General features: G+C 38.0%; 8 protein-coding genes, 5 long non-coding RNA genes and 3 pseudogenes across 33 annotated transcripts; 9 read left to right on the top strand and 7 right to left on the bottom strand.

Annotated features, from left to right (window-relative positions):
- The first annotated feature begins 16,972 nt into the window (after positions 1-16,972).
- LOC139778930 (uncharacterized) lies at positions 16,973-18,608 on the top strand (annotated as a pseudogene).
- Positions 18,609-19,932: 1,324 nt separating this feature from the next.
- LOC139778915 (uncharacterized) lies at positions 19,933-20,754 on the top strand (annotated as a pseudogene).
- A 41,665-nt stretch (positions 20,755-62,419) lies between these two features.
- On the top strand, positions 62,420-64,940 carry LOC139778928 (uncharacterized). The gene is made up of 2 exons (XR_011719734.1): positions 62,420-62,531; positions 63,778-64,940. It is a non-coding gene; the product is annotated as an uncharacterized lncRNA (long non-coding RNA).
- LOC139778929 (uncharacterized) lies at positions 62,868-65,356 on the bottom strand. Its single transcript, XR_011719735.1, has 2 exons — positions 64,997-65,356; positions 62,868-63,333 (listed from the first exon to the last, which is right to left on the bottom strand). It is a non-coding gene; the product is annotated as an uncharacterized lncRNA (long non-coding RNA).
- Positions 65,357-66,304: 948 nt separating this feature from the next.
- Positions 66,305-78,141, top strand: LOC139778918 (uncharacterized). Of its 3 annotated transcripts, none has more exons than XM_071717057.1 (6): positions 66,455-66,591; positions 69,386-69,464; positions 69,606-69,636; positions 75,371-75,701; positions 75,915-76,475; positions 76,551-78,141. In XM_071717057.1, exons 4-6 carry the CDS (start codon positions 75,491-75,493, stop codon positions 77,249-77,251), a joined length of 1,473 nt encoding a protein of 490 aa, XP_071573158.1. In that variant the 5' UTR covers positions 66,455-66,591; positions 69,386-69,464; positions 69,606-69,636; positions 75,371-75,490; the 3' UTR covers positions 77,252-78,141. The 3 variants fall into 3 exon arrangements, with proteins under 3 accessions (XP_071573156.1, XP_071573158.1, XP_071573157.1); XM_071717056.1 differs by having other exon boundaries at positions 66,458-66,591; positions 69,323-69,464; XM_071717055.1 differs by lacking the exons at positions 69,386-69,464; positions 69,606-69,636 and having other exon boundaries at positions 66,305-66,591.
- Positions 66,598-192,505, top strand: LOC139778921 (FAD synthase). Of its 13 annotated transcripts, XM_071717061.1 has the most exons (9): positions 114,969-115,143; positions 115,434-115,577; positions 116,101-116,168; positions 117,501-117,616; positions 118,586-118,766; positions 147,792-148,038; positions 181,633-182,071; positions 186,881-187,022; positions 187,088-187,372. In XM_071717061.1, exons 5-9 carry the CDS (start codon positions 118,608-118,610, stop codon positions 187,187-187,189), a joined length of 1,089 nt encoding a protein of 362 aa, XP_071573162.1. In that variant the 5' UTR covers positions 114,969-115,143; positions 115,434-115,577; positions 116,101-116,168; positions 117,501-117,616; positions 118,586-118,607; the 3' UTR covers positions 187,190-187,372. The 13 variants fall into 13 exon arrangements, 7 of the variants coding, with proteins under 7 accessions (XP_071573165.1, XP_071573162.1, XP_071573161.1 ...); XM_071717060.1 differs by lacking the exon at positions 115,434-115,577 and having other exon boundaries at positions 114,970-115,143; XM_071717065.1 differs by lacking the exons at positions 115,434-115,577; positions 116,101-116,168; positions 187,088-187,372 and adding an exon at positions 192,479-192,505 and having other exon boundaries at positions 114,973-115,143.
- On the top strand, positions 86,917-106,027 carry LOC139778920 (brefeldin A-inhibited guanine nucleotide-exchange protein 2-like; annotated as a pseudogene).
- Positions 106,497-108,511, bottom strand: LOC139778927 (uncharacterized). Its single transcript, XR_011719733.1, has 2 exons — positions 107,218-108,511; positions 106,497-107,123 (listed from the first exon to the last, which is right to left on the bottom strand). It is a non-coding gene; the product is annotated as an uncharacterized lncRNA (long non-coding RNA).
- On the bottom strand, positions 109,729-111,665 carry LOC139778925 (probable ATP-dependent RNA helicase DHX37). Of its 2 annotated transcripts, none has more exons than XM_071717069.1 (5): positions 111,263-111,665; positions 110,985-111,186; positions 110,710-110,921; positions 110,533-110,630; positions 109,729-109,881 (listed from the first exon to the last, which is right to left on the bottom strand). In XM_071717069.1, the coding sequence occupies exons 3-5, from the start codon at positions 110,910-110,912 to the stop codon at positions 109,802-109,804; spliced, it is 381 nt and encodes a 126-aa protein (XP_071573170.1). In that variant the 5' UTR covers positions 110,913-110,921; positions 110,985-111,186; positions 111,263-111,665; the 3' UTR covers positions 109,729-109,801. The 2 variants fall into 2 exon arrangements, with proteins under 2 accessions (XP_071573170.1, XP_071573172.1); XM_071717071.1 differs by having other exon boundaries at positions 109,729-109,866.
- LOC139778924 (putative ATP-dependent RNA helicase rha-2) lies at positions 111,981-114,548 on the top strand. 2 transcript variants are annotated; one of them, XM_071717068.1, is made up of 5 exons: positions 111,981-112,313; positions 112,390-112,591; positions 112,655-112,866; positions 112,946-113,043; positions 113,704-114,548. In XM_071717068.1, exons 3-5 carry the CDS (start codon positions 112,664-112,666, stop codon positions 113,766-113,768), a joined length of 366 nt encoding a protein of 121 aa, XP_071573169.1. In that variant the 5' UTR covers positions 111,981-112,313; positions 112,390-112,591; positions 112,655-112,663; the 3' UTR covers positions 113,769-114,548. The 2 variants fall into 2 exon arrangements, with proteins under 2 accessions (XP_071573169.1, XP_071573168.1); XM_071717067.1 differs by having other exon boundaries at positions 113,689-114,548.
- On the bottom strand, positions 113,050-113,795 carry LOC139778926 (uncharacterized). The gene is made up of 2 exons (XR_011719732.1): positions 113,709-113,795; positions 113,050-113,542 (listed from the first exon to the last, which is right to left on the bottom strand). It is a non-coding gene; the product is annotated as an uncharacterized lncRNA (long non-coding RNA).
- LOC139778923 (jerky protein homolog-like) lies at positions 189,543-191,595 on the top strand. Its single transcript, XM_071717066.1, has 2 exons — positions 189,543-190,125; positions 190,233-191,595. The coding sequence occupies exons 1-2, from the start codon at positions 190,086-190,088 to the stop codon at positions 190,973-190,975; spliced, it is 783 nt and encodes a 260-aa protein (XP_071573167.1). The 5' UTR covers positions 189,543-190,085; the 3' UTR covers positions 190,976-191,595.
- Positions 192,506-201,964: 9,459 nt separating the features above from the next.
- On the bottom strand, positions 201,965-222,235 carry LOC139778932 (uncharacterized). The gene is made up of 10 exons (XM_071717074.1): positions 221,886-222,235; positions 206,442-206,682; positions 206,095-206,253; positions 204,493-204,606; positions 204,041-204,397; positions 203,850-203,918; positions 203,697-203,765; positions 203,380-203,612; positions 203,055-203,214; positions 201,965-202,960 (listed from the first exon to the last, which is right to left on the bottom strand). Exons 2-10 carry the CDS (start codon positions 206,665-206,667, stop codon positions 202,830-202,832), a joined length of 1,518 nt encoding a protein of 505 aa, XP_071573175.1. The 5' UTR covers positions 206,668-206,682; positions 221,886-222,235; the 3' UTR covers positions 201,965-202,829.
- On the bottom strand, positions 206,696-209,002 carry LOC139778931 (uncharacterized). Its single transcript, XM_071717072.1, has 2 exons — positions 208,966-209,002; positions 206,696-208,059 (listed from the first exon to the last, which is right to left on the bottom strand). Exons 1-2 carry the CDS (start codon positions 208,980-208,982, stop codon positions 206,907-206,909), a joined length of 1,170 nt encoding a protein of 389 aa, XP_071573173.1. The 5' UTR covers positions 208,983-209,002; the 3' UTR covers positions 206,696-206,906.
- LOC139778914 (uncharacterized) lies at positions 216,466-216,984 on the top strand. The gene has a single exon (XM_071717054.1). It carries the CDS (start codon positions 216,466-216,468, stop codon positions 216,982-216,984), a length of 519 nt encoding a protein of 172 aa, XP_071573155.1.
- A 2,659-nt stretch (positions 222,236-224,894) lies between the features above and the next one.
- LOC139778933 (uncharacterized) lies at positions 224,895-227,402 on the bottom strand. Of its 5 annotated transcripts, none has more exons than XR_011719739.1 (4): positions 227,333-227,402; positions 226,607-226,753; positions 226,336-226,553; positions 224,895-226,153 (listed from the first exon to the last, which is right to left on the bottom strand). It is a non-coding gene; the product is annotated as an uncharacterized lncRNA (long non-coding RNA). The 5 variants fall into 5 exon arrangements; XR_011719736.1 differs by having other exon boundaries at positions 226,336-226,544; XR_011719737.1 differs by having other exon boundaries at positions 226,336-226,535.
- Between the last annotated feature and the right edge of the window lie 7,598 nt (positions 227,403-235,000).

Below are 235,000 nucleotides of genomic sequence, written 5' to 3'. Positions count from 1 at the left end.
CGAATAAAATTTATGATTTAGATGAAATGGAAATTATAAATCAAAACTATAATGTAATAATTATTTTGAAGATAACAAACCGTTTTTTTAATTGCACGTTGAGTACCATCCAGCTGTTGTGATTTAGTAATTTCAGCTATTGATAGTACCTCAGAACTACCTGATAAATTTTTATCTGAAATCTGATATTCATAATTTATGCGAATGTATTAATACATACTGATAAAGATTTAAGTATAACATAAAAAGAAATACTTTAATTTGATCAATATCTTAATAAGTTTTTTTTAATTAAAAAAATAATGGATACTAAACAGATGTCAGTGCCGATTGTTCGCGATCATATTGACTTTGTGGTGACAATTGTGTAGAAAGTGAAGACTCTCTAGATTCTGTGCTCTGAGTTTGAAGTGGTGTTAAATTCTGTCTCTCACACTCGTTCTCATTTTCAAATGTCTACAAAAATAAATAAGAGAAAGTTATTTTTGTTTTGCATAATCTTTAAAAATAAAGCCCGGGATAAAGTTCCGAAAAGCTCATACCTCCGATCGTTCTGAAATTTTGTATACTATTATATTTTGATATGCTAATTATGAATATGTCAATGAAAATTGGCGCAAAGGTCATTTTCTAGGTAAAAATAAAAAAAGAAATTTTTTGCATATTTTTTAATTATCTAAATAAATATACATTTTAGAACAAAAAGTTTCAAATAAAAATTGTATATCTTGTAGATTAGTGACGCGCTTTAAAAGTATTTAAGTGTTTAAAGCGCGTCACCTAACCTATGTAGATTAGTGACGCGCTTTAAAAGTATTTAAATGTTTAAAGCGCGTTTTTTCTCGTTAAGATTTATTCAAGTATTTCTGAATAATATGAAACAAACCTAGGAGTGTAGGCTTCGCCCCCCCCCCCGCACCCCTCATGCACCTGGCGGTGTGGGTTGGGTTGATGGGTGGGCAGGGGGGGCTTCGCCCCCCCCGCACCCCCCCATGGACACGCCTTCGGCGTGCCCGTTTAGGAAATTTATTTCGCTTTAAGCGTGAGCGGGGGGGCTTCGCCCCCCCCTGCACCCCCCCCGTGCCTTAATAACTTTTTTTTATCTCGTTTTTTCTTACATTAAATTTTTCTCGTTAAGTACTGCTTTTACAGTAAAGCGTATAGAATATAAAAGTTGCGTTTTTAAGAGATATACAATTTTTATTTGAAACTTTTTGTTCTAAAATGTATATTTATTTAGATAATTAAAAAATATGCAAAAAAAATTTTTTTTAAATTTTTACCTAGAAAATGACCTTTACGCCAATTTTCATTGACATATTCATAATTAGCATATCAAAATGTAATAGTATACAAAATTTCAGAACGATCAGAGGTATGGGCTTTTCGGAACTACAGCCAAAGCCCGTTTTTGCATTAAAATAAAGAATTATATTAAAATAACAAAAAAGTAAAATACCGTATCGCCATGTATTACATCTATTGTTTTAGTTAGCCCCACAGATAAAAACGACGAATATGTATCTGAGAAAGTACTATTAGCAATTTTGTTACAGTCAGCATGTGATTGAGATGCAACAGTTGAATCGATCCTCTTGCACTCATTGATCTGTGTATTTTAAGTGAAATAAATATAAATATTTATTACATTAATACAACTATAACAATTAAATTGAAATTCAGATACCTAAAATATTGAAATTATAATTTTTAGACAAAACAATACGCAATTTTTTAACTTTAGTTATTTAAATTTTGTTTGTACTGTCAGAAATTATCTCTATAAATAATAAAGTTTACCCTAATGTATAGAACGACAACGTTACTTGACTTACCAGACGATATTTGAATTATCAGAATAGAAATAATGCGTTTTACAAAAAGGAATTAAACAATACTTTGATTTTAATAATTTCAACAATACAAATTCGGATACCTCTTTCTGATTACACAGGCACACGAAAAAAAAAGGTCTTGTCCACCAGACGAGACAAACATTTCTATACATTTTTGGGGTCGCTGAATTCGAATCCGGAGTCGGTTTAACTCGGTCAGATCGCATTTTGTTCCTAACCTCAAAAAAGTGATTGAAAAACCGAAAACTGACCCCGATATGTCGGAGAAAATTTACTTTTATCTTTCCCTGTGATATCTCGTTCTTTTATTCTCGAAGGACCTACGAAGGGGGTTCCTCTTACGTTTGACCTTTTTTTGAGCATCTTTTCTTTTCAATGTCCAACAGTAATCTGCCAACATATTTACATCCCATTTTCCCTGATACCTACGTTCCATTTCCTGTATGTCTTGATGGAATCTTTCTCCCTGCTTCTCACTGTAATCTCCCAAATTCATTGGGAAGTAATCTATGTGAGAATCTAAGAAATGTAACTTCAGGTTTATCAAACAACCCAGCTTTCCAAAGTTTGTCACCAGACCAGCAACTATTTCCTTGAAGTTTTCACTTTTATGGTTACCGAGAAAGTTTTCCACGACATTTTTAAAACTTGTCCACGCAGCTTTTTCTTTGTTGTTCATGACTTTGATGAAATTTTGATCGTTTAACATTTTGCGGATTTGTGGGCCATCAAAAACACCCTCATTTAGTTTGGCGTCTGAAATATTTCTAAATTTTTCCTGTAAATATTCGAAACATTTGCCTTCTTTGTTGAGAGCCTTAACAAATTGCTTCATAAGACCCAATTTAATGTGTAGAGGAGGTAGAAGTACTCTGTCTGGATTGACTAACGGCGTTTGCTTAATATTCTTCAAACCTGGCTTAAATGAAATTCTCGTAAACCATTATTTTTGAATATAGTGATTCTTTCTATCCCTACTATCCCACAAACACAAGAAACATGGATTTTTTGTAAAACCCGATTGTTGCCTTAATATCAGACTTAGAATTTTCAAGTCTCCGCAAATTTTCCAACCGAATTCTGAATACTTGATCTTATTCAAAACAAATTCGACATTTTGGTAAGTCTCCTTGAGCACAGTTGAATGAGCTATCGGTATAGGAGCGAACTTATTCGTGTTGTGAAGTAATACTCCCTTAAGACTTCTTTTGGAAGAATCAATGAAAAGTCTCCACTCCTCATCCTTGTAAACACCTGGTTTAAGTTCATCCATTAATCCTTGCACGTCGTTACAATACACAAGCGAAGGGTCGTCTATTTTCGTGAAGTATTTTCTCAATTTTTCTTCTCTGTTTCGGAAACATTCAACTTTAATACCTTTTGCCAGGTAGTTTTTCTTTTTCATGAACGACGCAAGAAGTTCTGCACCATCTTTTGGTAGCCCGAGATCTCTCACCAAGTCATTCAGTTCCTCCTGCGATGTAACTTGAGGAACTTTATTCTTGCCTCCACTTGGGATGTAATCGTCATTATTTTCGTAAAGCTCTGATCCATCACTATATTCATCGGAATCATTTTCTTCTTTGGATTCAATTTTTTTCTTTAATTTATCTATTCTATTGGAATCGCTTTCTTTTGGATCATTTTTTTTCTCAAAATTATCAGAATTCCTCTCATTGCTGCACGATACTTCTGGTTTTTCTACTGTTTTGACATTGATATAAACAAAGCTTTGCTTATTTTTTCTGTTGAAACCTTTGACGTTATTCATACAAAAGTAACAATCCTTTTGATGCAATGGCTTTTTCCACAACGTAGGTTTGTTATATTTCATGTCCTTAGAATTTCTAGTTGAATCCCAACGATTCAACATCTTAGAATAAGCTGCATATATTTTGTGTGGAACCCATTTCTTATCCGTTATTTCAAGATCAAAACATTCCTGATATATTTTTTTAATCTTCTCAGAAATGATTCTTCGATCTGCTGGGGGCTGGTATTTGCTACATATGTGGCAAAAAGCATCAGTGTCCTTGTTGCATGTATGTAAAAATTTTTTGTTTGAAGGTGCCATGTGTGTTAAGAAAAACCCGCGCGTGAGGGATCCTGGTCCGACCGCAGGTAAGTCCACCGTCCCAGGGGTGACAACTCTCATACCTCCCTAGGCCTAAGTATGAGAGCTTTCCGACATTGACGAGGACTATGTCAACTCGTCGTCGGACACACTACGGCTTCATCCTTACACCCTCACGCCCACCTGCAAGGCAGCGCGCCTTCGCTGGCATCGTTACCTCAACAAACCTGAGAACGAATCATTCTACACATCCCCTTTCGGGGCAGTTGTCATCGTTACAGTATCTGTCAAGGCAGCAGGATTTTATGCTAAAAAAATGACTAACAAGTTCTATGTACCCAACGCTGAATACAACAAATTTATATCAGGGTCAGTTTTCGGTTTTTTCAATCACTTTTTTGAGGTTAGAAACAAAATGCGATCTGACCGAGTCAAACCGACTCCGGATTCGGATTTAGCGACCCCAAAAACGTATAGAAATGTTTGTCTCGTCTGGTGGACAAGACCTTTTTTTTTTTTTCGTGTGCCTGTGTTATTATCATCTCCATATTCAGACATCACGTATTTGTTCATTTCACACACCTATATTATAACAAACGTGACATAAAAAGAAAAGCTACGACTGGTATTTATAGTCTAATCTAATAAGACTGATATACCAATGAATGGACATCATTACATTCACTGAATTCTGTCCGTTCACTGGTCGGTTTACCTTAGTATTTTTTCTGAAAGTTACCTTATTAGGTTTATTGGCACTATGTCCACCGATAGCCTGGAAGGCAACGGCACGAGAGCTGGCGCACTACGATGCAGCACAATGCTCGGAAGGCAACGCCCGAGAGCGTGCACATTACGACGCAGCACAATGTCCGCCGATAGCTCGGAAGGCAACGGCACGAGAGCGTGCACACTACGACGCAGCACAGCACAATGTTCGCCGATAGCTCGGAAGGCAACTTAGGCAACGGCACGAGAGCGGACTACAACGCGAGCACAATGTCTTCCGTATACGCGTTACGCGTCTAACGTTCACGTATATGCTTCTATCTGACTTCGACTGCCGCGTTTAACTGTTCGATAAGATCGTTCAGGCTCGACAAGATCTTGCAAGCAACGCTTATTCCTTTCCCCTTCTCCTCGAATTTTTAACAATGAGTTACCGAATTTGAAATGTTTACATGATTTTCATGTAATTTTTACTATGGCAACACTGCTTTTTATTATATGAATAAAGTAATTTTTGTTTTAAAGTGGAAAGTCCACTTGAAAACGCTGTTTTAAAGTGGAAAGTTAATTTTTACTATGGTGTACAGGAAAAATTTATTTGATGCATATTTTTTACTTCTCTTTGTAATTTTAACTTTTATCCAGCAGTTTTTGCTTTGAGACATAAAAATTTTTACTATGAGAAAGCGTAAAAATTGCGTTGCTTTATTGTTTTTAAAACAATGGCCATAGCATTTAAACTTATAATTCCTTGATGGTCCGCAGTTAGTGTGATAGCATAGTAATATTTAATATAAAATTTTATCCGTGAAGCTATGCCGTTCCTTGGCCGAGAATTGTAAAAAACCGGGGCATTTAGCCAACTGCTGCTCTTTGCATTTGAGACACGCGGCGTTTTGAGCGACGAGCGAAGTAGTCGACGCGGCTTTCTTTGTCGAATTTTGCGATTTCGATTTGTTCGGTTTAGCCGACGAATCGGATACAGACGCGAGCACCGCACAGTATCCCGATAGATACTTTGTCAAGTGCTCATATCGTGGCGATTCCACCGACGTGTGTTGATTCGAATTTCTCCCGTAACGTGGGAGTGAGCTTTTCCAACAAATGATTAAACAGTATGAAATTTCATGACTCTACCGGATAGTCCATCATCTTCAAGGCTTGCGTGTTTTCATTAAACATGTCCAATAATGCGCGGAGGGATTCGGCTGAGTCCGCGATCAAGGGCTTGGCGTGCACGAACGAACGCCGCCAATATTGCGTAGCTAATTTACGTTTATTTTGATGTCGCGACAGCAGCGCATCATACGCTATCACATAATTTTCCGCGGTCAACGGCAAATTCTTTACGACGCCGAGAGCCTCCCCCGATAATGAAGCCAACAGATACTGAAACTTCTCGATGGCGGAGACGCTATCGTTTTCGTGGATCGCCGTGTTAAATAACGCAATGAAGGATGGCCATAGGGCGAGATCACCCGCAAACTAAGAAAAAGCGATCTTCGGTAATCGAATAGCCGAGCGAGGCGCGGGTTGCGAAGCGGTCGCCCTCTCAGCGCGAGTTAAACTTCCGTACCGTTCTATTACGGCGAAGCGCATCCTATCAAATTTATTACGAATCGCATCTTCGGTAGCGAATTCGTCATCCGTGGCCTCTTGAATGATTTTGAGGTGTGTCCCTTCGAATTTCTCGACTAATTTGAGTACCGTCGGATAACGAACTAGAAAATCCGGTCTAAGCGCCACATTGTCTACCGCGATCAAGGAATACTGGTCCCCCAAGGAATACTCCCTCATACGACGAAGGCACAGCTCGCGTCACGATCTATATCCTTTCGACATGTCGAAGGGCGATAGAAGTCAGGATATGGCAGCAAGTAATAATATAAGAATGTGTATATACACGCGCGCAAATATGCGAGCTAACGACAATTTTAATTGCCTCACCTCGAAACGCCGAGGCAAACAACCAAAAAAGGGCGAAACACCGCGCCGCTCGCTAAGGTCGGGAGGGGCGGACGAGAGAGATCACGCGTGGCGAATCTCGTGGAGTGACGGCTGGTCTAGTGGGTAGAGCGCCAGATTCGTAATCCGGAGAATCGGGTTCGAATCCCGCTAGGCCACTGACAATTCTCAGCAAAAACGCTGCCTCCCCCCATCTATCGAAGAGAGGTATTTCTAGATGGAAAAACTGGGCTCCGTCTTTTGGAAGAGACGTTAAACCGTTGGTCCAAAGGAAATGGTAATGGTAATGGATGAGTTGGATAGGGTTGGGTACGTCCCTTTAATTGGATAGGGTTGGGTACGTCTCTTCAAAAAACGCCACAAGATACTAGATTGTAAACCTTACGGGGATATGCAATAAAATAATAGTTTACGAGAGTGCGAATCTCGTATATTTTTATTTTTTGTTACATTTGGAAATTTCTTTATGCTAATTATAAATTATGTACTTTGCACGTTTGTCATACAGTTATAAAAGTCTTTCGATAAATTAATTTTTTAATATACCTATGTTACACAGTTTATTATTTTTTAGGAGCTTTGAGGAGGAGTGTTATGATTTCTAATCATGAAAATTAAAACTTAAAAAAGGGTTAAAGAAAAGCGATGTTTTTCACGATATTTTAAAGTCAGCATGCATTCTTCGAATAAAATAAAGAAATGAACCAAATCATTCCGAATCATTCAGGATGTAGGTAAACATTTTCCGCGTGTCACTTAACGTCCCATCCTAATCTATTTGGCCGAATTTATTTAAAGTTATTGGCAAACATTTGGGGTGTGCGAGTGAGTTTCTCCACTGCGGTGCCAACATTAAAGCATCGTTCAATTCGTCGATTTGGATTTTCCCTCTTTTCAGTTTTTCCCGAAAGTTTTTTCAGTTTTGAATTTCTTCTTCCGTCAAAAAGTCTCTCCCTTCTTCGACCATCTCGTCCAATTCAATCAGCAAAGTAATTTTCTTAATCTTGTTATTTAAGATCTTCAGTCGAATAAACATTTTGACATTTTGAGCTAATTTGCCCACGTATAAAATATGATGAATACGATTCTTTTCTTTATTCATCTCTTCCAAATTTTGTATGATTTCATCCTTTTTTTTTAGTTATTTTTTCCAAATTTTGTATGATTTCATAATTGTTTTTAGTTATCTTTTCCAAATTTTGTATGATTTCATCCTTTTTTTATAATTAATTGCATATTGCGTATCATTTCAAACCGCAGTCTCCTGCTGTGCAGCATCCTCATGAGACCTCCTTCCGCATCCTATAAATAAAAAAATATTTTAGAAAACATTAGAATAAATACTGCTCGGAACTGATTTTTTTGCTCTACAGAAGCATCTAAAGTTTCAAGATTATTCCTCGTTGTAATGTCCAGACGGACAAGGCGATTATCTACGATTAATTTTACTGAGACGAGCGAAAGGTTGGTGGTATTATCTAAACGCGAAGAGAGAGAAAAGATGATCCGGCTCGAAGGACCAATGCTCGGGGGGGGGTGTAAAGCGCTCCCCGGATTCGCGAATGTTCTATGCGTTATACTCGAAGGACCAGAGGGGTAGTCCCCTCGCGATGTTCTAACGAAATGTAAACGAGTAAAGCGCAAAAGCAAGCGACTCACCTGATCGTTGCCCGGCGCCCTCCTGGCCGTCGATCTCGTCCTTCTCTCTGGCGAGCGAGCCCTCCGTGGTAGCGGGAGGAGCAGAGCAGGCAGGCAAGGATGGAGCGTGCAAATCAAGCAGGCAGTGGTTGAGCGTGAGCAAGCAGGCAGGCAAGAAAAGCAAGCTATTGCACTCGTCGACCACTGTCAACTCTCGAAACTCTCGCGCCATTTCTTGTTGTAGACATCGTGCGACATCCGAAAGTTTTTGAAGCTCCAACTCGGTCGAACATTGACAAAATTTTGATAACCTGTAGCTGAGGTATAAAAGAAAACAGAATAACACTGTCAGCACGGTACAGCTTATTATTATTAATAATCTCAATTTTGGGTTGTATGAAACGATAGTTCGTTTCCGTTTGGGCCCCTCCATTTCTCCCTTTGTAAAGGTCTGGAACAATTCTGATTGCGTTTTAATCCAGCGATATCCTCTGCAAAATAACAATATTGAACGAATTTAACGAGATATAGCAAGGTTGAATGGAATTCGATTTGATCTACAACGAGAGTTCTATTGAACGAATTTGATTTGGGTCTATTAATAAAGCGTAGACAATAAGCGAATACTTTGACGAGTTTATCCAACGACGAGAAGCGATCGAGAAGCGAATCAACAATAGTAGCAGGGTTTACGACATCGGCAGGATTTATGGAGACAAAGGCGTCTGAGTCTGAGTCTGAATATTAGCGTCTGAGTCTGTATTATTTTCAAACTTCTGTTTGAATTGGGTTTGTTGCGATCCGTCGCACCCCCACTTCGATTAACTCTAATGAACTGCATTCATTTTTACTCAGAGTTTCTACTACTTCTTGCAAATAAATGAGTAATCTTGCGGCAGTATGATCCATTAAATCTTGCAAATTTACTTCAGCCAAAGTATCCGTCATTGTGTATGACTCAGCTTTTTTGCACTAAGCTGTAACATGGGAACAGTTTTTTGTCGCTCGTGGTGATGATTTCGTACTGTCTTCTGGACAAACCTGCTTGTACATATATAGAAAGAGCTTTCAATGGAGACAGAGGTTCTCTTTTTTCTTTTAGACTGTCTGAGTAGGCTTTTCTATATTTCTGCGCTCTTCCAGGAGATACAGTAATTTCTCGGAGAACATTTGAAGCATTAGCCTTGCCAGATGCTCGTAGTTTTATCTGACAAGGGAACGGTCGAAAGTGTCCCTCACCGATTTGAATGGGCTTTGGATATGTTGTAGAGCATCAAAAAATATTAGACTCGTATTTTTTTTAGCTGTTTATCTCAACGTTTAGGGGTTGAAACAACCCCTCGAATATAACGGATTTTATAGTTTTTAGCGAATATCTTCGAAAATATCTTCTAGCGAATATCTTCGAAAATAATTTAATTGCATATGAAAAAAAGTTTTCTACAAAAAGTTTATGGTTTTTTGTGCTCTTTACAATGGTGTAATCACATTTTTCAAATATGTCAAATTTTTTAATTTAACCCCACACCCACCTATTATTTTTGCAAAATATAACAATTTTTCCAACGCAAAAATTTAAGAGCGTCGAATGCCAAATACATTCATGTATATTTTTATTATGATACCATTATTCGATTTTTGGGAAGACGAGATGATATGTAGTATAGGCGTCGCGCTGTAGGTAGGTGTTGCGTTATTTTTGTTTAGTTGCGTTGTACGCTTAAAAATTTCCATTTGTGCATATTTTCTCATACTACAATATATACTACATACTACGACATAATATGCGATGAAAGTTCAAGCAGAGGAAAAGATATCACGTCATCCGGAGTTCAAATGGCGTGTGCGCAAAACAGTGTTAAATACGCGTCGAAGTAAATCAACAACCAAAGTTCACGCATTTGAATATCATTTGCTCGTGTCATAATTCCGGAAAGCAAGCATTTCAGATCTTAAGTTTGAAGTGTAGAGAACTGTGTGTTGTACGCTGTCGTTTTGTGAACATGTAAATGCATTTTTAATGTTAACTTTTATTGGTTTTGGTTTTGGTTATTGGATATTGAATATTTAATATAATTTTTTATTCAGCTCTTACTCAATTCTTTGGCAGTTTTGCCAGTGACTATATAATCTCCGCCAATAACGACCCGGTCACTCGAAGCGCATTTCGCCGTTTCGCAATGATCTTGAGTCTAATCCAAATCTCCCGATACTTAATTCCATTGATTACGCGATCCCACACGACGGGAGCGTAATCGCACACGATCTCCACGCACTGGATCCATGCGCCAGATCTCGCCTACGACCCACGAAATGAAATGCACGCGTGACTCTAATTACGCGGTGCTCGTTCTAATCACGCGTTGCTCTAAGCGCGCGGTGACTCTATTTACGCGGTATTCTACGCGCGCGTAGACTCCAATTACGCGTTATTCTAAGCGCTCGTTGACTGTCGGCGGCCGGGCGCGAGTCCCCGAGACGTCGGATGACGGGAAGTCGACTTCCTGCCATGACGGAAAGTCGACTTTTAATCGGCGGTTTTTGAGACATTCGCCGACTTCAAGTCGACTTCAAGTCGACTTTCGTCCTTAAAAAAGTCGACTTCTCTGCCAAGTCAGTTTCGGTAGAAGTCGACTTCAAGTCGACTTAAAGTCGACTTTTTGCTCTTAGGGATATATAGTATATTGATTATTTATTAAAAATGTAATTTTACATAAAATATTTTTGCGATATTAATAAACTCAATAATATGTACGTATACTGTATATATACGTGCACGGTGCAATATTAAAATTTAATTGCGTATTTTTGGTTAATTAATGCTTTTATTAATTATCCATTTGACTCGCGTACCCTAGTGTAAGTAGTACGTGTCACATGATATCGGACCGAAGATGCATCTTCGAATATTTCGTCGTTATTAACGGAACGTGATAGACACGGGATGATGGATTGATTTCGGGACGACTGGCGTCACAACTCATTTAGTCATTTAATTAGTAAGCAAAATTTGCATCAACACTGTATTTATTCTTTGTAATAACATTTAACCATCGCGTGGATTCGGCATTAGGCCCGGTCTACAATCAGTCGTATGTCGGAGTCGGAAGACGCAACGTAGCCGATGGTCCAATGAGGAAAATTTGTTTTCGAAAAAGAAATTCTTTCATTGGACCATCGGCTACGTTCCGACATCCGACTCCGACATACGACTGCATGATTGTAGAACCAGCCTTGGCACATCATTGACGATTTATTAATTAAAACGCATATTTCGCATAATTTATCCGGCCGAAAATGTATCGCGCGAATATTCAACAAAATGATTACATTTTTCAATATTGAAGTATTGCGGATATCAAAACCTACAATTTCAACATGCATATATTTAATTTGCCGCATCCCGTATCATAATGCGAAAGAGCGACCGGGCCGCTATATGTATAAGGCAATTAAGCGTATAGCATTTATTGCTAGAATAAAAAATGTATGAACGCGAATATAAGAACGGAACGCGCGTAGTGATGCCGCTCTTGGCGCGAAAAGTTTCCCGCGCGGGGGATGACGGCGCGGCGCGCGCGTCTCCGCAAGCTCGCACGACAGTGCCGCTCTTCTGGCCCGGCGGGACCACGCTGGGCCCGCGCTTGCGCGCCGGGGTTGCAAGCCTTGTATCCTGCTGCGCCCTATGCGAGCGCTGCGCCCGACCTGGGCGCCCCTCGCGCCTGCCTCCACCCTACGGCGGTGGTTTTAAATCCGCTCAAGAGTCCGGCTGTCCAGGCCGCGACTCAAGGACCGGTTATTCAACGGCCAGGCTGGACGGGGGTGGTTTGGTTCCTCGACGGGGACCTTCGTCGGGGCGTCCCCCTTTCCGGGTCCTCCGTGTTCGGGCTGTGACACGGCATTACGAGCCGAGCGTTTGCCTTGCGAGGCGCTCTGCTTTACCGGCTGTGGGCCCCAGCGTGACCTGCCCGCCGGCCGTCCCTCCGCAGCAAGCCTCTACTTGCAAATCCCACGGTGCGGCTCCAGTCGTTACAATAATCCGTGGCCGCCTGCTCTGCACTTCCTCACGCAATCTGTAAGTCTCGCAGAACTAATAAATATAATTAGACCTAATCTTAAACGCCAACGCCTCGCCCCTCTCGGGTAGAGGCACCACTTTTGACGCCTCCCTCGGCTGAGCTACCATCCGGACAGGGGATGTGACTTTGTCATGTCAAATCCTATAGCAAATGGTGCTGCAAATGCAACTGTTACTGGCAATAGTGCTACAACACTAGTGAACAACACTAGTGAAATTTCCAAAGATGTGATAGAAGTCAGTTCTACGCTAAGAAGTGTTACGTCTAAAGTCAAACAGTGTTTAAAACTCAAGAGGAAAATTCCTGTAAAACATATAGATTTTGGATTATGTCCTTCGCCTACACATACTTCTACGCAAATGGAAAATGTTAATATATTGTAAGATAAAGTTAACATAAGTTATTTTTCACCAATAAAAATGCATAACAAGACCAATATTCAAATTAAAACATTCATTAAAGCTTGAAATGAAGATCAATTATTAATGAATAATTTTTTGGTGTATTAAATTCTCTAAAATGTTTAAAACTTTTATTTCGTGCCTCTTGAGCCTCCTCAGATAAATCTCCTATTGGACTTATAATGATTCTATAATATTTTTTCTATGAATTAAAATTTCATGACCTGATGCTGGTATATAATATCAATCTTACAGTTCAACATACAGTTTTGCTGTCTCTGAAGCATTTGTCAAATTTATCTGCATCAATTTTTTTTTCACAAGCAAGTGTGCTCGGGGGGCGGTAGAGCGATCCCCGGATTGGCGATTGAACGTGACTCGAAGGACCAGCGGGGGTGTGTCTCGGTCCCCGCAACGCGAATGAACGATAAAATACGTGCAGCGAGTAGTATGCAAGCAAAAGCGACTCACCGTTTCGTTGCCCGGTGCCCTCTCGGGTGTGTACTCGAGTCGTCCGTCTCCTGTAGGCTGGCAAACCCTCCGTGATAGCGGGAAGATGTACGGCAGGCAAGGGTAGAAACAGGCGGCAGGCAAGAAAGGCACGCAGAAGAGGCAGGCAAGCAAAATGCACATAACAGTGGCAAGCAGAGCGAGGCACGGCACGCGGTGTTCGGTGAATCGGTTCCAGTACAGACTCGATCACGTCCAAAAGTGTGTTGACTCGACGACTTCCGAAGGGAGAGTGGTGTTGATCGGACGACTTCCGAAGGGAGAGTGTTGCTTGAACGACTTCCGAAGGGAGAGTGTTTGCTCGCGGCGTGCTCCTGTTGAGAACCGGCGCGAGCGAGTATTTGTTCCAATAATTGGGGATGCCACCCGCGGGCGGGCAGCACGAGTCGGGTAAGTCGCGCGAATATTGACTTAGATCGCGATCCACTAACGTTTCGCGCGAGTCACCAACGCGGGATCTATTTATCGACGGCGCGACTTTACCGTCGAATCACGAACACGACAAATTACTGTAACGCGAATGATCGCTAATGCTATTGCGGACGAATTAACGATTAACACTAATATGTACATGTACAGCTATGTACAGGGGGCGAGCGCCAAACAAAGTGTTTGGTGAATTATACTGAATTTTCTAATCAAATTTTCGTCAATACTTGTTATGTTCGAGGTAGTTTTAGGCTCTCTAAAGAATCTTCTGGCAGTGTTCCCATTATTACTTGTTCCAGTTCTTTGCTTTGGAACATCTACATACATAGCTATTTTTTTTCTAAATTGTTCCTGAATTCCAATTTTAGTTTTTTTCATTACTGCTTCATCTTCATTATTTCTAGCTGACCATTTGCGAAAATGTAAATGATATTAGAAGTAGGCCAGTCAGTAAAGACACTAAAATTCGAAAATTTAACTTTAATTACAAAAGTTGTCAAACTGTGATGGAATATTGGTGTACGGTGGGGTGTCAGTTCCCCGAAGGCGAGATTGTCTAAATTGCTCGAAGGACCATAGGGGGGTAATTAAAATCCCCTCACGACTAAGTTTTATAAAGCAAAGTAGCGAAGATGCGCATGCAACGGCCTAACTTTATTGATCGAACGCGGACTAGTTCGCCGGATCAGGAGTTCGATAGAAGGCCCAGAGACAATAATCAGCTTATGCACGCTATAACGTTTATTCAGTAGGTGATATATACAATGCGGTAAGATCGGTAGTGCGGGTGCACTCGGCGCGAATATACAATGCGGTAGATTACGGATTACGGGAACGCGGGTTTACGAATACAGAAACGCGGTATGTACAATGATCGGTAGTGTGGGTGCACTCGGCGCGGTATTACGGGATAACGGGTCGCGGTATTTACAACGAGGGTGCATGTGCACTCGGCGCGGTACTACAGACTAACGGATCGCGGTATTTACCCCGAGAGTGCATGTGCGTTCGGCGCGGTCTTACCGAATTACAGAAGAACGGATCGCGGTATTTACGATGATCGTGCGGGTGCACTCGGCGCGGGATTTACGGACGGCTGAATCGCGGTATCTCCGGAGAAACGATAGCGCGGTGCATTTACCGTGTCGGGTATTCTACCGGCGGGAATACGCGGTGCCTCGAAGGCATGAATCTAGGATTCGGAGCCCGGGGCTGCGGTGGTGAGAGTACTCGCTACGAGGCCGAGCGTGCTCGACCCCGCGGGACCGTGGCCGTCGGGGGTTACGTTGGCGGGACGCCAGGGACACCTGAGAGTACTCGGTCGAGGCGCAGAGCTCTGAACCCCGTTGGTGTGTCGCCCTAGGATATTCGTTAGGTGAGGTTGTAACCGTACGGAGGAGTGACTTCCCCCGTTATATCAATTTAATGTTCACCGACACGGTCGCCACTCGATTTTGACCGAGAAACCGAGAAAGGTTTGTAAGGTAAGTGAATAATTTTCCAACCTTTCGATGCCCCGCTGATTCCTCTTTCCCTTTTTTGTTTCAGGTCACCTTGTTTCGCCGCCGGATCTAGGACCGCCGCTGGTTCCGGGACTTCGGACCTCTGGACTGCATGTCTCTGGACCGCCGCTGGACCGCCTCTGGATCTCCCCGAACGGGCGTAGGACCGCCAACAGGTAAGTATCAGGATCAGGTAGGTATATCGACGAGGTAATTAGACCGCACACGAGTGAATTTAATGAATAGGTAAAATATTATTTATTTTACTACGTTTCAGATCATATAAATTTCGAACTCGAGGGTCTTGAGGCTTAACGCGCCTACCGCGGGATGTTCAACGCCGAGTACAAGTATTCGCTACGAATCGACCGTACTTTTTCAAGCTTCGACGAAGAATCCTCGAACGATCGCCTTCGCTCCGGCTCCCGACTTCGGAGCCGGTACCCCACTCCTGCGTGGATACGCCCATTTACTGCCACCTGCCGCGAGATGATCACTCGTTCGCGTGTGGCGTTCGTCGCTTTCGCATTTCTGAGTCATTGTTCGATACTCCAGGTGTTGCCGCGGACAAAAGGTCCCTTTGTCTCGCTTGACTTGTTATTCGCACACTTTCGCGAATCAACAACTTTTCAAACATGGGTTTGCGTATACCTTCTAGAACATTCTCGTCCTATTCTACGCGGTGTTTCATCTCCCGCCATCCTTAATTATTCTTAAGTTAATACAACATTATCTCGTTGGATGCTCCTACGGGAAATGAGACTCCGCGTGTACACGATTGATTCGCCCGATTAACGCATGAACATCTTTTGGTTTAGTGACGCGCTTGGGTCATTCTTGGACCTCCGGCTCGCGACGTGGTATCACGAAATGTCGCTTATGCTAATTACATGTGATTCACTTGATCATGGCTTGACTTGTCCGTTGCCCTTAATTATTATCACATCTTACATATCGTCTAAACTCTCGCGGTTTGCCAATTTCGCCACCCATGACTCCTTTCGTGATGGCCCATCCGGTATATATATACGCCGTGTCCGTATGTTCGCGTCCCGCCCGTGGATCGTGATTCCGTCAGTTACGCGTCCGGCCCGCTGACCGCTTGTCATTCCTCGTTGACCTTGATGCCCCCAACACGTTCGCGCCCTTGATCCGCCGATCGGACCATTAGTTGGCCGAATTCGCTGACCACGTCACGTGGTACCTACATTTCGGCACCTACGCGTACGGCTCGCGATTTATCGATGGTTTCGCCTTGGCCTTGATCCCCGCAACGCGTTCGCATGAATTGTTTGCCGGTCGGGTAGGTAGTTCGCCCAGATCGCTTACCATGCCCCATGGTAACCCCGTTTTGGACCCCACGCGTCCGGTCTGCTAACCGTCGTCGGCATTGCGTTGGCCGCAGTGCCTTTAGCGTTTTCGCTTTGATAACTCGCCGATCGAACCGGTGGTTTATCCAATGCGCCGACCCGCGTTCCCAAACGTCCCCAAAATAATATAATGAGGATAGGTATACGATAGATATACTTTCCTTTCCCCAGCGAATAATATAAAAAGGAGCCTTTCCCCAGCGAATAATATAACGAGGAGAGAGCGTTAAAAAAATAAAATTATTCATCTATAGATAACAAATAAAACTATATATATACTCGTGTGTCGTGTGTCAGTGTGTCATAGTGTCAGAATTTAAAAATAAAATTTTCATCTCTATATGACAAATAAAAAATATATATTTCCAAACTATATATACTCGTGTGTCAGTGTGTCAGAGAGTCAGAATTTAAGAAATTTAATAAATGAGAAATACACGACACACTGACACACTGACACATGACACACGAGTATATATAGTTTGGAAATAAAGTTTAGATTACAGAATACGTGTGTCATGTGTCAGTGTGTCAGAGAGTCAGAATAAAAGAAATTTAATAAATGAGAAATATAGGATGACGTAATCACACGACACACTGACACATGACACACGAGTATATATAGTTTGGAAATAAAGTTTAGATTATAGAATAGGTGTGTCGTGTGTCAGTGTGTCAGAGAGTCAGAATTTAAGAAATGAGATAAATGAGAAATACACGACACACTGACACATGACACACGAGAGTACATAGTTTGGAAATAAAGTTTAGATTATGGAATACGTGTGTCGTGTGTCACAGAGTGTCATTTTTCTTCGTACTTGGTACAATTAAGTGTGTATATGTGTGTGTATACACGAATATACACGAATGAATGAAAATACTAAGCAAGATGGGACCATATTTAAAAAAATCAAATTGGCGAGCCTCACTTCTAGAGGAGCGTTTGATTATTACACTCGGGTAATTGTATAAATAAATTCAATTCCGAACCTTGTTATTGATATTCTATATTACAAGATGGATAGATGGATGGATAATAAAAAAAATAAAAAAAGTCCTTTTTCTTGAAATAAAGTTTCTTGCAATAGGTGACCAAATGACATCAATAGCATTAGCATATCGCATTGGATTGTCAACTGCTCATTCCATAGTTGAGGAAACATGCGAAATAATTTCAAACGTACTTGGAGTACCGAGTATCTTAATCCGCCAACGTTGAACGAGTGGAAAAATATAAGCGCAGGCTTTTGGCAACGGTGGAATTTTTCATATACAATTGGTGCAATGGGAAAGCACATCCAGATACAAGCACCACCAAAATCTGGGAGCTTTAATTTTAATTATAAAAAAGACTTTTAGCCTAGTACTCGTGGTTATATGTGATGTAGAGTTAAAGTTGACTGTAGTTGACGTAGGTGCTTTTGGGGCAGTGATTGTGATGCTGGTGTTGCATCTAAATCAGTATTTGGAAAAGCATTGTATAATCGTGCACTTGGTATATCGCATGAAACAAGGAAATTACCTGGATGTGATGTGGAATTGCCCTATTTTGTCGTTGGTGATAAGGCTTTTCAGTTGCATAAAAATGTTACGCGTCCCTATTCCGGTCGATACTTGAGCGATAACAACAAGTATATTTAATTATCGTTTATCACGCGCGATACGTACAATCGAATGGTATTCTAGTATCGAGATGGCGAGTACTTGGTCGCCCAATTTGTGCTCATCCATCAACCATTGATCGATATGTTTTAGCATGCGTAAATTTACACAATTTTTTAACGACTGAAAACGCCAAAAAATCATCGCGCGAACAAACATTTCGCCCCCATGACGAAAAGGAAGGAATAGAACGTCCAAGGCTTCGCAGTGCACATGGGGCAACTCGCAAAGCATACGAGCAAAGGGACATTTTAACTGAATATTTACTATCGTCCGCGGGTGTAAAGTTTATTTTTGTATGAAAAGTAGAAAAATATACACATCTAGGTGCCGAATTACATGTATAATTAATGTAAAACAAGTGGCGATAATACATATAATTTGTAATCACTTTTACTTTGGTTTTGATTGTAATGAAATGTAAAAATTTCATTACATTTGAACAAAATAATATTCGTTATCGTAGAACGCGTTAATACGTCTTAAAGTTATAAAAAAAAGTTTATTTTCAAGCAAACGAAAATTTTATGCTCTATTTATTTGTAATGGAAAATAAATCCACATTGGAAAGAAAAAGATGTACTCTCGACTAGCGCGGCCAATTGAGCTATGACGGAACAAACCTAATGTGGTTTTAACATGTTGAAAGATGTAATAAAAAAAATTTACTTAAAAACTCGAATAAAATCTTAATAATCTTTCCTTTTAATTGTCTCTTCCGTGGTTATTTTATTTTACGTAATCGATGTGCAATTGTGCTACCAAAAACATTATCTTGGTTCATTTTTTGTTTACCTGAGAAAATGTTGAGACACGTAACGGATGATAAATTCATAAACGATTTTTCAACTTTTGCCGCTTCTTGAATAATTGTATTTTTTGCTTTTTTTTTATTTCCTGGCATAGTTTTTACGCATGGTTGCGCTAGTGATGAAATTTCTTGATTATGCAACGTCTCGTCCGGATAGATATATGTGTAGTGCGCCCCCTGCGCAGTTACCAACGGGCGATTTTTAAGACTCTTAAAACGCGCGTTTTTCTCGGTCCGCGCGCGAGTCGAGCGTCCCTTCCCCGCCGTAGCGCTTCATTGTTTTTCCTGTTTTGCGATTATCAACAGCGTGATTATTATCCTTGCTAGATTTCCGTCATTTATCGAGTATAAATGGGCAAATCTACGCGTAAATCAAGGAAGAGGAACAAGTCATCGTCGTCCAGGCATCGTGATCGCATCGAGGGTCTAGAAAACACAAGTTGTCGCAGCTGATGGAGGTATTATCGAGGAGAGAGGTTAGATATCCACATGTCGCCTCTTTATCGCCGACCGTGTCCTCTGCTCTCGCATGTTACACTGACCGAGAGTCGGATGCGGAGAGAGAAATTCTGACGACATCGTTAGAGAGGACAGCCCTGGTCGAGCGAGATTTGCCTCTTAGGCGGCAGAAATGGTAAGTCCCGCTAGACAGGTTAGGCCAAGGGATCCGCACGTTACAGGTGTGTACGTTCATCCCAGTTCTGTGGTACAGAGACAGAGGAGTCGACGCAACCTTTTCCGATTAATCGGAATACCTTTTCTTCGGCTGTAGCGGTGGTAAATAACCATTCGGTTGATGGCTTGTGCCCACGTTCCCTCCCGAGCTAGACAATAGTTTTGGCGGAGCCCGCTGCAGCTGAGAATTCGGCGGATACCCAAACTAGAGAGTTTTTTCGCTGCCGTATGTCAAACAGCAGATATTCCCGGAACGATCTTGCCGTTCGGCAGTGGCGTGAGCTGGTTCGGAAGAGCCTTCCCACGGATTAGCGAGAAGCTCTACTTAAAGAAGCACTCTTTCCTCGGAGGAATTAACCTTCGTCGAGGCTCTCAAGCTAAACCCAGAGTTCAAATCGGCTTAAAAAAATAGGGCTATAGGCAAGAGAGATGAGTACTGTTGCATCAACCAGGATCAGGTCGGCTTCGCCCTCCTTGCTTTCGGAGAGGCATTGTCGGACCTTGTCAGACGAGAGACGCAAAGGTCCCTCATCGTCTCGAGGTTTGTGCCGCAGTCGGTAAACTCAACAAGGGAGTAAAGAATATAGCAGATTTATACTATCGCCGTCCCTTGTCTAGACGGGCTCGTATCAAGCCGGCCTTTAATACTTTGGCCAAGACTACAACCGATACCGTTTCGGCAGATAATTTATTAATTAGTAATTCTTTCGGTAAGTAAATTAAGAACAGTCTCGACGAAAAGTCTTCCAAGGACATTGTCGATGCGTCCTTGACGCTCTCGAAGGAGACTCGGCAGCGAAACGAGTACCCACGAGCAGCAGCAGTAGCCAGTTGTCATACCGCTACAGGTCCCGCAGAAGGCGTTGGAATAAAATCAGGTAACCAGAGCCGGCAGACTATCCGGCTTATTGATCCAAATGGACGGAAAATACATCCGATCCAGTGAATCTTCGAGCGGTTACAGATTTAAAGTTACCCTTTAAGCACCATCTACCTCATTGGGAGTTTGAACCCTCCATTCATTTATCAGACAAGGAGATGCAAAGTACCATATGAGTCGATATAAGGCCTAAATTTGAGTTTAAGGAAAACAATTTTTTATGGATATAATTTAGAATCTTGTATAATTACTAGTTTTATTATGTAACTTTTCATTCGATCGTGTAACAATTCATCTACCGATAAATGTAAACGGTTCAAGATTTGACTTTAGTTGACATTTGTACGAGAGAAATGTCGCGACGTTGCATCTCTTTGATGTAAACAGCCATCATGCCAGTGCCAACGGCACGGCGTTGCCACATATTCACGTCGCGTACAGCTGATTGAAAGGCCGTCGAGAAACGCGACAATTTATCAACTTTGTTTGAATTTTTGGCCTCGTTGCGAGTCAACGTCGTTTTGCCTTATACCCAACGAGTGCTAGAATGACGGAGCAGATATCCTGGTTGCCGATGGTCACGCTTATCGTCTACATTACCACGTACAGCGTAGGCTGGGGTCTGATTCCGTGGGCATCGATGGGTGAGATGTTCGCTTCGAACATCAAGGCTAGAGCTTCTACTATAACTGTTTTTCTCTAGCAAAGTTTTGAGCTTTATCATAGCCAAGTTCTCCATCGATCTTGAAGAAACGTTCAATGGCAAGTACGTCATCTTGTGGATATCCGGAGATTTCTGCATCATTGGTATCTTTTTCACGGTATTACTGTTGCCCGAAACAAAAGGCAAGACTCTTTAGCAGATCCAAGATGAACTCAATGGAGCGTTGTCTTCAACTATAAACGTCGAAAATAGGACAAAGAAGTGAAGAGAGAACGCTCACGTTCCATCATCCTGACGAATGGTATATGTTGTATACCCGATGAATTCGCGAGACACTTTGAAGGATTAGATATTTGTAAAAAAAAGAGTAGGGTAGAGTTTTATAACACATCTAGGGATTTGCTATCGTTATACACCGTAGAAGAATCAAGCAGAGTACCAGAAATGCGGATAACACGTGTGCCTATACCACTGCCAAATTTATACAGATGTAATCATATCTAAATATAGGTAAAAAAGGAATGTTTTCGATGAGCTTGGACCACTGTTTAGTCTTTTGTTACTGATATTGGTTTAATCACAAAAAAAATACGGAAAACGGATCAATTAACGAACAATGGTTCGATGATTTAAACAAAGTAAACGATAAATGAAAATTTAGAAAGAGTAAAACAAAGATTCTATTCCATCTTTGTTTAGAACCAAAAATATTTTTTTTCCAAAAACCTTTTTACAATGACTAATACGGTTCATAGCAATTATATAATGCAACTATATATAATGCAAGTCATACCATGCATATTTATAAATATCCTTGCGATATTTCGTTACGTATTATTGTACGCACATACATGTAAATTTCGTTTTCTAGCGTAAAAAGAAGATGTGCCGGTAAACGTTACTACGTTTTCAAGCAAGTTCCTATTTGATCCGTTATTAGGAAACGTGGAGCAACAATAAGACTCTTTTGCTTGTATTTATCAAGAATTAGTATCGCGTGTGTTGGACGTGGAGTGTAAAAGTTAAGTAAAAAACAAAAAGATCAATTTTGCGACGTATTTTTTATTCACGGATTAGAGACCAGTCATATTGTAATACGGTAAAAAAAAAAAAAAAGAAAAGTAATTATCAACAACGACGACAAAGATATCGAAATTTAAAAAAATGTCGTTTAAATTTTATATCTTTAAAAGGCCAATAAATTGACGAAATTACGTGCAAAAAGAGAAATGGAGAGGGAGAAATATTAAGTAACTTTATTACGACTAATATTTTTTAACAAAATATTTAACCATCTAGAGAAGACGATCAATGTTATTTTCAGTTTTTTGAACTTATTTCTTTACAAATAGTGAGCGAAATCCTCGAAAAATGTGTGTTTCCGGTACAATTTCCCGTAAAACCCATGTTAAAAATGCCAACTTTGAGATTTAATATCTCAACAACTCTAGACGTCAAATCACCTTAACGAACGGAAAAGTGTGTTTTCTCCTTACACACCCCATCATTTCTCAGGGTTCATATTTGGCTCTATTTATTTTTCAGTTTCTATTCCTCCAGAAAAAAAGGGAAAAATTGACTAGATTAACTCTGAACGTATCGCCTAGCCTTTTTTCTGCTTTCTGCGGAAGAAATAGGCTCACACCCGTTGATGATAAGAATTTTTCCAAGAGGTGGCGGCGCTGAGAAACCACAGCGTTCTAGATACATTTTTTATTTGGGATTCCGGCGCAGGTAATCACTTATTGATCTACTTTATACCCCCACGAGGATCTCTCGCTGCAAGTCCCCTCTAGAAAGTTGGTGACGCTTCTCGCGCTCACAATTGCTCGATGGGTTGCAAACGCTAGTAGCTATATAACTTTCAAACTTTCTTGGTCATCAAAATTCCAGCCAGTCTCTTGAGACTTGCAAGATTGGAAGACCGCGATCCTTGCTCTTATTTAAACCTTTTGCGGACCAAACTATTCTTAAAATACCGGTTAACATATTGATCTTCTCTGTATTGCCCGGTGCATGATTGGGATTCTGTATCGCAAACAGGATCTCGGGTGCAAATCTGGGCTTTTAAATATCTACACATATATCCATCCGGACGAGACGTTGCATAATTATAGTAGAACCTCATACGAGGTAAATTGGTTCAACTTTTAAATTATGCAACGTCTCGTCCGGATGGATAGTCCCACCCTCCCATTCTCCAATTTCAGATTTGCAGCTTTAAAAGTATGAAGCGCTACGGCGGGGAAGGGACGCTCGACTCGCGCGCGGACCGAGAAAAACGCGCGTTTTAAGGGGATGCTAAAGCCGTTCAAATTACCGACAATTACAGTCAAAGCTCTAATTTTGAAACGGCTTTACGGATCGCAAAATCCTTTTACAGGAGTAAAGTATAGGTACTAATGAAGGGTGGGATTGTAAAATAATTAGTAATAATTGAAAAAAATGTAAAAATGCTGTTACCTCATAACCTTATTTTCTAATATAAACAGTTGTATAAGTAATATGTACGAAATGAAATGATCCCACCCTTCGGAAGACGTGCACAAACAATAACGTACCTTTGAAATTGAGATAGAAAGCCTGGAATAAAAATGAGAGCTTCGAAGAAATCGTGTATATTTTTCACAAAAATATTCACGCAGAGCAGCAATCGTGTCACAACAGTAGTTCACGGATCTTGCGAGAGATGGCGCGATGGCGCACGCAGCTGTGGGCAGTTTCGGGGTTGGCTACATTGTCTGGTTCCTACACAGCAATCGAACCAGGACAGATATATGATACAGATATCTCGTTAGACATTTTTACATTTGTTTCAATTATTACTAATTATTTTATAATCCCACCCTTCATTAGTACCTAAACTTTACTCCTGTAAAAGGATTTTGCGATCTATAAAGCCGTTTCAAAGAACGAGCTTTGGCAGGTATGTCGTAACAGATGCCTCGTTAGACAAGAACAGATATCTCTCGTATTATTGGCCGCGTTCAGCAGACACAACTGTTGAGTTCGTCTTATAACACTCTGCGTGGATTGGTTGGTTCTAAAAGTAAGAGCCAATCACGTTCGATTGCTACTCAGCGGCTTGGTCTGCTGAACGCGCCCATTTCTTTCTCTCCTATGTATGTAATTTACATGCACCCATTTATTCCTCTTTCTCTCTCTCTCCCCCTCTCTCTCTTAGTATACTGGATAGCGTATTAATATGGTAAAATCAGGATTTTTTGGAAGTGTGGTGTTAGGATTGTAGGGTATATTTGAAGAAAAAAATATCCAATACTCACCAATCATTTTATCCAACTTACGTTTGGCAGTAAAAAGTGGTTCGTTGAAATGGAAAATTTTTATCCGCGCTTCGATCGCCTCTTTCGTGCATCGAAGAATAGTTTTCGGCCAAAACGCCCGCATCGAATTTATACATACAATTTTACGTATTCCAGCCGGCACCCTGACCGCCCAGTGTTTTACATTCTGTGTAAACGCCGTCTCTCTCTCCATGGTGTGGAGAATGGTCTCCGGGACCCAATTGCGAAAGGGTATATCGTCGAGAACGATTCATCCGTGTGTCCCTGTTTGAATCTTTTCCAATCTTCCTTGTCCCGTACGATGATCGGGCGCTCAAAGTGCGCGAGCGCGAACTGTGTTTTGCCGATTCTAGTCTGTGAATAAAAAAAAAAAAAAAACGTACACGTGTGTATATATATATATATTTTTTGCGATATTTATACGAGACAAAAAATCAACGCGCGCGCGCGCGCGCGAGACTTACCGGCCCGACGAAAACGAGCGTTTTATTGTCAGAAAAATCTTTTAACGGCTCCGTAAAATCCTCCGGTGCGTACGAGCCTTTGTCTCCTTCGGCAAAATGGTTGGTGTAATAGGACGCGAGTTTTTTATCGTTCAATACGTAAAACGTCGTGTCCTTCATTTCAATCGTATGCATAGCTTTCTCGTACGATTCACATTCGCGGCACTCCAAAAGCATTTCGTTTCTTTTTTCATTTTTATTTCGTTCGAATTGCGGAGCGTCTCCGTAAACGTACAGTTGACCGTCCCGTTTTGTCTCGTCCGTGCAATATTTTATCATCCCCCCGGGGTCGTTGGTGATTTGTATATTAGGCCCGTCGGGCATCGATTTTTGCAAAGATGTAAGATAACGCGGGTTCTTGAAACCGAATACTAATTGCACGTGACGCATACCGCCGGCACTGCCCGTTTCTTCTTGGCCGCGCAGCCAAAGGGCGTCTCGTTTATATCGAGACAATTTCTCTTCTCGCTCCTCTTGCGTTTCGCCGGTTAGATATACGTTAAATGTTCGCGACCGTGCCGCCATTTCGCGATCGGCGGTCTCGGGATCACACGTATTTTTCGCAATTTCACTGTACGAGCTGGTAGTAGCACGCGCGCGCGCGATCCGGCGCGACCTTCTTCTCCTTCTTCTTCTTCTTCTTCTTCTTCGATATGGCCTTTGAGCGGTGCCGCTCTAATATGGCCAGGACGAACCAATAGTCTTATGAGCCGTGAGGCGTCTTTCTTCAATCGCACTGACGCGAGTATCATCCGACGCGACCGTCTATTCGCGCGACGAGCTATTGCGCGTTTTGGACGTTGGACGTTGAACGTGCCGAAGCGATATGCATACGTGCGTAGCAGCGAAACAAAGTCGACATTTTTTACGCTGCGTGGCGCTGAACGGGCGCCGCTATCGAAATTATCGTGTGGGGAGCGCGCGAGAGGCACCGCGCGATCCGTTTGCGGAAGGGGGGACCGTCCCCGCGCGACGGTACTTTTCGCTTCCAGGAGAGCGTGGCACACCATACCGCGATCGTATATTATCTGAAAGTTAAAACCAAACGCGCGTTGAAACTCAGGCGTAACTTGAAAAAAGTTGTCTAGCTTTACCGGGAAAAGACTCTTTTTACCATACAGAGGATCGCGCGCACGGTATGCGCAAATTCTTGGACATTTCGTACCATATATACATATAAATTGACCAACAACTTTACGCAACGATATACATTGGGATAAATAAATCAACTTACCATCAAACGGGGTTTCGTTCGAGTATCTCGGTACCAAACTCGGATTTCTCGTGGGTATAGAATCGAACGCGCAAAGCTGCGTCGGTCGTTGCGTATAGTTGCTGGCTTTTCAAAATAAGTAATGGATCATCCGAATAGAGTCCGGTCGATCCCGATCGTGGCCGGTGTGTGGTACGCCAAATCCTCTCTCCCCGGTCGTTGATCCAAATCCTTTAACGAATAAATAAAGTTTGAGAATTTTCTTCCATTTTTATCAAAAAAGAGAATATTATACAAGTATCGCGCAAAATTTTGCTTTCGCGTATCATTTTTTTTATCGTAAATCTCAAGTGTATAAAAGTAAATTAAACAATTAAAATTTAAAAAAATATATTTCAATCGGGCGCTCGTAGATCGCGCAAGTAGAAACGTTTGTGGAATATAATATTTACGGTATATAACTGTGTACGATTACTTATATCGTACGACCGAGTAATACTATCGTACGTTTGATATAAAATATTCCCGAATATCCCCCCCCCACCCACCCCCAAAATAATCCAGACGTAGCGAAGAACATGCACTGCTCATTTTGTAAAAAAACATTTGCATTTTGAGGATATTACGAAGGAAATAGCAAAAGGAGCAGGATCAATTTTTCAAGTCCAATGTAAAAATTGTCTTGAAAAAAAAAAACCGTTAAAAGTGTAAAAGAATACATAAATCCATCAACAAAAAGACGCCTTTTTACGATAAACCCTCCCTCTCCTTCCCTCTCCCTCCCTCTCCTTTCCTCCCTCCCTCTCCCTTCCTCTCCCTCCCTTTCCGTCCCTCTCCGTCCCTCTCCCTCCCTCTCCCTCCCTCTCCCTCCCTCCCTCCCTCCCTTCCTCCCTCCCTCTCCCTTCCTCTCCCTCCCTTTCCGTCCCTCTCCGTCCCTCTCCCTCCCTCTTCCTCCCTCCCTCCCTCCCTCCCTCCCGGGAGGAAGTAAACGGCGCGACAACAATTTTGTGGTGCAAAAATTTTTTTATATATTTAACGCAAAAATATTTTTTTAAGGTACATTGGTATATTTTAATTTTAAAATTATTTCGTAACGTCTTATAGATTTGAGAAATTTCCATTTCATTTTATTTTTATTTTACGTATCGTTTCTTTTTAATTTGCTTTAACGTATCGTTTAGTTGTAAATTTTTATTTCCTTTAATCGTAAAGATACATACGCTACCTTTAGACACATTCAAAGTTTTTATCTTCGATTATAACTCACCGCGCGCGTAGAATCGCGTATCGTACTTTTGATTATTAAAATATAAATTGGCAGCAAAACTATCGAGTAATCTGCTTCCTCGGAGACAACGTTACAGCGAATTTTTTAAATTTATTATTAATAAAACGTTTATCATACGAAAGAATACAACGAGGATCGTAAACACATTTATGTACACGGAGAAACGTTACATAGTTGCCAAGTAAAATTTACTAAAAAAGGTGAGCTAAACACTGGCTAAGCTGTATTTACCAACAGGGTTAGGTAAAAATTACCAAACGAATTGATAATTTTTACTTGATTAGTTGAGCTGCGGTAGTTGAGTAAATTCTACTCAACTGTACAAGTAGGATTTACAAATTTTGATACGGTAATATAATATTAAACTGTAATACTTGCAAATGATAATAATGTTTAAAAAAATTGATTTGTATGTTTATACGAGAAGAATATATTTTAAAAATTAAATATTATTTAGATACAATTATTAAAATAGGTAAATAGATTATTAAAAATTTGAATAACCAAATTAATGGCAATTTTTTCAAATAAAAATGTATTCAATTTTTATGTATGCTATAGTACATGTCTCGTGGCTACGTAGTAGTTTGATTTTTTTTTTGAATTAAAAGACAAGCACTCAATTGCGGCAAGTCTTTCAATTTTTTAACATTTCTTACATCGCCGTTAAACTAAACTATAAACGCAAAATAATGTTCGTCAAACGTGATCGCGGATACATTCGCTAAAAGAAATTAAACTTTTTTATCGGCATAGTAAATTGCGGTAATTTTACCAAAAATCGGCGTACCATCTTTTTGAAAACTTTGTACAACAACGCTATTTTGAGCATACATTATTCCATTCGTTTCTACATACTTTTTCCGTCGTATATTCACTTATTCGCAAACATGAGTAAAGTGTGCGACGACAACTTGCTTATTATCAAGTATTTCAGGTCCTGTATTTCTTTGTTTTTTTTTTGGTATCAATTGTAGCTAATAAATATGCAAGATTAAGCTGATTTTTTATTGCCATTGTTTTCAAAATATTCGTTAATGTCGTTACACTCTTTGTAGCTAATTTGTGATTTCTGCGTTTCGATTCATATCGCATTGACCAAAAATGAATTAATGGACCATTTTCTATAATAATTCGAGGGTAGGGTGTCGATGTTGTGATGTTTCGGTTTCAAATCACCGTACAATTTCCGTGTACGGTTCATGGTGTTTCTTGATGTGGTATTCTAATAAAGGAATACGATCACGGACGATTCTGGAACGAGTGACAATATCCACTATTCTTCTTAAGGATAAGTAAAGTTGCCAAGCTATATTATCTTCGGACACCGAGTCACCTCTGACCGGCTGACATTTTTAATTTCTCTTTTTCTTTCGTCACCTCGACCGAAATTACTGGTACTTAATTCCCTTGTTCTAAAATGCCGTAATTAAATAGCTCGATTCTGCTATTTAATACTCTTAAAGAAATAATTTTCTTCTCTTTGTTGAAAATAAAATCATTCGAGATATTTGAAGAGAGCGGTAACTAGCTACTCCCTCAAAAATATCGTGCATAATGTCAACACTGTTCTCCGTCGTGTGAAAACCATAAACTTCATTGAACACGCACGGATACTTATAGTGCCTGTAAGTGACACATTTTGTTTTTCTATTTGCTGTTTCCTATGCCGTAACTGTGGGATCTTTTAGATTTCAATTCTAATCGTCTTTTTTTAAACTCTGGCTTACTTGCTTTTTCTTTTTTTTCTTAATGATATTTTGGTTGAGCGTTCAACATATTTATTCGGTTGACTATTCCAGGGAAAATTAATCGCATCCATTGAACGCCGCGGGTAGTCTGTGCCATAATTTTTTTGAGCAACAATGCAAGCAAATCGATAGTCGGCGGATTCCTGAGGTGCTGTATGAAATCCGTTTTGGTGCCTTACTACACATTGAATTATTTAGACTTTTATTTGATTGGCTGCTAGCTGCTGCGGTAAATTTTTCTGCGTTATCTGCTAGTTTTGTAAATGTATTTTTCCAAGACCTCGAAAAGAGTCGCACATTTCAATCTAATACCAGTATAATTTTCATCAGCATTATTTTGGCACCATTGGGTACAATTTTCATGATAACCAAAAATATGATATGGGATGTTGGTTAAAGCAGCTTGAACTTTCGATATATTACCTTGATTCTGTTTGACCGCGTATGTGAAACATCGCTGAAGGTGTTTTGTAGTATCGTTGGATAATTCACCATCGGGATCTGAAACTTTACTATTATGAATTTCATGCAAAGTATTACCCACACCTTTTTTAGTGTGATTCATATCAGACTGCTAGACTATTTTGTAATTTATTGCATTTTGAATAGAAGCTATACGGCAACTGTCATTATCTCATATAAAAAACACCAACTTCAATATTAGCGGCTTTCAGAATATTGCTATTTGTAACTAATTGTACTGTACCATCAGCTTCCATAGCTTTCAAACTACTAAAACTATTCAACCTACAATCGTGTTTTTTTTTTCCATTAACAAGTCCTAAATCGCAAATTCTGCATTTTCCGTTTCCAGTGCAAAAATCAAGAATTTTTCCTGTTTTTAATTCTATAATTGCACAGTATCCATTTAAGCTATCATATGAATACCCGTTGCTTCGTTGACTCCATCCCATGTCATATGAGGCGAAAATTCCAACAATTCTTCCTTCTGGATTACTTTCTGATGGTTCCATGTTGAAAATTAAATAACCGTCTTGCAGTTTTTCAGGTCTGTAAAAAAATATATAATTGCCATACGAAAAAAGGAAAAAAACGATTAAAAAATCTGTGCAATGTTCGAATTTTAAATAAGTATTAAATTTATTTCTTTTTTGTGTAGAAAATTACAAAAGTACATAGGGGAGACCGGGGCTAAGCCGACACTATTTTTTCAAAGGCAATTTTTAATATTTAATTAAAATTTTTAGGCAAATTCAATGGTACATATTTAAAGAGTGTTTCTTCAGGTACAAAATTGATTCAGGAAGTTTTGCTGTACGTCGCTTTGTTTTGCCGCCAGGAAAGGAAAAGTGACGCGAAGACAAATTTTCGAATTGAAAAATGCCGGGGCAAACTCGACACCCCGCCGGGGCAAACTCAACACTTTGTCTGATCGACACAATTTGATCTGGAATTTATTTTTTACTGTCTAAAAATAAAAATACATTGTTTATTGTGTATTTAAAAAGTACAAAAATTCGGAATAAAGTAGCTAGAACAATCATTTAAAATAATGAAAACAAAAATTGTTGAAGTTTCAATTATCTTCATCTAAACTCATGTCTGAAAAACAATTAATGCAGGTAAACTCGCGATCGGACGTGCGCATACATTTGTCATGAGCCATACGGCTGCATGACAAGCATCGTTTGTTACTGGGAGCCGACGAAACGGCGTGGTGTTGACTTTGCCCCGGACGTCGTTTTTCACTTTTGTCACTTCAAAAACATGAAAATTTTGAAAATATGCAAAAACGATTATCGGATTCATATAGAGCATCAAATTTCCCATCAAAATCACTTACCGGTAGATTCGCAAGAGTAAAGCTCGATGAAAGAGTAGACATTTTCGAGAGATCAGAAAAATTACTTTTCACTATCAAAAACGCTTATGTCGCGTTAAAAATTACACTATAACTCAGAATGTTACCAAATTCCGTTGATAATACTGGCACATAAAGACGCATTTACAGTAGAAAAGGCAAGTTTCTACGATAGATTTAAATTGGCAAAAAGCCTAGTGTCAAGTTTGCCCCGTTGTCGGCTTAGCCCCGGTCTCCCCTATGCTATAAAATATGTAAAAGTAAAAAATATGTAATATATAAAAATTATTGATTACACAAATATTTATAGGCTTTTCCTATTTAATATTCAATTTATTAATTATGTATACAACCAGAGAGATCTCTCTGATACAACTATAAAAGTTAAACGCTATTCAATTAATCGCATAAAAATAATTTTAAAAATAGTTAATTATTTGATTACCGATATAAATTATACATAATTTGCAATTGATTAGATTGAACGCGATAAAATAGATGCTAAAAATTTTTACCAATTACGTTGTCGATGACGATAAAGTTATCAACATAAATCAGAACAATATTTATAGCGAATTTGATTGGACGCACCAGTGCGCACTCGGCGGCACATTAACGCCGTCGTACACAAATCCACTCAAGTGTATGTTTAATATAAATGGATCGAGTCACGAAATCCTCAATATTCTTTATTGTACTATATGGTAAAATATGTATTGGACATTTTATCAGTCGAAATATTTGCATTTTACTTTTAATATTAGAGATTAAACAACAGCTTTAACGTGCACTGAGTGCGCACTGGTGTGTCCAACCGATTTCACTATTAGTGAATTTAGTGTTGAGTTCACTTGTGTAATAATTAAATGCAAGGTAATGCAATAATCTAATAAACAATTGAAATTTTAATAGAATATAATTTGTAAAAAAATGTAAACTTTTACACTTTCAAACGGTAATGAGTTGTTGGTGATTATGTGATTGTACTGTAAGCCCGTTTTATTTTCTCATAATTTTTATGAGCATATACATTAAACTTGCAATAACTTTTTCAAATCTGTAATATTTTCTCATGTGAGCGTGCGTTGTGCTATCGATACAGTTGAAAATCTTGTTTAGCTGAGTCGGACCTGCTCCAGCATGTACAACTCTTAAAAAAGAGTATTATAAACAATGAGAAATAATATAAATAAACGTCTCAATATATTAAAAAAAGAAAAAAAAGCTTTTTTATTTTTTATGTATTTAACTATATATAAATAGTAAAAAAAATATATATATTTATTTATCTAATGCAGTTTTAGTGTTTATCGTAAAAAGGCGTCTTTTTGTTGATGGATTTATGTATTCTTTTACACTTTTAACGGTTTTTTTTTCCAAGACAATTTTTACATTGGACTTGAAAAATTGATCCTGCTCCTTTTGCTATTTCTTTCGTAATATCCTCAAAATGCAAACGTTTTTTTACAAAATGAGCAGTGCATGTCCTTTGCTACGTCTGGATTATTTTGGGGGTGGGTGGGGGGGGGGGAATATTCGGGAATATTTTATATCAAACGTACGATAGTATTACTCGGTCGTACGATATAAGTAATCGTACACAGTTATATACCGTAAATATTATATTCCACAAACGTTTCTACTTGCGCGATCTACGAGCGCCCGATTGAAATATATTTTTTTAAATTTTAATTGTTTAATTTACTTTTATACACTTGAGATTTACGATAAAAAAAATGATACGCGAAAGCAAAATTTTGCGCGATACTTGTATAATATTCTCTTTTTTGATAAAAATGGAAGAAAATTCTCAAACTTTATTTATTCGTTAAAGGATTTGGATCAACGACCGGGGAGAGAGGATTTGGCGTACCACACACCGGCCACGATCGGGATCGACCGGACTCTATTCGGATGATCCATTACTTATTTTGAAACGCCAGCAACTATACGCAACGACCGACGCAGCTTTGCGCGTTCGATTCTATACCCACGAGAAATCCGAGTTTGGTACCGAGATACTCGAACGAAACCCCGTTTGATGGTAAGTTGATTTATTTATCCCAATGTATATCGTTGCGTAAAGTTGTTGGTCAATTTATATGTATATATGGTACGAAATGTCCAAGAATTTGCGCATACCGTGCGCGCGATCCTCTGTATGGTAAAAAAGAGTCTTTTCCCGGTAAAGCTAGACAACTTTTTTCAAGTTACGCCTGAGTTTCAACGCGCGTTTGGTTTTGACTTTCAGATAATATACGATCGCGGTATGGTGTGCCACGCTCTCCTGGAAGCGAAAAGTACCGTCGCGCGGGGACGGTCCCCCCTTCCGCAAACGGATCGCGCGGTGCCTCTCGCGCGCTCCCCACACGATAATTTCGATAGCGGCGCCCGTTCAGCGCCACGCAGCGTAAAAAATGTCGACTTTGTTTCGCTGCTACGCACGTATGCATATCGCTTCGGCACGTTCAACGTCCAACGTCCAAAACGCGCAATAGCTCGTCGCGCGAATAGACGGTCGCGTCGGATGATACTCGCGTCAGTGCGATTGAAGAAAGACGCCTCACGGCTCATAAGACTATTGGTTCGTCCTGGCCATATTAGAGCGGCACCGCTCAAAGGCCACATCGAAGAAGAAGAAGAAGAAGAAGAAGAAGGAGAAGAAGGTCGCGCCGGATCGCGCGCGCGCGTGCTACTACCAGCTCGTACAGTGAAATTGCGAAAAATACGTGTGATCCCGAGACCGCCGATCGCGAAATGGCGGCACGGTCGCGAACATTTAACGTATATCTGACCGGCGAAACGCAAGAGGAGCGAGAAGAGAAATTGTCTCGATATAAACGAGACGCCCTTTGGCTGCGCGGCCAAGAAGAAACGGGCAGTGCCGGCGGTATGCGTCACGTGCAATTAGTATTCGGTTTCAAGAACCCGCGTTATCTTACATCTTTGCAAAAATCGATGCCCGACGGGCCTAATATACAAATCACCAACGACCCCGGGGGGATGATAAAATATTGCACGGACGAGACAAAACGGGACGGTCAACTGTACGTTTACGGAGACGCTCCGCAATTCGAACGAAATAAAAATGAAAAGAGAAACGAAATGCTTTTGGAGTGCCGCGAATGTGAATCGTACGAGAAAGCTATGCATACGATTGAAATGAAGGACACGACGTTTTACGTATTGAACGATAAAAAACTCGCGTCCTATTACACCAACCATTTTGCCGAAGGAGACAAAGGCTCGTACGCACCGGAGGATTTTACGGAGCCGTTAAAAGATTTTTCTGACAATAAAACGCTCGTTTTCGTCGGGCCGGTAAGTCTCGCGCGCGCGCGCGCGCGTTGATTTTTTGTCTCGTATAAATATCGCAAAAAAAAAATATATATATACACACGTGTACGTTTTTTTTTTTATTCACAGACTAGAATCGGCAAAACACAGTTCGCGCTCGCGCACTTTGAGCGCCCGATCATCGTACGGGACAAGGAAGATTGGAAAAGATTCAAACAGGGACACACGGATGAATCGTTCTCGACGATATACCCTTTCGCAATTGGGTCCCGGAGACCATTCTCCACACCATGGAGAGAGAGACGGCGTTTACACAGAATGTAAAACACTGGGCGGTCAGGGTGCCGGCTGGAATACGTAAAATTGAAAGACCTTCCCCCGAAACAGGCGCACGAAACTCGTTTTAGCTCCATCCTCGCGGCGCGGCGAGGCGGATCTCGCAGCGTTCCTTTCCACACAACAACCGTCCGGCACACACATTTCGTCCAGAAGTCACGTCGTGTCGTATTCGTTGTTCGGCGAGACGAGCGAGGTGGGCGAGAGAGAGAGAGAGAGAGAGAGAGAGAGAGAGAGAGAGAGAGAGAGGGAGAGAGGGAGAGAGGGAGAGAGGGAGAGAGAGAGAGAGAGAGAGAGAGAGAGAGCGAGAGAGAGCGAGAGAGAGCGAGAGAGAGCGAGAGAGAGCGAGAGAGAGCGAGAGAGAGCGAGAGAGCGAGAGAGCGAGAGAGCGAGAGAGCGAGAGAGCGAGAGAGCGAGAGAGCGAGAGAGCGAGAGAGCGAGAGCGAGAGAGCGAGAGAGCGAGAGAGCGAGAGAGCGAGAGAGCGAGAGAGCGAGAGAGGCGAGAGAGCGAGAGAGCGAGAGAGCGAGAGAGCGAGAGAGCGAGAGAGCGAGAGAGCGAGAGAGGAGAGAGCGAGAGAGCGAGAGAAGGAGCGAGAGAGCGAGAGAGCGAGAAGCGAGAGAGCGAGAGAGCGAGAGAGCGAGAGAGCGAGAGAGCGAGAGAGCGAGAGAGCGAGAGAGCGAGAGAGCGAGAGAGCGAGAGAGCGAGAGAGCGAGAGAGCGAGAGAGCGAGAGAGCGAGAGAGCGAGAGAGCGAGAGAGCGAGAGCGAGAGCGAGAGCGAGAGAGAGAGAGAGAGCGAGAGCGAGAGCAGGGGGCGCCGCCACAGAGCCGTTGGCGCCGCCACGGGCCCGTTGGCGCCAGTTTAAAAAGTCTTTTATACTCTAAACATTGTGAAGTTAGTTATGGCAAGCATTACTACATTTCTTCATCATCGAGAACGAGACGTGTAATATAATTACTCTTATACTACCTATTATTTACAGTTATATTCATATGGATGGACTAATCTTCATCACTATATTTTCATTGATAATAATAGGCGTGATGCCGTCTGTTTTAAATATATTTAAATATATTTAAATATATTTAAATATGTATAAAAAATATTTAAATATATTTAAAACAGACGGCATCACGCCTATTAGCAATGAAATATAGTAATGAAGATTAGTCCATCCATATGAACATACTATAAATAGTGTAAATAATAGTATGAGAGTGATTATGTGAACGAATGTGTAGGTGTACTTCATTATTTTGAGTGTATGTGTGTGTGTAGTGTATGTGTACGTGTATGTGTACTTCATTAATAAACATTTGATTTAATACGATTATAGTTTAGCCTTTTATAATTATTTCAATTTACTTTATTTTATTATTTTTTTAGTACCTGCCACCTATTTATTCAATATCGGGATTTAAAAAAACAAGAACATTTTTATTTTTTTTTATCAATGTTTCTGTTATCAGAAACCTTTCCCGAATTTTCCACAAATGTGTCTCAATGATATCTACAACATATTAAAATTTCATCAAAATCGGTTAAGCCGATCAAAAGATATGAATTATTTTTGAAATTTTTATTTTTATTTTTTACACCAAAACGGTTTAATATTATGGGCTAATATTTGACTAAATTGTAAGTGACACTGATAGCAATCAAAGGAAAAAAAATGAGCATGATCCGTGTGGGGGCACATTGATCCTTCTTATCCGGCTACGGCCTTTAGGTATGTTGTCATGGTTTTAATTCGATTATTCCGGCGTTTTTATATTTGTGATTCGAGGGTAGTGGGGAGACGTAGTGGACGAGTTGGCCGGAGTGGAGAGGAGTAAGAAAGGGTTTTGAGAGAAGGTAAAGAGTAAGGGAAGATGAAGTAGGGTGCGGAGCTTGTAAGGAGGTTCGGAGGAAGCCGTGAAAGTGGAGGAGAAGGCGAGGATAGCGTGGTTGAAGAGTAGTGATGAGAGAAAGTAAGGGAACGCTTGAGAGGTTAGGATGAGAAGCAGGAAGATAAGGGGCCAGGTTACACGATGAGGAAGCTGAGCGAGTTGGCAGCATGGAGTTTGATCGAGCGATCGGTCGACCTGTCGCGAGACAGGGATTGTCGATGGTGGCGCGGCAGGTGGCGAAACGGAGCAGGGAGTCATCGAGACGGGTCGATGGATCGAACGATCGAAGGGGCCGGCCATATAGGACAGGTGATAGAAGGAGAAGGAGAGAAAGCGACGAGGAAGGGAGTAGATTAAGGGTGAAGATGGACGAGGATAAATTGGTGGATACGAGGAGGGTAAGAGAGAGAGAGGAGAAGAAGGAGAAAGGAGAGGAGAGAGGAGGAAATGTAGGAGTTTGAAGGGGACGGAGGAGAGTCTCTCGGAAGGGTTAAAGGTAAAGGCGGAGGTGAAGAGGTAAGCGAGGAGAGAGGAGAACTGGAGGATTAGAAGGGGACGGAGGACGAGATTACGGAAAGGATGGAGGAGAGTCTGTTTGGAAGGGTTAAAGGTAAAGGCGGAGGTGAAAAATAGTGAAGGTGGAATAAGGAGGGAAGGCGGCGAGCGAGAGGATGGAAAGAGACGGAAGGAAAAGGGAAGAGCAGTGGCAGAAAGGAAGAAGTAAAGAGGTGGCTGAAGCAAGGGAGGCGGAGGAGACGGCCGGATGGAAGACGAAGGAAGGGAAATGAAATATAAGGTCGCAAGGGAAGATGAGTTATAACACAGTTTATTTTCAGAGAGAAGGTGGAATAAGGAGTGAAGGCGGCGAGCGAGAGGAGGGAGAGAGACGGAAGGAAAGGGGAAGAGCATTGGCAGAAAGAAGAGTAGCAAAGAGGTGGTTGAAGTAAGGGAGGCGGAAGGAGATGGACGGATGGAGACGAAGGGAGGTGAATGAAATGTAAGGTCGCAAAGGAGGGGAAAGGAATTGTAAGGTCGTGTGGAGAAGGAGATCACGAGAAGGATGGAGGAGAAACAGACGAGGACGAAGTTCAGGGAAGAAAGGAGGAGAGAAGGTAGAATAAAATAGAGAGGTGTGGTGAGCGTGAGGAGGGTGAGAGACGGAGGGAAAGGAGAGCAGTGGTGGATAGAAGGGAAGCGGAGAGGTGGCTGAGGGAAACGGACGAGGACAGGAACAGTTGAGACAGGAAGGAGGAAGGCGAAGGTACGCGGAAACCGGAGGAAGCAGAAGAAGATAACAGAGGGATGAAGGAAGAGGGGGGAGGGAGAGGGAAATAGAATGAATTGTAAGGTCGCATATGGCCAGGGCGTGTAAGGGAGTGATTTGTAAGAGGTTGGGTACGTTCCTCATAAAAAAAACGCCTTGTAAACCCTACGGGGATACACAATAAATCTACATACATATTTGTATTCAATTAGATTGTTTATTTTATTTATATTATTAAGAGATCTTTTAATGTTTTAGTATGCTAACTTAAACACGTTATTATGTTTTTTGATATTTATTTTCTTCTTTCATAGCAATCCGTTCCGAAGAAGACTATAAGTACAGTCGAAACTTTAACCGTGTGTATTGTTTGTTTAATAAATTGTTTTATTTTAATCCAATATCTCTCTTTTGGCGCTCGTGATTTGACCGTTTAAACATGCATAGCTAAAATTATAAACTTAATAAGAGTAAAAAGAATACTATAAACAACAATTTTTTTCTTGATAGTTAATATTTATTTAATTATTATTATGCATTTAAATATTAAATTTAAATATGCTATGCTAAAGTTAATGTTTTTAGGTAGGACTTTTTTCAGATAAAAAAGCGTATTGGCAAAAACAGGGATTGCTATTTATACATTATCCTTACAAATTTTAATTTTATGTTTATTATATTTATTTAATTATATTTGCAATTTTATATTTATAAATTTCATATATATATATATATATTGTAATGTAATTAAATAAATATTTATAAATGTAACGTAGCGCATCGTCGATTTGCCAACTCGAGACTTGGCAGTCGGCGAGGCACGAGACGCGATACCCGAAATGCGTGGCATCGTGGCAACGTCGCATAGCCGGCGCGTGCCAAAGCAGCTACGTCATAGCTCAAGAGAGAAGGAAACAGCCGAGACAGCAGATCGTATGTCTGTCCTTCTCTCCTCGCTCGAAGCTTGCCGAGCCGGCGGCCGGCCGAGCGCGGCCGCCGCGGCCAACATAAGGTTCCTATAAGGGAGTTGGGCAGATACCGTTGCCCGATTGTGATTGGCTCCGCCATTTTCCGGGTAACTTCCGATAGTTCCGGCAACACCGGCACAGCTTGGCAATATTGGCATAGCTATCATCGATGATCGACGCAATAACGTGATAAGTGCTGTATTATTCACATACGAAGAAAACTGTTTATATTGAAGGTAAATATTGTGTAATTGTAATATATAATTAAAGTGAAAGTGATGGAGTGCCCCGTATATAAAATACCTTGTGATTAATGTGAAAAATAGAAAATGCCGCATTGTGTAGCTTCTGGATGCTACAATTCGTCCAAAAAAGGCGCAGTAATGCATATCTTTCCACGAGATTTGCAACGTAAAGAAAATGGATAGAAAATGCTGGTGGACCTTCAGGATTCAAATACTGCAGAATTCCAAACGAAAATTCATATTTATGTGAGGTACGTTTTCTATTATGAGGAGTTGATTTATTAGCGATTTATTATTGTCCACAAGCATGAGGATTCTGACGACGTACAACGTAATATATTTCATTTTTAATATACTGTTCCATTTTATAGTTCCATTTCACGGTTGACATGTATGAGAAGGAACGTGTTGATGGCTGGAAAAAATTGAAATCATCTGCTGTTCCAACGGTTTTTGGAGAACTTGTAATTCAACAAATAAAAAAAATGTTGCAGATAAATAATATATCAATAATATTTGTTTTAATTAATTCGTCACATTCAATAATATTAACATTCATGGCTTATTTTTTTTTACATCAGTATATCATATACGACAGAAAGTAAGTCATATTTGCATAGTTTACGTTGTTTGTTTTGCTAAATATTGGTATTTATATTTTAGCGTTTATACCTGATACTACATCAGCTACAGAAATCATAGTAGCTTCTGAATTAACAGCTCAGGGAGATGAAGGATATGTTCCCAATATCGAAGCTGCTGCAGAAATTGAGATATCTAATCTAGTTCAGAGAGAGAAAGAATTTCTCTCCGATACTAAACCCACTAAAGAAATTGAAATCTAATCCGGTTGAGAGAGGGGAAGAATTTCTCTCCGATACTGAACCCACTAAAGAAATTAAGATATCTAATCCGATTCAGAGAGAAGAAGAATTTCTCTCCGATTTTGAACCCACTAAAGAAATTGTGGTATCTCATCCAGTTCAAGGAGACGAAGATTTTGTATCGGAATCTGCTTCAGAAATATCTCACCATATAGTCTCAGCTCCAGTGTGCTTGCAAGATTCTGATGTCTGTCGCAATAAAGATTTTTGTAATTCGGAATCCCTTGAATACTACAAACAACAAGCTCATAGATTTGGACAACTGTTTGAAAGAAGTGAACGAAGGAGAAGAATTATGAAGAAAAAGCATAAGCAAGCACAAATTCTATTCAAGAAGAAACGGAAGAGAAGTGCGATAGAATTGTATGTACAAGGCGTTGTTTCCGATATGGGCTCTTCAAATCAAGCCATGTGGCGAGCCTTTAGTATAAACGTTTCTAAACATTCTACAGTACAAAATAAGTGCGCGCATCCGGTTGATCCTAATAGACATCTTTTTTCTTTCATGACGTGTCATGCTTTAAAAAATTTTAAAGAAGGCATGTTAAATCATGTTACTATCATAATTCCTTCAAAATTCGTTGAAAAATATAATTTGCCCACGAACATTGCAAGTTCAAAACATTTTGAAGAAATACTACATGCACAAAGTAATTTTGACTTGAAGCTTGCACCAAAGTTACGCAAAGAATATTTAGAAACTTCGAACCATTTCTTAAAAATGAGGGTACCAAATGCATACGGCGTTTTCAATCTAGACACAAGTTCTGCTCTAAAATGTTTAGTTCCTATATTTAAAAAACCTGAATTAAAAACAACAGCTTACTTAGTCGAACAAGTTGCTAAATGGTTTCAAATAGTAAGTTCTAGAAGCCTTGCCTATGCAATCAATACACATAATGAAGAAAAATATATTGAAACGATTAATTTCCTATACGAGTTTTGTGAATTAATATCTTCATTGCAGTTTGGTAAAAAAGATGACTGGAAACCTTTTTAAAAAGGTATTATTATATCAACTATATCGTATATTGAAATAGCAACTTATTTAATTAATGAACGAGAATATAAATTTGTTTTTGGTGGTAGATTCACCCAAGATTGTATCAAAAACTTGTTTTCGACACTTCGAATAAAACATTCGACTTTAAATGCTCTCCAATTTAAAAACGATTTAAAATTAGTAACAACATCACAATACATGGCTAAGATAACGAGCAGTAATTACGATGAAGATGATCGTGAGTTTTTGCCAGATTTCTTTGACGTTATTCAAAATTTGCCAAAAAAGAACACTGAAAAAATAGTTGAAAATAATTGGCCTGTTTCTAATTCAATACAGGATATATAATTGAGTCATGTCGATTTAAATATACTACATAATATTTCCGGATATATCATTACAAGTATTGCAAACTGTCAACAGTTGTGTGAACTATGTTTGGAAAGTACGGGTAACTTTCAAACAAAACCAACTTATTACAACCACTTAACGTCTTTAAAAGCCTTTAAACAAGATACATTGTTCTTTGTAAACGAAAGAACGTTTTATTTCTTCGTTGAAATGGAAAAAATATTTAGATCATACGATAAGTCAGTTTTTGGAAGTTATACTAACTTGCGAGAATTTTTTACTAACAAATTTAAGGAAATACCATACACTATACCTGAATGTCATGATTTACGGAATAAAATTATAATTCGATATTTTCACGAATTAAAATTATGTCGAGACATAAAAATTGTATGAATTAAAATTATGTCGAGACATCATAAAAATTGTATGAATTAAAATTATGTCGAGACATTATAAAAATTTGATGAATTAAAATTATGTCAAGACATCATAAAATTGGATAAATTAAAATTATGTCAAGACATCATAAAAATTCGGATTTATTTTTACGTATCGACATAATTTTAATTCCAATTATTATTATGTCGCAACATAATTTTAATTCATCCAATTTTTATGATGTCTTGACATAATTTTAATTTATCCAATTTTTATAATGTCTCGACATAATTTTAATTCATACAATTTTTATGATGTCTCGACATAATTTTAATTCATACAATTTTTATGTCTCAACATAATTTTAATTCATACAATTTTTATGATGTCTCGACATAATTTTACTTCATCCAATTTTTATGTCTCGACATAATTTTAATTCATACAATTTTTATGATGTCGCAACATAATTTTAATTCCGGAGCTGGTGATTTTCATCCTACAATATTGGCAGTATAATTAGGGAAGGGAGGGGAAGGAGGAGGAGGAGGAAGAGAAGGAGGAGGAGCAGGAGGAGCAGGAGGAGGAGGAGAAGGAGGAGGAGGAGGAGGAGGAGGAGGAGCAGGAGAAAGAGGAGGCGGAGGAAAAGGAGGAGGAGGAGGAGGAGGAAGAGAAGGAGGAGGAAGAGAAGGAGGAGGGGGAGGAGGAGGAGGAGAAGGAGGAGAAGGAGAAGGAGGAAGAAGAAAAAAAAGGAGGAGGAGGAGGAGAAGGAGGAGGAAGAAGAGGAGGAGGAAGAGAAGGAGGAAGAGGAGGAGTGTATAGTATAGTACATGTGTATAGTAGGGGAGACCGGGGCCTAACCGTCGCCGGGGTTGAACCGTCAAATCAAATATCTCGGAACCTGTATATTGTGCGAACTCGCTATTAACATTGTAAACGCTGCTTATGGTACCCATGTGACCAACGGAGTTTCGGCAGGTTACCTGCCGTGTTATGATTTTTACGAGGGCAAACGTGTTTTCGGAAGGTGAAAGTAAAATTTTCTGCGCGTGGAAATTTTGTAATATCTGCAATAATATTTGCTCTCCAAATCTCAAGGTACGTGATTATAAAGAGTAATGCATGCTGAACACGAATCCAGTGTAGTTTTTTCATTATCGTTGATGTCTAATATTTCGTGGGCGATCAAACCTGAAACTTGTGTTTGGGGCTAATCCGTCAGTAAGCACCCGGGGCTTATCCGGCAGTCTCGTCACTGTGGCGCGCCGGGCGCACGACTTCGGCTCACGGCGATTTCAGGTTAGGTTTCCCTCGAGCGTGATTCTGTCTTCCCTTGCACGTGCGTCAGTTTGTATAGGAGGGAAATGGTACGCACGTATTGTCGCAAAACGGGTGTTTTGGCCGACCGAAAAGCTGGCGGACCGTTGTTTTCGAGATCGCTCGCGCTCACGGCACGTCGGCGAGGTACGGCGAGGCACGGCACGGCTCTGAGATCCCGCGATTTCCGCGCGAGAGTTGACATGCCGCGCGCGCGGTAGATCGTCCCGACTCCCGGCCGCGGTAAATCGTCGTTGTTGGTCGTTGTGTCAGTGACAGTCGCGCGTGCGACCACATCGTCCAACGTTCGCCGCATCGTCTCGGCGTCATTGTCGCCGCCGTTGTAGTGGTGGTGGTGCCGGTGGTGGTCATCGTCGTTGTCGTCGTCGTCGTCGTCGTCGTGGTGGTGGTCGTGGCCGTCGTCGTCGTCGTCGTCGTTGCTCCGTACAAAGCGACGTAAATCACAGAATCCCTGGGTCCTGACGGAGCGATTCCGACGACGTGTCGTCGTCGGCGCGTCGAGGAATCGGCGCGAGGACGCCGTCGATTCCCGTCGACAAGGAGCAACTCAATAAGGCAGTTCTTGCGGTGAGAAACTATAAAATAAAAAAAATGCCACACAAACAGAACCGCAGCCTTCGACGAGCAGTGGGCGTAAATCGAAATCAAGGAAGCAGCAGCGGTCGGATTCTGACGAAGACTTGGATAATACGTGCTGCGTGTGCTCAAAGAAGTTGACAATAAACAGAGCATATGGGAAACAGTGCATTGCGTGCGAGCGTAGGGCACACAACACATGCGTGCGCTTGTCAGGATCTGTATTCACGTGCCTAAAATGTTTTATGGAATAGGTAAAACAATTATTTTTTAATAAATTTTTATATTTTTCTCTTAAAAAACAATTATTAAAATGTATCCTATCATTTTTCAGGATTAGATGTATGTATATGTATTGAAAATGCAGTGTGACGGATAAACCCCGGGGGGTGACGGTTAAACCCCGGCATTTTTGAGATTTCAATTTTTCCACCGTTGTCGTTTTTGCTCTATACCGGTTAAACAAAGCGACGTAGATAAAAATTTCCTATATAAATTTTGTAGCTAAAGGTTCACTCTTTACAGTGGTATACCATAACTAAAATTATTTATTTTCTTGTTAAAAATCGGCACCGAAAAAAAACTGACGGTTAAGCCCCGGTCTCCCCTACATGTGTATAAACAGTACACAAATAGGCGGGTGAGGGGCTCCGCCGCAAACATCACGCGCATGCAAAAGTGTGCCAATTTAAAATATGATGACTGGTCAATCGTGCGGAATAACCAAGCGTCTTAATTCAAGCAGTTAGGTATAACGCTGGGAGTTTGTTTAGTTTTATTATGCGGGGGATGCCTTCCCCGCTAATTTGTGTACTGTTTATACACATGTACTATACTATACACTCCTCCTTCTCCTCCTTCTCTTTCTCCTCCTCCTTCTCCTGCTCCTTCTCCTCCTCCTCCTCCTGCTCCTTCTCCTCCTCCTCCTCCTTCTCCTCCCCTCCCCCTAATTATACTGCCAATATTGTGGGATAAAAATCACCAGCTGCGGAATTAAAATTATGTCGCGACATCATAAAAATTGTATGAATTAAAATTATATCGAGACATCATAAAAATTGTATAAATTAAAATTATGTCGAGACATCATAAAAATTGTGTGAATTAAAATTATGTCGAGACATCATAAAAATTGGATGAATTAAAATTATGTCGAGACATCATAAAAATTGCATGAATAAAAATTATGTTGAGACATCATAAAAATTGGATGAATTAAAATTATGTCGAGACTTCATAAAAATTGGATGAATTAAAATTATGTCGCGACATAATAATAATTGGAATTAAAATTATGTCGATACGTAAAAATAATTCCAAATTTTTATGATGTTTTGACATAATTTTAATTCATCCAATTTTTATGATGTCTTGACATAATTTTAATTCATACAATTTTTATAATGTCTCGACATAATTTTAATTCATACAATTTTTATGATGTCTCGACATAATTTTAATTCGTGAAATTAAAATTATGTCGGGACATAAAAATAATTCTGAATTTTTATTATGTCCTGACATAATTTTAATTTATCCAATTTTTATTATGTTTGACATAAATTTAATTCATTAGTAAGAATCACCATTTTTCTCAAGACAATTATTTTTTAAAACTTTTATATTGTGTAGAATATTATTTATGCTATTGAAAAGTAAAACGGTGTGCCATCTAATTTTTATCATGTACAGTCGTTCACGGAAAGGTTGCAACACTTTTTTTTATGATTTTTGGAACGCGCAGAAATTTGAGATCGCGATCCACCATCTCTGTATACACGTAGTGAACGGTTATGATAGCTGTCAAAGTGAACTATACAAGGTGGAGATTCACGAAATATATCTTGTGCGCCGCGCCGCGGAAAATCTTAAGATATCAACTGGATACTGTAATATCGGGGTTAGTATAAAAGAATAAGCTAAATAGACAATTTTATTTTATAAATCAATTTTTATTTTCAAGACATGTGTAACATTAAAAATTAATGTAATATAACATATTAGTATAATTATTTATAATAATTATATTAATTATTATAATAATTATAGATATTAATTATATTAATTATTTATAATAATTATATTAATATATTGTGTTTAATTTTAATTACATAATTAATCACATAATTAATTACATAATTAATAACATATTAATTTTAATACATAATATTAATACATAATTAATATAACAGTAAAATTAACCGGTGTCTGGATTAATGTTCGGCAAGCAGAGGACATCAGTCGATCGAAGACGCTGCCGTGGAAGACGTGGATGCTGAGACCGCGAAGCCACCTCACCGCTTCAAAGCCAATCCTTCTCGTCAAATAATAACGATGAATTAATCTTTCTAAAAAATTACAATTATAAAAATTAATTACTTGCAAATATTCAGTTTTAGTACAAAATCATCATTTTATTATAATTATATTAAGTTGAGAAGATAGATTTACTTACATAAAATTGCCAGATCGCTGATTACTATTGACTGTTCAGTAAGAACAGATCAATCGCAATCTGTTGTCCGCTGCAATCCAAAGCGAATCTCTTGTAGAAATTCGTTGTGGGATTAAGATGTGCACGTCTTTGTTCACTCTATTACTGGGATCTTCTCTCGGCTGCAGGGCTCCTGGACCGATATTAGGCAGGCATGTTTGGAAAACGGCGATACGTCCTCGGGTGCTGGAGAGGAGTTTCTGAGCAGTTTGAAGACCGGCACCAAGGGCGTTGTTATTATCAAAAGTGCCACAGAACTTGATGGGCAGCTAGGCGAGAAGGTCACGGAATCGGCAGGCCCAAAGATATTTCGGATGACTTTTGTCTTGTGCCATGTTCATTCAAGATTTTCATTCCTTCATTCGTTCATTCATTAACGAGAGTTCACGTTACAATCATTCAATGTCAAACATATTATTCATTTATTCATACATCATCTTGGTGAAAAAACTTCTCATATTTTCTCAGAAATTTTACAAGAATTGGGACTCATGAAAAATTCTGAAGAAGTATATGATATTTCTCAGATACTTTCAGAAATAATTGAAGATTTTTAGAATATTTCAATATTGAAATATTCTAAAAATCTTCAATTATTTCTGAAAGTATCTGAGAAATATCATATACTTCTTCAGAATTTTTCATGAGTCCCAATTCTTGTAAAATTTCTGAGAAAATATGAGAAGTTTTTTCACCAAGATGATGTATGAATAAATGAATAATATGTTTGACATTGAATGATTGTAACGTGAACAACTCTCGTTAATGAATGAACGAATGAAGGAATGAAAATCTTGAATGAACATGGCACAAGACAAAAGTCATCCGAAATATCTTTGGGCCTGCCGATTCCGTGACCTTCTCGCCTAGCTGCCCATCAAGTTCTGTGGCACTTTTGATAATAACAACGCCCTTGGTGCCGGTCTTCAAACTGCTCAGAAACTCCTCTCCAGCACCCGAGGACGTATCGCCGTTTTCCAAACATGCCTGCCTAATATCGGTCCAGGAGCCCTGCAGCCGAGAGAAGATCCCAGTAATAGAGTGAACAAAGACGTGCACATCTTAATCCCACAACGAATTTCTACAAGAGATTCGCTTTGGATTGCAGCGGACAACAGATTGCGATTGATCTGTTCTTACTGAACAGTCAATAGTAATCAGCGATCTGGCAATTTTATGTAAGTAAATCTATCTTCTCAACTTAATATAATTATAATAAAATGATGATTTTGTACTAAAACTGAATATTTGCAAGTAATTAATTTTTATAATTGTAATTTTTTAGAAAGATTAATTCATCGTTATTATTTGACGAGAAGGATTGGCTTTGAAGCGGTGAGGTGGCTTCGCGGTCTCAGCATCCACGTCTTCCACGGCAGCGTCTTCGATCGACTGATGTCCTCTGCTTGCCGAACATTAATCCAGACACCGGTTAATTTTACTGTTATATTAATTATGTATTAATATTATGTATTAAAATTAATATGTTATTAATTATGTAATTAATTATGTGATTAAAATTAATATAACATATAACACAATATATTAATATAATTATTATAAATAATTAATATAATTAATATAGGAGGGGAAAGAAAAAGCTTGAAAAAGAAAGTAGAAGAATTTGTGAAAGAACGGCTGGGAGTAGAGGCGAAGGTGGAAAGAGCAAGATTAGTAGGAGGAGGAAAAATAATACAGGCAAAAATAAAGGATCAAGAAAATAAAAGGAAAATAATGGAAAATAAAAGCCGACTGGGAAGAGAAAAAGTCTACATTGAAAATTGTTGAGACTTTTCTTATCACAAAGAACAAATATCGTTTATTTGAAACGGAGTCTATACATTAACGTCATTAGTCAGCGACTGCTCGTGTACGACTGAGTTCTGACTGTGTCGAGCTTATAATAATATTGTTCACGCATAGGACACGCTCACCTCGTGACAATACATACTGAGTGATGCTTCGAACTAGCCTATAGAAATTTGCTTTTCCTATTAGACTTACATTTAAATTCTTAACACTCTCCCTAAAAGCTAATTTTCTATGCAAACATTATCTTTGCTTATAATCCCTAACTTGCTGCGCAAAAACTCAAATCTTTTAACATTTAAAACTTTTGTGAAAATATCAGCTAACTGTTCTTCAGTTCTTACATAACATACATTTATCTCACCTCTTTCATAGAGATCTCGCACAAAATGATATTTCACATCAATATGTTTACTTCTTTGGTGAAACTCTGGATTCTTCACCAGTTTCAACGCACTTTGATTATCTATATATAATATATTCTCACTCACACTTACATCAAGTTCTCTTAATAATCTCATGACCCACACATTCTCTCTCGCTGCTGCTGCTGCACTTACGTATTCGGCTTCTGTTGTAGAAACAGCTACACATTGTTGTTTCTTACTTTGCCAGCTAATCGCAGCTCCGCCATATATACATACTACACCTGTTGTGGATTTTCGTGTTTCTTTATCACCTGCATAGTCGGCATCAGAAAAAGTTTTAAATTGATTATTTGCGCCATATACAATTCCGTAATTCGCAGTACCCTTAACATAACGAATTATTCGTTTAACTAAATTCCAATGTGCTTTTGTCGGATTATCTAACGCTCTTGATGCTACATTCAACGCAAACGCAATATCTGGTCTACTTACAACTTGCAAAAACATTAGATTGCCTACTGCTTCTCGGTAAGGCACACTGCTATCAGTGTCTTTGGATTCATATGCATCCCACTCATGCTCAATCGGGATTTTTACTTCTTTTGCATCACTCATATTGAATCGCTCTACAATTTTTCTCGCATATGTTTCTTGACTTACAAAGATCATATCATCACTTAATCTATAAATTTCCATTCCTACAAACATTCTTACATTTTCAAAAATTGTTACTTCAAATTTGTTGCTTAATTTACAAAGGAACTCATCAATCTCTTTTTCGCATGATCCTAACACTAAGCCATCATCTACCCATAAAGCTATTATCAAAATTTTACCGCGTTTCTTTCTATAGTACAAACATGGATCGGCTTTACTCTCCCTTAAATTGCAATCTTTTAGGAATTTCTCAAAAAGTTCGCCCCAGCATCTGGGTGCTTGTTTCAACCCATATATACTTTTTATTAACTTGCACACCTTACTTGTACCATTTCCAAAGCCTTCTGGCTGACTCATAAATATCTCTTCCTTTAAAGGACTGTACAAGAAAGCTGTCTTTACATCAAATTGTCGCATTTTTAGCTTGCTACTTGCCGCTACACTTAATATTGTTCGCAGTGTATCATATCGTACAACTGGACTAAAAGTTTCGATATAATCTATACCCTCGCGTTGTGAACACCCCTTTATTACTAATCTGGCTTTATATTTCACGTTTTCATCGCATTCTTTCTTTCTAAATACCCAACGATTTCCTAAAACCTTCGCATTCTTCGGTTTATCTACTAATTGCCAAGTATTATTATTTTTTAATGAGTTTAACTCGTCATTCATTGCAATAATCCAATTTTTAGACTCTTTTGAATTAATGGCTTCATTGTAATTTCTCGGAACTACTTCCGCAATATTGGCGCACGGACTGCCATACCAGCTTGGTTTTCTTACTTTCGTTCTATCACGTAGTGTTCGCGTTTTTTCATTGTTATCTTCTGTGTCGACCTGTAAATATTCCGCGTCGTCATAAATACTTTCTCGCGATACATTTAACGGTTCTCTCTTTGGACTTATAGTTTCAATTTCTCGCGATACATTTAACGGCTTTCTCTTTGGGCTCATAGTTTCAATTTCTATATACGCAGTTGAGTTTTTCATTCTTAAACTGAACATCTCTTGTAATTTTTACATCTTTCTTTTCTGGTACATATACTCTATAACCTTTCAAGTCTTCTAAATACCCTACTAAGTGACCTTTCATCGCTTTCCTATCTAGCTTTCGCCGTTTTTCTTTCGGTATATGTACAAAACATTCGGTGCCAAATACTTTAAAATATTTTACATCAATTGAGTTACCATGCCATAACTCATATGGAGTTTTATTTTCAACTTTAGTTGGGCCACTTCTATTTAATACATGAACTACATAGTTGATTGCCTCTGCCCACAAGAATTCAGGCATGTTATTTTGCGCATATAAAACCGATCGCGCTGCTTCCATAACAATTCTATTTTCCCTCTCAGCTATACCATTCTGTTCGGGTGTATACGGTACCGTTACAGTATGCTTTATTCCCCTTTTACTAAGAAATTCATTAACATCTTTGTCAATGTACTCACGACCACCGTCTGTAACTAATTCTTTAATATCGCGCCCAAATTGCGTTCTAATCTCATTACAGTAATGTTCTATTTTTAATTTTACTTCTGATTTATTTTTCAAGAAATACACGGTTCTATAACTCGTAAAATCATCTTTAAAAACGACATAATATCGTCTTTTACCAAGTGAATCTACACCCATAGGACCACACACATCCGAATAAATTTTTTCTCGTGGCTCTTTAGCCCTAGCAGTATTTTTACCAAACATTGTACGATGTTGCTTTCCATAAGCACATGCATCACAAAATTCATTATCTACTTCTACATTAATATTTAAATTCTTTAAAAAACTTTTTACGTGTTTTTTATTCTGATGTGCGAGCCTCTCATGCCATAATTGCAGGGTATCGACCGCGCTTGCCACATTCGCATTTTTTGGAAGAACTACTCGCATATCAATTCGATATAACTCTCCAATTTCTAAACCGGTTGCGACTATATTACCGTTTTTATAAAACGTACAAATTTTTCCTCTATTTGTCACGGCCATGTCAACGCCCTTTTTCGCGGTCATTTTTACAGAAAATAGATTTTGATTCAAACCCGGCGCATACAATACATCATATAATCGCGCATCATACCATCTTCCTTTCACACGCATCTGCACGTCGATGTTGCCTTTCCCAAGCGCTGACACGACTGCACCGTTGCCCACTCGAATCGTCGTCGGTGTTCCAAACTGCTTGTATTCAGTGAACCAGTCACCTCTGCTCGTCATGTGATCGGACGCACCTGAGTTGATCAGCCAATGCTCCTCACTGTATTTCTCGTCGACTCGTACCATGAACGCTTGCTTTTGCGGCTGCTTGTACTCCTTCTCTCTTCTTTCATTGTTACCTCTATACTCGCTCTTGCGATCTTCACTGGCGTAACAGTTTCTAGCTATGTGATTTTTGCCACCACATTTGAAACATCCAGGACAGTCTTTTTGCATATGATCCGGCTTTCCACAATTAAAACAGCCTCGCTTTTTGAACTTGCTGTCGTTATACCGTTTATCGTAATTATGTCGTTTATCGGAACTCATCTTCGCTCCTGGTTTATTTACTTTTGATTTAGAGAGCAATGCCTGCGTTTCGCTCTCCGACGTTGTCGCGCTCCTGTGTAGTCGTACCTCTTCGGTCATTAGCCTTGTCAGCAGATTGTCTATTGTCCTCTTCGCACCTGCTGTGCTTTCCCAAGCACTGTGGAAATGAGCGTACTCTTGAGGCAAGGTCGAAAGGATTCTAGATATCAACATTGAATCCGTTACATCGCTCCCTAGCGACTTTATTTTGCTGGCTATTTGCTGAACATTTGAAATGTTCGTTGCTACGTTTTCACTAACGTTCCACTGAAAATCGAAGAATTGCTTCTGTGTAAGCGACAAACTTTCCTCACTTTTCAGATCATAAATGCTGTGCAATTTCTTCCACATTTCCGCTGCATTCTTACATCCCATGATTAACTGCAACGGCTTACTTTCAATGGTCGTAACTATCAACTTTTTCGCAGCCTTATTGGCTTTATTCCATGCTGCCTTCTCGTCGTCCTTCACGGGAATAGGTACGGTCCCGTCGCACACTCCTAGGAGGTCTTCGCTGTCCAACAACGTTTCCACGACAAAACGCCACTGCTGCCAATTTTCTGCATCTCGCAGCTTTTCAATCTTGAATGCACCCGCATCCATCGTTGACGTCCTTGAGATTGACAGCCGATATACCCAGTATCACTCTAACTTCACTTGAGTAACTTATGCTTCTCTAATGCGTTATACTGGGCCCATAACCTGTTGAGACTTTTCTTATCACAAAGAACAAATATCGTTTATTTGAAACGGAGTCTATACATTAACGTCATTAGTCAGCGACTGCTCGTGTACGACTGAGTTCTGACTGTGTCGAGCTTATAATAATATTGTTCACGCATAGGACACGCTCACCTCGTGACAATACATACTGAGTGATGCTTCGAACTAGCCTATAGAAATTTGCTTTTCCTATTAGACTTACATTTAAATTCTTAACAAAAATGATAGAACGGTAAAGAAAAGGGAAATACAAAGGAAGATTGTGAAGATGGCAAAAGAACAGAGAGCGCAAGAAAAGGAAATGGTAATTAGATATTGGAAGTTAAAAATAGAAAATAAATGGTACAGATGGAATGAGGCAAAAGCAGAGCTATAATTGCAGACGTTTTTCCAATCGGAGGCCGGCAGAAAAGGCGAAGAGGATGGCATGAGAATGGAGTAGAGAAGGTCAAGAGGACACAGAATAAAAGCAATGAATACAAGAAGGATAAGAGGAAAATAAGTATAATGTTTTGGAATGTGGCTGGACTATCAAGGAAAGATAGAGATTTCTGGGACTACGTGAAAAAGTTTGACATAGTCAACCTCACAGAAACCTGGATAGAAGAGAAAGGGTAGAAGAAGATAGAGAATCTGCTGCCAACGGACTTTAACTGGGAAATACAATATGCAAAGAGAGATAAAAAGAAAGGCAGAGGATCTGGAGGTATGATAACCGGAATAAGGAAAGCAATCGAGAAAGAAAGTGTACAAAAGGACAGCCAAGGGATAATAAGCTGTGACGTGCAAATCGGGAAGGAAAAATGGAGGATTATATCAATATATAACAGAGAGGGAAAGAAAGCTCTCCTGGAAGAGATGGAGGAATTAATAGAAAAGGAAGGTCACAGGAAAACAATAATAGGAGGTGATTTCAACCCGAACAGCCGAAAAAGGCGAGATTTTGTGGAACGGAGAAGAAGAGGATAGAACAAGAAAGTCGAAGGATAAGACTGAAAACAGACAGGGAGTTGAACTTATAGAGACAGTAGAAAAAATGGGACTCGGATTACTGAATGAAAATATAGAAGGTGATGAGCAAGGAGAATGGACATTTGTAGGAACACTAGGAAGCTCGGAAATAGATTATGCAATCTGCAACGCAGAAGCTTGGGACGTAATAGATGAATTCAAGGTAGGAGAAAGGACCGAATCAGACCATATGCCGCTGGAATTAATACTACAGACAACCGCAGAAATGAAAATCGAACAAGAAACAGAGAAAAAGGAAGAGAGAGAGATAGAAGACTGGTCAGAAAAGGGAGTAACTTCTTACAAAGAAAACTTGGAGGAAAGAAAAGCGGAAAAGGAAGGTATTCAAGAGGAGTGGGATGAGTTGGTCGAGGAAGTTAGAAAAGCAGTGTGTAAAAGAGTCATCCGGATTAAAAAGCCCAAGATAGGAGAGAAGAAGTGGTGGGACAAAGAATGCAGAGAAAGCAAAAAAAGATTGAACCGAGTGTTAAGGCAAATGAAGAGAGGAGGAATTGAAAGAGGGAGATATACAGAAGAGAGACAAAAACACAACAAGTTGTGCGGAAAGAAACAGAGAGAAGAGAAGGAAAGAGAGCAGAAAAAAAGATAATGGAAATAACCAATGAAACGGAAATTTGGAAGTACATAAAGAAGGAGAGAGGAGGAAGAGAGAAGCCGGATAATAGCATCGGAGAAGATCAATGGAAAAGACACTTTATGGAATTACTAGAGGGAAGAGATACAAGAGAGGAAAACAAAGAACCAAAAGAGCAACAAGAGGAAGTATTAAAAGGAAGTATAGAGGAAAGTACCGATGATATAACGGAGGAGAAAGTAGGCAGAGCAATAGCGAGATTAAAGAAGAAGAAAGCAGCAGGAGAAGACGGTATAAAAAATGAAGCTTGGCTATATGCAAACAAAGAAACAAAAGGAAAATTAAGAGAAATTTTAAAAAAAATATGGCAAGGAGGAGAGATCCCAAGTGGATGGAAAGAGGGAAGAATATATCCAATACATAAAAAGGGTAGCAAAAAGGAAACAGGAAACTATCGAGGGATCTCACTTCTGGACACGGCATACAAAATATACGCGATAATTCTGGAAGGAAGGTTAAGAGAGGAATCAAGATGGCTTAAAATATTACCGGAAACACAAGCAGGTTTTAGAAAAGGAAGAAGCTGCATAGATAATATATACGCATTGAAAACAGCAGCGGAGAAGGTGCTAGCAAGAAAGAAGGGAAAGCTATATGTTTTCTTTGCAGATGTGAAGGCGGCTTTCGACAAGGTAGATAGGGAGCTGCTTTGGAAGAACATGAAAGAACAAGGAATTGATGAAAGACTAATAAAAAGGTTAAAAAAAATATATAAGGAGACTACGACTAGAGTGATAGCAGGGAACAAGGTAACGGAAAGATTCTGGACAGAGAGGGGACTAAGACAAGGCTGCCCCTTAAGCCCACTGCTCTTTATATTATATTTGGCAGATGTTGAGGAATTTCTGAAGAAGAGACAAGTTGGAGGAGTTGTAATCGGCAGAATGAAAATATTTACACTCGCATATGCAGACGACCTGGCAATGATGGCGGAGTCGGAGAAGGACATGAGGAGAATGTTGAAAACTCTGGAAAAATACCTCGAAGGAAAGAGATTAACCCTAAATGCGGGTAAGTCTAAGATACTAGTTTTCTGCAAAAAGGAAAGAAGTCAAGAAAGAAAGTGGAAATGGAAGAATGAAGAACTAGAAGAAGTAAGAGAATTTAAGTACTTGGGTTTCACGTTTAAGAAGAATAACAAGGACGATGCACATATAAGGGACGTAGTTAAAAGAGCAGCAGCAGCCATGGCACAGATATGGGGAATAGGAGAGAGGAAATTTGGAGGAGACTTTGACAGAAGAATTATGATGTTCAATGTTATGGTGAAAAGTATCATGTTGTACGGAGTAGAAGTATGGGGATGGAGAGAATGGAAAGAAGTCGAGGCACTACAAGAAAGGTACATAAGATGGATTCTCGGATTGGACAGGTGTACTCCAGGATACATAGTTAGAGAGGAGACAGCCATAGAGAAGATAAGCCTAGAAGCGGGAGGGAGAGCGATGAGGTACCAAGACAGAATAAAGAACGAGTCAGAGAACGTGATACTAAAAGAGTGCAGAAGAGAAATGGATAAGATAGAGTGGGAAAGTACAAACTGGGGCAAAAGTATGAAAGAACTATATGAAGCAGGAGGAACGAGCCGGTGGGAAAGAGAAGCTAAGGAAGGCAAGGGAATGAATACAGTGGAAGAATGGATGGAAAAGTATAGAGAAAAGCAGCTGGAGAAAAGGGAAAATAAAATAGAAGAGTCAGTCTCGGCGAAAGAATACAAAAAGTGGAGGGGAGCAGGAAGAGCGAAATACTTGGGCCAAAAAGGAAAAGGAAAAAGACTGAAGACCCTAGCCAGATTCAGATGCTGCAACGAATGGAGAGGAGATAAGTATTGGGAGGAGGACAGTAAAAGAGAATGTAGATTATGTGGAGAGAAAGAGGAAACCTGGAAACATATTCTTACGGAATGTATAGAAACCAAAGAAGTGGGTATGCCGGAATTAACAATAATGTCGGAAGGAGGAGAAGGAGTGGAATGGATGCTAAAAATCACCGGAATGAGGAGGGAGAGAGAACTGCAGTCGCACAAAGACCAGGCTCGTACAAATGGACACATGTAAAGGGTTGGGTACGTCCCTACAAAACGCCATGTATCCCAAGAAGGAAATCATTATCCAAATAAAAAAATATATATATTGTCACGACTTTTTCACTCCCGGAGCGGTCCGGGACGTGTGCCGGATCAAAAGGGGAAAGGAGAGCAGGATGGTAGGCCTCTCCGGTGATTCTCTCGCACCTCCGACACTCCACGAAACGATTTCTAATGTTGGGCGCCAGACGCGTAAATTCGCGTCCGCGAAATCGCGAGAAACCAAAAACGAGACGCAAAACGAAATAAGTCGGTGTGCGAGGGAATGGCTAGCTCGACCTAATAGCAGGGCGGGGTTGATGAAGGGCAGCGCGGTATTCGGCGGGGTGACGCAAAATAATCAAGATCACGAACTCAAGCGGTTAACAGATAAAAGATAACATTTATTCGGTAGAAATTTCTGGATGGAACAGTAAGTGCCAATGTGGCTTTCAAAACAAAAGCAAATAGCAGGTGGTAGATAACGCGGGCGTCAAATTTTGAATACAAAATGTGATAACGCGGACGCCAGAAATAAACGGAAAATTACGTTAACTCAGTAAACGCGCGGAAGGCGCAGCAAGAGAACGTGTGAGGAAAACTAAACTTACAAAATCATCGAGATCATATAATTTCACAGCTACTAATAGTAGAAAAGTTCGCGGACAAATAACATAGAATATCGGTACAAATTACGACTGACTACGACATAACGGAAATAAACGCGAAATAATAGCGCGAAATACCGCGAAATGATAATGCGCCACGCTTGGAGCGCGTGAACGCAAGTTCCCAAACCCGTGCAGGGATTCTGTCGCCATAAGGATCTTACTCTAACGCAAGTAATAATCTCAATCTAACGCAGGGAATAATCTTAAACTAACGCAAAGAGTAATCTTAAACTAACGCAAAGAATAATCTTAAACTAACGCAACGAACGCGACGCGAGTAATGTCCCAACGCAAGAAGGAACGAACGCAACATGTGATATCGCCAGGGATATCCTCACGCGAAGAATAAGGCGCCGGGGCGCTTGACGTAACGCGAAATACTAAACTAACGCGAGAAAATATACGGAATTACCGCGACCAATACTATAACTAACGCGAAATGACCGATTTATCCTAACGCAAGAAACTGAGAATACGCAAGTGATTCTGATCGAACGCAACACCCGCGATCGTCAGCAATCGTCCAACGCGAAAAATGATGCGCCGAGACACTCGGCCTAACGCGAAATACTCGAATTAACGCGAGAAAGATTACGGAATTACCGCGAGTAATAACGAGACGCAACCTTAGGTCGACGCGGATGGTATCTTAATAATTTAATCTTAAGGCGAACCACATCCTACCGCGAATAATATCTCAACGCAGCCGATATCGCGAGGATAGTCTAAATGCCCGAACGCGAATCGTAAGTAACGCAATTAAACCAACGCGAATATCCCTCTGACGCCATTAATATCGCGTGCAGAATCTACGATTCGACCGGGCGCAATACTACGCATAACGAGACACGCGGTCGTGAACGTGAAGGGCGCGAGAAATGGCGTATTCGCGATATCGAACGTCGTCATCGACGCGCCTACCGCGATCTCCGGAGGTTCGCAGATTTCGATCGCGATCCCACGGCCACGAGACCATTCCGGTGCCCCTCGCTCTCGCTATCGATCGCTAAATACGCCTTGTCGGCGAATACGCTAATTATCGCGAATTTTCCCGAGCGAGAGCGCGACCCGGGAAGCGGTGTCGTGGCTTTACATCAAACGTTACCGGGGCAACCTCACCGTAGGCAGATTCTCTCCCGAGGGTCTTCGCCGTCGTCCCAAGGGTCGTAAAGAGAGCAGCCGGACGTCGTACTCAGCTTCTAGGTGCGACTTAACGCGAACAGAATATCGCGACTTGATTGTGACGTGCGTCGGTTTGCGAGGACGATCCACGAATGCTCCCGAAATTTCGCTCGATGGCGGAATCGATAGCGCACCCCACCCCGGGCGTACGCGGCCCGCAACGTTGGAGCGCGGACCAATGAGGGGTGAGCTCGCAGGCTCGCGGCGGATTCGTGCGTAGGGCCGTGAATTACGGCTTTCCGCAAGGCGCTCAACGGCCCTTCGCTGGCGCGGCAATTTTTCCGGGATTCTTCCCGGCGGCGGACGGGACGTGTCTGCCTCCGTATTCCTCCTTTTCGGTTCGGGAATGGTGGCCACCTATCCCGGAATCCGGTCAGCAGTGTGAGGAGGGCAGATTAGCGGATTTAGCCCCGGCGTCCCGGGGCCCTGCCATTATGGGTCCGCCCGCCGCTGTGTTACGCGCCGCGCGCGTGTTTTCCTGCGCTCCGTCGCTCTCGGCGGCCCGCGAGTCGCTTCGATCCGCTTTCCGTCGTCCGGTCTCTCGCCGTTATCCTTCTCGTCGACTCCGCTTTCGCGTCCTCTGCATCCTCTCAGGAAACTCCGGTCTTCGGCTCGGTGAGGCGCCACGCAAATGATACAAAATAAAATAAAAGGGATCAGTAATTTGTAACGCAATTATAATATGCCCCTGGAGATCTCGCATCGATTCGTTGAACCGTCCTCGGGCGTGAAAAAGGTCGCGAAACCCGCGCCTTGTGACGGCGGCGGGGCGCTGCAACGATGCAGCGAAACTGCAACGTCACAATATATATATGGGCGCTACTACTTATGCTCGGTATTCTACCTTAATCCGCTACTGCTTATTCTAACTTAATCTGCTACTGGTGCGTGAGTAGGAGTTGGCCCAAGGTTAGTGAATCGCAGAGAGGATAGAAATGGAGACGACACTTTCAGATATATGTTTTACAACATTATATTTACACCTTATTTACATGTGTTTACGTGGAAATGTTTTGGCGAGTTTAACCTGCACTCCTCCTCTCTGTTTCGTCTGCACCGCTACATCGACCTTAATCCTCTCGGGGTTTGTCTGCGTGCCTACAGTCGAAGATACTGTGGCATCTCGTATCGGAGGAGCTTCATCCGTCTGGGTTGCGATATCGTGAGTCTGCTTCTCGTTGACTTTGGCAACCTCGCGCGTATTAGTCCTGGGACGCTTCGGGATGGTGAGAATCGGTACAGGTGAAACGGCCGAGGTACTTGTCACGCTAGTTACCTCGGATGAATAGGAAGATAAATTGTGGGTTTTTTTCCTCACAGTAATCGCCTGGAGGGGTATCGGCTGCGTCCGCCGACGTTTAGTGGGATCTTCATCCCTCTTCTTGGAGGTGAATTTTTCCTCAAATAACCGCGGCGTCTTGTCTTCTGTCGACTTGACGGTGGTAGCGTGGGAAGCCAGGATGGGCGACCACGCGTAGGGCGTCCGTGCGCCGTAGCAGTTCTAGGCTATCTGAATCGGCGACGCAGGTGATGGTGCGTCGAGAACAGCTTGTTGATGTTTGATCTGGGCGGCTGTGTGCCGTGAATTATATAACCGGCGTCTAGCGCCTCGGATTGGACGGCGACTCGCGCCTCTGATTGGCTGGCGGCTTGCGCCTCGTGCCAGGCGACCAAGCGCCTCTGATTGGCTGGCGGCTTGCGCCTCTTGCCAGGCGACCAAGCGCCTCTGATTGGCTGGCGGCTTGCGCCTCTTGCCAGGCGACCAAGCGCCTTTGATTGGCTGGCGGCTTGCGCCTCTTGCCAGGCGGTGTCTGTACGTTGAGTAAGGCAGCCAGCGATCGTGTGCTACTGCCGAGGGCGACTAGCGCCTTGAGCCGGTGAGCATTCACCCGCTGCTGCCGTAGGTGTCTAACGTCTGTCAGGCGACCAAGCGCCGTTGATTGGCTGGCGACTCGCGCCTTGTGCCAGGCGACTCGCGCCGAAGGTGGCTGGCGACTCGCGCCGAAGGTGGCTGGCGACTTGCGCCTTGTGCCAGGCGACTCGCGCCGAAGGTGGCTGGCGACTTGCGCCTCGTGCCAGGCGACTCGCGCCGAAGGTGGCTGGCGACTTGCGTCTCGTGCCAGGCGACTCGCGCCGAGTGGGTCTTCGAGCTTGGGAACTCTTACCCTAGGCGACTAGCGCCTAAAAATATCTGCCTTGGTCCCGTAGGGGGTCTCCCTTTATACTAGTCGGTGCGGAATTTTGACCGTGAGAGAATGCGCAGGCGATGCGACGCCTAGCGGCGTTGTCGCGAACTGCCGGTAATGCAGGCGCCGCGCGGGCGTGTATCATTGGTGGCGCATGCCGCCACAATATAATTAATATAATTATTATAATAATTAATATAATTATCAGGCGGCGCGTCGGAAAATGCGTCGCCACGAAAAAGGCCGGGATGGCTTCTCTCAGGTTTCTCTCTGCCTTAACTCTTATTGTAGGAACTCTATATTGCATTATCTTATCTTTATCGCTTATCAGGTGTAAAACAAAGATAGAATAAGCAAATATAGAGTTCCTTATAGGAACTCTAAGCAAATAGCGCTACCCAATCAGCAAAGAAATGTTTTTAAAAATATTTTTAAAAACATTTGGAAAACATTTTTAAAAACATTTTTAAAAATGTTAAAAATGATGGGTTAAGTTCGCTTTTTTTAATTAAAAAAACATTTATTTTAACATTTAAAAAAACATTTTTTTAACGTTTAAAAACGTTTATTTTAACGTTTAAGGAAGTGTTTTTTTAATGTTAAAAAAACGTTTATTTTAACGTTTAAAAAGACATTTTTTTAATGTTTGAAAATGTTTATTTTAACGTTTGAGAAAATGCTTTTTTAATGTTACAAAAACATCTATTTTAACGTGTTCTAAAATGTTTTTTAATCCAATATGGCGTCCCAAATGAGAATATCGGAAGGGCCCTGCTCGCTGGACCGGACTCCTCGCCTCAATCTTCCCTCTCGGACGCGAGCTGTCGCAGCTCTCCTTTTCCTGGCGGTGAGCTCTCCCTGGGAAGTCAAATCTCGCTCGGTTGGTCTCCAGAATACGTGCCGAATACTTAGCTCAATCACTTACGAAAAAAAAGAAAACGTACTCGTCTCGTCCGAAGAAACGCAGCAAGCGCGGCCATGACACCGAACGAGAGCGAGGAAGGAGATGGGGGCACTTAATTGAGAGTGGCGACTCACGCGTCGCGCCATCTGAATGAAACGATATAGCAAATAAATAATTAATGTAAAATAAATATTAAAATAATGTTAAATAAATGTTAAATAAATGTTTTTTCAAATCATTAGTGCAAATAAACAAGTAATGTAAAAATGAATATTAAATTAATGTCGAATAAATGTTTAATAAACGTTTTTTTAATTCATTATTGCAAATAAATAATTAATGTAAAATAAATATTACATTACTGTCGAATAAATGTTAAATAAACGATGTTTCAAATCATTATTGCAAATGAATAATTAATGTAAAATGAATATTAAATTAATGTCGAATAATCGTTACATAAACGTTTTTTTCAAATTATTACAGTAAATAAATAATTAATGTAAAATAAATATTAAAATAATGTCGAATAAATTTTAAATAAATGTTTTTTTAAATCATTATGCCAAATAAACAGTTAATGTAAAATAAATATTAAAATAATGTCGAATAGATGTTAAATAAATGTTTTTTCAATTCATTATTGCAAATAAATAATTAATGTAAAATAAATATTAACCCTCCCAAGGCCACATCTCTTTTTTTAATACGCCTCGACCACACTGGTTAGTCGACACCCAGATGGATTCAGTCTCATATCTCCAATTTAATTATGTACACGTAAAAAGTCATGAAACATCTTAAAAGGGTGTTGTTCAAATAAAATATGCAGAACCCGAAATATATATATGCTCGATGAATAATAATGTTGTAATTTTTGGTTGCAATAAGAAATACCCAGATAGCCAAATCTGTTCGAACAAATAATGCCAAATACTTGCTACAAATTTTGGTTTCAGAAATGGTACAAATTTGCATCAAAATTTGTTTTATCAAATGTTGTCGACAAACTGCTAGCAAATACGTATCAAAACATGCGTACACAATTGACGCCAAATTGATACCAAATATCGAGCAAAGCTTAGTAGTACCTGATAACAAATTGGCACCAAATTGCTGTTAAAGTTTGTTGACTATAATAAACCTAACGCCAAATTGATGCCAAATATTGAGCAAATTTTGGTAACAAAACTTAAGAACAAATTGACGCCAAATACCAAGCGATGTTTAGGGCGTTTCATTCAGATGGCGCGACACGTGAGTCGCCACTTTCAACGCGCCCCCACCTCCTTCCTCGCTCTTGTTCAGTGTCATGGCCGCTCTTGCTGCGTTTCTTCGGACGAGACGAGTACGTTTTCCTTCTTTCGTAACTGATTGAGCTAAGCGGCACGTATTCTGGAGACCAACCGAGCGAGATTCGACTTCCCAAGGAGAGCTCACCGCCAGGAAAAGGAGAGCTTGAGAGGGAGGATTGAGGCGAGGAGTCCGGTCCAGCGAGCAGGGCCCTTCCGATATTCTCATTTGGGACGCCATATTGAAAGATCGACATTGATCGTGGTAGTACAAGGGGCTCTGCAAGGTTAATTCTCGTCTTAAGATCTGGAATTGCTCTCATTCTTGTGGCTCTGGTTTATATTCTAGCCCTAGAATTGATCTCGTAGACAAAAGCAGAGGCCCCCCTCTCTTTTCTTTTCTTTTTTTTTCTTTTCTTTTCTTACTTTGATTTCAATCAGTAATCCAGACTCCTTAATTCCGCTCTGTAAGATCTGGTTAATTCTCGTCTTGAGATCTTGGAATTGCTCTCATTCTTGTGGGTCTGGTTTATATTCTAGCCCTAATGTAATTTTAATATATGCATTACAATTTTACACTGTCAAATAATAAATAATATCGTTTGATAATAATAACAACAGTATAGATAATAGTAACAATTTTATTACTTGACTTATTTCATTCTATTTTTGACAACTCGTATATACATTATTTGTGGCTAAGGTCTATACTATGTCATAGTGTAGATCTTAGCTACATTTCTGGCAAGTCAGTCCAAAGTATGCGGCTTTGTTCTCTATCCTTTTTATCTGTAGCAATTTTATTTCTTTTTATTTTTTAATTATTTTTTATGTATTATCTCTTATGTATCAGGTTTCTGAAGAAGACTAAGTATATAAAGTCGAAACGTAAAACGTTAATTGTATTTAAAATTTGTTTAATTAAACGAGATTTTGTTTTTAAATTTAAATTGATGACCTTTTTATAACTCGAGAAAATCAGCCAGCCTTCCATTCTATAAGTTTATTTTGTACTGTTAGTTTAATTAATTTAGTTATATTTTTTTCCATTAACATTCCATTTGTTATAGTGATTGTGCAGTAGAAAATCTGAAAAAATAAATGTTTTTAAAAAGTAAAGATAATATATATTTTGAAATCTATGTATTTTATGTAAACATAACATTTAAATTTATTTGCAGTTTATTTTAGAACATGCCAAAAAACACCGTTTCATAAGCTTTCTAAGAAAGTTAAAAGACAGAAAGTGAATGTTGAAGTTGTAGAAGAACTCAATTCAACAGATTCTTTAATTGAATTCGATCAGTCGCATATTCAGCAAGCACATGCTTCCGTTAAAAGCCAAAGTTCCGTAATACCAGATTTTCTTCATAATCAAAAAGAATCTGAACTTTCTCATTATTCTTAACTTTTTCATCATTCTGAACTTCCTCACCATTCTGAATTTTCTAATAATTCTGATCATTTTGAGTACTCTGAACACTTTGATTTCGAAAATAACGATAATTATAGAGATATATTTAACATTAACAGACACACCGGCAACAATAACGAGGCTCATTCAGATGACAACGATGATAATTCTGAAAACTGCGAGAATAGTGATGAGAATAAAAAATATTCGAAATGTTTCGTGAAAACAAGAGTTATAAAGAAGAGTTATAAGAGTATAAAGAGTTATACTCTTATAGTCTTAAAGAAGAGTTATAAGAGTATAAAAAACATGTAATATTATGTAATAAAATGTTTCATTCTACTTGCCGTTTGAATCTGATTAAGGCAAAATTGTAATATTAGTTTGAAATAGAAACAATTTAAAACAATTTAAAATACAAGGGAAATGCTTTAGTTTTATAACTATCATATTCTTGCAATATTAAAAATTTTACATATTCTTTCTTTGATTAAAATATTTCTCAAAATAATCTTGGAACTGTTGATGAAATATCGTGTATTTTTTTATCTGTAAAAGTTTAAAGTTTTGTTTGAATAGTTTAAAAGTTTTGTTTGAACGGTTTAAAAGTTTTGTTTGAACAGTTTTTTTCTGCTGTATATTAATTTCTATTACATCAAACACTACAAAATTCACTTCGGTTGCTTGCACCTAAATGATGTATATTATTCTTTTGTTATTTCTTTCTGACAACAGTACTGCATTATTCCATCGTAATCGACGAACTATGCACATTGTGAACATTTGTTTATTTCAATTTTGCATTCTTGCAAATAATAAATCGTGTTTCAAGTTTGAACTAGTTGTTTAAATATGCACGGTAGTTATTATTGTATGATTAAAGAAAGGAAAGTTAGTAGTATTAGGCTTATAAGAATATTGTTTTAGATGCATTTTCATAGAAATTATACTCGTGTTTTCAGTAAGATTCTATAAATCCTTCTTATACCGGCCAATGCATTATCTGCGCACGGAGTATGTGTTCCAGGCATTATATAAGATTCTCGAGTGTTTACAAATATTGTATGTGCTGTTGACAAAGTTAAATGTTTGCATATGTCAGTAAATTCACATTGTATAACATTTACTGTAATTAATATATAATTAATTACTTTATTGCCACCGTTAGATTTTATAAATGTCTTATAATGTTTTATAAATATAAAGATTTCTTTTAACATATGTAACATATGTATAAAATAATTTATTGTAAATCAATAACAAATTATATGCTTTTTTATAATTTAATGCTTTTAATTTTTCCTAAAAAAAAATATTTTAGTATTTATTAATGGCTACGTAACAAGGCTTGCTGCAATTTGGCGTCAAGCTGTGTCATCAAGATTTGCTCGGTATTTGGTGTCAATTTGGCGTCAAGTTCTTTCGTCAAGGTTTGCTCGCAATTTGGCACAAATTTGCTGTCGAGCTTTTGTTGGCAAGTCTTGTTCACAATATGGCGCAAATTTGCCGTTGAACTTTTGCTGCCCTGTTTTGCTCGATATTTGGCGTCAATTTGGTGTCAAGTCATGTACACAAGCTTTGCTAGCAAAACACAAGCGTATTGCAGACACAGATCGCACCGAATTTGTCGACAAGTTTTGCGCGTATTTGGTGTCAATTTGGTTACAATTTGCTGACAAATTGTTTACTGGGTATACACCGATCGAGATCACACCCCGGGTGGTCACAATTTAACCTATAATAATTTTCAAATGTTTACCAAACATATTTTCTGTACGCATCTTCGAGAGAAGGACTCAAACATAGGGATCCTAGGTGGAGGGGCATTGATTTATTAAAGCCTATCTTAAAAATATCGGGCCTGAATTTTTGTTTGGGTGGCCGACACCCACTCGAAGAATTAAAATAATGTCGAATAAATATTAAATAAATATTTTTTAAAATCATTATTGCAAATAAATGAGTAATGTAAAATAAATATTAAATTAATGTCGAATAAATATTAAGTAAATGTTTTTTTCAAATCATTATTGCAAGTGAATAAGTAATGTAAAATAAATATTAAATTAATGTCGAATAAATATTAAATAAATGTTTTTTCAAATCATTATTGCAAATAAATGAGTAATGTAAAATAATTATTAAATTAATGTCGAATAAATATTAAATAAATGTCCATTAAAATTATTATTGCAAATAAATAAGTAATGTAAAATAAATATTAAATTAATATCGAATAAATGTTAAATAAATGTTTTTTAAAATCATTATTGTAAATAAATTATTAATGTAAAAGAAATATTAAATAAACGTTAAATAAACGTTTAATAAATATTTTTTCTAAATCATTACTTCAAATAAATAATCAATGTGAAATAAATATTTAATAAACATTAAATAAATATTATTTTTACGATGGATTGTATAAATGTATAATTAATAAAAAATAAATATTAAAAACACATTTAAAAAACATTGTCTGCTGATTGGGTAATAGCGCGCTCCCCGAACGCAGCCAATCAGTCCTTCTCTGTGCTCATATAGTCAAAAATCAGTACATTTCGGAACGCACCTACAGTATGTACATACATACACGCATGAGAATCGAAAATTAATTTTTTTAACGTTGACAGCCTTGCATTCGGAGCTTCGAGCTTCCACTACATGAAGTCTCTAAGATCAATTCGGAGTTAGCCCAAGCTAACGCTTGTTATGCTGACAGCAATAATTATGATTTAGTTATGTTGTCATAGAAAGAGAGAAATAGTTACGTTACAAGAACGTGATATTCGTTTGACATGTCGATTGATCATAGTGGCAAAGGTTATACTCCTCTTCCACAAAGTATAAGCAATACCGATACCGAGGATGAGGAGGAACGTTTAACCCGACCTAACGATATTGTTTACAAGGTCGACAATACTACGATAGCGGTGAGACAGTATATATTACACGATAATTATTAGTGTATGTAAAATATAGTACGGAAATGCACAAGTTAATAAAATTGGTAATTATGAAGGAGAGGGACTTCCTCACCGATTTGGCTGAAACTTCACAATTTTGTGTATTTTGGTGCGTAAAACATGAATCTATAAGTTAAAATTGTTGCTCTCAATTAGGAAAAAAGTTATTAAGTACTAAAGTCGACAGTTACGTGGTTAGGATGTCTGTCATTTATTATACTTTGTATTTATAGACTTTTCAATATGCCAATTATTTTCTGCTTAAAAAAAAGCATAATAACTATTTCTATGATCCTTTTTAACCATTTAATTCAATATATTGTTGCGCTATATATATATGTATGACCCCAAGAAATTGAATATTTTTTAGAGAAGCTAATACCATTCTTTAAATTAAAGATTTTTTTGTAGGAATTACACATGAGAAATTAGAACTGATTTTATACATATACATATATACAGGGTAATTCAGGTTTTTTCCACCCAACTGTAGTGAAAATAAGAAAAAAAATGTTATATAAACATAGGCTTAGGGCCAAAGCACATAACATGGCATATAGCGATATACGACGGTCGTAGTCCCCGACCTGACAGATCAGGATACGCCAATGCTTGTGTGTTACTTACATCCACGACTACGACTGTCGTATGTGCTTTGGCCCTTACAAATACTTTATTAAAAAGTTATAACAAAAATAAAATGATAACGGACTTATTATTCTTATTATTAATACGGTCGTACTATATTCACCGTGTGAGCAATAGATAAAAATCGTGTAAACAGATAAAGGTCGTTCTTATGTTTACTGACAACGTTGAAGGTAATCATTAGGGCCCGGACGTTCGGATATGGAGCACAGGGACCGTATTCTCGAGCCTGCCCTAATGATTTTCGTATGCGACTTTTTATTTGAAAAGCATTGAATTTTACGTGCGAGTTTCATGAAAACGATTCGAGAATAGGGCTCCAGATCGAGAACCGTTGCGTATTAGTATTGATATCTATCAGTGAGTTGTACAACTTTGTGTCAAAATGCCACGATTCTTTTCGTATGAAGAATACGCAGATATGATTTACAACAATAGTAAATACAATAGATCGTCATTACACAGTAATAATCATTAGTAATAATAAAAATTTCATTTTTGTTATAACTTTTTAATAAAGCATTTGTAAGCCTATGTTTATATAACATTTTTTTCTTATTTCTACTTGTAAAACATACTAGCACAGTTTGGTGGAAAAAACCTGAACCACCCTGTATATATGTGTATCTGTGGTCTGTTTAAAAAGTAATGAGACTGAATTTTTTTCACAACAACTGGTAACATTGTAAAAAGCAGACTGCAGTAGATCGAGAGCTACATTTAGTTAAAATTTTAATTTGATAACATTAACATATGTGATTCTACAATCATTTATATAACTGGGTGACGCGTCATGAAAATGGAACACAAGAAAATCGAGCAGTGTTATACGAAGTTTGACATAGCAAATTCTGTGTCAAATTTCAGGATACCGTGATAGAAACATTTAAAAAGTTGACAGTGAGAATGATTGATAATCAATTAAATTAAATTTTAATTACTAAATTGTTTATGTCATTGGTGGTCCAGAACGGGATTCATCTTCACAATTTCACCGCCATAAAAATGCCTTGTACCCAGGCTAGAACTTGATCTTTGTGTCTGTTTCAACTTCTTAAATGTTTCCATCGCATTGTCCTGGAGTTTGACACAGAATATAGTCACATAATGCTGCTCGATTTTCTTGTGTTCCATTTTCATGACGCGTTATCCAAACATACAGTTATACAAATGATTGCAGAATCACATGTGTTAATGTTATCAAGTTAAAATTTTAACTGAAGGTAGAGTATGAATGTAGCTTTCGATCTACTGCAGTCTTGTTTTTACAGTGTTACTAGTTGTTGAGAAAAAAAAATCAGTCTTATTACTTTTTAAACAGACCACGTATATACATATATATATATATATATATATATATATAAAAAGGATCAATTAAATATAGAAATTATATGTACCTTTCTCTAAGATCTAAATAAATATAAATATCCAAGAATAAAGTACATCTATCCTTCTACCATTTGCATAAATATTTAACATAAAATATCTTAATGATTAAGTTTCAAGTTTGTTAAAGCTTAAATTTAATTTAAAAATAAGTTTTTATTATTTAAGATAACAATATAACAAAATAAATTTCTTAGATATTTGTAAAATTTTTCTTACAAAGCAATAAAGTACTGTGTCTATGTAATTTTAAAAAATTAATCATCCAGAAATTCACATAACTGCAATTAAAATTGGTACTATTATAACATGTTGCATATATCAAGCAGAGATTAACGTAAGATTTTTAATTTTAGCTTTCAGCATATTTAAAATTGTTACAGAAAATAGTTAAGTTATAGGAAATTAATATATGGATATCATAACAAATTTTAAAATTACTGACTGTTTGGTTTTAAAATATAATTAAGAAAAAATATATAATGCATGTGATAAACCTAAATTTTATAAATATGCATATCATTCTTCATATAAGTATAATATAGACAAACACAATCAAAATTCTTATTTGTACGTAGTTTCTAATTATAGAATTTAGATGTTCTATCGCTCTATAAATATCTTAAACGCTACGTAAAAATATGTATATTTTTCTGATAATAAGGATGTATTGGCCCTATCTTCAAAATGGTGCAAAGTTGATAAAAATTTGTGATTGTTCTGATAGTCCTGATGTGCTGCAAGAAAGTTGAAACAAATCCACTAAACGGTTGCTGAATTATAACAATTTTAAGGATGTATTAAAGGTATTTCAAATATATTCAGAAATAGCTGAAATTTTGAGATATTTCTTTTAAATTAAATTAAAAATATTCTGTAAGTGATTTACTAAAGATTTAAGAGTTATTTAAGTTTAAAGTTGATAAAATTAACATTATCCCTTATAGAGAATCGACATTTTTGCTGTAAATAAAAAAGGTGAGATATTTCTAAAACTTTTTTTATATGTAAAACATACATTATTGAGATTGTATTTTCAAAACTTTGTTAAATTTTTTTTATTTTTTAATTGTTTAAACAATACTAATTATTTAAATGACAAAAAACCATACTCAAACTGTTAATGGTAATCCTTTCTAACATATAAAAAATTTTGAATTCTTTGACATAAATGCAAAGTCTTCATTTTAGAAATTTTTTATTGAAAACTAACTTTTACAGGGATTGTATGGCTAATACATCCTTAAATTCAAACGTAAATTATTTGATTATATACTAATATGCATAATAACCCTATTATAAATATATTCTATTTTTTATTATAAATATATTTATATAACATTTGAAATATATTTATATAGACTATAATATTTAGTGAATATTGTATTTATAATATTTATTGTATTTATAATATTTATCTATTTATTGAATGCTTACCAAAATTGATATATATCATTTAGGTCAAAATATTGAGTAAATTATACAAATAAATATGTATCTATATAGATGATATTACTTAATATGACCCAGATAGCAAAGCGTGTCTGAGCAAAATCGCGCAAACCTGTGATTGCTTATGATGCTGGCAACTTGGCGTATATTTGCTTTAATTGATTTCGAGTAATTTAATATTTGAAGCAACACGCAGGCAACATTGGATATATGTATTGCCAGCAATTTGTCGGCAAGAGAACAGCATCAAATTTACTTCGCGTTGCTAGCAATATGACAGCATTGTGTGATCCTATGAATTATTACAGCAACATGACAGCTACAGCTCGAATTTTGAATCAGACAATTTTAGACCGCAGCATAAGTTGCCAACAAGTTGCTGGCAAGTTGCTATACAAAATTGTTATATCGTGAAGGCATCAACGTGCCGACAAATGCATACTCAGTTGCTACAATTCTGGTAGCAACACATACTATGTTGTCGGCAACATGCTAGCAACAATGCAGACACGTCCTAGATAGCCAAGCGTGATATAGCATATTGAGCAAACTAATGTATTGCATGTGTTGTTATATATTTGCTGTAAATTTGCTGACATCAAAATAGAACATCCTGGGAAAAAAAGATTATATATAAATATATATGACTATATATAATGCAATTATATATGAATTTTGTCTCTATATGATCATATATAATCATATATAATCATATATAATCATATATGTACATATTTAATGAGATTATATATATGTAAATATATATAATCATATATAGTCAATAAATATTAAAAAAGAATTCTGTTAACTTTGATTAAGGAATAAAGCATTAATTGATAAATTAAGTGTATATTTTTTCAAAAGCTAGAATCAAAAGTGAAATGATTTACATTAGGTATAACTTGGCGCTGCTTGGCGTGAGGCAGTGCCATATCCCGGGAAAAAAAGATTATATATAATTATATATAAATATATATGATTATATATGAATTTTGTCTCTATAGGATCATATATAATTATATATAATTATATATGATTATATATAATTATATATGAACATATATAATGATATTATATAATCATATAGGGTTATATATACTTCCAATCTTATATGGATCCATATATGAATGTATATATGATCTATTGTTCATGTCTAGTTATATTTGGAATTATATATGTCCATATATAATCATATATGGATCCATATATAATTTTATATATAGAGACAAAATTTATATATAATCATATATAATTATATATATTTATATATAATTATATATAATTATATATAATCTTTTTTTCCCGGGATGTCTCTTGATACTGTTCTTATACCACTATTTGTCAAATTTTAAATACGAGAAACAAATCTTATCGGATGCCATCTATCAGATAATCCGAATTTAAAGTTTATATATGATTATATATAATCATATATAATCTACATGGATAAATGCTTCTTATATATAATTTATATATAAATTATATGAACTCATATATAATCATGTCAAATTGTATATAAAACATTTTATATATTTCAATATATTTTAATCGCCTGTATAATTATATATAATCATATATAATTATACATGATATCATATATAAGTATGGAAATTTTACTTTTTATATATAAATTATATATAATCATATAGGATTATATATACTTCCATATGAATCTTATATGTATCCATACATGAGTGCATATATTATGATCTATTGTTCATATCTAGTTATATTTGGAATTATATATGCCCATATATAATGATATATGGACCCATATATAATTTTATAGAAAGTACCAAATTTCATATATAATCACATATAATCATACATATTTATATATAATTATATATAATCTTTTTTTCCCGGGACGTTACAAATACAGCTACATGACTGCTTATACATGCAATCAGTCGACGCAATTTTGAGACCAAACGGTCTACAATACTGTATGTTGCGTGCAACATGACAGCAATGAATGATTCGTCGTTCCATCTTGAGCATCATGACGCAAACATGATGGCAACAACAACACACACACACACACACACACACACACACACACACACACACACACACACACATATATATATATATATATATATATATATATATATAAAATATGATTTCCATCCGTTATTGCGTATATGACTTCAAGCGCTATGAAGTTTTTTAATTGTAGGTCGTTGCTAACAAAGTGTTGACAATATGAAATTGTCACACGTTTGTAAAGAATGTGCAAATATCAGATTCGATAGATAGCATCCGATGGGTTCTGTTTCTCGTATTTAAAATATGACGAACGATAATATATGAACGATATATAAATGACGGAACTGCACAACTAATATCAGTTGTATCGTGGAGTCCACTTTTATAATAAAGTGTGGCACACTTTTACAGTCAGTCAAGTAAGAGCGTGTTCGGCCTAATTTATAGAAAAATTGAGTTAGCAAAATTTTGAAATACATAGATACATTCTATTTGATTAGAGCTAAAATGCAATTACATTAATAATGTGTCCAGTCACCATCGTCGTCGATAATTGACTGACATCTCCGAAGCATATTTTGCACTACAGTCTGTCATTAAGAGCGTGGTCGCTACAACTCACAGTTAGTAAAAGTTGTACTCCTGATTCTTGCGTGAGTCGATAGAAGATACTTTTCTCCTTGATGCTTTGCGAAGAAAAACTCAGTTATCGTTAAAGTTTTGCCAGAGCAAAGCATAGGCGTCATGAGTGCCGCGTACGCGTCGCGCTTCGAAGCTGTGTTACGTGTTTAAACACAATCTGAATGCGGACAAAATGTTGGAAATCTATAAAAAGGCCTTGTTACTATCTGCCAACTCGTGATTTATAAAAAAAAATGAAGATTGGATCCTGCAGGAGGATAATGATCCGAAACACCGGAGCAGACTCTGTACTGAGTGGAAGGAGCAATCAGGCATCAATCAATTTGATTGGTCGTCACAATCGCCCGATGTAAATCCGATCGAAAATGTTTGGGTATATATTAAGCATAAGCTTCGTGGAAGACAAATATTCAGTTTAAAGCAATTATCTTGAGAGATTCGACGGATATGGAGATCCTTGCCGCAAAATATGCCTCGGAGATGTCAGTCAATTATCGACGACGATGGCGACTGGACACATTATTAATGTAATTGCATTTTAGCTCTAATCAAATAGAATGTATCTATGTATTTCAAAATTTTGCTGACTCAATTTTTCTATAAATTAGGCCAAACACGCTCTTACTTGACAGACTGTAGATTGATGTAACCCACTCGGCATGTAATATTTCAGAAACATTTCTACAAAATTCCATTTGAAATATTACACTTTTCATTAATATTTCAGAAATATTTCACGACCGTTTCTACATCATTTCGGCAATGTTTCAATGTCCGCAATTATTTCAAAGCAACTTTGCTGAAAGATTTCGGCAATATTTCGGTAATATACTGAAACATTTCTCAAATATATCTACGAAATATTGCAGAAACACTTCAGAGATATTTCAAATACATTTTACACTGAGAAAAATGTTTTGTATTAGCAAACAAAATTTTCTTACTGACGCAAAAGCTATTTGTTGATATGTGAAAAATGAAATATTTTATTACCGGAACAAAAAAAATATATTAAGCCGTATATGTGCGTATAGCCGCCGCGCGTTTGTCCGAAGAAATCCGCTCTCTCAGCCGCCATCCAAGTAGTATACCGGCGCCTTGTCGCTTGACATCGATGATCGAACAGGGTAGTGGTGATCCTCTGATTTTGACGCTTCTTTCTTTCTTATACTTGCTTATTTTGGTGAGCATAAAGCTATCGCATAACAATATTAACAATACAGATATACGAATAAATCTTTTTTGCCAGTCAGCGTCGAATATTATTTTATATTAAATATTATTAAATATTTTATATTTTATATTAAAAATGCCATATGACAAAATTTGGAATATCAGAAAATTCTTAATAAAAGAGAAAAAATGCAATAATTATATAATAATAAATTTAATTTTTTATAAGTTCTGAAGTCTGTCAACAACTTTTCGGAAATATTACAAATGCAATGTTGCATGTGAAACATTCAAAAATATAACGAGTGCAATGTAAACGTAATAATAGTTTTATCATGTATCAGAAATGTTTCTAAACCATTACATCTGCAATATTTCTTCTGCAATATTGTAGAAATTCACAGCCTGCAATTCAATTTTTTATTATCTACGCAATCTTTCAGAAATTTTTCAGAAATATTTTAAATGCAATGTTGCGTTTGATATGTTACAGAAATATTATTCGTGCAATGCAAACGTGCTATTACTTTTATAATGTTTCAGAAATATTTCTGAAATGTTGCATCTGCTACATTTTTTTGCAATATTACAGAAACTTACAAATATTGTAAACAATTTTCTGAAAGATTTCAGAAATATTGTTAATGCAATATTATAAAAAACATGATGCAGGTACATTTCTAAAATATTTCAGATGCATAGTTACAAATGAAATGTTAACGAAATATTTTTGCACCATTTCCGAATATTTCAATATTTCAGCAACATAACATGCCGAGTGGGAACCTTATATTAGTTAATGGTACCTTTATTTTTGAAGACTGATAATAATTAAATAAACACAATACATAAAATGTATATATTATATAACAAATCTGGTTTCTTAATTAATTATAATTTTGTATATAAATTTGATTTTCACAATCCTCTTATTAAAACGTCATTAAAAGGCTAAAAAGGTCATAAAGGTCACGTTTTTTAACGTCTTGAAATGTCGTCATCGGTCTGGGACTTATTCCTGTCATTTTTACGTCATTATTACATGATTATAAAAGGATAATTGACGTAACAATTGACCATAAACTGACGTGAAAATCACGTGACGCTGCTGCCTGGGAAGTTGCCCTCAAATTGCAATCAATATGCCGTTAATCGTGGATGACAACGAGTTGTCGTCAAGTTGCTGTCACAAATCATCTCTTCACGGATAATAAATCCGTGTGAACATGTTGCTCTCAATTTGCCGTGAAGAGAATTAGAATTCGTGTGAGTTCAACCCGACAGACATAATGCTGTCTCACCTTGTCCCTAGTTTGTCAAAATAGTTGCATCAACGATTGTTGCCAACATGACAGCAAACTTACAGCATTTGGCTATCTGGGGTTGCTATCTGGGGATTACTTATAAATATTTTTATATAAATTTTTATTTGATATCTAATTCTCTTTTGGTTCAGGAATTACATTCGAATCATGAAAATGGCACATTTTATCCACTGGACGAAACACATAATTTGGAGAATAACACAAGAAATAGACAAAACATAATCAAATATTATCAAGACAATGTTCCAATAATGGTAATTGAAGGAAACAAGCAAAATGATTTTTGGAAAAGAAAAGATATATCACCAATTAGGCTCTTCGGTTTATTTGTGTCGATATTATTATGCATTATTACGATAGTTATTTTTTTGTATGTATTACCTTGTGACAGTTCAATGGTTTGTTCGTCAATTATTGAATCACATTCGCCTATATCATGGGATAAAACTTTGCAAGATGTAGGTGAGTTTATTATTGTAAGCTATATTTTATTGCTATTTTTTATCTTTATTCCTTAATAGAGCAAATAAATGTAAAGATAAATAGATTATTTATTCTATGATATTTGCATTAATAATTAATAATTATTTGACTAAGTATTAAAGCTACTTTTTATACTTTAATAATAATGTAATTTTATTATATTAACTTTTATAATTTTTTTATTAAATACAGAAATATATGGGCCTATTACTGTAGTACCTGGATCTCCGTATAATTTAATATTTCTTCTTCATGGTGAACAATATAGAAAAAATGATATAAGAGATAAAATCATTCATCAAAGACAGATACCTCCAGAAGGAGGAGGTGTTATATCAATGCAAGGAAATAATGGATTACCATTATGGCTGGTTCCATTAAAACGATTACCTAGTATTATAGATTGTACTAGTATTGATATTGATCAATCTGGAAAACCGGATTGCATTGTCGCTGGTGAACAAGGTCTACTCATTAGCATAGAACCAATTGCTGGAACAATTCATTGGAGTTCCACGACTAACACAGTCTCTAAATTACCAGTTATTATACCAGATATTGATGCGGATAATATTGAAGATTTATTAAGTGTAGCAATAGACAATGCAAATGTATCATCTCTGGTTTTTTTATCTGGCAAAACTGGTCAATTATTGGAACGTTATTCAATTAATAATTGCATTTCTATTGATATATATAATCTTGTTTCTAATGGCAATATATCCTATAATTGTTATGATAACAATGCAAAACGTATGTTATTTAAATACTTTCCTATATTTTGTAAAATTTTTATTTATATTATTAAAAAGTGCTTGCTTGTTGCAGATGTGACAAGATTCATATCTTTGAAAGGATTATTTCATAAGTTAAATATAACGCAAATACGTAAGAAATTTTCCACAAAATCAGCAGCATTGCCACGATTATTTGAAATAATAAAATCATATGACGATGAATATAGTTGGAGGCCTACTCCTTATCACCATCTGACTATAGAAAATGAAGGAGTATGTCCAGGACAATTTTGCCGTACCAATATAAATCTAACTTTACAGAGATTAACAAACGAACCAATAACTATATGGGATTATGTGAGTTCGAACACATTTGCATCAAAGCCAGTGTTTTTGGTGACCTTGAGTAAACCTTACACTTCTGGATTTGCCATTAAGTTCTGGCAGTGGATGGATTTGCCGTTGGAGCACACAGAGAAAGCACCTGTTATGGAACAAATGCTTATAGAAAGAGTTCTTATAGTTTTTGCAAATTATACATATGTTCAAGCTCTTAATACTAGTCAATGCGATATAATACAATTGTGTCATAAACTTAACTGTCAACCAAATTTAAATTTGCGAAAACAATTTACTTCTATCAAAGTCAAGTACATCGATAACAATGAATTTCCAGAACTGATAAGTTATTGGTCTTCATACAGTACAGACTCAATGAAAGCATTAATATCGAAAGTACAAGTTATAAAAATGGATTCCATAATATCTGATTTAATACACGGAAGTGTTTAGTTTTATTGTAACATTTTCATATTTTATATTGAACATATAATTATACTTGCATTCTGTTACTTAATGATAGTTTGTTCTGTGATTGTAAATTAGATAAAATGTGTTTTTAAAAACGGATTATTAAATTAACTATTAATCAATTTATTCAAGAGACAAATTTTACTAATTTTTTCCTAATTTTTTAATATTATATTGATACACTTCTTTCATTAATTCTTCATTACGTAAATAGTTTCTAAAATTATATATTTTTTAACTGGAATCAAATTGTGAAAAACGACAATTATTCTTATATTTTATTATTCATTAACTGTTTTCTTCTCTGTATTTCTTAATTGTACTTTGAATAGTGCCTTTAATCAAACTATATAATTATTATCTATATATTTATCACTATATAAAATGCAAGAAAGTTTTGTGTTTTAAACAAATATGTTCTTTGGAAAATTTAAGAACGTTTTATTTAAAAAAATATCAATTTTAATAGGCTCTTACAGCAATGATATCATTTTACAAAGTTTAAATCAAGCATAAACATCAGTTAAATAAATAATATAATTGATGAAATAAATATTTCCTATATATATTACATAGTATTATGATTTAAATTGTTAAATTTAAATTTTTAATTGATCTGTAATCTAGTCATTGATATTATCTTAATTCTCTGTACTTTGAATTCAGTATTATTAACTAAGTTATTAACTAATTACCTAATAATTTCAAAAAGAAGTGACTGAATTTATGACAAAGCTGTTACAAACTGAAACAGTTATACTTAAAACAATTATGTACATGTGATATTTTAATAACTGTATCAAATGTATTATATTAGTAAAATATAATCACTGTGTATATGTTACATGCGAAATACAATATCATATTTTAAAGTGTTGAATAAATTAATTGAAGAAATTGTCCTCTAAGCTAAGACCCATCTTAAACAAAACCGTCTTATTCAACAAAGATCATTTTAAGATCGATATTATTTATAGATATAAATTAAGATAATCTTAACAAAAAAGTTTTTCTACAAGAAATTTTTATTTTATTTAAGACTGTCTTTGTAAAGATGAACTTAAGACAATACCTATTTTCATATTATTTCTATTAAAACAACTAATAAAAATTATTTTTTCTTAAAATTTTTAATTAAAATAAACGTTAAAGTTAATTATTTTAATTGTATGATAAAGAATATATATGATGTGTATGATTCAATATGTATGATAAAGAATAAATTTTTATCTTTATATATTCATTATAAATTAAATATTTAAAAATTATCAAAAACTAGCTGGTTACCCAGGACTTCGCCGGGGCGTCTTTTTTTTAAACGACTTTATTTGTGTTATTACATTTGTGTTCTAGCTAATCTTATCCATCAATATAAGATTCATATACACATATTTTCAATAACTTCCCACATCACCTATGAGGTACTATATATTATTAACACGTTTTTTTAGTGGTATCCCCAGTATTTTAAATTCTTTAAAAGAGTCGTACTTTTAGTGACTTTTCCTGTTCAGATTTTCCTATCAACCAAATCTTAAAGTATTATATATGAAATAGAGGTAGAAAAGACTGAAGAATATAATCGAATTATAAATAGCCCGATATCTCAAAATTGGCGGAATAAGTTAGAGCAACCACGGACATTTATCAAAAAATTCAAAAATTTATTTTAAAAAAGAACTCTTTTACCGATCCTCACCAAATTCAATAACAACCTTCCTTAAATGATACTCTATCCATCAAATAACTTATACATTTTTTAAGCAGAAATCGGTACCCCCTTCAACGATCCTCACCAAATTCAAAACAACCTTCCTTTAATGATACTCTATATAAGATGACATGTATAACTTATACACTTTTTAGGCAAAAATCGGCAACCCTTTCACCGATTCTCGCCAAATTCAATACCAACCTACCTTTAATGATACTCCATCCATAAAAAAAAATTTTGCTCGATATCTCAAAATTTGCGGAAATTAGAGCAATCACGTAGATTTTTTTAGACAGAAATCGGTAACCCCTTTATTATTAGCAATTTTTTGAATTTCTATTATATTCCTCAGTTTTTTCTACCCTTATTTCATATATAATACTTTAAGATTTGGTTGATTGGTTTTTAAAGTTAATAAACGTTCAAATATACACCACCCGTAAGAATTTTATATATTAGTACAGATTTTTAAAACATCTAAAAATAAATATTATACAATATTGAAAAGAAAAAATTTCTTAAAAATCAAGAGACACGGTAGTGTCTCGTGCCAGCGGCACGGGCAGCGAGACCGAAAGTATCTCTATACCTCAAGCATCGAGTTGAGTGAAGACACGATGGTCATATATAAAAACGGCTAAACGGATGAAATTTTTAATAGGCTTAATGGATTGCTTGGGGTCATATAATAAAAGTGTCATTATTTTTTTTCTACATCGAATATTAAGGGAGATTTTTTCATTTATATGCCGGGTGATTTAGATTTAAGAAACGTCGTCAACGTCGTTGTCCAGGTGTCCAGTTCGATAATCAACATTTCAATATTCGCGTACGCCTTCACACACTCCCAAGCATCCTTCACATTTTTACTGACCTACACCCACACCATTCACCTACCCCCCATCCTCCCCCACCCATCCCAAACATCTAAATATACCGCAACACGTTTCCATGTAATCTAACATACGCTTATCCACCAAAACACATCACCACCCACACCCATTCCCCCACCCCCACCCTCCAAAACACCTTAATAAAGCCGTGATCAGACTACGGATTGGGATTGAGATTGGATTGAAATTTGACCAATTAGAGCAAAGTTCACTAAACTTGAAGTTAGTTTTCTTTATTCTGATTGATTAAATTTCAATCCAATCTCAATCCCAATCCGTAGTCTGATCACGGCTTAATACACCTTACGTCCCAACATAGCCCAACACACCTTTACATACCTAAACACATTACCACCCCACCCCCACTCCCCCCCACCTCCATCTCTACTCTTTAAATACCACAATACATCCCGAACGTCCCAACATAGCCTGACACACCCAAATATATTACCACCCATTCTCATTTTTTCCATCTCTTCCTCCCAAAAACACCTCTTAGATAATAAAACTATGTGCAATGCTTATATTATAGAGCAAATATTTTATGATATACCTATATACCTATATAGGTAGCAGGATGACGTCTAAAGACGTCATCTTAACGACGTATTATTGACGTTAGAGACATCATTAAGACGTTATTAATACGTCATTTGATGTTACTCTGCTACCTGTGTACTACGTTTACGCGAGCGTTACTTCTGTAGTAACTTACGATAATTCCTTCGCGTAAACGGGATTTTCCTTCGCGTAAACGGGATTTTGTAGTAACTTACGATAATTTACTCCGCGTAAACGGGTAAATTATCATAAGTTACTACAGAAGTAACGCTCGCGTAAACGTAGTACTGTAGTTTGGGTACATATAAGGAATTACCAAAGTTCTTTACTCATTGGAGTATTGACTGATTTATAATAACGAAATAATAAGTTCCTTCAGTAACACCCCTTATGAAAAAGTAGTACTAGCAACCAGTACTCAGTACTGAGTGATCAGTACCTACTCGTAGTATTGAGAGTATTAGTATGTTAATACTCATGAATACTGCAGAATGGTCAGTACTGTGTCTGTCAGTGCTTACAGTACTGGCAGTACTACAAGCAATAATACTCATTAGTACTTCAAAGTATTGAAGTGGTCAGTACTTTATCAGATTAATATTCGGAGTACTATCATGATAGTACTGCCAGTACTGTAAGAACTAATAGGCACAGTACTGACCATTCTGCAATATTCTTGAGTATTAACATACTAATATACTGTCAATACTACGAGTACTGATCACTCAGTACTGAGTACTGATTGCTAGTACTACTTTTTCGTAACGTATCTTGGAAATACTAAATTAATAAAATACTAAATTAACACACTAAACTATCAATATGACGTTATTTTGATATTATCTTGACTTTTTGTTCTACTTGGATAGTACTGCGCAAGTACTGCACCTGTACCACACGTTAGTATCCCACGTATTCGATAAGTACTAAAAGAGTACTGGAGGGAGTACTGGTGGGAGTACTGGAGGGAGTACTGGGGGGAGTACTGGAGGGAGTACTGGGGGGAGTACTGGAGGGAGTACTGGGGGAGTGCTGGGCGGAGTACTGGAGAAAGTACTGGAGGGAGTACACTGGAGAAAGTACTGAAGGGAGTACTGGAGGGAGTACTAGAGGAAGTACTAAAGGGAGTACTGAATGAGTATTGGATGAGTACTGGGAAGGAGTACTGACGAAGTCAGTATGGTCGAATTTAGTAGTACTTTGAGTACTTATGTCTCCAGTACTTTCACCAATACTTTTTCCAGTATTAAAACCAGTACTACTTTTTCATAAGGGACGTTTCCAATATGATACCTTGAGCGTATAATTTGTGTTATATAGGTGTGCACTAATGGTTTATTAGCATTTAATTCCGTTCATTGTCCGTTCTTATTTCACAAGACCATCTTTATATATTATAACATCGATGTTATAACTTCGGCGTAAATCGGGCCGTGTAAACGTATAGTCATCAATGCCTTCCACCTGAAGTTAGCTGCGTTCTATACAATAACACATCACGCAATGTTATAACATATATTTTACGCAATAAGCTCCCCAAGTAGCAAGATGACGTCTAAAGACGTCTTAAGCTGCGTTTCGCTATTCACTCGCAGTACTGGCAGCACTGTAAATCCGTTCCAATATACGCGGCAGTAAGCTGTCAAAGCGTTTTCGTGTTCTTCTTCTTCTTCTAGTTATTGGCACAGCTATTTCCCTTTCGGTTCGCATCGGCCATTATTCAATTCGTCTATGAAACTGCGTAGTATGGTAGAAACTGGTGCGATTAAATTGTTCTTCAAACTCGGGAATGTGTATATGTTGTGTGCGTGCGTATAAATGTGTGTGTATATGTCCGCGGTGTCGGGAACTCGGGTTGATGCCGTAGGTTCGTTAAGCCCAAGGAACTGCGCGGATCACTTCCCCCTGCGGCCCGTTTTCGTGTTCATGTGACGTCATAGATTTTGTCGTCACTTCCTACTTTCATAACTGCGGCTCGCGAGGTGAGGCATTCGCAGTAAGAACATGGCGGCTATGGCGGCACCTTTGGAAGAATTGGTCCTTATGGACCTGGAAGGCAACAACGAGAAATATACAGTAATCGTTAGTCACGAAGATGCGGAAAAAGCCCGAAAAGGTTACTAAATTAATATAATTAATATAATAATAAATAATTTCGATATTTTCATAAATCTGAAAACTGATTCTTTTTTATATATTTAGAATAGGTGCTCCTATCGTCGAGTCACGCCGTGTCTAAGATAGGTTAAAATAGGTTATATTTCTTTCTTATACATAACAACAGTCGCAGTACTGCGGATATCGTTCCGTTATTGCAGCATTATATGCGGTAAAAGCAACAGAAGTAATTACGGAACGATCTTGCAGCTGTGCTCAATGACGTCACATCGTCAGTACTTACAGTGAATACAGAAACGCAGCCTATGACTAGACCCAGGTAGCAGAGTGACGTCAAATGACGTATTAATTCCATCTTAATGACGTCCTCTAACGTCATTAAGGCTGCGTTTCTGTATTCACTGTAAGTACTGACGATGTGACGTCATTGAGCACAGCTGCAAGATCGTTCCGTAATTACTTCTGTTGCTTTTACCGCATATAACGCTGCAATAACGGAACGATATCCGCAGTACTGCGACTGTTATGTATAAGAAAGAAATATAACCTATCTTAACCTATCTTCCCAGACAGCACACGGATATCCGATGGACATCCATAAGAACCCTTATGAAAAAGTAGTACTGGTTTTAATACTGGAAAAAGTATTGGTGAAAGTACTGGAGACATAAGTACTCAAAGTACTACTAAATTCGACCATACTGACTTCGTCAGTACTCCTTCCCAGTACTCATCCAATACTCATTCAGTACTCCCTTCAGTACTTCCTCTAGTGTACTCCCTCCAGTACTCCCTCCAGTACTTTCTCCAGTACTCCCTCCAGTACTCCCCCCAGTACTCCCTCCAGTACTCCCCCCAGTACTCCCTCCAGTAGGGGAGACCGGGGCCTAACCGTCGCCGGGGTTGAACCGTCAAATCAAATATCTCGGAACCTGTATATTGTGCGAACTCGCTATTAACATTGTAAACGCTGCTTATGGTACCCATGTGACCAACGGAGTTTCGGCAGGTTATCTGCCGTGTTATGATTTTTACGAGGGCAAACGTGTTTTCGGAAGGTAAAAGTAAAATTTTCTGCGCGTGGAAATTTTGTAATATCTGCAATAATATTTGCTCTTCAAATCTCAAAGTACGTGATTATAAAGAGTAATGCATGCTGAACACGAATCCAGTGTAGTTTTTTCATTATCGTTGATGTCTAATATTTCGTGGGCGATCAAACCTGAAACTTGTGCTTGGGGCTTATCCGTCAGTAAGCACCCGGGGTTTATCCGTCAGTCTCGTCACTGTGGCGCGCCGGGCGCACGACTTCGGCTCACGGCGATTTCAGGTTATGTTTCCCTCGAGCGTGATTCTGTCTTCCCTTGCACGTGCGTCAGTTTGTATAGGAGGGAAATGGTACGCACGTATCGTCGCAAAACGGGTGTTTTGGCCGACCGAAAAGATGGCGGACCGTTGTTTTCGAGATCGCTCGCGCTCACGGCACGTCGGCGAGGCACGGCACGGTTCTGAGATCCCGTGATTTCCGCGCGAGAGTTGACATGCCGCGCGCGTGGTAGATCGTCCCGACTCCCGGCCGCGGTAAATCGTCGTTGTTGGTCGTTGTGTCAGTGACAGTCGCGCGTGCGACCGCATCGTCCAGCGTTCGGCCCATCGTCTCGGCGTTATTGTCGCCGCCGTTGTAGTGGTGGTGGTGTCGGTGGTGGTCATCGTCGTCGTCGTCGTCGTCGTCGTCGTCGTCGTCGTCGTCGTCGTCGTCGTCGTCGTCGTCGTCGTCGTCGTGGTGGTGGTGGTCGTGGCCGTCGTCGTCGTCGTCGTCGTCGTCGTCCGTACAAAGCGACGTAAATCACAGAATCCCTGGGTCCTGACGGAGCGATTCCGACGACGTGTCGTCGTCGGCGCGTCGAGGAATCGGCGCGAGGACGCCGTCGATTCCCGTCGACAAGGAGCAACTCAAGAAGGCAGTTCTTGCGGTGAGAAAAGATAAAATAAAAAAAATGCCACACAAACAAAACCGCAGTCTTCGACGAGCAGTGGGCGTAAATCGAAATCAAGGAAGCAGCAGCGATCGGACTCTGACGAAGACTTGGATAATACGTGCTGCGTGTGCTCAAAGAAGTTGACAATAAACAGAGCATATGGGAAACAGTGCATTGCGTGCGAGCGTAGGGCACACAACACATGCGTGCGCTTGTCAGGATCTGTATTCACGTGCCTAAAATGTTTTATGGAATAGGTAAAACAATTATTTTTTAATAAATTTTTATATTTTTCTCTTAAAAAACAATTATTAAAATGTATCCTATCATTTTTCAGGATTAGATGTATGTATATGTATTGAAAATGCAGTGTGACGGATAAACCCCGGGGGGTGACGGTTAAACCCCGGCATTTTTGAGATTTCAATTTTTCCACCGTTGTCGTTTTTGCTCTATACCGGTTAAACAAAGCGACGTAGATAAAAATTTCCTATATAAATTTTGTAGCTAAAGGTTCATAAATATGTACTTTTCATATATCAACTATTCTCTGCTTTAACAAATTATTTCTGTTACAGATATTAAGCGTTGAAGTTAACGAAACAGAAATAAAATTGTTAAAGCAGAGAATAGTTGGTATATGAAAAGTACTTATAAATATGTACTTTTCATATATCAACTATTCTCTGCTTTAACAAATTATTTCTGTTACAGATATTAAGCGTTGAGGTTAATGAAACACAGTAATATGATTATTAATGGATATATCGAGCCTTATTTAATTGCTAAAGAAATACAGAAAAATTAATTAGTTATTTAATCAAGCATCATTTAATTGCTAAAGAAATAGTGTCCAAAATGTGGTAATAAATTAATAATTGATACAAGTAAGCTCAGATTTCGATGCCGAAAAACATATTATGAAAAGAATTCCAGCAAAAAATATGTAAAAAAACAATGTATGTTTCAAATAAGTACAAAATGTGATACGTGGTTTAGCAAATATTCATTTTAAGTTGTAGCACTTGTAGAAGCCTCCGGCTCTGAGATATCTGCTTCATCATGGATCTTCGGTGGATACAGTTCCGCAATGGTACAGAAAAAACTGTTCAAACGGTCTTCGTAATCATGAACGCGTTTGAAGAGATATTCTGCTAAATATCCCACTAAGTGTGAAGTACGTGTTCCGTACCGTGGGATATTAGCTCTTACCTCTCTCCAAACGCGTTCTATATGCTGGGTGTGGGCTCCTAAAAATTAGAAAAACTGTCAATACATTTATGCAACATTTCTTTATTTTTTTATCTTAAATATATTATAGTTAAACCCAAACATTTGTAAAACTATTTAAAGTTTATACTTACCAGTATCTGGGTCGACGAAATTCATGGAATGATTAACGGTCAGATGTTGGAAGCCTTCATTGTTTAAACAATTGTATGACCTCCAACAATCTGACATTATCGTCGTCCCAGGTAGAATCCACTCTTTTATAATTTCCAGCAAAGTTTTCTCTGTACGATCCGGAACCGCAACAAGAAATATTTTTCTTGAGTCGCGTTCGTATCCACCGAAGATCCATTTTCCTTCGATAATTCGGCCACAGTTGTATTTCCTTTTGCCGATTTTAGCCTCGTCTATTTCAACAATTTTGTTGGGGCCTCCAAGTTTGGTCGAATTTTTTTTGGCCCAGTATATGCAAACCTATATCATTTTTAAATAAATTTACTAAATATACATTTAACATATTTATATTTAATGTATTAAATGCATCAAATTATACTTACTTCTCGGCAAAAGGAAACCCAATCAATAACCGAAGGCTCGGAAAGTTGTAACTCCGTACACAAAAATTGATGTCGCGGAGGCCGTAACATAATAAAGTATGCTGTTAATCGGCATACGGTTTCTAAACTTAATTTTGATTTACTAAACCACGTATCACATTTTGCACTTGTTTGGAACATACATTGTTTTTTTACATATTTTTTGCTGGAATTCTTCTCATAATATGTTTTTCGGCATCGAAATCTGAGCTTACTTGTATCAATTATTAATTTATTACCACATTTTGGACACTGTATTTCTTTAGCAATTAAATGATGCTCGATTAAATAACTAATTAATTTTTCTGTATTATGGGTTACAGCGAGAAACTCGTGCAGTCGCATTGTTGACAGACTCGTAAGATTAAAACAAAAGAGATATTTGATTAACATTTGAAATTGTGTTACTTACCAAGCAGACAGTTGTCACGTGACCTTCTTTTACATGCGCGTGCGGCTACGGAGCATGCGCATGTGGCCGCAGGGCATGTTCGTGATCGCTATCAGTCGCTACACCGCGTCGGTATGACAGGTTTCATAACCTGATAGTCGTCAACTTTAACAGTTAATATCTCGCTTCGCGGGGCAGAGCGGGACTTTTTTCTGCCAGATTCGTTCGTTTTGTGCAAAAACGCGTCGATTAAGCCTAAATTCAGCGAAATCGGTGAGGAGGGAGCTCTCCTTAAGTATTACCGGTTCACTCTTTACAGTGGTATACCATAACTAAAATTATTTATTTTCTTGTTAAAAATCGGCACCGAAAAAAAACTGACGGTTAGGCCCCGGTCTCCCCTACTCTTTTAGTACTTATCGAATACGTGGGATACTAACGTGTGGTACAGGCGCAGTACTTGCGCAGTACTATCCAAGTAGAACAAAAAGTCAAGATGATATCAAAATAACGTCATATTGATAGTTTAGTGTGTTTATTTAGTATTTTATTAATTTAATATTTCCAAGATACGTTACAAAAAAGTAGTACTAGCAATCAGTACTCAGTACTGAGTGATCAGTACTCGTAGTATTGACAGTACCCAATCAGCAAAGAAATGTTTTTAAAAATATTTTTAAAAACATTTGGAAAACATTTTTGAAAACATTTTTAAAAATGTTAAAAATAATGGTATTAACAGACCTTTTTTTATTGAAAAAACATTTATTTTAACATTTAAAAAAACATTTTTTTAATGTTTGAAAACGTTTATTTTAACGTTTAAGAAAAATGTTTTTTAATGTTTAAAAAATGTTTATTTTAACGTTTAAAAAGATATTTTTTTAGTGTTTAAAAACGTTTATTTTAACGTTTAAGAAAGTGTTTTTTTAATGTTAAAAAAACGTTTATTTTAACGTTTAAAAAGACATTTTTTTAATGTTTGAAAATGTTTATTTTAACGTTTGAGAAAATGTTTTTTTTATGTTACAAAAACATCTATTTTAACGTCTTCTAAAATGTTTTTTTAACGTTTGAAAAACGTTAATTTAAGATTTAAATAAATATTTCTTTCACATTTAAAAAGTTTTTTTTAAATATTTGAAAAACAACATCTTAAAAAGTGTTTTTTTTATATATTTATATTATTAGTTGTATAAAAATCTTAGTATTTGTATTAAAAGAACATTTTTCAAACGTAAGATGTTTTTCAAACATTTAAACAACCTTTCAAATGTGAAACAATTATTTTTAAAATCTAAAATAAACGTTTTATAAACGTTAAGAAACATTTTTTATTTATAAACTTAAGGATGTATGTGTGCCATCTCAAAAGCATTACCAAAAATCTAAAAATTTCATAGATTGTTCTATTATTACGTCTAAGTATCTGTGTAAAATTTCAGCACAATTCTCTTACTGGTTTAAAAGATATTGTAATTAAGGATGTATTGGAGGTATTTCAAATATATTCAGAAAGTGCTGTAAATTGTTTCTAAATTAAATTAAAAATACTCTGTAAAATTTTGAAGTTATTTAAGAGTTATTTAAGTTTAAAGTTGATAAAATTAACATTATCCCTTATAGAGAATTGACACTTTGCTGTAAATATAAATAAAATATAAATAAACCATTAAGATATTTCTTAAACTTTTTTTATATGTAAAACATACATCATTGATATTGTATTTTAAGTTTCAAAATTTTTTGCCACAAAAAAATTTTTTTAATTGTTTAAACAATACTAATTATTTAAATAACAAAAAATCATACTCAAACTGTTAACAGTAATCCCTTCTAACATATAAAAAATTTTGAGTTGTTTGACATACATGCAAAGTCTTCAATCAAGAAAACAAAATTATACTACATATAGCTATAGGCACCGACGAGATACTATTAAAGACCGACAATCCTGGGTAAATTTTCGTGACTGCCCGAGGGCCCGGTGGTAATTGAAGAATACTGACATTATCGACTGTTTTGGCTATTCGACTATTCCGAAAGAAGGAGTTTTACCTTATATAATCACTGTTTTATCATCAGAAATGTACAAATCTTTTATCATCGACGAGATGGTAATAGCTAAAAGTGTATGAAAGATAAAACAGAAATTAGCATATGAGTTGCCATAAATAAGAAAATATTTTATAATTTTTTCAATATTTGTATCTTTTTATTAATATTTTATAATTTGTTTGAAATAATAAACAAATTATAAAATATTTTCTTATATATGGTAACACTCTTATAAATATATGTATATGTATACAATATACATTTCATATGTGTGTATGTGTGTGTGTGTGTGTGTTAATAAATAAATCATTTCCTTTTATATGTATATAACAGTATATTGTAAAGTATTTTTATATAATTGTCAATTAAATAAAAAATATAAATATTAAAAAAATTATAAAATATTTTCTTATTTATGATAACACTAGTTTTCCGCGAATTAGAATAGAAAACGCTAAAAGTTATTACTTAGTAACATTCTAATCAGTATATCAGATTCCCGATTGCGAATGTATCTTATTAATTCTTAATGCTGGCTCATATCACAGTACGCTTGCACGGTGCGCGAGTCTTTATATGTCGCTTCTCCGAAGTGCCGCGTATACGTATAAGAATATTTTATGAATCATTAACAAACAAAGATAAACGAGTGTTTTTATAAATATATATAAAATAGAATCATTTATTTACTTCAGTTTACAATGCCAAAAGAAGGAAACAATTGCTTTTATGAAACATGTATATCAATTGCTAATTTAGTGTTAAATTATTTTATTATTTTATTATTATATACACAAGGTATTGCAAGGCATAAAAACATTATAATTAACATGCTTAATAAATAGCGATTGTGTGATGATCTAGCCTAGTGGAAAAATCCGACGCAAAATTACGAAATTTATAAACAATATACCTTTTGCAAGAAACATAATATATTCAAGTAGATTTAAATAAAAATGACGTATATTTTTTGTCATAATTATATAATCCGTAAAGTGACGTAAAACCATATTAATGACATTATTATAATCCTGATGATAAAAATAAAAACATACAGCAAGCATTGGCGGAATATATGAAAGAAGCATAAGTGTAGCGAGGAAAGAGTAACGAAATCTTCTTTTCTTTATAAATGTTACATAGTTTTTCCAAGTGGACATTTGTCCAAATTGTAAACATATCTTACATATTGCTTAACTTCTGTAATCGGAGAAGAACTAGTACTTAGAGTGATGATACAATTAAATATTAATCGCATAAATATATGATATGAATATCTGACAAATATATGATATACAATATATCTGCGTGATAGGATTTATTGGTAAGTTTTAAATAGTTGTTAAAACTACATATACATATATACGTACATACATACATATGTATATATCGAATCTTATGGAAAAAGTGGCAATCACTGTTTTTATGCCTTGCAATACCTTGTGTATATAATAATAAAATAATAAAATAATTTAACACTAAATTAGCAATTGATATACATGTTTCATAAAAGCAATTGTTTCCTTCTTTTGGCATTGTAAACTGAAGTAAATAAATGATTCTATTCTATATATATTCATAAAAACACTCGTTTATCTTTGTTTGTTAATGATTCATAAAATATTCTTATACGTATACGCGGCACTTCGGAGAAGCGACATATAAAGACTCGCGCACCGTGCAAGCGTACTGTGATATGAGCCAGCATTAAGAATTAATAAGATACATTCGCAATCGGGAATCTGATATACTGATTAGAATGTTACTAAGTAATAACTTTTAGCGTTTTCTATTCTAATTCGCGGAAAACTAGTGTTATCATAAATAAGAAAATATTTTATAATTTTTTTAATATTTATATTTTTTATTTAATTGACAATTATATAAAAATACTTTACAATATACTCCCAGATAGCAAAATGTGTTTGTTCTGAGTACATATTGTACTCACGTTTATTAAAAACATGATGGCAAGAATAGACACAGATGCGGGCTCATATGTTGCTCAGAATGCAGACATGTTATGAAATCTATAAAAGTTTACAAAATAGTGACATAATGAACACATAAATGTTCAATGAAATACTGCATATTGTGTGCATATAAAGCTCAAGAAATGACAACAATTTTAAATATTTCATACTTAATAAAATTATTTAAAAACATGTAAATAAATAAGTAAGACGTATCCAACAATTTATCAAAAATTGCTTCGCAGACCTCTGCACTATGTGATACCAGAGGTATCACTTAAGCTGATCTGCAGCAAAGAACATTGTAATTAGGCTTCTCACAAGCTTGCCTCTTATACTAGCGCGTGATGATTTTTGATTATGAGAAAGTGACGCGTGGTATAGCCGCGTCGCGGCAGCGTGCGGTACTAGCGCTCGCGGTAATTGTTGTAAAATTATTTCCACCAGGGTCAGCATGTGATTATCATGAGTTGGCTAAGTAACGTCAATATCTGAGCTCATATATTTCCTCATATACATGTTAACTTGTACTCATGATGTGTATCATCACAATATGATCACAAGACATACATCACATTTCGATCAATATCAGAAGATCATGACGTGATGAAATCTAATCATCAGGCATTGCTATCTGGGCTGTTATATACATATAAAAGGAAATGATTTATTTATTAACACACACACACACACACACATACACACATATGAAATGTGTATTGTATACATATACATATATTTATAAGAGTGTTACCATATATAAGAAAATATTTTATAATTTGTTTATTATTTCAAACAAATTATAAAATATTAATAAAAAGATACAAATATTGAAAAAATTATAAAATATTTTCTTATTTATGGCAACTCATATGCTAATTTCTGTTTTATCTTTCATACACTTTTAGCTATTACCATCTCGTCGATGATAAAAGATTTGTACATTTCTGATGATAAAACAGTGATTATATAAGGTAAAACTCCTTTTTTCGGAATAGTCGAATAGCCAAAACAGTCGATAATGTCAGTATTCTTCAATTACCACCGGGCCCCCGGGCAGTCACGAAAATTTACCCAGGATTGTCGGTCTTTAATAGTATCTCGTCGGTGGCTATGCATATGCAGCCTATGCATTTTGTGTGCGATGGCCTTAAAGGCTACGGAAAATCAACGTGTTGTTTTTTCGTAAGAACCAAAAGTTTATTGGCTACCGCGTCGCTTCTTGCCGCGCGGCAAGCGTTTCCGCGTCCTGTGTGCAGAAGCCATTAATGCTAGGTCTACAATGCGAGTCGCAAAGTCGTGAGTCGCAAGAATTGACCAATCACAATCGAATTTGAGGAGAATAATCGACTGTGATTGCTCAATTCTTGCGACTCACGACTTTGCGACTCCCATTGTAGATCCAGTATTAAGGTGCCTTTTCATGGGCATCAGTTGACGCTCGAAATCAAGTTCGGGTAAAGTCAGATTAGTATAATGACGCCGATATTCTGACGCAAAATGAAAAAGGTTTTCATGCGTCAATTTTTGGAACTCGCGTCGAGATGCCAGTTGACGCTAGAAGTTGGGAAATCTGAACTTCTTCAGCGTCGACGCAGAAACAACATGACGTCACAAAGTCGACGCGCGTCAACTGACGCCCATGAAAAGGCACCTTTAGAGTCCATAATCAGAGAGGCGCAATCTGCGATTCGCTTGCTGATTGGCTGACCGCGCCACTAATCACAACCAAGAGTGTTGGGCCCGCAGCTGCCCGCAGCTGATTCCATGTTCCGTAAACGGGATTTTTCTTCGCGTAAACGGGATTTTGTAGTAACTTACGATAATTTACTCTGCGTAAACGAGTGAATTATCGTAAGTTAAGCGGGGAGCACACACTTCTGCACAACGCATAATGCGTAAGCATAAGAAAATTGATTGGTCTATTTCCTTATGCACATGTGTATGGACCAATCAATTTTCTATAGCGAATTCGGGAGCTTGCACTAGTGCACACTGGGCTGCGTTCGGATTCCCACCCGAGTGCTAAAAATCCTATAATATACGTCACGTGCACTATAGATTTTCAGCACCCAGGTGGGGAATTGGAACGCACCCCTGAGTGCGCACTAAAGCCCCTTGCACAATGCCAGGCAACAGGCAATAGGAACAGGGAATAGAAATCAGAAATCATATATAAATGCAGAATAAACAGTGACACAGGCAATAGGCACAGAGTTTCCGTCACGTTGGAAATTCTGTGCCTATTGCCTGTTGCCAACCAATCATAGCATTCGAATTTTTTAGGTTGTAATTAACGATTTTTTGGTTATTTCCTGTTCCTATTGCCTGTTGCCTGGCATTGTGCAAGGGGCTTAAGGCTTGTTTTTAATCAATTGTTATATTTACAGATCATCTTAAATACTTCTTAGTCTATAAAATGATTTGTACAGCATCCATATAGATATTACAGATTGTTTTATTGGCTAAAAAGTTTTTAAATTTGTATTTAAGCGACTTTAAATATAAAAATAGATTATAAACAAAAGCCTTACCCAGTAAACAATTTGTCAGCAAATTGTAACCAATTTGACACCAAATACGCGCAAAACTTGTCGACAAATTCGGTGCGATCTGTGTCTGCAATACGCTTGTGTTTTGCTAGCAAAGCTTGTGTACATGACTTGACACCAAATTGACGCCAAATATCGAGCAAAACAGGACAGCAAAAGTTCAACGGCAAATTTGCGCCATATTGTGAACAAGGCTTGCCAACAAAAGCTCGACAGCAAATTTGTGCCAAATTGCGAGCAAACCTTGACAAAAGAACTTGACGCCAAATTGACACCAAATACCGAGCAAAGCTTGCCAGCAATCTAACAGCAAATTGTTGACAAATTGCTATCAAAGTTTGTTGACAAAACCCGACGCCAAATTGATATCAAATATCAAACAAGATTTGAGAACAATACTTAACAGCAAATTGGCACCAAATACAGAGCAAATCTTGATGACACAGCTTGACGCCAAATTGCAGCAAGCCTTGTTACGTAGCCATTAATAAATACTAAAATATATTTTTTTAGGGAAAATTAAAAGCATTAAATTATAAAAAGCATATAATTTGTTATTGATTTACAATAAATTATTTTATACATATGTTAAAAGAAATCTTTATATTTATAAAACATTATAAGACATTTATAAAATCTAACGGTGGCAATAAAATAATTAATTATATATTAATTACAGTAAATGTTATACAATGTGAATTTACTGACATATGCAAACATTTAACTTTGTCAACAGCACATACAATATATGTAAACACTCGAGAATCTTATATAATGCCTGGAACACATACTCCGTGCGCAGATAATGCATTGGCCGGTATAAGAAGGATTTATAGAATCTTACTGAAAACACGAGTATAATTTCTATGAAAATGCATCTAAAACAATATTCTTATAAGCCTAATACTACTAACTTTCCTTTCTTTAATCATACAATAATAACTACCGTGCATATTTAAACAACTAGTTCAAACTTGAAACACGATTTATTATTTGCAAGAATGCAAAATTGAAATAAACAAATGTTCACAATGTGCATAGTTCGTCGATTACGATGGAATAATGCAGTACTGTTGTCAGAAAGAAATAACAAAAGAATAATATACATCATTTAGGTGCAAGCAACCGAAGTGAATTTTGTAGTGTTTGATGTAATAGAAATTAATATACAGCAGAAAAAAACTGTTCAAACAAAACTTTTAAACCGTTCAAACAAAACTTTTAAACTATTCAAACAAAACTTTAAACTTTTACAGATAAAAAAATACACGATATTTCATCAACAGTTCCAAGATTATTTTGAGAAATATTTTAATCAAAGAAAGAATATGTAAAATTTTTAATATTGCAAGAATATGATAGTTATAAAACTAAAGCATTTCCCTTGTATTTTAAATTGTTTTAAATTGTTTCTATTTCAAACTAATATTACAATTTTGCCTTAATCAGATTCAAACGGCAAGTAGAATGAAACATTTTATTACATAATATTACATGTTTTTTATACTCTTATAACTCTTCTTTAAGACTATAAGAGTATAACTCTTTATACTCTTATAACTCTTCTTTATAACTCTTGTTTTCACGAAACATTTCGAATATTTTTTATTCTCATCACTATTCTCGCAGTTTTCAGAATTATCATCGTTGTCATCTGAATGAGCCTCGTTATTGTTGCCGGTGTGTCTGTTAATGTTAAATATATCTCTATAATTATCGTTATTTTCGAAATCAAAGTGTTCAGAGTACTCAAAATGATCAGAATTATTAGAAAATTCAGAATGGTGAGGAAGTTCAGAATGATGAAAAAGTTAAGAATAATGAGAAAGTTCAGATTCTTTTTGATTATGAAGAAAATCTGGTATTACGGAACTTTGGCTTTTAACGGAAGCATGTGCTTGCTGAATATGCGACTGATCGAATTCAATTAAAGAATCTGTTGAATTGAGTTCTTCTACAACTTCAACATTCACTTTCTGTCTTTTAACTTTCTTAGAAAGCTTATGAAACGGTGTTTTTTGGCATGTTCTAAAATAAACTGCAAATAAATTTAAATGTTATGTTTACATAAAATACATAGATTTCAAAATATATATTATCTTTACTTTTTAAAAACATTTATTTTTTCAGATTTTCTACTGCACAATCACTATAACAAATGGAATGTTAATGGAAAAAAATATAACTAAATTAATTAAACTAACAGTACAAAATAAACTTATAGAATGGAAGGCTGGCTGATTTTCTCGAGTTATAAAAAGGTCATCAATTTAAATTTAAAAACAAAATCTCGTTTAATTAAACAAATTTTAAATACAATTAACGTTTTACGTTTCGACTTTATATACTTAGTCTTCTTCAGAAACCTGATACATAAGAGATAATACATAAAAAATAATTAAAAAATAAAAAGAAATAAAATTGCTACAGATAAAAAGGATAGAGAACAAAGCCGCATACTTTGGACTGACTTGCCAGAAATGTAGCTAAGATCTACACTATGACATAGTATAGACCTTAGCCACAAATAATGTATATACGAGTTGTCAAAAATAGAATGAAATAAGTCAAGTAATAAAATTGTTACTATTATCTATACTGTTGTTATTATTATCAAACGATATTATTTATTATTTGACAGTGTAAAATTGTAATGCATATATTAAAATTACATTAGGGCTAGAATATAAACCAGACCCACAAGAATGAGAGCAATTCCAAGATCTCAAGACGAGAATTAACCAGATCTTACAGAGCGGAATTAAGGAGTCTGGATTACTGATTGAAATCAAAGTAAGAAAAGAAAAGAAAAAAAAGAAAAGAAAAGAGAGGGGGGCCTCTGCTTTTGTCTACGAGATCAATTCTAGGGCTAGAATATAAACCAGAGCCACAAGAATGAGAGCAATTCCAGATCTTAAGACGAGAATTAACCTTGCAGAGCCCCTTGTACTACCACGATCAATGTCGATCTTCAATATGGCGTCCCAAATGAGAATATCGGAAGGGCCCTGCTCGCTGGACCGGACTCCTCGCCTCAATCCTCCCTCTCAAGCTCTCCTTTTCCTGGCGGTGAGCTCTCCTTGGGAAGTCGAATCTCGCTCGGTTGGTCTCCAGAATACGTGCCGCTTAGCTCAATCAGTTACGAAAGAAGGAAAACGTACTCGTCTCGTCCGAAGAAACGCAGCAAGAGCGGCCATGACACTGAACAAGAGCGAGGAAGGAGGTGGGGGCGCGTTGAAAGTGGCGACTCACGTGTCGCGCCATCTGAATGAAACGCCCTAAACATCGCTTGGTATTTGGCGTCAATTTGTTCTTAAGTTTTGTTACCAAAATTTGCTTAATATTTGGCATCAATTTGGCGTTAGGTTTAGTCAACAAACTTTAACAGCAATTTGGTGCCAATTTGTTATCAGGTACTACTAAGCTTTGCTCGATATTTGGTATCAATTTGGCGTCAATTGTGTACGCATGTTTTGATACGTATTTGCTAGCAGTTTGTCGACAACATTTGATAAAACAAATTTTGATGCAAATTTGTACCATTTCTGAAACCAAAATTTGTAGCAAGTATTTGGCATTATTTGTTCGAACAGATTTGGCTATCTGGGTTAGTGGGCACTCAGTGTGCACTAGTGCAAGCGCCCGAATTCGCTATTATGCTTACGCATTATGCGTTGTGCAGAAGTGTATGCTCCCCGCTTTACACTCGCGTAAACGTAGTATGTGTCAGATATACAGAGGTTACGTTGCTCGCAAGATCAGCTGCAAGCTCAATGGGAACTATGGATGGGGTAGAGAATGCGCCTCTCTGATTATTTAGGACTCTATTATGCTATGCTTATGCAATTTTGTGTGCGATGGCCTTTAAGGTGGAAGCACATAAAATTGCAGGAGCCATGAGCAGAATGCAGAAGCCATATGCGCATGCGCTATGGTATCTGTAGAGCTCTACAAATACCATAGCGCATGCGCATATGGCTTCTGCATTCTGGGTAGCGATCATGTAACTTTTTCCCTAGAGCGGAAACGTGAAAAGTGAAAAGTTTCATGTAACTATCTCTTTCTATTGGTGTTGAATAGAAAGAGATAAACTTTTCACTTTTCACGTTCCGTCCTAGGGGAAAAGATACATGATCGATCCCCTGCCCATGGCTCCTGCAATTTTATGTGCTTCCACCTTTAAGCTATATCCACACAAACTTGCATAAGCCCATAAACATAATCATAAGAGAATTGATTGGTCTAAAGGCCATCGCACACAAAATTGCATAGGCTGCATAAGCATAGCATAAGACCGCTGGACCAATGAGCATCTTATGTAAATCAATATGGCGACTTTATGCTGGATGCTCATTGGTCCAGCGGTCTTATGCTATGCTTATGATTCGTATGTATTTGACCGGAAATGAATGTCCGGTAAAAGAATCTACATACGAAATCGTTTGTATTTCGTATGAAGACTTTTGAAGTGCAATTGAAAAGGTTTGTGAGTCATTCAGTTAATTGTAATTAATTAATCATTTTTTCACCATGCACTTAGCCGGAATAGATAAATTAAACAAAGTTTTTATATCGAATCGTTTGTATTTCGTATGAAGAGTTATGAAGTGTGATTAAAAAGGTTTGTGAGTCATCCAGATAATTGTAATTAATTATTTATAAACCATGTACCTAGCCGAAATATAGATTTTTAGTTATTCGTGTTAAAAGAAGAAGGCGCTAGTGTTCCCGAAGGTCCGTCTGCAGTAGAGAATTAATATAAACGCGTTTTACAAATTATTTTATACTGAAATAAATAAATATACAGGCTATAAGCCTGTAGCTATAAGCGATAGTTGCTAATTAAGTTTGTCACTCATATATTTCCATCTTGCAGAGGACCTACGTAACGAGATCAAAGATGTACCAGCTGTGCAGGGTGAAGAGGTTATCTCAAACGCCCTGCCACAGTCCAAGAGCGACTCAAATGTCATTACCGCTGAGAAGTACTTCTTGCCATTTAAGTTAGCATGTCAGAGCAAGTCACCGCGGATTGTGGTGACAGCACTGGACTGCCTGCAGAAGTTAATCGCATATGGCCATCTCACTGGCAATGTGCCTGATTCAACGGAGCCTAACAAGCTGCTGATTGTGCGCATTGTCGAGACAATTTGCGGTTGCTTCACCGGTCCACAGACCGATGACGGTGTGCAGCTGCAGATTATTAAAGCTCTGCTGACTGTAATCCCAGCAAACGAAAAAAGATTGAAAAGAATTAAAACGGGATTGCCAGGAATTCAATTAAGGACTTTCCGAATTCCATTTTGTCCAAAAAAGGGATTAAAATAGTTTCAATATCATGGAATTCCTTATTTTGGAAAGAATTTGTCTTTTTTGAATCCCATCCAATTCCGACACAAAAACGTAACGAAATGAATACCACTAAATGCCAGGTTAGGGATTGGAAAGTTTCGTCATGAATTCCATTGAATACCATTGATTCCGTTAACGAAATGAATACCATTGAATGCCAAACTAGGAATTAAAAATTTCCGTATTGAATTCCATTGAATTCCGTCTATTCTGACAATAAAATGAATACCATTGAATGCCAGGATAGGGATTGAAAAGTGTCCGTGTTGAACTCCATTGAATTCCGATTATTCCGACAATGAAATAAATACCATTGAATCCCAAATTTGGAAATCAATATTTATATATCGAATTCCATTGAATTCCGGCGATATTTACAACAGAACAAATTCCATTTTATTCCAAATTAAGATTGAAAAACGAGTATAATACGTTAAATTCCTAGTTTTATCCCATCGTTATTTGAGTCTATAATATATATTGAATATGTCATTCCCTATCACTTACAAAATTGAAAGTCATTCTTATGAATTAATTGTAATTTTAAAAGTTCCGTATTAGTTTAATTTTTGGTAACTTTGGGATAAACAGACTAATGTAAAACATTAAATTTTTTAAATATTCAACAGTCGGTATTGTTACATTAAAATAAAACGTTTTATTTACAAAAATCATATTAGACAATTTTTATTGCAAATATATATACAATTAAGTTGACAATAAAATAAATTATATTATTTTTCGTTTTTCAGCGTACAGCGTGAGCTCGATGAGGAGAATTGTATTTTAATATACCCTCTCCCAGATAGCACACAGATTCGAAAAAGAATTCTTTTTTATGTCACTAATTCTGAATTCTTTTTTAGATGCAAAAAGAAGTCTTTTTCTAAGAAGAATTCTTTTTGCATCTAAAAAAGAATTCAGAATTGGTGACATATAAAAGAATTCTTTTTCGATTCTCTGTGCTATCTGGATACTCCGAGTAACAAGCACATAAAGTCATATAAGACATAGTGTTTTTTAAAATAATATTAAGTATTATAATACGCATTCTTACAATAAATTACATTATCAATTTTACATAAAATTATCGATTAAAGATAATTTTTAAAAGTAAAAGGTTTTAATTAATCAGCCTCGAATACATTAGGCATTGAACAAACATACATTTGTTCTCCAATGTCTACCCTGGCGAAAATGAGAAGTTTCATAAACGTTTGTTTGATGTTTACGTGAGCGTTTGCGGAAGTTCGTTGAGAGTTTAGAAACGGTCAGTAGAGAGTTCGTAGAGCGGAAATTGCAACGCTGCAGCGTTTGAAAGGCGTTTGTATATAGCGTTTTTGAGAGTTTGCACAGCGTTTACATGACGTATGACGTTTGCTGAGAGTTCTTTAAAACATTTAGAGATCCTCTGTTAAGCGTTTAGGCTGCGTTCGGAAACGTCACCCGGGTACACACGGGTATACTCCCTTCTCCTAACTCTCTGAGATAGAAAGAGAAGGGAGTATACTCGTGTGCACTCGGGTGACGTTTTCGAACGCAGCCCTGATAAGTCGAAAGCGTTTGCTTTCATCATTGAAAACTGCGTGCAGCCTCTATTGAGCTTAACGGGCGTTTACTCTTGTCGTTAGAAGAAACGACGTAAAGAGCGTTAAATGTTAAAATCTGCTTTTCGCCTCGCAGGGGGTCTGCTTATATACGCGGCTGGATGTATTTTAAATGCGAGAAAGATACGCCGCCTAGCGGCATTGTTAGAAAAACGTTTGCTGAACGGAGGGAAAACGCTTGTGTTACGGAGTCGGGAAAAGCGTTTCTTGGGCGTCTCCAAGCCGTTTGCGTTAACGCCTTACAAATCATTTACTGCGCCTCTACAATTCGTCATCGGAAGAGCGTTTGCTGAACGGGTTGAAAACGCTTGTCTTACGGCGTTGGGAAAAGCGTTTGCTAAACGTTTGAAAAATCTGACAGCAAACTCTCTGCACGCAGCGTTTACTGAGCGATCTCTGAAAAGCGTTGCCTCAGCATTTCAGAACTTTCATGAAACGTTATATACAGCGTTTTATAAGCGTTCTGAAAGCGTTCAAAATCCAACGGCGTTGTGTAAGCGTTCTTATAAAGTTTGAAAGCGTATAAACTCTCAAAAAACCCTCATTGAACGGTTGTCCCCTTACGGAAAGAAACTACAGCGGATTACAGAAAATTATATTACAGGAACTACATAAAAGTATTACACAAAATTACAGACTGAAGTATTGTAATATACTGTAATATTTTCGTACTATACGCTCGGATTACAGGAAAATATTACAGGATTACAGGACTACAAGATTGCAGTCCTCTTAATACTAGAGGACACTGATTTCCAATATTCACCCGGCATAAAAAAAAATTATTTTTTTCTTAGTTTTATTACTTTTTTATAACTAAATTTGTTTCTTAAGATGCAGTCTATGATTATAAATATTTTCTTGTATTTGAAAAACACACTTACCTTGGTGGGATTCGAACTCGGGACCTCGGGACCTCTGGATCGTGAGCCAACTGCCTTACGTGGTAGACTACTTCTTAATTTGATGTAAGTGTTATATATAGTCTACATATGTCATAACCAGCACAAATATATAATTTTTCAAAAATCATCTTAAGAAACAAATTCAGTTTAAAAAGAGTAATAAAATTTTAAATTGGATATATGATATAATATTTCTTAAAGTCGGGTGAATGTCAGAAACCAGTGCCGGCTCATTATGAAATTACTTATAAAATATGAAATGAAAAAATAATAAAATGTGGTTAAAAAGTGATACATTAAATCTAATAAATTTCAAACAATATTTATAGAAATAATTTATATATATACAGCTGCATTGAAGTAAAAGTATACTATATATGGAGGTCTGTACAGATTGCATCTATGCACACGAGAAAATATTTTTAAAAATTTGACTTACACCACTGTGGTTTTTACCCCTCCATATATGATAAGACTCGCTATTTCAAATTTTATGGATTACTGGTAGCATTACGTTTAATACACATGTGTAGTAGTGTATTACACATTTTGTAGATTACATGTGTAGTCTACTACACAAGTCACTTACCACACGTGTAGTATATTACACATATAATGGATTACACGTGTAGTCTACTACACAAGTCACTTACCACACGTGTAGTATATTACATATATAGTGGATTACACGTGTAGTGGATTTCACCCTTCATGATTAGACGTGTATTCCATATTACAGGGATTTCACGCACTAAGTAATTACAGCGTGTAATAACTACAGATTATTGTGTTCCTTTCTGCGATAACTACAGGTGGTCCTGTAGTAACTACACAAGTGTAATATTTACTGGCTGTAGTTTCTTTCCGTAAGGGTCAACGCTTTATAAAGCTTTTTAATTTTCGCCAGGGTACTAGAACCATCTTTGAAGCAACCTCGACTATCGACACTAAAAATTGATTACTTGTTGTTAGCGATCTTATCTTCCACATATGTGGTATCTCACACGGAGAAAATTGCTACGGTTGTTACAACAACATTCTCTATGATTGAAAAAGAAATGTATGTGAATTCAAGTTAAATTGATATTACATTAAATGTAGCTGTTAAGATATGCTCATTTATACAGTTTTCATAACCGTAGTTCTTACGATACGTGACATTCGGTTACAATACCCTCGTATATGGTTGCCTCAACCAAAGAATTATTGCTATCTCTCTTATGTGGCTGCAGCACAAATATTATGGTTGAGAGATCCATAAGATATAGCTGCACGGTACAGCACTGAATCACTGCATGATTGAGAGGTTAGTTCCATTGCGCGCGCAAAAGAATTTCTGCATAGAATAAAGTGGATTTGATAAGGATGTTTTAACTTTATAAATATACTTTTTTCATAAATATATTTACGAACACAAAATTTCGTAATGAGCCGACACTGGTTTCTGACATTCACCCAACATTAAGAAATATTATATTATATATCCAATTCAAAATTTTATTACTCTTTTTAAACTGAATTTGTTTCTTAAGATGATTTTTGAAAAATTATATATTTGCGCTGGTTATCCCATATGTAGACTATATATAACACTTACATTAAATTAAGAAGTAGTCCACCACGTAAGGCAGTTGGCTCACGATCCAGAGGTCCCGAGTTCGAATCCCACCAAGGTAAGTGTTTTTTTCAAATACGAGAAAATATTTATAATCATAGACTGCATCTTAAGAAACAAATTTAGTTAAAAAATAGTTAAAGTAATTTAAATCGACCTGACTGGCAATATATATAACGTCTTTTCGATATGAACATTGAAAAACTGTGAGCCAACTTGCTTTGTCGGATTCACACAGAACTTTTTTCGGATCAATCATCGAGACATTATTAATTTCGACCATGGGTTTTGGTCCGTTGATGTAATTTCTAAATTAAATAGTTTAAATTTTTATTGCGAAAAAATATTACCCCAGCCAGGGGTATAAAAATTTAAACTATTTAATTTAGAAATTACATCAACGGACCAAAACCCATGGTCGAAATTAATAATGTCTCGATGATTGATCCGAAAAAAGTTCTGTGTGAATCCGACAAAGCAAGTTGGCTCACAGTTTTTCAATGTTCATATCGAAAAGACGTTATATATATTGCCAGTCAGGTCGATTTAAATTACTTTAATTGTTATTCTATGTACTGGCGAAAAGAAATTTATCATTCTGTTAAAAAATAGTAATAAAATTTCGAAATAAATAATTTTTTTTATTTCTCCAAGAATTTTGGATTCCATGGGATTGGACCATCTCATTTCGAATCCCATCTAATTTCATCTAATTCCGCCAAAAAAGGGATTCAAAGGTATTAAAAAATTTCAATATCTTTTAATCCTTTTGCGTTTGCTGGGATGACAAGCCAGTATGTGGAGGTACACGAGGGTACGGTACTGTTAACAATTCGTACTGTTTACAACGTTTATTTGGCGTCGCGCAACCTGGTGAATCAAACAACAGCCCGTGCGACTCTCACGCAGATGATCAACGTGATCTTCGCGCGAATGGAGACTCAGGCGGAGGAAGAGAACGTGAGGCTTGATGGGGAACATCAGCAGGAGGGTTCTGTCATAGCAAACGGCGAAACTGAAGCCGAGCTAAGTCCAGAGAATGCTCCTAGTAATGATAACATTGATTCTCAAACGATTGTAGAGAGTATTCTTGATGATGTAGTAAAATCCGTGGTGCCATTGGAAGAGGAAGTCAGTTTGGAGAACGGCAGTCCGGAGGACAACGGTGACGAGGCGGCCGCTGAGAATGACAACATGGTAACTGCGAAATTCACCCATGTGCTGCAAAAGGATGCAGTCCTGGTGTTTCGCGCTCTCTGCAAGCTCCTATGAAACCGCTGCCGGACGGCACTCCCGATCCAAGATCGCACGAGCTCCGTTCCAAGATCTTGTCGCTTCAGTTACTTCTGGGAATCTTGCAGAATGCCGGTCCAATATTGCGTTCTAACGAGATGTTTGTTACCGCCATTAAACAGTACTTGTGTGTCGCGCTGTCGAAGAATGGCTTGTCTTCGGTGCCGGAAGTGTTCGAGCTGTCGTTAGCACTGTTCCTGGGGCTGCTCGCCCGTTTCAAGATGCACCTCAAGATGCAGATTGAGGTGTTCTTTAAGGAGATCTTTATGAACATCCTCGAGACCTCTAGCAGCTCTTTCGAGCAGTGGATGGTCATACATGCGCTTACGAGGATCTGTGCGGATGCCCAGAGCGTCGTCGACATCTACATTAACTACGATTGCGATCTCTCAGCAGCGAATATCTTCGAGAGGCTCGTCGATGATCTCTCTAAGATTGCTCAAGGTCGTCAAGCTCTGGAGCTAGGTGTATCGCCAAATCAGGTGCGTTATAAGAAAGAGGATGACAGGATAGATGTATTATTTGAAACAGAGAATGTTCTTCGAAACAAGCAATATAAAGTTTTGTTTGTAATATTAGTGTCTTGCTCTTTCAGGAAAAATCTATGCGCATCCGTGGTCTCGAGTGCCTCGTGTCTATTCTGAAGTGTATGGTGGAGTGGAGTCGGGATCTTTACGTGAATCACAGCGTGCCAATGGATCAGCAACCATTGTCAGATCCACCGGATACGACACCGGAGACCCCGCTACCGCGTTACGGCAGCGCTGGCAGCCTCTCGTCGGCCAACTCCAGTCTGACTGGCAACAAGGTGGTGCCGGACTCGCCGGAGCAGTATGAAGTACAGAAACAACAAAAAGAGGTATGGGAGGCCGGTATCGAGATCTTTAGCCGGAAACCCGGCAAGGGTGTACAGTACTTGCAGGAGCAAGGACTGCTCGGTACTTCGCCGGAGGACGTGGCCAGGTGGCTGTACCTGGACGAGCGGCTCGACAAGACCGCCATTGGAGACTTTCTGGGCGACCATAATCATAACCAGGTGACGAGGAGAGCGCGGATACAGCCTACGTTCTCGGCTTCTCAATCATAATGCTGACCACCGATTTGCACTCAGGTTAAGAATAAAATGACCAAAGAACAATACATCAAGTACGTATAGCAATTTTTAAAGTTAATTATAATTAAAAAATTATGTTTTACATACATATAATTATTAATATTGAGAAAATTTTATGGTATTTAAGTTTATCTTTGTTAGTATATTTTTATTAATTTTTTCTTATTTTATTTTATTATTATTAATATTATGTAATAATTAGTAATATAAAAATGCATAGGAATTGCTCTTTATATCAAATCAAATGGTATAATCTCTTTAATTATAGACTTGAAGAGTCTTTTCTTATTTTTATTTTCTTTCATTCATCAGGCTTAATCGGCGCATCAGCGACAATAAGGATCTCCCTGAGAAATACCTATCTAGGATCTACGATGAAATCGCTGGCAACGAGATTAAGATGAAGTCGAACCCTTGCACGTCGTTGAATATATGTTTGAAGTCATAACTGGTTATATATTAATAGAAATGTTATTTCATCGATGAAGACTTGAAGGGGATCTATTCAAGGAGTTTTATGTATATTCACATGGAATCAAATTCGTGGACGAGAAAACAATTTTTAATTTAAAAGTTGAAACGCGTTTTAAATTAAAATTGGACATGCCGACTAATCGGAATATATAATGCAGGATGTTTGTATTTTTGTGAGTAAATGATACATTTTTACACGTATGCTACGTATATACAATGGGCAGTGAAATAATTAGAATTGCAAATTTGTATTATTTAAGACATGTATTGATGTTGAGAATTTATACACATATATATTTTATCTACTGAGAGAAATAAATTTTTATTACATTATTTCATCACAATTATATCCTCTTCATATCCAGTGTTCCTTTTTTTAGCATTACTGACATGCTGAATAACATAAACTATTTTATTAATATGGATATTTCCATAAAGCAAGACAATTTTATAGCTTAAATAAATACTTTTACAATAAGTAGTAGGGGAGACCGGGGCAAATCGTGACATTTTTTGGTTTTGAATTTTTTCTGAGATAAGTATTTGAGATAAAAATACGTTTTAGCCGGTTTTTTCATCGTGCAACCTTCTAGTTTTCAAAAAATATTTATTTGTGTCTTTTCATCACATTACTTTTAAAGTAGAACACGAAATGCCTCACTCTGTCTCGTGTCACGAATTGCCCCAATACCGGGGTAAATCGTGACAAGGCACGGGGCAATTCGTGACAATTCTTCTTTCAACGGGTTTCAATATCCGAATTCGTCCTATTTTCATGATTTATATTAAAACGTACACTTACTCACTCAAAAAGGGTTTTTATTAATCAAATTGTACATTAAATGGAATAGGAAGGGCAAAAAATCGTTAGGCTTCGCTTTCGTCGTCTTCCGAACTGCGAGTAACTACCTTTCTCGGGCGTCCACGTCCTCTGCAAGCTGGCTGTTTCTTGGGGGGCTTGATCCTTATATTCTTTTTTTTATTTTGTACTCTTTCGTCATTTTCGTCAACAAGTGCATCGAGTTCATTAGCGTCAGTCAAAATTGCACTTCTCTTTCGTTTTCGTCCTCTTGTCGTGACTTTCCTTTTGCCCGCTTTTGGAAACGATCGAAGGAATTGTTTGAGGCCCTTGACACATCATTTTTAGTTGAGGTACCTGGCTGTGGTTGGTCATATCCATTCCATGCTCGATCAGTGACTTGACCGGGTAAAAAATCGATTTCACCAAAAACGTCAGGATTGAAAAAAAAGATTCCTGCTGCTTTGAATCCGGCCCTGATGTTTGTACTTGTTGTGGCTAAAGGCAAAGAATCGGTGACGATCGAAGGGATGTCATATATCGTCATCGTTTTCCCAGGATTGTTCACGCAATGTGTCACGAATTACCCCAGGCGGTCATGTCACGAAATGCCCCAGCGTCCCTTTTTATCTTTCGTGGTCCGAAAAACCCAGACAAGAAATAAATGCTTGCAACCTGCGTTACACATGTGTGTGTAAATGCCAGGTGAACAAGCAAAACTTACCGTTTCAAATCTGGAAGCAATTGCTTCGTATTGAATACAAAATATCCGTGGATTCAAAAATTTACTTTTACACGAGGTAAACACTTTTTCCGCCACTGACAACGAAACATAGTAGATACGCACACCGAATTTTGTTCTAATATAGAGGACCATTAGACCCATCTATGGTCTGTAATACAGGTTTCTACCAGCAAATGCATAGAAGTTATCCGCGCGGGAAATTTTTCGTATTGTCACGAATTGCCCCGGTCTCCCCTATAACATAAATGAAAGAAATACAAATTGTAAGTTGTCGCATTTAAGATATAACTTTAATTTAAGTATATAATATTATATCACATCGCGTTAAAATCATCGTATATTTAGATGCACTGTATAATAAATCACGTCTTAGGCCGGTATTCATAGTCGGATCTTATTTCAAGACCGTCTTAAGTAATGTCTTAAGATGCTCATACGGCTCTGTGATTGGTTCATTACATCTTAAGATCGTACTTAAGACGGTCTTAAATTTAAGATCCGACTATGAATACCGGCCTTATTGTTAGAGTTCTAAAAATTTTACCATCTTCATGTTACATAATAGGTGCTTTCCATTTACATAAAAACTCAGATAATTCTCACTTGTGACGTCGTTCTATCCTTTTTGGGAATTAATGAATAATAAAGACAGAATGACATCACAAGTGAGAATTATCTGAGTTTTGATGTAAATGGAAAGCAACTAATTTATTAGGGGAACGGGGGGTAGCCCCGTCTTCAAGTATACCGTGTAGCTATGGACATTGTTTAAACATTCTGCATATGTCGAGATACTATCGCTTATAGCTACAGGCTTATAGCCTGTGTATATTTATTTATTTCAGTATAAAATAATTTGTAAAACGTTTATATTAATTCTGACTGCAGACGAACCTTCGGGAACACTAGCGCCTTCTTCTTTTAACACGAATAACTAAAAATCTATATTTCGGCTAGGTACATGGTTTATAAATAATTAATTAAAATTATCTGGATGACTCACAAACCTTTTTAATCACACTTCATAACTCTTCATACGAAATACAAACGATTCGATATAAAAACTTTGTTTAATTTATCTATTCCGGCTAAGTGCATGGTAAAAAAATGATTAATTAATTACAATTAACTGAATGACTCACAAACCTTTTTAATTGCACTTCAAAAGTCTTCATACGAAATACAAACGATTTCATATGTAGATTCTTTTACCGGACATTCATTTCCGGTCAAATACATACGAATATGCTTATGCAGCCTATGCAATTTTGTGTGCGATGGCCTTAAAGGTCTTATGTTTATGGGCTTATGCAAGTTTGTGTGGATATAGCTTTAATGAAAAGCACTTTTCTACATGAGAGAAGTAAAAGGGTGCGTCCCCATGGAGAAAGAAATAGCGGAACGGAACAGTAACGGAAAAGCTATGGTGGGGGGTTAGCCAATGAGAGTAATTCCGTCTTAATTCCGTTCCGCTATTTCGTGGTCGGGATCCCCATGGCAAAAATTTTCCGGAACGGAACAGTAACGGAACACAATTCCACGCAATTCTACGCCATTGTCGCAAACCGGCATAAATAGTCGCATAACCTGTACGCAACGTGTATTTTGTTATAATCGCTGGTAATTGTGCTTTAAAGACACTGAGAACTGCTGAGAACAGGCTCGCTAAATGTTTAATAAAAAATTCGCCTACAAAAGTATTATAATATTCTAAATCTAAAGTATATCAATTAATTCACACGACATGGTAAAGTATTCATTATATATGTATTTTATCTACCAACAAGGTGTATGTATAACAACTAATATATTTATATATTTTAATTTTTTAGGAACAATATAAGTGTGGGTATTGCAGTTGGATATTAAAACATGACCAACTTGAACAGCATTCTTGCTTTGCGAACAATCTACATTCATTAGTGATGGATAATGAAAGAAGACTTTTCATAACAGGTAATAAAAATTTCTAAAATTATATTGTTAATAAATTGTTTAAATTACTTTACTAATAAATTGTTATTGCAGGAAACGAGACTAACGAAACCAACGAGGATAATGCCCTAAGAGCAAAAAGTCGACTTTAAGTCGACTTGAAGTCGACTTCTACCGAAACTGACTTGGCAGAAAAGTCGACATTTTTAAGGACGAAAGTCGACTTTAAGTCGACTTGAAGTCGGCGAATGTCGCAAAAACCACCGACTTAAAGTCGACTTCCCGTCATGATGAAAAGTCGACTTCCCGTCATGACGAAAAGTCGACTTCCCGCCAACTTTTAAAGTCGATAAAATAAACCGCCGCGTACGTCTGGAGGTCGATTGTGTATCTTGAAACGAGGTAAAAATAACAAAAGTTAACAGATTTTATTAGATTTTGATAAATAAAATCGTAGATACGCTAATGAATTTTCTCACTTTTGTAATTTTTACCTCATTATTTCAAGATACACAATCGACCCCTTGCTGGAGGGCTAAAACTGATGCATTTCGATTTTTTTTCATATATAAAATAATTTAATTATCTAAAAAACTGTATAATTACAATCCTAATGTTTTATTCTTAATTACAAAGGCGGCCATATCTGTGCCACTTCTGCGTGCGCGGATTCCGGCAGCCATTTCTGGTAAGCTGACAATAACAGAACTAAAATTAAAACATTCCAGCGTTAATCGCGAAACAATATGCAAAATTAGCTATATAAATATATATCATATTATTATCATAATGTTGTAAATATATAATAATATTATATATATATATATATATATATAATTATAAATATATAATATCCACAGACTTTTATACTAGACCACTAACATCTATGGACGCACTGCCGAAAAGCTGATGCGAGTGCAAGGTGCAAGTGTTAGTGAAGGGTGCGGCCATATTGAATTAACAATAAGTCACTATCGGGTGTTCAGTTGCTCATGATGTGCGTTTATCTGCATTCGTTATTACAGTACATAACGAAGCAGGCGAATGTTTTTGTGTTAAATATTGGTACATGTTATCAATAAGTTTGTAAGTCATGCCTTCGACGTGTAGCGTACTTGGATGCCGAAATCGAACCACTACTCCTGTAGTATTAAACCCTTTCTTTTGGACATTCTGTATATGCCAGACTATTGTATAGAAATCTTGTATAAAACCACTTGTATAGAATAGTAATATAGCATATCTTGACTAAAATCAACATGGCGGCAAGCATCACGGGCGAGATGTCTGTCAGCGGTCTAGTATTGTATAGAAGTCTATGATAATATCTAAATATTATTTTATAAATTAAAATCTCACATTTTTTATCCGAACCCCAGATTTCTAGCAGTTTGTGTTTGGACACGACTCCCTGCGACTGCAGCGTTTGTACTATTGCTTGAGTGCGTGGTATCAACCTGAAAAAATCGTATTGAATTGATGTAATCTATTCGATGAATCAACGTGAAATCAAAAGGAGATAGAATAACGATTTACCTGGCCCATGACTTGGTGATGCTCCCAGGTGTCGTCAGCAGCGACGGGACAAATCGTTTCAGCTTAGGGCACACTTGACCCTCCAAGAAGAAATACGCTAACCACTTGACACCGTCCACGGATGCTCTATATCCATCGATGGTAGTGCCCATTCGGCCTTTCCGAATGTACCAGACACGCGGCAAATGATCTTCCCGGTTCATTGATTATATCTATAAATATCTTTATAAATAAGTAGGAAAAACATTATAAAGCAACAATTGTGATAAAAATACCTTGGCGGTGGATCAACCAATGGTTCACTAAGATGGCATAGCATGGGCGAATTTCGGCAATCATTCGGGTTCTATCACCGTGACACCTCGCATGTACATCTTATTCGTTTCGTACACCTCTTTATAAACCACCTATTCCGGACTGATTTTCCGTAGAACGCACGAAGAATGCATGAACACAGGTTCCTTCATTTCTGGTGTTCTGAAAGATGATACAGAATGGAGAGGTCGCATTCAATAGGTCTTAATTATCGATGATAATTAATAACACACCATACCTAACCTGTAAGCATGTTTCCACTTGGCCTTATCCTGATCCTCTTTTACCTCGTCGGGCAAAACCTTTCTCGCGACTTGATCCGCCATACCTGCAAGAACTATCTGGCGTCTTATCGTGTCCTGTCTCGTGGCACGTATTCCTCGCACTCGCGTAAACTCTGGTCCACTCATCTGGTCCTCCAGCCTCCTCGAGATTCGCCGCAATTCGCCGCCATATTGATGATGCATGACGCGCCGCTTGACTGTTTTCCGTCTTTTTATAAGTCGACTATTTAGAAGTCGACTTTTAGTCGACTTTCCGCCATTTTTAGAAGTCGACTATTTAGAAGTCGACTTTTAGTCGACTTTCCGCCATTTTTAGAAGTCGACTAGAAGTCGACTTATAAAAGTCGACTTGCCGTCGACTTTCCGTCAACTGTGCTCTTAGGGTGTGCAAGATGAATATTGGCTGGATGAGAACTTCAACGGAACTAACGAAGACAATGTGCAAGATAAAGATGGATGTGCAAGATAAAGGCTGGATGAGGACCTTAACGAAACTAACGAAGATAATGTGCAAGATAAAGATAGGCTGGATGAGGAACTCATCTCAGCTGTAAAAAACAGACCCGCGTTGTACGAAAGTAGTTTCCCTAAGAGCACAGTTGACGGAAAGTCGACGGCAAGTCGACTTTTATAAGTCGACTTCTAGTCGACTTCTAAAAATGGCGGAAAGTCGACTAAAAGTCGACTTCTAAATAGTCGACTTCTAAAAATGGCGGAAAGTCGACTAAAAGTCGACTTCTAAATAGTCGACTTATAAAAAGACGGAAAACAGTCAAGCGGCGCGTCATGCATCATCAATATGGCGGCGAATCTCGAGGAGGCTGGAGGACCAGATGAGTGGACCAGAGTTTACGCGAGTGCGAGGAATACGTGCCGCGAGACAGGACACGATACGACGCCAGATAGTTCTTGCAGATATGGCGGATCAAGTCGCGAGAAAGGTTTTGCCCGACGAGGTAAAAGAGGATCAGGATAAGGCCAAGTGGAAACATGCTTACAGGTTAGGTATGGTGTGTTATTAATTATCATCGATAATTAAGACCTATTGAATGCGACCTCTCCATTCTGTATCATCTTTCAGAACACCAGAAATGAAGGAACCTGTGTTCATGCATTCTTCGTGCGTTCTACGGAAAATCAGTCCGGAATAGGTGGTTTATAAAGAGGTGTACGAAACGAATAAGATGTACATGCGAGGTGTCACGGTGATAGAACCCGAATGATTGCCGAAATTCGCCCATGCTATGCCATCTTAGTGAACCATTGGTTGATCCACCGCCAAGGTATTTTTATCACAATTGTTGCTTTATAATGTTTTTCCTACTTATTTATAAAGATATTTATAGATATAATCAATGAACCGGGAAGATCATTTGCCGCGTGTCTGGTACATTCGGAAAGGCCGAATGGGCACTACCATCGATGGATATAGAGCATCCGTGGACGGTGTTAAGTGGTTAGCGTATTTCTTCTTGGAAGGTCAAGTGTGCCCTAAGCTGAAACGATTTGTCCCGTCGCTGCTGACGACACCTGGGAGCATCACCAAGTCATGGGCCAGGTAAATCGTTATTCTATCTCCTTTTGATTTCACGTTGATTCATCGAATAGATTACATCAATTCAATACGATTTTTTCAGTTTGATACCACGCACTCAAGCAATAGTACAAACGCTGCAGTCGCAGGGAGTCGTGTCCAAACACAAACTGCTAGAAATCTGGGGTTCGGATAAAAAATGTGAGATTTTAATTTATAAAATAATATTTAGATATTATCATAGACTTCTATACAATACTAGACCGCTGACAGACATCTCGCCCGTGATGCTTGCCGCCATGTTGATTTTAGTCAAGATATGCTATATTACTATTCTATACAAGTGGTTTTATACAAGATTTCTATACAATAGTCTGGCATATACAGAATGTCCAAAAGAAAGGGTTTAATACTACAGGAGTAGTGGTTCGATTTAGGCATCCAAGTACGCTACACGTCGAAGGCATGACTTACAAACTTATTGATAACATGTACCAATATTTAACACAAAAACATTCGCCTGCTTCGTTATGTACTGTAATAACGAATGCAGATATACGCACATCATGAGCAACTGAACACCCGATAGTGACTTATTGTTCATTCAATATGGCCGCACCCTTCACTAACACTTGCACCTTGCACTCGCATCAGCTTTTCGGCAGTGCGTCCATAGATGTTAGTGGTCTAGTATAAAAGTCTGTGGATATTATATATTTATAATAATATATATATATATATAATATTATTATATATTTACAACATTATGATAATAATATGATATATATTTATATAGCTAATTTTGCATATTGTTTCGCGATTAACGCTGGAATGTTTTAATTTTAGTTCTGTTATTGTCAGCTTACCAGAAGTGGCTGCCGGAATCCGCGCACGCAGTAGTGGCACAGATATGGCCGCCTTTGTAATTAAGAATAAAACATTAGGATTGTAATTATACAGTTTTTTAGATAATTAAATTATTTTATATATGAAAAAAAATCGAAATGCATCAGTTTTAGCCCTCCAGCAAGGGGTCGATTGTGTATCTTGAAATAATGAGGTAAAAATTACAAAAGTGAGAAAATTCATTAGCGTATCTACGATTTTATTTATCAAAATCTAATAAAATCTGTTAACTTTAGTTATTTTTACCTCGTTTCAAGATACACAATCGACCTCCAGACGTACGCGGCGGTTTATTTTATCGACTTTAAAAGTTGGCGGGAAGTCGACTTTTCGTCATGACGGGAAGTCGACTTTAAGTCGGTGGTTTTTGCGACATTCGCCGACTTCAAGTCGACTTTAAGTCGACTTTCGTCCTTAAAAATGTCGACTTCTCTGCCAAGTCAGTTTCGGTAGAAGTCGACTTCAAGTCGACTTAAAGTCGACTTTTTGCTCTTAGGGTTGCCGGTGAAACAAAGAGGAAGAAAACAAAAAGATCGCTTGTGGATAAATTTAAACAATTTATTAACAATATAATTTTAGAAATTTTTATTACCTGTTATGAAAAGTCTTCTTTCATTATCCATCACTAATGAATGTAGATTGTTCGCAAAGCAAGAATACTGTTCAAGTTGGTCATGTTTTAATATCCAACTGCAATACCCACACTTATATTGTTCCTAAAAAATTAAAATATATAAATATATTAGTTGTTATACATACACCTTGTTGGTAGATAAAATACATATATAATGAATACTTTACCATGTCGTGTGAATTAATTGATATACTTTAGATTTAGAATATTATAATACTTTTGTAGGCGAATTTTTTATTAAACATTTAGCGAGCCTGTTCTCAGCAGTTCTCAGTGTCTTTAAAGCACAATTACCAGCGATTATAACAAAATACACGTTGCGTATAGGTTATTCGACTATGTTTGCCGGTTTGCGACAATGGCGTAGAATTGCGTGAAATTGTGTTCCGTTACTGTTCCGTTCCGGAAAATTTTTGCCATGGGAATCCCGGCCACGAAATAGCGGAACCGAATTAAGACGGAATTACTCTCATTGGCTAACCCCCCACCATAGCTTTTTCGTTACTGTTCCGTTCCGCTATTTCTTTCTCCATGGGGACGCACCCTAAGGAACGCGCAGTCTATTCTTTACTTATGTCTATTGTCTATGGTACATACTGTGACGTAGCGCTAGAATCTAGATGCTTTCATTGCACGAGGTACGGATTTCTCCAAAATCAATACTGAGTATTAAGATTATTCGTCTTTGTTTTTCTTCAACTAAAATTGTGGGACAGAATATCTGTGTTAAATATTGAATTTGTTATAAAAACAGTTATCAGGTAAATACTCTTAATCTTTTTTTATCCTGTTTTCTATCAGTATAATTTTATGATAATAGTAGTATAATTCTAACCTTAAAACTTGATTTAATCTTAACCTTATATAAAATTTAATGTAATCTTTACAAGAGCATGTATTTTTTCGTCTTTGTGGTTTCTACATTAGTTTATCAATATATTAAAATGTTGTATTTATGTCTATTATCAATAAATGATAATATAGTCAAATCTGTTCCTCTTAGCTATATTTTTTTACATTTTACAAAGTGGATTATATTTATACTTTGAAGGAAATTTTTGAGGCAAAAAAAAGAAAGAAAAAAGAAAAAGATTGGAAGAAAATACAGCTAAAAAGAAGAGACTTTTGTCGATATACAGGATCAAAGAAACACTAGAAAATTATAATTAATTGAGATATATTTCTATATATATATGTAAGTATATATATATATATATATATATATATATTTATTTATTTATATATACATATATATATAGATATATCCTAGATAGCAGAGTGACATCGAATGACGTATTAATTTCTTAATGATGTCTCTAACGTCATTGAGACGTCTTTAGATGTTATCTTGCTACCTGAGATGTGTATATATATATATATATATATATATATATATATATATACATATACATATAATAAAATAATTTCAAATTACAAAAATGCAATAAAAGTTGTTAGTAAACATATATGAATGTAGAGATAATTTATGTGATATAAATTAATTTGTGAATTGAATCAAAATGTATGTTCCACTTGTAATACAGCTATTAGATTTTTAAAGTTTATTATATTATCTATACTTTGATTTTCTTTCTTGTATTTTTTTTAATGTGTAGAAAATAATATTTTGTTATTACTTCTGTATTTTTTATTATTGTTAAATTAAAATTTGTCTAATGAAATAGCTATTATGGTCAGTTATTTGTATTGTTCTACAGTGTATGATCCTGTATATGGCAATTGGCAGATTCTTCAGTGTACGGCAATCTAGCTGCTTGAATAACCAGTACAGCTTTTATACAACTGCTATGACTTCCTTGCTGGTTCCTCCAGCATCTGTTCGTGGGATGACATACTTGGATCGTGATGCATTTGCAACAGTTGTGACTGTATCGACATTAAAGTTACATGACATTGCTATCTCAAAAAATATACATGTGTTGAAAAAATATTTGTTAAAGATGTGTAATTTTAAATCAGTTCAAAAGATGAACGACAGGGCTATTGTTTATCTAAATCCTGATATTGTTAAAAAATTTGAAGATATTACTGAAACTGATAGAAAAGCACTAGTAGATCAATATGAATATTTTAGTACAATGAACATTACAATAAAGTATGACAATTATCGTCGTGATACAATATTGAAATCAATTCTTCCAAAAGATATTGAAGTTCCTACAGCATACAGTTTAGTAGGACATATTGTACAGTTGAATTTACGTGATATACACTTGCCATACAAATTTATTATTGGTCAAGTATTTCTTGATAAGACTGCAAGTGCAAGAACAGTAGTAAATAAAATTAATACAATTGATACATCGTTCCGGTATTTTGCTATGGAAATCCTGGCTGGTGAAAGAAACACAATAACAGTTGCAAAAGAACACGGCTGTACATATCAGTTTGACTTTGCACAAGTTTATTGGAATCCTCGTCTGTCTACTGAACATGCACGAATGATAACATTTATGACGCAAGATGATGTTTTATACGACGTATTTGCAGGAGTGGGACCCTTTGCAGTTCCTGCTGCACGTAAAAAGATCCATGTATTTGCTAATGATTTAAATCCTGAATCCTATAAGTGGCTTCAAAAAAATGCTACTGTTAACAGGTTAAAAGATAATTTTAAAACTTTTAACATGGATGGTAGAGATTTCTTGAGAAAAGTTGTTAGAGATGATATTTTGGCCAGACGGGCTCAAGATTTACCTGGTTCTGAACACATAATAATGAATTTACCTGCATCAGCTATTGAATTTTTGGATATATTACCTAATTGGTTTACACAAGAAGAACTAAAAAAAGTTTGTCTTAAGTCACCTATATTTCATATATATTGTTTCGTAAAAGCAAATAAAGGAGATGATGTTTGTATGCTTGGAAAGTTATTAATTGAGCAAAAACTTGGTTATACATTGTCTACTGATTCTATTGTCAATATACATGATATTAGGGATGTTTCACCGAATAAACAAATGGTTCGAGTATCATTTTTACTGAAACTAGAAACAGTTAAAGGCGAGGAGCCAGCAATGAAGAAACTTAAAATTAGTAACACTAGTGATCTATAACAATTTGTTTATAAAGAATGATATAACGAATGTTACAGAGAAAATGGAAAAGAACAAGAGGATTCATAAAAACAAAAATGTTTTCAAAGTTGCAACAGCTAGCAGTATTAAGTTGAAAGCTAAGGCACAAAAAATAATTACGAATTTGAAGAAAGTAAGTGATGAATTATTACAAATTTTGAATGTATGAGATATATGTTATAAGATTGCACTTTAATAATATTATTGGATATATTTGTCAAACCAATTGTGTTCTTTGATTTATTAAACAATCTAAAAAATAAAATTATCAAACTTAAAATAAAAATGGATACTTAAAGTTAATTTGTTTCTTAAATGGATGCTTAAATTTAAAATGTTTTTTATTTAATTTAATTCTGCAAAAACTTAAATATTTTTACTATAAACAGATCTAAGTGAATACAATAGTAAAGCATAAATGAAAAATATTTTTAATGAAACATATATTTTTGTGCTTTAAAGTTTGACCTAAAAGGAAATAAGATATCAAAGAAAAACAAAACAATCAGTATGGATCAACTATTAAGAAAATTAGACAAGGATTTTCAAGTATCTAATTCCAAAGTAAAACTTGATGCAAAACAAACTCATAAGAAATCTATTCAAACAAATAAAGAGATTTTGGTCCCTAAGGTGACTCCAGCACAAACGGATGTAACAACTTCAATGATGGAACGGATACAACTTTGAAAAGAAAAAGAAATGAATAGCCTTAATATATCTATTACAATATAATGTATAATACATTTCTATTTTCTATTAAATATATATTATAGAAAATATAATATAATAAGAAAATAATAATTTTTGTCAATATCACACAGATACACATATACATCCTTATTTTATTACAATTTTTATAATAAATATTACAAAAAGATGTAAGATAATGCTTATTATTTAGCTCTCTTACCTTTTCTCCATTATCCAGTTATTCCAATATTTACATGCTATTATCTCATTAAAGTTTTATGAAATATCAGATAAGATATAAATAAAACAAATGTTGTAAATATGTGTAATGCATAATAAAGAAAAATATAAATTGTATATTATTTATGCAGAAAAATCACTAGTTATTCTTAACTTTCTTTCATTTTAGTGAAAACAGAATTTAGAACGATATGTCGCAACAGATACAGCATACCTGTACAGCAAGTTTGATAGTCATAGGAGATGAAATTTTGCGCGGACAAATAATTGATACCAACACATCATATTTGGCAAGAAATTTAACTGCTGCTGGAATAAGACTGCAGAAAGTTATAGTGGTCTCTGATATTGTATGTATTATTTTATTATTATTGCTTATAGCAAATGCAATATAAAGCTATTAATAAGTAAAAAAAATATCTGGCATATGTATATCTATATATATAAGTACCGGACGTCTGTCTGTCTGTCTGATCGCGAACAACTCATTTGTTAGTGGACCGAATTTTTACCAAAAGTGTATGAAATAGGGGTAGAATTTTCCGGGGAGTGCCATGATGTGTATAGTTTTTTGTTACCGCTTTTCTCGAAACCGGTTTTGCTTCCTCGTAGAGGAAGCTTTGTTTTTATAAATTTCGTATATGAACCTTTGATTGCATATAAAGTTGGATTTAATCAACCAAATTTAAATGAATTATATATGAAATAGGGGTAGAAGAGAAACCAAAGAAAAGATTGGTTTTGAGTTTTTGATGCTAATATGTTCAGAGTGTTCTAAAACGTCGAAATATTGCATTAAAAAAATGTCCGTATGTGTGCGTGTGTATGCGCGTATGCGTGTGCGTGCGCGTATGCGTGTGTGTGTGTGCGGGTGGGTGTGTGGGTGTGGGTGTGTGGGTGTGTATGTGCAGATTTGATGTCCGTGGTTGTTCTAACTGCATTGATATATCGGGCTGTTTTTTTTAAATCGATAGAGTATCATTCAAGGAAGGTTGGTATTGAATTTGGCGATAATCGGTAAAGGGGATCTTTTTTAACCCTTTTAGGTCACACTGGGTAAAATACACCCCAGCGTTTTTTGACTTCGAAAACGACCCAGTAAACCAATGGAAATGGGCCTTGTGCCACCATCTACAGGTAGTTGGGACCTTCAAGTATCGATCCCCGTCGGTGGTATATTTTTCGGCCCGTTAGTTCTCTCTCGGCATTTTTTTCCGCAAAAAATCGCACCTTCATACCTCAAAATCAATATACTTTTTGGAACGGCCGGCATAAACTGCAATAATCAGTGAAAAGTGCGTCATCTGAGGATGAAAAAACCGTTTGAAAAATTAAAATATCTTAAAAATTAAAAAAGTTACATTAGTTTTTGTGAAAAGTCACTTTTCCGACTTTTTTTTTCAACAATTTTTTTACATATGTTAAATTAATTTTTTGCAAATCAAACCTATACAGTCTTTTTAAGGAAGACTTAAACTACAACAGGATATTTTTCTTTTTTTTTTAAGGTCACCTACAATTTTTTATACACGTGCAAACACGCTGGGGGTGTATTTCACCCAGTGTGACCGGTACGGGATTCTCGGGAAGTGTGACCTAAAAGGGTTAAAAAAAATTTGAATTTTTTTAGAAATGCCCGTGGTTGCTCTAACTTTTGCAAATTTTGAAATATTGGGCTATTTCTAATTTTATTATATTCTTCAGTCTTATCTACCCCTATTTCATATACAATTCTTTAAGATTTGGTCCGGGGAGCGCCATGATGTGTACAGTTTTTGGTTACCGATTTTCTGGAAACCGGTTTTTCTAATTTTTCCAATTTTTCGGGAAATAATTGATTGAATTTCAAAGAATTATATATGAAGTAGAGGTAGAATTTCTCGGGGAGTGCTATAAAGTGTATAATTTTTCGTTATCAATCTTTTTGGAAATCGGTTCCGAATGACCGAATCTCAAAGAATTGTACATGAAGTAGGGGTAGAATTCCCCGGGGAGTGCTATAAAGTATGTAATTTTTCGTTACCGATCTTTTTGGATTTTTCCGGAAATAATTGAACGAATTTCAAAGAATTGTATATGAAGTGGAGATAGAATTTTCCGGGGAGTGCGGGGAGAGGGAAAAAGAAGAAGCAAATACTTTTCATCGCCGCGAATAAAAGCGTCCACTCGTTGAGTGATTCGGGGATGGTATAATTTAGGCAATCCGGGGACTGCCATAAAGTGTATAATTTTTCGTTACCGATTTTTTGGAAACCGGTTCCGAAATTTTTTCAATAATTGACCGAATCTTAAAGAATCATATATGAAATATGGGTAGAAAGAACTAAAGAATGTAATAGAATTAGAAAAATTGCTAATAGTAAAGGGGTTTCCGATTTCTGTAAAAAAAAATGTACGTGTTGCTCCAATTTCCGCAAACTTTGAGATATCAAGCTGAATTTTTTTTTATGGATAATTTTTATGGATAATTTTTTGTTACCGATTTTTTGGAAACCGGTTTGGAAATTGTTCAAATTTCGAGAAATAATAAGTATTAATTGACCGATTTTCTTGAAAACAGTGCCAAAAGTTTTTTAATTTTTGAAGGATAAGTTTTATTTTTTATTAAGGAGGTTGGATAGCGTCCCGCTGCGGGGCAGGCGGCGCGGCAGGGGAAAAGCATGTAGGTTAGATTTTTGTCGCGTGAAATAAACGAATTTTAGCAAATAAATATGTGGAATGCATTCAATTACTGTTTCTTAAGGTCTAAAAAGAGTTGTTTGTACAATTAAAACCCAAATACGTTATTATCCACGTTGAAATGTGGAAATAATAAATGTGGTCCTGTTTTATTTTTACAATTTCTTGATAACTATAAAGACGAATCATTTCAGTCTTCGAGAAAGTTCTTCCTAAATATGTAAAGAATTATTTGCACCTATTTTCATTAAATTCTTATCATTTTTAATATGCTTTCGAGAGTTACGTTACAGGTTAGGTAACATTTTTGCTGTGTCGCCTGTGTATAAGAGAGACAAGAATATAACTTCAATAATTAATTACTCAACAACCATGCAGACAATTATCTTCAACTTTGGCATGGACGAGAAATTTCCATATACGAATATTTTCCATAAATTTGAACTAATTCTTATCAAATTGATTTGAGCAACCACCCTCCTTAATGGATAATTTTTTATTAATGGATCAATTTTCTTGAAACTAGTGCCAAAATTTTTCTAATTTTTTGTTGATGATCTTGATAAAACTGGTACCAAAAGATTACTAATTATATGGGGATGGCTACTATGGGATTGAAAATTGGAGGCTTTATGGGGTTCTATTGGTGCTCCTAATTAATGGGTGTGTTTGGGGAGAGGGGCCCGCTTCGCGCGGGCTCAAAATCTAGTACATATATATGTATCATCTATATATATAAGTACCTGACGTCTGTCTGTCTGTCTGTCTGACTGCGAACTACTCATTCGTTAATGGACCAAATCTCAAAGAATTGTATATGAAGTAGGGGTAGAATTTTCCGGGGATTGCCATGATGTGTATAATTTTTTGTTACCGATCTTTTTGGAAACCGGTTCAGAAATTTTTCTAATTTCTCGGGAAATAATACGTAAGTTTTCAAAAATTTTTCTAATTTTTCGGGGACGTACCAAATCTTAAATAATAATTATATAGAAAATAGGGGTCACGGGGGGGGGGGAAGGGTAGAATTTTCCGGGGATTGCCATGATGTGTATAATTTTTCGTTTCCGATTTTTTAGAAACCGGTACCAAAATTTGTCTAATTTTTTGGGAAATAATACGTAATTTTTCGGGAAATAATAAGTGGGATTGCCATAATGTGTATAATTTTTTGTTTCCGATTTTTTAAATTAATGTACCGATTTTCTTGAAACTGGTGCCAAAATTTTTCTAATTAAACGAGGATGGGTTTAATTTTTCATTAATGTACCGATTTTTTGGAAACGGGTGCCAAAATTTTTAGAAATTTTCGGGGATGGTGGCGATGGGTTTAATTTTTTATTAATGGACCGATTTTCTTCAAACCGGTACCAAAATTTTTCTAATTATCCGGAGATGGCGATTATGTGTATAATTTTTCATATGGGTTTCATTTTTCATTAATGTATCGATTTTCTTGAAACTAGTGCGAAAATTTTTCGAATTTTTTAGGGATGGGTTTAATTTTTTAGTAATGGACCGATTTTCTTGAAATTGGTGCCAAAATTTTTCGAATTTTTCGGGGATGGTAGCGATAGGTTTAATTTTTCATTAATTACGGGGATTATACTTATTCGTTAATGGACCGAATATTAAAGAATTGTATATGAAATAGGGGTAGAAATTTCCGGGAATGGCGGTGGTGGGGTTAATTTTTCATTAATGTATCGATTTTTTGGAAACGGGTGCCAAAATTTTTAGAAATTTTCGGGGATGGTGGCGATGGGTTTAATTTTTCATTAATGGACGGATTTTTTTCAAACCGGTACCAAAATTTTTCTAATTATCCGGAGATGGCTATGATGTGTATAATTTTTCATATGGGTTTCATTTTTCATTAATGTATCGATTTTCTTCATCCTTAACGAAAGAGAGCTTTATTATTATAGTGTTTTAAAAACGTTTCGACGAGATCTATAACTTTTATCTCAAGGAAAAAATCAAGTTCCATTTAAGAAATTAGTCTCTTTTAAAATTTCTTGAAAATAACGACATGTATGACACGACTCACATTGGAATCATATGTCTCCCTTCAAACCAAACAACTTTCGTCTGAAGCATTTCTTTCTAGAATCATAAATAAAAAAAATGAACGCGTGGTCGCCACGCGCGTTAGAAGTGAAACTTCTGAAGGCAAGGCTTTGCCATAACTTTTCTGAAATTAATACAAAAACAATACAACGGAATTAGTCACTCCAAGCCGCCCGCAACTCGAAAATGTAGTGTTACACGCAGTTCTCACTATATCCGTCTCGCCAGTGCCGTACGCCTGATCGAATTTTCGTGACGCGTTTTCGAGTCGCAAAATCGAATTTACTTACCGATCCAAAAGGAGTTTCACTTTGTACGCCTGTTGGTCGAATTTTCGTGACACTATTTTGTGACGTTATTTCGTGTCGCACAATCGAACTTACTACCGTGCCAAAGAAGTTTCATTTCGTACGCCTATTGGTCGAATTTTCGTTACACTTTTGAGTTTTGTGTCGCAAAATCGAACTTACTACCGTGCCAAAAGAAGGAGCCGTTTCGCCAATGCCGTACGCCTATTGGTCGAATTTTTGTTACACTTTTTGTTTCCCAAAATTCGTGTCGCTTTTTCGTGTCGCAAAATCGAGCTTACTACCGTGCCAAAAGAAGGAGCTGTCTCGCCAATGCCGTACGCCTATTGGTCGAATTTTCGTTACACTTTTCGTGTCGCGAAATTCGTGATTTCGTGTGGCAAATCGAACTCACTACCGTGCCTAAAGAAGTTTTACTTCAAAAGTTTGTGGGGGTGATTGATTAAAATGGGACACCTTGTATATAATATGTGTGCATGTGCGTGTGCGTGTGCGTGTGCGTGTGTGTGTGTGTATAGACTGTCCCATTTTAATCGATTACCTCCAAAAAATTTTTTTATTTGCAATTCTAGAAAGAAATGCTTCAGAAAAAAATGTATACCACTTAATTTACCAATTACCATTATAAACTTTTATTCTAAACATTTTTCTTTATCTCTTGTAGTTTAAGAGTTATACATGAAAAAGTAGAAGCGCCCTTTTGACTTTTAGGTTGAAAATCATACTTTTAAAGGAAAATAGAACAAATAGAGCATACTATTAGTCATGTATTGAGTCACTCTACATACCCACAAAATCAAAGAGTTCAGATTCGGCGTGTTCCCTTGTAAGTCAGTCATGGTAGTAATATACAAAAATGTTTATATCTCAGAAACGGCTGAGCTTTTGATTTTTTAAGGTTTTTTTACTCACAATCAGTATGGTGTGTACTATCTACCATATAAATATTGAATGGTTTTTTTAACACCCTGTATATATACAGGGTGTCCCAAAACTCATAATTAACCTTTGAGGGGGTAAAAAAAAAATAAAATTTTAAAGCTGGCGCCAGACTATACGCGATTTGTGGTTCGTGATTCGCGGGTTTTCCATTCGCTAGCGGAGCGGTTTTTTGACGAAATTAAAGAGATGAATCAAAATCGCGAATAACAAATGTTGAATCATGAACAGTGGAGGGTCTACATTGGCAAACGGCAAATCTATACGAATAGTGAACCGCGAATCACAAACCAGCTTAAGACAAAATTCCTCTGTCACTTTTCTCTCCGATCATTATTCATTGAGTTATTTAACAATTAAATCGATGAATCCCGTACGTCCTGCAGTGCAGCATTATTTGATCAAATTGATCGAAAAAAATGTTTCAGACAAAAGTTGTAGGTTTTAAAAGATCTGTTTATTGACCTTATTAGTTTGATCTTATATGGCGTTCTTAAGGTCAAGTTAGGATCACATTGAATTTTTTAAATTAGATCCTGTATTTTTTATTACTTATTCTTGTAGTGAGCTTTAAAATAAAGCTCACCTTCAAAGGGTACAAGAATAAGCAATAAAAAATACAGGATCTAATTTAAAAAAATTCAATGTAATCCTAACTTGACCTTAAGAACGCCACATAAGATCAAACTAATAAGGTTAATAAATAGATCTTTTTAAAACCTACAACTTTTATCTGAAACATTTTTTTCGATCAATTTGATCAAATTGATAACAAGAATAATGTTTTGAAAATGTCTTGACAACAAGAATAGGCTACAAGAATATGCAATAAAAAATAGAATTCAAAAAATTCAAAGTGACCCTAACTTGACCTTAAGGATGCTACCTAAGTTCAAACTGATAAGGTCAGTAAATAAATCTTTTTAAACCTTACAACTTTTGTCTGAAACATTTTTTTCTAAAATGCATTGTTTATGAAGTATTTGACTGTACCTATACTTTTGGCCCATCCTGTATATTTGACAACGTTATAAGTTCTGGAATATCGTTGTAATAATAACATATTAATGATAACATATTCATAACGTAATAATAACATATTCTTTACTTACTGGATATATACATGTATACGATTACGATTATACAGATTAAGCACAATAAGGTCCTGATGACTATTAGAAATCTTTTGAAAAGTCAAATTAATAAACAGCTATACGAGTCAGGCGCGGTACGTGGTGCGCAAGTAAAGAAATTAATAGTTACAGAAGTAACGAATTACAATGTATATAATATACATATATATATACATCTATTCCAACTTGATAAACTGCGCGCCGATTATTTGTCGGACTTGAAACACAGCTATCGTTGGAACATTAATACCCTTCCCTCCCCAGAATTAAATCGACGCGATTTAATTATTTTTAAAAAACTAAAGAATTTATTGTGAAAAATATTACCTCAGCCAGGATTCGAACCTGGAACCTCCCTCATTCCGTGAAGGGCGTCGTACCAATTCGACTACCGAGGAATGTGGTAATATTTATCGCAATAGTTTTTGTCTTGCCAGTAGTTTACCGTCTGTGCAAATTAAATTTTAAACGTATTTTTTGTTTTCAAATACATGGCAATAACCAAAATATCTCGAAAATAACTTTAACAGATTTTCATGATCCTTTTTTCTATTTATTTTACATAAAATTACACAGTTTTTGTCGTAAAAGTTTTTTTAAAACCTTAGTTTTTTAAAAATATGATTAACTTTTATAGCAAAAAATTGCACTATTGTGGATTCAAAAGCCTGCCCTCTATCTCTCTTCTGTGGATATACATATATCCCTCTTTGGTAAAACTTCAGATTAAGGGCGACCTCACCGATTTCAATGACCTTGATATATGTTGTCAAGGTCATGACCCCGAGTGACCTTCAGAAGGTTTTAGCCGTCGCTCGTTATTCATTAAAAAATTATTAACAAAAAAGTTTTAAAAATATAGCAGTTATTTTGAGTATTGGAAGGCATAAACGACTAATATGTATGTGGTAATAATACATGTATGAACGCTTGTGTCTAGTTTAACAATAGTGGAGCCCCCCGCAGGGGGTTGTGGCGTGCTTTACGAACTCGTTTATTGTATATCGCCACAAATAATCACACAGATGATCAACTAACTTAGCTTGTTTAATACCACCTCTATTTAAACGAACTCGTAAAGCACGCCACGAACCCATGTGACAACTCGTTTCGCGTGGAAAGTATATGCGTGGAGGCAGTAAGTTCCGCCCCCTGCGGTCACATGGGTTCGTGGCGTGCTTTACGAACTCGTTTATTGTATATCGCCACAAATATTCTCACAGATGATCGACTAACTTATTTTGTTTAATACCACCTCTACTTAAACGAGCTCGTAAAGCACGCCACGAACCCATGGATGTGACAACTCGTCTCACGTGAAAAGTGTATGCGTGAACTATTTCGACATATATATTAGTTATTTATGCCTTCCAATACTCAAAATAACTGCTATATTTTTCAAACTATTTTTGTTAATAACTTTTTAACGAATAACGAGCGACGGCTAAAACCTTCTAAAGGTCACTCGGGGTCATGACCTTGACAACATATATCAAGGTCATTGAAATCGGTGAGGTTGCCCTTAATTTGAAGTTTTACCCCCTCTTTAATAAACAATTCGCAATTAGTCGTTATTTTTCATTTGTTTGATTGCTGTTTGCGAATAGTTCATAATAGTTTGCTTTATATGTTGCATATAAAATGCAACGCTGCATATGCATAACGTAAGACTGTCTAGATCAATGAGCATCCAATATAAAGCATGCTATGTCAGGACCAAAGCACATAACATGGCGTAGCAATATACAATAGTCGTAGTCGTGGACGTAAGTCAAGCACAAGGATTGACATTAGCGTATATCGTATCCGTCGCGTGATGCGACGCGATTGATACAACATACTACGCTAACGTCAATCCTTGTGCGTTGACTTCCGACACCGACTTACGACTTACGACAGAGTCATAAAGGTTACAACCATCTTTGTGCTTTGGCTTATGTAAATCATTATGGATGGATATTTATTGGTCTAGACGCTCGGGAAAAAAGAATTACATCTGCCGAGACATATCTCGGTTCATCAGATCTGGCCAGATATAATTTGATCTGCAAATTGTTTCTATCTGGCCAGATCTGAACAGATATAACCAGATCTGACTAGATATAATTTGATCTGCCAAGATATAATTATTTACCGAATGTATCTAAATCTGCTCAGATATAGGTAATTAAAAATTATGAAGGGATGTAAAATGTTATAAAACCATAAATATATCGATTCAATTCGAAATTGTGTGCCACTTTATTATAAGCGTGCGATACAACTGATGATATAAGTTGTACCGTACACTTGATTTATATACCGTTTTTACACTATCGTTTGTCATATTTTACATAAATACGAGAAACGGATCTCAACGAATGCCATCTATCGGATGATCCGACATTTGCACAGGGTACAACAAAAAGGTCGGGACACTGAATTATCTCGGAAAGATGACGTTTTTGGAAGAAATGTTTTATACAAAATTTGTAGGGTACCAAGTTATCCATTATGTAGTGATATTGAATCGAACTTGAACGATCTTGGGAAAGTCACATTAAGGACGTTCTCCGGTCCTTATACTAGAGAAAATCGATTTTTTTTAGATTTTCTTGAAACTGTGAATATACGTTAATTTAGGTGTGCTTTATGCGTGGTATAAATTTCAGTACCTCTTCCGGTATAAAAAATAAAGATACTGAGCCTCAAAGTTTCAAAAACATTTTTTAAATTTAATTTTTTTTAGTTTTGGCATTTTTTCATTATAGAACTCGACGAGAGGAGCAACTTTGGTCCTCTTGGCCAACCTGGTATCTCTTACTGTTTGGCCTGGAAAACCTTTTCATTAGTAAAAGTTGAAACTTTGAGGCTCAGTATCTTTATTTTTTATACCGGAAGAGGTACTAAAATTTATACCACGCATAAAACACACCTAAATTAACGTATATTCACAGTTTCAAGAAAATCTAAAGAAAATCGATTTTCTCTAGTATAAGGACCGGAGAACGTCCTTAACTCAAATAGCAAAGTGTGTCTGAGCAAAATCGCGCAAACCTGTGATTGCTTATGATGCTGGCAACTTGCCGTACATTTGCTTCAATTGATTTCGAGTAATTTAATATTTGAAGCAACACGCAGGCAACATTGGATATATGTATTGCCAGCAATCTGTCGGCAAGAGAACAGCATCAAATTTACTTTGCGTTACTAGCAATATGACAGCATTGTGTGATCCTATGAATTATTACAGCAACATGACAGCGACAGCTCGAATTTTGAATCAGACGATTTTAGACCGCAGCATAAGTTACCAACAAGTTGCTGGCAAGTTGCTATACAAAATTGTTATACCGTGCAGGGATCAACTTGCCAACAAATGCGGACTCAGTTGCCACAATTCTGATAGCAACACATACTATGTTGTCGGCAACATACCAGCAACAATGCAGACACGTTGCTATCTGGGAAGGTCACATTTAGTTCTTTAAACGGGGACCCCTATTTTTTATGTCATATTCTTGTAACCCTTGTCGAGACGTTTTCAAAACACTAATATAAAGCTTTCTTTTGTTAAGAATTTCCTGAAATATTTTAAATTTTGTCATGATATTTTTAATATAAAATATAAGATATCTCATAAAGTATTCACTTTTCGATAACTTTACCTTCATATTTTTATACGTAGAATAATGAAAGGAATTGAATAAAATATTTTTCTTGGTATTATTAATACTAAGAAATTTTTATTAATCTTTACATTTGCAATTTTGCAAAATTGAATGCGTCTACTATGGTGTATCGGAATAAATGTTTGAAACGGTTAGGACTCACTCACTGTATTTCTGACATGTTGTCCTTTACAGAACTCGTATCTTAATGCTAGCTTATCGCTACTCTCGGCTATGTATCTAAGCTTCGCTCGCAGAGAGGCAGCACCTCTCGGTACGCCTTCCTACTTATTACGCCGGGACACTACAATTCCCCCTTTTTATTTTTTCCCACGCCGGGAAGCTGTTGCCGGATTCTCTCTGATCTTCGTAGTTGCCTGTCTTTCCCCTTTTTAGAGGTGTCCTCGCTGTTCGCATTTCGCTTTATTGCCGTGTATTTTACAATCTGGTCGACATGTCTTTTCCATACCGCCTTATTGTCAGTTTCTATTTTGAATGTGACCGGTGATAGGATTTTTCGCTATGGTCCCTGGGTATCTACCGTGTGTCTCGGCGAAAATCATCGACCATGACTCTATCTCCTATCTCTAATTTTACATTTCGCTTCCCTGGCCTTGCTGATTTCTGAGCTAATTGTTTCTCTTCTACTGCAGACGTCACATCCGGCCGCAATGAAGGAACACTCTTTAAATGTGTACCATTGAATTTGCTGAAAATTTTAATTATTGTTGAAAATTGCCTTTGAAAAAATCGTGTCGAGTTTGCCTCGGTCTCCCCCATCTATGTATTAATTTATTGTGAGACTAATTATTCATTATTGAAAAAATTAGTAATCATTTTTTCCACTAATTATTAATTTTCAAATAAGTAGTAATTCATTTTTGACAAATGGTTATTAATTATTTTAATAATAAACAATTTATTTCTGCTAATTACCAATGGCAAAAAGAAATTAATTCATTTTCGCTTAAATACTAATTTTCACTAGTAACTAGACATTTTTCTCTGCCAAATTACCAATTTTTTAAGTAATACATAATTCACTTCTACCTAAATATTATTTATTTTTACGTAATTAGTAATTTTTTGTAACTAATAACTAAACACTGGATTTTTTATAAGCAGATTGGTGGAAAAGAGCAATTAATAACTAAGATTACGTTATTTATAATGTTCAACATATTTATACCTAACATAAGTTGCAGTATAAAGATGTAAGGCATTATAAATAACATAATTTTAGTTATTAATTGCTTCTTTCCGCCAATCTGCATATAAAAAATCCGATGTCTACTAATAACTAATTTTCTAATTCAATAAAACTTTAGGTAAATATGTAAAATAACGGCACTCTCTCTCCAATTTTTTTGAAATTTTCAAATTTTGTGTATTTTGGATAGTAAAAAAGATTCTCAGAAGGAAAATTATAGCTCATATTCCGTTTGTTAATTAATACTTAAAATACCACAATATCGGTAAGTAAAGAAATAATAATTAATTTATGAATATATATTTTGCTTCTTACTATTAGATCACATGTTATTTACAACTTTATTAAATTATATATTTTAAAAATATAATCTTTGTTAAAGCATAGAATAGTAGAAAGCATAAATACAGAGTATTCTCTGCTTTAACCAAAAGCACAAACTGTTGTCTGCTTTAATTGTGATCCTTTAAACTAAAACATTTTTCGAATAAAAATTTGGGCCATGTATTCATATTATCAATTATATCTTGAATTGCAAGCAAAAACTATTATTAATTTGTTCTATTGAATATAATATATATATCAATCAGATACTATATTGAAGTTGTAAATAACATAATATAATATGATCTAATTGAAGTAAGAGAGCTGCTCGTGGAGTAAGTAAACAGAAGCACGTCTGTCAAGCGCGTCGGCTTATTTCCGAATTTATCTCCCGTTCTATCGCCCTAGGGCGATTCTGTTTCAGGTATTTTGCATGCGCAGAATTGCAAGTTTAATCGTAAATATAAGGAGGCAACGCAGGAGTCGCAAGGGAGACGATTTTGAGGATTTTATGACTCTGTGTTGCTGCGAGAAAGTGAGGTCAGAAAGAACCACAAGGTATCGGAGGGGTGCATGGAGAGCGGAAAAGGGACTGAAAGCGCCACCTGGTTGGAGGAGAAGGAAGCAAAGACACCGGAGAAAGGACTATCAGCTGAGACGGTAAGCGATAAGTCCCAGGAAGGAACAACGAGGATCAGTCGACTCTGCGGAAAGAGAAACGTGGGAGAAGACAAAGACACCAGCGAGAAGGGGAAGGCCGAGTCAGGCCGCCAGGTTGGTGAGAGAGAGAACGCAGAGTTGCGGCTCGATCCTTGAATTCGTAAAGAGAAAGAGAGGTGAGCTCTCACCGGAAGGGGAAGAGCACGCGCAAAAGGGCAAACGAAAGAGTGACGAGAGGGACCCGCGGCTGAAAGGCGACGATACGAAACAAGAAGAAAAGAGTACGTTCACTTTTGCACAAAATAAAGAGTTGCAGAGTAATAGAGACGGAGAAATGGAAGATATGTGGGATGGGAAAAGCGAAAGAGACATCCTGATAGCACTGACAAAGCAAATGAGAGATATGAAGGATATGCTTACGCAGGAAAATAAAGAAATTAGAAGTGAGGTGCAACAGCTGAAAGAAGAATTGCGTATTGAAAGAGAGAGAAATGTCTTGAGAGAAAAGGAACTAGAAAAGAAAATAGAGGGAAAGCTCAAGGATTTTGAGAAGAAATTATTGGGAAGCAAGCAAGCAAATAAAATTAAAACAATAGAAGCCAGACTTAGTAAGATCGAGGAAGGCAATCAGAAAAATATACCGGGAACAAGCGAAAATACAGACGAATTGAGGAAACAAGTAAAGGAAATGGAAATCATGATGGAGAAAAAGGACAGAGGAGAAAGAAAGAATAATATTATAAAAGGCCTGAATGTAGGAAAGGAAAGAAAAGGCTTGGAAAAGAAAGTAGAAGAATTTGTGAAAGAACGGCTGGGAGTAGAGGCGAAGGTGGAAAGAGCAAGATTAGTAGGAGGAGGAAGAATAATACAGGCAAAAATAAAGGATCAAGAAAATAAAAGAAGAATAATGGAAAGCAAAAGCCGACTGGGAAGAGAAGAAATCTACATTGAAAATGACAGAACGGTAAAGGAAAGGGAAATACAAAAGAAGATTGTGAAGATGGCAAAAGAACAGAGAGCGCAAGAAAAGGAAGTGGTAGTTAGATATTGGAAGTTAAAAATAGAAGATAAATGGTATAGATGGAACGAGGCCAAAGCAAGGTTAGAATTGCAGACTTTTTTTCAATCAGAGGGGACGGCGAAAGAGGCGAAGAAGATGGCACGAGAATGGAGTAGAGAAGGACAAGAAGGCACATAATAAAAACAATGAATGCAAGGAAGGTAAGAGGAAAATAAGTATAATGTTCTGGAATGTGGCTGGAATATCAAGGAAAGATAGAGATTTCTGGGATTACGTGAAAAAGTTTGACATAGTCAACCTCACAGAAACCTGGATAGAAGAGAAAGGCTGGAAGAAGATAGAGCATCTACTGCCAACGGACTTTAACTGGGAAATACAATATGCAAAGAGAGATAAAAAGAAAGGCAGAGGATCTGGAGGCATGATAACCGGAATAAGAAAAGCAATCAAAAAAGAAAGCGTACAAAAGGACGGCCAAGGGATAATCAGCTGTGATTTGCAAATCAGGAAGGAAAAATGGAAGATCATATCAATATACAACAGAGAGGGAAAGAAAACACTCTTAGAAGAGATGGAGGAATTAATAGAAAATGAAGGCCACAGGAAAACAATAATAGGAGGTGATTTCAACGCCCGAACAGCCGAAAAAGGCGGGACTTTCTGGAGAAGAAGAGGATAGAATAAGGAAGTTGAAGGATAAAATTGAAAACAGACAGGGAGTTGAACTTATAGAGACAGTAGAAAAAATGGGACTTGGACTACTGAATGGAAATAAAGAAGGTGACGAGCAAAGAGAATGGACGTTTGCAGGAACACTAGGAAGCTTAGTAATAGATTATGCAATTTGCAACGCAGAACCATGGGACGTAATAGAAGAATTCAAAGTAGGAGAAAGGACCGAATCAGACCATATGCCATTGGAATTAATACTACAGACAACCGCAGAAGTGGGAATAGAACAAGAAACAGAGAAAGGGGAAGAGAAAGAGATAGAAGACTGGTCAAAAGAGGGAGTAGCTTTTTACAAAGAAAACTTAGAGAAAAGGAAAGCAGAAAAAAAGGAATTCAAGTGGAATGGGATGAGTTAGTCGAGGAAGTTAGAAAAGCAGTGTGTAAAAGAGTCATCCGGATTTAAAAGCCAAAGATAGGAGAGAAAAAGTGGTGGGACAAAGAATGCAGAAAAAGCAAAAAAAGACTGAACCGAGTGTTAAGGCAAATGAAGAGAGGAAAAATTGAAAGAAGGAGATATACAGAAGAGAGACAAAAACATAACAAGCTAAGCGGGAAGAAACAGAGAGAAGAAAGGAAAAGAGAACAGAAAAAGATAATGGAAAAGATAACCAATGAAACGGAAATTTGGAAGTACATAAAGAAGGAGAGAGGAGGAAGAGAGAAGCCGGATAATAGCATCGGAGAAGAGCAATGGAAAAGACACTTTATGGAATTATTAGAAGGAAGAGATACAAGAGAGGAAAACAAAGAATCCAAAGAGCAGCAAGAAGTATTAGAAAGAAGTATAGAGGAAAGTACTGATGGTATAACAGAGGAAGAGGTAGACAGAGCAATAGCGAGATTAAAGAAGAAGAAAGCAGCGGGAGAAGACGGAATAAAAAATGAAGCTTGGCTACATGCGAACAAGGAAACGAAGGGAAAACTAAGAGAAATTTTACAAAAAATATGGCAAGGAGGAGAGATACCAAGTAGATGGAAAGAGGGAAGAATATATCCAATTTATAAAAAGGGTAGCAAAAAGGAAACAGGAAATTATCGAGGAATCTCACTTCTGGACACAGCATACAAAATATACGCGATAATCTTGGAAGGAAGGTTAAGAGAGGAAGCAAAACGGCTTAAAATATTACCGGAAACACAAGCAGGATTCAGAAAAGGAAGAAGCTGCATAGATAACATATATGCATTGAAAACAGCAGCAGAGAAGGTGCTAGCAAAAAAGAAGGGAAAGCTATACGTATTTTTTGCAGATGTAAAGGCAGCTTTCGACAAGGTAGATAGAGAGTTGCTATGGAAGAACAAGGAATATGAAAGAACAAGGAATTAGTGAAAGACTAATAAAAAGACTAAAAGATATATATAAGGAGACTATGACTAGAGTGATATCAGGAAACAAAGTAACAGAAAGATTCTGGACAGAGAGGGGACTAAGACATGGCTGCCCCCTAAGCCCACTACTCTTTATATTATATTTGACAGATGTGGAGGAATTTTTGAAGAAAAGACAAGTCGGAGGAGTTGTAATCGGCAGAATAAAAATATTTACACTTGCATATGCAGACGACCTGGCAATGTTGGCGGAGTCTAAGAAGGACATGAAGAAAATGTTGAAAAGCCTGGAAAAATATCTCGAAGGAAAGAGATTAACCCTAAATGCGGGTAAGATACTAGTTTTCTGCAAAAAGGAAAGAAGTCAAGAAAGAAAGTGGAAATGGAAGAATTAAGAATTAGAGAAGAAGTAAGAGAATTTAAATACTTGGGTTTCACGTTTAAGAAGAATAACAAGGACGATGCACATAAAGGACGTAGTAAAAAGAGCTGCAGCAGCCATGGCACAGATATGTCCCATAGGAGAGAGGGGAGGAGACTTTGACAGAAGAATTATGATGTTCAATATTATGGTGAAAAGCATCATGTTGTATGGAGTAGAAATATGGGGATGGAGAGAATGGAAAGAAGTCGAAGCGCTACAGGAAAGGTACATAAGATGGATCCTACGATTAGACAGGTGTACTCCAGGATACATAGTTAGAGAGGAGGCAACCATAGAGAAGATAACCCTAGAAGCAGGAGGGAGAGCGATAAGGTATCAAGACAGAATAAAGAACGAGTCAGAAAACGCGATACTAAAAGAGTGCAGAAGAGAAATGGATAAGATAGAATGGGAAAGTACAAACTGGGGCAAAACAATGAAAGAAGTAGTGTATGACGCAGGAGGAACGAGCCGTTGGGAAAGAGAAGCTAAGGAAGACAAAGGAATAAGTACAGTGGAAGAATGGATGGAAAAGTATAAAGAAAAGCAGCTGGAGGAAAGGAAAAATAAAATAGAAAAGTCAGTTTTGGCGAAAGAATACAAAAGGTGGAAGGGAGTAGGAAAAGCGAAATACTTGGGACAAAAAGGAAAAGGAAAACGACTGAAGACTCTAGCTAGATTCAGATGTTGCAACGAATGGAGAGGAAATAAATACTGGGAGGAGGACAGTAAAAGAGAATGTAGATTATGTGGAGAGAAAGAGGAAACCTGGAACCATATTCTGACGGAATGTACAGAAACCAAGGCAATGGGCATACCGGAAACAACAATAATGTCAGAAGGAGGAGAAGGAGTGGAATGGATGCTGAAAATCATCAGAATGAGGAGTGAGAGAGAATTACAGAGAGGACGAAAGAAAGATACGTAGAAAAAAGAATGAAGAAAACACGAAGAAATGCAGAGATATCCTTTGTAAATATAAATACTGTATGGAAATAAGGAAAAGTTAAACAAGCAGAACCATGTATCCCGAGAAGGGAATCATTATCATTAAATTAAAAAAAAGAATTGAAGTAAGAAGCGAAATATGTAATAATATGTATCCATAAATTATCATTTCAATTATCATTTTCTTGACATCGTGATATTTTAAGTATTAATTAGAAACAAACGGAACATGAGCGACGATTTTCCTTCTCAGAATCTTTTTTACTACACAAAATGTACTAAAAAGTAATTAAGATACTTCGGAAAAATCTTTATTACGCGATAGTGCTTGTCACACGTGCATATAGATACAGATTACTTTCTCGTTTTCTTTAATTTTTACAACTTAAGACAGCATATACGTATATGTGCGGTTTTGGATACACCTTTTTTCTTAAAAATCTCGGCATTAGCTCCCTGCGGTCAATGTAAACATGTTACCACTACTGTCTGTCATCACTTTTTTTCTTGAGGTTATTATCCCTCGGGTGAAGGAAATTTAACGTGCCTCTTTCCCGGCAATACAACACAGCACTATCACTATCTGTCACTATCCATTCTAGGTTATCTAGGTTATAACTGGGCGCGCTGAACGCAGAACGCACTGTCTGCGCTGAGTAGGCTATTGCTTGGAGCTAAAAAACGACGCTCATTCGGAACTAATTCTTTAGTGGAATTTTATTGATTCATACGATCAATAAAATTCCACTAAATTTTATTGATCGTATGAATAAAATTTATTCATTCAAATTTATTCATTCGACACTAAAATAAGTTAAAAAACGAAAATGCTATTAAATTAAGGGGTGCATTTCTGAGATATTAACAAAAAATATCATTTTCCATTGTTTTCAAAATATCTCGAAAACGACGCAAGATACGAAAAAAGTACAAGAGAACTTTTTTATAGGAAATAAAATTTTGCATCGAATACGTATATAAAAATTTTTTTTCCGATATCGGAAACCCAAGAAATAAAATTAAAACAAAATTAAAAAATAGCGAAAATTTGGGAAAAAAGATTTTTTTTACATTTTTGCGTACAACTTCTTTTCTAGCAGTCTAACCGATTTTTTCGTTCTGAGATAAAAGAAAGTAGACATTCTAACGAAAAAAACGCGAGGTCAAAAACATTTTTACCAATAGTGACCGAGATATCGTTCACGCAAGTTGAATGGTTTCAGTCGGTTTTTCAGTGTTTTGCTTTTATTTTAATTTAATATTATTTAAACTGGTTTTTTTTACAATTATTAACGAAAACATATATATTTCTTTAAAAAAGTCTTTTTCAGGCACAACTGAACAATTTTCAATTTCCATATCTTATTACTGCTTATGCCTCACTGCATACTCTTACGGCTATTGTAGATGACGCATAAAAGTTATGTATTTTCATTGATAATTGCAAAAAAACCAGTTTAAATAACATTAAATTAAAATAAAAGCAAAACACTGAAAAACCGACTAAAACCATTCAACTTGCGTGAACGATATCTCGGTCACTATTGGTCGTAAAAATGTTTTTGACCTCGCGTTTTTTTCGTTAGAATGTCTACTTTCTTTTATCTCAAAACGAAAAAATCGGTTAGACTGCTAGAAAAAAAGTTGTACGCAAAAATGTAAAAAAAATCTTTTTTCCCAAATTTTCGCTATTTTTTAATTTCGTTTTAATTTTATTTCTTGGGTTTCCGATATCGGAAAGAAATTTTTTATATACGTATTCGATGCAAAATTTTATTTCCTACAAAAAAGTTCTCTTGTACTTTTTTCGTATTTTGCGTCGTTTTCGAGATATTTTGAAAACAATGGAAAATAATATTTTTTGTTAATATCTCAGAAGTGCACCCCTTAATTTAATAGCATTTTTGTTTTTTAACTTATTTTAGTGTCGAATGATCGTATGAATCAATAAAATTCCACTAAAGAATTAGTTCCTTTTAAAAACACATAGACAACAGCCTAGAGCGCACACATATGTATATGTTAAAGCCGATCCAGCTGCGTAACGATTATATCGAGATCTCAAAATTTCAGGTACTCGCAACTCGTCGCGTCGCGTAAAGATACACGGTCTCGCTTCGCGTGTACTTGGCGCGAGACACTATCGTATCTCTTGATTGATAGCATCTAGCTAAGACATCTAATTAAGACAGAGGAGTAGTGATCGTTTAAACGAGCTCAGAGATGGATGAAAGAAGTCCACTCGATTGGAAAATTCACTTGCACTTAAACATATTTTGTTCAAGGGCTTGTATTTGCCGTAGGAAGTGCGATGTAATTCCTCGTAAAAAATTAAATTGTTTCTGAGAGATCTTCCCGGATTGTGTAATTTTACACGACCCAATAACTCTGAGCAATTTACACGATCACTTATCAGCTTATAGAGAAACACACCGCCGTAGAATTAGCAGACAAATTGAATATTTTTCAATTATTCTTTTTCATATAATTTGGGAATCATTTAGGGAAGTTTAGGAAAATTGTTTAAACATTTGGGTAATAATATTTTTCTGTTATTAACAAAATTTTATCGAGCGTCAAGTTAGCAGATAGCGATTATGTTTAATGTTTACTATGAATGGAATCGATTGGAAATCATTTGGGGATGACATCTTTATTGTAATTTTCATTTGGGAAAAGTCGCTTTTTTGTAATTTAAATAAATCTTTGTATTAAAAATAAAAATAAAAATAAATTTAGGTCTCTGTTCTTTTTGCACTTTGCTGCACTTCTGCACTAGTGCAACAAGTTAACTTATTGTTGCAGCGAAAAAGAACAGACCATTATCGGCAGTAGTGTGAAAATTACATATTTTTCGGAGGAGCAGCGAGTAAAACTATGTTGATAAAAGGAACGCATTCGAATTAATTTATTTTATATATAAGAATTAATTTTTATCTTTACTTCACTCAGTGTTTTCAAGTGATACAAGTTTGATCGCATTGAGAGCGATTTATGGGAAACACATGTTCAACCGAAAATGGATTTTGAATGATATAAATATTATAAAATTTATCCTGTTCAACGTTATTTTAACTTTAAAGCACAAGATTCGTTGCCCTAATTTAATCAATCAAGTGCTTAATTCATTTGAAGTCTATAGTAATCCAGCACAGAGTTTATGATGTCATTAATTGCTTTTAGTGCAAATTTGTATCACTCGAGAAAGAGAAAACGCTACTGCAAATTTGTATGATCCTAAATAGAAAAAATAATTAATAGTAGTTAATTATAGTAGTAGTTAATTTAACTATAATGTGATTATTATTATTATTATTATTATCATTATCATTATCAGAATAATAAATATTTTTATTATTTAACACAATAATGATTCCCACACCTCCGTCTTTTAGTAAATATTTAAAACTATATTCTTTTATTGTAATAATAATAATTATTATTATATATATTATCAGAATAATGAATTTTATCATATTTTTTATGGTTTCATGTTTAATCTGTATACATAGGCTATGGTCAACGTGACGTTACAAATGCTTCGAAGCATTCCTCTTCTCTTTTCTTTCAATGAAGAAAGAAGGAGAAGAAGAACGCTCCAAAGCATTTGTAGCGTCACGTTGACCGTAGCCATAGATATACACACTGTTGATAATATAAGTTAGGTCGCACATACACGTTTCAGAAATGTTTTATGAGCGTTTTATTTTAATTATAAAGACATTTTAGATAAAGACATTTAAAATTCCTACTTTTCACGTCTTTTGAACGTGTTTATGACGTCTTTGAGATATGCGTGAGAATGTTCTAGACTAGAAGCTTTATGCATGATATATTATTTTCATTATTTATAGTGTTTTTTTATTAGAGTTTTAGCTGAATTAAATCGTAGGCCTATAGATTTTGTGGAGGGAGAATCTGAATTAGTTTCGGGGTTTAACATTGAATATTCCATCTATGACGTCTATTCTTTTTTGAAGAAATTCCTAAACAGCACGGGGATTCTCTAACTCCTTAAGGGTCGACAGTTCGACAGGAGTCATTTATTACTAGAATCGTAAAATCCGTATTACGGCCAAAATAATGAGAAAGTCGCACTTTAACTATGATATTCGTAATCAGCAGCATCGCCTTCAAGCTGCTACAGATGAGCGATTTATTGGAAAAATGGTCAAAATAAAATTTTTGATATCGAAATTGTCGTTAAGGAGTTAGAGAATCCCTGTGCTGGTGCACATTCGTGCAATAAGTTAAAGTGAAACAAAATATATTTGTCTCACTCTAACTTAATTGCATTATACTGATGTGCACCAGTTCAGGAAGTTCTTCAAAATGGAACACACGTATAAATGTTCTTTCAATTGCCACGTTCAGCAAAACGTTTATTTTGCAACTGTTGGAAGTTTTCTAAGCTCAGATTTGTCTAATGAGAAATAGATTAAGACCGGTAGGACAAAATTAATTGAAGTAAATAAGTGGATATATGTGCATGAATAAAGTGATTTATTTTGTGCAATAATTAGTGCAATATAAATTTAAATATTTTAAAAAAGGCTATTAAAGCTATTATGTATTTGGATAAAGCAAATTATAATTTTGAAAGAAAAAATTTAACAAATAGGTATTTTTGTTAACTGTAGAAACGTAAAAAATGCGTTTCTTAAATCATGGTTTTAAAAACATTTTCGTTCAAACGTTTCTTAATGGTTCTTTACGGTTATGAAACTATGTATACGTTCAAAAAACGTATATGAAATTAATATGTGCTACCTGGGAAATAATATGAAGGTGCATGAGACCTAAGGCATTTTTTATTTTTGTTTTTAATACAAAGATTTATTTAAATTACAAAAAAGCGACTTTTCCCAAATAAAAATTACAATAAAGATGTCATCCCCAAATGATTTCCAATTGATTCCATTCATAGTAAACATAAAACATAGTCGCTATCTGCTAACTTGACGCTCGATAAAATTTTGTTAATAACAGAAAAATATTATTACCCAAATGTTTAAACAATTTTCCTAAACTTCCCTAAATGATTCCCAAATTATATGAAAAAGAATAATTCAAAAATATTCAATTTGTCTGCTAACTCTACGGCAGTGAGAAACACTAGATCTAGGAAGATTCTCCTTTTCTCCAATGTCAATAAATTAAGCCTACATAACATGACTTCGTAGGCATGATCAGAGTAATTTATTGGATCATCTGTAAGAAAACTGACTCTACGAAGGAATCGGTGTTGAACCCTCTCAATTATTGTACAGTATTTTGTATGGAGTTCAAACAGATGCGGCATATTCCAGTTGCGTTCTGACCAACGAACAGTATAATAATTTTAAAGTGCGAATATTATGGAAAAATTTACAAGATCGCATTATAAACCCGAGTCTCTTAAACGCACGACCTGTGACCGTTTGTATATGTTTTTCAAAAGACAAATCTGAACAAAATACTATATCCAGGTCGCGAATAGAATTACTTTAGAGAGAGTGGTTTCACTTAATGGATAGTTATGCATAACTGTATTCTTTTTCCGACTGAAATGAATCACGTGGCATTTGGAAATATTCAATTGTAATTTATTTGTTTCGCACCAAGAATCTAAACAGAAAAGATCAAGCTGTAAAAGACATGCATTTTCATAACTGTTAATACGACGGTATATACTTTCAGATTGTTTGCAAATAATAAAAATTCACAAAACTTAAAGACTAATTTAATATTGTTTATAAACAAGGGGGCACGCTTATAAACAACTGGGGCACGCTCGACGTAGCATGTATAATTTTAGAAAAGCAGTTCTTGAATTTGACGATCTGCAATCTTTCCGTTATGAAACTTGCTATTCAACTTAACAAAGTTCCATCGATGCCAAATGCACGTAATTTCCTTATTAGCAAAGCGTGATCAATACTATCGAAAGCTTTTTTAAAGTCTGTATATATAGCATCAACTTGAGAGCTCGCCTCAATAGCTGAGTTTATAAAATCGTGATATAAAAGAAGATTAGTTGATACGGAGCGACCAGCTACAAACCCGTGCTGTTCATTAATTATTACATTTTTAAACAATGCTGACAATTTGTTTGCAATAATATTTTCAAATATTTTTGGCATAAGATTTTGTTTGCTAATAGGTCTGTAATTGGAAACTAAAGTTTTATCACCACCTTTGAAAATGGGAGTCACAATAGATAACTTTCAAAGATTCAGAAAGATACCGCACGACAGAGACTTATTATATATCAGCCAAAGTATTCTAGCCATAATAAAGTTGCATGATCTCAAAAATATAGGAGATATACCATCAGTGCCGGGACTAGAGAATTAGATTTTAGAGTATTTATGCTCTGAAAAATGTCCCCAATAGTAATGTCGACACTCAATACATTTATGTCATGCTCCTGCACCACATTCTCACAATGCTCGTCAGAAACAAAGTATTACACAGACTCGAAGTAGTCCGCGAAACAGTTTGCGATTTCAGAGCTGTCGTCAACACAAGAGTCATTATGACAGACATTGGCGATACGTTGGAAGTCGTCATAGTATTTATAAAGTTCTAAAAGACCTTTACATTATCGAATATCGTATTCTCCGACTTTCGCACGTAGTCCCACCAACATTTTCGGGCGAGAGATTTACATTTAGTTCTTAATTCGTAGAACGCAAGATAATCCGCCAGTTGATTTGATTTTTTATACTGATAATGAGCTGCTCTTTTGGCTTTTGTCACAGAGATTAATCTTCCGGAAAACCACGCCGAATAATAGGATTCACGTACCGAATATATCGGAACAAAAACGGAAATTGCATAATTGAGATGCGTGTATAAAAAATTTACAGCATCGTCAATACTGAGACAACTCAATTCATTATCCCACGAAATACTGCCTAAATATTCATTAATGGCTACATAATTAGCTCGCTTAAAATTTCCATTCGAAAAAAGGGGGAGATGATCTTGCTGACACCGGCAAGGATATAATAATGGGCCAATTCCTTTTAGTGACACAAGTCGACACAAACATCGTTCTATCCTTCTTGGCATTCAATGAATAACAAAGACAGAACGACATTTGTGTCGACTTGTGTCACTAAAAGGAATTGGCCTAATGGCTGGATGATATCGATTGCAAGTACATATGGTTTCATTGGCCATTGATATTAAGACGGCGCGCAATGTGGAGAACACCAGATCCAATATATTCTGACTCGCATTTGTGATATTATTATGCTGATAAAAATTAAATTCGTTAAAATAATGCATGATGGTATTTGCCTGCTCTAACATGGCAATCATGGTCCACATATTGAAGACAATTTTCATAGTTATACCAATATACGTTAGGCAAATTGTAATCACCGACAATTAATATATCAGCTTTCGGTGACATACTAATCACCTCCTCTACAGATAGACAATGAGACTCATAAACAGATGGTTCTGATGTTGGGGGCAAGTAAACAGTACCAATAATAATATGTTTATGATCCAGCCGGATGTCGACAAAAAGTTGTTCCACACACTTCGTCTTTACTTTCAATGATCAGCTAAATAAACAATCACGAACCGCTATTAATACACCTCCTCCCCGCAAATAAGCACTATTGTCTTTTCTATCTAATCGAAACACATAAAAATTTACAAAACCTAATTCTTCATCTGAAATGCTATCATTTAACCATGTCTCTACTAAGATAATTATATCGTATTCTTCTGAGATAGAGGATAACGCATAACGCAGATCGCATAATTTTGTTTTCAAACCACGCACATTTTGATAATATACTAAATAATAAGGGAAGCGAGTTAGTTTTTTGGTATTGCATTCCGGCTGGAATCAACAATTTTAGGCACCCTGTTTATATATCGGATAGTCTTATTTGTTTCGCCCGCATTTTTTAGCACTTTGAGTTGAGCTTGCAAATCCTTTAGATGTCTCCTTTGTTTTAACGTGTGGTCCTGAGAAATTTTTACCGGACCAGAGTATGCTGATTTGTTTCTTAGAATTGCCACGACATCCTGTTTGTTTGATAATGTGACTCGCAATGGCCTAGTGTGACCCTGACGTTTTTTTACCTAGTCTCGTCGTTCTAATGCTAGGAGTCCTATCAGGTTGAATTTTACGGATGATATCCTTAGCGAGATCAGCGTCGACGCCGTTGCCACCATTGGGCTCTTCCAAATTGAAAAATATTAAATTTGCGGATCTTCTTTCTCTGTCCTCCAATTCCTCAATAATATCCTCCTCGAGAAGCAGATGGGAGACTGACGGTTGAGTATTTGCAAAACTGTTTTCAAGACTATCGATTCTACCTGACAACTTTTGAATGTCATCCATAATCTTCCTTACATCAGACCGATATAATTCTGTCATCTCCCTCCGAAATTCTGCAAATTCCGTATGCATCAACTCCTTGATGGTATTTAAGAGGGCGGAATTTGCATCTAAGCTTGGGGATGCACTTGCCGAACCTCCACAGTCCGTGAATCGCCCGTTCGAATAAGGATGACCAATACGGGACATGCACGACGGGTGAGATGTGATATTGCAATTATCACAGATAATAGGCTTGACCACCACAGTGCCACAACTCTTGCAAGTTTTTCTACCGTCCACGTCGATTTTAAAATTATTCGAGATAATATGTAGACAGTTACGAAGAGAAAGATTGAGAACCAGAGCAGGAGACAAGTAAACAAAACATGTCTGTCCTCTACTGATGCTAAACTGATACTGTTCCTATCTTAATATTCTGTATGCGTTAAACGGATAGAATATGTCGCCATAAGTCAATGGTTTTAAATTGATAATAGTATAAATGAGGATTCCTGCGAGTAATAGTGGCGTGATTATCGCCCAGCAAACTCTCCAGTATACCGACGGCCGTTTCTGCAACATGTGATATATTTTGCTGTGTGGGCTGTACAGAAATACGAGACACATTTATTTGTAGGCTATTTCCGATCCATAGTATTTCATTTCATAGATAATACAATAATAGCCTTTATCACAAAGTCTTATTTAGTACCAAGTAAAGCCACGATTTTAATAAAAATATAATAAGAGAAATTTGCTAAGATAGTTCGAGAAAGTGATAAACTCAACCGTTGCTTTCCTCGGTATAAAAACTTTTCCTGGACACTACGATTTTTTTGACCATTTTTCTCGGATTCTGCAAGAGATACTAACAAGGGAACGGTCGGAAGTGTCCCTACCCGATTTGGATACGCTTTGGATATGTTGTTGAGCATAAAAAAAAAACAGACTCGTATTTTTTTTTGCGGCGTATCTCGACGTTTAGGGGTTGAAAAAACCCCTAAAAAATAACGACCGATTTGGATGCGCTTTGGATATGTTGTCGAGCATCAAAAAACATTAGACACGGGTTTTTTTTTGCTGCTTATCTCGACGTTTAGGGGTTGAAACAACCCCTAAAAAATAACGACCGATTTGGATGCGCTTTGGATATGTTGTCGAGCATAAAAAAACATTAGACACGGGTTTTTTTTTGCTGGTTATCTCGACGTTTAGGGGTTGAAACAACCGCTAAAAAATAACGGATTTTATAGTTTTTAGCGAATATCTTCGAAAATATAAGGCGTATGAAAAAAAGTTTGGTACAAAAGGTTTATGGCTTTTTGTGCTCTTTACAATGGCGTAATCAGATTTTTCAAATTTGTCACATTTTTTAATTTAACCCCACTCCCACCTATTATTTTTGCCAAATATAACAATTTTTCCAACGCAAATTTAAGAGCGTCAAATGCCAAATACATCCATGTGTATTTTTATTATGATACCATTATTAGATTTTTGGCAAGACGAGATGATATGTGGTATAGGCGTCGCCCTGTAGGTAGGAGTTGCGTTATTTCTGTTCAGTTGCACCGTACGCTTAAAAATTTCCATTTCAACTCCGGGATGACCGAAAGCGCTGATGCAAAGGCCAGCGCAAGGCACTGACAGCGAGAGGTTAATGCTATTTCGAGAGTCCTAGACTAGCAACGGAATGTCGACTCCGACATTATAAATACCGCCGAATTGTAAGATCACATTAATGAATAATTATACCGTTGTGCGCTCACAACAATTTACTTCGACGCGTATTTATAACACTGTTTTGCGCACGCGCCATTTGAACTTCGGATGACGTGATATCTTTTCCTCTGCTTGGACTTTCATCGCATATTATGTCGTAGTATATAGTAATGGAAATTTTTAAGCGTACGGCGCAACTGAACAGAAATAACGCAACACCTACCTACAGCGCGACGCCTATACCACATATCATCTCGTCTTGCCAAAAATCTAATAATGGTATCATAATAAAAATACACATGGATGTATTTGGCATTTGACGCTCTTAAATTTGCGTTGGAAAAATTGTTATATTTGGCAAAAATAATAGGTGGGAGTGGAGTTAAATAAAAAAATGTGACAAATTTGAAAAATCTGATTAGGGGAGACCGGGGCTAAAAGGTCAGTTTTTTTTCGGTGTCGATTTTTAACAACAAAATAAATAATTTTAGTTAAATGTGGTATACCACTGTAAAGAGTGAACCTTTAGCTACAAAATTTATATAGGAAATTTTTGTCTACGTCGCTTTGTTTAACCGGTATAGAGCAAAAACGACAACAGTGGAAAAATTGAAATCTCAAAAATGCCGGGGTTTAAACGTCACACTGCATTTTCAATACATATACGTACATCTAATCCTAAAAAATGATAGGATACATTTTAATAATTGTTTTTTAAGAAAAAAATATAAAAATTTATTTAAAATTTTTATGCGAAACATTATTAAAAAATAGTTACGAGGGTTCCTCTTTCCGCAGAAGTCACTCGCCCGACTTGTTTCACTCCTCGACGTCCGATGACTCTATTCGGTGTCTGAACGGTTGTAATTCCCGTCTCATCCATATTCCATATGCAATGAGCCTGGAAATGCCTTGGAAATGCATCTGGACTGCTTACTGACCGATTAGCCCCAAACACAAGTTTCAGGTTTGATCGCCCACGAAATATTAGACATCAACGATAATGAAAAAACTACACTGGATTCGTGTTCAGCATGCATTACTCTTTATAATCACGTACCTCGAGATTTGGAGAGCAAATATTATTGCAGATATTACAAAATTTCCACGCGCAGAAAATGTAACATTCACCTTCCGAAAACACGTTTGCTCTCGTAAAAATCATAATACGGCAAGTAACCTGCCGAAACTCCGTTGGGGTCACATGGGTACCATAAGCAGCGTTTACAATGTTAATAGCGAGTTCACACAATATACAGGTTCCGAGAAATTTGATTTGACGCTTTAACCCCGTTGACCTTTTAGCCCCGGTCTCCCCTACGCCATTGTAAAGAGCACAAAAAGCCATAAACCTTTTGTACCAAACTTTTTTTCATACGCCTTATATTTTCGAAGATATTTGCTAAAAACTATAAAATCCGTTATTTTTTAGGGGTTGTTTCAACCCCTAAACGTCGAGATAACCAGCAAAAAAAAACCCGTGTCTAATGTTTTTTGATGCTCGACAACATATCCAAAGCGCATCCAAATCGGTCGTTATTTTTTAGGGGTTGTTTCAACCCCTAAACGTCGAGATAAGCAGCAAAAAAAAAACCCGTGTCTAATGTTTTTTGATGCTCGACAACATATCCAAAGCGCATCCAAATCGGTCGTTATTTTTTAGGGGTTTTTTCAACCCCTAAACGTCGAGATACGCCGCAAAAAAAATACGAGTCTGTTTTTTTTTATGCTCAACAACATATCCAAAGCGCATCTAAATCGGGTAGGGACACTTCCGACCGTTCCCTTGTAAGTAAAAAAAAATAATTCAATGGTCCCCGCGTGCTCCCCATAATGTCTAAAATGCACACTTTTACGTAAATGCATAAATTGTTTTTAATATTTAAATCTTTATTAGGTGGACGATATTGCTAAAGAAATAAGCAATGCATCAAAGCAGTATTCCGCTGTATTTACATCTGGTGGTGTTGGACCTACTCATGATGATGTAACTTATGAGGCTGTAGCAAAGGCTTTTGAATTAAAACTTGAATTACATCAGGAGTTGTTTGATATATACACTCGATTGATTCCTGGTCAGCATGAAATAAAACGACTTGCTATTGTTCCCAATTCTTGCAAGATTATCAACATTGATTCTACAGGTATATACATATTTTCCTTTAAAATTTATATTTTAGTGTTGGACTTATACAATAGAAATTATTTTTGTGCGTCTCACTATAGATTAGTGTAAATTCTAGATACAATCAAATTTAAATCATAAGGCAAATAAGAGCAAAACGCCGATGTTAAAGCGAAAGATAATATTCAAAAAAAGTAACTTTAATATAAATATAAGTACAAATTACGGTAATTATGCATTTTAGGGGAGGCACCTCCGATGACCTTGACCTTGACATATGTTGTCAAGGTCACCCTCCTGAGCGGGGAGGCTCATGGTAGATATCTCAAGTTCCCGGAGCCTCCCCGCGGTAGCGCCGTGAAGGACCCTCGGGGGGGTTTTAGTGGGTTAAAGTCCCACATAACCGCCCTCCTCGCCCCGGAGGAGGGGGTATCCGTGTGGTTTTCCCCCCCGTCAACCAAAAAAAAACAAAAAAAGGTCACCCTCCTGAGTGACCTTCAGAAAGTTTTAGCCGGCGCTCGTTTTTTATTAAAAAGTTATAAACAAAAAAAGTTTGAAAAATGTAGCAGTTATTTTGAGTACTAATAGACATAAATGACTGATATTTATGTGGAAATAGTACATGTATGAACGAAGGAAAATTATTTAAAGCAGTGAATTGTTGGTATATTGAAAGAAAAGTTATTTAAAGCAGAGAATAGTTGGTATATTGAAAAGTATATATACAATTGTATATGTTAGAAAGCATAAATATAAAGTATTCCCTGCTTTAATCAAAAGCATAAACTGTTCTTTGCTTTAATCATTTAATTGAAATAACAGTATGTAAATACATTATTACCTTTTATTATTCTCTTTTTAATACATATATTATTAATTTTTACGTGGTTTGAAATTTAAATCTAACAAACGTAAATATGTAGGTATACTGTGAACGTATATGTAAGTTTTTCGAAATAATGGCAACATTATATCCTCTCACTGAAAATAATACATCTGACTAGAAACTCTAAGAGTATATATGTTATTGTTTATATTCTTTCGACTACATTTTTCAAACTTTTTTTGTTTATAACTTTTTAATAAAAAACGAGCGCCGGCTAAAACTTTCTGAAGGTCACTCAGGAGGGTGACCTTGACAACATATGTCAAGGTCAAGGTCATCGGAGGTGCCTCCCCTAAAATGCATAATTACCCAAATTACAGACGTTTTGATCTTAAAGTTTAAATCCTCTTCAGTGTAACAATTAGAAATAGTAATAGTTTTAAAATGAGTCGTTAACGCATATACATATACATTTAGTAGTAAAAATATAATCATGTTCCCTAAACCAGTAGTCGGCCGCGAAGTTGGTTAAACAGATCAATTAATGGCATATCACTAGTTTGTGACTTTATTAAACGTATAATATGTTTCTTAAAAATCTCTAAAGTTCTACCAGTTAACGTTAAACAAGGTATACGCAATCATAGCATGCCAACTTTAGAAAGAGTATTGTTCGCAAACTGTCTTAAAAAAACATTTTGACTTCTATCTTACAAGGAAAGAACACGAGGATCGGATTTAAACGAAACTTATTTTTATAATTTGAATCAGTGTTAATAATATTTCAAGCAGTAATAAATATTATTCGATAATAATAGTTATCAATCTCGAAATCTCACATGTCAAAAATGTGAATTTTTTCGGCGAGATCTCAGCAAGAAATTCAGATTCCAGTCGGACACGCGTTTGCACTCACACACGCAAAGCCAGTTTGTCCCTCAAAACGCGTTCATACCGCTTTGGTCAGTGCAATCAGTGTAACCACATTCACATTCCTCACATTTCTTGATGCTGATTGTAGGCCAGTCAAGTTACGGATTTTTTGGGACTTAAATCGAATTTGAATTCGGAAGCTTAATTTATGTGCCATTCGATAGTAAATGACACTGATATAAACATATCAATTTTGTAGTTCGTCAACCCCGCTCGTTTTTGCAAAAAAAAATTAAACACCATAAAAAATTGGCCCCTTCCGATCTTTTACTCGAAACGCTGCTCGAAAACCGTTCGAGATACAGCAAAATTGCACATAAACAATTTTGTAGAAAATTAAATTTCCTATAAAAAAATACGCAAAGGCATTTCTCTAAAATCAATAGCTTAGGCGTGAGTGGCGCCCGAAGTGCGATCGGAAAGTGACTCTCTGCGAATTCGCAAGGATAGCTGTAAAATTCAATATCGGTGCTCCGGATAGTTGTAAAATTCAATATCAGTACTTCAGCATTGAATGAAAAATCCTAAAAAATTCAAGACTTAACTAAATATAATAGAAAAGCTATTTTTGGGGTCAAACATTTTTTTATCGATAAATTCGAATTATGACAGCTATGTGACAAAAAATTTTTTTTTGTACGATATCGTAACTTTGATCAGTCATATCTCGGAAAGTATTAATCGAAGGACAATAAAAAAAATTTATTTTATAGGTAATTTTATTCTCTAAATTCGATCTCTTTATATTCCGCCGTAAGTGCAACCGTTGGCCTGCCAACTTTGAATCAAGACAAAATTGTACCTTTGACAGAGATTTACGGGGTGAATAAATTGTTATTATTATTAACATTAGATATGCCTTGAAACGATTACGTAAGAGAAATTTCTCGATTCGACGAATATTTTTAATTTTTTATGATTCTTTCTAAAATAATTGTTTAAACATTTATTAACTAAAAAAATGTAAATTTAGACGGTTAGAAATTTTTTCAATTATTTTACTGAAGAGATTTATTCGCAAAAATATAAAACATTTTTAACAACTATCAAAATATGCGTGAAATTGTTTATAACAATTGATAAATTAAAAATATTTTTAAAAATCATAAAAACTTAAAAATATTTGTGAGATCTTCTTGCATAGTCGTTTCAAGGCATATCTAATGTTAATAATAATAACAAATCATTTACTCCATAAATCTCTGTCAGAGGTACAATTTTGTTTTGATTCAAAGTTGGCAGGCCAACAGTTGCACTTACGGCGGAATATGAAGAGATCAAATATTTTATTATAAAATTACCTACAAAATGAAAATTGTTTGGTCATCCTCCGATTAATATTGTACTTTCCGAGATAAGACTGATCAAAGTTACGCTATCGAACAAAATTTTTTGTCACATAGCTGTCATAATTCGAATTTATCGATAAAAGAATGTTTGACCCCAGAAATAGCTTTTCTATTATATCTAGTTAAGCCTTGAATTTTAGGGGATTTTTCATTCAATGCGAAAGTATCGATATTGAATTTCAAGAGACACGATAGTGTCTCGCGCCAAGTACACGCGAAGCGAGACCGCACCATGACTCTTTTAAGCGAACGCACGAGTTGCGAGTACCCGAGATTTTGAGATCTCAATAACGAGTAAACGGATCAAGTTCTAAGTAGGCTTGATCGATAGCTTGGGGTCGATTTATAGGTTATAATAAGAGTGTTTTTATTTTTCCGCTACGTGCCCTACGAGCGGAGATATTACGATGTAAAGTCTGAAATGCTAAATTTTACAATTAAGAAACGTCGTCGTCGTCATCGTCGCCGTACGGTTGCTTTTGCCTCGACAGATAGCGTTTGAGAACATCTCGAGCGTCTTTCCGAGTCCCCTCCATGACAATGTTGCTACACTGAAAAGAGACAGCAAATACGCGTACGTGTGCGCTCGTCGCTCAATGCGTTCGCGCGGACAGCGCGCTGTCAGTCAGTTATAACCTAGAAATACATATCGCGTTCGCGCGTAACACCGTGGTGGTAATTCTTCAGTTTAGCTACCTCAGCACAGAAATCGATGAAATTAGGCTTATTCGACGCGTTTTTGCACGAAACGAAAGAATCTGGCAGAAAGAAGTGTCGCTCTGCCCCGCGACGCGAGATATTAATCGTTAAAGTTGACAGGAATCAGGTTATGATTCCTGTCATACCGACGACATGTAGCAACACTGAACATGCCCTGTGGCCACATGCGCATGCTCAGTGGCCGCACGCGCATGCAAAAGTGCGCCAATTTTAAATATGATGACTGGTCAATCATGCAGAATAATCAAGCGTCTTCATTCAAGCAGTTAGGTATCACGCTGGGAGTTTTGTTTAGTTTTATTATGCTGCGGCGGAGCCCCTTCCCCGCCTATTTATGTACTGTTTATACACGTGTACTATTATACACATGTGTATAAAGCGCGTCAACTAACCTATGTAGGTTAGTGACGCGCTTTAAAAGTATTTAAGTGTTTAAAGCGCGTCAACTAACCTATGTAGGTTAGTGACGCGCTTTAAAAGTATTTAATGGCGTTTTCGATTTATGACGAACCTGGCTCGGGTTAGCTCATGGACATAGAACACATATACATATTATGTATGTATTCTATGTCTATGAGCTAACCCGAGCCAGGTTCATCACAAATCGAAAACGCCATAAGTGTTTAAAGCGCGTCATGTAACCTACATAGGTTAGTTGACGCGCTTTAAACACTTAAATACTTTTAAAGCGCGTCAACTAACCTATGTAGGTTAGATGACGCGCTTTAAACACTTAAATACTTTTAAAGCGCGTCACTAACCTACATAGGTTAGTTGACGCGCTTTATACACATGTGTATAATAGTACACGTGTATAAACAGTACATAAATAGGCGGGGGAGGGGCTCCGCCGCAGCATATAATAAAACTAAACAAAACTCTCAGCGTGATACCTAACTGCTTGAATGAAGACGCTTGATTATTCTGCATGATTGACCAGTCATCATATTTAAAATTGGCGCACTTTTGCATGCGCATGTGGCCGCGGGGCATGTCCGTAGTCGCTACATCTCGTCGGTATGACAGGAATCATAACCTGATTCATGTCAACTTTAACGATTAATATCTCGCTTCGCGGGGCAGAGCGACACTTTTTTCTGCCAGATTCTTTCGTTTCGTGCAAAAACGCGTCGAATAAGCCTAATTTCATCGATTTCTGTGCTGAGGTAGCTAAACTGAAGAATTACCCTTTTGTTAACTGAAATATACTACTGACTGTTCTACTTTCGCGAAACACTCGCGGTATCTTTGCTCGGTCTCGAAACTTTGTCGCGGATGGTTCGTCGGTGGCTCGTAGGGATTCTCGATTCGGCAATTAATTTATCACACTTGGGATCGAGTATCAATATATTTGTCTTTAATCAGATCTCTCAGGATACACTCTTTGGTATACGATCGTTACGGGCCGCTGCCCTACGCTCTTAGTTCGCGCTCGCTCGTTAAGTACGTTACTCTCTCGTCTTTTACGCACCTTCTACCTTCCTGACTCTACTCTCTCTAACTAACTGTCTCTCTTACACACACACACGCTTACCAACGCTCACGCTTTAGCGCCATCTCGGCTTACTCTCTCGCTCGCTCATTGGCTGTCGCCATTACTCACTATACGCTCCGTCTCTTCGTCTCATTCGCTCGCTTCCCTGGTGGAAATAATTTTACAACAATTTACGTATTTCTATGAAAAATTACAATCTTCTACAACAAATCACAAATTTCTACAAATTTGTGAAAATTGTAGAAATTTATGGTAAATTGTAGTAAATTGTAGTAAAATGTAGTAAGTTGTAAAAAGTAATAGAAAATTGTAACAACTTTTTTTACGAACATTTTTATGAGACGTAGTAAATCGTAGAAGTTGTAGATTATTGTAAAAATCATAACTATTTATAACTATCTACAACATTCTGCGAATATTTTTTATGAGAACGTAGTAGTAACGTAGTCACGATCAATCGGACACCGTTTATTTGGCCACGGTTCATTTGGACACCGTTCATTTGGACACGGTTCATTTGGACACGGTTCATTTGGACACCGTTCATTTAAACACGGTCATTTGGACACGATCATTTGGACACCGTTTATTTGGACACGGTTCATTTGGACACGAATCATCTGGACACCGTAAAAAATGCGGCCTGTGCAGTTGGACACCGAAATGCGCTACCTGTGCAGTTGGACACCGAAATACGCGACCTGTGCAGTTGGACACCAGAATGCGCGGCTTGTGCAGTTGGACACCAAAATGCGCGACCTGTGCAGATGGACACGAAAATGCGCGGCCTGTGCAGTTGGACACCGAAATGCGCGTGCATGGGGGGTGCAGGGGGAACGAGGCCCCCCCGCCCATGCATGTACTTTGATATATTATATAGGATATATTGACGAGTAAGGATGCAACAATATTAACATAATTTATGATTAACATGTCTATCATTTTCGTGTCCATCTGCACAGGTCGCGGATTTTGGTGTCCAACTGCACAAGTCGCGCATTTTCGTGTCCATCTGCACAGATTGCACATTTTGGTGTCCAACTGCACAGACCGCATTTTTTACGGTGTCCAACTGCACAGGTCGTATTTTTTACGATGTCCAGATGATTCGTGTCCAAATAAACCGTGTCCAAACACACGGTGTTCAAACGAACCGTGTCCAATTGAACCGTGTCTAAATGAACGGTGTCCGAATGCCCCGTGTCCAAATGAACGGTGTCCAAATGAACCGTGTCCAAATGAACCGTGTCCAAATAAACGGTGTCCAAATGATCGTGTCCAAATGACCGTGTTTAAATGAACGGTGTCCAAATGAACCGTGTCCAAATGAACCGTGTCCAAATGAACCGTGTCCAAATGAACGGTGTCCAAATGACCGTGTTCAAATGTACCGTGTCCAAGTGCATCTCTCCCAAAAGATTATATAGTCACTGGCAAAACTGGCAAAGAATTGAGTAAGAGCTGAATAAAAAATTATATTAAATATTCAATATCAAAGGAAAAAGTAACAAGCGTAAGAAACCAATAAAAGTTAACAATAAAAATACACTTACATGTTCACAAAACGACAGCGTACAACACACAGTTCTTTACACTTCAAACTTACGATCTGAAATGCTTGCATTCCGGAATTATGACACGAGCAAATGATATTCAATTGCGTGAATTTGGTTGTTGATTTTGTTGTGCCGTAACCGGGATAGTATATTATTGTAGCGGTTAATGTGACGCACGTGTTCGTTCAGATTATGATTTGCGACTGCCCGCCCGATCTTACAATTTGTCGGAGTCGACATTCCGTTGCTAGTCTAGGACTCTCGAAATAGCGTTAACCTCTCGCTGTCAGTGCCTTGCGCTGGCCTTTGCATCAGCGCTTTCGGTCATCCCGGAGTTGAAATGGAAATTTTTAAACGTACGGCGCAACTGAACAGAAATAACGCAACACCTACCTACAGCGCGACGCCTATACCACATATCATCTCGTCTTGCCAAAAATCGAATGATGGTATCATAATAAAAATACACATGGATGTACTTGGCATTTGACGCTCTTAAATTTGCGTTGGAAAAATTGTTATATTTGGCAAAAATAATAAGTGGGGGTGGGGTTAAATTTAAAAATGTGACAAATTTGAAAAATCTGATTACGCCATTGTAAAGAGCACAAAAAGCCATAAACATTTTGTACAAATTTTTTGTCGTTACGCCTTATATTTTCGAAGATAATCGCAAAAAACTATAAAATCCGTTATTTTCGAGGGGTTGTTTCAACCCCCAAACGTCGAGATACGCCGCAAAAAAATACGTGTCTAATGTTTTTTGATGCTCAACAACATATCCAAAGCGCATCCAAATCGGGTAGGGACACTTCCGACCGTTCCCTTGTCAGTACTGAGTGATCAGTACTCGTAGTATATATTGACAGTATTAGTATGTTAATACTCATGAATATTGCAGAATGGTCAGTACTGTGCCTATTAGTTCTTACAGTACTGGCAGTACTATCATGATAGTACTCCGAATATTAATCTGATAAAGTACTGACCACTTCAATACTTTGAAGTACTAATGAGTATTATTGCTTGTAGTACTGCCAGTACTGTAAGCACTGACAGACACAGTACTGACCATTCTGCAGTATTCATGAGTATTAACATACTAATACTCTCAATACTACGAGTACTGATCACTCAGTACTGAGTACTGATTGCTAGTACTACTTTTTCGTAAGGGGTCTTTCGTTTTCTTAATAAAATTTATTTCATAACCTGTATTGTCATCTCGACTTCTGTTTTAATGTTACTGCTACGGAAATCTGTCACAATTGTATTGCAACTTCGGGCGCTACAAAGTTCATTTTATTGTAAAAAAGATATGCGAGTGATTATAGGTGATGCACCGAAGTCAACGCAATTGTGAACGACCATGCGCGCCTGCTCGAATGGGCAACCCGTCATACTGATGTGTATGTTGCGGAAGCACCTTGTACACGGTCTGTAGTATCTGAGCGGCACTGAGCGATAGAATAAACTCATGATACCGAACAAGGCATCATTTACTTGGCTACCCTAATACACCACACTTTGTTTTATGTCCCTACCGCTCCTACCATCCCAAATTATTTGACTTCCCAGTTAACAGAACTTCGCAACTTTTTTCACTTCCTGTGTCTTCCAATGTATTATTAGTTTTAACCCTATTTCCGCGCTCCTTGCATATCAAAATTTTAGTTTTCTTTTTGTTAATTTTTATACCGTAACCCTCTGTCAAAACTGATTCCATTTCATTCAAAGCCTTTTCCAGTTCTTTACTAGATGCTAATATTGCTATATCATCCGCGAATCTGAGAATCTTAATCATTTAACCCTGTATATTAATTCCTAAAGCTAGTCTATCCTTTATACTATTAATCGCCTCTTCGATATACAAGTTGAAAATTGCGATGACATCAAGCATCCGTCTCACACTCTCTTTCTAATATCTACTTCTCTACGTTCTTGCTTAATTTCTGTAATTGCCGTTTGCTCTTTGTACAATTGTGTATCACTCTTCTGTCCCTATATTTAATCCCTACATTTTTAAGTATTTCGAACACTTTTTTCTATTTTACGTTGTCGACAGTTTTTTCTAAATATACAAATCCTATATAGGCCTTCTTTCTTTTTTCTATTGTTTCCTTTATTGCTACCCGTAAAGATAGAATGGCCTCGCGCGTTCCTCTATTTCGTCTGAACCGGAATTGATCTCCCCCTAATACTTCCTCAGCCCTTTTTTCCATCCTTCTTTGCATGATTCTAGTTAAAATTTTCGACGCGTGAAAAGTTAAACTAATCGTTCTGAAATTTTTGCATCTATTTACACCTCTCCTTTTTGGATATCACAGTATGACAGCTGCTTAATTAGTGATTAGTGAGAGTGTTGAGTATCAAGCCTGTCGAGAATCCTCTTCAGCCTCGACCTGGTAATGCCTTAGCTACTGCCCTGTCTCACTTGTTCTTTTAGTCTTACTCGCCTTTTACGACAGGCAGAACATATCGTAGGCAGAACTTATTTTACCCCGGTCCCATACGAGAGAATTTCTATGTATGTAACTGGACAATGTTACTGGATACGGATAAAGTTCCGAAAACGGCTCACCTCCGATTTTGATGAAACTTTGTGAAAGGCTTTATTTTGGATTAAAATAAAAGCCCTTAAAAGGAATTTTGGCGACTCCTATGATAAAGCCATTTTTTAAGATAAAATGTACAATCAACTGTACTGTAACCACAACGAACAACTGTACAAATCAACAAACATGTTTTCATGTAAATTCAAAAGGCCCTACCCATTTTTCCACGCGTGGAAAGTTGTAAACCCATGTGGCACCTCGTTTCGCGCGGAAAGTGTATGCGTGGAGGCAGTAGGTTCCGCCCTCCTGCAGGGGGCTCCACTACCGTTAAACTAGACACATAGTGTGCCTTGCAAAGTACATGCGTGAACGTTTCACGCGTGGAAAGTTGTAAACCCATGTGGCATCTCGTTTCGCGCGGAAAGTATATGCGTGGAGGTAGTAGGTTCCGCCCCGCTGCGGGGGGCTCCACCTCCAAAAAACTAACCTAACCGAACCCAATTGTTGTGTGGATGGAAAAGTATATGCGTGAATACAATAGATTCACACGAGATCTATCATTGTATATACGGTACGGATTTTTAACTTTCCACGCGAACCGAGGTCCACCCCTGCCTGCGGGGGACGATAAAAACATAAAATTATTCAATAAAAACAGTATATATTCAATTTATTACATGCTGTAGAATTATGAAAATCTTTCTATACTTTTTATCATTTTATCTTAAAAAATGGTTTTATCATAGGAGTCGCCAAAATTCCTTTTAAGGGCTTTCATTTTAATCCAAAACGAAGCTTTTCACAAAGTTTTATCGAAATCGGAGGTAGGCCGTTTTCGGAACTCCACCCCTGGATACTATATTAAAGTATTTTAATTATCTATGATTTTTCTTTTAATTGTTTTAGTTTCTGCAACATTAAATAAAATAGGTATGTTTTTTAAGTTTTATATTAAATATTTAAATATGTTTTTGCCTTAAGAGGTTACAGGGTCCTGATGAGAGTAAAAATTAGGAAAAATTTAAGGAGTTTTAAAAAATTGTAAATTAATAGGAATATGAACTTTTTGTTATGTATGTCTACTTGTTACGTATGTTAACTACATTTAACAATACATCTTTGTACAAAATAATTAGATTTTATGTTGCACATTAAGGGTCGACAGGAGTGACAGATAAACACTGATTTTAGGGTTACCAACGCTGAGAAATAAATTCTCTCTATCAGTCTCTATGTAGAGGTGTGTCCGTATACGTATACACCATTGCATCGCATCTGGGTGTTCAACATATCGGTGTTGGTTCCTACATAGATGCCACTACATATCACTCGGTCAATGTGCTATTACGGAATATTTCCACCTCATAGAAGTTAGCCGGACAACTTCGACTTATGACATTTTTTTTAACGAATCGATTGTTAGTCGTTTGTTATTGATTGTTAGACTAATTAGAACGTTTGTTAGTTAATAGTTTTTACGTAATCACGAAAATAATTTTTAGTGTTAATTTAGCCGGTAAATATAGAATTCTTTACAATTTTCGGTTCAAACCGGGGTCGGGGTCAATCGATGCGGAATCGTTTGTTAGTTCGGAATATACTAATTAAAACGTTTGTTAGATCACGGTTTCGCTTAAAAAAGCGAAAAACTGTATATCGTTTAGCTGCCGGAGAGTAAGGGTGAGACGTAGATTATGTGGTGGTTTCGGAACGCATTTGTCCGAATTGCCCGATAAGTAATAGTTCATCAAAACGAGAAACGTGCTTAAACTATTTTCAATTTATTTATCAGATTTGCTTGTGCCTAATACCTGGCTACATTTCACGTGCAAAAATATAGGTAAGTGTAAAATGCAAGGTAAATATGCAGAATAGTGGCTTCCTCACCGATTTCGTTGAACTTAGGCTTAATCGATGCGTTTTTGCGTGAAACGAAAGAATCTGGCAGAAAAAAGTGTCGCTCTGCCCCGCGAAGCGAGATATTAACAGTTAAAGTTGACGAATATCAGGTTATGAGACCTGTCATACCGACAAGATGTAGCGACTACGTCGACTACGAACATGCCCCGCGGCCACATGCGCATGCTCCGTGGCCGCACGCGCATGCAAGAGGTCACGTGATAACTGTTTGGTTGGTAAGTCAGAAGTGTAACAATTCGAAATGATATTCTTTCGGCGTATAGATTAGTGACGCGCTTTAAAAGTATTTCACTGTTTAAAGCGCGTCACTAACCTTTAAGGTTAAACAGTTAAATACTTTTAAAGCGCGTCACTAACTTACATAGGTTAGTGACGCGCTTTAAACAGTTAAATACTTTTAAAGCGCGTCACTAATCTATACGCCGAAAGAATATCATTTCGAATTATGTTACACTTCTGACTTACCAACCAAACAGTTATCACGTGACCTTTTGCATGCGCGTGCGGCCACGGAGCATGCGCATGTGGCCGCGGGGCATGTTCGTAGTTGCTATCTTGTCGGTATGACAAGTCTCATAACCTGATAGTCGTCAACTTTAACTGTTAATATCTCGCTTCGCGGGGCAGAGCGACACTTTTTTCTGCCAGATTCCTTCGTTTCACGCAAAAACGCATCGATTAAGGTGATGCTGGAGTCGTCTATTTTACCGGCATTTTTATCCTAATATGGCATCTCGAGTTGCGGCGAGCTGTCAGCTCATCACAAGATGTGTTTCATATAAGAGATATATACCATTGATACGAACACGAAAACGAGCTTCCCTGAATTGCACAACAAGAAAAACATCGATAAACCTCCCAAATCAAGATTTGGAAGCGTAATATAAAAGTATGATGTCGGTGTGCATCGTGCGTATGTGTGCGTGCAATGTAGCGTGCTATCCTTGTCTATATCTTTGTCTATACAAGGACAGATATAGTCGATAACATAGAAAATGGTAATTTTGTCGGTTACCTTAAGCCTAAGTTCAACGAAATCGGTGAGGAAGCCACTATTCTGCATATTTACCATAAATTGAAAATAGTTAAAGCACGTTTCTCGTTTTGATGAACTATTACGTATCGGGCAATTCGGACAAATGCGTTCCGAAACCACCACATATTCTACGTCTCACCCCCACTCTCCGGCAGCTAAACGATATACAGTTTTTCGCTTTTTTAAGCGAAACCGTGATCTAACAAACGTTTTAATTAGTATATTCGGAACTAACAAACGATTCCGCATCAATTGACCCCGACCCGGTTTGAACCGAAAATTGTAAAGAATTCTATATTTACCGGCTAAATTAACACTAAAAATTATTTTCGTGATTACGTAAAAACTATTAACTAACAAACGTTCTAATTAGTCTAACAATCAATAACAAACGACTAACAATCGATTCGTTAAAAAAAAATGTCATAAGTCGAAGTTGACCGGCTAACTTCTATGAGGTAATATTTCCTATATTCTGCTGTTAGTTGTACATACCTTAAAGAGAGTGTGGAACGGGCTAAGTAAGAGCCAAGCGCTGTTGACGGTGCACAAAGGTTAATTCCTTTATTTATGATATCAAATTTTAAAAAACGTACGTTTCGGTCCGAATTTTTGGACCATCTTCAGCGAAAATATAATAGCGGATTATATATATATATATATATATATGGATAAAAACGACTCAAGACATCACGCTCGACGGCGAGGAAAAGTCAGCCTCTATTAGTGCCAGCTATTAAGGAGGTTCGATGGCTTCATCGGGGGGAGTAGTGGGACGCGGAGGTTCTGGCAACAGCGCACTAGCGTTTGAAGTAGTGGGAGTGAAGGGGATTGCTCTAATTGGTCGCCGCGTGTATAGTGCGTGCTGCTGCTCACGACCATGGCAGTCTAGCAGACGAAAAATCAAGCAATTTATGCTTTAATAATTAATTTTTCTACGAAATGTGCGGTAACCTTCCCCTTTCTTTCACTCATTTATTTGTAAATTATTAAGTTACATGTGCATATTTTTTTTCCTTATCATTTGCATTTTTTCTTGCACTTATTTTATTCTGAAGGTGTGCAATATGTCATTTCCCATAAGAACCTGTGGCGGCATGCGCCACCAATGTTACACGCCCGCGCGGCGCCTGCATTACCGGCAGTTCGCGACAACGCCGCTAGGCGTCGCATCGCCCGCGCATTCTCTCACGGTCAAAATTCCGCACCGACTAGTATAAAGGGAGACCCCCTACGGGACCGAGGCAGATATTTTTCGGCGCTAGTCGCCAAGAGGCAAGAGCGCCCGGACGCTGAGCCTACATGGCGCGAGTCGCCCAGCTACAGCGCAAGACGCTTGCCGAAACCTCACGGCGCGAGTCGCCCAGCTACAGCGCGAGACGCTTGCTGATCACGGCGCGAGTCGCCCGGCTACAGCGCAAGACGCTTGCCGAAACCTCACGGCGCGAGTCGCCCAGCTACAGCGCGAGACGCTTGCTGATCACGGCGCGAGTCGCCCGGCTACAGCGCGAGACGCTTGCCGAAACCTCACGGCGCGAGTCGCCCAGCTACAGCGCGAGAAGCTTGCTGATCACGGCGCGAGTCGCCCGGCTACAGCGCAAAACGCTTGCCGATTCCAAGGCGCCAGTCGCCCAGCCAATCACGGCGCTCGGCCGCCTGATATAAAGGCGCGAGACGCCAAGCTAACCACGACACACGGTCGCCAGTTCTCTTTCAGGAAACACCGATTAACCAACGCGTGGCCGCCGAAACCTGGCGTCCCACGCTATTGACGACAAACCAACCGGAGACAAGACGCCGCGCCTATTCGAGGAACGCTTTACCTCAGGCCAAAAGGATGGAGATCCTACAAAGAGACGTCGGACCCAACCATTGCCTCTCCAGGCCATTTCAGTAAGGAAGAGGCAAGTTAACCTTTCCTCCATGACCTCGGAAGTAACTAGTGTGACTAGTACCTCTTCCACGGTAGATACCAGGCCTAGTGTGGATCCTCCCAAACGCCGCAAAATGAGTCCAGCCAAGGTCCCTACAAGCGGCGAAAAGAAATCGCGTAATGTCTCGACTCAAACGAATGTCGAGCCCTTGATGCGGGATCCCACCGTTTCCTCCACGGCAGCCACACAGACGAGTCCAAAGAAGGCGAACATTGATGCTGCCACGCAGACTAAACAACGGGGCGGATTACGCGTTAAAGAGAGACTTTTCTAACACTTACACAAGCCCACATGTAGTAGTAGTAGTAGTAATAGTAGATAAGTTTATTGTATTTCCCCGTAGGGTTTACAAGGCGTTTTTGTGAGGAACGTACCCAAACCTCTTACACATACTCCCCTTCGCGCCCTGGCCTTATGCGACCTTACAATTTGCCTAAATTCCCTCTCCCTCCCCCTTTTCCTTCCCCCCTCTGTTTGTCTTCCTCCGCTTCCTCCGGTTCTACGTCCGTCTGCTTCCATCCTTCCTGTCTCGGCTCCTCCCTGTCCTCGTCCGGATCCCTTAGAAGCTCCTCCGCCTTCATCTACAGCCCTTCCGCATATTGTTCTCCTCTCCTTTATTCTACTTTCCTCTCCCTCCTCCTTCCCTTGTCTGTCTCTTCCTTCTCCCTTTCTCTCATCCCCTAATCCTTCTCCTTACTCCTCCGACTCCCCTTTCCCTTCCATTCTTTCCCTCTCTATTTCCATCATCCATTCCTCTCCTCCCCCTTCCTCACCCAAAACCCAACCCACCGCTTCCTGCCAACTTCCTCCTCCTGATTTCCACCTTCTACATTCCTCCCACACATGCTCCCACGTTTCTTCCCTATATTCACACATCCTACATTTCTTCCTCTTTTCCCCCTCCCAGTACCTGCTCTCTCTCATCTCACTCCCTGACCTAAACCTCGCCACCCTTCTCCATCTGCTCTCTCCCCATCCCTTCTTCAGATATCCTGGGATACCCTCTCCCTTTATTACCTTGTACCACCTATTATAATCCGATTTCTCGATCTTCTCCCATCTCTCTTTCCTTTGCGTCTCCTTGTCTCCTCCAACTAGCTTGCGGTGCCAACCGTCTCTTTCTTCTCTCAACCTTTCAAGCTCTTTTAACCCCACTCTTCTTTCTTCAAAGAACCCTTCTCTCTCCCGTTCCCAGCTCGATCCTGCTCTCCCTTCCTTCTCCCTTCCCTTCAGCTCCTCCCAACATAACCTCGCCAGCTCACTTCCTTTTCCCTCCTCTAACTTCTTCTCGAATCTCCATGCGCTTATTCCCGCTCTCCCTCTTAGTTTCTCCCTTTGGAGCTCCTCTCTAACTACGTACCACGGCGTTTTTCCATCTACTCCCAAGACCCATCTGATATACCTTTCCTCCAACCTTTCCATTCCTTCCCTCTCTTTCCATCCCCATATTTCTGCTCCATACCCCATAACCGTCCACACCAGTCTATCAAACAGCCACATTCTTTTTCCCCAGTCTTTCCCAAATCTTCTCTTCCCTATCCCCCAAACCTTCCCCATCACCGCTGCCGCCTTCTTGATCCTTTCTCTTACCTGTGCCCCCTGCCCTCCGTTTCTTTGGAACACATATCCTAAATACCGAAATTCCTTTACTTCTCCTATTTCTTTTCTTTCCCATCTTCATCTTCTCTTACAGTCCCTTCCTCCTCCTTTCTTAAACCTCATTATTTTAGTTTTTTTCCACATTCAGCTCCAACCTCTTCCTACCTAGATATCCCTCTAATCTTTCAAGCATACTTCTCATTTGATCCTCATCCTCTGCAATTAACACTACGTCATCGGCATACGCCAACGTATATATTCTCTTACCTCCTAGCATTATCCCTCCCCATTTAACTCTGCCCACTTCCTCCTCCATATCTGCTTACATTATGTTGAAAAGTAACGGACTCAGCGGACACCCCTGTCTTACCCCCCTCCCCGTCCAGAACTCTTCCCCTATTTCGTTTCCCACCCTCACCCTACTTTTTGTCTCCCTCAGAATCTCCTCCGTCCTCCTCACCAGCCCTTCCCTTATTCCTCTTTCTCTCATTGCTTTTATTAATACCCCTCTATCTACCGAGTCAAACGCCGCCTTAAGATCCACAAAACATGCTATCAGTTTTCCCCCTTTCTTCTCCAACTTTCTGTTCACCAGGTAATTCAACACATAAATGTTATCTATTGTTCCCATTCCCCTTCTGAAACCAGTTTGGTTTTGCGGTACTATTCCCTTCCCCTCTAGCTCCTCTCTTAACCTCTGCTAAAATTGCTGTATACACCGTATACAGCGACGACATTATTGTTACCCCTCTATACTCCTCCACCCTTTTTCCTTCCCCTTTCTTTACATTTGGTGCGATTATTCCCTCCTTCCAGTTTTCCGGCCATCCTCCTCCCTTCCAGATCCTGTTAATGAATCTCCACGCCCAAATCTCCAACTCCTTCCCCCCGCGCTTCCATACCTCACTTGGTATCCCATCCCGTCCCATTGCCTTTCCATACTTTAACTTCCTCATTACCCTCTTCATTTCTCCCAAACTTATCTCCCCCTCCTCCTCTCCCTCCTTTTCCTCCCTCACCCCTTCCTTCCCCATCCTCACCCTCCCCTCCACTCCTCCTAGCAATTTCATAAAGTGCTCTTTCCATTCTCCCTCCTCTATTCCTTCCTCAATTCCCCTCCTTTTTCTTCTCTCTTTATTTACTATCTCCCAAACCTCCGACTCCCTCCTTGCCTCCTCCGCTTTTCTCTCCCATCTCAAATTCTTTTCTTCCTTCTTCCTCTTACATAGCTCCTTAAACTCCTTCCTTTTTTCCTTGAATGCCCTGTCTTCTTCTCTTTCCTTTCTCCATTCCCTCAATTTCTTTCTCGCCTCTTTCTTCGCTTCTCCACATTCCTTATCCCACCATCCCACCTTCTCCTTCTTGCTTCCCTTCAACTCCTCCTCTACCCCTTTTAACGCCTCTACTATTCTTGATTCCATTACCTCCCATTCTCTATTTAATTCTTCCCCCCTTTCCTCCACTTTCCCTATTTTTTCCATGAAAACCTTTACTCCTTCCTCGTTCCAGACCCCCTTGCTTCTTTTCTTCCACCCTCTTCCTCTGTCTCTCTCAACACTCCCCCTTCTTAACACCACTTCCAAGGGATGGTGTTCCGAGTCCACTCTATCCCCCACCGTCATGCTCACGACCCTCTCTCTCACTTCTCCTTCTCCTATTACGTAGTCAATTACCGTTGCTCCTCTTCCTCCTGTGAAAGTGAATTCCCCCTCCTCGTCTCCTCTCATGCTCCCATTGAATATTTCCCATCCTCTCTCCTCTATGGTCCTCACCAAAAGTCTCCCCTCTCTATCCGTCTTCTTATCCTTCGATTTTCTTCCCCCCACCATCTCCCCTCCACTACCCCGCTCTTCTTCTTCCACACCTCCTCCTTCTCCTCCAGTCCTCGCATTAAAATCTCCCCCAATTATCGTATACCTTCCTTCCTCTTTCCTATCCATTATTTGTCCTAACTCCTGCATAATCCCTTCCATTTCCTCCTTTTTTGCATACACCCCTACATACACCCCTACATACACCCCCATACACCCCACAAGCCCACATGTAAATAGTCTGTAAATATAGATAATAGTTTAAAACATATATCTGATATTGTCGCCTACCTTTCTACCCTCCTTTGCGATTCACAAAAGCTTGGGCCAACTCCTACTCACGCACCAGTAGCAGATTAAGTTAGAATAAGCAGTAGCAGATTAAGGTAGAATACCGAACATAAGTAGTAGCGCCCATAAACCTATGCTAAAAAGTACAATTTTTGGAGTAGATTTTTTTCAAAACGGGACGGTGAAAAATTCCCAAAAAATTCACATAATTCTATTTTGCATTCCAAAACAACATATTAAAATTTCATGAAACTGGCAGCATTTTTTTGTAGCCACTGAACCTCCTTAAGAGGATTGTGTTGCATTGGTACGGAAGCAGAATATAATCATGCCCGTCGAGCGAGAAAATCAGGAACGTGTAGACGCGTGAAAAGACAGTAGGTTAGTTGTATATACCTTAGCTACAGATCTAGTGATATTCGTGAATTTCATGCCACATCTCGAAAAATTGATATTTTTTTCATGAAACTAGACTCAATGTATTCCTTACATTATTAGGATTGGTGCTACAGAACCGGATTTTGCAATTTGGATCTTAAAAATTTATAATAAATACCAGGACGTATCCCGTTTGGACACGTAACGATTGGACACCATGGATGATCATGGATCATTGTACATGGGTTTTCAACTTATCACGCGAACCGAGGTCCACCCTCACCCACCCACCCCTGCTTACGGGGGAGAGGCGGTACCTCCTTCTACATGTGTACTGTCTATACACACATATCAGCGAACATATCATGCGAACCGTACAATATTAAAGCGGTGTCCAATCATTACGTGTGCAAATGGAGGTTACCGTAAATACTATACGAATTCGGAGGTAATCCGATTCGCGGCAAGCTATATATTGCTGTTCAGTTTTCGAATTTTTATTTTGACCTTTTTTCCAAAAAATTGCTTTATTTGTAGCTCCTTGAAGGTGATGCTGCTGATTACGAATATCGCAGTTAAAGTGCAATTTTCTCATTATTTTAGCCGTAGCATAAAATCTACGAATCGTAATTTACGGCAGCCCGCGTGAAGTCTCCAAGTCTCCACCGTGTCACCTGTCGACCCTTTTAACATCACTGCAGTGATGTTCATTTCAATTCTGTTCTGCAAAAGAATCATACTTCAATGGTAACTATCCTAGGCTGACTCAATTGGGATCTGACATTCGTCACCATGACATCTGGTAGTCGAAAGTGAAAGCACTCAGGGCTCACAGATCTCGTGGTATTGTACATATGTACAGGCTTGGCGTGCGGTCGTACCGGTTTTGTGTTGTATTTTTATTATTGAAGTGAAACTTTTGAAGTAAAACTTCTTTAGGCACGGTAGCGAGTTCGATTTGCGACACGAAATCACGAATTTCGCGACACGAAAAGTGTAACGAAAATTCGACCAATAGGCGTACGGCATCGGCGAGACGGATTCTTTTGGCACGGTAGTAAGTTCGATTTTGCGACACGGAAAAGCAACACGAATAGTGTAACGAAAATTCGACCAATAGGCGTACGGCATTGGCGAGACGACTCCTTCTTTTGGCACGGTAGTAAGTTAGATTTTGCGACACGGAAAAGCGACACGAATTTTGCGACACGAAAAGTGTAACGAAAATTCGACCAATAGGCGTACGGCATTGACAAGACGGCTCATTCTTTTGGCACGGTAGTAAGTTCGATTTTGCGACACGGAAAAGCGACACGAATTTTGGGAAATGAAAAGTGTAACGAAAATTCGACCAATAGGCGTACGGCGTTGGCGAGACGGCTCCTTCTTTTAGCACGGTAGTAAGTTCGATTTTGCGACACGAAAAAGCGACACGAATTTTGGGAAACGAAAAGTGTAACGAAAACGAAAATTCGATCAATAGGCATACGGCATTAGCGAGACGGCTCCTTCTTTTGGCACGGTAGTAAGTTCGATTTTGCGACACAAAACTCGAAAGTGTAACGAAAATTCGACCAATAGGCGTACGAAATGAAACTTCTTTGGCACGGTAGTAAGTTCGATTGTGCGACACGAAAAAACGTCACGAAAAAGTGTTACGAAAATTCGACCAACAGACGTACAAAGTGAAACTTTTTTTGGATCGGTAAGTAAGTTCGATTTTGCGACTCGAAAACGCATCACGAAAATTCGATCAGGCGTACGGCACTTGGCAAGGCGGATATAGTGAGAACTGCAGGTAACACTACATTTTCGAGTTGCGGGCAACTTGGAGTGACTAATTCCGTTGTATTGTTTTTGTATTAATTTTAGAAAAGTTATGGCAAAGCCTTGTCTTCAGAAGTTTCACTTCTAACGCGCGTGGCGACCACGCGTTTATTTTTTTATGGATGTTGAATTTTATTCTCCGCGTTGAAAATCTACGACCAAAATTAATTATTCAGTTCGCGGTTGTGAAAATAAGGCTCCAAAAACTTTAAATGTTCGATTTTATTGCTTTTCTAACCCCAAAATGAGTGTTTCATACATATCAAACATTTATTTGGCAATTTAGAGAAAATTGATCGTTTCAAAGCCTAGAAAAGTGCATTAAAAATGAAGAAAGTAATCCTTTATATGAGAAAGTGTTAGCCGTTCTGCGCCATATTTGCTTAAGCCTCGCCTCCATGTCAGATCCCAATAGGAGTGATCGTTATTGGTTCACAGAATTTTGAGAAAAAAAAATATTTCGTAAAATAGTTATATAACAAAAATCTTTTTAAAAAATTCTCGAATTTGTAAAGTAAATAAATAAATAATAGTTAAATTTTGCGAAAACATTCAGTGAACCGATGCAGACAATTATGATAAACATTTGTGTCAAATATGAAATTAATCGAATAAACCGTTCTCAAGTTATCATAGCTACAGTTTCAAAAATGCTGTTCTAAAAAATGGACACAATGATGTTAATATTCACTGTAAAATCTAATTTTTTTATACCAAGATATTGTTAAATGTACTTAATAGATATACGTATCAAAAAAATCCATACTCTTATTAATTTACAATTTTTTACAATTCCCCAAATTTTTCCTAATTTTTACTTCTGTCACAGTCCCTTTAAAAAAAATTTATGTTATATATTTAATATTATTTTTTCATATTAAAATATTCTGTTATTATGTACGGTTAAAATTCAATCTAATAATAATTATATTGTTAATTAAAAATTATTATTCAACGATTCAATTTGAAATCATTTGATTTGCTTCAATTTGAATGAAATTTTGTCGAATCAATTTGATTTAACATTGTTTGCATTTAACATTATAGCATTGTTTAATTTCAAGATAATGGATTAGGGGAGACCGGGGCCTAACCGTCGCCGGGGTTGAACCGTCAAATCAAATATCTCGGAACCTGTATATTGTGCGAACTTGCTATTAACATTGTAAACGCTGCTTATGGTACCCATGTGACCAACGGAGTTTCGGCAGGTTACCTGCCGTGTTATGATTTTTACGAGGGCAAACGTGTTTTCGGAAGGTGAAAGTTACATTTTCTGCGCGTGGAAATTTTGTAATATCTGCAATAATATTTGCTCTCCAAATCTCGAGGTACGCGATTATAAAGAGTAATGCATGTTGAACACGAATCCAGTGTAGTTTTTTCATTATCGTTGATGTCTAATATTTCGTGGGCGATCAAACCTGAAACTTGTGTTTGGGGTTAATCCGTCAGTAAGCAGTCCGGGTGCATTTCCAAGGCATTTCCGGGCATTTCCAGGCTCACTGCATATGGAATATGGATGAGACGGGAATTACAACCGTTTAGACACCGAATAGAGTCATCGGACGTCGAGGAGTGAAACAAGTCGGGCGAGTGACTTCTGCGGAAAGAGGAACCCTCGTAACTATTTTTTAATAATGTTTCGCATAAAAATTTTAAATAAATTTTTATATTTTTCTCTTAAAAAACAATTATTAAGATGTATCCTATCATTTTTCAGGATTAGATGTACGTATATGTATTGAAAATGCAGTGTGACGGTTAAACCCCGGCATTTTTGAGATTTCAATTTTTCCACCGTTGTCGTTTTTGCTCTATACCGGTTAAACAAAGCGACGTAGATAAAAATTTCCTATATAAATTTTGTAGCTAAAGGTTCACTCTTTACAGTGGTATACCACATTTAACTAAAATTATTTATTTTCTTGTTAAAAATCGGCACCGAAAAAAAACTGACGGTTAGGCCCCGGTCTCCCCTACAGTCATAAAGCTTTCTTTCCAAAACTGAGCTGTGGATTATTTTGGAAGATAGGTGGAAAAGTTTTTCGTCAGAAAAAATAAATAAATTTGTAGTTAGATTGTCTAGATTAGTAAAAAAGAGAAATGTGAGGGTAGTTACTTTTTTTTTTTAACGTGAGGAAATCTACTATTGGGATCCCGAGCCGAGGCCCGGTTTACCCAACAGCCCCTCCGAATAGGGGAAGACCCCCTCGCCCTCCGGGGAGAGGAACGAGGGGAGTGCCGGATTCCATACATGCACATCGCTAGGATACTGCATGCATGGCCCACCGACTAAAACCACACGGATGTCCAACCCTGCGTCTATGTGAGGGCGCCTGGGAACATGAGCTGCGTCCAGAGCGCCCCCGGACGCCAAGCCCTGGCTGGGCTTCCGATCCAGGAGCGAAGCTCCGTGCTCAGTGGAGCCAACATATCAATCTGTGGCGGGGTGTGGACATCACCCAACCCGCCACCCCTCTCGTTGTTATGGGAGGTATTCGACGCCCGTTACCCCGCCGGACGCCGAACCTCCCGTCCTCCGGCCCCACCCTCGTCGGAAGGAAGGGGCGCGGAGGTACGGCACTTCTCTCGCTGCTCGTGTGGCGGCAGCGAAGCCTCCACTAGTTGAATCTGCCAGTGGAGGGCGGGCCTGACTCTTTAGACATGGCCCGCTTAAATCAGTGTTGGGAGGGACCCGCCGCCGGGGGATTTCTCTCCCCACGACGGATCCTCTCCGCCACCTCCTTGGAGGACATTACCTGGCCGCAGAAGGCCAGGAATGCCCTCCATTTCTCTCCATCCCGGACGGTCGCCGCCACGACCGCCGGAAGGGAGAGATCGTTACCTATGGAGTCCTTTAGGACACGGCGCTGGTCTGCCCACGCTGGACAAAACTCCAGCGTGTGCTGCGCCGTGTCCCGCTCCTCGTCGCAGTGGTGACAAGCCGTGGTTGCCTCCTTCCCGATGCGACACAGGTACTCACCGAAACAACCGTGTCCGATGAGCACCTGTGTCGCGTGATATGACAGCCCGCGTCCCCGACTGCCCAGCCAGTCCTCTAGGCAGGGTCGGATGGCGTCGACGGTCCTCTTACCGGCGAGAGCCGGGTTGGCTAGATATTCCTGCCACCTTCTCTCGAGGACCGTCTTCTCGTGGAACCTTATTGCCTGACGCGCCCTGGGCGGGATTGGTGTCTTTCAAGCTTGCAGCTCCCTCATGCGCCGGTACACTTCGGCGCACTGTCTCGTCGCGAGCTCTAGCGGGGGAAGCCCGGCCAGGACCGTCGCCGCCGCATGGGAGACCGTGCGATACGCACGTGATACTCTCAGGGCTACCACGCGCTGCGCTTGGCGCATTTGCGCCTTGATCCGCGTGGAGCCCTCCGCCGCTGACGCCCAAACAGGGGAGGGTAGTTACTTTGACAAAAATAGTGTCTAATATTCTTCAGTGTCTAATACTCTTTTTATTTTAAAACATATTTTGTAAGACTTTCAAACATTTTATACTTTTTTATTTTATTGAAGTGAAACTTCTTTAGGCACGGTAGTGAGTTCGATTCGCGACACGAAATCACGAATTTCGCCACACAAATTTCGCGACACAAAAAGTGTAACAAAAATTCGACCAATAGGCATACGGCATTGGCGAAACGGCTCCTTCTTTTAGCACGGTAGTAAGTTCGATTTTGCGATACGGAAAAGCGACACGAATTTGGCGACACGAAAAATGTAACGAAATTTCGACCAATAGGCGTACGGCATTGGCGAGACGGCTCCTTTTTTGGCACGATAGTAAGTTCGATTTTACGACACGGAAAAGCGACACGAATTTCGCGACACGAAAAGGGTAACGAAAATTCGACCAATAGGCGTACGGCGTTGGCAAGACGGCTCCTTCTTTTGGCACGATAGTAAGTTTGATTTTGCGACACGGAAAAACGACACGAAAAGTGTAACGAAAATTCGACCAATAGGCGTACGGCATTGGCGAGACGGCTCCTTCTTTTGGCACGGTAGTAAGTTCGATTTTGCGACACGGAAAAGCGACACGAAAAGTGTAACGAAAATTCGACCAATAGGCGTACGGCATTGGCGAGACGGCTCCTTCTTTTGGCACGGTAGTAAGTTCGATTTTGCGACACGGAAAAGCGACACGAATTTTGCGACACGAAAAATGTAACGAAAATTCGACCAATAGGCGTACGGCATTGGCGAGACGGCTCCTTCTTTTGGCACGGTAGTAATTTCGATTTTGCGACACGAAAAGTGTAACGAAAATTCGACCAATAGGCATACGGCATTGGCGAGACGGCTCCTTCTTTTGGCACGGTAGTAAGTTTGATTTTGTGACACGAAAAAGCGACACGAATTTTGGGAAGCAAAAAATGTAACGAAAATTTGATCAATAGGCGTACGGCAATGGCGAGATGGCTCCTTCTTTTGGCACGGTAGTAAGTTCGATTTTGCGACACGAAACTCGAAAGTGTAACGAAAATTCGACTAATAAGCGTACGGCACTGGCGAGACGGGTAGAGTGAGAACTGCGTGTAACACATTTTCGAGTTGCGGACGGCTGCGTAGAGTGACTAATGCCGTTGTATTGTTTTTGTATTAATTTCAGAAAAGTTATGGCAAAGCCCTTTCCTTCAGAAGTTTTACTTCTAACGCGCGTGGCGACCACGCGTTCATTTTTATAAAACAGTGAAATAATAAAAATATATTAAATTATAATGCATAAATTTGATTTTATTTTATACAGTAGAAATTTTCAATTAATCTTAAACTTTTGACTGACAGTATATCCTAAACATTTATTGAGAATAAGACTAACTTTCGTTGTATTATATTATTATAAAATTCATCCTCTCTTTCATGATCGGTGGTATAAATATACCAGTAAAAAGGTAATGTGAGAATATAGGCTTTGTATATTTGTACATTTAAAATATTTTCTTGAATTTACATCTTTATACATGTGCTTCCGCAACATACACATCAGTATGACGGGTTGCCCATTCGAGCAGGCGCGCATGGTCGTTCACAATTGCGTTGACTTCGGTGCATCATCTATAATCACTCGCATATCTTTTTTACAATAAAATGAATTTTGTAGCGCCCGAAGTTGCAATACAATTGTGATTTCCGTAGCAGTAACGTTAAAACAGAAGTCGAGATGACAATACAGGTTATGAAATAAATTTTATTAAGAAAACGAAAGACATTTTCTCTCTTACGAAAAAAGCTCGTACCATAGTCCATCATAATCATTATATATTATAATTTTATTACTTAAATTATTTTTTGCACACAATGTTTATGCACAGGACAAAAGTCAGCAATTAGCATATGTGTGCAAATTTAAATTATAAGTCGGCTAATAAATTTCATTCAATGTAAGTTTAAATAATGGCAGAAATCAACATTAATAAATCTTACAATATTTATTTTGTTACATTAATAAATAATTTATCATTAAACAGAATAATAGATTTCTTTCGCCAGTATAGAATAACAATTAAAGTAATTTAAATCGACCGTGACTGGCAATATATAAGGAAGACGTTATATATCGCCAGTCACGGTCGATTTAAATTACTTTAAAAATTTATCATAAAATTGATAATTAATTTAATATATCAATACTAATAAGCATTATATAATTCTTTATATAAATGATGCTGCTGCATCTTAAAAATCTTAATCTTAATCTCATAAACAAGAGGTTTATTAGTATAAAATACACATTTTAAATATGATGCTAATGAATAGTTTATATAAGGCAAATTATCATAATATTTAATGAATACTTTTCAGTAATAAATTCCTTGTAGATTTATATGAGATTCAGTAGCATTATTTACATAAAGATGCTTATTAGCATCTGTTACGTCCTGCGAACTCCACGATTTCCCTTTTCCGCGGAAATTCCTATGCGCCTAAGATAGGCCTTAAGATTAAGATAAATAAACTGAGCACGGGCGGTTATCGATCGGCGAGTGAGCCTTGATCCCCTCACATTCCTTTTTTTTATGATCAAAATACCTATTTGCTTGGGCAATTAAAAGCAACCTTCCAGATGACAAACTACTGACAGACGGGACATACGTGATCGGCCTTTATCAGCCTTGTCTGGCCCATAACTGTAAACCCGACGCCACGACGCGCCAAAAGGGGCCTTAATCCCAGACGGAGTTTGCTTAGGATCTTTATTACATCGCGCGACTAGCTCAAAATTGCTCGCGCAATGTTCCGACAAATAGAGACGAAATCTAACACGTGCTTTTAGAAATCTTAAGAGCACGTGGCGGAAGTTTCTGTTTGCAATAAAACTGCACTTAAGATTAGAAGGATATGCATCGTCTGTCAACATTGAAACAGGGTCGCGAGATAAATAAGGGACCCTAATAAAAGAGAAATCGGCGATAGTCGTTAACAAATGAGTCACTGGAAGAAGCGATGAGTTACACCCCAACAAGACAGTGGGGGCCTTACGAGGAGACTCACCAATGAACAGCCGGAAAAACCGATAACCGTCTCTAGCTTTCTAAGATAGGCGAAAACTTAAGAATCCACCTCTTGGGCGAAGACCATCCCACCCAATAAGAAATCCTCTAAACAAAAAATTAGAAGAATCCCGCCAACCAAACTTCCCAATCGAAAACCAGACACCTCGCACAACGATATCCACCCCTTCCATCCCTTGAACCTTCCTATATAAATCGCGACATCACAGGACTTCTCGCAAAAAAAGAAAAATCCGCTGAGTCTACATATTGTTGCGTCTATTGTTCGGTATTATAATCGTGGTCTCATTCGTTTCGAAGTCACGATTCCACGTTTAGAGTCAGTGCTAGAGATCCGACGAAACATCAGCCATCCCGACTCACCCACCGACAAGACCCACGTCCATTTTGGGGAGAATTCCAAGAACTCATCAAGTAGTAAGTCCTGTACACATATATCTATATACATACATGTCGGTTCCTTTTCTTTATACATTCTCGTGTACGGGAAGTCTCTCGGTTAAACATTAAACCTTAATCCTTCCACCCCCCCTTTTTTCTTCACTATTCCGAATTAGCTGAGTTATCGGTGGATTCGGAGTAATCTTTTTCACTATTATTCCTGGATTAGCCGATTCATCGGCAGATTCGGAATAACCTCTATTATTCCCGGATTAGCCGATTCATCGGCGGATTCGGAATAACCTCTATTATTCCCGGATTAGCCGATTCATCGGCAGATTCGGAATAACCTCTATTATTCCCGGATTAGCCGATTCATCGGCAGATTCGGAATAATCTCTTCTGCTATTCTCGGATTGGCCGATTTATCGGTGGATTCGGAATAATCTATTGGTTCGAGTTAGCTGACTCGTCGGTGGACTCGAGCTATTGTTTTGTCTCTCTAATCTCCAAAACCCGAGCTGACTTCCCCGCAATTAGTGGGATTAAGTATTAACAATCCACTAATTTGTAGTGGATTCGGGTAGTCCCACACCCCCAAGAGGTCGCGAACCGCCGCGAGACATATACGGAATCGTCGGAACAAGCGGGCGCAAAGGGAGCTTGACTTCCCTCAGGAATCAGTCAACGCAGGTCCTCCGCGACTCCCCACTCCACCGCCTCCACCAGCTTTTACGAAGGAACCCTGTTCGTCACAGGAGAATCGCCCCGTTGTTGCACTTTCTCGCCCTGTCGTCCTACCATCTCGCCCTGGTTGTCGCGTGGCTCCTTCCCGCGTGGTCCCCGTCAACCCCGATCCCGCCTCCTTGCTAGAACCTCCCGATTCCCCCTCCTCTTCCCGAAGTCTGTCCCCGACCTCCTCGACCGCCTCGACCCTCGATCTCGAAGAAGTAGTCCATCCCGAGATGATTACTCTTGACTAACTATTTGTTTTTAGTACACACACCACACTCTTACAATTAGCTTGTAACTTCATTCCTTAAATAATTGTGATAATAGCGGGCAGGATGGCCATTTCCAAATAAGTTTTCCCTTAAAAATCCTGCCCGATCACCTCCGCACTTAAGTAGCACCCGAGAAGAATCCACACATGTTACACACATATCCGCCATTCACACTTGTAATTGTATTCAGTTTATCTGGCTAATTCTTATCTATTGTTCACCTAGCCTGTATTATTGTAATAGAATATTTTATCGTAATAAAACGTTTACCTTATGTTAAATGTTAATTTCAAACTGCATTAATTTTAAAAACATCTAACCCACTACTCTTCTCCCTCTCGAAATCGCACGAGGTCCGATCCTGAGTTAAAGGCATTTAATTCCCTGACTCGAAAGAGGACCGACGATCGCACCGCTCACGGAAGCCGTCCTACCGTCCCTACGGACGTTGACCCTTCCTGAGCCATCGAAAGTGCGTTCGGCTCGCGCCACGCGCCTCAGAGCGTGTATCTGCGGGCGATATTCTTAAGCGTCTAGTTGCGTCTTTCCTTACCCCGACCCCTCTGGTTAGCCTTTCCTTTGCTTCCCAGTTTTTCTTATCCTAATCTCGGGGTTGGACGTAACACATCAGTATATTGAATTAATTATTAATGTTAAAGATGAAATATTAATATTCTGAAATAAATGTTGTTAGACATAAGATCCGCTAATAATTATAATCGCTTTTGCGAAACATGAATTGACCTGCTAGATTTATAAAATTATCCATTTGTTTTTGTAAAGAAAAATTTGTCATAAAGGTGGTGAAAGAAACTGTATTCTGGATGATGTCGAAAATTTATGAACGCAAAATGCAGCCACTGCGTTTGATCTTCTTGGCTCAATAAATAAGAAATATATTCGTTAACTGCATTTGAATAATTTTAGCACATGCTAAATGTTGCTTTTTGGATTATTGTTTCCCTTCTTGCACTCCGTGCATCGTAGCCTCCCGATCGCCTTTTGTTAAGGGAAATTGACGTGAAAGTCATAGAGGTTAAAACGCGTTATAAATTAAGAGATATAACGATGGAGCCAGAACGAAACCGTTATTCATTTGAGGAATTAACGGACATTAGGGTGATTCAAAAAAACCTTCTTTTTGTATTTTTCGCGATACACCCCAAAATATCAAAGCTTACCTAAAAAAAGAATTTTCCTCAAAAGGGGAGCAAAATCGAACAAGTTTTAGAGGTCGCTACCAGCGATTTTCAATATTTTCGATTAAAAAATCGGTTTTTTTTTCAAATATTCAAAATTGCATAACTTTTCGAGTTTTAATGATAGAGGCATGAAATTTTCAGAGAATCTTCGTCAATTTATGTAGTTTATGAATATTGAGTTAAAAAATTTATTTTCGGAAACAATTTTTTTACGTTTCTTTTGTTTATAATAAAAAAATAATTGTCTATAACTAATAGGCGCCAGCGATCTGGGATTTGGTTTTGATTTTAAATTACATGTGGGTAATCCAAAAACACATTTCAATAATCAAATGCTTGAACATCGGTGAATTTGTTGCTAAAAATTTGTTTAAACAACAAATTCAAAAAACCACGTTACCCGTAATGTAGAAATAATGCATGTTATAATCTTTATTTAGGTGTCTGTATTGCATTCCAACTTTTGTTGTTAAATTTAAGTTGATAGAATAATAAATTATCCAAATGCTACATATTCATTGAATGAAAATAAATTTTTTAACTCGATATTCATAAACTACATGAATTGACGAAGATTCCCTGAAAATTTCATGCCTCTATCATTAAAACTCGAAAAGTTATGCAATTTTGAATATTTGAAAAAAAAACCGATTTTTTAATCGAAAATATTGAAAATCGCTGGTAGCGACCTCTAAAACTTGTTCGATTTTGCTCCCCTTTTGAGGAAAATTCTTTTTTTAGGTAAGCTTTGATATTTTGGGGTGTATCGCGAAAAATACAAAAAGAAGGTTTTTTTGAATCACCCTAACGGACATGATTGTTATTTATGGCGAGTGTCGAAAAAATGAGGAAGATTTAAAAAATAGAATTCGCAACGCATGTGCAGAAATCACTCCTGCCATGCTAAACAGAGTGAGAGAAAATTTCATGCGCAGAATCGCGTTATGTTTAGAGGAAGATGGCAATTACATCGAACATCTGTTATAAGCATATAAATTTATTTATTATTTAGATAAAAAATATTATTTAGTTTTGTTTTAAATTGTATTTTTTGGTTCAATGTTCCTTCATTTTATTATTATGTTAATTCATTATGAATATCTGTGTTAAACATTTGTATTATTAAACATATCTTTTATCTATATTTTTGAACTATACCTGAGTAAAAGCTAATTTCCCCTGCATCACTCACTGTCGGACTTGCAATTTAAGGTTTGATTCTCAAATTTTTACAAAAAATGTTCGCATACGAAAATGACGGCGCGTTCACTGATTGGCATATAACTTTTATATCTTAAATTATATGTCAGTCCGTGAACGTATAGCACCACTTTCGTATACCAAAATTTTTCGTAAGATTTTTCGTGAGATTCGATTAACAAATTCGTACGAAAAATTTTGGTGCACGAAAGTGGTGCTATACGTTCACGGACTGACATATAATTTAAGATATAAAAGTTATATGCCAATCAGTGAACGCGCCGTCATTTTCGTATGCGAACATTTTTTGTAAGAATTTGATAATCAAACCTTAAATTGCAAGTCCGACAGTGAGTGAGGCAGGGGAAATTAGCTTTTACTCAGGTATAGTTCAAAAATATAGATAAAAGATATGTTTAATAATACAAATGTTTAACACAGATATTTATAATGAATTAACATAATAATAAAATAAAGGAACATTGAACCAAAAAATACAATTTAAAACAAAACTAAATAATATTTTTTATCTAAATAATAAATAAATTTATATGCTTATAACAGATGTTCGATGTAGTTGCCATCTTCCTCTAAATCTAAACATAACGCAATTCTGCGCATGAAATTTTCTCTCACTCTGTTTAGCATGGCAGGAGTAATTTCTGCACATGCTTTGCGAATTCTATTTTTTAAATCTTCCTCATTTTCGGGGAGAGTTTCGTACACTTTATTCTTTAAAAAGCCCTACGCGAAAAAGTCCATAGGCGTAAGGTCGGGAGAACGTGGTGGCCACTCTTGAGGACCATGAAGTCCGATCCATCTCCCAGGAAATTTTCTATTTAAAATAGTTCTCGCCAAAAAAGAAGTGTGGGCGGGATGTCCATCTTGTTGGAATATCATTTCTAGCCTAATAGCTAGTGGCACATTTTCTAATAATTCATCAAGCCGATGGAGAAGAAACTGTGAATAATAACGTGCATTCACATTTCCCTCAATAAATTCGGGGCCAATGATGTGATCATCTATAATTGCCAGCCACACGTTTACAGTCCACCGTCCTTGAATATGTATTTCTTTTATGCAGTGTGGATTGCGTTCTGCATAGTGATGCTCATTATGACGGTTTATGCATCCATCACTCCCAAAAGTTGCTTCATCCGTCCAGAGAATATTTTTCAAAAATCTATCATTTTCGGCATCATTGAAATCCACCTGCAAAAATTGAATAATTTAATATAAAATTGACGACACAAGTTGATAAATAATAACAATGTCTAAGTATGTTATAATAAAAGTAAATTTAAACTAACTTACATGATCAAGAACGTATTCACAAAAATTTAATCGTCGTGGCATATCACGAGGTATAAGTGTTGTGTGCCGTTTGAACGGATGCTGAACCAAAGAATGTTTAATTATTTTATGAACTGTTATATGATTCATATTTAAATCTACGGCAATTGCTCTTGTGCTTGTATCAGGATTTGCAACAAGAGCCTGTTGAACAGCATCAACTGCCTCCTGGTTTCTCTGCGGAACACGGATCGGCCTCCGAGATTTATTAAACTGTCCATTTCTTCTTAATCTCTCATGAAGTCGATGAAAGAATCCATGGTCTGGGTGTCGTCTCTCTGGAAATATTCGGGCGTAAAGTGCAGCCGCTTGTCTTTGATTTTTTTGACACTCGCCATAAATAACAATCATGTCCGTTAATTCCTCAAATGAATAACGGTTTCGTTCTGGCTCCATCGTTATATCTCTTAATTTATAACGCGTTTTAACCTCTATGACTTTCACGTCAATTTCCCTTAACAAAAGGCGATCGGGAGGCTACGATGCACGGAGTGCAAGAAGGGAAACAATAATCCAAAAAGCAACATTTAGCATGTGCTAAAATTATTCAAATGCAGTTAACGAATATATTTCTTATTTATTAAGCCAAGAAGATCAAACGCAGTGGCTGCATTTTGCGTTCATAAATTTTCGACAACATCCAGAATACAGTTTCTTTCACCACCTTTATGACAAATTTTTCTTTACGAAAACAAATGGATAATTTTATAAATCTAGCAGGTCAATTCATGTTTCGCAAAAGCGATTATAATTATCAGCGGATCTTATGTCTAACAACATTTATTTCAGAATATTAATATTTCATCATTAACATTAATAATTAATTCAATATACTGATGCTAATAAGCATCTTTATGTAAATAATGCTACTGAATCTCATATAAATCTACAAGGAATTTATTACTGAAAAGTATTCATTAAATATTATGATAATTTGCCTTATATAAACTATTCATTAGCATCATATTTAAAATGTGTATTTTATACTAATAAACCTCTTGTTTATGAGATTAAGATTAAGATTTTTAAGATGCAGCAGCATCATTTATATAAAGAATTATATAATGCTTATTAGTATTGATATATTAAATTAATTATCAATTTAATAATAAATTATTTATTAATGTAACAAAATAAATATTGTAAGATTTGTTAATGTTGATTTCTGCCATTATTTAAACTTACATTGAATGAAATTTATTAGCCGACTTATAATTTAAATTTGCACACATATGCTAATTGCTGACTTTTGTCCTGTGCATAAACATTGTGTGCAAAAAATAATTTAAGTAATAAAATTATAATATATAATAATTATGATGGACTATGGTACGAGCTTTTTTCGTAAGAGAGAAGATGTCTTTCGTTTTCTTAATAAAATTTATTTCATAACCTGTATTGTCATCTTGACTTCTGTTTTAACGTTACTGCTACGGAAATCCGTCACAATTGTATTGCAACTTCGGGCGCTACAAAGTTCATTTTATTGTAAAAAAGATATGCGAGTGATTATAGGTGATGCACCGAAGTCACCGCAATTGTGAACGACCATGCGCGCCTGCTCGAATGGGCAACCCGTCATGCTGATGTGTATGTTGCGGAAGCACCCCATAAAAACGAAAAAAGTTGATAATGCATAATAAAAAATTATTTACTTCCATTTTTCTTTACCTTAATATATGGTATTAATGTATGATATTGTATTATTAATTTTCAGAGGGTTTTCCAGTGATAAACGTAAAAAATGTTTATGTGCTGCCTGGTTCCCCCAAGTATTTCAAGCCTGCTGCAAACACAATAATTTCTCGTTTAAAAGGATGCACGCCACTGCAGTTTGAATATATAGATATTGAATTGAATGAACTGTCAATAGTAGATATTTTAGGTAAACAAGCGAAAAGATGGGATGGTAAAGTTAAAATTGGCAGTTATCCTCAATTGGAATTAGAAATACCTTTTACGAGGATTACTTTGGAAGGATCCGAAGAAACAGTTGCGAAAGCAAAAGAGGAACTTTTATACTATCTGCCGATACAAAAAGTTATGAATTTGAAACATAAATTTAGTTGTTTTCAAATGAATATTGTACTGGAAAATAGCAAAAACGAAGCACATATTAAATGTGCACTAGACATATTGAATGAATGTTATGAAAGGTACGCATGTAACATACATATTTGAATAAATGTATATGTATCTTATTTGGAATACACACAAACATGTTATGTCAATTAATTTGCGCGTATTAGTCCAGTCAAAATACGATTAGACCTAGAAAAAATTGTAACACAAGGTTTTATTACGTCATTGTGTTCAGAAAAATATACTGAACAACATATTCAAATTCCGCCATTTTCCGCTATCCCTAAGTATGTTTTTTATTAACAATTTATAAACAAATTCGTTTTTCTCCACAAATACGATGAATTTCGAAATTTTTGTAGAGATCAAAGTTGTAGAGCAGACAAATATCTACAAAAAATGTTCTTATGAATTTTTTGAAATATCTCATATTATTTGAGATATTTGCAACAAGAGCTACTAGGCTACGCGCGGAGCGGAGCGGAGAGTTCTAACAAGCACACGGCAGTCTCTACCGGTCGCTGCTAGTTCTCTAGGTTCTACAAGGAACTTGAGTTGGTTCTCGATACTAGTATATGTGTCTATGTACTAGTATACTAGTATCGAGAACCAACTCAAGTTCCTTGTAGAACCTAGAGAACTAGCAGCGACCGGTAGAGACTGCCGTGTGCTTGTTAGAACTCTCCGCTCCGCTCCGCGCGTAGCCTAGTAGCTCTTGTTGCAAATATCTCAAATAATATGAGATATTTCAAAAAATTCATAAGAACATTTTTTGTAGATATTTGTCTGCTCTACAACTTTGATCTCTACAAAAATTTCGAAATTTATCATATTTGTGGAGAAAAACAAATTTGTTTATAAATTGTTAATAAAAAACATACTTAGGGATAGCGGAAAATGGCGAAATTTGGATATGTTGTTCAGTATATTTTTCTGAACACAATGATGTAATAAAACCTTGTGTTGCAATTTTTTCTAGGTACCCCCCCTTTTTCCGTATTTTGACTGGACTATATAGGTGTGTGCACATGTTTGTGTACAGTTAACTGACATAATATATTTCTTGTAAATATAGTGCTATGTGTACTTAATATAGATATAATTACAGTCAGTGGCACAAGAGCATGTTAGCTGTTCCTCCTGGAAAAGAAAAGATTTTGAAAAAATAAATGTATGACCTTGAAGTAGATTATATTATACGCTTTAATGCGTTTACCTAATACGTCATCCAGTCCCCTTCGTTATCGATTAAAGCTTGGCAACGTCGAGGCATGCTACGAGGCATTCTACAAGACATTCTACGAGGTTTTCTGCTAAAGTCTCAGGAATTGATTTCCAAATCGAACGTGATTGTTACGATAACTGTTTCAAAGTGAAGACACGCTTTTCCCTCATCTTGATCTTCATAGCAGCCCATATATTTTCGATTAGTTAGCATCAGAAGACTGTGAGAGTCAGTCCATCGTAGTGATGCCATTTTCATGCTTTCACGCCGTGCATTCATGGCTTCGATGTTTGGAGTCATTGTCTTCTTGGAGTACCCATGAGTTGGTATCGGGGCCGAATCATCTCCTAGCAGACTTCAATAAACCCCTTTTTATTATTTTATCAATTTTTATCATTCTCTCTGTATTGAGATTACCTGTAAACACAAAATTCCAAAACCTTGTTTATAAAGGCATTCCCAAACGTGCTTTCTAATTGTATGTTTTACAGTGCGCTGAACTAACGGATTTGCACGAATCGATCACGCATGAGGAACCCACGTCCAAAACAAAGCTTCGTCGATAAAGATTACATTTGAATAATCACGGTCGATATTACCCACACAGCAAAATATATCACCAAGATATCTAGAAGATATCTGAATGGGCAAGATATCATGAGAATATCTCAGAGACATCTCCAAGATTATAAAAAGCCATGATAATTTTATCTCAGATATGATATCTGATTCTGCATATATGTCGGATATCTATGCCTCATTTAAAAGCAGATATGTTACATACGACCCAAATAGAAAGAAGAAAAGAAGAATTTTTTTTAAATTCTCGATTTATGAAATTAATTCTTTTTCCGTATTTATTCTTTCTTCTAAAATAACTTAAGAGTTCATAAGAAATTTATTTTTATGTCAGCAATTCTGAGTCCTTCAAATATAAAAGAAGTTCTTTTTATAAAAATTCGCAATAAATTCAAAATTATGCTTCAATACTATTCCAATATTTTGCATTTTGCCATCTCTGCACTGTATGATACCTCGGAGGTATCACGAAAAATATTAGAGCCAAGTATCTCACAGGCTCGCCTTTTATCCTAGTGCGTAAGGATTTTTGTTTACGAGAAGGTACTGGCGCATGTAGCCGCGTTGCGGCAGCCCATGTTACTAGCGCTCGCCCGAGCAAAAATTTTCTAAGTCCCCTCGCGGCATGTTGATTTTGAGATATACAGTGTTAAAGTTAAAAATAATGTTGTGCCGCGCCTTGAAGCTCAGGGCCAGCACCGGGTTCTTAGGATCCGCAGATTGGCAGGTAGAAAGCCCTGGCGAAAATAGGAAGTTTTATAAGCGTTTGTTAAGCGTTTACGTGAGCGTTTGCGGGAGTTTGTTGAGCGTTTAGAATCGGTCAGTAAAACGTTTAAAAAGCAGAAATTGCAACGCTTTAGCGTTTGAAAGACGTTTGTATTAAGCGTTTTGAAAGTTTGCACAGCATTCTCACAGCGTTTGCACAGCGTTTACGGGAGTTTGTTGAGCGTTTGAAAACGGCCAGTAATCCGTTTGAAAAGCGTTTAAAAAGTGGAAATTGCATCGCTTTAGGGTTCTTCTTGCGGTCGAAGAATAATTAACTGTGATTGGCCAATTCTTACGACTTACGACCTACAATACATCCATTGTAGACCGGGCCTAAAACATTTAGAGATCCTCTGTTAATAAGTCGAAAGCGTTTGCTTTCATCATTGGAAACTGCGTGCAGCCTCTATTGAGCGTTTAACAAGCGTTTACTCTTGTCGTTAGAAGAAACGGCGGAAAGAGCGTTAAATGTTAAAATCTGCTTTTCGCCTCGCAGAGGGTCTGCTTATATACGCGGCTAGATGTATTTTAAATGCGAGAAAGATGCGCCGCCTAGCGGCATTGTTAGAAGAACGTTTGTTGAACGGAAGGAAAACGCTTGTCTTACGGCGCCGGATAAAGCGTTTCTTAAGCGTTCTCAAACCGTTTGCACAAACGCCCTACAATTCGCCGCGTTAGAAGAGCATTTGCTGAGCAAAGGGAAAACGCTTGTCTTACGGCGTTGGGAAAAGCGTTTGATAAACGTTTGTAAAGTCTGACAGCAAACTCTCTATACGAAGTTGTATTAGCGTTCACTAAGCGTTCTCTGAAAAGCGTTGGCTTAGCATTACAGAATTTTCACGAAACGTTTTATACAGCGTTTGATAAGCGTTCCGAAAGCGTTTACAACCCAACAGCGTTGTGTAAGTGTTCTTACAACGTTTGAAAGCATATAAACGCTCAGAAAACCCTCACCAAACGTTTGTCAACGCTCTATAAGGCTTCTTATTTTCGCCAGGGAGGACACTCACGAGTTTGCGATAGCAGATGTATTTAATAGATATAAAAGGTTTCTTGATACACTTGTCCTTCACTTATTTCCCTGACTTGCGGGTATGTTAGAGTTACGTCGCGTCGACTCGCGGTACGCGCTCGGTTATTAGACTGCCCGCCGCTTCTCCGAAGGGCGGGCCTTTTATCGCTCGGCGATATTTCCGCGTTGCCGACTCAGCGCTTTTGCATCTGGGCTCGGGTCATTAGCCTGGCAATCGGGTGATGCCCGGAATGCCACCTCAAATGTATTTGGCAATATTCGGACTTGCGCTGGCAATCAGGTGATGCCCGGAATGCCACCTCAGATGTATTTGGCAATAGTCGTACTTGCGCTGGCAGCTGAGTGTCGCAATTAGGGGACGTTGACTTTCGTTTCACAACATCAAATAATATGAATTTTTAAGTAATACTTTGATTGTGTGTATAGACAGTACACATATAGGCGGGAGAGGGGCTACCACCTCTTCCTCGCAGGCAGGGTTGGGTGGAGATGGATCTCCGTTCGCGTAGAAAGTTGAAAACCCGAACCGTACAATGATAAACCTCCGGTTCGGTGGGGTGAACCTCGGAAAATTTTTTTGTCGGAAATTTTTTTTACTATTTTTGCCGTGTTCTTCGCCAAAATTACCGGTAAAACTTAAGATTAAGGGCGACCTCACCGATTTCAATGACCTTGATATATGTTGTCAAGGTCATGACCCCGAGTGACCTTCAGAAGGTTTTAGCCGTCGCTCGTTATTCGTTAAAAGGTTATTAACAAAAAAAATTTGGAAAATATAGCAGTTATTTTGAGTATTGGAAGGCATAAATGACTAATATGCATGTGGAAATAATACATGTATGAACGAAGAAAAGTCATTTAAAGCAGCGAATTGTTGCTTTAAAAGCGGCCTCTTTCAGGCAGATCGTCGATACTTTTCGTCTCTTTATAACGTTTCACCTATTTCACGAGGAACTGCTGAGACTTTCTCACATAATGGACAGCAGCTGCATATGACAATTTTGGTTCTTATGGGTGACTACATAAAAATACTGCTTCAAAACGACTAGCGTACGCTGCACTCATTTTGTTCACATCCAGTTGTAACACAATAAACTGAACCTAACTTTCAAAGCATTTTTAGCCTACTGTATGGCCAACATTAACATCCAAAAGTTTTACTCATGCGACATCTATTAACGGAATTATGAATAACACGCTCTTATTCCACTGACTACATCTGTAAATACAAGTATATAGTTGTACTATCTATAAAAAAATATATGCATATGTTTTTTATAGATATAATCCAAATGAAGTTTTCATTAGTTTCAATGGTGGTAAGGATTGCACAGTAGTTTTGCATTTAGCTGCTACCATCGCTAAATTGCGTAATATTACGTTCTTATTGTGCTTATATATAATTGAGGATTCCTTTCCAGAGGTAAGAGCTCCGTTAAATAATGATAGAATAATGTATGTATTTTACACTCTCTCTTATACACACAGAGGAAGAGAGGGAGTAAAGAAAAAGGAAGGAGGAAGGAATTGAGAGGAAGATGGGGAAGGAAAGGAGAGGGGAGGAGAAATTTAAATCTAAAAACAATCTAAATCTTGAATTTGTTACGAAAAAAATAATTTTAATTTTTTTAGACTGTAAATTGTAATTTACGTAAAACATATAAATGTTTTTTAAAAACATTTTTTAAATTGTCGCAAATATCTAAAAAATTGTGCGGGCCATTACGACGAACATTCTGTACAGAGTAATTAATATAATTTGATGACCCAAAATTACTTGCAAACTGTTTATTATACCAAAAAATGTAAGTTACATGATATTAAGAAGAACGTACACAGTAGAACCTTGATTATCCGAGCTCCGATTATCCGACACCGCAATATAGTCCAGTCAAATTAGCAAAAATAGAAAAAATAACCGGTAAAAAGCTATAAATTAGTGGAGACCTTTATTTCGGCATACTATTGAACATACTAAAAGTCCGGACCTCTATCTGCAGGGCTCGATCCGCCATCTTGAAAAAAAAGTGCTCCAATTAAGTTTTTCCCTCATATCTCGGTAATCGTTGATCCTATCGTAATAAAGGTTATTATAAAAAATGAAGCTTATTAAATTCTCTATAAAAAAGGTCCAATACATTTTTTTCATACCTTTAATAGTTTTTCTGTAATACACTGTTGAATATATGGATATTTGTATTTCACGCTGTCATAAAAATCAGACTCTCGGTGTAGAATTTGTAAGAAAAAATATAAATAGACAAAAAATATCAAATGTGTGCGTGATATTTCTCGTACATATGAAAATTTGGCAACTCTTACCATTTAAAAATGTTGTACACGACTAGTACTGGGGGTAGCGTCGTCTACAAGATTCTTCTGAGCCATTTCCTGAGGTTGTGAATCTGGAGGGCTATGATCATCATCTCGATCTTCAACATCGATTACGAAGAAATCGTTCTCGTCAAGCTTCCAATGCTTGACAGCTGAAGCTTTCAATAATTATACCTCATTATATGATGCGCTGAAGCCCAAGCTAGATAGTAACGTCACTAGATTTTTAGAGCCAAATTTCCGGTATAAAAAAGCAGCAACGCTGATTAAAAGTGTTGACAAGAAAGATCTTGGCTTGGTCGCCAACTTAATAGCGTGCGCTATTGAAATTCATTTTTGTTCGAGCTGCTGCGATGGGCATTTTCTTCCTTTAACTATAACGTTTTCCAGAAAAATATTGAGGGATTTTGGTATGTAGTCTTTTACATCTGTCAAAAAATCATCGCTTGAACGATATGCAGACGTGTCGTTGATTTGTGAGCGAATATCTTTCCGAATTATGGCTGCAGCTGTAGTGACTACTCGAAGGCGTTCATCGACTTTCTTCCGTTCTTAAGAAAACTAAAAGAAAAATACGGTGACGAGATTGTTATAGCGACAAATAAGAAGATTACTACTATATGTTTCCAAAACAAAGGATATACAATTTTGTCGAGTTATTGGTATGAACGAAAGAAAGTCGATGGACGGGAAGAACACCTTCGAGTAGTCACTGCAGCTACAGCCATAATTCGGGAAGATATTCGCTCACAAATCAACGACACGTCTGCATATCCTTCAAGCGATGATTTTTTGACAGATGTAAAAGACTACATACCGAAATCCCTCAATATTTTTCTGGAAAACGTTATAGCTAAAGGAAGAAAATGCCCATTGCAGCAGCTCGAACAAAAATGCATTTCAATAGCGCACGCTATTATGTTGGCGACCAGGCCAAGATCTTTCTTGTCACCACTTTTAATCAGCGTTGCTGCTTTTTTATACCGGAAATTTGGCTCTAAAAATCTTGTGACGTTACTATCTAGCTTGGGCTTCAGCGCATCATATAATGAGGTACAATTATTGGAAGCTTCAGATGTCAAGCATTGGAAGCTTGACGAAAACGATTTTTTCGTAATCGATGTTGAAGATCGAGATGATGATCATAGCCCTGCAGATTTACAACCTCAGGAAACGGCTCAGAAGAATCTTGTAGACGACGCTACCCCCAATACTAGTCGTGTACAACAATTTTAAATGGTAAGAGTTGCCAAATTTTCATATGTACGAGAAATATCACGCACACATTTGATATTTTTTGTCTATTTATATTTTTTCTTACAAATTCTACACTGAGAGTCTGATTTTTATGACAGCGTAAAATACAAATATCCATATATTCAACAGTGTATTACAGAAAAACTATTAAAGGTATGAAAAAAATGTATTGGACCTTTTTTATAGAGAATTTAATAAGCTTCATTTTTTATAATAACCTTCATTACGATAGGATTAACGATTACCGAGATATGAGGAAAAAACTGAATTGGGGCACCTTTTTTTCAAGATGGCGGATCGAGCCCTGCAGATAGAGGTCCGGACTTTTAGTATGTTCAATAGTATGCCGAGATAAAGGTCTCCACCAATTTATAGCTTTTTACCGGTTATTTTTTCTATTCGCTATATTTTGATCTAATTTGACTGGACTATTATCCGAGGTGCTTGTCCCATCGGAAATTTCCGTATTATCCGAGGCGTGAGCGTCCGTTTATGTATATTTCTTATGTCTCTTCTAAATCAGCTTCAATTCGCCTGTATCATCATCGCTTATAACCGGTATTTTCGAGCTTTTGTTTATATCTGTGTTTATATCGCTATCGCACGTTTGTCTGTTTGCTCACACATTCGTGGAATGCGTCCGAGATAAGTAATTAAAGCATCACGATGTCTCAAAAACGAAGAAGAGTTGTCGTAACCGTGCAGCAGAAATTAGAAACCATAAGTAGGTAAAGTAGGTTGGATAAGAGTGAAAAAACTCGAACTGTAGCAGCTAAATGTGGAGTTGGAGAGACAACCGTCGGTGATTGGCGACGAAATCGACAAAAATTACAACAATTTGCGACTGAATGCGACGTTAAGACAAACCGTAAAAAATCGACAGTGCGTTATTTTTATGGTTTACACAGATGAAAGAAAAGGGACTTCCATATTAGGTATAAAACTCTTATTTCCTAGGTGAATATCAATAATTAAAATAACAATCGTTATATCAACTATCTTAGATTGATCTTATATACGTATCCTTATTTCTCTACATCAGGTCCAATTTTACAAGAAAAAGCTATGATGCTAGCAAAACATTTTCCTAACGAAAGCGAGACTTTTACGGCAAGCAGTGGTTGGCTAGAGAGGTGGAAGAAAAGACACGGTGTTCATCAGATGAATATTTACGGCGAGAAATTATCAGCTAATGAAGGTGAAATGAACAAGTTTAAAGAAGAATTTCAAAAGCTCGTAGCAGAAGAAGGATATACAAAAGATCAAATTTGCAACTGTGATGAAACTGGCCTAAATTATAAAATGATGCCTTCCAAAACATTAATTTCGAGAGATGAAGCAGCTGCTCCTGGATATAAGAAGAATAAAGAGAGATGTACTATTTTAGCATGTAGCAATGCATCAGGAAAACATAAACTTCCACTGATGTTAATTGGGAAGTCGGCTAAACCGAGAGCACTTAAAAACATTAACCATGAAGCTTTGCCTGCGTATTACGCGCATCAGAAAAATGCTTGCATGAGTAGCGATCTTTTTAAAAAATGGTTTTTTGACCAATTTGTTCCTTCAGCTGAAACATTTTTGAAAAAGAATGGACTCCCCAGAAAAGCGATCCTATTACTTGACAATGTACCATCTCACCCAAATGACTCAAATCTTAGAAATGGAAACATTATTGTAAAATTTTTTCCACCAAACGTGACCGCTATTGGACAACCAATGGATCAAGGAGTACTGGAAACACTGAAACGTCATTACCGACGTTTTCTTTTCAGTCAATTCTAGAAAAAAATAATCTTAATGAGACACTTAGGAAGCCTTGATTGAGATTAATATTAAAGACGTTATTTATTGGTCAGCTCAAGCTTGGAATGCTATTGCGACACCCACACTACAGAAATCATGGTCCAAAAGTCTGGTTCCTGATATACAAAGCGATGAATTTCAAGGCGATGTAGATTTACATAGTATGATTTTGATGATCCCTGATTGTGCTAATGTTGAAAAGAACGATAAATGGGCTAATGCTGATGACCGTGAACATGAGCTAAATGACGATGAAATTGTTGAACTCATCAATTCAAGAGACAAAAGTGAATTTGACAATGAGGATACACCGGCCAAAGAATGCATCAGCCACGAAGAAGGACTAAACGCTCTAGAACTTGCTCTTAAGTACGTCGAAGAACAATTCGAAGCTACTCCAAGTGACTTATTATTGATGAAACGACTGAGAGATACCGCAGCTAAAGAAAGAATGAGTAAATTAAAGCAATCCCGTATTAATGACTTTATGTTATCAAAAAATTAAGGATTATAGTATTATTTATGAGCGATTTAAATGAACGATATGTTCTACTATGTAAAATTATGTATGTTTTGAATAAATATCTATATATTTTTAATGTTAACAGTCTTTACTTCCGGATTATCCAAGTTTTCGATTATCCGATGTATGCTCGGTCCGCACTACCTCGGATAATCGAGGTTCTACTGTATTATAATTTTTTTCCTGTACTGTTTGCATATCAAGTATTGAAAATAATTTTGTATTTTCTAAATAGAACATTCTATATTTTTTTTTGTGGAAGTCGAGAGAGCACAAAATGCTGAATAAAGAAGTATTAAATCATGATGGGTCTAAAGTTAAAACTTATCGAGACATTTACAATATATAAAAGTTCTATCAAATACCTACTGCTCTTAAAGTGTTGATAGAGTTAATATGATTATGTAGTCGATTATAAATGATATATATATGGGGCATTCCATGCCAAATCGACCTGGGTTTGACCCTCGACCTCTCGGATTTGGTCGAAGATTTTTTATGTTATTATTCCAACTTTAACATGCACTCAGATTAAAAAAAAAATTTTTTTTATAAAATTGATTTAGTTATAATTTTTTAAACCGACATATCGATGGCCACAATTTAAAAATTTGAAAAAATTATCACAAATTTTGTGTCAGAATATCAAAATTTTTAAGCCTTGACCCAAAGTGGGCCGGCGTACGACAATGACTATCGCGTAACGCAAACGATTAGCGCGGGAAACTCAAACCTACATAACACTTCCCCTTCTCAAGGAAATAAAGACCAATACATGGCCAATAATGGAATGAAAAGAAATGAATTAAATAGTTGTAGGTTGAGTCATATTACAAAATCTCAACAACATTTTAAGGCAATGAACATTTTAAGGCAAATAATAATCATCCAAATAATTTGGCTTTTTACGCGCACACTCGGATCTAAGCCGTATAATCTGCTCTTGCGGCTGTTCACAGGCATCCTCATAAAAAGATTGCTCTTGTGAAGAATCTTCAACTTCTTGGTCCTGCATAGGAGTCTCATCATTTTCTCCCTCCTCTATTTGAGATGAAGGACCGAAATCTAAATCATCCTGTTCATCGCTTGGCGTAGCTTCTCCAATTTTACGGATTTGATTAACATGACGTTTCCAATCTCGTCCATCATCCAAACGAATCAAATAATGTAACTTCCCTAGCTTTTCTTTAATTCTACCGAAACGCCATTTTGGTTTATTTACGTAATTCCTGCACGCAACTCTTTGACCTATTTCAAAACTTATTACTACCCTATCCTTATTAATATCAGATTTTTCCTGATTAATCGGCTTAAGAAAATCTAATCGTGAACGAATTTGTCGGCCAAACATTAACTCTGATGGCGACTTATTTGTCGTCATGTGAGGAGTTCGTTTATACTGTAGTAAAAACTTCTGCAAGGCTAGTTGTACTGATTTTTTAGTTGTACCCATGCGTAACAAAGCGTTTTTCATTGTTTGGACGAAACTCTCTGCCTGCCCATTAGTTGCAGGATTGTACGGTGCAGTTAGTTTTGATTTAATATTATTCAACTTTAAAAAACTTTGAAATTCTGCAGAATTAAAGGTACGTCTGTTATCCGTAACTAAAATATATGGAATGCCAAACGTTGCAAAAATTTTTCTACATACTTGGATAGTAGACTTAGCTGTAATATCTTGCATTATGTGAATTTCTGGCCATTTAGAATATGCATTTCTATAATTAAGAAATAATGACCTAAAAATGGTCCCGCAAAATCTGCATGAATACGCTGAAACGGAAATACGCTGGTTCCCATAAATGCTTTTCAATTTCTTTCGGATTGTTACGCAAGGAATTACAATTCTGGCAATTATTAGTTAATGATTCTAAATCCTTATCGATTCCCGGCCACCAGACGTAATTTCTAGCCAGATTTTTCATTTTGACGATTCCAAAATGACCTTCGTGTAACTCATCAAGGACTTGTGATCGCAGTTTTTTTTTTAGGATTTACTACTCTATGACCACGCATTAGAATGCCTGATTGTACAGGGTGCTTCCGCAACATACACATCAGTATGACGGGTTGCCCATTCGAGCAGGCGCGCATGGTCGTTCACAATTGCGTTGACTTCGGTGCATCACCTATAATCACTCGCATATCTTTTTTACAATACTAGACATTACAGACGCGCGCGCTTCGCGCGCGCCATTTAGCTTTAACATTATGCTATTACTATTACACTATTAACCCTTGATACACACAACTGTCAAAATATACAATGACCGCTGCAAATAACTCGCACAACGCATCGAGATAACCAATCGGCATCGCGGAAAAGAGGCTTCAATTTTTCGATACAAACGAAATTCACTCAGTTAACACGCCTTTTTTAAAAGTGGACTAGAACAACACAGGCGCGCGCTACGCGCGCGCTTTTATTTTATTTCACGAATAGAACACAGGCGCGCGCTACGCGCGCGCTTTTATTTTATTTCACGAATAGAACAACACAGGCGCGCGCTACGCGCGCGCTTTTATTTTATTTTACGAATAGAACAACACAGGCGCGCGCTCCGCGCGCGCATTTATTTTATTTCACGAATATACAACCATACATTTTTTATATTTTTATTAGAAGTGAAGAGGTAAGTCGCTAATATCGACATAGGTCCTCTAAAGCAACACCTTCTTATTTCTCGAAAACTAAACACCGCACTTTATTAATGCTGATGAGGACCTAATTTACTTATATAATTATAGACGTAAAAACCCATAGACGTAAAAACGAATCATTCAAAAGCAATTATTAAAAATAAAATTTACCCATATTTCTTTTACTAATTGTACAGTTTAAATAATAGTGAATATATTATTGATAATATTAGATCATTTTACATGTTTGTAACGTCCTAAAACTATTTAAATTTTTCTTTTTTTTTATTTTTCTCATAATGCAGTTTTATATTTAAATATAAAATTGAGATGCAACGTAAACTGGCATACTTATTGATAAAACAGATTATAAGGTAGTAAAAATCAAATCGAATAGAATAAAAAACACAGCATAAGAAAATCTTGCTGCGAAATTATGAGATAAATTTACTGGCATGCTGTCGGCATACTGCCAACATTTTGTTATGTGGGATAAAGCAATTGTGAAGCAACACACAGTAACAGACTACGAAGGTAGAAAATGAAAGGTTTCGAGTTTAAATCCTGATCGGCTCTGTTAATTTTTCCGTTTACCCCTCTCGCTGTCCAAAATTTCCTTCCGTATCTTTCCTCCACCCTCACTACACTCCTTGTTTTCTCGTATATTTCCATGATCCTCTTTCCCAACCTCTCACTCACCCATGGTTTTTTCAGACATCTTCCAAAAACCCTCCTGTCCACTGAATCAAATGCTGCCCTTAGATCGACAAAAAAAGCCTTCTTTTTCCTCTTTAATCGCTTCCCTATCGCATAATTCAGTGTGTAAATGTTGTCCACCACTCCTCTCCTCTTCCTAAACCCTGCTTGGCTTTCTGGAATCATCCCCTTCTCCACCATCTCTTCCCTCAACCTATTTGCTAATATCGACGCGTACACTTTGTACGCCGTCGGCATCAGCGTAATCCCTCTATGCTCACTCACCTCTTTTGCCCCTCTTTTTCGCTATCGGAACGACTACTCCGTCCTTCCACGCCTCTGGAAAACCCTCTCCTTTCCATACTCTCCTGCATACTTCCCATAACGCCTTTCTTAAACCACTTCCCCCATAACTCCACACTTCATTTCCTATCTCGTCCTCTCCCGCCGCTTTACCTTTTTTCAGCACTCTCTCTACTTCCTCCCATCCTAACTCCTTCTCTTTCTCCACTTCCCCCTCCGCCCCTTACTCTCCCTCCTCTCCTTCTCCTAGCCTTCGCTTGTATTCCGTTCCTTCTAACATCACTCTAAAGTATTTATCCCACTCCTCTATTGTTATCTTCTTATTAATTTCTACCCTTCTTCTCCTTTCCTTGTTTATTACTTCCCACACCTGCTTCTCTGTTCTCGCCTCCCTTGTCTCTTTCAGCAGATTTCCCTTTTTTCTTCCTTTTTCCTCACACATTTCCTTATACTCCTCTTTCTTCTCTTATGATCTTCTTTGTGTTTTCTTCCTCTTTTTCAGTCTCTTAATAACTTTTCTACCTCCTCCCTCTTCTTCCTACAGTCCCCATCCCACCATACTCCCTTTCCTTCTGCCCCTCTTTTTACTCTTCTCACCCTTACTTCTTTATCTATTGCCCCCCTACCTATTTATACCTCCTCCGTCCTTCTTCTAAACTCCTCTCTTGCCTCTTTCGACCAGTCCGTCTTTTAAACCCACCTCTCTCCTTCCGCTATTGTCCCTCTCCTCTCACCAACCCCCCCCTTTTTCCACCCGTACTGCTACTGATTGGTGATCCGAATCTACCTCACACCCCATCTCCAATCTTGTCACTCTTTCCCAAGCTTTTCTATCTCCTATTGCGTAATTGATCACTGTTTCCCCCCTTCCTCCTGTAAAAGTCACCTCCCCCTCCTCATCTCCCTCCTTTGCTCCGTTCATAATTTCCCATCCTTCCTCTTCCATCCATCTAATCAGCCCTTCCCCCTACCTATTTATCATTTTATCTTTTGATTTTCTTTCAACAACTCCCTCTTCTCCATCCTCCAGCGCTCCTTTCTCCCCTGTTCTCGCATTGAAATCGCCCCCCAATATCCATCTCTCCTCTCTCCCTTCCCCCTCTTTCACCGATTTTATCTTACCCATCATCTTATCCAAGTTGCCGCTTACGTAAACTGTTGGTAATCTCCATTCCTCCTTCTTCCATCTTACTTCTCTAATCATTGAACTCTCCTTCTCCACCCATTCTTCTTCCTCTTCTAACCCTTTTCTGACTCCCATCATTATTCCACCTATTGCTCTTCCTTTTCTTCCAACTCTTTCTTTCCTTGCACCCTGTATACTCCAGTTGAACTCCTTTGGCACCCTATTCTTCATTTTCTCCCATTCCTCCTGTTCCTGCCACGTCTCCACCAACCTCACGACATCCCACTCTTTTATCCTTTCCCAAAACCCTTTCTGTTTTCCCTTCACTCCCGCTACATTCCAAAAGCCTATCTTTAGGCTTCCTTCCTGTTCCTTCCTTTCTTCCTCCCTCCTTAATTTCTTTCTTTCCCCTTCTCTTTTTCTCCTCTCTTTTTCCTCTCTTTCACTCCTTTTTACTTTCCCCACTTTACTCTCTCTGACTCCTTTCCCCCCTCCCCTCAGCCTCACCACACTCCCTTTTTTCCTACTCTCCCTCTCCTCCCTCTTCTCTCCGCCCTTCCCTCCTTCACCACCATCCCTTTCACCACTACATTGTTTTTCCTTCTGTCTCTCTCTTCTAACTCTCTCCACTTTTCTAGCTTTCTTACCTTCGCTTCCATTGCTTTATCTCTTTTTCCTATCTCCCACTTTTCTTCATCTTTCACTTTTCCCTGCCCTTCCTTCCTCCCATTTCTCTCCTTCTTTATACTCTCTAGCCTTCCTCTCAACTCTCCTATCTCCTTCTTTAATTCCTCCCTTTCCTTCTGCCTTTCACCTCTCTCTCCTCCACATCCGTCCTCATATTCCTAATCTCATATCTTATCATTTCTCTCTCTTTCTTCCATTCTACCCCTTGCTCTTTCTGTTCTTTCCTTAATTCCCGTACTTTCTCCATCATTTTACTCATTATCCCTATCATCTGTTCTTTTCCCTCTGGCAATCTCACCATTTCCTACTCCTTTTAAACGTTTCTTCTTCCTCTCCTCTTCCCCCTTCCTCTCTTTTTTCTTTAAAATAATCATCTATATTCCCCTCAATACATAAACTCGCACTTCTCTCTCTCTCTCTCTCTCTCTCTCTCTCTCTCTCTCTCTCTCTCTCTCTCTCTCTCTCTCTCTCTCTCTCTCTCTCTCTCTCTCTCTCTCTCTCTCTCTTCTCTTGGCTCTCCTCTTTCCTTTTTTATTTTTTTTCCTGCTATTTTTTTTTAACTTTATGATACCTTAATCATAAAGAATAAAAGAATCATATATTACATAAAACACGCTGTAGCCATCTTCATCGTTGATGCGATCATGATTTATAGCATCAGTTATATCAATTATTGTTTAAAAATTTAAAGAAACATATTTGCTTTTTCTTGTCATGCGACGAGTCAACGTAAAAATTTTTGGTAATTATACAGTAATACGGACCACCCTCCGATGACCTTGACCTTGACATATGTTGTCAAGGTCACCCTCCTGAGTGACCTTCGGAAGATTTTAGCCGTCGCTCGCTAAAAAGAATAAAAAATGAAAAAAATTAACAAATAAAGAAGCTCTCAAAAGTATGAAATAATACTTTTAAGAATTTCTTTTAATTTTTTGAAGTCGGCGCCAAATTAATGATATTTTTAATAGCGTTTTTCATTGGCAGAATTAGTGCGCACTCAGTGCACATTAAAGCCGTTGTATACTGATTTAATCTCTAATATTTAAAGTAAAATGCTAATATTTCGACTGATAAAATACCCAATACGTATTTTACCAAATAGTACAATAAAGAATATTGAGGATTTCGTGACTTAACCCGTTTATATTAAACATATACTTTACGTTGATTTGTGTGTACGACGGCTTTAATGTGCACTGAGTGCGCTCCAGTTCTGCCAAAGAAAAACGCTATAAGTATTCTTTTCAATTTTTTGGAGTCGACGTCAAATTGATTTAGTAATTATTAATTTGGCGCCGACTTCAAAAAATTGAAAAAAAAATACTTATCTTATTAATTTGGCGCCGACTTCAAAACATTGAAAGAAATTCTTAAAAGTATTATTTCATACCTTTTAAATCTTCTTTATTTTTTAATTTTTTTCATTCTTTTTAGAGCTTTTTTGAAAAATCGGTTTTATTAAAAAAAAATTTTTATTTTAAATTTATACTTCTTTAGTGCGTTATTCAATTAATACAAATCAAAAATAATAATTTATTATTTGCTTGTAATTATTAAGTAGCATATTTCCTTACTGCTCCGTACCCTGATGTTCTAACGCGATATTTTATGTACTAAAACTTTCCGGAGCAAGGATTGCTCTACAGTGAAAACCGCATCTGTCCAGTAGTTTCAGAAAAAATCGTGGACATATCTACATACATCATACTCGCCGAATTGAGAACCTCCTTTTTGAAGTCGGTTAAAAATAAATTATATTTAATTTTTCATCATGAAATTAAATTTTACACGTGACTGTTATGTCACATAGAAATTGATATATAAATCTATTTTAAAAAATAGAAGAAACAATTAAAATTTTAAAAATTGCTCAAAAATTTAAAAAAAGATAGAACCGACTTCAAAATACTGTAAAAAATAAGAAAAAATTTTAAAAAATAAAAAAAGCTTTACATTTTTTCTTACTTTTTAGAGCTTTTTTGAAATCGGTTTTATTAAAAAAATTTTTTTATTTTATACTTTTTTAGTGCTTTATTCATTTAACATGATTAAAAAATAATATGTAATCTCTTTCAAATATTATATATCTTTCTACTTCTTTCTGCACTTTTTCAATCAATATCTCCAATATTTTTGCAATATTTTAACCATACAGGATAACTCCATCTGTTTTTGTTACATATAAAATTTTATTGCATTGTCTCGTATACTCTCCTTTGGTTTTAGTCTGTGTAATTCCTTACTTGTTGTCGTAATTGGATATCATTTGAGGATAACATTTTCTTGTAATTTTTATTTAAGAAAAGTCGCTATTTTATAATTTAAATAAATCTTCGGGTAATTATGAAGAAAAGTGGCTTCCTCACCGATTTGTCTAAAACTTAATAAATATTGTGTAGGTCCACCTAGCTTACTGGCTGAAAAAGTGCAAAAAAGGGAGCCTTAAAAAATCTTTATTAAAACTTCCTATACACATAAAATCCCGAAAAGACGTAAAATGTAAGTGTAAGAAAATCGACCAATCCCAATCAAGTATTGTGCTGTCCGTAATCCCAGTAAAAGAAAATATTAGATTAAAATTGATCGATTTTCTTATGCTTATTACCTTTTATGTCTTTATGGGATTTTATGTGTGAAGCGGGGCGGGGAGCACACACTTCTGCACAACGCATAATGCGTAAGCATAAGAAAATTGATTGGTCTATTTCCTTATGCACATGTGTATGGACCAATCAATTTTCTTATGCTTACGCATTATACGTTGTGCAGAAGTGTGTGCTCCCCACTTGAAGGTCTTTAAGCCCCGGACACACACTTTTTCGTAACAGTAACAGTAAAGTTTCGACCAATCGCTTTGTTCGATTCGGGAACATACGGTCGTACATACGTTCCCGATTCAAGCAACGCGATTGGTCGAAACTTTCTGTTACTGTTACGAAAAACTGTGTGTCCGGGCCCTTAAAGGCTATATAACAAAGTTTAAAGGTCAATCCAGACAACTTGCATAGCGCATAAACATAAGCATAAGAGAATTGATTGGTCCATATGCATGTGCATAAGGAAATAGACCAATCCGTTTCTTTATGCATATGGTTATGCACCTATGCAAGTTTGTCTGGATAGACTTTTATGGCTTCTGCCCACAGAACACGGAAACGCTTGCCGCGCAGCAAGAAGCGACACGGTAGCTAATAAACTTTTGGTTCTTACAGAAAAGTGACACGTTGCTTGGTTACCGCGTCGCTCCTTGCTGCGCAGCAAGCGTTTCCGCGTCCTGTGGGCAGAAGCCATTAGTCATAATTGTAAGGCCATAAGAAAATAGACCAATCACACTCGATTATTCTTCAAACGCAAGGAGAATAATCGATTATGATTGGTTTATTTTTTTACGACTTTACGATTATGGCTGAATCTTTGTTACGTGCAATGGCCTTAAGTTTGATCAAAATAAGCCCATAATCGTATTCATATATCGCATCGTTTATATTAAAGGAAATACAAGGTTTATTGTACTAATTGCCAGTTTACGTACAGAAATGTTTTATTTTTAAATTATGATCAAATTACAATCAATACAAATATATCGGAAACAAGCAAGTTAGAGAATATCTCAGTTTTTTGGCTACCATAAGAATATTCAGATAAAATGACAGCTATTTTGTTAGGTGTCGATATATTGCATCAACCGCCATGTGTTTTTGCAAAATTCATGAGATACGTCCTATTAGTTATTATCATATCCGACAGAAGAAAAAACTGTTTTAAATTAATAACTGATTTTTAATAAATGTTGATAATCAATTTAAAACAATTGATCATATCTATTTTATAATTTAGTATAGTAAAGCTAGTTTATTTGTTCAGACATCCACATTTCGACTGATTAGTATTATAGTAATAAAGGTATGCGCTAAGTCTGCACTTTAGCTAGATATCATAAAACATGTATCATTCCCAGCAAACACAGATATATAACGATTATATTGCCAGTATATAACGAAATGTAACACGCTATATAACACGATCGTAACAGTTATGCAGACGTTAGTTGTAATTTCGCATATATGGATTATTGCAGTTATATAATATAAATATAGCGATGTTATATAACATTTATATAGCAGTAATATACTTTAAAGCATTTTTGTTATATAACTGCAGTGTAACCGTTATCGTACATTTTATTGTATATTAATTAATTTATAATTTGCCTTTTGTACATACTAATTCCAGAAAAGGTTTTTAAATTAATTCTAAGCGAAAACAAACTGTTTTATTTGTTTTTGCTTAAAATTAATTTAAAAACCTTTTCTGGAATTAGTATGTGCAAAAGACATACATGTTTTTGCGTAGGAAAGGGACAAATATAAATATATATTGAATAATCATTTTATTAGATATATTTTGCACTCCAAACATGTAGAAAATATATATTATATTTTTCTATATATATTATATTAATATATAATAACATTTTTCTTATTTAATTAATGAACATTTTTGGTTAATAAACAGCTTTTTATCACAATACATATTGATCCGGTCAAGGATCATTCAAGGATTCCTTACATAAAATCTTTGGTATATTCTATGGAATATATATGCGATATATTCCAAAATCTAAATTTCATATTGGCTGGTGGCTTCCACATTCTTCAATTTAAACAGATCTACTGTTGTTGTATATATAATTAAATATAGGCTGTACTTGCACATATGTATATATAATATATATATTATTATAAGCATCAGACATGAATCTGTTTTTGTTGTGGAGTCCACCAGTCAATTCTCTATAAAAAATAATTATGTAAAACTAGTCAATTGTACAATCTCTGATTTTCAATCACAACTTTGTAAAAAGACAATCAAATTGCGTTCGTAAAAAAAGAAAAAATTTTACTAGCGGTTTAATGAACATAAGACATTTTAAGCACTGACAAGTGATTCAAATTTCAGAGTTGTATGACAATTAATATTGATCCTTATAATTAACTTATAATATATAACTTATATACTATCCTTTACTTCATCATAACGCGTTTATCTGTCGGACTTATACCTATAGTTTAATAATCTCTTTTCTGAATCATTTTACGAGCATGCTTGTCTAGTGGACATCAAAAGGAGATGTATTCATGTTTCCTCTGGAAGATTTATAGGCTAGTGCGGACTCTATTCCTAAAAGGGGCAGTTCCAGCACCCACTGGTCAAAGCTCGATCAAGGACATCGACCAATGCGGACTCTGTCCTCGCCAGAGGACAGTCCCAGCACCCACTGGTCAAAGCTGGATCAAGGACATCGACCAATGCGGACTCTGTCCTCGACAGAGGACAGTCCCAGCACCCACTGGTCTAAACCAGGAGTGCTGGCACTATCTCCTTGCAGAAATATTCCGCACTAACCTAAGTCCTCCATATAAGTACATCTCCATCTAATGTCTGATAAATGAGCACATTGTGCTCATTGCAATTGTAGGAGCAATTGTAAACAAATTAAAAAAGATTATTAAGCTGTAAGTACGAAAGATAATGGAAACATATCCATTTCTCTATGATTACATTGCAACCTCTAATTCTCAAACATGTCATAGTAAAAAAAATCCTATTGCATTAACCTTTAGACCGCCGGAAAGCCTAAATATAGGCTCTACGTATGATCGGAAAAAAATAAAAAAATAACATTTCTCACTTGCGGTTGAATAAACTAGAAAAACAGCTTTTAAGCGTTGACAATTAAGTGATTAAAATTTCAGAGGTTATAAAATAGTACAATGAGCCATAACAAAATATTATTGCAAATTTTTTAAGCCTTAAAATTAAAATAAACCTTTAAATACGTATGATGTATTTTCTTAAGTTTTGTTCTCCTTGTCCTTCTCTTTTTCTTCTCTTGTTTTACGCTGTTTTGCGAAGCGGATCCATTCAGCCGCGATGTTATCAAATTCGGACTCTGTGAGCGTCGAATGGTGCGAGGTAATATGTCCTTAAAACAAAAATAAAAATATGAGCAATATAAATAGATATTACAATAAATATATTTTTAATGTATAGGATTTTTAGCAACATTTCTTACATACTTCTTATCATTTTTATGAAATGTAAATTGTCCAGCCGGAAATTTTTTCGTACACCCTTCCAAGAGCAGTTTACGGCACACCCGTTGCTAAAAATCTTTTTCAGAATACGATGTATATTATCCCTCGGACCGTTTCCTCCGATTTTTAATAAAAATTGTTTCTGTAAAAAATGCAATTTCAAATTTTGCGTATTAATAATATATAAAGATTTAAAATAGATAATAGTAACTTCACAGTATGAAATAGTTACAAATCTATCAGTATTGTGGAAAAGTAGCAACAATTAAAAGTATAAATGAATGTAGAAATAAATGTATAAACTTACAAATTGCGTCACTGCTTCGTTTGAAGTTTTTAATAAAGAATCGAATTCTTTCATATTGTCTACTGTGGCCAACGGTAATAGTTCCACAATCAAACTGTCATCACTACCCACTGGATTTAATCCAATGGATTTAACGCTTATGATAGCTTTTTCCAGATTTATTTGTCGTTCTCGTACGTCCTTGAGAGTTAAATTTGATTTTGCTTGCATTCGTAACAGTCGCTGTAGGCTGCCTGCAACATCAACAATATTTTATTTATATAAAAGTACTTCATACGATTGCTACATAAAATATAAATAATGCAAGAATTATTTACGTTTTATACGATAAATATCGTTATTCTTCTGCTGTAAAGCTTGTTGAGCAACCAATGGAGACAGAGAATCTGAAATATTTAAATATATTTATTACATCCAGCAATTAAATACATTTACAAGTAATTAATCTTTCTTGCTAATATATGTCGTACTTATTACGGTTACATCTTGCCAAGTGTCCTTACTATATCCTGATGAAGATTTATTGTCTTGTTCTGAAACTGTATAAATCAATATTTTTAAATGACGGTTTTGACGTTCTATCGACATCATTTTGAGTACGCTGTTTTCACTGGGATATACGCATGACACACACAAAATGTACGTAATATCGATAACATACCTTGTGACGTTGGAATTTCATCGTTATTATGTTCTTCGTTATTAGATTCATCGTTATTATATTCATCGCTATTATATTCATCGCTATTATATTCATCGCTATTATATTCATCGCTATTATATTCATAGTCAGTTTCTTCGTCATCATGTTCATCGTTTCTTTCTACATCAGAAGGTTCGCGGTCGTCAAACAACAATGGTGACTTATTCCTACAGACAGTGCTCGTATTGACGTTTCCATGCCCTTGTTGTGACATTTTATTACGTTCATCGTTTGTTTCTTTGTTAAATGATTTCGAGCTCTTAGGATGCGATAGTGGTTTAGCAACACCAGTGTTGTTCGTTTTGAGTCGTTTTGCTACAAAAAATTAAAACATGAATTATATGTAAAAATTATATGACATACATGTATATAATTTATTGCATATAATTTATGTTATATTGATAAAATACCTTGTTGTGACGTTGCACCTTGTTCATATTCGCGGTTTGCTTCTTTTTGAGATGAGCCCAGATTTTCAGGGCACGATGGTGGCCTAGAAGTCATCACAATGTCGAGTGGTTTTTCTGCAAAAATCAATACATTTCATATAACTGCATTATAAATAAAAATAAAAACATAATGAGTAGGGGAGACCGGGGCTAACTCGACACTATTTTTTCAAAGGCAATTTTTAATATTTAATTAAAATTTTTAGGCAAATTCAATGGTATATATTTAAAGAGTGTTCCTTCAGGTACAAAATTGATTCAGAAAGTTTTGCTGTACGTCGCTTTGTTTTGCCGCCAGGAAAGGAAAAGTGACTTGACAAATTTTCGAATTGAAAAATGCCGGGGCAAACTCGACACCCCGCCGGGGCAAACTCAATACTTTGTCTGTTTGACACAATTTGATCTGGAACTTATTTTTTTACTATCTGAAAATGAAAATACATTGTTTATTGTGTATTTAAAAAGTACAAAAATTCGGAATAAAGTAGCTAGAACAATCATTTGAAATAATGAGAACAAAAATTGTTGAACTTTCAATTATCTTCATCTAAACTCATGTCTGAAAAACAATTAATGCAGGTAAACTCGCGATCGGACGTGCGCATACATTTGTCATGAGCCATACGGCTGCATGACAAGCATCGTTTGTTACTGGGAGCCGACGAAACGGCGTGGTGTTGACTTTGCCCCGGACGTCGTTTTTCACTTTTGTCATTTCAAAAACATGAAAATTTTGAAAATATCCAAAAACGATTATCGGATTCATATAGAGCATCAAATTTTCGAATAAAAATCACTTGTAAGTAGGTTTGCAAGAGTAAAGCTCAATGAAAGAGTAGAAATTTTCGAGATATCAGAAAAATTACTTTTCACCATCAAAAACGCTTATGTCGCGCAAAAAATTACACCATAACTCAGAATGTCATCAAATCCCGTTGATAATACTGGCACATAAAGACGCATTTACAGTAGGAAAGGCAAGTTTCTACGAGATTTAAATTAGCAAAAAGTCTAGTGTCAAGTTTGCCCCGATGTTGAGTTAGCCCCGGTCTCCCCTACTGGTAATAATTTATATTAATATTTTATAATTATAATAAGTTATTATTTATGTAAACTGCATGAATTATATTGAAGCGATAAATATTATGCAATTTAAAAATTTTTTTTATAACTTTATACTGTTGAAAATGTGTCATAAACAATATACACAAAATACTGCAACTTTGGAAACAATTCTTACTTTATAAAAAGATAGTACCGCAACTATAATACAAAAAATATTTCAAATATGTATTAAGTTTTTAGGTTGGCGCTACACTATGCGCGTTTTCGCGAATCGGATTCGCGAATCGTGCATTTGTATACTACGTGTGCTTAGCACGAATGGTGTACAAATGCACGATTCGCGATTCCGATTCGCGAAAACGCGCATAGTGTAGCGCCAGCCTAACGAGTTCAGGACATTGAGAAATACTTGTGCAGTATATAAAAAAAGACAACATTTATAATGTAAACGTGATATGTAGAATAAAAAGATATATTATTATTAATGCAAACACGTACTTCTTATATATTTTCGATGTTTTATTGTTGAGGACTCTTCTGGGTCGCTGCTAAAACGATTATATGGAACATGTTGCCTTTTTCCTCTTCCTAACCGTTCTTCATCGGTCGTCTGATATTGTGCATCTGCTGCATGTTTTCGTGCTGATTCAAGAGATGCTACAGAATAAAAGAAAAAGTCTATATAATGACAAACACATATAAAATCGAGAGACACAGTATGCTAAATATAGCGCGAGACAACCCTATATATCTATACGCGAACCGGCCACTCACGAGTATCCAAGGAACTTATTAATAACGACTGAACCGATCAAGTTCTAAGTATTAGGCTCCACTATACTTACTGCACAATTTTACGACGTTTATTTTATGAGTGGCCCATGTTTTACAATCCGGACTTTCACAGTTTGCAATCATCTGTGGACAGTTTGATGTTCTAGGCGGCCACCAGCACTGCGAGTCATCTTTTTGAATCCATGTTATTGGTATTTCTGAATATGTTAGGTCTGCGAGGAACTGTACAACCGCATAATTCCACATTCTTGCCTTTTGTTTCTTTTCACACGACATTGTTCCTTTTGCGATCTGTAATAAGGATTATAATATTTACATTAATATACATAACATCCACCAAAAATTAAGGTCTTACTAAACACTTTTACACCGAAATACCAACTTTTTGTTAACCTTCAGAACCCAAGATATCAAAATTTGCACGATATTTATCATAAAAAACGAAAGTTCAAAGTAAAGTACAAAATTATTGCGAAGTTAACATTAAAACATATTAAAATAAACTTGTACTGCACCTAATTATTAGTAAGAAGAAGCGGTATTGTAACATAAGAATCAACTTCATCGAGATATTTTACTTTAAAACATTTCTTTTGTATTCGTGTTACTGGAATTGTTATAATGTCAAATGTAGTACTGTTTGATAATAAAAATATGCCAAGCTTTCTCGAATCGCACGGTGCAGTAAAAAACGATTTTGGATTTATAAAACGTTTTACACGGGTACATAACACCCGATTTTGTTCAAATATATCTAAAATAAAAACGACAGAGTTGTCATCGAGAAAAGCACAATTGTCACTTTTATTTATTCCAATCTTGAAACATTTAAACTGTAGATAAGAAATGTCGTTATTATCTGATCGATGTTTATAAACTACAATTGGATATTGCACCGTGTGATTGTGCGGCTGGATTGGTACTTGTAATTCTTCAAAGATTCGATTTGATAATTCTTGTAATGGTTTTCCAGATTGATGTAGCTTCTTTTTAATTTTTTGCATATGATTTTCAAATTTAAAGCAGCTAAAATTGTCTAAACAACCAAAAGTTTTTACATCATTGGCAAGATGAACGAGATTATGAACATTGTATGACAAATATTCATTACCATAAATATTTCCATAATTGGAAACAAACCATACTAATAAAGAATTCGCATAAGCATTAAATGATATACATAATTGCGGATCGCTTAATATCCTTATAGCAACACTAAGAGAGACAAAATGATCATAAAGTATCGGTCGCATTACTGATTTCATAATAACAATTCCAGTATACAGTAAGAATTGACGAAACTCTGTAGCTTTCCATCTGTCCAGATCATGTAAACTTCTTGGTTTTCTGGCAAATTCAGATGGAATGCAGGACTTAATTGCAAGTAGATAATTCGAAACTGAATTTACACCTTCTGCTGACAATCTAATATTTTTGTTGCCTTTAACCCATAATTGCAGCAATCTTTTCATAACACCTAAACAAACTAGATGCATATAATCCAGTGCAATTTGTAAAACCATATCAATTAATAATTTTTCTAATATAGAATTACCTATGTGATGTTCAATTTGAATTCGATTTCTAAATGTTTCGTTTGTACGTAAAGTACAATCAATTTCAGGAAAAATGACTCTATTGTTGAAAAAATCGCCTTCTTGTACACATCTAGAACATGAAAAATATCCAGTATGACTTTTGATATATGTAATAAATGATCTAGCCGGAGCGTCACATACTATTGCATTAATAACAACCGTATATGTTTCATTGTAAACAGTTATACCACGTTGAGAAAGTTCAATAAATTCATTTACAAAATCAGTTAGAAATTCGTTAGCATCACTAGGCTTGCGCATACCATGATATACTCCAATTATGAAAGGCACTGTATAAACATCAATTTCCTCAATAGATGCCATAATAGGCCAAAATTGACTGCCAGAACTCTTGGACAGTGGCAAACCGTCTACATTTACATTTAATTTTATTTCCTTTGTCTTCAAAAATTTGTGATATATTTTTATGGATCGCTCCAAAGCAAAAGAAAGGCCAAAGTGTATGTAGTGACCATTACCTATAACTTTAAAATTTACAGACGCATTTCGTGGGGTTTGAAGTAAAACTCTAACATCACTAGGCAATTCTACATGACCGTGTTTTCTTAGAATCAAAAGTAATTTGTTAGCACTGTTATGTGAAATATTATCTTCCATTATTAATCTTTGTAAATCTGTTCGTAAAGTCGTTTCATCCATACAATCTGTGACATCTTCCAATGTCACAGGAGTGTCATTTTGTGATTCAATATGAGGTTCTTCATGTTTGCTTTCTACATGAGACTGTGAATCTAATGCATCTAATCCGTTTAGATCTGTCGGCAATGTAACATTTCTATACGAAATACAACCAATATTTACTGCTTCATCTACCGATTCATCTACCGCTTCATCTATCGATTCAAGTACTGGAGAAAGTGCTATGTTCCGAACAACTGATTGCAACAAAGGAGGATCTTCATGACAATTTAACATATAATTTATTAACTGCTCCTTTCGTGTCCTAGATAAATACCGTACATCCTTAGGCATGATGCAGGCAAGTTGTGGTCACTCACAGATAAAATGCTATACAAATATTACATTACGTTAAAAAATGATAAAATAATAAAAAATAAAATAATAAAATAATAAAATAATAATAGACAGCATTAATCATACAAAAATTATAAGAATCATATTTCATAATATTTTTAAGCATTTTATATTATTTATACATGTATAAATATAAAATTTATACATGTATAATGTACATATAACTTATGTAAAGCTTCTTTTATGTGTGCATATATATACATAAAGCTTTACATAAGTTATATATGTATATTATACATTGTGACGTTGCAGTTTCGCTGCATCGTTGCAGCGCCCCGCCGCCGTCACAAGGCGCGGGTTTCGCGACCTTTTCACGCCCGAGGACGGTTCCACGAATCGATGCGAGATCTCCAGGGGCATATTAGTCATTGCGTTACGATATACTGATCCCTTTTATTTTGTATTATTGCGTGGCGCCTCACCGAGCTGAGACTGGAGTTCCTGAGAGGATACAGAGGAAGCGGACGCGGAGTCGACGAGAAGGATAACGGCGAGAGATCGGACGACGGAAAGCGGATCGAAGCGACCCGCGGGCCGCCGAGAGCGACGGAGCGCAGGAAAACACGCGCGCGGCGCGTGACACAGCGGCGGGCGAGCCCATCATGGCAGGGCCCCGGGACGCCGGGGCGAAATCAGCTCACCTGCCCTCCTCACATTACTGACCGGATCCCGGGATGGTTGGCCACCATTCCCGAACCGACAGGAAGGAACGCGGGGGCCAAAAACGTCCCGTCCGCTGCCGGGAAGAATCCCGGAAAAATTGCCGCGCGAGCGAAGGGCCGTTTAGCGCCCTGCGGAAAGCCGTAATTCACGGCCCTACGCGCGAATCCGCCGCGAGCCTGCGAGCTCACCCCTCATTGGTCCGCGCTCCAACGTCGCGGGGCCGCGTACGCCCGAGGTGGGGTGCGCTATCGATTCCGCCATCGAGCGAAATTTCGGGAGCATTCGTAAATCGTCCTCGGTGATCGACGCACGTCGAAAGTCAAGTCGCGGTATTACCTCCACGTTAAGTCGCATTCCGGAGCCGAGTACGACGTCCGGCCGCTATCTCTTTCGACCCTTGGGACGACGGCGAGGACCCTCGGAAGAGAATCTGCCTACGGTGAGGTTGCCTCGGTAACATATTATGTAAAGCCACGACACCGCTCCCCGGGTCGCGCTCTCGCTCGGGAAAATTCGCGATAATTAGCGTATTCGCCGACAAGGCGTATTTAGCGATCGATAGCGAGAGCGAGGGGCACCGGAATGGTCTCGTGGCCGTGGGATCGCGATCGAAATCTACGAACCTCTGGAGATCGCGGTAGGCGCGTCGATGACGACGTTCGATATCGCGAATACGCCATTTCTCGCGCCCTTCACGTCCACGACCGCGTGTCTCGTTAGGCGTAGTATTTCGCCCGGTCGAACCTTAGATTCTGTACGCGTAATTAATGGCGTCAGAGGGATGTTCGCGTTGGTGTAATCGCGTTACTCACGATTCGCGTTCGGACATTTAGACTATCCTCGCGATATCGGCTACGTTGAGAGATTATTCGCGGAAGGTTGTGTTTCGCCTTAAAATACCATTCGCGTCGACCTAATGTTGCGTCTCGTTATCCCTCGCGGTAATTCCGTAATCTTTCTCGCGTTAATTCGAGTATTTCGCGTTATGCCGAGTGTCTCGGCGCATCATTTTTCGCGTTGGACGATCGCTGACGATCGCGTGTGTTGCGTTCGATCAGAATCACTGGCGTAATCTCAGTTCTTGCGTTAGGATAAATCGGTCATTTCGCGTTAGTTATAATATTGCTCGCGGTACTTCCGTATATTTTCTCGCGTTAGTTTAGTATTTCGCGTTTCGTCGAGCGCCCCGGCGCCTTTATTCTTCGCGTGAGGATATCCCTGGCGATATCACATGTTGCGTTCGTTCCTTCTTGCGTTGGGACGTTACTCGCGTCGCGTTCGTTGCGTTAGTTTAAGATTATTCTTTGCGTTAGTTTAAGATTATTACTTGCGGTAGATTAAGATTATGATTTGCGTTAGGTTAAGATTATTTGGCGACAGAATCCCGGCCCGGGTTTGGAAACTTGCGTTCACGCGCTCCAAGCGTGGCGCATTATAATTTCGCGGTATTGCGCGCTATTATTTCGCGTTTATTTCCGTTATGTCGTAGTCCGTCGTAATTTGTACCGATACTTTATGTTATTTGCCCGCGAAATATTCTACTATTATTAGCTGCGAAATTGTATGATCTCGAGGATTTTGTAAGTTTAGTTTTCCTCACACGTTTACTGAGTTAACGTAATTTTCCGTTTATTTCTGGCGTCCGCGTTATCATATTTGGTATTCGAAATTTGACGCCCGCGTTATCTACCACCTGCTATTTGCTTTTGTTTTGAAAGCCACATTGGCATTTACTGTTCATCCGGGGATCATTACAGAATAAATGTTATTCTTTATTTGTTAATGGCTTGAGTTACGACATTCTTTAGGCGTCACCCCGCCGAATACTGCGCTGCCCTTCATCAACCCCGCCCTGCTATTAGGTCGAGCTAGCCATTCCCTCGCACACCGACTCATTTCGTTTTGCGTCTCGTTTTTGGGTTTCTCGCGATTTCGCGGACGCGAATTCACGCGTCTGGCGCCCAACAAGAAAATCGTTTCGTGAAGTGTCGGAGGTGCGAGAGAATCACCGGAGAAGCCTATCATCCCGCTCTCCTTTCCCCTTTTGATCCGGCGCACGTCCCGGACCGCTCCGGGAGTGAAAAAGTCGTGACAAAATTTGGCGCCCAACGTGGGGCAGCCGAAGATCGTCGAAAGACAAGTACGTACAGGGCATTAGCGCTACGTGCGGGTGACAAGGTTTTCGCGGATTGCTTCTTGATTTAATATTGTGTCTGTCGAAATAAAGAATTGACCCCATCCTTATGTTATATATGCTATGTTTTTGATGCGATATTATTTGTGTTATGCTATCTTGTGTTCTGATATAATTTGTTTAACCACTTTCTTTCAGTTTTGTATGAAATCTTATTTTGGGAGCATTATTTAAATAAATGTGTTTGGGTGGGTTAGCGTTAGATTCGCGATAATCATTGCGGCCAAATAGCGCGTTGGAATTTGGAGAAAGCGCGATCGCGATACCATCGGAATTCTGTTTACGTCGGCGGAAGGCCGCTTCGGAAAAACTATTACTCTCGAGTTACCTTCACATTCCTTTCGCGTGTATTGTTCGCGTGTTATGCTATTCGATTTAAGAAAGGAACATCTTGATGAATAAATTTTCGCGCATTTAGTGAATGATTCGGTCGGACAGTTAGCGATAGTTTCTCTTTTTTTTTGGGAGCACAGTAGGATTCCGTCGGTTTCTCGCGAGCGGTAGATTTATCGTTTAAGAAGATTTTGCGATTTGTCGAAATGGATCCAATTGAGCTGAGCGACGAGTGGATTCTCCACGCTACTCGTGAACAGCGAATTGCCGAACTGAATCGCCGCGGGTTGTCTATCGACGGATCTGACACCGAGCTAGCGCTCCGGTTATTACGTTTGTTGACGGCCGCGCGCCGCAGTGGAGGCTCCGAAAGGGCATTCGATTCGAACCGCGTAGCCGACGCTGACTCGCGTCGCATGGCGGACGCTGAGTCGAACCACCCGGCCGACGTCGCGTATCTCGATATTCCGGTAGGCGACATCCGCCCGGATAGCCCGTCCGCGGGAATAGGTGCACACTCGGGGCACAGCCCTTCAAGCGTCCCCGGAGATAACGCGCATAGGGCCTCTCGGGATACGAACGGCAATTCCGCGACGACCATCTATAATATCATGCGGAAATGGGACTTAAAGTTTTCGGGCGCGCGCGGCGAGGATGCCGAGACGTTTCTGTTGCGTGTCGAGGAGGGCCGCGAATTGATCCCCGTGGAGGACGAGGATATTCTGCGATGCCTCCCGTTCTTCCTATCGGGTATTGCGCTTTACTGGTTTCGCGGAAAGCGAGAGCGCCTGACGACATGGACCGCGTTTAAAACCGCGTGGCGTACCCGTTTCGGCAACCCGGATTTTCAGTTTGCCCTTCGCGACGAGATAATGCGGCGTACGCAGGGGGAACAGGAGTCCGTAACGGACTACCTGACGTGCTTAAATACGCTTTACGATCGATTATCGCCGCCGTGGCGCGAGGAGGAAAAGGTCGGGTACGCACACCGACATATGCTTCCCCGGTTACAGACACAGATACATCGAGACTCGGTTCAAGATATGGACGCGCTCGAACTATGGGCCGCGCGTGCAGAGGCGAGTTACCGTGCCGCGCAAAACTATCGCGCTCCTCCTCCGCCAGAACGCTCTTTCTTCCCGGATTTAGCATACCGAACGCCCAAGGGCGCTAATCGCAACCCGGGGGGGAAACAACGCGACACCGTGGCCGCGCTCGGCGTGTCCCCCGCGAATGCGAGCGGCACAGGGACGGGGGCGAGAAAAGGTAAGGCCGGCGGGCCGAAAGCGAGCGCCCCGGCCCCGGCCGCGACCGCCGCCCCTGCGACAGGCGCGTCGGTCGCTTCTCCGACTTCCGCGAGCGTGAATCCCGCCGCCACGTGTTGGAACTGCGACCAAGCAGGACACTTTTCGCGCGATTGCCAGGCTCCGTCGAGAAGGCATTGCTACCGTTGCGGAAAGGTAGCGGTTACCACCCGGACATGCCCGACGTGTTCGGGAAACGAATAGAGGAGTCGCGAAAAAGGGGCAACCCGACTCCTACCCCCTCAGCCCCCGAAAATTTATCAATGGGAACTCGGGATGCCGCGTATAGCGCGTATAGCGATCGAGGAGGCTCGGCCTCTCTCAAGTTCCTCCGCGTGCAAATCGCGGGCTACGAAATAAGCGCGTTAGTAGATTCGGGTTCAAGTCGTACGTTTGCCGGTCCGGAAGTTACGGCGTTAATTAGGGAACTCGGTTTTTCGTTCACTTCGACTGGCGGGAAACGTGTGACGACCGCGACTAATCAAACCGCGAGAGTGAGGGGGGAGGTAAAGGTTCCCGTTAGCATACACGGTAAAACTCTGAATCTGAGGATTCATTCGCTACCGACTTTAGCGTTACCGTGTATCTTGGGAGTAGATTTTTTGAAAAATTTCGGGATAAATGTAAATTTCGCGAGCGATACTTGGAGTTTCGCGGACGATCCTTCGCGGCAGTATTCTTTTGAAAAAGGTTCGTCGAGTTCTCTCGCGAATGTTCGGGTGATCTTGTCCGAGAATGAAAGCGTAAATCTCGAGCCAGGTCAATCGGGTGAAGGGGAAAAGACACGAAAGCCTGAGGCGTCACCTCTCGTTTGTTGTGGGTTAAGTGAATTGACGCCGGACCAAGAAAAGCGTCTACAAGAATTTTTAGCGTCTCAAATTACGATTAATTCGGACGAGCTCGGGGCCACCACGTTAACCGAACATAATATCGAGGTCGGAGACCACCCTCCTATTAGACAGCGTTGCTATCCCGTATCGCCGAAAATAAAGGAGGCTATCTACGACGAAGTAGATCGGCTGTTAAAAGCCGGTATTATCGAGCCATCTCAGAGCGAGTGGTCGACGCCGATCGTGATGATCAAGAAGCCCAACGGGACGTACCGTTTTTGCCTAGATTTCCGGCTAGTAAATAACGTTTCGAAAAAGGACGCGTACCCGTTGCCGTACATGAACGGAATTCTCGATAAACTGCGAAAAGCCCGATACATTTCGACCATAGATCTGAGCCAGGCCTACTTCCAGATTCCGTTATCGAAAAGGAGTCGGGAGATCACGGCTTTCGCGGTACCGGGAAAAGGCCTTTTTCATTTCAAGCGGATGCCGTTTGGCTTAACGGGAGCCCCCACAACCTTTCAGAGATTATTAGATCGGTTGATCGGACCAGAGATGGACCCGTACGCGTTCGCGTATTTAGACGATATCGTGGTGGCTACCGAAACGTTCGAGGAGCATCTCGAGTGGTTGAGCCGCGTTTTCAAGCGTATTCGCGAAGCGGGCTTGACAATAAACCCCGAGAAGAGCAAATTCTGTCGCTCTCAGGTGAAGTATCTAGGATTTTTGGTCCAACGGGAGGGGTTGAAGGTCGACCCTGACAAGACCGTTACGATTAGGGAATATCCCGCGCCGCGTAACCTTCGGCAATTGCGGCGATTTATTGGTATGGCGTCGTGGTACCGCCGTTTTATTCCGCAGTGCGCTACTCGCTTAGAGCCGTTAACGCGACTACTTAAAAAGAATCAGGCGTGGGAGTGGGGCGAGGACCAGCAAGCCGCGTTCGAGACTATTAAGGAGTGTCTCACTTCTCCACCCACATTGTCGTGTCCGGACTTCAGCATACCGTTTGAATTACAGACCGACGCCAGTTCCGTCGGCTTAGGCGCGGTGTTAACGCAACAGATAAACGGGGCCGAACATGTAATTGCTTTCGCGAGTAGGGCCCTGTCTGACGCGGAAAAGAAATATTCGACAACCGAACAAGAATGCCTCGCAGTCATATGGGCGATTAAAAAGTTTAGGCCGTACCTAGAAGGCTACCGATTTACTGTCATAACGGACCATAGCAGCCTCCGGTGGCTACATAATTTAAAGAATCCGACCGGACGTTTGGCGAGATGGGCTCTCGAACTCTTAGAGTACGATTACAGTATCGAGCATAGGAAAGGTGCGATGCACCACGTGCCGGACGCGCTCTCGCGAATTTACGAACAGGACGTTGAGTTGTGCGCGGTCGCCGCCGTCGAGGACGAGTGGTACGTAAAACGATTAAACGAGGTTAACGAACGCCCGCGTCGATTCCCGGGATGGAAAATAGACGGAGGAAAATTATATTTCCGCCGACCTCGCCCTGTCATAAACGAGACCGTAGTTGATTTGGACCAATGGAAGCTCGTCGTGCCGAAGGAGTCGCGCGAGGAGATAATACGCGAGAGTCACGATCCGCCTCAGGCCGGACACTTGGGCGTGGAGAAAACCTACCGCCGTATCGCGATAAGATATTATTGGCCGCAGATATTTAAGGATATCGCCCGGTACGTGCGCCGGTGCGATACCTGCCAACGGACAAAAGTGGAACAAGACGTTCCCGCGGGATTAATGGGTCAGCGAGTAGTCGAGGCTCCGTGGACAGTTATCGCCGCGGATATTATGGGGCCGCTCCCGCCCAGTAAATCGGGGCACGCGTATCTTCTCGTGGTTCAGGATCTATTCACGAAATGGATTGAGTGCTGCCCGCTCCGGAAGGCGACCGGCAAAAAGATTCGGGAAGCGATCGAAGATCTCGTCATTTTTCGTTGGGGCGCGCCGCGCGTGCTGCTGACCGATAATGGTACCGAGTTTCTAAATCGCGAAATACAATCGTTGGCTGAGCAATATGGGTTTCACCATTCGACGGTACCGTCGAGAGGGTTAACCGGGTTCTCAAAACAATGATTACTGCCTTTTTGGGACGAGACCACCGTGAATGGGACCAACATATTCATGAATTTCGTTTCGCGTATAATTCCGCGTATCACACGTCGCTACAAGCGACACCGGCGTTTTTAAATTTCGGGAGGGAACCACAGCCGGTCAATGTATTCCGCGGCCGAAACGGGGCGGCCGAAGTGGAACTCGCGGACCCGGAAAAGTGGGGCGAAAGGATGGCGCGAATCCGACTACTGCGGGAATGGATCGTGGAAAACTTGGAGGCCGCGAGACAAAAGCAAACGCGGTATTATAATTTGCGTAAGCGGGATCGGCAGTTTGCGGTAGGCGAACAGGTGTTAAAAAGACAACACGTTTTATCGTCCGCCGCGCAACACGTTTCTGCGAAATTGGCCACGAAATTCCATGGCCCGTTTACCGTTAACAGGATTCTGTCGCCAGTCGTGTATGAACTCGCCGATTCGTTAGGCAATTCGATGGGAAAAGTCCACATTAAGGACTTGAAACCCTATTTGGAATAAGAGTCGCCCCCCCCCCCCTTGAGCCTTTCTGTTATTACGAGAGATTTACGCCTTGAGTCTTTCCCTCCCTTAGGCTATCGCTTATTGAGGGAGAAAGAGGATCTGGGGCTACGATGGAGGCTGACCCCGACCGACTAAATCGGTGGGTCGACCGAATGCTTGCAGAGGACGACCCTGCCGACCGCGTAACCCGATGGGTTAATAGGCTGCTTAGGGTGGATCAAGCTCACCCGGGGTTCTGGCGGGCGCTAGGCGACCGGATGTTCCGACACTCCCGGCGACATACGGGCGGAACGGAAGGGCGAGATGGGTCCCGAAGAGCGGTGGCCGCCCAGGCCACCGTAGAGACCCAAGACGCGGTCACGCAAACCGTCCCGGTAGTCAGGGAGGTCGGCACACAAGCCAGCCCGGAACGAAGAGCTTCCCCGTCCACCTCATCGGAGGGATCCCGTGAAGGAGGTATGCTGTGGTGGTTGCAGCAGTCGCCCGACTGGGAGGGGGCCCGTTCGACGTCGGTCTCGGGACTCCGGTCTTACGAGGCCGTTGACTGGCCGTCCGTTCCGCGGGACCCCCGCCCGGAAGCCCCACTGGCGGAAGGAGGCGAGAGGGACGTCAGCCCCGTGGCGAGGGAGACCTGCTGGAACTGCGGCTCTCCCTCCCACTTCGCCTATGAGTGCCCTCAACCGAGGCGAACAGGCCACTGCTACCGGTGCGGCAGAGAGGGGTGCACCGTCCGCACGTGCCCGGAATGCGGCGAGGCTTGGTGTAAGGAGGGCCCGTTTAAGGGAGGCAAAGGTCACGATCGGGGCCAGGAAGCTCCACGAAGGCGAGGACCTCCACCAGGGACACCCCGCTACTAGAGCGCGAGGCGGCACTACCCTCGGGCCTGGCTGGCCTGAGCGGGGAAGAGAGGACTTCGACGGCGCACCTTCGCCCCCCCCTTTTTCTTTCTTTTCGTTACGAAAATTCCATTGTTTTTTTTTTGAACTCAGTCGAAATTGATTTCGCGTTTGCCCCGGATACCGCGGGGTCGAAAATTTTTTTTTGTGGTTTTAAAACCTGTTCCTTCTTTTTTTTTCTTTTTCGTTTTCCTTCTCTCTTCTCCTCGTACCGCCGTCTGAATCGGCCCTAGTAGGTTAAGCTCGCTCCAAAATTTTTTTGTTGTTGTCCGTAGAAACCCTTTTCGTTTGTGTGTGATCTTAACTTTAATCGGACGTTACCTAAGAGCGAATGCTGTAAGTCCCTAACGAGAGCTCAATGGGCTATGAATAAATATTTTATTGTAAATAGAGTGAAATCCTTGAACCCACCCCCGAGACTTCCGTTCACTTGTTAGTTTCCGAATTGCGAAAAACATCGCCGTTAAAGTAATCGGCGTATCCGAGAGTAAGCGTTGCCGCGTGAGCCCGATAATACGTTGAAGAGCCGCGATGGAAATAAAGTTGCGCTCCCGTTCTGGGGTCGGCGCGTCATTTCGCGTTGGTGTTGGTGTGCTCGCCGAGAGCGGCGTAGCGAACTTAGCCACGGTACAAGCCGGCGTACCGGGCTACTAAGGGGTGCATCCCCGTTGTAGTCGACGCGTCCTAAGAATAGAAGGGCGGTCGACTCTGACGAAAAATCGTCGACGCGTCCTAGGAATAGAAGGGCGGTCGACACTTAGCGTGGTTAAATCGTCGACGCGTCCTAAGAATAGAAGGGCGGTCGACATTTAACATGGGTTTAGGCGGTCGGCACCAAGCGCGAGGCAGCTAATCGTCGTAGGCCATCGTAAAAGTCCGACTTGCGTCGTGTCGGTACACGAAGGGAAACGGTCGAAACTTGCGTTCCGAACTACGATTCCGAGGTTCTTGCGACGCGTGGGAAGGGGACTAGAATAAGGACTATTATTTTTGTGTGATTTTTTTTGTGTTTTGTATCGTCACATCTTGTGTTGGTCTGGAGCCCTTCGCTGGAGATCTCGATCGCACGAGCGCTCTCACGGTAACCCCGGGGAGGCGAGTGGCTAAAGTGGAGGCAACCGAGCCCGGTATGCTCCCTCTTGGGGTGGGGTGTTGTGACGTTGCAGTTTCGCTGCATCGTTGCAGCGCCCCGCCGCCGTCACAAGGCGCGGGTTTCGCGACCTTTTCACGCCCGAGGACGGTTCCACGAATCGATGCGAGATCTCCAGGGGCATATTAGTCATTGCGTTACGATATACTGATCCCTTTTATTTTGTATTATTGCGTGGCGCCTCACCGAGCTGAGACTGGAGTTCCTGAGAGGATACAGAGGAAGCGGACGCGGAGTCGACGAGAAGGATAACGGCGAGAGATCGGACGACGGAAAGCGGATCGAAGCGACCCGCGGGCCGCCGAGAGCGACGGAGCGCAGGAAAACACGCGCGCGGCGCGTGACACAGCGGCGGGCGAGCCCATCATGGCAGGGCCCCGGGACGCCGGGGCGAAATCAGCTCACCTGCCCTCCTCACATTACTGACCGGATCCCGGGATGGTTGGCCACCATTCCCGAACCGACAGGAAGGAACGCGGGGGCCAAAAACGTCCCGTCCGCTGCCGGGAAGAATCCCGGAAAAATTGCCGCGCGAGCGAAGGGCCGTTTAGCGCCCTGCGGAAAGCCGTAATTCACGGCCCTACGCGCGAATCCGCCGCGAGCCTGCGAGCTCACCCCTCATTGGTCCGCGCTCCAACGTCGCGGGGCCGCGTACGCCCGAGGTGGGGTGCGCTATCGATTCCGCCATCGAGCGAAATTTCGGGAGCATTCGTAAATCGTCCTCGGTGATCGACGCACGTCGAAAGTCAAGTCGCGGTATTACCTCCACGTTAAGTCGCATTCCGGAGCCGAGTACGACGTCCGGCCGCTATCTCTTTCGACCCTTGGGACGACGGCGAGGACCCTCGGAAGAGAATCTGCCTACGGTGAGGTTGCCTCGGTAACATATTATGTAAAGCCACGACACCGCTCCCCGGGTCGCGCTCTCGCTCGGGAAAATTCGCGATAATTAGCGTATTCGCCGACAAGGCGTATTTAGCGATCGATAGCGAGAGCGAGGGGCACCGGAATGGTCTCGTGGCCGTGGGATCGCGATCGAAATCTACGAACCTCTGGAGATCGCGGTAGGCGCGTCGATGACGACGTTCGATATCGCGAATACGCCATTTCTCGCGCCCTTCACGTCCACGACCGCGTGTCTCGTTAGGCGTAGTATTTCGCCCGGTCGAACCTTAGATTCTGTACGCGTAATTAATGGCGTCAGAGGGATGTTCGCGTTGGTGTAATCGCGTTACTCACGATTCGCGTTCGGACATTTAGACTATCCTCGCGATATCGGCTACGTTGAGAGATTATTCGCGGAAGGTTGTGTTTCGCCTTAAAATACCATTCGCGTCGACCTAATGTTGCGTCTCGTTATCCCTCGCGGTAATTCCGTAATCTTTCTCGCGTTAATTCGAGTATTTCGCGTTATGCCGAGTGTCTCGGCGCATCATTTTTCGCGTTGGACGATCGCTGACGATCGCGTGTGTTGCGTTCGATCAGAATCACTGGCGTAATCTCAGTTCTTGCGTTAGGATAAATCGGTCATTTCGCGTTAGTTATAATATTGCTCGCGGTACTTCCGTATATTTTCTCGCGTTAGTTTAGTATTTCGCGTTTCGTCGAGCGCCCCGGCGCCTTTATTCTTCGCGTGAGGATATCCCTGGCGATATCACATGTTGCGTTCGTTCCTTCTTGCGTTGGGACGTTACTCGCGTCGCGTTCGTTGCGTTAGTTTAAGATTATTCTTTGCGTTAGTTTAAGATTATTACTTGCGGTAGATTAAGATTATGATTTGCGTTAGGTTAAGATTATTTGGCGACAGAATCCCGGCCCGGGTTTGGAAACTTGCGTTCACGCGCTCCAAGCGTGGCGCATTATAATTTCGCGGTATTGCGCGCTATTATTTCGCGTTTATTTCCGTTATGTCGTAGTCCGTCGTAATTTGTACCGATACTTTATGTTATTTGCCCGCGAAATATTCTACTATTATTAGCTGCGAAATTGTATGATCTCGAGGATTTTGTAAGTTTAGTTTTCCTCACACGTTTACTGAGTTAACGTAATTTTCCGTTTATTTCTGGCGTCCGCGTTATCATATTTGGTATTCGAAATTTGACGCCCGCGTTATCTACCACCTGCTATTTGCTTTTGTTTTGAAAGCCACATTGGCATTTACTGTTCATCCGGGGATCATTACAGAATAAATGTTATTCTTTATTTGTTAATGGCTTGAGTTACGACATTCTTTAGGCGTCACCCCGCCGAATACTGCGCTGCCCTTCATCAACCCCGCCCTGCTATTAGGTCGAGCTAGCCATTCCCTCGCACACCGACTCATTTCGTTTTGCGTCTCGTTTTTGGGTTTCTCGCGATTTCGCGGACGCGAATTCACGCGTCTGGCGCCCAACAAGAAAATCGTTTCGTGAAGTGTCGGAGGTGCGAGAGAATCACCGGAGAAGCCTATCATCCCGCTCTCCTTTCCCCTTTTGATCCGGCGCACGTCCCGGACCGCTCCGGGAGTGAAAAAGTCGTGACAACATATACTAGACATTACAGACGCGCGCGCTTCGCGCGCGCCATTTAGCTTTAACATTATGCTATTACTATTACACTATTAACCCTTGATACACACAACTGTCAAAATATACAATGACAGCTGCAAATAACTCGCACAACGCATCGAGATAACCAATCGGCATCGCGGAAAAGAGGCTTCAATTTTTCGATACAAACGAAATTCACTCAGTTAACACGCCTTTTTTAAAAGTGGATAAATAATTAAAAATGCTTAAAAATATTATTATCACAAAATTTTATGTGCAATAATGTGCACAACGTGTTCCAAGCTTCTAACATATATCACATACCTTCAAGTAGGTTATTTCTCGTCGAATCAAAGTCACGTCCTCGACCGTCTCTCGTACCTAAGACTATTTATAAATGTCGGGAGTAACGCATCGATCTCACGGTTAGGCACTTAATTTTTCGCCCTTCGCCTTTGCTTCAGATAAATTGTTTTACGATATTTATAAGTACACGGTTGCTCTATATATTTGTCACCATTACGCATTGCTGACAATATTCTGCTTTTATTCTATTAAAGAAAACCTAGAAAGAAAAAAGCTTGGTTACAAATCGCGCAAATTGTTACTATTTCAAATTATGAAATAGCTAAGAATTGAACAAACCAATATCGAAAAAATAAAAAAAAAGATCAATTAATCTTTTGTATAGGAACATCGAAGACAAGCTTGCGTAATTTTCGAGGATTAGTCGGGAGGAGTTCTAGCGTTCTTAAGTAGTTTTTTAAAAAAAGTTCCATCGTTTAAAACAGAGAAAAAACGCCATTTGAAGAACTAGGAGATTAACTTTGCGATGGCTCTCATTATCTCGAAGTCTTAACTTTCATTACAGTTCTTAAAAGACTTAAAATAATTTCACAGTGTTCGCGCGCGAGCGAGAGTGGCCGCGCCGAACGAGAAGTGCCGGGATCGCTCAGAGAGAGCGAGAGGTGAGAGCGACGGGAGCGATGTGCAGAGCGTGGTATGATCCTTTGCGCTCACACAATAAGTTCCGCGATACTTGCTTCGAGTGCACCGAACACCAAGTTATCGATTTCGATCGCACGTACTCGTACGAGACGCACGGAGTGCTCGCTCGAGAGGCACAGAGTATTCTGCCCGTTTGCTCCGAAATTACAAGCGGGAGAAATCGGCGCGATGCCCTTATTGGCTGACGATTCCGTGACCGCACGTGTCACGCTCTGCGAACGTGTCCAGCTGAATAGAAACACGCGGCTAGCACGACAATACAAAAGACGAAACGCTAGGCGATTTGTAAATATCAATTTAAGAGAAACGCTTTTGACGAAAACAAATATGAATTTAAGTTTAAACCAGAGTCGTTACACATTATTTATTCCTTAACACACAGTTTTATTAATTCTACATTGGTCGTTCAGAAACTTATGTCAAAGATATCTCAAAAATTAACTTAAAAATTATTATAAAAAAAAACATTATACAATCGTTATGTTGTTAGATAAAAAGAAAAAAGCATGCTATTATAAAAAAAACTTTTGCAAAATAGTATTGTTTTAATATACGATGTTACTGCGAAAAGTAATAAAGTACATAATTTTAACTTTGTGCTCCAAAAGTTTCAAAGCGTTAAAATAATCTAGTTAATTTTTGATTGTGTTTTGTATAGAAAACCAGGTTAAAATAACATTATAATAAAGCCAATTTTCGGATTTAAAGGATATTAATATGGAAAATATAGAATGTAAAATAATTACCGTGTAATCGTGAAAATTTCATTTACAAAATATATATGTATATTATCTAGCATTATGATTTCATTAAAAATAGTTTTGTCTTAAAAAGATGTTGAAATTAAATAATTATGTCACATAAAAGAACAAAAAACAAGAGATATTTAAATGCAATCAACAAAATTAAAAAGAATTATCAAGATTAATAAGAAAATATTTTTAGAAACATTTAAGAAAAGAAACTAAATCTTTTTTAATGCCATTTTTGAATATTTAATATTTCAAATCTCTAATCAAGTGCAATTATAATGTACAATGCTCCGAAATATATTTTTCCATACAGAACTTTTGTATAGTACAGACAATTATATATATCCAAATTAATATCTTCCCCTAAAGAATGATTTTCAAAGAAAAAATTAAATAAAAATAAATATCGTTAAATAAAAAAAATTTTAACCTATTTCCATGTACTAAAAGACCGTCGACTTAGACCGGATATTTTCCGTTTTACGCACGATGCGCATAATGCATTATTTATCCTTTGTTTATTAACACTCGATGAATAACAAGGAAAAATGATGCATTATGCGCATCGTGCGTGAAACGGAAAATACCCTCCGACATACGACTGTACGACTGATTGTAGACCGACCCTTAGGGTATTTCCGTTTCACGCATGATGCGCATAATGCATATATCATTTATCCAATTGTTTATTAACACTCGATGAATAACAAGGATAAATAATGCATTATGCGCATTGTGCGTGAAACGGAAAATACCTCCTAATGTGCACAACGTGTTCTAACCTATAATAGCTCGATCAAGCTATCTCTCGTACGAGGGCGAATCAAAGGCACGTCCTCGACCGTCTCTCGACGGCGTCGCGTCCTTTCACGAGCGACGGGCCGTCGCGCACACGAGACACCCGCGAACGCGGTTCACGATTTCACACGGACGGGCGCGGTCTTCCAAATGAATATCGTCGCGATAGGCACGAGGCACGATGGCACTAGCAGAAGCGGCGAGAGACCGCGAACTTGCGTGCGCCGCTATGGCGCATGCTATCGAGGTTATATAATTCCGGCGGTAATTGAAATTATGTTATATAATATTTATATAATATCAACGCAACCGTTGTTGTATAACACGCATATATAACAGTTGTATTAATGTGCATTTATTATAACATATAAATAACGGAGCAACATAATAGTTTTATAACCTAGTTATATTATAGTAATAATGTAAAGTTATATAACTGTTATGCTACTCCAGTATAACACCTGTTATATAATCTGTTACTCCCAGGTTATATATCAGTTATATTTGGTGTTTGCTGGGTTCTTTCTCTCTGGCACATCATACATTGGTATTACTAAGTATACGTTTACTTTCTTTTTAAATCACGCGAAACAATGCAGAAAAAAACTCGATATCGAATCCTAAAGTTTGATATAGTATGCTTAGACTGTAATAAAAGTAAAAAAAAAAGATATATATATATATATATATATAATAATTAAAAGAAAAGGAAAAAAAGAAAAAAAAGAAAGAAAGAAAAGCTAAATTACGTGAAAAATGTATTCGGAAATAAAAACCGACTCCATGTGCACATCTGACCATGTTAGAATTGAACAAGTCATTTTCGCCATCATCATGATGCTATTAATCAACATAGTTTTGAAACGTAAAAATCTAGTGTTGTTAAATAACTCTAATCGTAAATCAAAAACTCAATTTTCTCAAGTAAATAGAAAGAAACATCATTGGGAACACCTTTGAACCAGAATTTCTTGAAGCTGCCGCCTACCATTGTTACGATTAAATAATAACAGAAATCCATTTTCCTTGTACCGCATCAAGTTACATCTTAGTTATGTCACATTCATTTTTCGGTTTTCATAATCACCTCCGATAGCGCGTATCAAAGTAATCGACGAGATTATTGGGTCGAGTAATAAAGTGATAAAGTATGTCTAATCGACTTAGCAACAATACATATTTTACCTCAATACGGAACATTCGTGAAAAGTATGTTGAATAATTTGCCCATCGGATTAAGACACTATCAAGCTAAATTAAATAAACTCGATACCAGAACATCACACTACGAATACCAAATTGTATATATTGTGTAAGTACTGAGCGACATATCTAGATGAAAAATCTATCCAGAGCGATAATTGACGTACAAACCGCGCGTTATCCAACCTAATATTGGATCGTTAAACGTTAACAAGTGACCAAGGTGTACCATACGATACATCCACATAAGTTAGGAGAGCTTAGTATAAAAATGAGGCACAGTTTCACAATCAGGGAATCCTTCTTACCAAATGCTACTCCTCTATCTCCCAATAAATATATCCGTATATCAAACATGACAGTGTAATTACCATCATTAAACTAAACCATGCATGGATATTAATATTATGTGTCCTTAAATGTGTTTAAGGAGAATGACGATTTCTTAAATAACTGTCGTATTCTTATGTCGGTAACAAACAGTCTTAACAACGAGTGTAGACTAATCATGACGCGTTCTATAATCGTGTAATCCTTGCGTCGGTATGCGTCATGTTACGTGCTGGGAGTTAATAATTCTCATCAGGTGTAACGTAGCAACGTTAGTAGCGATTGGCGATTGGTGACGACGCAACGTAATTGCTTAATCACTGGTACCATTAATCAGAGTTTCTTTAGGCTTATTGCTCTGCTGCATATGAGGAGGACGAGACCGATGTTCTCTTTGGCCTTTAGGTCCCTGAGAACTGTTGTTAGATATGGATACGTCGTTCGCGGGTGTTCCTTCCTTGCTATTCATGGTCGATTGGTCGCACGGGCCGGCATTACTGCCTAAACAAATGTATATAGATTAACTCTAAATGTATTCATATACATATACAAATATGCGCGTCAGCCTACCGATCAAGCACGTCTTTCACACGCGTACACACGCACACGTGTACACGCGCACGTGTACACGCGCACGCACGCACACACACGCGCGCGTGATCAATAAGTATTATTATTATTACCTTTATCAATGCTTGAAACATCTTGGCTGTCTAAAACAGTGTCTTCGTCATCGGTAGTACGACGATATTCATCTCTGCGATCTCTACGCTAGGTTGGAAGATGACTTTGTCTGCCACTCATATATCCTAAATTACTTCTCTGATAACCACCTCTTGACAGTAAAGCCCGAACGCAATCTTCACTGCTGTCCAAAATATCTCTACGTAATCTTAATAAACTTTTATAAAACAATTTCGAAATAATACAAGCGATAATAATTTTTATTATTACCTCTCTATATATCTTAAATATGCATGAATTTTCTTCCAACTATATTTGTAATGTCATCAACTTTTCACGCTTGTTGAATATTTGCACCATGAGCACTTAATAGCTAATCCCATCAGATCTTCTCGAACATTAAATTCATCGGTATATCTAAAATAAGGCAAATTTTACATAATGCAAAAACAGTAATTATTACATCTGCTTATATATATAAAATATATGATTACAAAGATAAATATAATTTACTGTCTGTATCAAAAATCTATAATTACTGTAACGTATACCTTAGATTAGATTTGTACGAACAAGCAATAAATATTGAAACATTATAGATGACGTTAAAAGATAATAGTTACTTTCCATTTACATCAAAACTCAGATAATTCTCACTTGTGATGTCATTCTGTCTTTATTATTCATGAATTGCCAAAAAGGCTAGAACGACGTCACAAGTGAGAACTTATCTGAGTTTTGATGATGTAAAAATGTAAAGCACCTATTAATATGTAAAATATAATTTATATATATTTATTTATTTACTAATAATATCATGTATATTTATATAAAATTCTAACCTCGCGAGACACCACGCGAGCACACGTCATTGCGTTAAAAGATATTAATGTATAATATAATTTATATATATTTATTTACCAATATTTTATCAATAAATATATATATATAATAGTGAATTATATTTATTATATTATAATAAAAAATCCTACTAACCTCGCAAAACACCACGCGAACACACGAGTTCGGCTTGAGCCACCGTGCGAGGCGGACGTGTTTGCGCGTTGCTTGATTGTTTGCCGCGAGTCTATCTCGAGTCTTGAACTCTGAGTTGCGTGCGGGGGGGGGGGTAATTATTGGAGGTCCTTATTTGGGAGGGCTAACTATCGCTAATTAGTTTTGCTCCCCCCCCCTCGGAGGGGGAGCACAGATCTATTTTCCTCCGTGAGAAAGTGAAGAGGATCCTTATGCAGTCAACGGACTTGACCACGAGACGCCCACGTGATAGCCCTCTGCTCTCTGACGATGACTCGGAGAATTTCAGCAAGAAACAACGCATCGGCACATCTGAGCGGGAATTCGACAATTTCTCCCAGAGAATAAGAATGGAGAAAGGTACACGTGAGCGGAGCGATCTAACCGTCGTTAATAGTAAGGAGACTGATATCGAGATGGAGGATAATTCCTTCACGAGTTTAGAGGAAACTAGAGGTCGTGACCTTTTAATAAACAAAACGACCTTGAATGCCACGGGCTTCAATAGCACGCAGTCATCTGTAGATAATAATGCGAATGACACGAGTTCGACACGTGTAAGTAACGTGAACGTTCCCCCGGTGCCGGATAAAGAGACGTATACTGTTTGCGATTCCGTATTGAGAAAATGCAATAATAATTCTGACGTGCAAAAATTTGTGAGATATGATGACGATCATAAGGGAATCGCTAAGATTACTATACGCCTCCCCCATGACCAATCCTCTACAACAAAAGGTAGGAATCGTATCAAGATGTGGATGTTGCTTAATGAGATGCAGATTTGCCCGTTAACGCTGGAGATGACTAACCATTTTTCGGCTGAATTAGAATTTAAGGATTTCTCTTTTGCTAATTCTGCATTAGACATTATAGGTAAACAATCGAAACTCACGGCTTTCCTGGAACAACGTGCAATTATATGTAAGGGGGTCATCTCGGACTGGCCTTCCAGTATCCCGGCCCTGTGGGACGTGATTCAGGATAAAACTGGTATTCTTAAAATGGAGAGGATGTTACGGCGAAGATGGGACCCCGAGCAGCAGAAATCTAGTCTAGTCAGTACGGACAATATTATTATTACATTTAAGGCCGATAAGACACGAGATCTTAGGATCTTTGGGAACGGCGTGGGACTGAAAGTTAGACCGTATGTACCGCCCACTCGTCAGTGTTACAACTGCTTTAGATTTGGCCACTCTAAGATTGCTTGCAAGAGTGAAACGCGGTGTATCGTCTGCGGTGATAAATCTCATGGACACTGCGACAGACCGGTATCCTGTTATAATTGCAATGGTCATCATAAGTCTACGTATAGAGGATGCCCCGTGTTCGAGAAAAATAAGAATATTAACATTACTATGGCTCACAATAATATCTCATTCCATAGGGCGGCAAGGTTGGTGGAGGGGGGCACCTTTGTTGCAAGGCCCCAGGACGATTTTAGGGAACCCAAGACGTGGCCAGCGTTGCCCAGGAGGGCGGAATCGCGGAGTGGTGCTGCGGAGTCGGGGGATGCCAGGTGAATCCCGTCAGCGGGTGACGCAAATCATGAGATGGTGGAGGACAGTCGTGTTCGCAGGTCTGGGAGACCCTCTGTGAGGCCTCCTAGCCATATAGGAAATTATTACGCTCAATTTGACAACCGTGCGGAAGAGATAACTAAGGATAAGAGAGGCATAGCCCTGCGGGCAGCATATAACGGTGCCTCCTGGGCGGAGGTTGCAGGGAGGGACTCGCGGGTCCGTGTTGACTTGGACTCCTCTCACGGCCACGTGGGGGAGGTCCTAAATAGCATTCTGCAGTTGCTGCAGAGGTTTCCGGATGCAAGAGATATTTTAATTGGTGCTCTTATACACCCAGATGGTCGGGCAGGTGTGGACGGCGGAGGAGCTGATTATGCATCGGCGAGAAGTGATCATAACAGAATTAAGGATTTAGAGAAGATTCCGGTAAGGCTTGGGAGGCCTAGGTCCCTCCCCATAGCATAAATTAACCTTCTAATGTGGAATTGTCGAGGTTATCAGACGAGTAGAGATGAGCTCACTTCAAACGTTTTAGAGTACGATATTATTGTTCTTACTGAGACCAGATGTTCGAGCCCTAACAGAGTCTATTTTTCTAGTCATAGAACAGTTAATAGTAGCAACCGTCTTGGCAGTGGGGGTGTGTCAATTTCCGTTCGTAACGGTCTGGATTTTGAGGTTCTTCGAATCCCGGGGACTTTGCCGGTGGGATACGATGTTGTCGGCGTGAGGACCAAGTCCTTGAACAGAAACCTGAACATAGTTGCTGTGTACAGACATCCGAATGAACCTATGACGAGGCGTGATCTCTTTCCTGTTTTTCAGACCATCAAGGGAAACAATGATGACTCGATCATATTGGGAGACATGAATGCTCATAACGTTGTCTGGAACTGCCCTACCACAAACGATAAGGGTGACCTACTTTATGAGGTGATGGATGAAGAGGACCTTATGTGTATAAATACGGATACCAAGTCGCGCCAGGGCCTTCGCGGCCAGAGAAACTCCAACCTGGATCTGATGTTCGGATCTAGAGGTATTGTTGATAGAGTCTCTTATCGACAACTAGAGGAGACATGGGATAGTGATCACTACCCAATATCTTTCTCATTTGACGTCCACCCTCAAATATACAGGAAAGCCACTAATAGATTGTCTACCAGGAGAACTGATTGGTCGCGGTTTGGTAGGCTGGTAGAGAGCGAGGTCGTTTCATCCCTTCTTCCGCATTGTGAGCTGTTCAAGGCAGACCTGGAGAAATATTACGATTACTTTGTGGAGATATTGAGGAGATCTGTCTCGGTTGCGTCGGGTAGACCTCTCGAGGACCCCGGACCTCCCCCGGACGACCCCGATAAGCGCAAGAGATCGCATAAGTGGTGGGATCTGGAGTGTGATGAGGCGATCCGGAACAGAAGATCTGCTTTTGCCACCTGGAGAAGGACGAAGAGTATTCACGACTGGGTTGAGTATAAGAGAACCAGGGCGCTGGCCAGGCGTACTCTGAAGACCAAGAAGAGAGCCAGTTTTGAGAGATTTTGCGGAGATATTAACCGGTTTACCAGCCTTAGCTATGTGTGGAGAACGATGCGCATCCTTAAGAATGCCAGGAAGAACCTGGATTGGCATGCTTGGCCCACGAAGAATAGAGAGGAGGTTATTAAATCCTCCATTGACGGGCTGGCTCCTCCGTGTGTGGGAACGGACCCTAATGCGAACCTCGACGATGGTTGTCCCGACGATGAGCTGGACGCTCCGTTTGTTCGCGCTGAACTGAATAGAGCAATAGAGATGATTAGGAAGGATTCGTCTCCCGGACTCGATGGAATTGAATATAAGATGATCCGGCTCCTACCAGAGCCTGCCAAAGTTTGTCTCCTCGAGCTTTTCAACGTGGTCTGGTCATCGGGGACGTTGCCTACAGAGTGGCTGAACTATCAAGTAATATTTATAGACAAGGCGGGAAGTGAGAAGGTGCGTCCTATTTCGCTGTCGTCGTGCGTAGGCAAGGTAATGGGAAGGATGATCAATGAGAGGCTTATTTGGTGGGCGGAGAAGGAGGATAAATTCAGTGCCTCTCAGAGTGGATTCCGTAGGGGCAGATCCTGCGCGGATAATTTAACTAGAATTGTGTCGGATATCAGGGCTTCTGTTTGTGCTGGGGAATATACCCTTGCGTTCTTTCTCGACGTGGCGTCTGCCTACGACTGCGTCGACTTCCGCATTACGATGGACAAGCTAACGGCGCTGAATTGTCCCCTCGGTATTGTCAGGTTTATTCGTAACTGGCTATATCGTAGAAAGGTACGTTTTATTATTAATTCTCGTGAATTTATAACTCGATACGTCTACAAGGGACTCCCGCAGGGCGCTGTTCTTAGTCCTGTGCTATATTCCCTGGTCACGCAGGGTCTTTGTGCTGACCTTCCTGAGGGTGTTGAGGCGGTAGAATTTGCAGATGATATCGGGCTTTACATCAGCGGCCCGAATCGCTGTCGGAATAAGGAGCTGCTCCAACGTGCTGTGGATATTGTTGCGGAGCGACTGCGTGAGATCGGTCTGGATCTGGCGCCGAAGAAATCTGTACTTGTGGAATTCTCTAAGAGTGGTTTCCTGGATAGAGGCCTTAGTATTGGAGTGGGTGACTGCGAAGTGTTCAATAGCTGTGGTGCCAAGTTCCTGGGAATCTGGTTGGATAATAGGTTGAAGTTTGATCGACAAGTTACAGAAGTCAGAGCCAAGGTAAATCGAGCTAACTCCGTTATTAAGTATCTATGTAAAGTATCTAAAGGTATGGAGGTCAACACGGCCCTCATGCTCTATAAGAGCCTGGTAAGATCAGTCACGGACTACGGAAGTTTCGTCTACTTTCCTAGACGCAACACTGCAGCTGAAAATGGAAAGATCACAGTATTTGGGCATCCGTACTGCCTTGGGGTATAGAAATAGTACTCCTACCAATGTAATTATAGCGGAGGCGAAAGTGAGGTATCTGAGAGACCGTGCTATGCTTCTTGGACGTAACTTCGTAAACAAGGCGATCGCATATAACCGAAACGGTCTTTGTGACAAGTTACAGCGACTCCTAGATCGTGAGAACTATGCTAGATTCCGTCAGCCCCAGTACAGAATGTCTCTTCTGTCGGAAATATGGAGAGGGACCCGTACATATAGGACTGCAATCGGCCCCCATAGAAGATCCGAAATTTTTCAGAGTGTATATTATGCACATACATTTAGGCCCAAGGTGGATCTTGAAATTGGTAGAGATAGAAAACACGAGGGATTCTCGGATCGAATTCTGGTTCGAAAAGTCATAGATCTGTTTTGCCTGAGTGATACCCCTGAGATAATTTTTACGGACGGATCATACAATGAGAATTCAAGATCCACTGGAGCCAGTATAGTTATCTGCGACCAAGTAACAGCGTACAAGATGAGTCTTCACTATCAGTGCTCCTCATATACGGCGGAGGCTTTTGCAGTTAAATCGGCTCTGCAAATAATGAAGATGCAACATGCAGAAAGGAAAAAAGATATTGTCATTTTTTCAGATTGTAAATCTGTTTTACAGGCTATATATAACAACCACATTAACGTACATAAGAATAAATACATTACGGAGGCTAGAATTCTAATTTATGAATTGGAAGTTGTGCACGGAAAGAATGTCGTTCTAGTTTGGATTCCCGCGCATGTCGGGATCACCGGCAACGAGATGGCCGACGCGCTAGCGAAGGAGGCAGCCAATGAGGAGGCCGACCCCACCATCGAGATCCCAGTGGGGGATCTCATGAAGTGTGCTAGAAGGGAGACGTGGGATGCCACACAACTATCGATTACTCGAGAATCCGTGTACAAGGGTGCATTTTACTTTCAGAATTTCTATGATAGAGCAGCAGTGATACCATGGTTTAGAGAGGTTAATGCAGAGAGATATTTTGTCACCCTACTTAACAGATTGAGAGCAAATCACTACAACCTCGGTGCGTCTCTTAAGAGGAAAGGTTATGTTGATACAGCAAGATGTGAATGTGGATACGAAAATGAGGATTTGCAACATCTTTTAACAAGATGCCACAAGTACGATGCTAGAAGGATTGACATGGATGCGGAATTAAGAGCAGAGGGCTATCTGGAGGAAATAGATATATGTCGTCTCATTAAATCGAAGAAGTGGAATATTCTATACGTTATTTTTAAGTTTTTGAGGCATATCGATAAAGTTATCTGACTATTAGAGGAAATCACATATTTGGGCCTAGTTCCATTGTGCTAATATACCCTAGGGGATAAGGCACCGTAATAGTCCTCATCCGAGGGCGAATGAAAACCCCCCCCCCCCCACGCGAACACACGCCACACACGTCACATCGCACGATTTACACACGCGAAACTCGCCAAACTCGCCGCAATCTCGATCGCGCCGTCAATCTCGACCGCGCGCCAGCCAATCACGCACGCGGAAAAGCGGCAACACTACGTGCGAGATATTCGACTCGCAAAGCTCACTTCTCGGGTAAACATGGATTTTTTCATTATAGAAAATGAACTTTGTAGCGCCCGAAGTTGCAATACAATTGTGACGGATTTCCGTAGCAGTAACGTTAAAACAGAAGTCAAGATGACAATACAGGTTATGAAATAAATTTTATTAAGAAAACGAAAGACATCTTCTCTCTTACGAAAAAAGCTCGTACCGTAGTCCATCAAAATTATTATATATTATAATTTTATTACTTAAATTATTTTTTGCACACAATGTTTATGCACAGGACAAAAGTCAGCAATTAGCATATGTGTGCAAATTTAAATTATAAGTCTAATAAATTTCATTCAATGTAAGTTTAAATAATGGCAGAAATCACCATTAACAAATATTACAATATTTATTTTGTTACATTAATAAATAATTTATCATGAAATTGATAATTAATTTAATATATCAATACTAATAAGCATTATATAATTCTTTATATAAATGATGCTGCTGCATCTTAAAAATCTTAATCTTAATCTCATAAACAAGAGGTTTATTAGTATAAAATACGCATTTTAAATATGATGCTAATGAATAGTTTATATAAGGCAAATTATCATAATATTTAATGAATACTTTTCAGTAATAAATTCCTTGTAGATTTATATGAGATTCAGTAGCATTATTTACATAAAGATGCTTATTAGCATCAGTATATTGAATTAATTATTAATGTTAATGATGAAATATTAATATTCTGAAATAAATGTTGTTAGACATAAGATCCGCTGATAATCGTTTTCCCAGCTTTCTTCGTAAGAGGAAAAAATAAGGCATCCCTCGTTTGTCACGTTTACTTTATAAAATGTATTTTCATACCTTGTCACTTTGGCTTCTGTTTTAACCGATCAATGTTGAAGTCTATTAAAATTGAATGTTTTGCATAATTTAAGTGAATGTCTCGTATTTTGATGGAAATTTGTCGAAAGCGCAGAGATTATTAAACAAATCATCAGTAATCAGTAATATAAATATTAAGATTCGAAGTGTAGGCTTCTTATGGAATAACCAAGTATAGATAGCGGGCTAAATAAAAGCCAGGCGCGGTTGGTGGTGCGCGAATATTATAATAATTAATTTTAACATATAATTTTTCCAACTAAAATTTGTTTAAATATAGCCAGTTATACAGCTTCTGAAAGTTAAATTAATCGGGGCGAGGGAAGGAATTTTACTACTCCAATGAATTTGTGTTGGAAAAATTATGTGCTAAAATTAATTATTATAATATTCGCGCACCACCAACCGCGCCTTGTTTTTAATTAGCCCGCTATCTATACTTGATAAATATATTAAGTATGATAAGATAACTCGATAACTTTATTAATATTAAAAAAATTTCGATATTATTAATATTAGAGATAGTCAATAACTTTATTAGTATTTATATAATAACTTTATTGATATAACATTAATATAATCATTATATTTGTATTTTATCTTTACAGAAGATTATAGAAGGTGTTCAAAATAACCTCCATTTTCTTCCGCACATAACGCGATTCTCCGCATTATGCTTTCTCGCACTTTCGATAACATTACGGGTGTAATTTCTTGACA

Source organism: Temnothorax nylanderi, unplaced genomic scaffold (assembly GCF_030848795.1).
Source record: "Temnothorax nylanderi isolate EJ_2023f unplaced genomic scaffold, tnyl_v1.0 TNYL_tig0202_pilon, whole genome shotgun sequence".
Taxonomy (NCBI): Eukaryota; Metazoa; Arthropoda; class Insecta; order Hymenoptera; family Formicidae; genus Temnothorax; species Temnothorax nylanderi.
The sequence above is the reverse complement of the archived record's forward strand: the minus strand, read 5'-3'. Positions and strand labels throughout refer to the sequence as shown.

Bases quoted from the DNA above. Each gene is read 5' to 3' on its own strand.
- LOC139778918 (XM_071717055.1), top strand. From the start codon at position 66,457: ATGTCGATTGATCATAGTGGCAAAGGTTATACTCCTCTTCCACAAAGT. The intron at 66,592-75,370 runs GTGAGACAGTAT...CTTTTGGTTCAG, and splicing joins TCGACAATACTACGATAGCG to GAATTACATTCGAATCATGA. The intron at 76,476-76,550 runs GTATGTTATTTA...TGCTTGTTGCAG, and splicing joins TTATGATAACAATGCAAAAC to ATGTGACAAGATTCATATCT.
- LOC139778925 (XM_071717069.1), bottom strand. From the start codon at position 110,912: ATGAACCGGGAAGATCATTTGCCGCGTGTCTGGTACATTCGGAAAGGC. The intron at 110,631-110,709 runs GTAAATCGTTAT...CGATTTTTTCAG, and splicing joins ATCACCAAGTCATGGGCCAG to GTTGATACCACGCACTCAAG. The intron at 109,882-110,532 runs GTGAGATTTTAA...TTTTAATTTTAG, and splicing joins CTGGGGTTCGGATAAAAAAT to TTCTGTTATTGTCAGCTTAC.
- LOC139778924 (XM_071717067.1), top strand. From the start codon at position 112,664: ATGAACCGGGAAGATCATTTGCCGCGTGTCTGGTACATTCGGAAAGGC. The intron at 112,867-112,945 runs GTAAATCGTTAT...CGATTTTTTCAG, and splicing joins ATCACCAAGTCATGGGCCAG to TTTGATACCACGCACTCAAG. The intron at 113,044-113,688 runs GTGAGATTTTAA...TTTTAATTTTAG, and splicing joins CTGGGGTTCGGATAAAAAAT to TTCTGTTATTGTCAGCTTAC.
- LOC139778921 (XM_071717064.1), top strand. From the start codon at position 118,608: ATGTCGCAACAGATACAGCATACCTGTACAGCAAGTTTGATAGTCATA. The intron at 182,072-186,880 runs GTACGCATGTAA...TGTTTTTTATAG, and splicing joins TTGAATGAATGTTATGAAAG to ATATAATCCAAATGAAGTTT. The intron at 187,023-187,087 runs GTAAGAGCTCCG...TTATACACACAG, and splicing joins TTGAGGATTCCTTTCCAGAG to AGGAAGAGAGGGAGTAAAGA.
- LOC139778923 (XM_071717066.1), top strand. From the start codon at position 190,086: ATGGTTTACACAGATGAAAGAAAAGGGACTTCCATATTAG. The intron at 190,126-190,232 runs GTATAAAACTCT...TCTCTACATCAG, and splicing joins AAAAGGGACTTCCATATTAG to GTCCAATTTTACAAGAAAAA.
- LOC139778932 (XM_071717074.1), bottom strand. From the start codon at position 206,667: ATGTCGTGTGAAAAGAAACAAAAGGCAAGAATGTGGAATTATGCGGTT. The intron at 204,398-204,492 runs GTATTTTATCAA...AATTTTTTGTAG, and splicing joins AGGTGCAACGTCACAACAAG to CAAAACGACTCAAAACGAAC. The intron at 203,613-203,696 runs GTAAATAATTCT...TTGATGTTGCAG, and splicing joins CGATATTTATCGTATAAAAC to GCAGCCTACAGCGACTGTTA.
- LOC139778914 (XM_071717054.1), top strand. From the start codon at position 216,466: ATGATTACTGCCTTTTTGGGACGAGACCACCGTGAATGGGACCAACAT.